We start from the raw sequence: 220,000 nt of genomic DNA on the forward strand, positions 1-220,000 counted from the left end.
TTACTCATGTACATGCGCCTGCACACACACACACACACACACACACACACACGCACGCACAGCCAAACACCAACTTTGTCAGAAAGCTGAGTAACAGGCACGTTCCACTCTTAATTACTTTTGAACTATCACTGCTTTGTTCTGTTCTTTCTGTTTGATTCTTTTGTCGCCATTTTTTCCCTAACAGTATGAGGGCCGTGTGTCCTCGAACGGCACGGTGTCGACCATGTTGCTTCCATATTTGTTGCTCCAGTGCTTCACACCCCACGCCCCTCTGAGACAAACGAATCCCTTCGCGCTTGTCCCCAAGTATCTGCTCTGGGTTCTCTGTCAGCAGTAGGAATAAGTTTGAAATCTACACGCTGCAGTGTTTTGGATGAATTGAGGTGACTCCTGTTTTCATGCGGTGCGTCAGCAGTAAGTATGCGCAATGTCCTCCTCATCCAGACCTTTTCTCCAGTAGCCACTGGGCTCACGCGGCAACGAGAAGATACCCGCGGACAAGCAGCAGCTGCGGCTCGAGGTCTGTGATGTCGGAAGCCCCTTAGCTCTCCACGCTGGCATCGTTTTACATGCTCGTGAAGCTCAGCTCGTGCACACACGCGCGTTTGTGCGTGCAAACATACCACAACCGCACACACAGAGCGTCCCGAGCGTACGCCCTTTTCCTGTGCCGCACAGAGAATGCAGCCATGAGTAAGGTATGATCATCGCTGCTGCAGTGCTCTTCCTGGTTCCTTATCGCTCTTGCTGCCAAACGCTGCTTCAAACGCTTCTTCGCTTGCTGGCAGCGTTGCCAGGATTGCGTCTGTGCTTGCGGTCGGTCCGTTTCGACACACTGCCCGTTAACGCGGAGCTTAGCCGAAGTGTTGAGAGGCCTGCGTATTCATGAGTGTTCACAGGTTTCCTTCCTGCTGAAGTGCGACCCCGGGCCCCTCGTCTGCCCCGTCTTGCCCTCCGCAGGTCATTGAGCCTTGTCCCGGGCGGGGTCTGATCTCGGCCTTTGACGGGTGCATCCTGTCGGGTCCGTCATAGCGTGACCGAAATCCATTTGCGTCATGTTCTTTTGTCGGATTTTAGTCCTCCATGGATTAGCTGCATGTCAGAATGTTGGGGCATGGGTGGGTGTGTGTACTTATGCAGGCGTCGTGTAACCTATATGTGTATGTAGGTGGTGGTTCGACTGTGTGTGTGTGTGTGTGTGTGTGTGTGTGTGTGTTGTGGGTGTGTGTGGTATAGGTGTTGTTTAACCCCTGTGTGTGTGTACACATACACACGCACATGCATTCTCCTTGCTTGTTGATTTCTGTGTAACAAGGTCCTTGGAGAGGAGATATTTAGGTCCTCCCCCATTGGAGCCCACATTTGCGCTTCTGGAACAAACGGTGGTGGAATCGTCACACACCCACACCAACACACACACACATTCACATGTCCCTGAGATTCTCTCTTAGTCACTCTTTATTCTCATTTGCCTTTACGTCCCTCGTTATGCTCCGAGCAGACTCACTTGTCTCTGTGGGCGTTATCGGGCAAACGTCGGCCGTCTTTACGCTGGCCACCACTGACCCCGTAAGTGCAGAGGGCGAGCAGACCTGATGGTGTTATTATTAGCTGGGAGAGTGGTGGGCGGCTTCAGGAGTTACCTGGCAAGGATCTGGAGCCACCTGGCTCTGAGAAAAAAAGCGCACATTCATTACCAAGAACGGAAAACAAAAACAATCCAAACAACGACAAAAAAGTGTAGAAGAGACGGTTCTGAACTCACGCCAGCCCCAACCTTGTTTTCTAGCTATTGTCTTTTGTAATTTTTGTTGTTGTTGTTGATGATGTTTTCTTTTTTTCTTTTAACTTCTCTCGTGTTTATTTCCCTCACGGATGTGAACACATCCCACGAATCGCTATTGCTCTGTGCCGTGTCGTTGTCCTGACGGCGAGTTTCCCTTGCCAATGTCACCGGCGCACAGCTGCAGGGGTGTGAGGGTGTTGTCCTCGGCCGCTTCCGCTGCCTGCGCTTGCCGGGAGAGCGCGCAAAAGGCGCGAGAGTTCGCACCTCGTAGGCAGGTTGCCGTGTGCAGGGTGGAGACCGGCTACAGCGTTTACGCCACGGTGTAGGTGGCGCGGCGGCCACTTGTGGGCCAGGACGAGCTGTAATCACGGCGAAACTTTCACAAGTGGTTAAAAAAACACCGGCTGTAACGGATGAAGGTCCTTTGTTTGGATAGCAACAGCTGCACAGGTGTTCTAATGCACCCATAGCTCTTCTTGAAACCTAAATTTACGACCCTGGGGAATTTCCTTGTGCCTTCCTGGTATTTCTCCAAAATCCAGAGAGAGCTGCTGCGTGATTGGCGCTCTCCGTCGCCGCCGCACGACGGCCTGGATGCGCCACTAACACAGCCGGCGCTGTTGCTGAGGAAGGGTGTTAACGATGATGCGTGCGAAGCGAACTCCAGCAGCCAATGAGCAGTGGTGGCGAGGTGTGTGACTGTGTTTAATGAATGAAAACCCGGCAGCAGTTTTCTCCCCTGTGCCCCCGGGCCTCGGAGCGGCTCAATTAACAGGCAACAAAGCTACGCTACGGCCCTTCTGTGGTAAGAGCAGCACGTTAACAAAGCCCCGGTCTGTATAAACACTCCCTGTGCTGCTCTGAGGCGCGTTTGTGTGTGTGTGTGTGTGTGTGTTTGTGTGTGCTTGCGTGCGTGCATGCATGCTTGTGTATCCGTGTGTTGTACAAGAGGATATTGTTGTGCTTAGTGCCTGTTATCCTCTACAACACTAATGAGGTCTAGGGTGTGTGTGTGTGTGTTTGTTCATGTGTGCGTGTGGGTGGGCGTGTTCGCGTCTGTGTGTGAGCGTGTGTGTTCAAATCTGTTGTTTGAGTTTTTCATGTACAAGGAGACATAAAAGAAAACCAAGTTCCCTCAGTATGTAAAGACAAACTTAATTATAGAGAGGCTGTCAATCTTTATTAACAAGCTTTAGTGAAACTCTACCTGTTACAGCAGTCACATTAAATTCTAAGTTCTTCCACTCTTTTTGTGAGCTATATAGGCTAGGTCTAGCACTTTTTTCCTGGTGGGCTATTTTTATTGCATGCGTCTGCGCGAGTGTGTGGTGAGGGGGATTCACACAAGCGAGTGAATGGTTGTTGTTTTTTTTTTCTGTGCAGTCACTGTGGGAACCGTCTAGTGGGAATGCTTCAGTTCTCTTTCTAGAGCTCATCTGTCAGTTAGTCATTCTTGAGAGAAGGAGGGGACCCAGACCACAGGTGACTCTCGCCCACTGCCTACATTCATCCTGTATTAGTTGGCATGGTGACTGTGGTGATGAGTGACTAAGGTTGCGCTATTTTAGGGTAGGAGTGAGAAACTGGTGGTGTATTGGCTACTGCCTCTGATCTGCTGCACTTCTTCGAGTTCCGCTTTATCATGTACGTGTGTGTGTGTCTGTGTGTGTGTGTGTGTGTGTGTGTGTGTGTGTGTGTTTTTGTGTGCAGTTGAACCCATATTGAGAAGCAGAAAAGTGACCATGTTGCACTGTTTGAGCTCGTCCTACATTTACATTGGGGCTTAATTTGTGTTCCATACATGATGAAAGGCCTTTTGGGACACACGCACATGCACGCATGTGCACCCCCCTGTTGGGAAATTCTAACTGCCACACACAGCACGGAGCTGGCTGGGCAGCTTCATAATCTCTGCCGCACGCACGCACGCACACGCACACACACGCGCGGGTGCACACACACACACACGCATATAGTCGCACAGAAACAGACTGCACTTAAATATGCGCATGCATCAAACCGCGTTTCAGGATGACACTGCAAAACTGAGAGATCTCCCTGTGTGTTTGATTGATTATAGCTTCAACCCTCTACATATGGAGAGAATTATACTTTGTAATCACACTAATCAACAATGATTTTGATTATTGTTGATTATTGACTATTATGTATATTTGAATTCTGAATCCAGATATGTTTGCAGAATTTTTCACATTCATATTTTTTTTGCTTTCATACTACACTCGTGTAGTATGAAAAAGCGTTTTGGAATAAAGTAATTTGTTGCTTATTATTGTTATTGCACTGCAGCAGGTTTTGTATTTATGATGTGGTGGCGTGATCTCGATAGCATGACCCAGAAAACAAGCTTCTGAAATGGTAGATTCATTCAAAACTCCAATGACATTTTATAGGTTTACAGAGAAATCCAGTCTGGCAGGCCCAGACCCAACCACCTGTCTGGCTTTTCCATGAATAACTATAGGAAGGAGAAGAGAGGTTGAAAAGAATGGGAGAAACACACACACACACACACACACACACACACACACACACACACATACACACACGCGCGCGCACACATACACACGCGCGCGCACGCACACACACACACACACACTCTCACGCACTCTCACACGCACACATACACACACGCGCGCACACACACACACACACACATACACACACCATACACGCACGCACACACACACACACTCACACGCACACATACACACACGCGCACACACACTTACTGTCGTCAGAATATTCATTCTTTGCAGTTTATATAGTTAAATTCTCCAATTCATACAATTTGCAGTTTATTTCATTACAATCGGTCATTTATCTTATTTTAATTGGTTTCATATGAGATAGATATGCCAGAGACTACTAATTCACTGAACTGACAACATACCCATGTTTCATTTCAAAAACAAAATAATCCAGTAAATATCGAATGTGGACAGTGAGCCACTTCGAAGGCTGCATGTAACATTTCATCAAAACAACTCATTTTCCTTGTGAGCTGCTCACTCAGGGCAGTCTGGGAGATATTTCGAAGAGTGTTTTGTCTTAAAATGGCCGCGCAGTGCCACTGTAACCACCATCGACATGTTTGCTCTGCGCTGGCGTGTTTTAACTGTAGATTAGATCCTTCGCTTCCTGACGGACCTTGGCACTAAACGCACCAGAGGCGTCTTATATACACCGATGCAGGCATTTGTCCGTCTGTGAGGATCTTTAGGTGTTCAACGGTCATCTAGTCTGTCTGTATCGCCGTGCATATCCCTTAGGAAATTGTAATGATCATAATTTTTCAAGTCATAAAACACGCACGCACACACACACACACACACACAGAGTTGATGGGTATGAGAACATGAGGCACTGAATCCTGTTCCTTGTGATCTGTTCATTTCGGGCACAGCTGGTTCCTAGCTGCCGTCATGCCAGTCAAGTCTAACAGCCAGACCTGACCTGACCTGACCTGACCTGACCTGACCTGACCTGACCTGACCTGAACTTCCACCCCCTGCTAGTTGAGGCAGTGGGTGGGGCTCCAGCTCCACCTGTTTCCACCTGCCATATCCAGCAGTAGAACGGGCGCTGCCTCCTCTACACAGTCCTTGCGGTTGTGACTCTGGCCACATTTCCCTGGACAGCGTTGGGTGACGATGCACAGCACAGCCTGGAACAGGAAACTAGTCTCCATCATCCTCTCCATCTGTTGGCCTTCGAGCCATCCGCCAACCAGGCTGTTCTTAGCTAACCTTTCATGCACTGCCTCTCCTGGGTGTGTGTGTGTGTGTGTGTGTGTGTGTGTGTGTGTGTGTGTATGTATGTGTGTGGGTGTAGGGTGTGGGGGTGTGTATGGGGGGTATTTGTACTCTTTGTATTTCCTGCTTTTCCTTAATGATTCTTGCTCCATAGCTATGTGGTGACAGAGCTCATGCAAAGTGACCTCCATAAGATCATAGTGTCTCCTCAGCCACTCAGCTCTGACCATGTCAAAGTCTTTCTCTACCAGATCCTCCGAGGTAAGAAACACACACACACACACACACACACACACACACACACACACATACCCTGTCTCTGTCACTCATTCACCTCTCACCATTTCAAAGTCCTTTTTTGAACAAAATGCACACACACACACACACACACACACAGACACACACATACACACACTCCACACTGCAACCATGTCAAAGTCTTTCACTCCTAAAGTCTTTTCTCAGAGGAGAGAAAGACATGTTCTCTCCAACACACACACGCGCACACACACACACACACACACACACACACACATACACACACTCCACACTGCAACCATGTCAAAGTCTTTCACTCCTAAAGTCTTTTCTCAGAGGAGAGAAAGACATGTTCTCTCCAACACACACACACACACACACACACACACACACACACACACCAGACAGTCCACTGCATTTCCAACAGGTGGATAAATATCACCTCTCTACACTGTCTGATTAGTTCGCTCATAAACCAGACTTGAGTTTGGTTGATAAGTTGATAAGGTTACATCACCACAGACTGCCATCAGCCAGCAGCCAACAGTATCAAAAGCTTCAGAATGACTGACTGGCGTCTTAACCGGCGCCATCGGCTGACTGCCGATCTGTTGCCTTGTTCCGCCATGTCCGCAGGTTTGAAGTATCTGCACTCCGCTGGCATCCTGCACAGAGACATCAAACCCGGCAACCTTCTGGTCAACAGCAACTGCGTGCTTAAGGTCAGAGCGATGCCTGTCGCCGTTTAGCCTGAGGGCCGTTGGGCCCCGCCCTTCACCTAACGCCTCCCCCCGGGCATCCAAAAATGTAAAGCAGCTTCAGGCAAATCGTGCACCCCTATGCGTCTGTGCAAATGTTTACCTTGTATAGGGCATGTGTGTCAGGGAGCAACATGGCGTGGGTCGTTTGCATTGCCCTTGAGCCTCCGGTAGCGCTTGTTAAACACGGAGCGGCAGATGCTAAAGACGGCGCGCGTGGCAGCGCGCCTGTACTCTGCTCGAACAGGAGAGAGGAAGAGGTTTAGGCCTTCACTTATACCACACACACACACACACACACACCTCGTTGGCTTCATGGGGTCACAATCACAATTGATTCATGTGTTCAGATCCTGACAAAACTTCAGTCTGGATCTCAAAGACAGATCTCTGTTCCATGTGTACACGTGTCTGTCTCACTCTCTCTTGCTCACTCTATTTGTGTGTGTCTTTGTTCATGTCTGTTTGTGTATGTCTGCCTTTATATGTCTCTCTCTCTCTCTCTCTCTCTCTCTCTCGCTCTCTCTCTCTCTCTCTATGTGCAGGTGTTTCTGATTGTGTGTAAGTGTCTTTCCATTTTTTTTTCTGTTTCTTTCTCTTCCGCTGAGTATGTGTTTCTTTTTCACTCTTTGTGAGCTCGGGCCGCGCGTGCGTGTGTGTGGAAGAGTGCGCGTGTGTGCGTATGGTTGCTGGCTAGGCCAGACAGCTAGTGAAATCTTGCTGCAGGGCAGAGAGGGATTAGATCAGGCTCTGAAGTGGCGGGTGGGGAATTATTTAGCATGCATTAGCTCATCTATCCTTTATGTCCCATTTCCGCAAAGAGGAAACGTTTCTCTGACTTCTAGCATTTACTCTCTGTACCTCAGAGAAGCCGTCCTGTTAGTGTCTGTCTGAGTGGCTCATCTGGCTTTCAGTGATCCTTTCAGTGTCTGTCTACACGCTTAGGGTCTTTATCCATGGCATGTGTGTGTGTGTGTGTGTGTGTGTGTGTTCAGCTTGATGGAGGGTCTAGAACAACAGGATTCTTAGCGCTACGCTACATTAATGACCCCCGCCCCCCTGAGTTCCTGTCATTCTGTCCACAAATTTAGATTTAAGCAGTGGAGGTTGAAAGGCCGGAGAGGAGGCACATCTTGACATTTCGCTGAAGGGCTTCTTAGAGTGTCCCATGTAAGATTTGTCTGTGAAAGCTGGCGTATGTTATTAGGCTCTTCTAGGATTAATGAATCTCTGTCAAATCATTGTTAGTAATATATTTTATTTTGTGTGTGTGTGTGTGTGTGTGTGTGTGTGTAATTGCCATCTTTAGTCCTAATGTGTATTACTAAGCACTTCCAACACAATTATAGACATTTTATCCTCCACCCTACATCCTGCCACCACCCTCCAAAAAAGGGGAGTAGTTCTTTCTTTGTAGTTGTGATTGTTTTTCTTCTTCTTTTCTTGATCTTTTTGTCTTGTTTCCTTTCAGAAAGCCCAAATCTTTTCCATCTTTCCAAATGTTTTGTCGGCTGTTTTGGTGCTAAAGAGAAATGTCACCACTTAAGGGAAAGCAAAAGCCGTGGACACCCCACCCAGGATCTGTGTTTTTGTTGTGTTTTTCTCCCGGCCCACAGATCTGCGACTTCGGCCTCGCTCGGGTGGAGGAGCCAGACGAGTCGCGTCACATGACTCAGGAGGTGGTGACGCAGTACTACCGGGCACCCGAGATCTTGATGGGAAGCCGTCATTACTCCAACGCCATCGACATCTGGTCCGTGGGCTGCATCTTCGCTGAGCTGCTGGGACGCCGCATCCTTTTCCAGGCCCAGAGCCCCATCCAGCAGGTACTCCCATCGCCGGAGCCGCGCCCCGCCCTCGTGCTCCCAGTACGAAGGGCGGAGCCGAGCCAAGCACGGGTCCGGAGTAAAACCAAGCCCTGGCCTCGTGCTCTCGGCACAGTTTGTTGACAGCGCTCTGCTGGGGTTGTCCTGTGGGGGTTTTGTTTGTGGCAAAATCTGCGTTTGGATCGTGACGCTTCTATTGTTGAGTTTTGGGTGCATGTTACACAATCGTGCTGAGGACTGAGAGGTGCAGAGAGAGAGAGAGAGAGAGAGAGAGAGAGAGAGAGAGAGAGAGAGAGAGAGAGAGAGAGAGAGAGAGAGAGAGAGAGAGAGAGAGAGAGAGAGAGAGAGAGAGTGAAAGTGAAAGAGAGAAGGTGCGAACGATTAAGGGTTTGAGAGGAAGAGAGGGTGCCATGAGGCTGAGGTCATAAGAGCGAACGCGGCGCTGTAGTGATCGAGACCCGGGCTAACTGCGTAGAACGCACAAAGCTCACACGGCAAGCCTTTGCGCTCACTACTTCCTCTGTGGAACGTTCTAGAACAAAACATTTTCTAGGCTGAGAAATGTGCAACAGAAAACTCGGAGTGGACCATGTCTACAAAGTATAATACGTCAGGGCTTTGATTTCACCGTGTTTTTGTGTATAAACCAAATGTTGAAACATGCTACGATGTTAAAGCACAAAAGAATATGAAGTTTGTAGGTGGATCAGTGGGGCACAACTGTGCTGGCGAAGGGAGAGGGGTTTGAAGGAACCCATGCAACTGCCGAGTAGCCGGACGGTGGCCGCGCCAGTTCCTTGGACCGGCCCTGACCTGCGAGTCCAGACTGTGTGTCGGGAGCAAAAGTCCATGAACACTTTGGAAAAGAGGATAAGCTTTAGACTCAGTGGCCTTTGTTCTGTTTATTCAGTGCAGAACATGAGAAGGCATGTGTTCTGTTAATATCTGGCTTGAAGCTTCGTGTTGGGGGGTTGGGGGGGGGGGTGAACGTGTGACTGCAAATGCGTCTGTGGATGTTCACGCACAGCCGTGTTTGTGTTTGCTGACCTATGCATGCACGTATGTTCTTTTTGTGTGTATGTGTGTGTCTCCGTGTGTCTATACTTGGCATCCCCCAGACAAGAATGTGCACCGACAGCACTTTGACTTCCCCTGTAAGGTCCATTAAACTCTCTTCGGTAAAGAGGTTGATTTAATGCGGACTGAGTTGCCTCTCACTTGTTAAGGTGCAGATTAACAACAGGTTGAAGTTTTAACCATCCATTTCTTGCGCTGGCTTGTGCTGAATGTTTTAAATGCTGAATGTTTTAAACGCGTGAGTCTTCCTCACCTATGTTTACCTGCGCCGGCCCTCTCTGTGTTCCAGTTGGATTTGATTACGGATCTGTTGGGCACTCCGTCGCTGGAGGCGATGAGGACCGCATGTGAAGGAGCACGGGCTCACATTCTCCGAGGGCCGCATAAACAGGTGAGGTCGAACGCTGCCCTCGGTCCTGCTCCTACTCACCTTTCATCCCGTTTATCTGTGTGTGTGTGTGTGTGTGTGTGTGTGTGTGTGTGTGTGTGTGTCTTTTTTTTGTTAAAACTTGCATGCCTTGGCTTTAAACTAGTCTTTGTCAAAGTTGCTGGAGTTGTACCCAATATATAGTGTAGAGTCTTTTGTTCCATACAATAAAGAGGATTTTGTGGTTTGTACTGTCCTTTTTCGCTGAGTCACAGTGCCGATTGGCTGTACCTGATGAATGACAGCACCGAATGACCACTCGCGTGACTCGGTTATGACCCTCAGGCTCTGACACTTTCCTGAAAAGACCTGGAGCTATTCTCTGCTGTGTTAACTGGAGCACTCTGATTGGCTGCCTGACACAGCTGTAACAAACGAATTCTCACAGTTCCTTACAGTTTCTGTTTCTCAGAAATTATTCCAGGAAGCGGGAGAGCTGAGGGGGAGATTCACACCTTATGCCTTTCTGGAATTTCTTTTTATATATACATGTGTGTGTGTGTGTGTGTGTAAAAGGAATATTTGAGTTGTGTGGATACTTTTCATATGAAAAGCTTTATGTAATGTGATAAGGTACAGGTGATCCAGTAAATGTTAAGCTGTCATGGTTTTTGAGTGGAAGTGCATGTATGTGTGTATGCTCGTATGTGTGCGTGTGTGAATTTGTGCTTATGTGTGTGTGTGTGGGGCGCAGGGTGTTGGCTCTGCAGTTCAGACTAGTCGCTCTGAGAGCGCGATATCCCGTGGAGGATGGGAACTGCAGTGTGAGCCTTGTGCCCCTCCACTTCCTGTATCTCATCGACCCTGTGCCTGGCAGACCGCCTAGCAGCATCACACACACACACACACACACACACACACACACACACACACACACACACAAACAAACACACACAGAGTCTTGCTAAACCTGCTTTTCGCCATGCCAGCAAAGATTAGACCCTATTAATCGGCCTTCCCTCTCTTCTAAGTAAATACCCCTCCCCCCCCCCATACATACACACGCACACGCATACGCATGCATGCTGACATTTGGCTGACCTTGTCACTTGAAGCGCTCTCCCTCCTGTGTGTGGCTGGCAGACCCCAGAGCAGGACGTTTTAATCACATCTATTGACTGCTGCTCCCATTATGGTGGCTGCTAGAGAGTCCAGTCCTGTGTGTGGCTGGGGGGTGGAGTATAAGCATTGGGGGAGGGGTAGTGGGTGTGGCTAAAGCTGGCCACACCTCACCCATGCTGAACCCCTGGCCAGAATCACTCTGGCGGTTGCAATTTCTGGGCAGCTTTTGCGTTCTGCGCATTTAATCGGACACAGAAACGTTTCAACGTTTGCTGTTATTTAGCTGCAAAGTCGACAGTATCATTGTTAGCATCATTCAATAGGGGAAGACCTAGCAAGTGGGTGGAAGCTGGCAATGACTAAACTGGGCAGAAAAGCTGGTGTGGTTTTCAGCCGTGCATCTTTGTATAGCTTTGCGGCTTTTCTAGAGTAAGGTTTCTCATTTTTCCTCTCACCTTTGCCATCTGTCAAAGCTTGCCTTCCAGCTAAAACACTAGATCACCAGCCCAACTCTTATTTTGGAATTTGTGATGGTTATATTTGTTATACCGCAGCTGTTTTTGTCGAGACCTAAATAAGCGTCTAAAGCGGGCGCGTGCAGTTCTGCTTCCTCTTGATTTCTTAATGGCGATTTTTCTTGTTCCTTTAAACCTTCCCTGAACATTGTATTTCCAGAAAGCTGACATGGGAAGGGAACGGAGAAGTGACCTGACTGGTTTGTGGCACAGGTGTGTGCATCCTTGTCTTCTTTCTGGATGGAGAGACTGACGGGCAGGCGGGGTCTGGGTGGAAGAGTGGAATGCAGTTTGGGTGTGGGGGAGGGGGGCGAAGAGCACGCGGGAGGATGGAGGCAGGGTGGAGAAGGGGTGGAGGAAGGGAGAGGGAACTCTGAGGAGTCGCACCTGTAAAGATCACCTGGCTGGCGGCTCCACTGGGGACCTCATTAGTCATATTAATTTTGCAACGCTCTCAGCAGCGGGAGAGAGAGAGAGAGAGAGAGAGAGAGAGAGAGAGAGAGAGAGAGAGAGAGAGAGAGAGAGAGAGAAAATACCTGACATCTGTCACACACACAGACAAAATGGGAGAAGGAGAGTGACAGATGAAGTGGGTCAGACAGATGGGCTGACAGAGAGAGAGAGAGAGAAGGACGGTGAAAGACAAAAAGAGAGGTAAGAAAGAGAGGAAGAGAAAGGAGAGAACGAGGGAGAGAGTACAGGAGGGGAGGGGATGTCTGGGGGAACTGAACAAGTCCTCGCTGTGCCCGCACCACCTGGCTGTGTGGCTGTCAAAGCTGGCAGGCTGGCCAGAGGCAGATGCATGGACGAGGCCAGGCAGGGTGGGGGCCTTCGTGAGGCGGGGCGGGTGTCGGGTGTCCCAGGCTCCGAGCCGGGGCAGATGTGGGTGGGCGGGGCTCGCGTGGTCTCCCCTCGCGGTCGCCGCTCGAGCTGCGAGGCGCAGATGGCAGTTGAGCGTCTCCCCGAGCCGCAGCGGAGACGCCGGCCGTGGCGTGGCGTGGGTGAGCCGGAGCGTTCTGCACCCGCGGAAAGCCGCCGCCGATTCTAGCCTGTGACGCGGAGTTATTCGCGGATGAAAGTAGCAGCAGGGGCCTGCAGCTTTGCGGCTCAGTCCGCCCTCAAAGGAGACTGGAAAAAGTTCTGAATTCCCCGCTCTTTTAGCGCATTGGAGTAGCAGGCATTCTGGACGTTGGGTGTCCATGGCGACCATTCCATGTACCAACCCTCCTGGCTCACGACTGGATTAACCGGGAGGGACCCGGCCCTCAACGCTGGCCTGACGCTCTCCCTTTTAATCCTCGGCTAATGCAGCCTAATCCAGGCACACGAGCACGCGCACGCACACACACACACACACACACACACACGAGCCTAAATTGCTGCCCTGTGCTTAACAGCGGTTTCCATGGATGAAGAGGTGCGTTTCTCCCACCCTGCATTTTTCGCGTCAGCCGCACACGTACGCAAACAGAGGAAGCACGCGGGCCACCTTAAAAACTTTTCGGTAGCGACGTGCTACCCTCCCCTCCCCAGGGCAGCCTGTGAAGAGGATGGTACCGCACTCCTTCATTCACCTTCTTTCCTTTCATCCCTCTCTCTCTCTCTCTCTCTCTCTCTCTCGAATTAGCAGCCCAATGCCTTTGCATCTGTGCACTGCACAGGAGAAAGGGGAGGAGGAAAAAGAAAAAAAACCCAATCAGGGAAAACAAATGATTACCATTGGGCTTTTTTTTCAATCAGCGGCGCAGCCGAGCTGGCTGTGGAGATGGAGCGGGAGAGAGAAGGTGGGCTGCTGGGTGCTGGAGATAATTAGATGGGGTTAAAAATAGCCCCTGCTCATTGTTCTCGCTGTCCCATATCTGGCCAGCTATCAGCTCAGGCATCGCTAGTGCCCACGATGCTACACCACCCCGTGGTTGTCCGCCGAACCACAGTGGTCTTTGTTGGCGGATCTTCGGGGCATCGGGATAAGTTCCTAAGGACTGTTATGGGAAACATGTAACTGGTAGCGTGTGTGAGGACGTAGATGTGAAGTGCTTGGCGCCCCTGCCAGGATTCAAGCCTGTAATCTTTCCCGCGCTCTTAAGCCTCTTCCTGCTGCCTGGGGTGGATACTTCTCTCGTTGCTTTTGGTGGTTTACAGTTTCCTGTTTCTCTTCTCGCAGCCTTCGCTTCCTGTCCTGTACACCCTCTCCAGTCAGGCGACCCACGAGGCCGTTCACCTGCTCTGCAGGATGTTGGTCTTTGACCCGGTGAGTGTCCTGATGAGCTAGCTCTTAGGAGCCCGGTAATACAACACGATGATATCTTGGCACACTTCATTTGTAAACCAAATGCTTCTTGCACCTATTACATTCATTTTATTGCTTGTTGTGGGTGTTGGGGTGTGAGGGTCAGTTTACCACCGTGAGTCACCTGGCAGTGATGAGTAGATCTGTAAGTGATTGTAAAGGGGCGTAACGATGCACTCTGCTCACGGTTCGGCTTGATTCTTGTGACTGGATTCATGAACACAATTTTTCGGGGGGGGGGGGGGGGGGGATTCAATTCTATGAACAGTGTAGGCACAATTTTTTAAACAAAAAAAGAGCAGAAGTTTGCAATTATAAACAAAACGTAGTTTCACTATATATTAAATAACCAAGTGAAAGCATTCCTTTTTTCATTTATGAAGCATGAGCAATGCAAAAATACTGTGCAAATATTAAACAAGAATTTTTATCCCCCTGCAGTTAAGAGAAACCACAAAGGGTATTCAAGGAACATTGGTTTATAACCGGCTTCTGTATGCAAATGTGCTATTGTAAGAGCTTCACCATAGGTCAAGTGCGACCTCTGGTGTTCAAACAATGCAACTTGCATTAGTTCGATAATAAACGGAGAGCAATATCGTCCTTCACCACATTTCTGTATCTCGATGAACCGTGTCCCGATGCATCGTTACATCCCTACTATTCTATCATCACATTACTCAGTAAGAGAAATATATCGTTTTAATAGAATATGATATTATATACATCTGGGTACAGGAGCTGCAGTAAAGTCAATAGGAAGTAGTACTTCATTAAAATAGTTCATGTATGTAATGGAGATATCGCTGATATCCACGAATCATGAATGTATGAACGACTAAAAATTTTATCATCAACAGTCGAAGAGAATCTCAGCGAAGGATGCCTTGGCCCACCCGTACCTGGACGAGGGCCGCTTGCGGTACCACACGTGCATGTGCAAGTGCTGCTACACCACCTCCTCCGGCCGGGTGTACACCGGCGACTTCGAGCCCGTCACCAACCCCAAGTTCGACGACGGCTTCGAGAAAAACCTCACCTCGGTGCGACAGGTCAAAGGTGCGAAGGTCAAAGGTGTGGCAGCATATTGCTTGCCCACTTTCGCAATTACTCTCTCTCTCTCTCTCTCTCTCTCTCTCTCTCTCTCTGTCTCCCCCCTCTTTCTCTCTCTCTCTCTCTCTCTCTCTCTCTCTCTGTCTCCCCCCTCTTTCTCTCTCTCTCTCTCTCTCTGTCTCCCCCCTCTCTCTCTCTCTCTCTCTCTCTCTCTCTCTCTCTCTCTCTCTCTCTGTCTCCCCCCTCTTTTTCTCTGTCTCTCCCTCCCTCTCTCTCTCTCTCTGTCTCCCCCCCTCTCTCTCTCTCTCTCTCTCTCTCTGTCTCCCCCCTCTTTCTCTCTCTCTCTCTCTCTCTCTCTCTGTCTCCCCCCTCTTTTTCTCTGTCTCTCCCTCCCTCTCTCTCTCTCTCTGTCTCCCCCCCCCCTCTCTCTCTCTCTCTCTCTCTCACTTGCTGTCTCTTCCCATGAAGCCTCTTGTGTGCTTCTCTGGGCTCCTGCTGTGAGAACCCTCCTGCAGTGCTGCCCTCTGCTGGTGATGTCTTGCATCCACACATCAGCTACTTCATTTTCACCTTCCATCGCTCCTGTTCCTGGATGCAGGTAGCGTCAGCTAGTTGCTTATAGACAGGCTTACCACGTGGCCTGTCTTAGAGTAGCACTGCCCTTCCTCTTCCTTCATCTTCCTCTTACCTTGGATACACTGCAGGGAATTTGGTCAGGGCAAGCGTGAACTGCCTTTGGCTAAGTTTGAAATAGGATGGAACCCCCTCATGTTCACAAGCAGGAGGACGCTTGTCACACATGCTGTCCCATACTTTTCTTTTAATTCGCTCCGGTTGTCGGCCTTCTTGACTTTAAAAGGTTGAGAGAAACTGCATTTTAGGTTTTGGGGGAGAGCGCGTCTACATGCTTCCACCCAGAGAAGTCTAACGGCCAAACACTGATGGGATGCTTCATCATTATTCACCTTAGGCTCTAAATAAAGCTGCATATGAAGTTTGGAATAAAAGCGAACATGTAAATAAAAAGTATGCAAGAACAAGTTCTTTACCAAAGTCCCCGTGTGTGTGTGTGTGTGTGTGTGTGTGTTTGTTTACGTCTCACAGAGATCATTCATCAGTTCATCCTGGAGCAGCAGAAGGGGAATCGGGTGCCGCTCTGCATCAATCCCCAGTCCGCTGCCTTCAAAAGCTTTATCAGGTTAGTAGGGCGCAACGCTTCGTATGGCCAGCAGGTGGACAGGGAGCGTGGACCAAAAAAGCCACACAGGCCAAGAAAGGAACGGCAGCTTGCATAGTGCAAGGGAAACGTGTACACAAAGGAGAGAGATTTATTTTCTGAAAAAAAGAGAAAAGACTGGAGGAGGAGAGCAGATGTTGGGTATTTCCTCGGGCATGTTTTGAACACTAGATGGAGGCATGTGCACAAGTGTGAAGAGTGGAGGGGACGTGACACAATTTCTCTCCCTCTCTCCTCAGCTCAACAGTAGCCCAACCCTCTGAGATGCCTCCATCTCCTCTTGTGTGGGAGTAGCTCCAGAAGAAGATGATGATGATGATGATGATGATGATGATGATGAAGACATGAATGCCATGGTGGTTTCCTTTCCCACACGCCCCCTTCCCTACACTCCTCCCACTCTCCACCCCTGGACTACTGACGCCCAGGCGCCCCCTCCCCGATCCTGCGTAGCATTTCACTGGAGTCCAGCGCTGGCCATGGCGCTCACACGTGTACTGTAGTACTAATGAAATGAAGATTAAAGACGCAACCACTGCTGACCAAGGGGGACCAGTAGTGAGGGGTGGGTAAAGGGCACGTGTTCGGCACACGTGTCCCTGCCGATCCATAGTTTTGCAGTTGGGGGTGGGTGGGTGGGTGGGTGGGTGTGCGTGTGTGGGGGTGGGGGCCTGGGCGGTTGAGTGGGTAAGAGAGAGCCGTACATATGTACACACACACTCTCTCGTAGCAGCCGGGCACAGCCATCCGACGAAGACGACCTGTGCGGACTCGAGTGTGTGTCAGATGTCAGCATGGAGATGTTGAAGGAAGCTGTTTATCCGATATCTGTATGTCAGGCTTTATTTATTTGCCAGTAGAGGGTGCAATTTCTCTCTTGCTCGCTCATTTGCTGACATACACACACATACTGCCTCTCCCTCAGGGCCTCCATTGGTCCAGCTAGAGTCAGCTCAATCGCAATTAATTTATTTATTGTTCAGTTGTAGTAAATAATGTTATAGTTTGTTCTTTGTTGTTTGTTTTCCTTTTTTTTTTATTTGATATATTTGTCGTTTTTCATCCTTTCAACCATTATTTTCCTCTTTCATGTCTCACGTTCAACTTCAGAACTCAGTATTCGCAGTCATGCGTGCCGCTGTGGGGAATACCGGTGGCGAGACCGCCCGTGCGTCTGCCGATCGTGGTGGGGATGGACTTCCTGTCAACATTTTGGCACAGAAAAGTAGAGCCATGGCGTGAGCCGGCTTAAACAGCCAGTACGCGAGGGCGAGGCCCCAGCTGAATGGCCTTTATAGCCCAGCCCCTCCCCCCCAGCTAGAGAGTATGGAGGGAGATAGTGCTGTTGCTTAGTAGGATAGGAGAAGTGTAGCACCATAGGTTAGGATCTAAGCAGGGGAGTTCGTAGAGGCCTACACCGGCGCTTGTTACAAACGAAGAACTGGAAGCAGATGAGGTCAGTGACGCATGTGGTAACATTCAGCTGCCATCATAAAATATGACTGAGCACTGTAATGCCTGTCGTAGTTACAAAACTGGGGGGGGGGGAAATACACCCACCACTGAAGAATTGTGAACGATTGTTTATGAACCCAAGCGGTAAACTGAAATGCCAAAAAAAAAAAAAAAAAAAAAGGCGGACAGCAAAGATTTCCATAAGTGACACGATAAACAGGCATTCCGTGAGAACGATATTCCCAAAGCTTGTCCCTAAAGGCAAGTGCGTGAGTGAATGTGCATGCATGCATCCAGCGCATGTTTCTGGCCACGGCCTGGCGTGGAGTGCAGCGGGTGAGCCCTGTTCTTTGGCGCACCCTGTACTTTGGTTTGTGTGGTTGGCTTCCCTAAAGTCCACAGGCCAGGATGTAGTCCGTGATGGGTTAGAGCAGAGTAGTCATTTTGCCTCCACATATTCCACACTGTCCGTAACACAATCTCAGAAAGAAAAAAAAAAAAACAGATCTCACAAAAAGAAAATATTTAATATATTTTTAAACAACTATTTTTATTTCCTCTTTAATGTGCTATGGCATGCTTCCTCATGAGTCACTGGATATGGTATGTAAATAAGTGCGTAGTTTCTAGGTTTCGACAGAAAATAAAACTACCCTTAAAAAGTTAAAAACGTGCCGTACAAAAACCAAAAAATTAAAAATAAATAATAAGGAATCAAACGTAAAACAGTACTGCTGTATAGAGGTTGAATTAGCCTGCACATTTTCTAGGGCTGTGAAATTTGATTTTATTTTTAAGACTTGCATATATTTGTAAATATTTTTTTTTCCTTTTTTTCCACTTTTTTTTTTTTTCCTGCACTAAAAAGTGTAGATAAAGACATAATCCAAAACAGTATGATTATGGAAACAAACACATAACCAATTATGTTAATTGTGTCTTGTGTGTACTGCAGAGCTGTGGATATGAGTAGTTTAATGAAGTAGAACCCTTTATTATTGTTATTATTATTATTATTATTATTATTATTTCATTTTTCTTTAAAGAAACACTGAACTGTTTGTGTATATGTATATAATGAATTCGCATTGTTGGTCTCTACCTCTGGAGCTCAATGACTTGGTTGTTTACCTCCACACGTTTTTAATTTAATGTGGAGATTTAAAACTTGAATGTCCCTTCCAACTTTTATATTCCTATAAAACCCTGTGCAAAAAAATCACAAAAAAATCATCAAAATCGCAGTTGGTTGGAGGTGGACCCGTCATGTCCTTGTATAAAATTCCATATTCCCACGTATTCCTAACTCGTTTTTTCCGACTGTTAAATCACACCGATGATTTTTGTCATGTGAGACAACCCACAATGATTGATTATGGTTGGTATCCCTCACCGAAAGATGTTGCATTTGCATTTGAAGTACATTGCGATTCTAAACTATTTGAGTGAGTCAAGCTGTTGAAGATAACCTTGCAGAATTAAAGAAAAAAAGACTAACCAGTAACTTCTGTTGGGCCAATTTGAAAAGGTACTACACATGCTGTCAAACATTTTTATAAGACATTTGAAGTTTATACTCAGAGGTAATGGTATTTGAATACGTTTTACGATATATATATGATTATTATAATAAGGAGATAGCTTTTGATTGCCTGGAAACAGGAGGTGATTCAAAAAGACCGGATGAACTTTAGATGTATTACGTGTTTGGAATTAAAAACAAAAAAACAAGTGGCCGGTCTCTTTTCAAAGTGTAGATTTGAAGTACAGTGGTGAAGCTCATTAAATGTTGACATTTATGGAAAAGAAAGGGGTTTTTTGTTGTTTTTCGTGCTGCTGTTCATATATTTAATAGCTCCCCTTGTCTGACGATGAATCAGCCATGATTGTTACGATATTATATGTCTAATGGGGATATTAATCAAATTGAGTCGACTCGAACCTCCTTCCCTGCTTCTAAGAAGAGCAAGCGTGTGTACACTCCCAGTTATTACTGGAGCATGCGCACTGGCACTCTCTGAACCTGGAGCCCAAAACTACTGTTGAGTAATTATTCTGCCTTTGGAAAAGTAAAACAAAGTACAGCAAATAGCCATGTTGTGACTTCTTTGTCATTCTAACCCTAATAAACTTAAATTTTAGTATTCTTTTGTAAGCAAGGCAAGTTTTTGTTTGTGTAGCATGTTGCATATGCAGAGGTACATAAACAAGGAAATATCAAATATATATATGAAATATATGAATGAAAAGTATACAAGTATAACTATATAAAGGGAGTAAGGAATGGCTAACAAAGAGGTTCTCACTAATTATTAAATGATTGCAGTACAAAATGATGTCAGCATATGTCCTTTTAGATGCCCCCCCCCCCCCCCCCACCCCCCCAGCAAAATCTGTACAAGTAATTGTGTCGGCGGTATGACCAGGGAGAGACTTCATAATATCCACATTACCATCATCTCTTCAACAACGAAGCGTGGAGCTGATTTAAGAACCGACCCTGAAGTTAACACAGCTGGAATCTGCAGATGTACTCATGAACTTCACTCTGAAACTTTAGTAAAGGGGCTGATCCTCTATATTACTCCAGATAAAAGAAAACAAGGTGAAAATCTTCAGCATCTTGCAGTGTGAGGTAGGTAGGGACTTTTATAGTGAAGGAACATCATCTCACAGGTAAGATGATTAGGACATAGGCTTACCTTCCAACAAGGAGCTCCAATGCTTCACCTCCATGTAGCTTCCAGGTGGACTGCATATTTCACTTGGAGTCACAGACATGTAAGACATTGTGATGCATCAGCACAGGAAGTAGACCCCATGTTCACCAGTGATGGAACGTGACCAACACATGATCACATCTGTATTCTCGTACCATTATCTGCCCTTACTAATTTTGCTGCCGTGGCTTGACATTTTAGTGGTCGCTGTTTGACTGCATATTCTTATTGCCATCATGTCATAAGTGTTTTGTTGTTTCAAAACTTTCTTCCATAAGATTTTGCTTAATAGAAGCAGATTGGAAATGATCTGAAATGGCCTATAACAGAGACCTAGATTACAGATTCTTGACTATAGGAATTTTATTTAATATGGGAAAATGCAGTTTTCCACGAAACTGTGAACTGCAAAAGCATCCTTACTAAGTGTGTGTTAAATGCTAACCTGATTTACTCTGCTACAAACATCCAAAGAATCTCACTGATGGGAAATCAGACTTTTGATCTGATCCCTTTTCACACAAAACACAGGAAAGCATATAAGTAATAACATGATAATATTAGCAAGCACTTAAAAAGGCAATGATGGCAGTAAGATTCAGACAAGCTGTTTGTATGAGATTTTCTGGGCTTCCTGCTCTATTCAACCTGGAGAAACCACACACCATTATTGGCCATGTGCTCTGTAGAGGTTAACTTATGAAGCAGCATTTATTGATACAAACCTTTGTTTATTCAAAACAAAAAATTCAGCTTGTCTGAATTTTTACTGCCTGTTGAAAACTGCTAGAAAATGTGACTATATCACAAACACTAGACTATAGGCCCAGTACCACATACATACAGTATGAGGAAAAATAAAATACATTCATATTTGATGTTTGATTTTGATATTTGAGGTCAGCATCCTATACTATTATACAGGGTACACCTTTGTCAAAATTTTATTAATGACAAATCTATTGATGGTTATTCATGAATATTCTTGAGGTCATTATCAGAATAATCGCTGACCCTTTCAGTATGTCACATACACGGGGCCCTCAAGCTAATGTTCACCCCATGCCACCGCTATTAAAAATTCAGGCTATACTAATCGACCTTCAACAGGAGCAGCAGTTCATGACTGCTCTAAGGGAGATCAGATGAAACAAATTACAACAAAGAAGTGCAAAGAAGAATTATTTGAAGACATGGGCTTCTGGATGCATGAATCCCTGAACCCCAGTGATCTCACTGTATGGAAAACCAAAGCAACAGCCATTTAAGTTCTGACCCCACCAGAGTGCCAAGGAAGAACTTCATATCTCTGTTCTGCAAAGCAACTGAATTTGAAGTCAGATCAAGGCAAGTAACCAATAAAAATATGACTGAATAAAAATCGGAAAAGCTAACACGCATAGTCTGTGAATCTGCCTATGAGTGGAATTCTCTAGGTTGTTGATAATTAATGCTGTTAACAATAATTTATCTTTTGTATGTGTCTATAATTCAAAACCGGTGAGTGGCCCAGGGCTCAGAGCGTTTGTGAAAAATGTAGATGAACAATGGCTAGCTGATTTGGTATAGCCAACTAGTATAATGATAACATCAGATTTATGTTATCGTGTAAAGGTATTTTGAAGAACCTGTATGAAACCCTTGGGTTTAAGAGGTAGTATGCCAGTGGGTATATTCTCTTTGACTTCAATCTGAATCTGGACAGTGAGTATGGATATCAGTCATTGATTAATTCAGGAAACATGCAGTATCATTTTGTGACTCAAATTTGTTGACAGTTTAAGACTTGCCTATGGTTCATGCCTGCGACCAAATCACAGCCATGATGTTACTTGCGATAATACATTCCCTCTCATTATAAGAGTTTCTGACTCTGACTGATGGATTGGATGGATCAATCTAACTGGACCTATGTGTTTTTTTCAGATACAGAATTCCTACTCTGGTGTAATTTTTGGTATATTTAATTGCATTTAATTCCTTTAAGGATTGGCTTGATTGAAGTTCCCTGCTATAATAAAAATAAAAAATTTTGTATGCATGAAACACATTTTTTACCACCAAAAAAAAAACCCTTTACAATGAATACATATGAGGCCATAAAATAAATATAGTCATAACCTAAATAGCCATGAAATAGGTACTAAATAGCCATAAACTAATTACAAAGCTTAAATAAATAAAATAAATAAAACTTGTTACTTTGCCTTCTGGTATGGTGCCAGTTGTTGGGCCATTCAAACTGGACTACTCTTATCAAGCATTCTATTGTCTCCCCTTCTGTAGAAGAGGGGGCCCTGTGTTTGTAAATTTGGAATACATATATCTGTGGGAAAATTACTTTAGCCATAGCTGTCTGCGAGTTATGCTTATGTTTAGACATTAATAATTACACGATTTAGTTTTTCTTTGGGGTGGTGACATGTTAATTGGGTGTGAACAGATGTCTGTGTGAGAAAAGAGATAGCCTTGTGTGATATGCCTGTTTTAAAAATAGTACCGTTTGATCAGAGAAAAAGGAAATGTTATCTCAATGTTGAATGTTATGTGGTTGTTATACATGTTATCTATGACTGACATAACAGCTCTCAACTGTCAAAGCTGACATAATCAGCAGAGAAAAGGAATATGCATCCAGGCGTGAGGATTGTAGATGTGTGTGTGTGTGTGTGTGTGTGTGTGTGTGTGTGTGTGTGTGTGTGTGTGTGTGTGTGTGTTGGAGGGGGCGGGGACTGTAAGACTAGTGTGGTTTGTGTATGTTTGGAAATCGTTAGCATGAAAAATGTATTTAGCCAAAAAACATTAATGGGAATCAAATGAAACACTTATAAAAACATTGTTATACCTCATTGTATTTCTCAATTAATTAATTCCTAATTTCCTACTCAAACTTGAACAACTGTTCATGAGGACTTGGATTGAAGAGAAGAGTCTGAATGCAGGGAGTTGGATACAATGCTATAGTCTGACTAGATGTAGCAAATGGGGAAAATGGTAGCGCTTTAATGAAATTGCTGCTCAAGCCATCTGAATATTTGACATCAAAGCGGTTCTTAATGGTAATGCATCTTATAATTTTGCACAAAGTCTATCAGCTGTTCATTTACCTCAAAACATCCTACATAGTATGTTTTAGATTCTTTGAAGCTCACACACTCTTCACATTCTTTCAGTGACCTTCACTAGGTAGCTGTCACGATCGCCCCTCCCTGGCGTCGCTTTTCCCACGGCGACGCCTTCTGTTTTGTTATCTTCCTGGTTCTGTTTCCATGTGCTTCCTTGTTTTGGTTTTGGTTTTCTCCGCCCCACTTGTTTAGTTCTCCACCTTTTATTGGTTTCACCTGTGTCTTGTTAATGCCTTATTAATTTGTGTATTTAAGCCCCGTGTTTTGTTACCCATGTTGTCGGTTACTTTGTAGACTCTGTTAATTCAGTTGTTTGTAGATTTGGTATAGCTGGTTCTTGTCAGTTAAATATATTTACTTTGCTTATGTTGATGCTGAAGTTTTTTAGTTTACTTTCCCTGTGTTTTATGTTGCCTCATGTTTGGTTTACGTTGGTTAGCTTTGTTTGTACTTTTTCGTTTCTTTTTCATTTAGTTTGCAATTGTGCTTTTAGTAATTAAAGTTCTCTCCTTGCGCTTGCATCCTGCATCTCGCCTCATCTCTGCATGACAGTAGCCACCTGAGATGTTTCTCCATCTGCCTTAAAGATGGTGCCTCATCTGACCACTTCCAGAGGCGCTAATTGTTTTCAGCTTCAGCTAATTACAAGGCGTGTCAATGGAACTGACATAAGGGCTCTATTTTGGCTATTTATATTAACAGCATTTAGCAGGTGCACTTGTCCAGGTAATACATAATTTCACATATAACATTACATACATAGAAACAGACCTGTTGCTATGTACAGGAAAATAAAGATAATTTCTGTCTAGATCTGTGCTGCTTGTTTTCTGTGGGGATAGGCACCATGTAGGTGTAGGGTTTTCATAGTAATATACATTTCTGAATGTTTTGTTTTTTTTAATTCAGTAAGCTTTATTGACATGACCGTATTCAATTACAATACTGCCAAAGCAGTACTACAATACAACAACATGAGTGAACCTTTACATATAAGAAAATTAGCAATTTTTTTAGAATAATTGAAAAATTATGAATAAAACACAATATATTCATCATAATAAATCTCTCTGGAGCATTAAAATGCACCGTTTTATGGTATAAAGCATGATAATCAGTCTAACGGCATTATACATTTCCATTCACTTTCAAATTTGGCTTTGAAATGGTTCTGACCATTAATTGATACTGTCTCCAACATAAGCTGTTTTTCAAACAGTGCCACTGAGTGAAACGTTAGATGACCTACGATAATGAAACACACAGCCGTCTTCATCATGGCCAGAGTGCGCATATTTAGCTGCGTTTATTTGAGATGCGACAGGTTACTGTTTTTGCACGTTTCTTACAGATCATGACAGGATGATCATTGCTTGGTCTCTCCGAAGGAAATGCTGCCTCCACATCTCACCATGGCCCGCATATACCGTATATATAGTGCTAATGAAGCCAACACAAAACAGACAGATATCAAGCACTCATATCGTTGTTGAAGTAGTCCATCCCCGTTTTTTAAAATAATCCAATTGTACTGAAATTTTATTTTAGCTATAAATATTTTTATTTTTTTATTAGTGAACTTGACGATGTATATGGGCCCGTATATACAAGTGGACTGGACGACAGCAGGTGAGAGGTACCCCACTATGAATCTGATGCCCTCTGGTGGCTGGCTGCAGTACATCTTCTAGATGTATGTATAGCATATATATGTATGTATATATGTATATTTTGTGCCAGTTATGTTTGTGGCTATGTTAATAAATTTACACACACACACACGCGCACACACACACACACACACACGCACACACACACACACACACACACACACACACACACACACATATATATATATATATATATATATATATATATATATATATATATATATATATTGCTTCACATTCCCCTGTAGGAGATGTGAAGACTTGGTTGAGTTACATTTAGATAGTTAAGGTTTCCACTGGTGTTATGACATGTGTATATAAAGTATACTAGCTATTTTTATTAAAATAGGTATGTAGTCCTAAACACAGGGGGGGAAAAAAATTTGTGTCATTAATGGATTTAGTGATTAGTGATTTAGTAATTAGTAACTCATTAGTGATAGGCCTTGTAGGTGCAAATTTTAGTAGACCTTTTGATGGGACAGACTTTTCTGGAGAAGTTCATTTCAAATCACCAGGAATAGTTTCAAATTTCTTGCACTTTAAAAAAGTAGGAGGAGCAGTTGGTCTTTTGTTTTCATCTGTTTTCTTAAGAAAAGTCAACTTTGTATTTAGTTCTAGCCATGAATTCAAAAAATATCAGAACTCAGTTGGTGGCTTAAACCCTGGCATTTAAAATTAGGCTAGAGTCAGAATTTTGTATTTAATGTTGATTTTAATAATATCTATGTCTTCACTAAGTTTATGGATTCTCAGAGCACAGCTGCTAACTATTTGACTCATAATTCCCCTGCTAAATTTAAAGAGAGTAGATTGCAATGACCTGTAATAGTGGCTGTTATAAGAACTGATCTGCACTCTTGGAAATGTACAATGTTATGATTGAAACATCTACTTTTTCATGTATAAACTGGTTCCTCCTACTACTAATCCTGAGGTTCTTTAGCTATGCAGGTGATGAAGGACCTCTGTCTGACACGTCCTGTTTCTTTGGAAACCTTGTGTACTTCACTAGAATTTGTTCACTACAATATGTCCCTTGTCTTTTAAAAACTCTCATGTTGACTTACCCAGCCTGAGAGCCCAGGTAGCTCTCAGAAAACCCTTAGAGTGTCACTGGTGCATGGCTCATATCTTCTGTTCAGCATATATGCAAATGTAGCAAATGTTCACTTGTTTCAGCGCAGTTTGCCTATTGACTCCTCATTTTCATGCCAGCTCCCAGGTACATGATGCGATGAATGTGTTCCATTTGAAAATGATCAGTATGACTGTGGTCTAGAGGAAGGCCAAGCTTTTGAAAAGAGTTTGATGCCCTTTTATGTCTTTTGAACTTTGACTACTCTTTATCTGATGTTCTCTGAAATGCCTGTGCCCTTGAACTGACTGCTGGTGTGGAGAGAAAGAAGCTCATTTTGCTAATTTTGTCCTTTTATTCATTTATTAATTTTTAATATGGAAGGGTAGGTCCAAATGATACATGGTACAATTAATTGTAATATATGTTTAAGATTAAGATTAAGATTAAGTTGTAGGCCAGATGGAATGCTTTTGTTTGGTCTTATATATGCATTATACACATGTTTACAGTACAATGTAAATATATGTTTCCCTTTGCATATGTATCTATTGTACTTGCTGGCTGTATATAGCTACATTGGCAGTATAATCTTTTATTTGTATATCTATATGTAAAGTTTCACTCATAAGGAATAAGGAATAAGATAAATCTGTCAAAACCTCATTTAGAATTTGCATTTTATCATGACCTTTGGACAGAGAAAAAGTGAACTTGATCAAATAAGGACTAACACTGGATAGCTAATGAGCTTGTCCATTCCTACAATATAATTCAAGGTTGTTTTTGATAATAGTGTAATGCTATTTATAAGACTTGCCATAGAGCCTATATAATTATCAATAAAACTATAAAACTGTTGCAGCTGGTACCTTCATTAATTTACCAGTGATAGAAAATAGCATTTAAGAATGATAATTACTGAAAAATGGAGCTGACATTCCTTTATAAGTCAAACATTGCATAAAAAGGAAGGTACTTTCCAGTGAAGTGCAGATTTTTGTTCTGAAGCGTAGGGCCTCAAGCCCTGCCAACAAAGTGGTGACAAACAGCTCTGATGAACTTGGGCATTTCGTACTTCCGAACAATGCAAGCATTCACCGATGACATTACCATGGCCCTTCATGTTCCCTGAGTTGGCCACCTGTCCGGACAGCATCCAGAGACGAATGATCTCCTTGGTGTTTATCAGCTCGATCATGCGAGAATTTTAATTAAAAGCATGCCTATGTTTATTTGCATGTATCTACTTTACAGACTTTGGAAGTAAAACCATTAAGAACTTTGCCCCGGCATAGGCAATGACAATTTATTAAGATTTTCTCACTTAAAATAAAAGGTGATTCTGCTGGCCCAATTACATTTTCCAAACATACGTTACATTTTAAAATAAACATTAAAAAATCTAATTGGTGTAAACAACAATAATGATACTACTACTTCTTCTACTACTACTACTATTGTTACTATTACAAAAAACAACATAATCATCAACAACAACAACAACAATAACAACAGCAACATGATTTATTATTTAGTTTTTGTTTTCTCTTTCAGGTTAAAGGCGTAAATGGGGCTCATAGTTTGAAAATCTCAAAGGACCAGCCGAATACAGGAGGTGATTCGTCCGTTTGCACCTCGCCTTTCAATGCAGGATCACCACACGTGAAATGTCACCAACCAAAGTCGGTATCTCCCAAAGCTGCCTGAGTCTTTTGTTATTATTTTATCCATGCATGCATGTCTTATCTTTAGACAGTGTTTGAGCTCTACCGTTACTTGCTCTGGTGCTGTAAGCTCCTACCATCATCCCCCATTCAGGAGCACTATCGGCACGCAGCGAAGCAGGTGATGTGATCTATCTGCAGACCTGCGTGGAGATGCTTTTTGTGCAGCCTGGCCAATGACCTCCTAACTGGATTATTTTGTGCAGTTACCATAGCCATGCATATGAAAACAATCCAGACAGAATTCGTCTGATCATCCGAAGGGCTATTTCTGATGCTGACTGGTTATACATAAGGTAGACATAATTATTTATTCATGTGTATCAATTGAATTAATTGTTAGAATAGACTTAGACTTCTAATCTGTCTATTTCTCGTTGCAGTATGCAAAAATAAATAAATACATAAAAAATGTTATGTATTTCCAGGTCACAGCAAAACTGGGCAGAACAGCTCCAACATAGAACAGTTCTGAGATGAAGCCTGGGCATAAACGTCACTGGAAGCTTTAACAGTGGTTTGTTGTAAGTCATTTGTCCAATCAAAATTCACAATGGCACAAGTGTCATGAAAAACCACCTGTACTTTGTTCAAAATTCATTTACCTATAAACAGACCATTTGCCTGTGAAGTGTTAGTGTCTACAACTTCTACTAGTTCCCACAATTCAAAAGGCATCCATGACTAATTTAAAACATTCTTTCCATACATGAGTTTAGGCTTATAGGTGGGCAGAATGTCACAAATAAAATCTTGTCCAGGGGAAATGACAAAAGAATGTCCTGCAGGTTGGCATTTTCAGTGGGGATTTTGGCTATATTTACTTACAGCTACTCTACATGCGTACAACTAAGGATGAAAATAGTTGCAAGCGAATGTTTAACTTCATCAATCTGTACAACTTAATCTATTTAGAAGATTCCAAATTATATTTACAAACTAGGTTGGGAATGATAAATTCTGAGATTAGACATATGATATACATGACTAAAATGACATGTTTTGTCAAAGGCTCCCAGTGGTGGAGCTAGCCTAATTCAGGGATTAACCTGCACAGATAATGGATACATTACAAGCAGTTGGTGTTGGCAATATAAAAAACTTATTCTTAGACAGTTGTTCTCTTTGCTTAGTTAACATTTAAGCATTTACATCATATGATGCAATGAAGCTGAGCTTCACGTGGGTTCATGGTAACACAGTGATCATGAAGACTTACAAAATGTGTTATTATAATGAAGCTATACAGATTCTATTGTAAATAACATAAATACAGCATTAAAGGTGCAGGATGTGCAGGTCAAATACAATCCACCCCTACTTTATATCATTTGAACTGTTTAAAACATAACATTGTTATAAGACCTAGTTAACCAATAACGGATGACCACTTTTCAAATTCAGTGACCAGAGATACCTTGTCCCCTTATTAAAGGTCTTGGCACAAATTTGCTGTAAAACAAGACCAAACTTGTCCACCTAACTGATACCAATTTCATTCACCGGCTTGGAGGCATTGGTTAATGCTGCCCTGCATTGTGACTTGGGTGTGCCTAAGGGTTTCCAGCTGTCCCAGAGAGAGAAGGACAGATGTGTGACCTGACCCTAAAGATTAAAAAGGAGTTGTAGGGTCTTTCTCAGATTGAAGATTTATGACCAGTATCATTAAAATTTGCCTAGGATAGATTTATACATTTACAGTTTGGGGCATGAATGTTGTGATTAGCGACACATTTCTGCATGTTATCACTTTCTCCCACAGCTGAACACAACTACCAGATCACTATAATGAAAGAATTTTCTGAAATTTTGCCATGTGGAAAGTCTATGGAAGGTTACATTTTTTTTAACGTACACGTAACCTGAAAATCAAGCATTTGCCAAAGAAAAATACTTCTTTTACATAGAAGTATTCCTCTTTGGACCATACTTGTAAAGTCATCAGGCTTATTTGTTTCACTATTTTAACAGGTCTACCACCTGGAAGAGTTCTCTCAAAGCACGGATCTGGCCCTGGGATATTTGCCTGTGTGATGTGTAGATTTTTTGCTTGTTTGTTGTTCTTTGTTTTTTTTTATTTTTTGGTTGCCAGTGGTGCTTTAACATGAAATGTGGGCATGTATAATGCTCATTGGTTTTTTGGAACATGATTATGAATTGTATTCCAATGTCCTCGTTTCTATTATGAAATGACCTTAAACTATGTTCAGATATGACTGAATGATGACAGAATGTTATTTTCTTGTCTAAAGTATGTTGTTGTTGTTGTTGTTGTTGTTGTTGTTGTTTTTAAATAAGACTACAAATAAAGAAGTCAAACACATTTGTGTCCTGTTAATTTGCTAGGCACGAGTAATTGATTTTAATATTGTGATTTTTTAAAACAATGTATGAAATCTGTATAACACGTATATATGCGTATATAACCTGTATAACACACATATATGCGTATATAACCTAACCTGTATAACACACATATATGCGTATTTTCATAAACATTGCGTAATCGTAATTCGAACCTTCGCTTTTTCAAAAAAAGAAAAAAGAAAAGTGCAGTGACGTCTAAATAGTTGGCCAGGACGTCCTGCAGGTGCAGCCTATAAACACCTGTAATGTGTCACGCTGCTACTAAACTGGCATCTAACAGAAGGAGCAATAAACGGTAAATACTGATGATTTTCTACGTTCCGGGTTTCTTATGTATTATACATATTCGTATACTATCCTACTTAAATAAGGAAGTAATAAATAATCTATTTATTTAATTCTGGGTTTTATTTGGGGGGGGGGGGGGGGTAACAGAATTTGGGATAACAGAAAACTGGACGTTAATTCTAGCAGAGGACCGTTAATAAAACATGGGGAAGGAACTCTTTCAAGATAACTCTAACGGGCACCCTCCTTCGCAAGTAAATACGATTTCAAATTTAAAAAGAGACAAAAATTTAAAAATGAAAAGAAATGAATGCGCCTTGAAGTTTTTTTTAATAGCCCGTCCTTTCCGTAGTTGTCAGAGAATATTGTTGATCGATGCCCGTTTCCAGTACATGTGCGGAACTTCGTGAATGGCTCGCAATACAAAGACTCACTTTTCCACAGAGCCGTGAAGGTAGGTTTCTTCATAGTTATATTATCTCTATTTTTATATAACGCTATAGACATTCTTTTGTCGGTGGAGCTTTATATTGCACTTTGTAATAGGACTATCATTTCTAGCTTTCATGTGAAAATAAAACAAATTTTATTTGATCTTTTCATCTTTTCAAATGTACTGATGACATTTTTAATCGTTATTCTTAGTTGTCTGCAGTTAATTGCATAGTTTGAACTGCTAGTTTTGCTTATTTGTCTTTTCAGAGTCGGTCCTGTGAATCAAAAATTTGCAAGGGCTCCTTAATGGTTCCGAAAGCGTTAACGCGCTTCCCAAGCGACACCTCGCCTGCCGCGAACATTCTCACTCAGGCGATCAGCTTCATCAACCAGTACTACAGATCTTTCAAAAAGTAATGAAGAGCTGACGTTTATTTTACCAATGCATCGGTAAATATATGCCTGTAGTTCTTTGTTTAATAATAATAAACATAGGACTAACTCGTTTGTAATCTCTGAATACAGCTCCAAAAAAGAAGAGCATTTGGCTCGTGTTGATGAAGTTACCCGGGAGGTAGAAACTACAGGATCTTATCAGCTCACCACAGAAGAGCTCACGTTTGGGGCCAAGCAGGCATGGAGGAATGCACCAAGGTGCATTGGCCGGATTCAGTGGTCCAATTTACAGGTTTGTTTACCTCATGACTATGCTCACTACCAAACTGTCTGTAATTACTCATGAATACCCATATGAGATGTCCTCCTCCACAGTTGTTTGATGCACGCAAATGCAGGACCACCAAGGAAATGTTTGAGTACTTGTGTGCTCATATAAAATTTGCCACAGATGGTGGCAATATAAGGTACATTAAATAAATGGTATCTCTAATTCATAAAGATTTGTCTGGGGCTCATGAAATGTGAAATTTGGCTAATATATGTTGCTTTATTGTCCAGCTTCCTTATCCAATTACATTTACTTCAATCTGTATTTGCATGTGTAAATTTGTATTTGTAAATTTTGTATTTGCTTCAGATCAACCATTACCGTGTTCCCTCAAAGAACTGATGGCCAACACGATTTCCGTATTTGGAATAGTCAGCTCATAAGATACGCTGGCTATCAAATAGAGGATGGCACTGTGATAGGGGACCCTGTTAATGTGGAATTCACAGAGGTATCCACAAGTCACTGCTCTGCTAATTGCTTTGTTGATTAATTTTGTAACAGAAGGTGATTTCTTCCCGTGTATTTTTACCATTTAATATGAACAATGTGCTCGTTTTCACTGCTGGACTGTCACATCTCTGTATTCTCACAGATTTGTACCCAGCTTGGATGGACACCAAAATATGGCTCCTTTGATGTGCTGCCACTGATTTTGGAGGCCAATGGCGAGGATCCTGAACTGTTTGAAATCCCCCCTGAGCTGGTACTGGAGGTCCAAATGGAGCATCCTCGGTGAGTGACCTGCGTTTTGTAAAAACCTTCCAAAGTTTCACATTCTGTCACAGTACATTCTGTTTGGGGTTTTCATTGCAAGAGAAACTTCTGCTGAGAACTGTTCTTCAGTGGTTCCCCACTACTCAACCAAAACCAGGTGTGCAACCATGCTGTATTTCTGAATATCACATAAGAAAAAAGCATACATTTTTTTCTTCCTTACCTCATAAACATCCTTCAGAATGTGCTTCATGAACAGGACAGTACATGAGAAACAGTATCTCCATTCTCCAGGAGGTTTTGTGATTGACAAGTCCAAATGTGTTTACAGAATAAAATTACAGACGTTTTCTGTTAGTGAAACTTCAATTACAATTCATTCAATTGCAACTGAAGAGACTTTGATAAAGAAGCTTTAAATTAACCACCTTTTTATGCTTAAAGTGGTCGAGTGTCAAGGCCCATGGTTCTTAATAAGACCTGCCTCTTTGTCACATTATTTAATTCAGTAATAATATAATAAGGTGTGGCAACCCTTTATTTCAGTCATTGTACTTCCAAGCATTTCTGAGAAATATCACTAGCTATAACTGAACCAATGGGATCCTTGTGGTATCAAAGTTTATAAGTTGTTGTATTTGCCCTAGGTTGACCAATAACATACATTACAATAGATTTTGGAGAAATGCATTGACCTATGAGTATGAATGAACCTTTCCTTTTTAAATACACACATCTTTGATATTTGTGCTTCTTTACTAATTGATGTGTTCATTTTCACTTTTTTTTTTTGTCCAGTTATGAGTGGTTCAAAGAGCTGAACCTCAGATGGTACGCCCTGCCTGCAGTGGCCAACATGCTGCTGGAGATTGGTGGTCTTGAGTTCACAGCGTGCCCCTTCAATGGCTGGTATATGAGCACTGAGATCGGCGTGAGGGACTTCTGTGATCCCCAGCGCTACAACATTGTAGAGGTGACCTTATTACACTTTATTGTTATGGAGTGTGTAGTACAGCTCAAAGAAACATATGATACTACTCAATTATACTACCAAATATCATTTGGCACAGTACAGTGGGTTATGATAAATAATTTATGATCAATTTTTACTTCCTGTTCTCTTCTACAGCGAGTTGGTCGTTGTATGGGCTTGGAGACCCACAGGCTATCCTCACTGTGGAAGGACGAGGCTCTAGTTGCCATCAATATTGCTGTCATTCATAGCTTCCAGGTACAAGTTCCATGCATTTACAAGTCAGTGAACCAAACAAGGTCACTGTAACAATTGGACAGATGAGGATGAGGCAGGATATAAATACGTGGTGGTTTTATTGGGACCCGAGGGGACCCCTTGGTTGGGACCCAAGGGGTATAAGAAGCAAAGCAGGGAACAAAAACCAAAACCAGAACATGAAGCAGAGCATAGGCCAAGAAATATACAATACAATAGCAATCAACAATCAATACACAATGCAGATAAGCAAACATAGAAAAAAAATAAATAAATATATATATATATATATATATATATACACACACACACAGAACACTTACTAGAGACACATGGGGCAGTGGTAACAGAGTAGATATAGGTGGGAGGTATGGCTAAGGGCAGGGCAAAGGAGGGGCACCGAACAAAAACATCAGCAGCAACATCACACAAAGCACATGTCAGGGTAAATAAAGGAGCACGAGGACAGAGAAACAACAGGGGAAGGTAAACATGGGATCCAAGCAGATCGAAACAAAGACAAAGCAGTGCAAATTGCCAATGTGTTTGAACGCTGCCTTGTGTTGTGATGCAGAAAAACAAGGTGACCATCATTGACCACCACTCAGCCACTGAGTCTTTCATGCATCACATGGAGAATGAAGTGCGTCTGCGTGGGGGCTGCCCCGCTGACTGGATCTGGCTGGTGCCACCCATGTCTGGATCTCTTACCCCTGTGTTCCACCAAGAGATGATCAGCTACATCCTCTCCCCTTTCTTTTACTACCAGGTATCAGATGAAAGATTTATCCAGTAGAGCACCAAAGGACTAGAAAGTGCTCTTATTTTGCTGATTTATAACAGGACACATTAAGTGTTTTTTCCTTATCTTAGTTTGTTGTTGCTGTTGTTTACAGAGCGATGCTTGGTTAACACATGTGTGGAAAGATGAGACAAAAGGACTGAAAAAGCAAAAAAAAGGAATCACCTTCAATGCCTTGGCAAAGTAAGCCAGCATTGTAGTGCTCCACAGCTTACCGTTGTGCTAAATTCTTTTTCCCCTTGTGTGTAGCATTTCATGACTGTTCATGCTGAGCAAATGGAATTCTGCTTCTCCAGGGCTGTTGTTTTCTCCCAAACGCTCATGCAAAGAGCCTTGATGAAGAGAGTGCCTTGCACCATTCTCTACGCTACTGAAACAGGAAAATCACAGACCTTTGCCAAGAAGCTCAAATCAGTACTCAGCTGTGCCTTGAACCCCAGGGTAAGAAAACTGTTGCAAATGCCCTGATGCAATAATTTTGCAAATTAAATGGCATTTCATTTATGTTTCCCGATACAGTTACTCTGCATGGAGGACTACAATTTTGCTGAGCTTGAGAAAGAGCATCTGTTGCTGGTGGTAACAAGCACTTTTGGTAATGGAGACAGTCCAGGCAATGGAGAAGTATGCACTCACAAGCTCAGCACTAGTCACTTCCTGTTACAGAGCAGGGCAGGTATTTAAGTCATGTCAAGGCAAGTCAAGTTTATTTGCCATTTGCATAAACATACAGGACATTCATGCATTGAAACGCTTGTGGTGAGGCACAGGTATCTCCTCTGCAACAGTATTGACATTGATTTAATTATGGGTCCTAAGCAGGTTGGACATATGGAATATAGGTTATAATTTATTAGTCATAATTTTTATTTTCTTTGTCAGAGTTTCAAGAAGCAGCTCACGGGTATGAAAAGCCTCAGTACTAGCATCAGGTTAGTACAAAAAGATATCAAGCGAATAAAGCCTATTTTTAGAACAGGATGCGTGACTAATCACTTTCCACCACACAGGTACGGCGTCTTCGGCTTGGGCTCTCGCATGTACCCCCAATTCTGTGCCTTTTCCCGTACTGTGGATGCCAAGTTGGCAGAGTTGGGAGCCAAGTGTGTGACTTCCACAGGAGAAGGAGATGAGCTGAATGGTCAGGAGGAGGCTTTCTCTGCATGGGCCTGCACAGCATTCAAGGTTGGTGAGGCCCTGGTCACCTTTAACTGCAATGAAACCAGACCACATTCAGCAGCAATTGCATTTCTCTCTGTCTGAAAATATTCTCAATTTGCTCTTGTAGGATGTGTGTAAGGAGTTTGGCATTGATGGTAAGCTCTCAGGGCATCAGAGTCTAACTGAGAACTGGGATCCCCTGAGACACAGAATACAGTTTGACAGCAGTGTCTTTGAACACATCCCAGGTACCCCCAAAAACCTTGTCACATATAACAGCAGTATATCACAAATATTACATATCGCAGCAGTGACACAATATTAATGGAAACAATCAAGGTAAACTATGGAAAGAAATTTTGTGTCTTGTGTATTTTCACAGCTCTCTCAGCACTCCACTCTAAGGCTGTATTACCTTTGACACTGAAGTGGAGGAAGAACCTACACAGCTCTCAGTCGAGGTCTCAGTGCCTTCACTACTGCCAGATGCATTTTACTTTTGAAAAATGCCATACCAGTCTGAACTTTTTCTGCATTGCTTAACCCTGTTCCTCCATCCCTGCTTGCAGATGTTCTGCTATACTGGTTGAGCTGGAGACAGCTGGAGAGAAACAGGTTCTGAATTATGCTCCAGGGGATCATGTGGGTGTTTTCCCAGAGAACTCATCCGAGTTGGTGACTGGCATTCTGAAGCAAGTCACCAATGCCCCACCCACCAATCAGAGTCTCCGCCTTGAGAATCTCCCTGCCTCCAGCTTTGGTAAATGTCGATCTGCGTTTAATATCATTTAGGAGTTAATGGAAAATCCCATTATACCATCATGGATCTGTTGGGTATCCTGCAGGGGGTGTAGTATGGCAGACAGATGAGCGTATCCCAGCATGCACTCTGACTCAGGCTCTTACTTACCTCTTGGATATCAACACGCCACCTTCCCAAGGATTTCTGCGCAAGCTCTCGCAAATGACCAAGGAGCAAAATGACCAACAACGCTTGCTAGCACTTGCATTGGTAGGTTGAGTTCATAACTGGTGACTGTGATAAGCTCAGACAGATTTTCTGCTCTGTCTAAGATCAACAGAATGTGTAACTTATGAAAGTTCATGCATTGGTTTCTTTCTGCAGGACTTGAAGGCTTACTCAGACTGGAAGGCATTCCGCCGACCCAACTTCCTGGAGGTCCTGGAGGAATTCCCCTCCCTGGAACTCTCTGCAGCTTTTCTCCTCAGCCATCTTCCCCTGCTGAAGCCCCGCCTCTACTCCATCAGCTCCTCCCCTGACCTCCACCCTCATGAGCTCGACCTCACTGTGTCCGTGATCAACTACCGAACCCAGGGTAAAGAAGAAAACAAATGCGAAACTTGTCCATACACATAACATAAATACAACACAACTACTGCAATTGTATACAGTTTCATGCTAAACAATGCACTATTAAAAATAATATGCACAAAAGTGTTATGAGCTAACATTCAGACCACAAATGTGTAACATTGTTCTTTTACTTTAAACAGATGGAAAGGGTCCCCTGCATCATGGTGTCTGCAGCACTTGGCTCAACACCATGAAAGAAGGCCAATTTGTACCCTGCTTCATTCATAGGTTCTGCCCACAGGCTTGAATATTCTACATTAACCATGATTTTAACCTTTTACAACTCCAGGCTTATTATTTAGTTATTCATCATAAGGCATATTATTCAGTAAATGCTGTGAATTTAGTAACTACACTGAAGCTAATAAGAAACATACAAAAGTATGTAATTACAAGATGGAGGACTATACTGACTGGCTCTTATAATGTAAGGGGTTAACAGAAAGTTCTGTTGAAAGTCTCAGAAATATGAGAGCACCTTGTCTGATGTTTTATGAGGTATTTTGTGTTTTGTTACTGACTTTCTGCTGATGATTTCAGATCCAATGACTTCCACCTTCCATCAGATCCATGTTCTCCTATTCTCCTAATTGGAGCTGGAAGTGGCATTGCCCCCTTCCGGAGCTTCTGGCAACAGCGCTTCTATGACATGGAGAAGACAGGTACTCACACCTGCACACCTACACAGACAGGTACTCACACCTGCACACCTACACAGACAGGTACTGACACCTGCTCACCTACACAGACAGGTACTGACACCTGCACATCTACACAGACAGGTACTCACACCTGCACACCTACACAGACAGGTATTGACACCTGCTCACCTACACAGACAGGTACTGACACCTGCACACCTAAACAGACAGGTACTCACACCTGCACACCTACACAGACAGGTACTGACACCTGCTCACCTACACAGACAGGTACTCACACCTGCACACCTACACAGACAGGTACTCACACCTGCACACCTACACAGACAGGTACTCACACCTGCACACCTACACAGACAGGTACTCACACCTGCACACCTACAGTACACAGGCAGTCTCCTGGTTACCCATTGTGCAATAAATTGATTTGCTGAGGATGTGTGAATTTTGCTCACAGGTTTGAATAAGGGTCCAATGATGCTGGTGTTTGGCTGCTGCAAAGCAGACATAGATCACCTGTATAAAGAAGAAACTTTTGAGATGAAAGAAAAAGGCATTCTGAAGAGCATCAGTGTAGCATACTCTTGCCAGCCTGGTCACCCCAAGGTACTGCTTCCTATTCCCCTCACCTCCAACAACTGACTGAATAATTTACATAATGAAATTCTTCATATAAAAATTGCATATTTGTTTTACATTCTTTATATTCTGTGGAGCAATTAAGTAAATAAATTAATATTGTAAAAGTGTTCAGGTCAAATGCTATAGCAATAACTTCAATAATTAGTATAGAAATTGGTGTAATTATGCAAGAACAGACATTATCACTAATAGAAATTATAAGTAAAACTATTCTCTGCTATGCCTTTTCCACATGTTGAAGCAGAATTACCCTTAACCATTGCTCTTTTGGGGCAGGTCTATGTTCAGCATGTTCTGAAGAAGCAGCTCAGTAAGGAGGTGATGCAGGTCCTCCATCAGAGCCGTGGACACCTGTATGTGTGTGGGGGAATGAATATGGCCCAGGATGTTGCTCACACCATACAGGAGATCCTGGCCAGACGGCTGGGCACAAGTCTCACCCAGGCTCAGGAATATCTGGAACAACTAAAGGTGTTCCAGATATCATCTTGTTTTCAAACTCCATATGCACTGTTATATATAGATATTCTCTCAAAGGTTGTATTAGAACATTAGAATCAGTTGCATATCTTATTAAGTCTTGCAGGTTTTAATGGTGTGTTTATTCATCACTATGCACATTTTATACTCTCTTCTTTAACAAAAATCTATTCCCATTTCTGTCTAAAACGCTGAGATGGGCAAGGCTGGGCTTGCCACAGGCCGTTTTGGAAGTTAGTTTTGACCCAGTTTTAGCATAAAACCATGCAACATAGTATTTTCCCCATTTTAAGAAGGTGCATGAAGGCAGTCCACTTTTATTTTCTCAGTGGACTCACTGATCAAGTCACTTTTTTTTAATCATTTTTTTGTAAACATGGCCCCACTAAAAATATATATCTCAATTACAAACTAAATACAACTGATTTATTTATTTTTGCAAGAAAAAAAAAGTTGTTTCAGAGTGAATCACCAGATGATTTCCACACTTTCTGAATCGGGCATCCACCCCATCATGGTTGTCATCATTGGAATGATAACTATGTTGATCTGGGTGATCACGAGACTGGAGAGAGTGCCATGCAGCACCTTACAACCTTATAACTGGTGTTCCTCAGGAGTCAGTTCATGCTCCATTTTTATTTTCTCAGTGGACTTACTGGACTCAGTGATCAACTCACATGGCTTTTCTTATCAATAAATTTGGAAAGCAGCCCAATACCCAATAAAACAGAACTAATCTACATACTTACAAAGCTATCACCAACAATAGGCCTTTAAATTACCACTGGCATCCATACTCATCATTCCTTACATACTACTAAAAGGTTTGGCGCTTTCCTGGACCAGCTAACCTCCTTGGAGTACATTTCATCTACCACCAGATTTTGTAACATTCGCAACATTGAAATAATCCTTCTAACTTCCGAACCTTTTGGAAACAAACTGCATTGTTCACACTAGTGTCAGTGGTTTTGTTTATGATTATTGTTTGTTATTACCATTCTGTCTGCACAAAGATCATGTAAATTTCAGTTGATGAGCAATAGCCTTCTTTAACATGGTATTTTGCTTAGATCATGTCAGTCCAAGGATGTTTGCATGTAGGTTAAATAACATGTTTTCCGTCTACAGGCTGAGAAGAGGTATCATGAGGACATCTTTGGAGGCCAGTGCCATAATGCTCTGCCACTTTGGAGTTCTGTAACTTTTCTTTCAAAGAATAAGTAAGGAGGTTTCCTGAGAAAAAGAAAAGACCCAGAGAACTTGCATGCTTATTATAACAAGGTTTTCTTTTAAACATGGGTTTCTGCTGCTTTTCTGTTTCTATAATATGTATGATTTAACATACTGTAATTTAAGGATTAAAAAATAGTTTTCTTTTGTTATTGTTTGAACAGTTTTTAATAGAATTATTTGTTTACTTCTTGTAATCTTGTAAAATTTGATATATGTTCTGACCTTTATTTGCCTTCTTTGCTATATGAGTTTCAGGTGGGTCTTTTAATGTATCTCACTATTGGCTGGTGTATTATTGTGTGTAACTGAATGAGACTTGTGAGGATTGCTGCATGTATTTTCTGGAATGTTGTATGAGATTGTGTTTTAGCTTTCTGCAGTGGTAGCTCAGTGGTTAAGGTACATGACTTGTAATTCAAAGGTTGCTGGTTCAAGCCCCACCACTAGTGCAACCCTTAACTTTCAAGTTGTACTCAGTGATAATTGTAAGTTGCTTTGGATAAAAAGTGTCAGATAAATGTAAATTTTAACATCTATCAGATGGATTATAGTTCTGAGTTTACTATTGCTTTTGTTTAAAACTTTATCCAAAACCTCTCCAAACATTTTAAAGATGAAAAGGTTTGTTATATATTGCTTAGCAACTGTTTGCCAGATTATTGTCTGCACTATTATATGTGGAAATAAATATATAAATAAACATTTACTGCCTATTCATGACAAGAACCAGATTTGTGTAAGATTAGCATCTTAAACTCTCATTTTAATAGTTGCCTTATTAATTGGTATCTTATTAGCCAGACTGAAACTAATAATTGCAAGATTGATCATAAAAGGTTAATACAGATTAATTACAAGATTGATGCTCTGGTCAACACCCAGTCAGGAATCCACTCCCGCCAGCATCAATCACACTTCCAAACTACTTCCCCATTTATAATCACTAGTTAATTAATCATTGCCTTCACCTGTTCCCCATCAATCTGCTCCTTTTGAACTCCCACAAGTGGCCTTCACCAGTGCTTCACATTTAGCATGCAAAGCCTAAAGCTCAGAGCACTTCCACACCTTTGGAACCTAACTCACACGTACACGTATACAGCCCTGCTCGATTCCTGTTATGAACTCCAGGAACCATGCTCATCCCTGCACTGCCATGCCTACCTCTCCCACCAACATCTCCGATCTGGTTTGCCAGAAGACTAATTACACACCTGACAAACCAGGCTCACCAGACTGTTACAAGAACTTCCTTATGCAATGTTCCATGTATTTTTTCCCAGCACACTACACAAGTCATCTCTGAGGCAAAATGCATTCAATTCATTTTATCAGTGTTAACTGGCAAGACAGGTGCGTGGGGAACTGCCCTCTGGGATAGCCAGGACCCAGTATTACAATCTGAGACTGGATTCTACAATCTTTTTAAGGCATCTTTCAATCATCCTGCTGGTGGGAAAGATCCAGGAACTGTTTTATGCGAAATGCGGTATGGGAGAAGCACAGCTTATGAATTCCACTGCTGGTAGTGGCTGGAGTGAGACAGCACTAATAACAATGTAATGAGAATAAAATAATCCGTCGTGTAAACTTACGCCATCTGCAGGCTGAGATGGTGTTGGGGTGACCCGGATGTGACATTTGCCAGGCTGATGACATATCGCGATATTAATTGTGAGATTTCCTTATCATCTTTGCTCTTCGCAGAAGGGCACAGTGCGGTTTACAGGGCACAGTTTGAACCTTTAGATAATACTACAACCAGACTTCCTGGCCCAAGGGGTCACACAGTCATGCCCAGCAAGGTTGCTTTAAACGTGTGCACACTTTAGACCGTTTCACTCTTTAAATCTTTCAAAGCACCACATTTCAAGGCCCAAGAGGTCACAGAATCATGCCCATCAAAGTAGCTCTGGGCCTGGGCAGACCATACAGTTTGACCCTTTGAACATTTTTGGCAGATTTCACCATGTTATTACGAACGTGGATACGTTATCTTATAATTATAAGCAGTGTGAGATGTGAAGCTAAGCGAAGCACATGTGCAGAATTTCTAACAATAGCCTGTTTTGTATAGCCTGGCTAACTGACCAATCAGTGAAATTAAATGTGGTTGCTGAGCCTGTTGCAGCTGGGTCAATTTAATTTGGTTTCATTGTGTTTAATTTTAAACTCAGCTGCGTGCCATGAGACACAAGTTTATCTGAGCATTTTTTGTTTTAATGCCGACTTAACCTAGCCATGTTTTACAGTTATCTTGAAATAATTAAGGTTCATCGCTAGAGGGTGCTGTTCATCTTTTTTTTCTTTTTCTTTTTTGTATTATTGATCAGGAAAAAACTATAAAATAGATGAAGTGGACGTTTTCTATGTATCATATGGAATTTGAGTATATGAGTGAATGTTACTATGTAAATGTATAAGAATTTGTGGATAAGATTATTATGAGATTATTTATAATCAAACGACTACACTATACAACCACATCTTCCTTTTATTTACATATTATACAGATATTTACATATATTTACATTTTACTTACAGAGCAGCTCCTCATTGGTTTGGCTCAGAAGCATCTTTTCGATGTCCTCTTTCTCCAGGTACTCCTGCAGGTTAGGCATCTCCTCCGCCAACCGCCTGAGGACAGAAGAGACGTGGTGTGAAGCGTAGCCCGCTGTTAAAGGCTACAGATATAGTACATCTGTGAGGCTAACAGCGCTTATTATATGAAGCCTTATAGAGGTCATATGGAATGATCTCATTCGATCAACCCTAATGTAACCCTTACAAACTTTCATGAACTCATTTGAATAACACTACCATAGCCCTTAAGAACGTTCCTAAAATGTTTTAGAATGTTCTGAACAGATTATCTCTTAAAGGTTAAATCCCTTGCAAGTCTTAGTCCTGCTCATCCCACATGCTGATGTGTGAGTGAAACAGTGCAGAGGTGTAGAGACCTGGACTTGGCGAGATGCAGGTCTTTCCTGGCAATTAGTGCTGCATTCTGCTGCAGGAGAACCAGAACATGCTTCTCCCCCCCCCCCCCCCCCCACACACACACACACCCAGGGGCACACATACAGGTGTGCACATATACACAGATACACATTCTGTTTAATTTCTTCACATCTGCAGACTAGAGTAAGCTGAGGTTATAGTGTTAAACCAGGTACTACATAAACAGTATATAGTATATATACAGAAGATATAGTGTTAAACCAGGTACTACATACAGAGTATATAGTATACATACAGAGTATATAGTTTTACCAAAAGATCGTGCTGATCTTTGATCTCCTGGTTCTACATCTCCAGCACCACTTTCAGACTCATAATGTCCTCCTCTATGGGCTGGTATAACACACACACACACACGCACACACACACGCACACACGCACACAGACACGCACACGCACACACACACGAATCATCACTACAGCCAGTACAATGGAAAGGTGGGAATGTGTACTGAATGTGTACTGACGTTATAAGTGAAAGGTGGAGGTACTGGTGGATGTGTACTGACACTATAAGGGATCTCTACCTGCAGTGACAGTCTGAGCTTCTCAAGTTCTTCCTCCAGAGATTTCTTCTCCTGTTCACAGGCCATTTTCATATCTGCCAGAGCAAGTATCATTACTGCTGGATATATATATATATATATATATATATATATATATATATATATATATATATATATATATATATATATATATATATATTACATAATTACTACTGGATATATAAAATATAATATATATAGTACTATACACATATTAGTATCACTTTTATTGGAGCCTAAAGGCTAACATTCATTATTAATTATGTTAGTATTATTGCATTTCCATAGTACTTACTCTTGATGGACCTGTTATGCTCCTCCTCCTCCTGCTGTTTCTGCAGGAGCTCTGTCTCCTCCTGCTGCTTGTGTTTCAGCATCTCCTGAAGAACCTGCAGCTCCTTCTGCTTCTGCAACCTCAACTCCTTCAGCTGCTCCAACAAACTGTTCTCCAACTCCTCCTTCTCACACCGCAAACACTCCAATCGGGCCACAGGCCCCACTACTGACACAGAACCACACACACACACACACAGAGAGACAAACAGAAAGACACACAGACATATGAAATTAGAAAGCCATATAGTGTAGAAATAGATTGATGTTATTCAGGGACCTCATTTATAAAACTTTGTGGATTCCAAAGTGAAAGTGTGTGTATTTTGCACAAATAACAGGAAATGGCATATACCCCCCAAAAAATTAGATTTCTAAAGCCTCGAGTATGAATTATTGGGAGATAGAGGCGACAATGCAGCGCTAAAGACAAAAAAGGAATTTTAACCACAGGTATGAGTGCCAGCACCAGCAACCGCAGGTGTGAGTGGCATTATATTTACATTTACCCTCCACATCCTTTGTGTCTGTGTATTCGTCCTCGATGCGTCCAGCACACCATCTCCAGAAACGCCTCATTTTTCCTCTGTCTTCTTCGGTGTCTTTCCACAGACTGATCTGTAAAGGTGTTCATGGGATTCCCCTCACGTGTGACATCGGGCCACAGGACATATGGGGTTCTAAAGTTCCAAGAGCGTAGATGAGTTGTTTTTCTTTGAATTTCCTAATTTCATTGCTGCCATAGCAACAACTGGCAATGCAAACAGATGTGTCATTAATGCAGTGACTCTACCTCAACCTGGATTGATCAACCATGTACGGCTCACCGGAGACTGTGATACGTATAACATCCCAAAGTGTACTTAATTCTGAGCAAAATCTAACTAGCCTCATTACTGCTGAACTATGAGGGGCCATTTAGGGAGAAATCAGGGAAACACTACTTGTACATACATATGAAACATTTTCACATAAATAGCCTACTACTTACATTTGTGTATAATAATTTAAACTTGCATATACACGCACTTGCCCACTCAATCTCTGGTGCGTAAACATAGAGTTGCACTATGCTTATGTTGGTATGGGGGTGTCTGTGTGTATATAACAATTTTCAGTGCGCCTGGAAGTCATTTCATTGTAATTTCAAGGCAGATATTTAACATGTGTACAGTGCGTATAATAGACAGAGAAAGACTGTTGAACTATTAATATTAGGACAGTTATTGACATTTGTGTAATAAGTAGTGCTTCTCTTAATGACAAATGTAACTGTTTTCCCATATAGAATTGTGTGCTTTATATTGTTTGGAAGAACTTTTTCTTCTCATTTAGAAATATGTGGACTAAGTGCTCAGATTGTCTTATTATTTATTATGCTCAGTCTCACCATTTTTGGCAGAAAACGTTATTACGAACGTGGATACGTTATCTTATAATTATAAGCAGTGTGAGATGTGAAGCTAAGCGAAGCACATGTGCAGAATTTCTAACAATAGCCTGTTTTGTATAGCCTGGCTAACTGACCAATCAGTGAAATCAAATGTGGTTGCTGAGCCAGTTGCAGCTGGGTCAATTTAATTTGATTTCATTGTGTTTAATTTTAAACTCAGCTGCGTGCCATAAGACACAAGTTAATCTGAGCATTTTTTGTTCTAACGCCAATTTAACCTAGCCATGTTTTACAGTTATCTTGAAATAATTGAGGTTCATCGCTAGAGGGTGCTGTTCATCTTTTTTTCTTTCTATTATTGATCAGGAAAAAACTATAAAATAGATGGTGGACGTTTTCTATGTATCATATGGAATTTGAGTATATGAGTGAATGTTACTATGTAAAGGTATAAGAATTTGTGGATAAAATTATGAGATTATTTATAATCAAACGACTACACTATACAACCACTTCTTCCTTTTATTTACATATTATACAGATATTTATATTTTATTTACAAGGCAGCTCCTCATTGGTTTGGCTCAGAAGCTTCTTTTCGATGTCCTCTTTCTCCAGGTACTCCTGCAGATTAGGCATCTCCTCCGACAACCGCCTGAGGGCAGAAGAGACGTGGTGTGAATCGTAGCCTGCTGTTAAAAGCTACAGATATAGTACATCTGTGAGGTTAACAGAGGCTAACAACCCCTGAACAGACTTTCTACTTCCAAGGAGAGCAGAGATATTAAGCCGGAAAGACGTCCGGCGCGCGACTTTTGTCCGCCGCCCGCCACGTTTAAAATCTCGTAGCGTGAAAACTGTGGGTCCGATCCGCGTGCCGCTCGAAGGCAATTACAGGGGAGATGCAGTCCTTTCCAACGAGCCCTGAATATGCTTTCTACTCTCAAGGAGCCCAGAGATATTTACCAATAAAGTGCCTCGCTCCAGACGGATGAGCGAGAAGCGCATGCGCAATTGCAACGAATTGGAGGAGGAAGTTTAAACAAACGCGCTGACTTTGAATACTCACATCTAGGCCGGGCCAGGTCCAAATGGCCTGCAACTCGGTGCGCATCACCTCCATGACTGTCCATGACGAACGCCACCTGCCACGCGTTCGTCCCGTCCCTGGCGGCTTTAAAAAATCGTAGCGTGAAAACGGTGGGTCCGATCCGCGTGCCGCTCGAAGTCGATTACAGGGGAGATGCAGCCGTTTCCAAAGAGCCCTGAACAGACTTTCTACTCCGACGTCCGTCGCTAGCACCGGCTGAAAGCTGAGTTCCAGAGCTTTCCAACGAGCCCGCGTGTGTCTCTCTTCTCCAAAGTAGCGGAGAGATATGAAAGGCTTAAAGGGGAAAAGAATAAAATGCGCACCGGTTTTAAATTCGCAGGCTACCTGCGCTGAAGGCGTGGAAAACGAGCACGTGACGGAAAGGCTTCCGTACCCGATGGGTCCAGCTCTCGTGGCCAGTTGGTAGCTCGAGCCCCTGGGGCTCATGTTTTCAAGGGTCGAAGTGCGCACGTGCTGATGACCGGCAACCTAGCTCCGTGCCTGGGCACAGTTCGGGCACTTTGACCCCCTTCAAGTGAACGGATAGATGGGAAAAAACATACTTCCAGGCCCACCGTGTCACATCAACCATGCAGGGCAAAGTGGCTTCGTCCCTGGGCACACTTTCTTGTGACTTGAGCCTTTAAATAATACAGGATCCAGACTTCCAACGCTCTCTAAATCACATGCCCAGCAAAGTAGCCTTAAACCTGGACACACAATGGAGACCATTTGACCTGTTAAATCATACTACAACTAGACTTCCAGGTCACACAGTCATGCCCAGCAAAGAAGCTCTGGGCCTGGGCACACCATCACATTTGACCCTTTAAATAATACTACAAGCAGACTTCCAGGCCCAAGAGGTCACACAGTCACGCCCAGCAAAGTAGCTCTGGGCCTGGGCACACTTCATGCAGTTTGACCGTTTAAATAAAACTAGAAACAGACTTCCTGGCCCAAGAGGTCACACAGTCATGCCCAGCAAAGACGCTATGCACACACACACATATGCACCCATGCACACACGCACGCACACACACACATATGCACACACACATGCACGCGCACACATAAGCGCACACACACACACACATATATGCACACACACATATGTGCACGCACACATAGTGGATGCTGGCTTTCCTGTTCCCGCGACTCTTGACCAGTCAGGGCTGACTCCACTGATCTCCCCCGTGCACCCAGACCCGCCTCTGAATGTCGCAGCCACACCCCCAGGACCCACTACCCACTACTACACCGCAAAACACATTTAAGGGCATTGTAAAATCACAACTTCTGAAATTCCATAGAATTTGCACATGATCTGAGGATTTTTGGCATGCAAAAGGGATCCTCTTCCAGGCCCTCAGAAAATGGGGCTTCTCTTGATCTTTCCTCTGGGAATGCCTAAAATGCTTTTTGGCAAAAAGAACAGAGGACATCAGAGGGGTAATCCCCTTGGTTACTGCCTTCTCCAGGGGTAGTGTCCTAATAAAAAGGATAGTAAAGGATAGATTTTAATCAGATTTATGGCCAATGCCCAAGTACTATACCAAAATAGGGTCATTTCTGCCTACAAAAAGAACCATCAGGTGACGAGTAATTACATTACTGTGAGTAATTAACAATAAAGATAAAATCATGACATTTGAAAATGAAACGCAAAAAGAAAAAAAAAAACCTGAGTGTTATTTTTAATTTGAAGATAGCTTGTTCTAAAGGCACAGCCTCTCTGTGTAAATGTTTGGTATTAGTATAGAACACTGTTGTCATTGTTTACATAATTTCATTGGAGAAAGGTAATCGTGCTCCCTAATCCTAATAGCGTGACTCCTGTATTGTTGGTACTTTATATGAAGATAACGCTCTTTAAAATCAGCTGTGCTATATGGATGAGCAGCAAGTGAATTTCTGTTAGTAGTCATTTGCTAATCTGAATGAATGTTATATCGCAGTCGCAAAGAATGTCAAAATATTGGGTTTTGCATTTCCATACAATATGAATTTCAAGTTTAATTGCCCTTCTTAAATCATCATCCAATCACTGGTATAGTTATCTTGTGTGGCTCACTGGCCTTTTGTAGGTTATTGCAGTTGCTTTTAGATTTGTCAACGAATGGCAAAGTCATTAATTAAACTAATTTGATATTCTTACAGAGAATACATTCACCAATGGGCACTTGGCAAACGTGCACGACTAGAACCGACTGGTGCTGTACTGAAATGTGATGTGTCTACAAACTATTTAAAAGGTAGCATGGAAACATTAACATAACGCAAAGCGTGCGTTCTGCCTAGAGGGCATATTCGGTGAGAACATTTTGGTATTAACGCTACTGGCATTAGGACTTTTTTTAGGACTTTTTTTTTTTTACTGGGGTTGTGCAGTGTTTGACAAATGACAAATTGATAAGTCATGTTTGTTTGTACAGGCTACTCGGTTCTGCGCAGTGCAATGGTCTGCAAAACGCTGCAGTTATGATCCTAATAGACAAGCAAATTTTGCTCAGAGCCACTCTATGGAATAACAAATCGAACTTAAACTCAGGGGCAACGAGGCTCTTGTCGTGTCATTTATCCCCTGAGGTGCTGGAAATTCAAACCGGTATCTTGGAGACGTAGGAAAGAGAAAACGAGTAGGCTACTGTAACTTTATCCAGAGACGGCATGTTATAGTCCAAACCATATCTGCAAAGATTAACCTAGAGGGATTATACAGTCTCTGCGTATTACTTGTTTGTTTAAATGGAAATGGTTGGTAGTGATGACATGCGCGTTCAGAAGCGTAGCTCTACACTGCACATCTGTCTGTGTGTAATACCATTCGAAGATGCTGCATCTTTAAAGAGACTGAACAAGACTTCGCCTTCTCAGAAATAATGCATAATCGTCAAAAGAAAGTTATATTTTCTGCTGGCGGGGTATTTAGTTTCGCTTGCGTGTTGATTGTTGCGACGGCCATGGGGACGCGTTTCTGGGTTAAAGCAACTGTTCTGTGCACAACAGGCGCTCAGCTGGTCAATGCAACAGGACCTGAGCTGGACAAATTCATCGGGAGTGTAAATTATGGACTCTTCCAAGGACAGAGGTTGAAACAATGTGGACTGGGTGGACGACCATTTTCCTTCTCTTGTGAGTAGCTGTTTCAGTGTTAATGGAAGAATACTTGTATCCATGTATAGACGTAAACTTATGTAATCACGAATTATGCTCTGATAATTACACTAGAGGTTACACGAATGTGAATTATGTAGCGATATCGATCAAATAAACCAACGAATTAACAAATCAATGCTGCCAGCGTACTTGCACAGAATGATGTTCGTTACAATTTATTGTAAAGGAAAGTTAACCATTTTAAAAGCGATGCAGAAAAACTCTCCAAATATATTCAGGTTTCCTCGTTGTTCTGTCAATCTGAACGTGTCTGTTTATAACAGACAGGCTACTAGCAGCAGAATTCTTCTCTAATGAGTTTTGAAATCATCTCAGATTTAAGAGATTCTGTCCACCTAAACTATGATGAACGAGAGAATCTTCACGGATCTGGGCATGCCTGAATATTTGCTGCCCCTCCTTACGCAGTCATATCCTAGGACGACTATTTTATCGCATCATTGTTTCTTTTTAAATGATTACTTCTGAAGCATCAGTTAATTAAATCACTGAATTAATCAACGGAAGTATTATGTTTCTATGCAAAACCGCGTTCAAGTTATCCGCGCATTAGCGATTCGCGGGCTGCGTCGCAATTGCATACTGTTTACTAATACTAAATGTTTTTGAATATATAGTATGTAGTCCGGTTAAAATGGTCAGATTTGAATCTACTCAAAGACCCAGGAGACAGGTTTGGATGGACACTGGTCCCATAATGCAACGCAAAACGGAAAAGGAGGAGCTACTAGCGTCTGGAAAATTTTGAAAAAAAAATGACGAACGGCATAGATGGTTCAGAGACCTTTGCAGGTGAACGGTCTATAAGTTTCTTTAACATACAGACAGTCTGCTTCTTCTGGGTGCTATAATGTCACTAAGCACAGTCAAGGACATGCTGTCTAACAGCGCAAAGGGGAACAAACGACATGCCTAATGAGGCCCTCCCTTCAAGTCGCTTTGTGTAAAAGCGTCAGCTAAACGTCTGCTATTATACTAAGACAACTGTTTGAAACGCATGTTACTTTGTTAGCTAGCAGCCTTGCTGTAGTAGTGTTTGCCCTAGGTAAGTTGGGTTAGGTAGCCAATTAGCCAGCCAACTAACCTAGCTAATATTTACATCTACGGCATTTATCTGACGCTTTTTTTTTCAGGGTTAAGGGTCTTGCTCAGGGGCCCAACAGTGGCAACTTGGCAGTGGTGGGACTTGAACCAGCAACCTTCTGATTACTAGTCAAGTACCTTTACCACTTAGACACCACTGCCCGCAGGTAATTTATCTTATCCATATTTGTAAACAAGGTAGAAAATGAGGCCTTGATATTTTAGGATTAATACAAACGTTGATGTATTTCTCATTAAGTTTATATATTACATGACAATGTTCACTAATAAAGACTCAGATCTTACAGTAGCTAATGTTGCTTAATTGACATGTAGAGTTAAGATAACTTAACGCTAGCTAGGTTAGCATTATCTATCTTCCCTGGACATGGTAACTGTTAGCGTGAGCCAAGAATAGTTTAGGTGTGATAAATTATGTTTAGGTGCGATACTAAGAAAGGAACAGTAACTTGCCACAAAGGGAGGACTGAGAAATGGCGAGGAGGGAGAGTGAAGAGGGAGGGAGAGAGACTCCTGCTTCTAGACATTAAAGTGAGATTAAAATAACATGCAAAAATCAATATCACTTGTTTTCTGGTTTACTTATAGGTTGGATTAATAATAATACTCCTCTGGCCTACAATGGTCACCACAATAATAATTGTAAGAGAGAAATAAAGAAATAAGCAATTAATGTCTAGTCCAACTTTCTCGAGGTCCTAGTCTTGTCCCGATGGTGTGCTAGTCTACACCAAAGCTGTTCCAGACGCAGGAAAGTCACTGTTCCTCTTTGCTTACAGAGCGTTAGGTTTAGGTAAGCAGCGGAATACCGTAAAACTGTGCATATAGGCGCATTAGCTTTAAAGCGTTGATGACTAGGCCGCGAATCACTAAAGCTCGGATAGCTTGACCGCGGTCATGCAAATTAATTAAAGCTTGCTTGGTCAGAATTGGACAATGACAGATTCGTTAATTATTTACCTTTGTCCCTCTCTTTCCCCTACCCCCCACCCCCATCACGGATTGCAATGAAAATTATACATCTTTCTCTCATTCTGTACAGTTTTTCCTGACCTGGTGGATGTGATCCCCGTTAGCCTCCATGGGAGTGTGCTCTTCTTCTGTGCAGTGCTCATCCTCTTCTCTTCTCTATGTTCTGCTTTTTTCATGTACAATGCCTTTGGTAGTCCATATGAAACCCTGCATGGACCTCTGGGCCTATACATGTGGAACATGAGCAGCAGTAAGCCTCAGACACTCACTTGTACAAACGCACATGTGCACACAGACACACACCCTCACAAATACCTGGAAATGCCATTTCTGAAGCTTGGCGCTGTATTGTTCAGTAACCTCTTAGGATGAAGGTTGGGATTGGCAGGCAAAATAATAGTCTTGGAAAATATACTTCACCCTGCTGGCCAGCACATCTGGAGTGTCAAATGTTTCTGTTGTAAATATATTGATGGACAGCACCAATTTAATAGGCTATCTGGTGTATCAATGTAATGACAGTATTTGGAGGGCAACGTCTGGACCATGTTGACAAACTGGAACAAATGATATGTTTTAATACATAATACAGACAAAATTGTTTCATATTTGTTTACTGTCAAAACAAAGCAAATTTACATTTTGGCATTTAGCTGACACTTTTATCCAAAAAACATGAGGAACTGAGGTTAATGGTCCTTACTCAGGGGCCCAACAGTAGCAACCTGGTTGTGGTAGGAATTGAACTGACAAGCTTCTAATTGCCAGTCAATTACCTTAACCACTAAGCTACAACTGCCCACAAATTTAAAGCAAGTAATTAAGAGCATACATTATAGAACAATGCTTGTTTCTTTGAAACCATTTTGAAGCAACAAGAAGCATTCTGTGTGCTTCAAATTCAATAACCAAAGTTTAAATCAAACAGTGTAGTGGTAAAGGGTTCATTTCTAACTCCTCAAATACATACTGAAAGTCCTACTATAAATAATGAAATAACGCAGACTAAAGATCTACATGACCCTGTAATCAGAATGCTTGTTGTCTGGCAGGTGTGTGCAGCTGTCTCATCCTAATACTCTACGTGTCTGAGGTCAAACTGCATCGTTTGTCAGAGAGCATCGCTAACTACAAAGAAGGCCACTTTGTCTACAAGACATATACTGAGAAGTTTGAATACTCCTTCTGGCTCGTATTCCTAGTTTTCCTCACGCATTGCCTCAATATCCTACTGATCCGCCTGGCGGGAGTCCAGTTTCCCTTCTGGGAGGCCAAAGAATCTGAGGCAAATACAGGAGCTGCAGATCTCATGTACTGACCAGGCCTGTCCTACCACAGTGTTAGCGTCACAGCTCCTTAACAGGAGTAACGCTGCAGCTGTTCAGGTTTGAAGCTGACCAATCAAGGCACCCCTGAGCCTATTAAACTGAATCTTTCCACTCTCAAGAGAGATTGTGTTTGAGGAGTGTCCCCTAGCTCTGTGAGGAGTCACATCTCACATTGGAGGGTCCCTGTCTTTCAGCCAGACTTATGATCCTGTTTTATTTTAAAGATCAATATTGGAAATGCCTGTTGGAAAAAAATAATACATTTAATCAGCTGGGTTGTAAAGAAACTATAAATGTAACTTAGAGAATGGGAATCATTGAATGTCTACGTAACATTACACTAGTAATGTTGAACACTTGGTAACAATTACATTTATTTTGTGGTTAGTACAAAAACAATATACCAAGGATCACTTATCTGTTTTACGAATATCTGCTATTGATATTTAATCTCATGCTCTTACTAGAAGGAATCATTTGATAAAACTCTGAATCTAACATATCCTTGTTTAGATTAACTAATGGATAAGCAGCAATGTTATGTGAATAGTCTGACTGCACTTCAAAATACAAATCATTAAGGTGTATTAACAAAACAATTTAGATTTTCTGATAGAATTAAGTAAAAAAACTTGTTTTAATTTTTAGATGATGTTTAATTTCAGTTTTAATTACTATATTAATTAGGATTACACCTTGATCAGTGTGCCATAGCTGCGCAAGATCTAGCATTTTTTCTGTGAAAGAAGTAAATGCAAAAGTGTTACCAACCTTCTCAGTAAAAAAAAAAAAAGTACACTGAAAATCTATTTATGTATAAATATGAAAAAGGAGGAAACAAAGCATTACAATAAGTAATGGCACCTCTGCACTCAGTACTTTGTGCTCTGTAATCCGTACTCCCTTAGCCAACATAAAAGCTAAGGGAAAGTCAACAGAAAGTCTTCTGTTGTAATAGAATGTAGGAACCCATTAAAAAATCCCCCCCCCCCCCCCTTCCAGAGTCCTTGGTTCTCACCTGTGGACTGTTGTCTTTGAGATACCCCTTAGCTTTTTATAGTGAATCATTTCATGCTAATAAAGATGCATGTTACAGGTAACTATTCTGCTGGACATTCCAACCTTGATCCAGTAACAGACAGATCTAAAATCTTACAGTCTAGAGTGGGAGTCCATGATGCCATGTGTCACACTGGGAATTAGGCTTTTCCTGCATTCCCTTGACACTCTTGATGCTTATGGTCTAAGATTTTCTATCTTCTGATGAAAGAATCTTGTACACTACAATGATGATTAGTGAACTTCAGCTGTACTTTTGTGTTTCCAAAGGGTTTGCTGATGTATACTTCTGCAGGATGAAACCAATGAACACCACTGCCTGTCTGGTCACTGGAGGTGGTTTTCCCCCCTCAAACCTAGTTAATGTGCTTGGTACAGTTGTCCTCTTCTAGGCATGTTCACATGGATTCAGTTATTTAAAACTTTGTGATTATCATCCTAACATTGAAAATGGGTCTGAAGTTATTTTTAGTAATTTTAATTTCATTGGTTATGACACTCATCAGCCTTTGTCGTTTTATTTGTTTATTATCTGATACAGAAAACATTTGGTCACCTTATTTATATTTCACTGGAACAGAAGTTTATGGTAAATTCATGCTAATATTCAGTGTCTTTGGGTTCTTGAAAAGCACTATATGCATCTCATGTATGATTATTATTATTCATACAATTGGCAAATATGTCAGTTACACTTTGTTAATTTCTAGAGGTGCTAATTGTGCGATGCATAGTGCTAATGCACCTTTTCCCAGAAATATCACATTTTCAGTGTAAGATCAAGCTGGTAAATAACATGCTTTTTAAAAGCCCTTTATTGATCTTTTTCACCAAACACTGAATGTGTATGATAAGTGACTATTACACTCGTTGAATACATTTAACACTTGTTGCTTCTTAGTTTTGAGGTTAAAGGTTTGCCTTGAATTTAATAGATGACTCACTGCCTGTGGGTGTGGCCAAGAGCCAACAAATAGCGTTGACAGATTGCATGCATGCTGTATCGATATGGGCAACACCATTTCCTACTAGTGTTCCCTGAGTTATTGTTCTCTGGGCCCATATTTGTGCAACAGATCGCCAAGAAGGGGAGTTTTGCAATCTGTCACTAGCTCTTCCACCAAATGTTTCTTATGCCCATTTTAGACCTTATATATTTATGCAATAACATCTAAACTGCATCTCATCTCGGTTATACTTTAATCTTTATTAGATAAATTTGATCCATTACTAAGAATGATTCTCTACCTCCTAGAGAGTGTTAGGGTAACCCAATTCTAGAGGCAGCAAAGTTATAAGGCCTTTGAAATTGTAATCATTGCTGACTATTTTGTACTGTTTGGCTAGCAAGATAGCTAGTTTCATAGTGAACAGTAAGTTACCTTTGCTGATTTTTGTTCAGAGTGCAGGTGGGTTGCATTTAAAGAGTTTAATATGTAAAACTACAGGTTAAAGATGGCAGCATTTTAAAAAGGAGATGGGAAATCTCAAATGTGTCACTCTTATGAATAATCTCTTTAATCCTTTTACGGGATCCTTCAGTTCCACTTCAATTAAAACCTTGGATACATCAGGTTTATGAACACACAGCTTTCAGGAGAGTTTATATTTTAGAATAAAATGAGTAGGGTTTTTGTTTCCCAGTTAGCAGTCAGTCCTTTCCTTGTCATTGATACGCTTGTTAACTATTTTTATTGTTATGGTTGTTAAATAAAGAGCATTTCTGTTGGAAGAAATAGTACTCCCTGGTGTTCCTTTCCCTCCGATGCTACAGTTTATTATGCTAAAAAAAAAAAAAAAAAAAGTAATTCTACACCGATTTAAGTACATTCCAGTTTAGAGTTAGGTTTATGGTTAACCCTAACCCAGTTCTATAGGCTACTATGAACAGTGAGTGGCAGAAAAACAAAAAGAAAAGGAACTTGGCATTTTGCCAACAAGTTTAATCTCAAACTAGTTCTACATTTTTCCTGTGTATAATTAAAATCATGTCTATGACTTTTGTCCTTGGTCATACTCAGCCAGGTCACAGTCACATACATGGCCTGTGCACTTCCACTTACCCTCAGGTGTGCTTAGTGTCATGTAGATTTGAATAAAGGGTTCACTTGTTTTCTGTGGGACTGAAAGTTTGGATTAGAAGAAAGGTCACATAAATATATAAGTGAGCTACTACATTGGTCTCTTACCAACAGAAAAGTCAAATTTATTTATATACAGCTTTTTACATCAGTTGTCACAAAACAGCTTTACATATGTCTGAGTCCATGCCCCCAGTGAAGAAAAAAATAAAAAGGCAAGTAAAAAGTTCCTAGAGCATGAAGAAGAAACCTTGAGAAGAACCAAGATTCAAAGGTGGGGGGAGGGAGGGGGGCCTACAGAACAAAAGGTAATTATTCTTGTTACATTTATGGGTGTCGGGTATCTATACAAAATGTTCTGAAGAAAATGTAGTCCTGGGCAATTTTAGTTATAATGTGTTTATAGAACTATTCTGTTGCTTTCCTGATATTCTGAGAAAATTTAACATTTCAGTTTAACTCATTGCCATCAATACATGTCAGAAAATACAGGAACCCTACTTTGAGATTTTTTGCAGAGCATCATGGGCATGAAAATGAGATGATGCATTTTTTTTTTTTTTTTATCCAAGGGAGCTTCTAATTGCAACTCAACTTTGGCCTCATTATTTCACTTTAGTGTTAGCGCAATGCCTGTGTTTAAGTTAAATTAGTTAAACACAGGAGAGTTACTTTCCCTGACAGCTTCTACTACATTCCATACTGGAAAACAAATATAGCCTTCTTTAAATTGTGGCTTTCAAGTGTTGAGGGAGAAATAACTGCAGATAACTATTGGTTACAGAGCAGTAGGCTACATGCGTAGACTACCACAAGGAGGAGAGCACTGCAACACTAACAGCATTTTAAATCATTTTAAATCTAACAAAATTTTAATGCTGTTATTTAAGGTTTATATGCAGTTTTTTTTTACCATACCTTCCTCGCAGCAAAAAGAAGAAACTCCTCTCCAAAAGGTTTCTTCCTGACAGCAAAACTAAGGTAAAGTCTATAACATGTCACCTACAGATGGAGAATGGCTTTTAAATCCTTTTCTTTAATGCGGTTAAAAGGTCTTACAATGTGATAACTGATCCTTTAGATAAAGTGTGCTCAGGTAACGCCTCGTCATTTCTGTCCAATCACAATGCGTGCTTACGTCCGTAGGATGCTTGTCATCAACTTGATATCCATTAAACAGACCTGGGGGCCACAGCAGGGGGTGTGGACACTATTCATGAATCTAATCCAGAGAGTTTCCCCTTTGTCTATCCCCCCCCCCAACGTCTCTCTATACCAAATACTGGAATTATGAATTATGTGCAGAGTGAATTTCCATGCGATCAGCAGGTGCATCTAATACCAGCCATGGTGGACTATAAGCAGGTGCTAGCGAGCACAACACTGCAACCTTCAAGGCTCGATTACATAGAGCTGCTTCAGCAGGACGTTAAGCAGATACAGGATGTGAGTGAGCTGTTATTACCAAAAAAAAAAAAAATGCTTGTGTCATGAATCAGAATTTCTGCGTCTGGATGTGTTTTTGAATTATGTATCTTAATTCAATGTCTATGGAAGTTAGCCATGACTTTTTTTTTAATTGAGAGAGAGAGAGAGAGAGAGAGAGAGAGAACAATGTAAAACTGAGAAAAAATGCTAACCTGTTTTCCTGGTCCTCGAAAGGTCCTAGAATATTAAATATGGTCGATTGATATGGATTTTTTTTAAGGGCTGCTGCTGCTATTTAGAAAGCAGTGTGGCTGATGGCTGACATGAGACCGATATCACAACTAAATTTAATTAACGATCATAAATGGAACAAAATTGCTGAATATAAATCACTTATTTAGCTATAAATAGTTATTGCTTAGTAATTGTCTACATTGTCCGTTTGTACTCTCTCTGCAGTGCACTATATAAAACACGTACCAACTAAATGAATGTCCACGGGTACTAAAAACAGCAAGGTGCATGACTGTTCTAGTTCAGGCTCTAACCTGTTCATCCCCTTTCTAAAACTGTCCTGAAGCATATTTTTGTATGTTTGTTGACAGACTTGGTTACAAGCCAAATAACCAGTCTAAGCTCTCACATAAGGGGGGGGGTTTGCACACCTGCTCATATCATCTAACCACCAACTAGAGGTGACGATGTGATTGAGCAGAGAGTCTCTCTCATATAGTTAAAATAATTAGTTATTCCAAGGTGATGTACATGCAGAGGGAGAGAGGGAGTGCAGAAACTTATCTAGAATCCCTGTAAGCTTAAAAGGCTTGCTAACATTACAATTGTATTCACATTCTCACTAAATGACATGATTCAAACTAGACAGTAAATATTGTACATGTTAAGAGCGAGAAATTAAGTATAATAAGCTTTGAAAGATGTTAACGTTTCACTGTTTTCGCTCCACTGACATGCACAATTTCACAGCACCAACTGACGTCTGCCCGTAGAATAGCGAAATTGACACAAGGGGGCGCTTTAACATCGCTCCACAGCAGTCAGACTGACTGGGCAGCCTGCGTTGTCCTTGTAGACGTTTTATGATTATCGGCCTTGTGAGCGCAGGCATCATTATATCAAAATGGCATTATCTGTCCGATTATCTTCTAGGTCGATATATCAGTTGCCCACTAATTAGCAGTGGCCTTTGAAAGTCTTTATTCCCCTTGCAGACTGTCTTAAATGGTTAAAGATACCCAACCCAGACTGTCTTAAAAGGGACAGGCGTATTCCACCAAATTTCTATTTTCAGATACCTTTTGAGAAAGGGGGGGGGGGGGGACAAAACAAAATTTCGTTTTCCAAAGTACAAATATTTGTTAAAATATTTTCTGTGATGATTGACTATATGGTATAGATGCAGTAGACAGACATTAAGATCGACTCCTTTAGAGATCTTTTGAAGGGGTTCAAGCTTTGGAAGACTCGGAGGATGCCTCTAGAACTCCCTCAGCCCAGATACCCCAAAGCTACGCCCATCAGTTGATGCTTCCCTACAGTGTCCCCTGCACTCTCTCCATCTCGCCTAGTTTGGGTGGTTACCCAGTGTTGCCTGAACTTGCAATGGTAAGTCATAAAGTTAACCCGTTACTTCAACCTAGTGGACCTGACAACCTCTGGGTCTCATAGCAGATACACTTGCAATGTAATGCAATGTAAATATAGACTGTTAACCTATTTTGAGAATGCAAAGAAAGATCCTAAGTGACAAATAATGAATGCATTATGTTGATCATGTCAGGAGCACAAGGTCTACCTTGAACTCATCAGCCCTTTGCTCTAAAATTTGTTTAATAGAGGTTATATACAAGCCTGTTTGATTTTGTTTCTCTCAGAGTCTGAGAAAGATATTGTTTGGAAACACATTCTACATCTTCAGCTATGAATGGAAGAAATCATTCTTTAAGTTTAGGAAGCCCTGCTCAGCCCTGTCCTATGCTCTGGAGGCAGAAAAGGTGAGAACACTACTATAAAAGGCAAGTATGACTTCCTGTCAAGTCACGGCCATAGTCCAGTAAAAAAAAAAAAAAAAAAAAAAGTATTTATTTTTTTAAAAGCCACCAGTTGTAACAGTACGTATGCAAACATTTTTATTCAAACTTTAAAAAAAAAAAAAAAAAAAAAAAAAAAAAAAAAAAAAAAAAGCAGCAATCCATCACCACAAATAGTTTAGACTCCCTGTTCTTCTGAGATGGAAGGCCATAGATTTTGCATGTTCCATTAATCAATTGCATTTGCCTGCCCTTAACATACTGCTAAATACAAAGAGAATACAAAAAGAGAGGCCCCGTTCTATATAGAACCAGCAGCTGTGAAACAAACACACCACTTGTCAGTAACTGGCACAAATGTATATCTCGGTATCCCTTTTGTTGAAACAGGGTCAATGATAATGAACAAAGTTCAAGGGATGCATTTTTTGAGCTAAGTTAATTCTAACCAGACTTGAAATAAGGTTTCTCTATACAATATTGTTCAATCTTTGATTAATGTTGGTATGTACACTTCAAAATATATAAATTGATAAGATATTGTAAAGAAAACATTTACTTTGAAAGAAGTGTCATACAGTTCTATGTACAGCTTTACGTGTTTCATATTTCATGACAATGTCAGCTACATCCGATTCTGTTTTGGCAAAGGTGTTGATTCGTTGCCAAGTTGATACCATTAGCATTAGGCATCAATTCTTGTAAAATTTAAATTCATTAATTAAACCAGTTCATTCTTTTAAAAAGGTCACTGTTCCTCCATGTTGTAGAATAACAATGTATTAGCAGGAGCCATGGCAACCACAAAATTATAAGTAGTAAGGAAAGTCCATTAACATGGAAAGCAAATATACTATAACTGATATTATAATACTACCATTATATCTAGTTCCATATAAAAGCTGAATAATTCTTCCATAGGGTGGACCCCGTGCTATTCAAATGGCTGTCCAGGCCCATATTATTAAGCACCTGCTTTTTACCCAGTCAGCAGACCCAGAACGCTGCAACATGGAGGCGTAAGTATAGCAGTCACAGACATCAATATACTCTCCACAGCATTTTAAGCTTTAGCACATTCAGAACTGTATTGTGCTTCACAAAGTGCACACAAACTTTAGAATTCTACAAAGTGTACCAATATATACAAAGTCCATCAAGAGTTCTTAAAGAAGTTTAAGATAATTTCTCAAAATTTAAACACAACCATTATGTCACCATTATGACATGGCTGATGACAAGAAAAGCAGGGAGTGAAGTGCTGGTGTGAGTAGCAAACATGGTTTGCTTAAACAACTCAAGAAAACAAAAGTAACAGACCTTCTCCATAATAGCAGGCTAATGCAGGGTATCAGGAATAGGGACCTGTGAACTTCAATAGGGAGAGACAAACAAGTGACAGGTGAAGGGAATGAGCTAATAAGCAGGTGATTGACATCTAGCTAAATGATCTGCGTTTGTGATTGGTGGATATACCCACCAAAAAAAAAAAAAAAAAATGTGACAACCATAATACAAATCTCCATATTGAATTGCTCTATGTATGTGATGTGATTACATGGTGATTTGGGCCACAGTCTCACACAGGCAGCTAAGGTTTTCAGAGTCAGGCATGAGAGTTGCTTTTCACCAGCTACACAACCTAAATGCATAATGGGAAAAACTCACTGATAGGTGAGCTCATTGAGTATTAACAGACCCATGGCAAAACTTTATTTTTCTAATCCAAAGGTGTTCAATCCCATTGATGCTTAAAGTCAAGCTTTGTGGTATGTGATAATTGAATACACCTTAGCTATATCTTTTTTCACTTTTTAAAATTTGATAAACACAATGACATTTATAGGGAATCAAAGCTACCTTGGCTACAATAACTTTATTTATTTATTGATACTTACATGTATCCTTCAGACCCTTAGGCACTATTACGTTTTTAAAAATAGGCCTTACTGCATGCAAGTTATATTTGACAAGGAAAAATATGCTACACACTTATGGACAGCAACATGAACCACTTGCAACGTGGAGCGATTGTGAGGTGGACACGCGTGTCGAAAGGAGTGAAATTTATTAAGGGCAAGTCCAGAATCAGGGTCATGTTCACAGTCCAGGGTCATATAATGAGGGCAGGCCAAACAGATAAATGACCAACATGAATTCTAGACATAATGAGGAGAACAATGAAATAAACACACCAAAAAACCAGGCACCAATATCATGACAGCGGCATGAAATATATGCTGTGTGTATATATGTTCTAGTGAGACCTAATTATGTAATACGAATGAGATAAAGAAAACCAAAACAAGGAAATAAAGCGAAACAAAACATGAGACGGTGTAACCGTGATAAGATGCTAGGGAGGGGCCAACTGTGATATCACTCCAGATCATATTTTATTTATTTTGCAAAGAATAAGCACTTGCATTTTATTAATTATTTATATGCATCCTTTCTTATCCATTAGAAACAAGTAGATTTTCAGTTGCAGCCATTTCATTACCAATCTAGAACATGATATCTGACATTGCTCATGCACATGCAAGCTCACTGCTGGAGGTGGAAGATGTAAGACTTTTCTTGACTTGGTTCACACTTCTATCCTGCCATTATCATTTCTTTGTCATTCCTTGATTTTTATTACAGAGATGTCTATTCACTGTTTAATGCAGTCTTTTTTCCTTTGGGACAGCCAGAGTAACCCTAGTCTTATTAAACACAACCCCACTGCTATTCTCCATCTGGGTTTTATTCGTTTCTTTTTTTTTCTTCTGTCCTTGTGTATTCTCATTAAAAAAAAAAAAAAAAAAAAAACCCACTGAATTTGGATCCTTCTATCCCTTTTTCATCCCCATATCCTTAAGACTTGAAATTTTGCAGGTATTTAACTTTCTTAAAAATATAGATATTCCACAAAGTGTATCTGCACTACTATTAGCTATACTGGTATTCAACAGCTATAGTAATATATTGTTTTTACAATTCATTTGCAGTAAAGCCATCTTTATTCACTACCCTAATCTATTTTTAAAGCACATTTGAATCAATTAATTGATCAAATAGCTACATAGCATGTTCCAGTCCTTATTTAACCTGCAGTCAACAGAAATAATAAGTACTCATCATAAAGTCAAAGTCAAATGTATTTATATAGGACTTTTTACAACAGTCGTCACAACACAGCTTTACACATGTCCGAGTCCAAGTTTCCAGTTTAGCAAGCCAAGGGCGACAGTGGAAAGGAAAAACTCCCTAGAAGATGAGTCAGAAACCTACAGAGGAACAAAAACTCAAAAGGGGGGGGAGGCATCATCCTCTGGCATACAAGGGACACTACAATAGTAAAAAATATAAACAATAAGGAGCAGAATAAGTAGTGAAAGAGAAAAATAAATAAATCATAGTTTTAAAAAATCCAATCAATCAATGTCTAGTCCGGTTTTCAGTGTCTTGTCCTACTCCATTCCTCATGTGTGCATGTCCGAAACAAAAGACCGTCCATCAGTAGAGAAGTAGTTGGCTGAAGTGGAGGTGTGGTGGGTTACAGCAGGGGACATCAAGGGGTGGAGTCTTGGCAGCTGAGACGGGTTGAGGCTCAGTAACATCATGACATCAGGGTTAGGTGTACCTCAGCAGAAAGAGAGACAAGATTAGGCATGTCCAGGTATGAGGGTGTGTAAATTATAGTTCCCTAATGTGGAAAGATGGACTCTGGAAGATCTAGCTATGGCAGCACAGCTAAAAGGAAAGAACAAGAAGGAACCACAGGCATGAGGGCACCCTGGAACATCAGCACTCCGCTGCTGTCAGTCAACAAACTTGAGAGACAAAAGAGAGGTGAAGTGACAGCATCATAAAATCCCAGTTTACCATAACTCTCAATGCCCATGGACCCCCAGATCTACACCTTTACCCAAGATGGGTAGTAGTTAAGAAAATGCCTGACTGTAGAGATAGGTACAGAGACTGTGTCTGTGTCTTGAACATTTACAGGAAGGTTATTCCATAGTGTGGGAACTTTATAGGAAAAGGCTCTGCCCCCTGCAGTAGATTTTCTTATTCTTGGTAGTAGTAAAGAGCTGCACCTTTTGATCTAAGCAGACATAGTGGGTCATAATGCACTAGGAGCTCTAAGGCACTGTGGGGCAAGACCATTCAGGGCTTAGAAGTATTTTATAATCAATATGAAATTTTACTGGGAGTAATGTGATAAAATTTTCTAGTTCTTGTAAGACCTCTGCTGCTGCATTTTGAACTAGCTGGACCTCGTATAGGCACTTACTGTTACAGCCTGATAGTAAGCTATTAGAGTAGACCAATCTGGAAGTGGTAAATGCGTGGACCAGCCTGGAAGTGGTAAATGCGTGGACCAGCTTTTCTGCATCATCTGAGGAGAGCAGGTTCCTCATCTTTGCAATGTTCCTGGGATGGAGAAAGGCGGTTCTAGAAATATTATTTACATGAGCTTCGAACGAGAGACTGGGAACCATAATCACTCCAAGACCTTTAACTGTTAGAGAAGACGTGACTGGGAGACCATTGAGGTTCATTGAGTAATTAGAGAGTGAGTTTCTCAACATCCAGTGTCTGTCGCCCTTTATACATTCCTCAATAATACCAAGATGATATTTGTCCTGTGGTTTGGCTGAGACATATAACTGAGCATCATCAGCATAGCAGTGGAAACTAGCACAGTGTTTATATATGCTACCTAAAATTATACATCAGGAAAACTCAGGGGCCCAGATAAGTTTATAATAACCATCCATCAACAGAGAAGTTCTGTAATGGGGCAGCAGGGCTGTCCAGTTATCAGTCCAGTGCAACACCCCAACAGACTGTGCCACTGGTGGACACTCCAGGAGCACTCCAAGGCCTTTTAGATGCACCCAAATGCAGGTTATGTGGAACAAGGAAGGAGAGTGTAGAAAGTTAGGTTTAGGGGAAGGGGAGTATAGAAGGGAGGTGAAAGCCAGCTGAAAAGACATAACTGGAAAGGGGTTTGAACTAAAGGAGTAGGGGCTCAACAGCACACTCTGCCCTCTGTACTACTGGGAAGGAGAAAGTAATTTGAGTACACCAGGTAGGTGAGGGGAGTGCTTGGTGATGACAATAGGGAAAGAAAGAAGCTTTGGTCTCACCCAACCAGAGAGAATGTAACTCGAGGGAAGAAAACCCCAGAACAAAAAACAAAGAGGCACCAAGGTCACTTGACTTGTCCAGGACAGGGGTCAAACCAGGTTCCACACTAGTCAGGAAGCTTGACTCTACCAACTACGCTAAAGAGGAGACAGAGTGAGAATCGTACAAAAAACAACTAACAAACCACTGTAAGACCAACAAGGGACAGACAAACAAGTGTTAAACAGATGATTCATGTAGGGATACTGCCTGCAATAGTAGATCTTGAGAGAAAAAACTGATAGTGAAGGGATCTCTCCCCAGAAGAAACAAAGAGACACAGATACAAAGGAAAACCATGAGATAACAGGTAAGAAAGACAACAGTAGATTCTTGCTTGTTGAGACCATTCATACATGACTACCAATTACCAGTGCGCTTCACACATATATTGCACACACCAAGGCTTCACAAAGAGTCGCCTTAATATCAGCTGTTATATAGGAGTGCAGCCACCTGAGGGAGATCTGGCTATACGAGCACTGATTAATTCCTGGTTTGTGGCTCGTCGCCTCCCTCTGGTGGCGGACAGCTGGGATTGCGAGACTTCCGTTACAAGTTCACAATAATCCCCAACGATAGATAAATTCACTGTCTATTACACATGCACCATATTGCCAAAAGTATTCGCTCATCTGCCTTGGCACGCATATGAACTTGAGTGACATCCCAACCTTGATCCATAGGGTTTAATATGATGTGAGCTATACTTGTAACAGCTATAAAGTCCTCTGGGAAGGCTTTCTTAGGAGTGTGTTTATGGGAATCCTTGACCATTCTTCCAGAAGCACAGTTGTGAGCTCAGACACTGATGTTGGATGAGAAGGCCTGGCTCACAGTCCACACTAATTCATCCCAAAGGGGTTCTGTCAGGTTGAGGTCAGGACTCTGTGCAGGCCAATCAAGTTCTTCTACAACAAACTCGCTCATCCTTGTCTTTAGGTGCATGTCATGTCGGAACAGGAATGGGCCATCCCCAAACTGTTCCTACAAAGTTGGGAGCATGAAATTGTCCAAGTACAGTTCTTCTGGCAACCGCCAAACCCAGACATGTCCATTGGATTGCCAGACAGAGAAGCGTGATTCGTCACTCCAGAGAACACGTCTCAACTGCTCTAGAGTCCAGTGGCGGCATGCTTTACACCAGTGCATCTGACTATTTGCATTATGTTTGGTGATATAGGGCTTGGATGCAGATGCTCAGCCAAGGAAACCCATTCCATGAAGCTAATCCGAAGGCCACATGATGTTTGGAGGTCTGTAGTGATTGACTCTGCAGAAAGTTGCCAACCTCTGCGCACTGTGTGCCTCAGCATCTGCTGACCCCGCTCATTTCATGGATGAATTGCTGTTGTTCCCAGTCGCTTCCACTTTGTTATAAAGCCCCCGACAGTTGACTATGGAACATTTAGTAGCAAGGAAATTTCACAACTGTACTTGTTGTACAGGTGGCATCCTATCACGTTACAATTCACTGAGCTCCTGAGAGTGACCCATTCTTTCGTTTGTAGAAGCAGTCTGCATGCCTAGACGCTTGGTGTTATACACTTGTGGCCATGGAAGTGATTGGAACACCTGAATTCAATTATTTGGATGGGTGAGCGAATACTTTTAGCTATATAGTGTAACTATTTTTGAAGGTGTTTTCAACCACATATTTACCAACAAATTCTTACATCATGTATACATATAGCATAGTTTGGATTGGCAAATAGGTTTTGTCAATCAACAAATAAAACAGGCAAAATATCCTGATTTTTAAGTCATTTGTAATAAATGGTTTTAAAATATTTTTTTGTTTTATGTTAATATGTCCAGCAGCACCATTTTATATGTGATAGTGGGGTTAGCTCTGTGATAAGGTTATCCTGTATCAGTGATGATTGTGTATGATGGGGGTTAACTCTGTAATGATACTTCATTGTTGTTATCCTTGTCTTTCAGTTTGGGGAAGGTGAGTGAGAGAGAACAGGAAAATGCTCTAGCTACTGCACTAGCTGACATATTATGGAAAGCTGGTGAGAACTGTACTGCCACTGTTGCCTTGGTTACATCAGAGCACTGTTTTACACCCTGTCTAGACTACAAACCGGACAACTTCACAGAAAGGGTACTTTTTTTTTTTTTTTTTTACCTCTCCATGCCAGTGTCTTTCAAATAGCATGTCTGAGTTGTATAAACCCCTGAACTGTAAATATGATTTTGAGCAGGTTGCTTGAGTCACTCTCATTTTTTTTAGTTGCAACTTTTTATCTTCAAAAAGAAAGAAAAAATGAAGATATTCATTGGTGAACATATTCAATGTGTGAGTATTTTAGAAATATATTTTATGATCATGTTCTTAATCCTATTTTTGATTTTGTTCTTTAATTACAATATTTGTATTTATTACAATATTTGTAATATTTATAAAAATATTAAAAGTATTGCTTTTTTACAATATTTGATGCAATGTTTTCTAGCTGAATGCAAATAAAATTGTTTGCTTTCTCAATTAATTAAATTAATAAATATCCAATTTTTCTTGTTAAGTTCAATGAGGAGGGAAGCCATGGGGTCATCCTTTTTCTGTATAGCCTAATCTTCTCCAGGTCCATGGCTCGGTAAGTCATAGTACTTTACTGCTTGTGACTGACTCCCACTTCAGATCTGCACTAGTGCCTAAACGTCTGAGGCCATTATTGAGAACTTACCAAAAACAAGTACATTTTATGCAGTAGATTACACAATTACTTTTCAAACTGAAATACATCTGAATATCCTGTTCAAACCATTGGTGTAATTTTTATTTTTTTATTTTATGTGGTTACCAGAAACTTGATTAGAAAAACCTTCCTAATTGTAGGTACAATTAGTCTACAGCCTGTCAGCTGCCTGCACAGGTTGTCTTAGCTGAACCCCCTGCCATCATGTCAGGAAAGGTCTGATATTTTAAGTTATAAATCTTTTCGTAATATTTGGCTAAAGTGTCCTCGTGTTCTGGCTGTTGTGCATAAATTATATGTTTGGAAGAAAAGTCTGTTATAGGACCCTAACCCTAACCCTGCCTTTCCAGTACTGGCCTGTCAATTATGTTGCGTATCCACATCTTTAAAAGGAGATTCTGCATTTCTTTGGCTGTTGAGTTTCAACAGAGCTGTAGCTGACTTCTGCAAAAACAGCCATTCCTTTAGTGCTGCATAAGCAGTGGTCATATGACCAGAAACTGCCCACATAAGCTGTAGTCATGTGGTCAGAAAATGAACATATCTGATGAATATTACACTCTTACAGAGATTTAATATAAGTGCATTTAATAAAGTCTCTGAGTGTAGTGATAAGGTTATGGTTAACCTTAAGTCTAGAATGTAGCTGTTTCTGTTAAAGTGGCTGGTGAACGTACATATAATGCAAATGGTAACACATATGCTCCATCAAAGTTTTAATTATTGTTTTCTCCTAACAACACTTTGTGTTAATGTAATTATTATGGGCCTCTATACATGAACACTACTTCCAGTACTTCTGAAGAATGTTTGTTGAAAAATAATTTTCCAGCTTTGTGTAACAAACAACTTAAAACGCCTGACCTTCTGACCTTTAGCAGTTCCGGACAGTACTATCTAAAAGAATTACATATAGTTCCATAATCCAGTCACATGGCTTGCCACCATTTTAACTTTAGCAGCAATTTTGTGTAAAAAAAAAAAAAAAAAAAAAAAAAAAGGAATAAATATTCATAATCAGAGATCATTTATGTTTCACGACATGAAACTGTTCAAGACATGTTTAGTCTTTTATTTTAATTGGTAGCAGGGCTGTCAGACTACCCCCAGGTGGACTCTCTATGGGGGTGGAGCAGAGAAAGGGAGAGGAGAAGAGGCAAAACCGAAAAGGAAAGCAGGTCACAGGAACAGGGTTTGAACGTAGGGAGTGGGATTAAGAGCACACAGCACTGCCTGCTACTCTACAGTGAGAGTGAGGGGACTTGGGAGTGAATAACTTAGTAAGAGAAAGTATGGGAGTGCTGAGTGGAAACAGTAGGGGAAGGCGCTCACCCAAGCAGATGGGTTGGATTTGCAGGTGATCAACCTCCTGCCACTTCTAATTAAAATAAAGTAATGGAGCAAAGCCCCAGTAAACTTGTGTGATTCAGGGATCAAACCCAGTTCTACCCAACTCAGGGACCCGGCCTCCAATCTATGGATGGGATGAACTAAACAACTGAGACGGAGACAGACAACTGAAAGACTAAACCCCAGAAGAAAAAAAAAAACCACATTAGACAAACACAACAGAAGACTGTCTCTCATAGAACAGTGAGAAATGAAAACTGGAGACTCTTGATAGAAAATTTCCACTAGAGAAATACCAATTACCAGCACACTAAGGGCACATGTATCACACACCAAGACTTCACAAAGCATGTTCTTTGTGAAGCTGTTTTGTAAAAGGCCACCTGTGGGAGATCAGACTGACAAGTACTGATTAATTCCCAGCTCACGCCCACCCTCCTCTGGTGGCAGCCTGATGGCACTGAGAGCCGCCCGTTACATTTAAACCTAGCTAATAAAAAAGTCTGAAATCTCACTTCATTCCGTTGTCATACTTTCATTCAGCGAACTGCAATACATTTACTCAGTGCATTGTAATACAGAAAATGTTTCAACAAAGTAATAGATGTGTAGAAGTCATAAAAAATATAAACTAGTGTGGCAAAAAATAAATAAATAACGATATGTACATGCTAAGCCTGCTTTCATTTTTTTCCCATTTATCCAAGGTTACAAGAAGACTTGGATCTCACCACTACTCATCTCTTATACTTCAGTGTGGGGAACTTTGTTTGTCACCAGGTAGATAAAGTGTGTTTAATGGGGGAAAATCATCATATAAATGTAGCATATAAATGATGTATTGTGTGGTATATTGAAAACAGTTTCATTGCCAAATGTAATAAACTAATCGGATAAAGATGTTTAAGAAAAGCAAATTTTATGAAATGCTTCTCTGATTGAAATCCTGCAACAGATGTTATAATTGTTCTTATCCTCCTCTGACCATGCCAAGTAATAGGAGACATATTATCTGTATTCTTTAGGCTCTTCTAAACCTGTTGTTGACGGGCCGTGCCAGTCCTAATGTCTTCAATGGAAGACAGTTGCATGATGAGCATGGTACCTCACTGGTGCATCCTCTCAATGGTGTTCTGACCCGCGGTGACGTGGGGTACCTATACTGGAGCCGAGAGCAGACAGAACACGCTGCAGAGACTGTGGTATGGCATCTAGCCATTATACTCTCTGTATTTTCTGTATGTATGGGTAACAAAAAACTCAGGTCAGGGCAGGCAGCAGAGGTCCATGATCATAGAACTCTGCAAAAACAGAAATTTCCTAACACTGACCGCAATTCTACATCTTATCTGTCTGTTATATTAGGTTGGAAGTATGCTAAAGACCCCAAAACTACCTATTTGGGTTTGCAACATCAATGGCACTTACAGTGTTCTGTTCAGTACTAAACGATCTTTGCTGTCCGACTGGAAGATGGAACATCACTTTCACCTCTGCTTCTATAATGGCCAACCAAGTCAAGGCAATACTACAGTGCTTACCATAGGTAAGGTTATTCCCATTATACATGATTTAATACAGCTTGACAAACTGAGAGCAATTGCTTTCATTTCAGTAATGACATCTGTTACTCAACAAAGCAGGCAATGAGCACCTGTAGTATTGTAAATGGTTAGAATATCAACAGACTGTTATAGTTCTGGAAATGGTAAAACAGAGGATCGACAGACTGTTGGTGTCCTTATGTTCTGACCTTGCTGGACCAAAACCTGCCAGAGACTTTGGTAGGCAGCTCAGAAAGAAGGAGCCAGAATGAGATAGATTAGCAGTGCATTGAAGGAGTCAGGAGACAGAAAAGGGTCAGATTTTTGCTTGGATTCTGAATGTTTGGTTTCAGATACACATTCCCATCACTGGGAGGCCAGAAGGGGTGATCATGGAGACCCAGAGAGGAGGTTCCCCTCAGTGGAGATGACCATCCGGACAAAGTGGGAGGGAGCTGCAGTTGATTGGAATGGGACAGTGCCATTTTTCTGAGGAACTCTGAACCGTTCAGATGTCTTGTAAGAGCATGCGCTTAATCAGTTAATAGCTTTTTATACAACACTAAAAGCTACTTTTTGATCTGTTATGAAAAATGCATTACATTTCTAGATTACTTTTTTTTTTTTTTGCATCACTGAGACAGAACAAGTTGGACCCTAAGTGACCCTGTATGTAAACAGTTTAGAAGCAGTCATTTTGTGTTTTGTTTCCGTTTGTTTATATACCCTTCATCAGAAAGGGTAAATATTACCCATCACTACATGGAGCCTACCGAAGGGGAGAGGTTGTTTTCCATATTGGTAACTAAAATTTTTCCTTATTGGTATTCTAAAAGATAAAAACTAAAATCTAAACTTAAGTCTCCATCTTATCTGAAAATAAGATATTGCAGAATTATAGATATGGATAGTGTTAACATATCTCTTATTTGGAAATACCTGCTGCAAACAAGCTATTTCTATTGTTAGCTGATCCTATGAAGAATAAAATGGCCTCCTGCAGAATTGTGAGAATGAGACATTTGTGTGCTTTTAAATTCAAACAAATCTATTTACTCAATCAAAAACAACAAATAGCAGTTTATTTAACTCAAAAACCTCTGGCCAAACAAATTAGCATTTGTCTGTGAATGCTCTTAAATTCTCATAGCCTGTGGATGCTGTTAAATTATCATAAGTGTACAATGAAAGTTTGTGGGTTGAGTTAGTTACAAATTAAACAATTCTGCCATCATGCCCTGTTAATATTAAGTCTTTTTCTTTCCAGAGTTTGTTTCCAGAGTACTGAAAATGGTAAATTTACATCACTTCAGTTCATTGTCACTGTCTTTATAAAAAGGCTAAACTGATATAAACAGATATGACATCAGTGGCTATTACAGTCTCAGAATGCATTATGAAGAAAACTTTTCATAGAAAAAAAAAACCCCAAAAACAACAGCATGAAAAACTGATTTATAGAGACATTATTATTAATAGGATTTGTCCAGACAATGTCTGCTCAAAATATTACTTTCACTAGGAATGTTTCTGTAAAACAAATGTAAAATGTTAGTTTTGATGTATGATAAAAGCTATAACAAGAGCTTTTATCAATCTGTATTTCCTTCTTTATTTTCTTTTACACTGAACCTTTTACTTTTACTTTCTTTGCTATTTTTTCTTTATTTTTTATTTACTTGAAACTGAACAAATGCATCTTGCATATCAGCACTGAGCTGATCCTGGGGTGGATTTCGGCGATGCCTAATAGCAACTTTAACACATCCTGCCTTGGTCTCACACAAAGGTCTTGTAATAGGAGACATGCACAAAGACAGTAGCCTAGTATTTTGGCATAATATCCCATGATTACTAACTAAACATGTATAACTATAAGTGGCCCAATAGTGGAATATCAGATGATACTTGCAACGAATATCATGGCATGCCATTTTTGCTTGTACAAGCACTATTTCTGCTTAACCCTAACCCCAACCACCCAATGCACTTACACGAAAAACTTAATATAAATCACTGATTTGTCTTTTTGTCAAGTGCAACGTTTGTGGACAACAGGGTGTTTATGATAGGTGTTGCACTCCAAGCTGTTTTAGTAAGATTTTGTGTGTGCCAATTGTTCAGTCCACAGTGAATTCTCCCTTTCTCATTATACCCATCTGTAATACAGTCCATACAAAGCTGATTTTATGAATAAACCCAGTTAGTAATTTAGCTTTTTAGAAATTCATTACATCTCATAAGGATTATACTGTAAATTATTTTAGTCACCCAAAATCTATGTTGAATAAAAGCATGCCTATTCGTTTACTCTCAGATTATATGGAATCCAGATTATATGAATATGTAATTTGGAAACACCCTCAACTCTACATGCACCCCAGCCCAATAATCCTGTGTAATAACAGAAGACCAGCAATATTTTGCAATGGCAAGAAACCAGTATGATAAAGCCTTACATGTTTGACATTCAATGATGGCTACTTGCAGATGTGTCAAAATCGACTTATACGGTCCAGTATCTAGGCAGGCAAGCTACCTAATATTAGCTTCATTAGTTAGGTAGGTAGTTAGACTAAGATTTCAATGTATGATTAGAGCATGTCTTGCATTTGCACATGAGAACATGACAGGCTTAAATTTCACGATGCCGTATTTTATAATAATAAAAAAAATGCAGCAAGCCACTGCACTTTTCACACTAACCACTGAGACTTTTCACACTAAACCAGCCTGAAAACTCAAAACGGTTCCTTTGAAAGAATATAAAAACCAATCTAAAAACATTTCTGAAGTTTAGAGTGACTTTAAAGTGCAAAAAAAGTACACACATCTGTTATCTGTATGATAAATGGCCACAAGAAGGTAAAAATGATAAAGAACAGTTAATTGGCTCAACAATTCCACACTGGTGCATATCTACACCAGACTAAAACACACCTCCTTCAAACAGCTGTGAATATGTGTTTTTATGTAGTTTCCCTATGTATTGCCACATAATTGCAACAGTGTTGCTAACCATAGCTTATAGCTAGGAAGTAGACAATCTTGTTGCATTGTCACAGAATAACAATAGCGATTACAAGCATAATATGAAGCAATGTGGCTAATTTATCATCTTTGTGCACATCTCCTTTCCTCTAGCATTACAGCAATTTGCAGAGTCCACTGAGCTGCACTGGTTTACAAAGGGAAGTGCATAGTTACATAATATAAGATAAGATACTATCAAGACCATAAATACTATAGATTAAATGACAAAAGCTTAATCTAAGCTTAATATTACCTGCAACACAAGTTGTCTACGTGAACACAAGAATGACAGTATACCAAAATTACAGCTTCAAAGTCTATTACATCATGCTATATAGAAAGCTTCTAGAACTGAAAGTTATAAAAAATATTTAAAAAATAATTAGTATTCTCAGCTATGTTACTAAATCTCTTGTTCAAGACTGACCACCCAGAATCTCTTCTAGGTTGATGTCTTTCATCCAGTCATCATTGCCTGAAGTGGACTTGAGCAGGGAGTCGATGAAGTCCGAGTCTGCATTGATTCCTGGCAATGTGTTATCCCCATCCTGCAGGAAGTCAAACGTCAGCCGGCCTGCCTGGCTGTTCTGGAAAGTACCCGGGCTTTCGGCTGTGCTGCCCACAAAAGTGCTCATGCACCCTTGCTGTTCAGGAGAGGACTGGTTTAGACTGCCGATCCCAGGTAGAGTGTGTATGCGCACATGGCTGGCTCTGGGAACAGAGCTCCTACTTGCAGAGTTTAAGGGGATCTGTCCAGAAAGAGGTGCTACCTGATTTGGTGGACCAAATGGTGGTCTTTGTCCAAAGTGACCATTGGTTTGGTCACTCTGGGGTGTTGCTGTGCTCTGGTGTCTCTTCACATCTAGTACTGGCAAAGTTCTGCTTTTCTCTGGAGCAGTTCCCCAGCTAGTCTCCCTGCTCATAGGGGTGGTGATTCCATCCAGTCCTTGGCCCAGCGGTGTGTCTTGGCTTGCACTTGTCCTTGAATGCTGTGTAGTCGACACAATGCCTGATTGAAAAGTGACAACCTGTGTGTTTGATCCCTGAAACTGTGGTTTGTTTTGATGTATGGCAATTTGGACCTGGCTGTTAGGTTGTTGGTGCAGTTTGCTTGCACAAGTTTGGACTTCTAGCGGACTTGAATGTGGATCTGATCTAACATGGAACCTTCGGTCTCCAGAGTTGGGCACCACTTTCACTCGCTGGCCATTATGCATGTGGCATGAGAGGGCCTGGATATGACTCTGATCTGAGCCATTACTCATCACTGGGGAAGATGTCAGACCTGTGCACATAATAGTGTGAGAAAGTTTGAAATGCTCAGTGAAAATGCACTTTCTAATTTAATAAGAATGCTAATAACCACTGAAATAGCTTTATTGAAATGGATCTTCTATAATGCTTATTAAGATTGTATGAAAAATTAAGAACAATAGGTCACAATTTTATTTATTTTTTTAATTTACTTACTTAATTAACATGATATACAACCCATTCCTTAGTTGGAATAATTTTAGAAACCTGCACCTTAGCTGTGTTGCATTATTTGCATCTGTTCTGTGTGTGCATTTTATCAGCTATATTTTCTAATATGCATAGATCCAGAGGTGTGTATTACTGGAAACAATATGCTTTTAGACTTTGACTGTGACCAGAGTTCCTAAGACTCTTAACATTTTCTTTCAAACATTTTTTTTGGTATGACACCATAGGAAAGCTTCAGGCATGCCTGCAGTACTAACAACCCATGCCTAACCACAGCAATACTAACGACGCAGTGCCCAGTCACTGCTGCAACATGGGGGCTGTTCACTAGTTTTGTCTCGTTCATAGAGGAGCCCTTACGGGTTCCTCACACAGTTACACAGCCCTTACCCCTGTCTCTGCTCACTTGCTGAGCTTTTCGCTGACTTTAAGCAACGGAGTATTTGGTTGTCCATTCTCTGATGGAGTCTGTGTAAAGATGCACTAGTACACTTCATTTAGCCAACACATCAAGCTGAGCTAGCTTCTGATTAGATTCCAGCTATAGCATCATAGTTTTGCTTTGTTGTTCTGGCTAGTTGAGGTGCAGGGTTACTATCTGTGAGATCCTGCATCTCACTGTCTGAGAAGCTGGAGCAATGTCTTGTAATCTAGAGTCATTTGTAGCAACTGGGCTTGCTGCCCATTAGAGTTTATTTAAAGCTAAAAGGGCCTCAGCCTGCTGCTGCCTGGTAGCCTATGGCTCCATTATTCCCAGAAAGGACTTGCATTCCATATTTTGAAAAATAAAAATAAAATTGCACTGATTACAATGTCTTTGATGTGTCCCCCTCTCCATCTGCCCCCTGAAGTGTCAGTGTGCGGAGCAGAGATTAAAGGCTACAGGAATAAGCCCTTTTCCCACCAAATAGAGCTACTCAAAATTGGATGTATGCAGCATGCAAGAGTTCAAACTCTCACCCAGAAGAGGACACTAAACTGTGCTATTAACCCTAACTCTCCACATCCATACTGCCCACATTATAGTCCAGACCAGTGGCTACACTATGGATCATGGCATCATGGAAGAAAGGTCCCTGTGGCTAAACCTTTCAAGTCTAACTGACTGAGAAGTTATATAGTCAATATGTGCAAGAACTGCAACCCCCACCAACAGGAAAGCAAAGCAATTGATGCTTGCCTTCCCTGCAAGGCACTACTATCTTTGCCACTTGTTCTGTGGTACTGGAGACTCAGGCCCAGGCTCATTACGACGAAATCCTTGTCTGGGAAGCAGACCAAAGCCCACAGCTTTAGGTTGTTGAGCAGGTTTTTGGCACAGCCGCTACCTGATAGATCCCCATTTAGCACAATTCACTGGACACCATCTCAACTGCTCTGCTCCAGTCTCCAGCCTCATGTTCTAAATAAACTGGACCAAGTTTGAAATTGGAATTCTACTAGAAGCACCACTGGTTATGGGGTATTTGACTGTTTTTTGTGCGGCACCTGTCGGCTCAGTCCAGTCAGTGTTTTGGTCTTACCACTGATGAGCTTTTAGATCTCCCCCTTACCAGAAAGCTAATCTAGTTTGGTTTGGTCATATAAGGTCAAAGACTTACATTCTCCTATTTACTCCTTAGGACTCATTCTAGGGGTATGGCTATGACCTGAGCCCTTCCCACACATTTACCAGATTCTATAGGCTTGGTATCACTGCGTCACACACTGTTCCCAGTGTGGGTGCAGTCTGGAGGCAGAACCTTCATTACATTGTGTCATGTCTTTAGAAAATATGCCATCCAGAAATCAAGTTCTCTCTCACAGTGAGATACTGACCAGTTGTTTGAAAGAGCATGTCAGGTTACATAATTCCATTCTCCGATAACAGGAGTGCAGTATCCCACCGGATTCCTCTGCATTACAGGAGAATTTGTATTACAATTGTAGATAAAGGGAAGGTGGGGCCTCCCCGTCACAGCAGTGACAGATCTGTGAACTGGGACCTACGGTTTCATTGATGTTTTTGTGGCACTAACCTTGCAATTGGTGGTTCGGTGTCACACCTGAGGCATTCCCATAATGAGATGCCTCACTCCAATTATTTTAAAACTGGGGTTATGTGACACTCACTCATCTATTCTCACTAACAGATAGATTAAGAAAAGTCCCTTATTTTCCATTGTCATGACAAAATTATTTTTGTTAGAAGGAAAATCAACAAATCAAATAGCATGTTATTTAAATTTTGACATTTTATGTTTTCGGCTTAATACTGATAGTTCAAGAATTACTCAAACAAAAGGTTTTACAAATGAAATTGTAGTCACAATGTACACAGTTGTAAGCTATTTGTACCTGGGTACAGGTTTGAATGTTGTACTCCAACTGCCCCTTGTGGATGTTTGTAGTCAGGTGGAGGCCTCGTTAAGTGCCGATTAAACTGATCTTGTGTGTTAAACTTCTCCTGGAACACAAATATACAAACCCTAACATTATCAGTGCATTATATCATACCAGTGCTTCTAAAATCATGAAAACCAAATATTTTGACAAAAGATTTTTGTGAACTTCCCATCAGTGGCAGTATAAAAAACATACTAATTTAAAACTAAAATTACCCAAAAAAAGACCCAGGAAAATCTACCGTGGCAGGTACTGTGTCCGTTGTTTCCGTTTTGACTCTAGCCTGCAGCATGTAGTGCTGGTGTGCTAGAGTTACTCACTGTGTCACTGGACTGGTGCTGAGGTTGGCTCAGTTGTCTCTGGCCTTTGCCTGCATGTTTTTGCTGAGTACTGAGAGTAGCTGAGCACTGTGGCACGCACAGCTCAACAAGGCGACTGTTTGCTGATAAATGTGTTGTATGTGCCATTGCCTGTGGACAGAGGAAAAACTTTTGATAAGCTTTTTGCTTGCTGATTGACTTTGTAATTGCTGTTGATTCTGGTAATCATCATCTTAATCCTTTTAGACCTCAGTGCTGCTTTCAAAACTGTAGAAAACTGTAGAACACTGTATAACACCCTTACTGAGCGCAAGGTTAGCCTGAAGGGGGCCGTTAAATATCCATCGTAGGACCTTCTCAGGTAAGCCATGGGGTTACTCAAGAATTCTTTCACTGTAATATACTTTCACTGGGTAATATCATTGAGAATTATAATACCTATGTATACAATTCACTCTGTAATATCTACCCTCTTGTATCCATTTCCCCATCTTATTCGCCAAGCTGTTTCGACTTTTAGCAATGCTGGACCTGACTAATCAGGGGCCTCAGTGGACAGGGGCCCCACCAAAAGCCTCAGAAATATACTGATTTTGTTTCTAACTTTGATAATGTAATTATAGAAATAAATGATTCAGGACTGCGTTTTTCATGATTACTTGTGCTTATCTGCATCTTGTCTTCTGTATTTTAGTTTCTGCAAAGTTAGCCCCACCTGTAGCCTTAATCAAACATGTAAAAATACTGTTAGTTCCAGAAGCAGCCAGAGTCACTGCGGGAGTCCGAGTCGGCACCTCTTCCTTTTTTTGATGCAGCTGAAGACATGGGACAAAGGGATCTCACCAAGTAGAGCGCGAATAGGTTTTACAATTTCCAGCCAACAATTTGTTGAGCAAATTCAGTGAAAATGACAGTAAATAGATTTCCTTCATGTTCTATGGAGGGGGGCAGGAGGCTTGGGCAACACTGCTTGGGGCAAATACTTTGATGCTAGGATTAGGATTATATTAGGATTAGGATATGGTTAGGATAGGGGGAGGGATAGGATTAGACTAGGGCTGGGCTATCTTTAAGGTTTGAAGTTAGAATAGTGCAAAATAAAAGTCTGGACCCTTCGGTAAGTCCTCAGAGTGTAAAGTGTTAAAAAGCCTAATTAATACAGACATGTAGGGATAATATGTGGGCAGTCATTGGCTGGTTAGTCCAGTAGATGGCAAACTTTATTCATTATTTTGGTGCCACCATGTGACTTGCAGTGCATGCTTCTAACGAATTTCCATATCTTTGCTCATACTTATGCCCAATCGCCATAAAGCAAACAAACACTGCATATTCTGACCTTTTGAAAGTACAAAGTCTAAGAACCTTCTCCAGAAACTGTTTACATGCAAATTTCAGTATGAGGAATGACATGGTTGTAATTTTTCATGTACGAGGTAGAAATTATTGTAGGACTAAAAGATGGATTACTGTATGACTAATGGATTATTGTAGGACTAAAAGATGGATTATTGTATGACTAATGTCTGGATTAGTGTATGACAGCTGGATTACTGTAGGACTGATAGCTGGATTACTGCATGACAGCTGGATTACTGTTTACATCTGGATTACTGTAGGACTGATAGCTGGATTACTGCATGACAGATGGATTACTGTTTACATCTGGATTACTGTAGGACTGATAGCTGGATTACTGCATGACAGCTGGATTACTGTTTACATCTGGATTACTGTAGGACTGATAGCTGGATTACTGCATGACAGCTGGATTACTGTTTACATCTGGATTACTGTAGGACTGATAGCTGGATTACTGCATGACAGCTGGATTACTGTTTACATCTTGATTACTGTAGGACTGATAGCTGGATTACTGCATGACAGCTGGATTACTGTTTACATCTTGATTACTGTAGGACTGATAGCTGGATTACTGCATGACAGCTGGATTACTGTTTACATCTTGATTACTGTAGGACTGACAGCTGGATTACTGCATGACAGCTGGATTACTGTTTACATCTTGATTACTGTAGGACTGATAGCTGGATTGCAGTGTACAGCTTGTGCAAGGCACAGTCCAACTGATGCTAGCAAACTGTAGAACCACACAGGAACAGATGGCCTCACTCCTGCTTCTCTCACTGAAATCTTTACTTCATGCAGACAATGTGGTATGTCAAGGAACAGAAGTCCTTTTATTCAAGAAAAACTGACTGCATGTGTAAAATCCTGCTCAAAGAAATATATAGTCACTGCAAAAATCGTGTGTGCATAAAAACTAAAATCCATTACAAAATGCCTTGTTAAGTGCTTTATGTGAAGATAGCGTATAAACTTTGGCAGCCTCTTATTTCAGGAAATCATTAACATATTACAGAAATTCCGCGTTTTATTCCCCCACAGCCCTTAAAGATATTTCCAGATGAACCCAATATTAATACCAATATTCCACCAAGAATACCAATACCCCACAATGAGTAATATTAATTGTAATAATATTCATTGTAATATTCAATACTCAACTATGAATAGCAATACTCCTCTTCAACTGTAACTGGGTCACCTGTTGCATCACAGTTTTTTAAAGTTCCTTAAAAACCACAGTTGCATTTTAACAACCCAAGTCCCGCAATTAATGCTGAAAGCACAGAATGTCTTAGGGATAATGGTCGTGAGATTCTGGGCAGGTTGAGAAGACTTGTTTGTGGGTTATTTTTGTGTCTTCACAAAACAAACACACACAACAGTGCCTTATTAGTTATATTTATTAAATCAAATAAATAAATAATAATATAGACATAAGCTTCTCTGATTGTTTAAATGCTTCCTGTGATTATAACACCACAGTTGAAAAAAAGAGTAAAGATCTTATTATTTAAAGAATGATCAGATAACAGTTATAATCAGTCTAATAAACTAATGGTTAATAAACTAATGGTTCTAATGTATCTGATTAGATTATGCCAGAAATCATTGGACAGCCTGAGCAGTGGAACTGATCGCATATTGAAACCAGTTATGTCTTGAAAAGCACAGGAAAATGAAATAAGAAGTTACAAAAAGCAGACAAGATTCCACATTCCAAGTATGTGCACTGTGATGCTGAGCAAGTATAACCCAATTCACACACACACTACTGGTACGAAGAGATTTCAGCTGGTCTAGCCCTGTCTTGTAGGGCAGGTATAGCTGCTCCCTAAAGAACAAACTGTGTATTGACTATATATTGCATCTACAGCACTGCTTTGAAGAAATTTGAGTTTAAAATATTTTATGTCTGAATTATTTTAAGTTTAAAGTTTAAACAATGAAACAACACAGTCATGTTGGGATTATCCTATTAAAACAAACAAACAAACAAACAAAAACAACAACCATTCGTCAGGCTAGCAGCATGAGGGTAGGAGATTGGAAATTCATTTGAATGTTTTCTTTTTAACCAAAAGATACAGAAATAGCCAACTTACTGACTTAAATTTGTAATAAACTTCATGTCAACACAAATATTGTTTATTCATATCTGCTCTGCTCCTTTGAGCTATGGTCCACTAAATTGTACCAACAGCCTGATAATGTTTTAAAATTAAGTGTCCACTATCAAAATATAACACAGCTTATGAGAAACTAAACGCTCAAATACCTTATACGGCAACCCTACCCCTGCATTTAAATCTTGTAAGTTTGTGATGCTCATATTAATAGTTGCTGTCCAGGGCAACATCCTCCTGAATACAACAATATTAGTATGTTCATTTTTTGCTATGTTTCTGAATAACACTTCCAGACAACATGCGTGTCACCTAGCCTTATAAGGTCTGGGGCATGAAATAATTCACAGTTTTCATGAACATGCATTCTTGTAGGAACAGAATTGTTTACACAGGTCATTCACATTCACATTTCTAAGCCCGACTGCTGTCAATACACAGTTGTCTCAAATCAAAGCTGAATAAAAAAAGTACAAAAGTTAAGATGATAAAACAAAAATGTGCTTGAATGAGGCCCATTATGAATGCACCATCATTCACAGTGTTGACATGAAACATTTCCCAGAGCAAAATGGATTCAGCTGCAGAATGGCAAAGGGCCATTAGTCTGAGAACACGATGTCTAAATGAGAAGCTGGTTCCAAAGCCCCACACTAGAGGTCCCATAACAAAAGCAGTGAGTGAGAAGGACCTCCTATATCAGAGAGGAAATCCCCACTTTGAGCAGCCAGGGGTGAGGGGCTGTCAGAGTACCCTTTTAGCGATAGGCACTATTCAGACGCAACCCTATCTACAGAGTCTGACAGTCCCTTAAAGGAGCTGATGGGGAACCAGCTGTCAACATATGCCAAGACAGATCAGCCATAGGAAGTGTAGCAATTAATTCGAGGGCAAAGGATAGAACCCTGTCTCTCTGCTGTGAGTTCTGATTAACTTCTTATATAACAAGAGGATGGAGCTGAAACAAGCACAATACATTTTGCAGGCCACTATGTATTTTTCTTAAATTTCAAGTTTACATTCTTTAAACTAGCCCATGTTAAAATGGTAAATTAAATTGGCCCACACTGAACAACAATACAAGAGAAGTAGTAAATATTAAGTAAATAGTAATACATTATAAATTCATGTAAATAAACTCATCACATTCCATTTCTGAGGTAAGATCAATGCTTAAGCCAGGCTACACTGGAGCTAGACATTACCCAACTCTAAAACACATTAAGAAATCAAAAGCGATAAATGCAGACATTACTCCCAATTAAAACCACTGTTCGAGATCATGACTATCTTGACTATGAGCCAGAAGGCCTTCTTTACACTCAACTTCCATTGGTGGAATATTTGTTGTGTGCTGTTAGTGTGGTCAGTTCTCTAATCCTCTCCGTCATCCTGATGTGTCACAAAGTTGTTTTCTATCTCTGCTCACTTGCATGGTTAAATGAATACCACATGTAGCCATGGACTCCATAAAAGTGCGCAGTGAATTAGGTTCCCATTCTGCCGTGCATTACCAGCAGATGACAGAGCCTTGCTACTCTCTCACTACACATCCGGGAGTCTGGAGGCAGGAGCACTGTCCCCAGGGACTTGGCCCAGGATCACTTTCCCAGGAAACAAGCAGTCGCCCTGCAAGGCAGCTCCAACAACCTGGCACCCCTCCACCACAACCTCCATGCTGAGATGAGAATATAACAGTGAAATGAAGGGAAAATCACAAAATGACAAAGCTGTGAACTGTGAAGAGGGAACCCAAGAGAACGCAAGGCTGGTCCAAAACAACAAAAACACAGGAACAAATCCTCACTAAATCCAACTCACAAACGTAAAGTGTATACATGTCTCACCCTTAAAGGGGTGGCTGTGTGTTTGTTGTCTTTGTTCCTCACACTGGGAGTTTGATATGGTTGTGTGTGTGTGTGTGTGTGTGTGTGTGTGTGTGTGTGTGTGTGTGCGTAAAAAATACATATGCAGTCATGACAGCATTCACAAAGCAGAGAATGCTACTGCATGTCACAGATTTTAGACACAAAAACTATATATTTTTCCAACTGAATAGTGCTATTACCATTTTAATCCAGAAAAATGCATAAAAACAGAGATGACACTTCTCACAAATTTCATACTCGCTGCAAAATGTCTCCCATCTAAGACCACAAGCATACACAGAACTCATTCAGATACTGACTACTCCGCATGAACCACTATAATCCAAAGTATAAGACATATTGCCTGAAAAACACACTGAGGTAAGCAGGGCTGTCTGTGTAATTACCTATATCGCACCACCAGTGTAGTTTCCCAAATTGAAGTAAGAAAGCACACTGCATGCCCTCAGGACAAAAAGGCTCCCATCAGATTTTACCCAGACAGGCCTAGATACCACAGAAAGCATGGATCCCAGTTTTGATATATTTTTTTGTTGAAAACCAATCAGTGATAACCAGGCTATGAGAACATGGAAACAAGTAACAGAGCCCACATCCTGGCTTCCTTGGAGGCATTTTGTGATCTGTTCCCAGTGGGAGGACGCTCAGCATGGGTTGTGAGGGTTCCAGAGGGATCATGACACCAGTTTGGGACCTTTATTTCCATAGAATTACTAATTCAGTGGACTGTGGGAAGAGTCTCAGTTCTCCATTTTGAAGCAGAAGCTCAGCCTTTGTTTCCACTTCAACAGCTTAACCCCATCAGTGCTGTGCATGACTACGCTGTACTACATTTTCTTCAGTAAAATAAGTGCGTTTGTTATAGTGGATGTAACTGCACACAGAATGAGATGTCAAATATCCTGCACCAACCCATTAGGGTTTCATATAATTTACATATAATCCCAGACCCACCCCCTCAAAGAAACTCGAATTCACAAACCTCATCACTTTAAACCGTAGACCTATCACTAAGGCTGTACTCAGCACCACTGTTAAAGTGTGCTTAGTGCTATCGGTACATATAGACTTTAAATCAATGTGTGCTGTTGGTGTTGGGTGTAAAGTCCCTATATTTACCCACTGTGCTTTTCATATTACCCAATAGTTTCTAACCTCTTACCAACAGGAAAGGACTTGACTCTGAATACTATAATTTACAAACGTTGAAACATAATTCTCACTTGATACAAATTAACATTTTCCCACGTTCAACCAAATGTCAGCTTTAAATTTTGAAAGAGCTGACTGCAGCTGCTTTTTCATGGTTTTTTTAGATGAATGCATTGATTTTTCTTAAAGCCACTAATTTTTTCTTTATGAAGTGCAACCCACTGGATGTTGTTTTCAGTACTGCACTTAAACTTGAACAAAATCAGCTTTACACTGGATGAAGAATATTCATAAATGCTCATAAATATTGATATAGCCATGACTATCAATTCAGGTATTGGAAAGCATGTATTCACGATACACTGCTGTATTGATATTTTGTACACGGCCCTATAGTTAACCATAGGGTCACTGGATAGCCATTCTCTGCACAGAATGTTTCACATGAAACACGAAGTCCCATGCATCTCTTGTTTATGTTCATTTCAGCAATGGGAAGTTAGCCACTCACGTAAAAACACCCTACTGATATCCTCGAGAGACTAAAATAATTATAACAGGTTTTTCCCAAGAAACTCTTGACTGCAGTGTCTGAGAAGATATTTGTATGTTAAAATGTGACTGATCTTTCATGTTACATAGTTACTTAACAGTACTCATGATTACTAAGTGCTGAAAATATTTTTTTTCCCCACACCACAAAGCAGAGCCTGTTGTTTCCTAGATTAATAATAACAATCCATTACAACAGGCAAGATTGAATGTTCAGCTAAACTATCTCCAACAAAGCCACTGGCTAATGTTAACTAAACTATCTAATAAGGTTCTATCTATCTATTAAGGTTGTTATCTGCATTGCTGACCACTCTTGTGTACTGCCAACTTAGATATCACAGTAGTTACCTAATGCACAAATACCCATGTGCCAAGATTCATGTTTCAATGAAAGTCACCTGGTCAGCCAGTCGCTGAAGAGCAATGAAGAGCAGCCAGTCAACTATTCAGCACACAAAAATGCCCATATTAGGCAGTTCCTGAACTAGGGGTATATTAGCCTGAGTCAGGAACAAAAGAGATAGAGTTTAAGAAAAATTATAACCCAAAGCAAAAATTTTTATTTAATCGGCTGGACTAGTGTAAATGAAACTAAGACACCGGTGGTGTAGGGGGAAAAGCCCCTTCTAACCTGTTCAGGTGCAGAACAATTCATACTGCAGAACAAAGAGTGAAAATCTGATACCATTATTTAGTTTTCAGACATTAGACATGTTAGAAATTGACACACTAGTTTTCTATGATCATAATTTTACAATTTGAAAAGTAGTATGCTTTCCAGTATACTCTACACTAAAAGCTACACATTTACATTTATCTGACGCTTTTATCAAAAGCAATTACAATTATGAGTGAGTACAACTTGAGCAATTGAGGGTTAAGGGCCTTGCTCAGGGCCCCAACAGTGGGAACTTGGCATTGGTGGGGCTTGAACCGGCAACCTTCTGATTACAAGTCAAGCACCTTAACCACTTAGACATCACTGCCCTGTACAGCAGTGTAATCTACACTAAAACGGTGATCGTATAGTGATACACTAACACAGAGATACACAAAACTGAAAAGTGGGAGTAGCAGTGGTTAAGGTACGCAACTAGTAATCAGAAGGTTGCCAGTTCAAGCCCCCCCACTGCCAGGTTGCCACTGAGCAAGGCCCTTAACCCTCAATTGGTTCAGTTGTATTCAGTCTTAATTGTAAGTTGCTTTGGATAAAAGTGTCAGAGAAATGCGGTAAAGGAAGATGTTCTGATGTTCCCCAATCATAACAAACGAGTGGCTCAACATCCAGCACCAGGCTAAGCAGATTACAGCTACCATCCACAGATTGTCCCTCACAGCTAAAAGCCTCCAATTAGCAAATCGTACTGTGCACATCTATGCCCTGACACTGAGCATCTGTGACAAGCAGTGAAATTATGCGCTTCTCATGTTAAATCCACCACACTTTAGCCATCCAGGGCCCTTGTCAGTTTGCTTCAAGGGGATAAACATAATGATGCCCTGAGAGTACTGAGACTGAAACAACAATCATGAGACGAACAGCAGCAGAAGCTGGCAATGTGTAGAAGTGCTCCATGCTACTGTAAGCCCAGGAAATGAAGAGGAAAATCACGGCACAAAATGTTACCGACTAACCTAATACCAAAATTAGATATAAAAGTCAGAAGAATACATTAGAGAACACATTAAAATCAGTAGACACTACTGTGACCAATAAACTGCTCTTGTGACAGCATAGTTGCATTACTTGAAACAAACATAACAGTTATGCATATTTTAATTACCTTAGTATCTTACTTAATTATTTGTTTGCTTATGTCAATAGAGACTAAATACACAAATAAAAAAAAAAAGGAGATAACCCAGTCACAGGGGAAACATGCTAAAGGTGTGTGTGTAAAGCTGCTGCAATTCAAATCTCATAACAGTGTGCGTTAATCCCTAGTTATACAAATTCTCACTGTATGTCCATGTGCTCTAAGAGAAGCAACATCAGAAATACCTATTGATGGTTTTCATTTAACATGGAAAGATAAAACATCCTGTCTCTTCTTTAACAAAGAAGAAAGAGACACATTAAGCTTTCTGTAGGTATCTTACCTGTCTTTGTTGGGTTATTTTAAGATTAACTGGAACATGCTGGCTCAGGGGCTTGGGCTGTAGACAAGATGATGACTGCATAGTTAACTGAAACTGAATGTTTTGGCTTTCTGTAGACTCTGGGTTTTGTATAGATGGTTTGCTCTGTGACCCAGCCACATGGCTTGTGATGGTAGATGCTTTAGTAGTGAAATTTAGCCTAGGTCTAGTCCTGAGAGCTTTTATATCTGTGGAATTAGTCTGGTTATACCCGCTGGGCTTGAAGAGGCAGTTGGCCACACCTTTGCCCTGACCAGAGCTCTGAGGGCCAATTCCTGGCTGCCTTAACAGACTAGGGGTGGCAATAATTTCCTGACCAAAGGGATTGGAATTGGGGTCCATGGCAGAAGGCCAGTTTTGCAGCCTTGCAGCTTGGTTATGCTGTTGGTGGTGAATTAGAGCATTGGGTGGTTGTTTGGGCTGCTGATTGGCTGCCATTTGCTTTAGTTGCTCAGCATGTGATATCTCAGGCCAGGCTGGTAGTCCCCTAGAAGCTGTTGCTGATGCCTGAGACACATGACCACGGGCCATGTGCCCCAGCACCGCTGGAGAAGTTGCTAAAGCCGTGGTTGCCATGGAAAAGGATGGACCAGCTGATGCAGGCCGGAGCTGTGGAGAGCTTCCTGGCACCTGGCCAAAATCAGGTGAGTATTCGGTCTTGATTGGTTTATCTAAGTGGGGACAGGGATGGGCTGCACTAGCTGAGCTGGGGCGACCAAGATCCAACCCAAACTCATCATCTTGCTTCAGCATCTTTTCCAGTTCCAGGTCATTGAGAGGTGGTACTGATTTGGTGAGTTCATCAAACAAGTCCTGAAGTTCAGGGTCAATCGGTCCTCCAGCCTCATCCTTGAACTCAAACACAGCCATTGCTGGATCAGTTAGAGAATGGCCGCAGGTCTGGATATCTGCTGGCTCTTTCTTCACATCCCTGAGAGTCATGTTGAAGAGATCACTTCCAACACCAAGGGGCATCATGAAGGGGTCTTTAGGCTGAAGTGTGTGAGACAGAGACAAAGGACCTCCTAAGCTTTGAGACTGTCCTGAGTCCACAGCAGAAGAACTAGGAAGAAGTGAGATGGTCTCCATCCGAACACGCTTGAAGTCTGGTGTTGTGCCCATACAGGATAAGCCATTCTGCTTAGGAGTATAGCCAGATGGCCCCTCTATCTTTCTTCTCAGTGAACCCTGGAGCTGTAAAGGCAAAGAAAGTTAGCAAGTTAATGTGAAATTCATGTAAAGAGACTTTATTTGCAAATACGATGGCTGTTATAAAAATGTTTAAGCAGCAACATTAAAGAGATGTTCAGCAATTAAGGTTTTTAGTCCAGTTCTCTGCATTACGGTTAGGGTTAGGATTAGAGGTTAAGGTTCTCTGCATGCAGGCCAAAGTGAGCCCCTTTTCTGCAAGATTAAGAAAAGTGCACATATTTTTACTTAATTCTTATTAATCATCAATTACATCAAATTTTGATGAGAAATCTAAAAATAAAATAAGAACAAATCTCTATAGAAATTGATCAAATATAGTAATTTGCTATCCTTGTTCATTTGACCATTTTGAATCTAATATTTTATGGTAATGTTTGTGGTGGAACCTGCCAGTAAGGTTAGATACAGAAAAATAATACACATGGGCTATAAATGACATAACATGATTTTTTTCCAAGGAGACTGGTCACAGGTATCATGAACTGGCATAAATACACTTGAACAAAAGAGGTTTTAACACTACTAAAAACTAAGAAAAACACAGATCTGAAAACTCTGCATTAGCTGAGCAGATAAGTTTAAACAGATAGACAGAGCAGATACACAAAGAAAGCTTTTTATCTGTTAAACTCATTTGCATGAATTACATTTCCCCCTGTTAGCTCACTGTAAAGAGAGCATTCTCCTGTGTGCAAGACTGTTCTCTTTGTCTCTTGAGCCTTAATTTATGTAAATGAATCCAGAACAATGATTCATAAGTCCCACTGAGTAGCTGTAGGGAAGCATTTGGAAATGTAGTCAGACATATAAACATTAACTCCTAATCCAATCATTTCACAGACCAAATAAATTTAGTGATACAATTTTGTGATGAAGAACATGTCTCAAATACTCCAGAAACAACCAACCAACCCCTCCAAAATTAACTAGCATTGCCTGCAATCTTCCTGTTGCATGCAAATTCATAATCATTCCATTACAGCCAGCTCCTATGACCTCGAGACATTGTGCTGTAATAATATTAGTGCAGGTATGTAGTAAGGAACAGCGTTCCCGATGCAGTGGCAGGTTAAAGGCTTCTCCTGTTTACGGGGCTGGCAGTCTCTCTCCCTCTCTCTGTCTGCCTGTCTTCTTTCCTCTCCCTCTCTCTGTCTGCCTGTCTTCTTTCCTCTCCCTCTCTCTCTCTGTCTGCCTGTCTTCTTTCCTCTCCCTCTCTCTCTCTGTCTGCCTGTCTTCTTTCCTCTCCCTCTCTCTCTCTGTCTGCCTGTCTTCTTTCCTCTCCCTCTCTCTCTCTGTCTGCCTGTCTTCTTTCCTCTCCCTCTCTCTGTCTGCCTGTCTTCTTTCCTCTCCCTCTCTCTCTCTGCCTGTCTTCTTTCCTCTCTCTCTCTCTCTCTCTCTCTCTCTCTCTCTCTCTCTCTCTGTCTTCTTTCCTCTCCCTCTCTGCCTGTCTTCTTTCCTCTCACTCTCTCTCTTTCCTCTCCCTCTCTCTCTCTGTCTTCTTTCCTCTCCCTCTCTCTCTCTGTCTTCTTTCCTCTCCCTCTCTCTTTCCTCTCCCTCTCTCTCTGTCTTCTTTCCTCTCCCTCTCTCTTTCCTCTCCCTCTCTCTCTCTGTCTGTCTTCTTTCCTCTCCCTCTCTCTCTCTGTCTGCCTGTCTTCTTTCCTCTCCCTCTCTCTCTCTGTCTGCCTGTCTTCTTTCCTCTCCCTCTCTCTCTCTGTCTGCCTGTCTTCTTTCCTCTCCCTCTCTCTCTCTGTCTGCCTGTCTTCTTTCCTCTCCCTCTCTCTGTCTGCCTGTCTTCTTTCCTCTCCCTCTCTCTCTCTGCCTGTCTTCTTTCCTCTCTCTCTCTCTCTCTCTCTCTCTCTCTCTCTGTCTTCTTTCCTCTCCCTCTCTGCCTGTCTTCTTTCCTCTCACTCTCTCTCTTTCCTCTCCCTCTCTCTCTCTGTCTTCTTTCCTCTCCCTCTCTCTTTCCTCTCCCTCTCTCTGTCTGCCTGTCTTCTTTCCTCTCTCTCTCTCTGTGTCTGTCTTCTTTCCTCTCCCTCTCTGTCTGCCTGTCTTCTTTCCTCTCACTCTCTCTTTCCTCTCCCTCTCTCTCTCTGTCTTCTTTCCTCTCCCTCTCTCTCTCTGTCTTCTTTCCTCTCCCTCTCTCTTTCCTCTCCCTCTCTCTCTGTCTTCTTTCCTCTCCCTCTCTCTTTCCTCTCCCTCTCTCTCTCTGTCTGTCTTCTTTCCTCTCCCTCTCTCTCTCTGTCTGCCTGTCTTCTTTCCTCTCCCTCTCTGTCTGCCTGTCTTCTTTCCTCTCCCTCTCTCTGTCTGCCTGTCTTTTCCTCTCTCTCTCTCTCTCTCTGTCTGTCTTCTTTCCTCTCCCTCTCTGCCTGTCTTCTTTCCTCTCACTCTCTCTCTTTCCTCTCCCTCTCTCTCTCTGTCTTCTTTCCTCTCCCTCTCTCTTTCCTCTCTCTCTGTCTGCCTGTCTTCTTTCCTCTCTCTCTCTGTGTCTGTCTTCTTTCCTCTCCCTCTCTGTCTGCCTGTCTTCTTTCCTCTCTCTCTTTCCTCTCCCTCTCTCTCTCTTTCTTTCCTCTCTCCCTCTCTCTCTCTGTGTCTTCTTTCCTCTCCCTCTCTCTCTCTGTCTGTCTTCTTTCCTCTCTCTCTCTCTCGCTTTCTTTCCTCTCCCTCTCTCTCGCTTTCTTTCCTCTCCCTCTCTCCGTCTTCTTTCCTCTCCCTCTGTCTGTCTTCTTTCCTCTCCCTCTGTCTGTCTTCTTTCCTCTCCCTCTCTCTGTCTGCCTGTCTTTTCCTCTCTCTCTCTCTCTCTCTGTCTGTCTTCTTTCCTCTCCCTCTCTGCCTGTCTTCTTTCCTCTCACTCTCTCTCTTTCCTCTCCCTCTCTCCGTCTTCTTTCCTCTCCCTCTGTCTGTCTTCTTTCCTCTCCCTCTGTCTGTCTTCTTTCCTCTCCCTCTCTCTGTCTGCCTGTCTTTTCCTCTCTCTCTCTCTCTCTGTCTGTCTTCTTTCCTCTCCCTCTCTGCCTGTCTTCTTTCCTCTCACTCTCTCTCTTTCCTCTCCCTCTCTCTCTCTGTCTTCTTTCCTCTCCCTCTCTCTTTCCTCTCCCTCTCTCTGTCTGCCTGTCTTCTTTCCTCTCTCTCTCTGTGTCTGTCTTCTTTCCTCTCCCTCTCTGTCTGCCTGTCTTCTTTCCTCTCTCTCTTTCCTCTCCCTCTCTCTCTCTTTCTTTCCTCTCTCCCTCTCTCTCTCTGTGTCTTCTTTCCTCTCCCTCTCTCTCTCTGTCTGTCTTCTTTCCTCTCTCTCTCTCTCGCTTTCTTTCCTCTCCCTCTCTCTCGCTTTCTTTCCTCTCCCTCTCTCCGTCTTCTTTCCTCTCCCTCTGTCTGTCTTCTTTCCTCTCCCTCTGTCTGTCTTCTTTCCTCTCCCTCTGTCTGTCTTCTTTCCTCTCCCTCTGTCTGTCTTCTTTCCTCTCCCTCTGTCTGTCTTCTTTCCTCTCCCTCTGTCTGTCTTCTTTCCTCTCCCTCTGTCTGTCTTCTTTCCTCTCCCTCTGTCTGTCTTCTTTTCTCTCTGTCTTCTTTCCTCTCTCTCTCTCTCTCTCTCTCTCTCCCTCTGTCTGTCTTCTTTCCTCTCCCTCTGTCTGTCTTCTTTCCTCTCCCTCTGTCTGTCTTCTTTCCTCTCCCTCTGTCTGTCTTCTTTCCTCTCCCTCTGTCTGTCTTCTTTCCTCTCCCTCTGTCTGTCTTCTTTCCTCTCCCTCTGTCTGTCTTCTTTCCTCTCCCTCTGTCTGTCTTCTTTCCTCTCCCTCTGTCTGTCTTCTTTTCTCTCTGTCTTCTTTCCTCTCTCTCTCTCTCCCTCTGTCTGTCTTCTTTCCTCTCCCTCTGTCTGTCTTCTTTCCTCTCCCTCTGTCTGTCTTCTTTCCTCTCCCTCTGTCTGTCTTCTTTTCTCTCTGTCTTCTTTCCTCTCTCTCTCTCTCTCTCTCTGTCTGTCTTCTTTCCTCTCCCTCTGTCTGTCTTCTTTCCTCTCCCTCTGTCTGTCTTCTTTCCTCTCTCTCTCTCTCTGTCTGTCTTCTTTCCTCTCCCTCTGTCTGTCTTCTTTCCTCTCCCTCTGTCTGTCTTCTTTCCTCTCCCTCTGTCTGTCTTCTTTCCTCTCCCTCTGTCTGTCTTCTTTCCTCTCCCTCTGTCTGTCTTCTTTCCTCTCCCTCTGTCTGTCTTCTTTTCTCTGTCTTCTTTCCTCTCCCTCTCTCATCTATCTATCTATCTATGCTGACATAAATGCCCAGTCACCTTCCCAAAGTCTGACTTGTTCTCTTAAATGACTAACTGTGCAAGTGCGTGTATACTAGGACAGTCACACCACTGTATGAACTCATTCATTTATGAATACATGGATGATATTTATAATAAGGCTTCATGTCATCAGACGTACCAAAATATTAACTGTGCAAAACCAGATGCACATTTAACAGAGGCAGTAACACCCCTCCCTCCTTAGGTATACATGTCTTACATGTACAGTTCATCTAAAAAAATAACCTAATAAAATAGATGGTAATTGAATATAAAATGGTTAAATAAATAAATAGCAATATTTGGAAAATAGCTATGTAGAATTTAATGAGCACGAAGGGTGTTTTGGAAATTGGTCTATTGGTCTTTAGAAATAGACTGCAGGCATTTCGCACAACAGCAAGAAGCAACAAACAAAAATGATGCAACAGCTCACTCTTTAGAATTATAATATAAAGACATATCAAGGACTTAAAAAAGGCATAACTCTGTAGCACTAATACTTTATAGGAAACATCAGGCTTGGCTCAATCTTATGTGCTAACCACATAAGAAATAATTCCATGTTCATTTTGGCAGAGAGGTGGTGCAGAAACAGTGTCCTGTATTCATGGAAAATACTCCTGACGGATCTGTGAGTGATCTGAAAATAGATTTTCTGATTAAGCTTTAATGAGCTCAGAAGCTTTTGGGACATCTATGAAAGTGACTTCTGGCAAGGAGAAGAAAAGTCTTGCAAGATGTGTATGAGTGCATCTGCTGGGAAATGGCGTCCTTGTGCTGTGCAATAGAAAAACCACAATCTGAACTCTTACTTTCAACTAAAAAATGCATAAATACACATTTACGTGTGATAATATTACTTAAGGATACGAGGATGAGTTGAGTTTCGATGAGGATACATTTTGATTTTTACTACAAAGTCAATCTGCACAAGGGAGTTTGCCAAACTATGAAAAAGTAAATGTAAATAAGGTTTGAACTGAATGGCATTGAGGCCGACATCCCGCGCTTCAAAATGGACTTTTTCACTTTTTTAAGGATTCTGTTTATTTACATGATTCATCATCCAAAACTCACCGAATCACAGAATTCCTCACACTCTCCAGGACTCTATAGACCTCTAGTCTTAATGACAGTTCAGCAGAACATTTTATACTCAGGGCATCCCAACAACAAAAAACAACAACAAGAAGACATCATAATGTACCCAAGAAAAGAGTGCTCTAATAAAATTTGTTATGGCTTGCATTTGAAAGTGGTTTCTTGAGGTCCTGTCCACTAATAGTATACATTTTTATTTGAGTTTGAGTGCATGTACAATATAACTGAGCACACTGTTATTCTATCTGTCTGTATGTGTGTTTGTGTGTGTGTGTGTCTGTCTGTCTGCTCCCTTTAATCTACTCTCCAGACCTTTCAGAAATGTCAATCCTCTTGTGAGAATCTTCACTCCATCTCCGAATACAACCTTAAAAACAACATGCTGAAAATAAATAAATAGCACTATTGTGTTTCTAGGGAGACATAATATTTGTATGGTTGCATGGGCTGTTGAGTGCCTGAAGGTGGAAATTCAACTGGCTAGGAGAGAAAACCTATAAAGAGAGAAACAGGTTAAAATTTCACTGATGACTTATCCACAGGCCTGCTTATACAATAAACCTTGTGTGGGTTTCATACAATCAGATTCATTGGAACAGTTTTACATTAGCATTTACACCCACCAGCAACTTTAATAGAAACATTTTTTATGAGAAACACCTTGTAGATATACACACTGAGACTATGGCCCATGCACTATTTGTATTAGACATCCTCCAGAACAGACTGCTGAGCCCTCCTTTATGACACAGGCCTGGCAAAACAGTCAAAACAACTACTAAGTAAAATAGATTTAGCATTAGGATTAGGATGGTGTATACACACCATCAGATGGTTACTCCTAACATGAAGAAATGGAAGTTTGATAGTGACCATGCCAAACTTCAGCTTCTGTTTTAAGGTCATCCATGACCATGCGAAACGTCATCGGATGGAGTAGCCAAACAATTAAATCAATCAAATAGACCAATCCATTACAGATTTCTAATTCCCCACCCCTCTAACCCTTTACTCATCACTTCCTGGAAAACAAGCACGATTCTCATTACTTCTAAGCATACACACACTACTCATTACTTCAAAATAATTTTTTGAAAAAAAATAAAATAAATAAATAAATAATAAAATCGGCAAGGTGGGAAAAAGATGGAGCGATAGACAGATAAAGAGAGGGGGAATAAGAAAAATGGCAGGGACAGAGAAAAGAGAGGGAGGGCTACTGGGAGAGAGAGAGAGAGAGAGAGCGCCTTCAAAGACACTAAACATACATGATGCTAATGGTGGGGTGTACATAATTACACTGTGTACTCCCTAAACCAAATTACACTGGACATTCTCAGCAGTGAGATGAAGCCCCTCTCTCAACAGCTCTCTTCAACTGCACACCATGTGTAAGGGAATTATACAATATATGCGTTTCTTCATTCTCATTGTTCATGCAATAACTGTGTGGATACTAAGGAGAAACGATAAAGAGAACCAAACATGCATGGACATACAGGGCTTAGTGTGAAAAAGGGTTCTTAATGCAAATCAACTCAAGAATATTATTGGTTTCGGGGATGGAATACAATTTTGATTTCTAGATTAAACGTAACTGCAATTTAAAGGCCCGGCACCATGTTTTTTAAATCTGTGAAAAATATTTCTGCAAGAATGTTATATGTTCCAGTTTCCTTTTAATTTTCCCCTAAAATTAAAAGGAGTTTATTAAAGTTTCTTTTTTCTCTGTTGCCTGTCATCATTCTGCTATGTGCCTGCAAAATGCCGCAAAGTAAAAGTATGTGGGCGTAGACTACAGCGGATTGATTGACAGCCTCAGTGTCAAACGTAACCACCCTAGTCAGTATGGAGCAGGCTGGAAAACAGATTGCATCAAAACAGCTTTATTTTCCACCTGAAGCGCCTTAAGTGTTTAAATAGAGACTAATCAAATGCTCTGATTATATTAGAGGATGCCACAGTTCATATTTTAAGCATGAATTTAGAGTGGTATCATCTGTGCATTTATTACATATTGATCATGTTTACTTTAAAGCTACTAAACAACATTAGCCAGCATGAGCTAGCTGATATTCTGCTGGTTAACCAGGTCTAGTTAACAGACTTTGATTATACACGGCAGGAGCTAAACATGTATATTGGCAGTTTTAAAAAATGTCAGTATATGGCATTATATAACATTATAAAAATAAATTTGTAGATGAGCTAAATTACATAAATTAAGAAAATGTTAGCCTGCACTAGCATTTTCTTCCATTCTCATTGCTTGCTACATTAATGAATAAAGTGTCCATTTAAAACAATCACTGGGACAAATCCGGAGCTGAACAGAGCCCAATTTTCAAATTAAACTGTAGTAAAATGCCTGCTACAAACTTGTATTTAGTGTCCCTTCAACTACAGAAAGAAATTTGAGCCATTTTGATTTGGTCTCATTTTCCTGAATAAAATAAAAAGAGTAACACCTTTCTCCCACTTGTATGCAAAAAGTGAGCATTTGAATGCATGTGCCATCTCTGTTACTGGAGTAGAGCCATGCAGATTGAGTGAAGGTTTTCACTGAGTGATTGAATATTTTCACATGAATATGTAATATAAGGCAGCTTATGATTCACTAGTCAATTAGTGTAATGTATGACTTCAACAATTATAACAACTAAATCGTAATTCCTAAGCAAAAGCTAGGGGTCAGTATAAAAAAAAATGTAGAGGTTATTTTATTCACTCTGCAATGGCCAATTAATGCTAAACTAAAGCAGAGGCATGAAGACAATCGCATACTTCCTGCTAATGTAATATTTTGAATAAGGAAGAAGCATCCTCTGCAGGGTTAGCGTTAACCCTAACCCTAATTCTGTGCAGGGCCTTTGATGTGTTTTCTACATAAACACTGGTGCTCATCAGCTAATCATCAGTTTCACAAGGTGCATCAGTGTATTGCAGGAGGAACAAAAGCTTCACCCTGCAATCCCTTAAAGCTGCTGTAGGTAACCTGTATAAAAATAACTCATATTTAAAATAAACAAACAAACAAATAAAATCAGGCCTCACCTACTGATCCTAATGCCACCTGCAACAATCCGCCAGGCCAGAATCAACACAAGCAATCAGAGCCAGAGTGAGGAGGAGTGTCATCGTATAAAAACAACCAATCAGAACCGGGGAAGAGTGTCCGACAGAGTGTCAGTTACTGCTCGTGCATGCACATGCCCTCACTCAGTCAGTGAGCGACTTCAGGAACTTTGCAAACGCAATGACAGGCAGACAACCACCATCTCTCCTTTACCAACAACAGCTTACAGGACAAACACAAGCAAACAGATGATGACATGAAGGAAAGAAAGATGGAAAGAATGAATTAGACTTTGTAACAAGGATAAGTACTGGTGTGGCTTTTAGACGTGCAAGGAGCTACAAGACCCGAGAGGATTCAAAGCCGATGCAGCAGAGTTAGATACATTTCTGCTTGATAATTGATTTATTGTTCATCTGATTTTTTTTAATCAACTACAAAGCTAATACAGTAATGGTTAGAGTAACACTCTACAGCACAGTTCTCATCTTACTCTGATGTTGCAGTAGGACTAGGATTACATTATTTTCAATACTAAGGGTTCTGGTTAGTGTTGTTTTATTGGAAAGTTACTGAAATCATCTTTATGAAGTGCCCCCACAGTAGCGTCAGTTTTGTGCATGTCCTGATATTTATGTTTGCCTCTCTCAGTGGGTTTTTTTTGCTTATTTAGTACTATACATGACAGTTCTGTTATCAAACATGCATCTAAGCACTGATAAGTGCGTGCTCACTCTTTTTACTGACAGTTATCGGTGTAAGTTACTTTTCAAGTCTTAAAGATTTATTCTGTTGGATAGCAATGTTGACATTTCATAACGTGCACAGCAGCCTCCTGGAGGCGGGACTGGATCACAGTGGAGAGGAAGGGTGAGGGGCAGGGCCTGGTAATTGTGCTCGTTCAAGTTTTCGAGCTCTTCTCGGTCCTACTGACTGCAGCTCTAATGTATTAAGCCTGATAGAAGAGCTGAGTATATATGTATTCTTAGCTACACAAGCATATTACAGAAATTAATGAACAGTGTTCATATAAGATGACATACTAAGTGAGAAGCACTGTAAAAAGCAGTAAAAAGCAGCAAGTGTGTTTATCACATTTGTCGTACCATGAACATCAAGGGGCTTGTCAGATCAACGGATAAGATCCAGAACATCTTATACAAGAACAAGTATGATCAGAGAACAAGTATAGGATCAATAAGACTATGCCAAAAGACCTGCTCTCTGGACATGCTCTCATCATCTTGGTGGACATCGGTCTCTCCCTCTCGATCTCTGTGACCGTGTACATACACTCATCTTCAGGAATTTACAAAGAGAGAAAGAATCTGAGTAATTTTGTGAACCAACTGACCAAGGCTTGTCCAGGACACCAGCAAAACAGGCACATTTATACAAAGTGACTACAGAGGACCACCTAGTAGACAGACTGGCATTTTGGATGGTCATCTTCATACTTCATTTACATCCCCTGAATGGCACTGCAGTCACCCTCAAGCCAACCACACAGAGTTGGTATCTCAGAGTCGGAATCCCCCTCGGCAAACCGGACCTCTGCAATGGTTCATGGCTGTAGTTGGATAAGTATTTTCAGAGCACCTATCGTTTCCATTATGCCCTAAAAGGAGAAGTATCCATGGCCCTGGTCAATCCTCATATTACACATTAGAAGATTAATCAGAAGTAATTTACTCAGATGTTTTGATATAGTTGCAAATAGGCTCATCTTATAATATATTCTTGAAAAGAAAAAGAAACTTGGAGGAAATATTAGTAATGTAGTGCCCTAATGATTTATAAGCACTACCTAATGCAGGGGAGCCAACCCGAGTTCCATGGAATCTCAAAGGCTACCCCAAAAGCACAGCTTGGCTCGTGGGCTGCTCCTGCTGATGTCCTGTTTCATTTTATCGTTTCCATTTGCAGATGACAGTCACCAGTGGTCCCCCCCTCCCCCACTCCTCACTCGCTTGCATTTTCTCCCTCATTCCCACTCGGAAAGAGCAGAAAGATCTCCAAACAATACACAGCCTCAGTTCTTGTCTGCTGATGTCAGTGATGTTCCTTAACTGTTTAAACAGAATTTCTACCTACTTGTAAACAATATGTCCACCTAATTATAAACACTCTCTCTACCGACTTACCAAATGCAAGTAATTAAATATGGTCTTACTAAAAACCCTATCCCTAACTAAAAAGTGTGTGTGTGTGTGTGTGTGTGTGTGTGTGTGTGTGTGTGTGTGCATGCGCGCGCTTGAGAGTGTGGGGAATGTGAATCATATTTTCACACACTGATAGAAAGGGTATGAAATTACTGAACTAAACTCAGAACTATTTCAGCAGAATACAGACATGCAAAACACAGTCACACAGAATCCAGACACACAGAATAGTCACACCTGTAGAGAATAGCCTGTAGAGAAAATACACACTACAGCCTTTAGAGAGAACACACAGTATAGCCTGTAGAGAAAATACACACTACAGCCTTTAGAGAGAAAACACAGTATAGCCTGTAGAGAAAATACACACTACAGCCTTTAGAGAGAAAACACAGTATAGTCTGTAGAGAAAATACACACTACAGCCTTTAGAGAGAACACACAGTATAGCCTGTAGAGAAAATACACACTACAGCCTTTAGAGAGAAAACACAGTATAGCCTGTAGAGAAAATACACACTACAGCCTTTAGAGAGAAAACACAGTATAGCCTGTAGAGAAAATACACACTACAGCCTTTAGAGAGAAAACACAGTATAGCCTGTAGAGAAAATACACACTACAGCCTTTAGAGAGAACACACAGTATAGCCTGTAGAGAAAATACACACTACAGCCTTTAGAGAGAAAACACAGTATAGTCTGTAGAGAAAATACACACTACAGCCTTTAGAGAGAACACACAGTATAGCCTGTAGAGAAAATACACACTACAGCCTTTAGAGAGAAAACACAGTATAGTCTGTAGAGAAAATACACACTACAGCCTTTAGAGAGAACACACAGTATAGCCTGTAGAGAAAATACACACTACAGCCTTTAGAGAGAAAACACAGTATAGCCTGTAGAGAAAATACACACTACAGCCTTTAGAGAGAAAACACACTGCAACTACAGTGCTGCCAAGTTCTCCTCAGAAAAGCCTGACATTTGGGAGTGATCTAGTGCTAATGTCAAAATCAGGCATCTAAACAGAAGCACAAAGGTTTGCTTCTGAAGCACAAAGGGTTTTGTAGAAATTTTACCACATCCTAAATTAAATAGTTCTCAATTACCTGAAAACTAGTAATATTTTGGCCAAGACCACTTTATAACGTTATACATTTCAAGAGAATACCTCACACTTTATGGTCATTTGATAAGACTGTCAGCAGAATGGTTTGTTATCTGTTAATACAGAGAATAAACAAAATATTTCATGTAGCTATACTGCCAATACGATGAGATATTTAAAGGATATATTTAATAGAAAAATATACTGCTATCATGAGGTTATGGGATATGTGAAATATTTTTAGAAATGTTGGCTCCATCTCATCGGCTAAGGTTATTCATTTCAATTCATTATTTGAACACTAATATGCTTGTAATTGAAATGAATGCCTGTAAGTGATTATAATCAGCTCCAAAATATGTTTGCTTAAAAGAAATGTATAATTATTTATGTATGTTTGTTTATTGTTACTATACTTAAGCGACCAAATTCAACTCACTGACCTCAGGAGCCACAACAATGCTTACACTACATGGTTCATATACTCACAGAACACAGTATACAGGCTTTCAGTACACCTGTAAAAGGACAGCTCTTCTAAAGGAGCATATTATGAAATATTTTCGCAAAGAGCAGTGGAACCCCAGTCAACTCAATATTTACATTCCCAGTAAGGCCTGTAGCTGAACACCTGGCAGCCACATGCGCAGCTGTGGCGGCGGTCCCTCACAATCCAACCACAAACCAGCCACTAACCCTCCGTCCATCAACACGTTCCCACTTCCCAAATCCGAGCAAGAAAAGCAGTTGAAACGGACATTGTCTGAACCACCCAGACCTGTGTCATTCTCTTATGTGTTGATTATCTGATCACAGGGTTAGTGTTAAAATTACCATAATACTGAGGCTCACTTCTTTCACGAAGACTTCACAAGACAGAGTGTGTGCAAGGAGATGAACAGATGTTTTATGAAAATGTGTGATCATGTCCCTGCCGTCTTGCTTTGGAAACGTGTGTAGTTGGGATGTGGCACAAGCCCCCCCCCCCCGCCCTGTTACCGGATGTGGGGAAAAACATCCAAAAGATTCTAAAATAAGAACGGGAAGGAAACAGGGGGCGGAGTGGGAGCAACAAGCTAACGGGGAGAACTAGAGTGGGAGTGAGAAAGGAATGTTCTTTTCTCTTCTTCCCCCACACCACCTTCAAACAATTATTGAGAGGAATTCAACATCACAGATATTCACTGTTTAAATAGGAGGTTACATATCGTCAGCACATCAGTTTAATGATGGCTCCAGACGCATCCACCCATGACAGGTCTGACAATGTCTATACAGAACAAGTTTTTCTTTTCGATGAGTCAACAAGTCAGCAAGCCTGAGCTAAGGTGCAAGAACAAAACACTTATGTATCAGCAACTCCACTGACTGCTACTGCTCACTGCAGTACAAGGCTCTGCAGTGCACCTGCATGCAATTCAGTCATCATATGTTTTCACCCTGAGTGACCTGCATATATTTATCAGTATGACTTGACTGCAAATCAAGTTCCATGGGAAATGACCCCATAATATTGGTGTTGTTAGCACCTGCTCTATCAGGTGACCTACATGAGCATGAAGTACCTGGGAATGACCTGCACTGGGGGAAGGATAAGATGAATAGTTTGTTTTCTGCTGCACAGTTGGTTGTTAGGGCTTGACATTTTGATGCTAAAGTTAACCCAATCTAAAAATATTGTGGTTACCACTTTCATTAATTTGTGTGTGCTTAATAATTAAAAAAACAACGACTGCTTGGCCAAACAGTAGGTTTTGTTTAATTATGTTGTTAGGTCCAGCTAAACACAGTGTGTGTCTGTAAAAAGACATGGGCCATCATTTACAGAGTCAAAACATGAAACAGCTGTTGCACAGACTTAAAAGAACAGATTAGGTAATGAGAAAAATACCAACTTTTCTGAGACTGGAAATTTTAGGGGTCACAGAGTTTTTGAAACATCTTCATAATCCTGTATCTACATAAGCCTATATTTCTCATTTTTATGACATTTACCATTAATCTCTTCACCCAGTATTGAACATACTAGCCATATTTTCATCAGCATTCTGCAGGAAACATGACAGCTTTGTGATGGAAATGCCTTTTGTAATGATGGAATTGCCTCCAAAAAATAATTGGTTTTATTTTTACATTTCTGGTATTTTGTATATATCAGATATTTCATGTATATTTCGGGTATTTCAGATATATTGCAAATGGTATTGTCCATTTTTTCTTTGGCTTTGCTTGATTTTGCACAAACTGTTGGTTGGGATGCATATATATAAAATGTTTTGTTGCTAGATTATCTTAGTGAGTGGTGGTAAAAATTTGCATACAACATTAAATATAAATTGAGACAGAAGGTTCACACTGGTGTTTGAGATAAGGTAGTTAACAGCTATGATATTTATTGAAACAAAACAAGGCTATTCATGTTTGGAATATGTGATGGTATATTGTCAACAATCAAGAGCCTTGTAATTCCTGTAATTTCTACACAGACATGGTTAAACTCAAACAAAACATTGAGATTGTAGCGTGGATCATTTAACCTGAAGATCATGAATTACTGGTTTAAACTATGAAAGGTTCTTGTACAATGCACAGTAAAGCTACCACTCTGCGACAAGCCTATTTTTCCTGCTGTGGATTTTTTCATTGTTTGTTTTTTCTGGAAGCGGTGGCGCAGGATGAAAATTCTACCACATGACAGATGTCAGATAAAGTCAAACATAAAAAATGGTTCTGGTGATGCTCTTTAATATAGTGGATATGCTGATATAGTGGACGGAAACAACATTTATTAGTAATACGTGTTATAGATCATGTATGCTGAAGTTAAAATGTCTGGAGTGGCAGAGCAGTAGCAATGTAACATGTTTACACTGTGTTTACATTATGGATTACTCAGACCAATGGTTTTTAACGCAGTCTGCATTTGTGTGTGTAAAGAAATCTTAATATAATGTGATACATATGTAAGTCGCTCTGGAAAAGAGTCTCTGCCGAATGCTGAAAATGTAAACGTAAGGAATCCAGAGGCAACGGATTAAGAAGCGCCAGTCTCTATTTTTGAGAAATCAGTGAAGAAGAAAGTAAGAAAACAGATATATTAGATTGTAACAGAGAAAATGCATTTAAACTAGAATTTTGAAAAAGGTAGGGTTCAAAGATGGGACACAACCAAGCCTACTACACACAAAAATCCGAAACAGAATACAGAGAAATCCAAGTCCAAGAGTCCTGCTCATCTGTGGTGCAGGATGCGAGAGGAATGGGGGACTGTTACCGAGAGCGTGAGACTGACTGGACGGAGGGTGGAGTGAGAGAGAGGTTAAACGGCAGAGTGTCTGTGTGTCCAGGGAGGGCAGGAGGCACCAGAGCAGAGGCAACACAGTCACCTCACAACACATACATGCAGCCCTCAACTTGCTACTTCCTTCTGTCTCTCAACAGAATGGTTTTTAAGTCAGAACACCTATGGAATATCCAGCATCAGAGAGTTTCTGCATGGTGCAGTATAAGCGTGTTTCCACAGTCCAGTCAGTGTAGTTCTCTTCAGTAGAGAAATTATGAGAAAAACAATAAGAAGGACTAATAAAACAATAACAGTATACAGAGTGACATGAATAAAACAGATACATGAGAAAATTATATAGATTGTGGGTTAATGACATGATGTGCATATTTTTGCGTTTGAGTTCATTATTTCCTTTTAAAAGAAATCATGTATTACTTTGGTGTGAATACATTTTCAGTACATTCTATTTTTTCTTTTCCTGACATCTGAACAAAACTCTTATAGACCTGATAGAGGGAATATGGTCAATGTAGATTTACAGCAACCCAAAGAATCCTCAACACCACAGAAAGGAACAAGCAGTAACATGAAATGGCAAAGAAAGCAAAGTTTCAGAGAAAAATGCACAAAATAAAAGAAATAGCTGCCAAAATATAATCTGAACAAAAGGCAAAAAAAAAAAAAAAAAACCACTCTAGCCTTGTTACTGAAACCTTTATAGTGTAAAATGGAACAATTTGTTGATAGCTGTTTTTGAAACAGTTTTTGGGTGTCAAATATATATTTACACTTATGATAAATACAGGTCTGGATCTCAAGTTAAGTGTTTAATACTGTTAAGATCTTAGGTTCAAATGGTAGTGGCATTATACCATTTGTAAAATTCATTTTCTTTTTACCCAAAAAGTGTTTTTTCTTCTTCTTCTTTTTTTAATGCCATGGCTCAGTGACATTCAAGTATGAACTATGTTTCCAGTCCTGCCACATTTGACTAAGCTGGACCATAAATTTAAATTTAAAATATCCATTGTGAGGTAGACACTTGCTTATGAATTTTGGATCACTGTGTTGTTGCCTGACCCAACTCCTCATCAGCTGCAACTCAGATGACCTGACAGTCTTGAAAATTTCACTGATGCACAGTAGGATTTATGGTTCCCTCAATGTGTCCAGGCACTGATGCAGCAAAGCAAAACGTTGTGCAACATGTTTACAGCGGTTAAAGTTGCAGTGATTTTGGAAAGTAGTCATGAAGATAACTTTAGAGTCTGAGGGGTGATGGCTAAATGAATGTTAATTTGCAATATAATTGTGGACTTAGATAGCTTTGGTCATGTTTAGGCTACTAGCTAGCTAGGAAACTAACTGCTGCTTTTGTGGAAAATTCATGAAATTGATTTTGAATTTACCTTTGTTTCACAAAAAAAAAAAAGAAGAAAAAAAAAAAAGATTTATTTATTAAAGTCTGTGTGTGTGAAAGTAAGCTAGTATAGTATAGACAAATGGATATGTTTTGGCCATACTGAATACTGTTCTGAGCCTTTTCTGGTTTTTTTGCCATATTTTGGTTATAACTGTAACGCTCATTTTTCATTTGCACACATGAAGCGTGACATACTGATACTCCATGAAGCTTGCTATGTAATATAAAGTAATTATTCAGTCATTTATTTCAGTCCCTCAAGATTTGGTGAAAGTTGAGTAACAGCACACTTTTACTCAGTAAACACAGTGTACAAAATTTCATTTTCGATATTTATTACAAATCTCTATGCTACTTTGGTTCACAAAACCAGTGAAATATATGAACAAATACTTTAGTAAACTTATTTCAAACACCAAAAAAGAGTAAAGGTTATGTTTTCACATGAAACATTTTTAAAATTGGACCTCATATTTTTTAGCGTTATGGCCATATTACTTCTTTATGCAGTGCCCCAAGTCAAATGGTACCTCATTAGGAAGAGAGCGGAAATTGGTCTGAACATTTTGATATGAAACATGTGGGTATTATGATACAAGTAAGAAGCTTTAAAGTGAGTTTAAGAAAAATGCAAAAACAGCATGGGTTAAATGTTGTTCTTAGGTTCTCGGTCACTTCCCAGATGATTATACGTTTAATTCTTGGGGAGCTTTTGTTTGGGCATTTTGGTGGGGGGTGGTTGCTTAAATGAAAGAAGTGCCAAATTTGTGTGACAATTTTCTTTAAAATCAGACCAAATGTAATACGAATATGTAATGTGCTCAAATTCAAGAATTCAGACAGTGGGTACACTAGGTATAAATACACACACTCACTAACCATATAACAGGACTGCCTGAATTTTGAAATAGCATTTTGAAAATAAAGATCCCATCAGAAACCTAAAGTGTTACCAAATTCCACATTAAACGAGGTTTGTGCTAGTGTGTAGTAACCATTACCATGCCAGGTTCCCAGGAACAGACTGTGAATTAAAATCACAAACAGCTCAACAACTCTAAAACAAAATAAGCACCTAGTGGTGGGAGATGGATATGATCTACAGTTGAATCATGATAAATCTTTCCTTGATAAGATTGATAAAAGTTTATTGAATTCTGTTGCCTAAAGCTTGTTTCCATTTCCCGTCTAAATGGCGCTGCCAACGGAACAAGCCAGATCGCGCAGCGCACCATCAGGCTACACGTTAATTTGCATGCTCAGCTGGGAAGATGGGAAGTGAAGAGAGCCCGGACAGAGCATTCTTCCCTCAATGATCGTTCCAAAGAAAGGCCACACCACTTCTATCATATGGAAGTGGTTCGGAGATCTTAAGTCTGACCAAGCGCAGTTAAGCCCAAAATGCAAAATATGCTGCCTTGCAGTGCAGACAAAGTCAGGAAACACTACCAATTTGCTTTACCATTTGAAAAAGTACCATCCAGCAAAGTACAAAGTGAGTGTGAACATATGTTCAAGTGTTGATAGCCATCCGCTAAGCAGTGGCACTAGCCAGCCATCAAACAGTGGAGTTTGTCCTAAACGTAGTCAACTGTGACAACTTGTATCACCATTACCCCATATGAAAAAAATGAAAGACACCAGAAAATAAAAGCAGTCACCAATTTCAAGGCTAACGATATATGACACCAATTAGCACAGTGAAGGGTTCAAAAACCTTGTGAAAGTACTTGATTCAAAGTATCAACTACCCCAGACTGCAATGTGGCTTTTTTTTTTTTGATGAAGGTCAGTCAAAACTGAAAGCAGAGTTAAAGCTTATGAGAAACTTTGCTACTACAGCTGACGTGGTCAAGTCGGACATTAGAACCGTACATGAGCCTTACCGTGCAGTACATCGATGAGGAGAATTAGCAAAACAGATGCAAATGGCATTTATCCCCGACGACCACACGGCAGAATTATTCTCCCAGCTGCTTGGGGCCTTAGAGGACCGACAGGTCTGCATCACTATGGAGCGAACATTGTTAAGGCAGTCTCACTTAAAAAGTGGACTCATCTGCAGTGCTTTGGACACAGGCTGCACCTAGCAATTGGTATGTTCTAAGTAATTGTGTATTTTAATGATATTATGTACAAAATGAGCATGTTGTGGTATAGCTACTGATGTTCTAGTTCACCTTATATAGTAGCCGACATTCACAGAAGGGGGGGGGGGGACTAATCTTTTTTTTAAAGGGGTGGAATTTTGAGATGTGACAAATTTATCCATACATCGCACCTTGCAAAATATTTAAAGTCAAATTTTAACTAAATCAGACTATGATTTGAACTTAAGCAGCAGAAAAGTGTAATTTTATTCATTTTATTATGCAAAAAACATACATTCATAATATATTTATAGATTACATAAGTAGATATTTTGTGGGTAATTTTCCCTCTGTACTTAAAGGGGAAAAAAAATGTTGAGGAGCATTTTTGTTCTTCGCTCCTAGGTATTTTGGATACTGAGCACATTACATGATATTGTATTTATGAGTTAAAGCTACATTAATGACCAACACAACTAATCACAGGAATATATTGTGCATTTTGACCTGTAGAGAGAGATGGGAGAGACAGCAGAATTCAATGCACCATAGGTGTGTATGTAAGAAGGTGGTCAGGGCCTTCTCTTTCTCATGAAAAATCAGAAGTCTTGGGCAGCTTCTCAAGAGGAGCTCAATCTGCCCAAGCACAAAGTCATCACAGAACCACCCACCAGGCGGCGCTCATCAGATAATGATTGGAGGAATATTAGAGCAAGAGAAAGCTATTGCAAAAGTCCTGTCTACTGATAAAAACACCTAGTTTCCACCTGGCAAGAAGTGGAAATCCTAGAGTCTGTCCTCAAGGCTCTGAATCCACTAGGGAGCTTCACTCTCTGGAGAGACATGTTAGTGTATCCTATGTGAAGCCTGTGTTGTACCTCCTCAATGAGGAATTCCTGAAACCAGAAGCTGAGGACTCAGACCTCACAAAGCGAATCAAGACTACGGTCATCAGCTATTTGAACAAAAATATGATGAAGCTGCCACTGATGACCTTCTGGACAGAGACCGAGGCTCAAGCAGTGATTCTAAGACCCAATACATGAAAAAGATGACAAAACTGATGCCATAAAAGCGAGAACTGTGGCTGAAACGGTGCAAGGACGCAGAAACCTAGAAGCTGATAGCACTTTAAAATCCAGTCCAGGAGCTGAGGGAGGAGATTGTAGACTGCAGCTAAAAAGCAGAAAAAAGCAGACAGTGGCAAGCTGCTGAAGCTGAACTGAATAATTACCTGTCGTCATCCTGGTGCTGACGACGACACCAATACTTTGGCATGGTGGAAGATTCACTCAAACATTTCCAAAAGTGAGCCTCTTAGCTAAATGTTACCTCTGCATGCCTGCTACAAGTTCTCCATCAGAACGTGTTTTTAGCACAAGAGCCAACATTGTGACATGCAGAAGAGCATCTACAAAGCCAGAGGCTGTGGACAGATGAGTTCATGACAAGAAACCTGTAAACCACGAGCTGAGTGTAGCATATGAGGATATACATTATACAGAGCTCCCCCCCCCTTCACTGACCTACCTCAGTATCACACCTACTACAAAAGATATTTATTGCAAGAAGAATGCTAGTTTTTTCCAACTAACAGTTCAGAACTTTGTATTGAGTGATTCTTTTTTTCTTGTTAATTTATCTTGTTACTTTTTCTACTTGTTTAAATGCTTGAGATGTTTATGCCTTAATAATGTTTTCATGACTCAGGTCACAGATAACAGATTTTTTTTTTTATGGTAGGAAAATTGCGTGCCTGTACAAAGAAGAGGAAAATTACCACAACAAGTGACTTTGAGCCCAGAGGTTCAAAGATGGGGGGAGCACAAGGAGCAAAGTGTGGGATAAGAGAGGGGAAACGAGGTCTCAGAGTGTGGCGCTCCTTTGGAGGGCTCTGGGAGTGTGGCGCTCCTTTGGAGGGCTCTGGGAGTATGGCGCTCCTTTGGAGGGCTCTGGGAGTGTGGCGCTCCTTTGGAGGGCTCTGGGAGTGTGGCGCTCCTTTGGAGGGCTCTGGGAGTATGGCGCTCCTTTGGAGGGCTCTGGGAGTGTGGCGCTCCTTTGGAGGGCTCTGGGAGTGTGGCGCTCCTTTGGAGGGCTCTGGGAGTATGGCGCTCCTTTGGAGGGCTCTGGGAGTGTGGCGCTCCTTTGGAGGGCTCTGGGAGTGTGGCGCTCCTTTGGAGGGCTCTGGGAGTATGGTACTCCTTTGGAGGGCTCTGGGAGTGTGAGAGCACAGGGCCTGGGAACAGAACTCTGTTTGGTCTGGCTGTGAGAAAAACCCTGAACTGTAATGTAAACAGTGCTGAACTTGGATTCAGTCAGAAAGGCCCCAATTTGACCTGACATTCCCACCCAGAGATCTGCTTCTTACATCAGGAGTCCACTCTTCTTGTTTCCTGGCAAAGGACTTGGATTCCTTGGGAGACTAGGGCGTGTTTTAAGTCCCTCAAATTATATTCTACCTTATAGCCCCCAAGCCAAGTCTGTTGTCACCCAACCTTTTCAAAATGACTGAAAGACGACCAAAAGATATTTTGTGTTGCTAAATTAACTGACATGAATGCTAAATATATAAAAGGGCTAATGGTTTCTGCTGGTGCATGATAGCCTGCTACAGAACAACAATCACAAACAGCAAAAATCTACAACAATTATTTAATAATGCTCCTTATCAAACTGACTACAAATGCACTATTGCATAGGTTTATTGTAGTTTGTTGTGCAAATGTGAAGGTTAATAAGGAACTCGCACTGTTTTCTCTGAACTGAGATTCAGAGATTCCATCAGGCATGTGTGAACACACACTCACCTGAAGACGGAGGTTCCCACAAGGGTCAAATTTCAGGCAAGTCCTACAAAGCATACTGCTTGTCAAAAGACAGAGCAGGCCAAACATTTTTCTTTACTTCCTCACTTTTTTCCAACCCTCTTTCCTTCTCCTTAGTCAAGCAGGAAAACAGCCCACCAGAGCCCAGCGTCTGCAAGTTATATGGAGCATGAACAGATAACAGGTTGTTCTCTAATGCACCAACCCTTCAGCTGGGTCCTTTCAACCCTGCAGCAATCACAACTTCATACAGGCCTTATAGCTCGAGAGGCAACACTTCTCAGCTCATTCAAAGGCTTAAGTAATGACAATGTCCACACAATCCTTAACTTTCTGCACAGTCTGATCATGAACTAAAGCCTAACCTAGAATGTGAAGAATAAATATTTGAACATCTATATTGTTCTGAGCTCAGTTTCACCTAAATGAGAGACCAGTGCAGTGACAGGACTTGACCTTTTTAAGACCAGACTTTAGCACATTTCTGTCTCCACAGCCCTGTCTCACTGGCCACTAAAGCATAAGACTTACTGGCGCCTCTGACACATTAATATCACGGATGCAGCACTACTGGGTCCTTTTGATTAAACTCTCATAATAAATGACAGCATAATTTTGTGAATACAAGCAGCACATGAACTATAAATGACAATACTATAATAATAGCCTCCGGTTCAACATATTATTAACAGGAACTAAATGCACACAAAAAATGTGCAAAATACACAAGTGTTTGTGTATTTACCTCTTTTGCATTCTCAATAGCATGTACCAAAGGTAACTGTGGCAGAGTTGAAAGTCTTGGAATCTAGAATAGCTACCAGATGTCCATGGGATAAATCCAGGCTCTTGAAACAACTGGTATTCAAGTCAAGCCACATGCAAGATGAAACAGAAACTAGTGATGCTCCAGCTCAGACAAGGCAGCCAGACTACCCACTGATTGCTTCCATTGTATGGAGTTAGACGATACTGCCCTTTTATCTGAGATCAGTTTCATCATTCCACTCACAACTGTTAAGGGGAGGATTTTTAGTGAAACCTGGCCCTAGATCAGACTGGCAACATCTCAAAAATGGAGCCATTATGTTGTGCTAATGTAAGCAGGGGATGTAAATGCAGAATAGTTTCTGTGCTCTTCAAAGCCTCAGTCATCTCCCAGCCTGTGAATAAAACATGAGGCAAACACACAGCAGCTCACAGAGACGCTTTGGGAGAGTCTGCACACATGAGACTGGAACAGCTTTGATTCCAGGAGAGTGAACAACCCTGCTGGAGTTTTCCATCATTCCCATTCCTTAGACAACCCCCTAACACACACACACACACACACACATACACACACACCTTTCTCATCTTAAACCTTTTCATGCTTCAATCTATGCTTTCCACTAAGGCAGAAACATTTAGGGTGGATATGTTTAGGGCGGATACTTATAGGGCAGACAAATTTGTAAAAAATACTTCCAGAGTAGTTCTAGAAGGTATAAACTGAAGAATAAATGCAAACACTTCTTATGGGTCTTTGCAGGAAAAGAGCATGTTTCTGGGGCAGATTAAAAATGAACGTGCATGTTTCTAGGGCAGATTAAAAGTGATTTTCAGGCACCAAACCAACACAGGAACACAGAATCCGCTGCTTGCGGTTACTAAAGGAACAGGAATTCTGGCAGTCTTCCAAGGCTGAGGGGTGCTTCATTCCAGGCTAATGTTATTCCAGAGGCAGCAGTGGGAGTGCTGTTAGGAAACACTAAGTTGGTTCTGGGATAACTGCTTCAGACCAAAGTATAGTATTTAGGATCGATGACGAGTCAAAATCAAGAGACTCCACCAAATGCTTAGGCCTTTCCCCGCTCACGCCTTCCACATCCAAACATCTGATAGCAGTAACATTTTTGTCCCACCTGACATCTATAGGTGTTCCCACAACAAAAAAGCCATTATAACAAAATATTATAAAAATCTTTATGATGCCACGACAGATAAGTCTGACTGTGACTCTGCCTATAGATGCCTCTCTGAGCCTTATCTGTTTATCAAGTTTTGTATGAGCAAACATAACAGAACTACCAATCTTGTTCCATGGCAGTGTTCTACATGCTTCTCCCTTTACCCAGATCTGTCACTACCTGAAATTAGGAAATAACACAATCACCTTCATGCCCAGAGCACTTAATCACTGGGTGGCCTCCAACAACTGTGTTTCCAAGGCCTGTTTGGCTTAAGCACAGCCAGGAAATGCATTCAATCACTCTAAGCATTTATGTGCATAGGTTAGGGTCATGTATGTGCACAAGTTAGGGTTAGGGTCTTTTATGTACCTAGCAAATGCTTCACTGATTTAGGGTAACATTATTCAAGATGGTGATGTGTGATATTGACCATGGTAAGCATAGACAGCATGGAATGAACAGCAAAGCCATTTGTTCTCCTGTTTGCTGAACTGCAAAATCCTGAGTTCAGTGCTTGTGTCTTTCAGAACAGCTGTACTGCAGTACACGGCTATACGTGACGTGCTGAACATCTCTGACTTTACAGTGTAAAGGTTCTTACAGACAAACATATTTGATTGATGTTTTAAAATGTATCAACAAGGAAAACAATGAGACAAGAGCACACAAGCACCACGCTGTCCTATTCTTCTCAAATTATTCTACACACACACAGGCATCGTAGAGTGGTGGTTCGTCAGTATGCGATAAGAACACACACGATCTTTAGTGCAGGGTTATTAAATGTACTTAGTAAAACTTACAGCAATCCGTGTAGAAAGTTTCGATTCTGCATCTGATGAAATGCGAGGTTTCTGTTCTCCGTTCACCCTGCTGTACTCCAAGGCATGCTGAGTGCCGGATCTGGTCCCTTTGGTCTTCCTGTTTCCAGGTCCCTGCTGCACGATGCTCAGGAGCTGAAGGGTGGCCTCGCGCTCCCGGTCCGAGGTCTCCGCCTGACCGCGTCGGTAGCGCGTTTCACAGGTGGAGTGATGACGTCGGCACAGCTCTATCCGAGCGCGCAGACGCTCGACTATGGCGGTGTGCAGCTGCGGGACGACCGAGCCCCGCGGAGCGGACGCCGTCCCAGCCGCTCCCGCCGGCACAGCTCCTACCGAACCGACGCCCAACATTTGAGAAAAGCCAGCAGCTGTGGCGCGCGCCGGAGCCGCTTCTCCCATTCCCATGCGCGTAATTCCTCGTTTACGTGTGAAGTTTAAAGCTCCTTCTGCGCAGAACGTAGACCATTTCAAGCGGAGATTTAAACATACAAACCGTCAAATACTCTCACTGACTGGGACGTTTCAATAATACACGATAACTGGCAAAATAAGATTTTAAAAGTTTACATTCTCAATTTGCTAGCTAGTGAAATCACGTATCATAGTTCCTAACAGTTAGATAGCTTGCCAAAAGTGCAGAGCGTGCTATTTCAGTTTAATGCAAGGTGTAGTTTAAAATTTTAAACCGATTCATTTTTACGCTGCACGCATAGTCATAAAATGTGCACAAAAACAGAAATACCGTGACAAAGTTGACTGCTCGTTCGTGTAATTTAGCAGTAGTCTAACGTTCTCCACGTCCGGTTACAAACCCAACGCCGAGCCTCGAGCCCCGGCCACCTCTGACGTTGGTCGGTGTGTTCGCCGCTCGGTCTGTTTACTCCACAAACTCAACAGTGACGCGCGGACGGGCGGCCTCTTCTCACGTTCAGTTCGTCGTCGGTAGTCTGACCGCGTGCGGCACACCGGAGAGCATGATTACCGACAGAAAGCTTTCACGCGCAGTCCAACCCAGACACAAGGAAAGCACGAGATTTAACTGTCATTTTGCAGGCTCTAGCGGTACTACCGGAGAACTGCACGGAAAAGCAATAGCGACTGGTGCTAAACTCCGCAAGATGTACGTTTTGACGCAATTTATTTTGCAGATGCACCAGACATTATGCATTAAGATTGTTCTATTTTGATTTAAACATGTTAGATATTAATTGAACTTTGACACATACCCTTGTCTTCGGCAGTACAGGAAATAAGCGATGAACAATAGGTGTACTAAAGATTAGGGATACACAGGGCGTGACGTCTTAAATTGATTTTTGTTGTTTTTAATCTACACTTTCCTAGCACATTGGTTATTTTTGCAATTACTACCACCATCAACAAAACCTAACCAACCATAGCGGCTTCATTAAGTTTTTTTTTTACTTATCACGGTGTCCGTAGTGCCCCCTGCTGACGTCAAAGTGTAGCGCAAGCAAAACGATGACTAGTAGGAATACAGTAGTGTTGTTTCTTTTACGTGTGTTAAGAGGTATAGGCATATCTCAAATTGTATAAATAATAATAGTCATTTATGTTCTATTCTAATAGGGTCAAAGATAAAGCTACAGTAGCTATTGTGTTTTCACCTCATGCACATCCCAAAACATAGGATGTGAAATCAATACCTAATTGACCCACGTGCTTAAAACATGGCCACATCTTCAGACCACTTGCTACGGCAAAGTCTCTGAAAAAATTTGTGCGTATCTATAACTGAGTAACAACGTAGTCAGCACTGACTGGCAAAAGTGAACAAAAGAATATTTGTCGAACAGGGAGATGTTTTGTAGGACCGATTGAGTAATGGCTGTCTGCCAGTAGAGGGCAGTGATGATGTTCGGCTCTAGGCTATCACAGGGAGCGGCCAGCCCATTGGCACATTCCTTGGTGTTCTATCCCAAGATTTTATTGGCTTAATAAATCAACTCTAAACTCTTTAAAAAAAATATTAAGAAATAAAAACATTTCGCTTTTAGTTGTATTAGTTTTTATGTAACATTTAAAATGATTTATTTAAATAAATGAATAGTGAGACGTTTAGATTGTCACGTCTATTATCTCAACTACAGTAGATATGTTACAGTATAGTGTTAGATGTAGTACAACGTATACAATCCTAAGTTGTGGTATTATTTCCATTTATAAGACAATGAAACCTTTAGCTTGCACTGCAGTTTATTTTTGTCAACATATCGAGTATATAACATCACGGAATAACAAAATGTTTTTGTGCATCCCAAACGTACCACATTTTTACTGGCTTTACTTGGCATATTGCTTCACAAAATCAAGACATATAGCATAAATTAATGTTAGTAGAGCCACACATTGTCATTCTTGCACATTTTTGGTGAACACACATAATAAATTAATAAATTAATTCACAAGCAGTAGAATAGAAATGCTTTACAGTAGAAATAATATAAGGTGTACATTACTTAAAAGTGAATTGAGTCAAACGAACTTTTTTAGAATGGTCAACAAGTCTTTCAGTACACTATAGCACACTCTACTACAACACAGATATTCAGTTCACTTACAAGTACTCTCCCAGGACAAGACATTAGGTTGGATTTTCATTATAGACAAAGGTATGGAGATGACCAATTTCAGTCATTCAGTCGTTCAGCAGAATCACAGATCAACCATCAAGAATGATACCAGTGCAACGATACTATAGAAAGTTATCCCCAAAAGTTATTACCAAAGTTTAGAACATAAACTTTACAAGTGTGTAGAATGGTAATCCTTACTGACAAAATGTTTTGATCTATACACAAGTGTGAGGAGCTGAAACCATCAGAAACCATCAGAATATTCAACAAGTACGAATAATTCTAACAAATAATAAATAGAAAATGGCTTGTGAATATCATGATTACATAACAAAATGTTCAAAAACATAAATGATGTTTCAAGACATTACCTGTTCTTAAACAGCAACACAAATATATTTTGGAGGTCCCAGCCTACCATTAAAAATGAAACCTGACTAAAATAACATTTTTCTATACTGACTGTTTACGTTATATGTAACTATAGATATTGACTGTAGTCAAAGCACAAAAAAGAAAATCACTAATAAAACTTGAAGACTTTTTATGACAGTAATTTTAAAATAGGAACTGCATGCAGGGTTTCTAAAGAAAATGTAAAACAAATAGAATGCAAATAAGTTTCCAAAGAGGATGCATTGTAATACTAATACAGGAATTATAAATAATTGGCACCATGTCTTCATTCTCTTGCAATTCTGTAACGCAAGTCCTGACAAGTGATCACCTCTTCCACACTGCCGTAAATACGCAAACTGTAACTGCAATTATGAAGGTTTCCAATCTTGAGTCCACCCTAAAAATTAAACAAACACATGTGAACCTGAACTAACTTACCTGTATAATGAAGCATTTTTATAGTTAGTGGTTATTTGGAGAATTTCACAGTAGCAAACCACCAACACATGCTCCTTAATAGGAGATAGTCTTAATGTCCTAGTATGTAAAGCATTAGTTGCCAATTTCCACGGAGCTGCACAATAAACGCTGAGAATGAACAGAGTGAACTGAGATTGAACTGAATATTAACTGAGAGTGAGAAGCAGGTTGTTGTAAGGCATTACCGATGGCTCAGTATCATTCAGCATGGCTCTCATGACTCTGCAAACAGGAAATACTGGAAATGTATTTGTACCTGCATCTCCCAAAGAAAATAAAGGTATTCCTAAAGGAAGAAGTCCATAAATAAATCAACATGTGGATAAAACAAAAACATTTTTAAAAATGAATGCATGTATTTTCCACGACTGTCAAACCAACCAGTGGGAAAGCAACACTAACCGACACTAAATGGCTTTAACAAATACAGCTGAATCCAGTCTAGCAAATGGTCAGTTTGAGAAGAGAAAATGCAGATCACCACTATCCCAAGAACCATTTCAATATTTACTCTATTTCTATAGTTCATATTCTATTTGATATACACACAAGATAACCTGAAATAAAAGTTTTTGTCCATAAGCACGCCTTTTGGCAAGGATAAGAGACATTCCAATTTATTGCAAAGCCAAGAGGGAATGTTTAAATATATTCTACTCTCATCGTCTTCCTCACCAAACATGCGCACGTAGGGTAAAGCTGGTGAGGATAGAGATCTCAGTGCATAGCCTGTAGTTCAACACCCTCATGAGGGGAGATATAAAAGCACAGCACAGCCTGTAGTTCAACATACTGAAAAGTTTCTTTTGAACTCTAAACACAAATAAATAAACTTGGTATTTATGGTGAGAATCTCCTGAACTCTCATTTAACTGTACCCCTAAAATCAATGAAACAGACCGCAATTCAGTTTGATCGGCAAGTTGACAGTGTAAATTCACTCACCTCTGAGAAGAACACAGTTCTTCAAATATTCTGCAACACTCATTGGTCAGTAAAGATTACAGCACAAAAAGGTTAGTTTTCTTCAAAATAGGACACCAGCTCAAGGAAGGCATATATCTGGCCTTTTTCCCCCCACAGATTTACTCAAATAAGATAAATAGACATGCCAGTTATTTGGTGAGGCAGGTCTTTGATGGATGTTATTAATAGCATTTTTTCTGCTCATAATAGGTATTTTTATGGCTTTGGGTTCCATTTGGTAAGATCTGTACAAGTGAAATGATCTGCTCAATGTTGAGTTGTCTCAAATATCTGGCACACCAGTCTGACAGAGGAGGAGGAGGTGATGAGCGTCATCCAGTGTGTTGTGCTGCCAGCATCCGCACATTAGCACGTTAGTACATTAGCACTGAGTCATGACTTGACGGCTTTGGTAGTCTCGCTTGACTGCCGCACATCGGTCCACTCCTGCATGGTGCTCTGCAGGGCCTGCGTTTTCTCCTTGTCCACCTGCACATAGTCCACCTTCTCATCTGACGTGGCTGAAGATGTGGAAGGCTGCAGGATGTTGGGGAGACATTAAGGACCGAGCAACACAGCACAAGCATCTGTGATAGAGACCACAAAAGTCCAACCAAAACCCCACCATCCAAAGCTGTACAAAACCAAACCTGTACAAAAGCCCACCATCCAAACCTGTACAAGTGCATAAACACTAGAATACATTAACAATTTACTTGAATTGTGGCATGGTCTGCATTGTACTTTCATACCATGGAAAGATGTTCTTTAAGATACCTTTCTGTGTGGACCAGGCGAACTCGGCTGGAAATCCAAAGCCAGGTAATCCACGTTGCCACATTTCCTGGGTGCTGGGCTGCTGGTGCCACTCACTACTGGAGAGGTAGATGCTGGATTTTGCTACCGACAGACACAATGCAAGAACTCTGGAGTCAGATATAAAGCCTCTTATAGCTGTTATTGGTGCAGCTCCCCAAAGCACCCTACATTTACATGAAAAACATCTGCACCAGCTTTAACTGGTATAAAAAATAAAACAATTATTGTCCAGTTAATCTTATATTCTAAAAGTCTTAGCTCTTTCTCTGAGAACCCTGCTGTTCAATCTCAGGGTTTGAGGTAATGCTATTTATGTGGGCTCTATAAACATTAACCACTGATAGACTTGTAAATGTTGGAGAAGATGAACAAATTTCCAAAGGTGGGGGAAAAAAATAGATCTTTGAACCTCTCTGAAATAATGTAATTATTACTCATTATATCTCTGTCTAGTTTTCAACTACAGTCTTAAGGTATTCCTCACCATTGCCACGTAGTTTTCCTCGCTGTCGGCAGAGTCTGTGCTGGTGATGCTCTGGGTGGAGACCGGCCGACAGTGCTGTGAGGAAATAGCGGGCCTAGACACAAAATAAGTGCTTAGGACTATTCAGAGACTCTCATTCTAAAGTGCAAGTTCTCTACCAGTATACTGAGGTCCGACAATCCACTGAACACACACTTGTTTTGTAGATTGATGTATGTCCATTGCATCCTATACATTTTCTTAGTGGAAATATGCGCCAATGACATAAGATTATTTTTAAAATTCAAATGACATAAATGGGGAGTGAATGGTACTTACACAGGTCTGATCCATGACAATGTAACAGGACTCTTAAAAGGAAGCTCGTCAATGATGCCATTATTTCTCAAGTCCAGAGGTGTTGGCTTTGCTGGCAATGATAAACAAATAATTCAAAAACAGGTAAAATTGGCTTTGTATAGGATTTGATTTTATTTGTGATGTCATGTGATTTAGTGATGTCATGAAAAGATCCAATAAAGGGTCCATTAAAATATTAGATACAGGAATAAATGATTCATACGTATAACTAACACAGAGAGCAATGGATTCCTCAGCACATACAAGAAATGATAATAATGGTGTTCCTCACCTTTTCTGTTGGGTTTAAGGTTGCGGTTAATTGGTGGTGGTGTGACATCACTCAGGCGGCCTGGTCGGTAGCACAAGGAGGCTGTGCTGCCTTTCCTAGCTGGCAGTGTGGCAGAGAATCCTGGGAAATCAAAGTGGTGTGGGCCAGGACTCATGGGAATATAGTTGTTCTTGGGGCTGTCTGCCAGGGCAGCACTGAGAGGGGAGGAGGATGAGCCCGCATTCATAGGAACGTAGTTATCCTCAGAATCACCGCTATCTGACCGGGCCAGCGGACCTTTTGCTCTCAGGTAGGAGCTGAAGCCATCATTGACCGACTCAACAATCTGACCAGAGTTATTGAAATAGACTGGACGCTGCTGACCGCTGGTCTCAAACGATGATCCTGAGAGCAAAAAAGGCAACCAGATGTCAAATTATGTGTATGTTATAAAACGTAAAGGTCATATGACAGTGACTTATGAACAGCAGTTATAAAAATCCAGTTATTTATGCATAATTCTCAATATAATTACCAAGACATTCTGAAGTCACAAAAATGCGGGTCCGCAATTAGCCTTTATAGAAAGCAGCCAGACACAGGTGTGCAAACAGGCTGTGACCAAGCCAGACTGTGACCAAGGGTCATAATGTCACTTCCTCTTATTCCAGACATGCTGGTGGGTTTGGGTCTGGTCTGAACGCACAGACCCACTGTGCAAGCACAGGAAGGAGTCTTTTTGTCTGTTTTTTTTTTTTGTTCCACTGCTTATCAGCCTGGAACGATCCACTCTGGGTCTGTCTGCATGGCTTGAATTTCATTAGCAGATCAGACTGTGCCAGATTGCCCCTTAGTTTCAAATCAGATGTGAACATTAACCAGAAGAGAGAATAAACAACCGGGAAGAAAGAGTTGAAGACAGTAGCAGTGAAAGGAGTGGAACCAGCGAGAGAACAACGTAGCTGTAAGTGAAAGCCTCGGAAAACGAGCTGAAACAGATGCGCGCATATATATATTATTATTATTTATTTATTTATTTTCCCCCCCGGGACAACATTTCTGTGACAGGTTTCTGAACACATGGAAATGTTTCAGTGCAGCTGAAGTATTTTGTCATGTGATTCATGATGCGCTGAAACAATTTATGCGGTTGTTGTAGTTTGAACAGTGTCCTTATTAATTAAAAATAACAAACTTGTTATTGTTGGTGGTGGTGGTGCGGCGATCACCACATGTGTTTAGTACCTCTGTGAAGTCTAATGTTCTCCACAGCTGGTAGTGTGTTCCTCCTTGGGATTACAGACACAGTGGTCACTTCTCCATTCTGCCCCCCAAGAGACTGGGGACTGCCCCAGTGTGTGTCTGAGCTTTGGCTGGGTTTTGGTGGCCTGGGTGGAGGTACACTGGTCAGGTCTGCAGTGGATGGTGTCAGGGCATTGTGGTTCCTATCGAATGTGCGGGGGATCTGGTAGAACGAGACAGGTGTGGTATAGTTGTCTGGAGGTCGCTGTTCGCTCAAGTGTGAGGAGGCCAGGGCATTACAGGGCATCTTGTAGGTGTAGCTTTCCTCAGCTTCAAGCTCAGAAGGCTCCTCGGAGCTGTGAGCACGGGGCAGGATGTGACGGGCATCTCTGGGGGAGCCCAGAGGCTGCTGCTGGCTAGGCTGGGACAGGCTGGAGCCATGCAGTGTAGAACCTGTCCCATTTAGACACTGGGAGAAACCGTGAGTAAGGCGCTGAACTGCCGAGTCACTTCCGACCAGCAGGCTCCCCCGTGACACCTGGGAGAAGCTGGAACTCCTGGTGGAGATATAAACAGTAGCAGTACCAGTAAGGCTCCCTGAACTACATTCCACTTTTTATCTGTAAATAAACACATAACATTTTAACTTTCAGATACTTTCATATTTTTATATGAAGAATGCCCAGAGCTGCCCAAACAAATGTTCAAACCCAAATCTAAACACACAATCTTGATCAGTTGGATTAGGTGTGTTACATTGTACAGGAGGAGCTCCAGATGCTAAATTGAACATGAATGCTACAAGTGCTGCTGTGTTGCTTTAATTACTCTATTTTAGAGTAATTAAAGAGATATTTTCCTGCTATAGGTACTACATTATTGCTGTAGGGGCTAGGTTAACGCTGTAGGGGCTAGGTTAATGCTCTGAGTAATCTTAACCATGATGGATGATGGCTCTCCTCATAGCATCACCACATAATATGATAGAATTCATTAGAGTCACTGCATGGAGGGCTCCAGTGGCCAAGATGTACATCAACTATCTTCATGGTCATAACTTTGCTTTGAAAAGTGCTGAGGACTAGAATGTGGACCACGTGTTGCATTTAGTTCAGCTGTCCCTCAAACTCACATTCCCTCAAAGAAATTATGTTCCCAGGCTGATAAATGGCCACATTTGTCAAGCTATCAGCAGTGAACATTACAAGAAGTATCAGCACTATTGTTTAAAAATATATACTACACCTGTTTGCTCTTTATTTTGATTAAAAAATTGTTTTGTGGGTGTGAAAAGTATGACTCTGGAAACTACTTTTTCATGGAGCTCACATGCAGTGACAGCCATTGGTCATGCAATATTAGAGGTGTGGGCTGACCAAATACACTTTTCCGCATGATCTTAGTGCCATTTGGACAGGTATCTACGTCTATCCCTAACCCTAACCTAACCCTAGCCCTCAGCAAAAGCTTGTGAGTTGACTGTGCCATTCCCTCCATTACAGTGTTAATTTTCACTACATTTGAGGTAGATCAATATGTTTTTTCACTATCTAGATCACACAATCTTTAGATGGTTTTGCTTATTTGCCTGCTTTGGGTCCAGCTACAGACAACTCTCCACACTGATGAATCAACATGTCAAATGATATTTCTTACACAATTAAACCACATGCTTACTGCCGTCTGATAAGCATAATCAACGGGACACAAATGGGTCACAAGTTCTTCCATCTTAGTTAATACTCGATGTGAATTTGAAAGAATTTGAATTTGAAATTTGAAAGAAACTGTGGAGCTGTAAGTGTGCGAGAGAAATTTAGACTGGTTGAGACAGCCAAAGAAGTTACATTCTGTGTGGCTATAAGAGGTGCTAAAGGTTGATGCAGAGTAGAAGGTTAAACTCGGCATCACTATGGTGTCATTATGAATGAAACGGCTGCTTGAGTTTTGGGCAGAGATTTTATACAATTCCTTTAGGTCTTTCAGTGGAAATCAACAACTCTCACTCAATCGCCCTCTTGATAAAGCTTAAAAATCATATTCTACATTAATGATTATCTGCATATCTAAGGCCAGTTAACCCTTCACTTGTGACTTTGGCTAATGATGGCAGAGAGGTGTGCAGTTAACCAGGCAGGCAGGGCCGGTTCCATATAAACCATCTAAAGATTTTCAGGATTTCCTTATTTCCTTCACTTTTTATGTGTTCTAGGAACAGCCAACACAGACAAAGTGTTGCAGAATAGTTACCATATTCAGATGCCATCTGACTTATAGCATTCCATTATGAACCCACTCTGGTCAAAGATTACTCAAAGCTATACCAACTAATTTTTCTGCCATCCAAGAAATTGCAAGGTATTTACCTGGGCAGGGTGTTTATTTGCACATTGAAACACCACATAGCATATAAATAAATAAAAATCTCTAATACAAAAACCCTTTCATGCAGATAAACAATAAAAGTAATAAGAATTGCTTTGTTTACATCTTGTGAAATGGCTAGAACAACAAACTTCTCAATCTCTCAGCACAACAATTTCAACATACCAAAACACGTAACATCTTCAGATGTAACAAACCAGGCATCTACAGATATAATACACAGCTGTTCTCATAACTGTGATTATTATTTGAATTCACTTAGATAGGGAAAAGAACAAAATCAGCCAAGGTCAGGAAAAGCTTGAAATAATTCAGCATGGGGCCAAATTCTAAGCAAATAAACAACTACAGAGCCAATATAGATCTCATAGACCTGCTACCTTGTATAGACCCAATATAGACCTAGTGTATACCTGGTGTATACCTGATATAAACCTAATATAGACCTTTCCCAAAAGACTAGCTGACTGATTAAGAGTGGTTTGATATTTTTTAACTTAAGTGTCATAAACTTCAGGTCATTGACATAATACAAGTTGAATCTTAATGAATTTGGTTCACAGCAACAAATACATTTTTGAAGAATTGCTATCCATTAGAAACAGAGACGCAAGTGTCCGCGTCTCAGGATCTGAAGACAAAAAGGCCCACCATAGGGCTCATCTTCCTGTGTGTTCATGGACAATGGCTTTATATTTTCCCCTCATATGCTGTGTAACTTTAGAATCACAAAGTAAAAATTTAATGACTGAAAATTTTACGACTAAAATGACTGATATTAATTGACAGAAAATTTAACTTATTCAGATAAAAAGATTTTTCAAACACAATTGCTAATTTGCATATCTTTTCTTCACGATTTTTGCTTTGTAAAACACAGCATCCTGACAGGTGTTTGGGAGAATTTTGAAGACATGAAATACAAATGCTCTGTAAGTACAGAAAACACTTTTCCATTTTCTAAAGAAGCACATTTCAGTGTATTAATGTCCCTTTTCAGTTTAACAATTGTTTATAAATAACTGACAAAGAGCCTATGTTGGCCCATGTTGGACTATTGCAGAGTTCACACTACACGATTTCGGTCCTGATTTTCCGCTTGCTGAAGATTTTGGAGGTTGCCAAGAAAAGCTCCAGATCTGGGGCAAATCGGCATTCGCTTGGTGCTAGAAAATTTACCCTCAATCACTACGTGTGAATTGTTCAAAGACACGATCCAAGAAGCTAGCCAATCACTCGAAAGATATTTAGCACGCTAAATATCTGGACCTGTCAGCAAGATCAAGTCCATCTTGTACTGTGTAATGATATTACTTTACAGAGAAAACAACAATCTCTGGCATGGTATTGCATCTTTCTTCTCTTCATTTCTTGTGTGTTTTCGTAAAAAATTAATTAATTAATTAAATAAAAAACTGTTTGAAGGACGGACAGACTCACCAGCAGGTGAAAAATCTTGTAGTGTCTCATGTAGTGTGAAAACAACAACTTTAAGATTCCCAATTTACAAGATAGTGTAGTGTGAACAGTACAGCAATCTGAAAACTAAAAGCTGTGTAGTATGTCTGCCATTTTCTTCTGGAAAAATACCATGAAAGTGATGCAAACATTTTGGCTTTACTGTTAGCGTGTTTGGATCTACTGTTAGCGTGTTGTTGTGTGGACTACATGAGGGTGTTTCAAGATCACAGGAAGTCCCCCCCCCCCCCCCCGGAGTTGTCACCAAATGTCACGACTCTTACCGAGTGCTCTCGCTCTTCCGGCTCATGCACTGGTGAAGAAGGAGGTAGTCCTGTGGGGCACTGTTGGAGAGATTGCCATGGGAAAGGTTGCCATGGGAGTGGCGTACAGGCATGTCGAAGGTGAACAGCATTGGTTGGCTGGAGTGAGAGGGCACAGTAGACTTGCGTTCACCAGCCAGTGGAACTAGAGAGCTGCTAAGGTCACCAGCCATGGCACGGGATATGTGGGTAGTGGTTGGCCTCTCATCTACAATATAGAACAAGAAAACATGGAAGACCTAGAGACAAAATACAAAACATTTAAGAAATGCATACAAGTCCGTCTCTGGGTAGACAACAAAAGAAGAAACTTTATGCCCTTTTGGCTCCAACCAAAGGTCATTTTCCACACTTCCTCACTACTGTGTTAAAAATGAGTACAAACTTGTACAGCCTCTGTGTCAAGTTGCCCACCTCCTGCGTTTCTTGGTCTTAGGCAGAGTTGTGTGAACTCAATGGCCATTGCTTTGGATTGCTTTGTGGTGAGATCTCTGCCGAGTAGAGGCAAATCTCAGGCCTCAGAACCCAAAATAGACAAGGCATTGAGCCAAAAACCGAAGAGTGCTTATGACCTTATGACCTTTTTTTCCCACCACCCATCATGCTCAGAACACTCAGTAAGCTTGGCAGAAAGTGAGAGTGAGGCAGCAAGAGAGAGCGGGAGAGACAGTGAGAGAGAGAAAGGATGGAGTCATAGGTTTACTCTTCCTCTACAGCTCCAACAGTGAGAGGTGGAGGAGTGCTAGAGCTCCATCACTGAGAGGTGGCATGTTGCTGAGTTACCAACATTACTGAGTCATTACTGAGAATTTCAGTATAACCTTGGGTCTTCTAATAAGTCAAACTAAAGACTATACAAATAATAATAAAAAAAAAGACATTTTTAAAAATGTCTATTTATTGATTATGTTTTATGGAGTCAGGGCCACTTAGCCTGAGCAGTCAACATTACCAATAAATCATCAGGGAGTTGGGGTGAATGAGGTCATATGCATTGGGCACAGAGAGAGACAAAGAGAGAGAGAGAGACAAACAGAATGCTTCACTGAACCCTACCACAGTGTTAATCTGCTTACTGTGATCATTTTATTAGTTATTTTATATTACTGATGCTTCCATACTCGTTATGTGTTTGTTATTTATTTTCATTATACTCATGACTTTTTTTGATATTTTGTTCTCATCAGTTCTACCAACAATGGTCAAGTTTATTGTGACATGGCAGCATTGTTCTTGAGACAATGAATTTAGGTTTTTGAAAAAAATTGAATTTAGCTAGGTAGAGAGAGAGAGAGAGAGAGAGAGAGAGAGAGATGGGGGGGGGGGGGGGAGTTGTTGTTTTTCCATTATTCCTGTGCTCTCAACTGTAAATGCTCCCCACCATCTGAGGTTTCTGAGCCTCTGAAGGGCAGAGGTGGATTGATTAACTGGGGGAGCAAGCTTCTCTTCCACCCACGTGTGCAACATGCCCTTTGGCATTAATCTACATAAAGGTGAAAACACCCAAAATCAACCAAGTGGCAAAGCAGTTGAACAGCTGTGCGTAATTCCATTGGATTAAATAGGGTTATTAGGGTTGTCTTTCTCAACCTCAAATGGAAGACAACCTGCCATGACAGAGATGAGACAACCACACCCAGGGAGAAGCTATGATAACTCATTATTAACACTAATGTGAGTGTGATCAGTCGGTCTATATCTCAACTGCTACTTCAAAAATTATGATGTTGCTAATAATGAATGAAAAATACAGGTTGTCCATTAGAAACATTCAAATGAAGTCCCTAGTAGCTTTCACTGGCTCAGCAATCATATGTAGTACCAAAAGAATGCTTCGACATTATGTAGGAGAAAGTTAGAAGTGTTGCAATAAAAGAATAAAAGACTTTTCTTCATCTCTCATAACATGCCACATGATATCCAAACGAATGAAGCTTGTTAACCCATTAATAGCTACAGGCGTTTGATCAACACTGTAACAGCTGCAGGTGTTACTCTACTGGGTCTCAGGAGCCCAACATTAGCAGCCCCAGTGTGATGGGATAAGGCAGTCTTTTATCAAGACCTAATTTCCTCAGTACACTGTGAATGTCATCCAAGGACAAAGAATAATATGATTTATATCTAATACAAAAATAGGACTACAGAATGACCTAATGATGAAATCTTATGATGTATGAAAAAGTAAAACGAAGTACTACAGATACCACAGATTCTTTGTACTCAGGAGCTGTATCACTTGATATCAGGTTCTGATGATCATTTTCCTTACAGCACATTTCATTTTTGAGCAAACATTATAGAAACACTCTAAAAGAGGATGAACCTGCTTTCATCACTTCTGTGGCTAGTTTTATGACTGGTTGGTTAAACAATTTCCCAAAAACAGCTGCAGAAAAGAGAGAGAGTACTCATGGAAGCTGTGAGGGACTGACATCAGCTACTACCCATCCCTTAGCAGACAGCGGGCAGGGAACACAGACGGCTTCTGTCTCCTGGGTCCCGTGTTCTCACAGTCTTCTTCATCACAACGATAATGGGCTGTTCCTAATGGAAAGGCATGAGGCATCTGCATTCCTAGAGCTGGAAGAACACCATTTGAATATACCCTAGAACTGGGAGACTCCATTTGCCTTAATAAGGGTGACGTCAGCAGATAACACCATCTGAGGTCATTCCAAGGCAACACTAAAGGCTGGACAGAGGATAGCAATAGTAGTGGTGGTGTAAAACCAGGATGATAAAATTATCAATCCCTAAAACACACAACTGACTGATATTTTTTTTTTTGTAAACACTTAAACATGTGTGAAGTCTTCCCTAGTTTTATGGATTAGTGAAACAAGCCAAGATTATTACAGATTTCTGTTGGCATACAGAACTAAGGGACATTTGCATGAACTTTGTTAAACATTGATATTTGTGTGAACTTTGTTGAATATTGAGATTTGTGTGAACTTTGATAAACGCCATTACGTCGGGATGGTCAATGATGCTAGCTCTAGATACAAGTAATTAGCAGAGTGACACAGCAAGATGAGGGCTATGTCCCAGGAGAAGCCTTCTCATCACATGACCCACAACCTCCTCCTATCCACAACCCCCTCTTCCAGTCTGAACCATGTGAGCCCCACTGCACCCCTCCTCCACACACAGCAACATCAGTTAGTCTCATAGGCTTGCAATGATCAGTCTGTGAAAAAGCCCTTCGTTGTCAGCACCAATGAATCACCCTGATTCTGCTGATTTCATTTGTTCATAAACAAAAGCCACACAACAGTTACTATTGCTAACCTATGGCCAGCTTCCCAAAGATGCTGCCAAAAGCAGACAGTGGTGCAGAGCAAACAGAAGATCATCCAGAACTGTAGTGAAAACAAGGGGAAAACTGGAGCAAGCCTAGTTCCCTGTGGAGGACTAAAGGGTTGCATTTCATTATCTCAGTGGAAAAAGTGAGAGTAATACCTGGAATACAGCATATCGGCTCCTTCAGATAAGGGTGTGGAAGAGAGAAATATATGCTGAGGCACTATATTACAGTGGCTAACAGAAATGGTGGAAAGTCTGAGGTCATAGTCCTGCAGAGAACAATCAAACTAGAAAGAATGTGATGGTGTGTACAAATCAGATCACTCTGGGGCCTCACACATGACTAGATCCAGTAAAGATGAGTGGAGAAATTGACATAAGAAATACTTCACTCAAGGGACTTGCATAAAAATAAAATAACATTAATTGAAAAAATTACCTAATGCAAGAAATAGACTAGTCCAGACTAGTTATTTGACTGATGTGCAAATGTTCCCCCCGAAAAAAGAAAAGGTAGACTATGTTTTGATAGTCTGAAGACATTTTGGGATTGAATATATAAACTTGATCTATCAGTGCTGAGATTGTCCTGTTTGACAGTGAAATATGACATTTTGTGTGTGTAACCGATGGAGTGCAGTTGAGGATGGGGGAGGACCATGCTCCTTCCTAGCACATCTACAATTATGACATATGGCAAATGTTTATTTATCTTGCCCTTGACCTCTCCAGATTTAATAATGTATCCTTGCTTTGGCACATTTCAAATGATTTCATATTAAGCCACGTCCACTTTTTTAGTGATGGTAGGCTACAGAACTCGAGTTACACGGCAGGAACCTTGATTTTAGTAATGGCATCTTGCAGCTGAAGACTTTTAATGAGGTTGAATGCATGACACTATATCATGACACTTTTCCTCTTGGGCATTGGGCATGATGGTGCAGGCCTTAACAGATGGTGGGAACAACTCAAGAGATGTTTGTTGCCCTGGCTTTTTCGACTTCTGCATCCATTGATCTGGTTATAGTGATACATAGTCATTCATTAGTCCCTCCGTAACACAAAAGCTCCTCTTCTGAACTGTACACAGCATTTTTATAAATTACATTTTCTAAGGATTCAGGGAGGGTACAGTCATATAAGGCCTTTTTGCTGTGTTAAATGTGCTCATTAACCATTCTCATAGATGTATGCTTACACAAACAGCTGTTCGTGACTTTTTCTATGCAATCCGATGTAACACAGATAAATAAAGAAATACAAGAAATTCAAGAGAAGAATGCAAAAATATGTTCTTGCATGCTAGTTTGTGTTTGTATTTTATAGCCCTGATGGTTAAACAAGTTTTCCACTGAATAATTTCTGGATAATATATTTTCCCACAAACAAAACATCATCATAGTTTGGATGCTAAAGTAAGGAATACTACAGTTTTCCATGTCCAGTTTCACTCAGTATCTCCACAGCTATGATAGAACAATTACCAAAACATCTCATGGCTACAATGGTACAATCATCAGAAAAATGTAGAGCATGTGCAATGTAATTTTCACTTGCAAAATTAATGTAAAAATGACTCCTATACTAATGCCACAGTGATGCGGAACAGCTGATAGTTGAATGGCAACAGTGAGCTGACCACATTAACATGGCTTAATGAAATTTAAAGAATGTGAAGGGACTTTGCCTGCTTATGTGTGAGAGTTTTAGGAGTGGGTACAGTGGGATCTGTCCACTCTGCCCTTTCATAACCTTGATCTATAATGCAATCTCCCCACCCACCCTCCCCATACCCAACCCCTGTACCCCACACGCCCCATACCCAACCCCTGTACCCCACACGCCCCATACCCAACCACTGTACCCCACACGCCCCATACCCAACCACTGTACCCCACACGCCCCATACCCAACCCCTGTACCCCAGCCTCCCCATACCCAACCACTGTACCCCACCCACAAAGTGCTGAAGTGGACATATATTTATACCTTTTGCTGTGAATCACTGACTACCACAAGAAGTGCTCTCTATCTGAATTATCTGCATTCCAAAAAAGAGAAACTAATTTCATCCATTAGTTCCACCAATGCTCGAATCTCCCAGAGCTGTGCAGTTGGGCAGGTTAAAGGTTTTCAGATTTTTGTGGCAGTATGTAATTGCTGGAGCCACACCAAACTCCCTCAGAGCAGCACACTTGAGCTGTTTGCTGTTGCCATTTCCAACAGATGTTTGCCTACACACATGTCCAGGCACAATATTTTTTGTTGTCTGGATAGCTGCATATCTTCAAACAACACAATATAGTAACAACACACTTAAGTTTTCATTCGTAATAAAACTCAGTCAGATGAAGTAAAACGGTGCCTTTTCATGTCTGGAATGAATCCTGAGGTAAGACTCAACACAATCAATCAATCAATCAATCAACTCATTCTCCATGTGTTACATTGTGTGTTTTTGCGTAACACACAAACACAAATACACTCCCAAATGGGCATAAACAATCTTTCCCTCTACAAATTCACATCTGACAGAAATCCACTAAATTTCCAATAAATATAGCTGTGCATGAGTGACTATTCATACAGTCCCTCAGGGTGAGCTGGTCTGTCCCATTTTTCATGGTGTAGCTGACAACCTGATACCAGAAGAAAGAAACTCAAAAGGCAACCACAACACTCTCGGGGTAGCTCGGATCTCTGCAGATCCACACTGCACAGATCTTTACTGTGAAGAACTCTATGGTTCTATATTAGATGGTGTTATCTAATGTGAAGAATTATAGGGTTAGGGTTATACTGTCTATACTGGGCAGATCTATACTGTGTGCGTGTATTCGTGTGTGTGTGTGTGTGTGTGTGTGTGTGTGTGTGTGAGAAAATGACTGTGGTATTGTACTGGACTATATTAGAATTGTTTGTGGTGTGTGTGTGTGTGTGTGTGTGTGTGTGTGTGTGAGAGAGAGAGAGAAGGCAGAAAATGACTGGTATGGTACTGGAATATATTAGCATAGATTGTGTGTCTGTCTGTATACGAATTTCAAAAATCGACTGGGAAGGACAAACTACGGTTAGGATTAGGGTTAGTTTTAGGGTTAGGATTAGGGATTAAAATTAGGATTAGGGTTAGGACTAGTACAATATGTATGTACTATAAAATATAATGCAATGCATAATATAAACAAATCCACAAAACTCTCAAAAAGACCTTGCTGTAAAGTTACTGTAAACAAAGTTAAGCATTTACAGCTGACATTAAAACATCTGTGCAAAGGGTGCATAATCAGTACGCAGCTACACAAACCATATAACACAATGAAGCAATATAAAGACAGTGTGTGTGTGTGTGTGTGTGTGTGTGTGTGTCTGTCTGTGTGTGTGTATGAGAACATCTGGATTTTCTATAGCCTACACATTTTAAATCACACTTTATAAGCTGCCATCAAACATATTTAAAACTGTCCTAAAGTCTGTGAAAAAAAAACCCTCTCAAGACAGAATAAGAACAGAATTGAATAATAGTAAATTATATCTTTGTGATTTCCCTAGACTCAAAAAAGTACAATTTGATGTGTTTATTTTGTACCTCACTTCAATTTCAATACAATAAACACATTGCACTACTAAAGAAAATAACCTGTACTGACAGAATGAAGCCCATTGTCTTGGTAACCCAAACTATTTTTCTTGTAAGTCTGAGGGACAAATGAGTCACCAAACTCCAACACCTGCACGCACACACACGCACACTCTGTCTGAGCATCCCAGGGACAGGAGTCGTGATGGTCTCCCATATAAACACTGCTCATATATAAACACTGCAATTGTGCAAGCCATGATGGGTAGCAAACACTCCCTTTCTTCAACAAAACAAAACAAAGTCGAAAATCAATAAACCTTTCAGACACTGCCTCCGCTTGGCAGGGTTGTTCAGTCCAACTTTCTCAAATAACAGGGATGAGAATCATGGGCAGGGGGCAATAAACTAGGAGATCATGTTTCTCGCAATCTGACTTTTTCATCAGTTCTGGGAGAACATTAGCTTGAGCACATGTTGAAGGAGCTTCCCCTGGTGAACTATGAATATTCCACATCATTTTCTCTCAACCAATCTATAAGATAAAATGGTTGTACACTTTTCTGGGGTAATTTTTTTAAAAATTAGTTTCCTTCCAGCAACCCTGCAGAAAAAAAATTATATATTCTCACTCATAAAGGGTTTAGTTCAGTACAGTCAAAAATCAGTTGACAGTTAGCATGTAAGAGCAGAGAAAACACTCAACTGCATATACGTTACATTCCATAGTTAGTGTGTGTGTGTGTGTGTATATATATATATATATATATATATATATATATATATATATATATATATATATATATATATATATATATATATATATATATATATAAATAATATATTTCATAGTATATAGGTTCTCCTTAATATACATTGTATATTTCATAGTATATACTTATAGGTTCACTTGGACTGCCAAAACAAAAACATTGCTTTACAACAAGGTCCAAACTAACAACTGTTCAGAAATGTCTAGATAGAATGCCACTTTAAGAACACAGACCTATATTTTAAAACTAAAATTACAACCAACACAACACCAAATAATTTAAGGTCTAACGAAAACAAAGATGGTGTCAAGAATGAAGTCCATAAGGTTCCTAAGGAATTACAGGATCTTGGCTATGGGAAATTCTATTATTTCTACAATTCATTTTTCAGGCTTAAGGCTCTAGGCTATGGATTGCATAGTAGCTGAAATCTTCAGTCTACATTTGAACGGCTGTGCTGCTGTCTGTCTGCAGATCAGGTGAGTAGTAATTCACAGTAAAACTGAAAAAGTGATAAAGTGCAACGCCGATTAAAACAGTAATAGCGCATGCATTTTCTCGGCAATTCATGATTTAAGGTGATCACAGATAACGTATAAATATTTAAGTTGATATCAGATACCATATAAACATTAGTTGATATCAGATACCATATAAATATTTAAGTTGATATCAGATACCATATAAATATTTAAGTTGGTATCAGACACCACTTAAATATTTAAGTTCAAATTTGATACCATATAAATATTTGTAACAATTTAACTGTAATACTGGACTAACTCTTTAAGTACCCAGGAGTCTCCCCTTTTGAGCAAAGAGACAAGTCTTCCCTACCGCGGTTGTCCTCAGACTGGTTGAATCCACAGAGCTGGCAGATGGAACAAACCCAGCGGTTCATGTCCTCTTCTGTCTCTGCTACTAGATAGAAGGTTCTTTCAGCTGTTTTGATATCGAACACAAAGCTGTCCTGGAACTCTTTGCGTTTGAATGTGAGGCCAGCGTCCACCTGCTCACAGCAGTGGAGGTCAATGATGCGGATGGGCTTTTTGGCGTGGTCATTCTTGTAGTACTCCAGAACATCTGGGTCTCCACTCATCCGCCCACTGCGCAGGATAAACCAGCGCTTCTTCCAGGCCTGAAGAGCAGAAGAGTCAAAGATCACCAGACAATAAAACATTACACTGGAATAACTCCACGCTTACTGAAACTGTATGATCAGTGGTTAAAAAAGTGAAGGTTGAAAAAAATGAAACATAAAAACATAAAATCATAAACTGTACATATATAAAATATACCATATTAAATTAAAATAAACAAACATGCCTATTAAATGTTTGGTTTTATGTAGTGGTGAAATGATGACTGACAACCATCATAATACCCTGAAACCTAACATTTATAGAGAGTTGTCATTTTATAGAAAATAATAAAAATACAACATTACTATAATTTTATTGAAAATTATACAAAATGCAATAAAACATTTATTTAAAAAAATAATCAATTTCTCAGAACTAAAATTAAAGTAACACCAAAATGATTTGATCTAAATAATTTCATGGGTTTTAAATTTTTTGGTCAGTCGAGCTTTTCACTTTTTAAGGGGGAAAACTGTGAAAAATAATGTGGACTGTTGCTGCTTTTAAGGTAAAAATGGTACAAACAGAACAGCTGTAGATCTCACTGACAGAAACCTAGATTAGCTTCTAAGGAAAGCATGTATGAGTGTGTGTGTTGCACACTACATGCGTTTTATCCAACACAGGTGTTACTCCCCCATAGTACTTCCTGTTCATATATAGCTGAGGAGGAGGTAAACACACATTTCAGTCACTCACTCACTCACGTTTGATGTACTAATCATTTAGATGTACAGATCAGTCTTGCCTAGCCCCAACATTCTGCCTCACACACAAAAGTCAGAATGTTTTCTGCAGTGCAAGGAAGGACAAACAGTTAGCTGGATGATGAGACACTCTGGCCTACTGCCAGCAATCCACTTCCGTCCTCTTTCTTCCCCTCTCCCCTCTCTCTCTCTCTCTCTCCCTCCCTCTCTACACCTCTCTCTCTCTCTCTACCTCTCTCTCTCTCTCTACACCTCTCTCTCTCTCTCTGCCTCTCCCCCTCTCTCTCTCCTCCAATCTCCCAGTTGCTCTCTAACGCTCTTGCTGACACAGGATCCAACACAGACAGACAGACACACACAGACACACACACACACACACGGCCACCTCCGCCACCAAAGCAGGGAATCAAGGACACCACTGGCCCCACCCCCTCTTCCATTAACTCCGCCCCCTCTTCCTCTATTCAGTCCCACTGTAAAACAGGAAGTGGAAAAATGGATCCTGCTGCACATCCTGTGTTCACTGCTCTCACAACACTCATCTAGCCAAAAATATTATCAAATGATTTAGAGCAATGATGGGTTAACAGCCAAAGAAATGAAAGAAAACTGAATGTACTTTAAATTTCCTACATTGGGTGACATTCACATGTGACAGATATTCTGACCACTGATTGTAAAAAAAAATTGTGAGGTTAGATATTTTAGGACTGACACTTAAGTGATTTTACTAGGTATGTAGGAGGCCAGTCAACGAACTGCAAATAGACCCAAACTAAGACAAATCTTCCCATGTCTGCACTGGTAATACTTACTCTGAGTAATTTAGGACTATTGTACCACGTTTGGCATTTATAGTAAGAAAAACAAATTCTCTGAAACAGTTACAGGCTACCGTGTTCATATCCAAAACATGTTCAAGTTCCTCCAGTTACCCTTGCTGCTATTTTGTAGTCATCCCTGCATGATGCTATCAGACCAACTTGAAACATTTTTAAGAGTAACAGACATTTTGTAGTTTATGTGGTTGTTAGGGTTTACCCTAACCCTATCCGAGGCTGCCTGCCCATCTGATGTACCTGATCACTGCTGACAAAACCGCAACACGTCTGGCAGAGCACTAGAGTGTGCAGAGAGTAATTAAACAGTGAAATAAACATGTCTAATCTATATGTGATTTATTACATTAGCTAATTAATATTAACTAGAGAAAGTAAGTTGCTCAAGAAGCATTTGTTATACGTAGTAAATCATTGTGTGTGTTTTTGGGTGAGTAATACATTGTTAAAAACCCTTTCTTGTAAATCTCCTGTCCACTCTAAACCACCACTAGCACTTTAAACTTCTATGCTGTGCCATTCTCACTCTTAAACCAAGACTACCACTTTAGGCTAAAAACACTGACCCGACTATCAGCTGTCAGATGGCATCAGGTCATTCAAAGACAGACATCGCTGACCGACCGTTGCCCGAACTTACTGCGGCGTGTTCTGCACCGTCACCCATACTCACTGCGGCGTGTTCTGCACCACGGGCTCTAGTTGGTCCTCACCAGTGCTGCTTTGTTTGATTGTGCCTGTTGAATTGACACTGGTAGTCGGCAGTGAGGGAGAGTTTTCTGACTAGATAATATAGATAATGTACTCTGGCTTGACCTACTGAGGTAGTGTGCAGGGCTAACATTATATTTTGCTACATGGAAAGTAGTTTTGTTAATAATAATCTTAAACTTTATAAACTTCAAGAAAGTGCTATGCAAAGAAAGTGCTTTACAGAAAATAGAGAATACAAAGAAGGATAATTAAGTTTATTACATCCTGAATTCTATCACCTTTTGTAATTGCCACTTTTTGTATTTGTTACAAAAATACTTTATTAAAATTAAGCTAAATATGATTGATTTGAATACTGACGCTTCCCTAAAGAATGAGACAACAGTAACTCAGTTGTTAAGGTCCTTGACTAGTAATCAGAAGGTTGCCAGTTCAAGCCCCACCAAGGAGCCTCTGTTGGGCCCTTTAACCCTCAGTTGCTCAAGTTGTGTTCAGTCATAATTTTAAGTCGCTTTGGATAAAAGCATCAGCTAAAATGTAACATAATGCAATAAATGTAAAGAATAAAATTAATAAAAAGGTACATTAAAAGAAAGAATAATTCAAAGTAAAATACAATATAAAAGCCACAAGGAAATAAAAGTAAACTGTATCAAGCAAAACAAAGTGCATAGTGAAAACCAATATTTTAAAAACAGACAACATAAAAGACAAGGTAAAAAATAAGAAGGTCTTAACTTTGTTCTTGTATTTAAGCCATCAAGCGCCCTTCGACTGGGTTAGGGTAAGGCTTATCCCAGAGTTTGGGGCCACAACGGCAAAAAACAGCCTCTGTGTTCTTTAGTCACATGGTAGACACCAGCATGTTTTAAACCACTGATCTGAGGGCTCTTGAGGGTGCATGCCTCGTGGTCATACTGCTGAAGTTTAGAGGGACAAGACCATGTAAACACTTAAAAGTAAACAGTGATATTTTAAAGTCAAGCCTAGATGACATAGGCAGCCAGTACAACTCTAAGGATGGATGTAATATGATCTCTCATCTCTGCACATGCTAGAACTCTGGCTGCTGCATTTTGAACCCTCTGTAGACTTGAGGTTGTATTCTTAAGGAGACCTGTGAGCAGTGCATTACAGTAGTCCAGATGTGAAGATACAAATGCCTGTAGTAGTTTTCCACTATCAGTTCCTGTGAGGATACTTCTGACCTTGGCTATTTTACGAAGGTTATAGAACACTGTTCTAGAGACATTGCTAACATGCCATTTAAAGCTTAGGTCATAGTCAAATGCAACACCTAGGTTTTTGGTGTAGTGCTGGTCATTAACTGATAGGGACTCGATATAAGTTACTGCATCAATGCGTTCACGACCATTCCCCATGATGAGAAATTCCATTTTGTCATCACTAAGTTACAGGAAATTATGACCCATCTAATACTTGACATATTTTACACAGTTAAAAATCAGCATATAGAGCATATAGAGATTAAAAGGTTCTTGTCCAAAAATTGAGTCCTGGTTGACACCAGAGGAGAATGCATTTAGTGCTATGTGACATAGTACCCAAGACTGGTCAGATATGAATGGAACCAGTTCAGAGCAATACCAGTTAGGTCAACACAGTCTATTAGAAGGTTTAGCAGTATATAATAAACAAAGTCCATCTTTCCAAAAATCTTTCATAAACATGGATATTAGATCAATCTGCAATTGAGGTTAGCAGTGTCTGATTTATTCTGTATTAGAGGCCTGATAACTACTGTTTTGAGACTCTGTGCGTAGATTCCATGTTTCATACTCCTTGTTTAAGTGACAGATTGACAATATTAATTCAACAGTTCGTTGAAATCTTGTTTGAAGAATTTTGTTGTGATAACATTGACATTTGACAAGGTAGTGAGGCCCAGAGCCCCAGTGAAATGTATTCCAGTAAAATGGAACATTCTTTGGGCTCCCATGTCAGATTGTTGGTGTTCTAGTAAGCAACAGAAACATTTTTCATTTTCTCCCTCCAAAGACTGAAAAGATGTAGCTCAGTTAAAACGTAAATATTCACTGGTAAAAGTTAACAGTGACCAGTTAGCAATATTCTGAGAGAGCTTACTGATCCCAAAATAAAATGACTCTTAACTAACCAAAATGTTTTTACAGCTCACTAGAGTCCCTGACCAATTAAGTTCCATTGATAAAAGTAAGCTCTAAAACAGGTGTGTAAAATTGGACCGGCTAGAGGTGAGGTGTGTGTGGATGACAACTGTTATGTAAATGCTACAGCCATTATACAACAAATGAAATGTAATACTAAGTGAACAAATTATGCAATCAATTAGCTACCATATCGTGGTTTCTATATCTGTATTACTCTGCTGATGTGACCAGGCCTGTGTCCTTGCATTTCATACACACGAATCCTTCCATTTGTTTATTTTGTTGTAGAACAAGTGGTGGTAAATTGTGGGGGATTTAGATAAATTTTGTGAATAGGGAAACCATCATTTAGGCCTGTTGTCACGATAGCCAGCCCCCCCCCCCAACATCTCCATGTGTGTGTGTGTGTGTATGTCTGTTTGTCTGTATTGCCACGCCCTCTCGTGTCGTTCACCTGATCCTTGTTGTGTGTAACTGTCATGCGTGTATATAAGTCCCGTGTCTTATCGTTGAGGTTGTTGGTGTTTGAAACTATAACCTGCGCGTTCCGTCTTATGTGTCGTCATAAACGTCTGTGCCAACGTGCCTCATCCCCGCATCCTTCTTAAAAGTTCTGAACGTCAAACTTGTGTTTTCCAACTCTAATCCTGGAAGTCTCTTGCTATGTACATTTTGATTATTTTGTCCCTGCTCTAAAGACACATGATCCAGATAATCACCTCATTAACATCTCATCAACACCTCATTAATTTCCTGAGCTGAAGTGAGTGTGTGAAAGCAGCTACAGCTCTAAAACATGCAGGACCGGCTGGGAAAGACACACATCATCCCTGAGGAGACTTAACTTTGATACAGACTATACAGTGGTATGAACTTCAAAGTTATTGTCTTTTTGTCCTCAACATTGCCTTTGCCAACTCAAGATGATGTAAAACTGCCACCATACCCTATACAGCACCTATTAAGTGCAGGAGTAGAGTGTGATGAAGATGATGATGATGATTAGTTCATCATCAGTGTCTGACCTCATTAATGCTCTCACAGTCTTCACAGTAATGCTCCAGTGATCTGTGTAAAGTCTTCCTGAAGAGTAGAATCGGTTACTGCAGCACTAGGGATAAACAAAGGAAGCTCACTGGTGAGAAGTGAGGGCACAGAATTCCTCAGCCTAGTGCAGTGGTGCTGATTCTATGGGCCACCCTGAGTTAACGACAGATGGAGGAGTTGTGTGTGTTGCAAAATCCTTAAATAGAGTTTTGTGCAATGTTAATTAAACATTAACAATAAAGTTAAAAAGTTAGATATTAAAGCAGCAAAATAGGAAAGCAGCTAACGGCTAACTACACTGTACATCAGCATTCCGCGGATGTTCACTAACTACACTGTACATCAGAATTCTGTGACTGTTCACTGCCTTTGGAACAAAGCCTTCACTTATACAGTGTTGTACAGTCATCGTAGTCTGCCATCACAAGAAGTTCCCAAATATGAGCACATCGCTGCTTACTATTGAGCTTACACACATTTCATTTTTGTGGTTTTGTTTGCATTTGGAACGAATATGTATTAAATTAACATATCCTGGAATATATTAAATATATCAGAGTATGCTAGCTAGGATACTAGAGTAGAAAAAAACAGCAATGCCAATCGATCAAGGCTACAAAACCTATTGGTGAACATCCCCTGTGACGAGAAATATAGAATGCAGTATATTTGAGAGGGTCGAAGTTAGTTAGTTATAAAAGTCTAACAATCTGGCCACAAGACTCATTATCTTACTGTAAAATGTAACATTACCTTGCTAGTAACTCAAAAATATTCTTGACACATTGATTCTAACTGACAATAACATAACACAAACATAGCAAGGCAAATCAGAACTTCAGAATTTCTTATATTGTACTTTTTCTCTTCTTCAGTGAGCCAAAGCACATTTTCAGTTTTATTCTGATTTGTTATATATATTTTAAATATATATTTATATATTTTTCTCTCTCTCTCTCTCTCTCTCTCTCTCACACACACAGACATGCACACACACAGACACGCACACACACAGACACGCACACACACAGACACGCACACTCAATCTCTAAATATTTTCAGTGTCCCAATCCCACAGATAATCTTACTTTACCACTTGAATATGAAACTTGAATAAACTTGAATATAGATGAAGTACTCCTCCACAGATCAGCACATGAGTGGAAACCTGCAAACTGATGCAAACCCTCAAAATAATGTGCTCACTACAGATACCACCATGTTCTCATTACTGGTCAGAAGCATTACAAATCTCACCAAGACTCTTAACATGCTTAACAGTGAATAAAGTGAGGGCATCTAACATGGCTTCATTTCCATGTTAGACTTCTGAGGTCTACACATGGAAAAGCACAGTCATACTATAGCAATTAGAAGAACATACATTACTACATTCACATAACTATATATTAATTTAATATATTAGTTGTATATTTTAATGTCCCCAGAGGGGTTTTCCTAACCCTCATTATGTTTCATTTCCTATTACTAATGTTATAATATTTGGCTGGAATATTCCTGTTGAGCTATAAACCAACACTGAAATTAGACATAACAGTTTCTCTGTTCAAAACCTTTAAATTCCTTTAAAGCACAAACAATGATGAAGCAAGAAACATAACACTAAAAAGGTAGGAGAGACCAGAGACCAGAACTCTGCATATAGACACGATCACACTCACATCCTCTGTGCAAAAGATCTTCAGTGTGAAAAGTACAAACTTCAGTCTAACACACACATTCTGCACATCAGTCCACACCAAAAATAGCCTACATGTATTGACTCATTATAATACTGAAGTGATATTGAAGGGAAGTAAACATGGATCCTTGGACTATGGATGGTATCACTGCCCCTTGCAGTCCCTACACTGTCACACACATGTTCACAGGTTCCATGTGCCCAATGTTCACAGTTACATCTGAAGTCAGAATACACAGCGTGTCCTCTGGGTCTTCCAGGGTGCAGCCTTTGTTAATGGTGAGTAGAGTTTTACAGAACAGGAAACAGAAAAATCTGTACCTTCACTTGGCATAAATTAGGATGTGACAGCTGGATATTACAGGAATAATGTTAGGATATGTAGTTATAATGCAATTACAGCCTCCATCAGAAATGGAGAACCGCAGTGATGTATTCTATGAACAAGACAAATTAGTTACATTAAACATGATAAGCAGGCAGGCCCTTGGCTCGAAAAGCACTTTTCACACATCATGCACGTGTGTGTGTGAGAACACTGCAGCCACTCTTAATTCAGGTTGTGCTTCTACCCCACTGAAAGCTTTGCACACACACACACGCACACACGCACACACACACACACACACACACACACACACACACACACACACACACACACACACCACACACACACAGCTGAGTAAACATAACTGCAACCTGAGCTTAAGATGGGTGTTCCGACTCCCTCATTTGTCTACCTGTTCTTCTGTTCTCTAACATAACCTGCTGCTGTACAAGTTAGACCTTACTACAGGGTGTTTTATTACCTGCTGTATACGTTAGATCTCACAACTAAGTGTGTGAGAGCTTTTGTTTCGGACAGCACTGAGTAGATGGTTTACTGAATCAAACAACAGACCACAGCCCAGGCAGCTTTGCTCAGGCGTATTGGTTCTGAGCAAGATTTCTTTCATTTTCTCTCTGTCTATCTATAGTGAGAAAGGAGAGAGAGAGAGAGAGAGAAACACACAATTGTTTGTCTACACTAACATAAACTCAAATTTTGCATGATTCCATGTATTACATTATCATTTATTGTCAAACCTAATCCTAAGGATTAAGGGTTAAGGGGCTTTAATGCCACTTTGCTGAAACCTCCAGCTGCCCACAGTGGTTATAGTACAAGACTCTATAATATATTTACTGTTTAGCATCAAAGAAAGGATTCAGCAAAACAAAAATACACTACCCAAGAATCTACACTAGCAAGGAAACTAGATTACTCAAGAAACACTTACAGGAATCCTAAAACTGGCTTATCTAAAAATATCTGCCAAAACAACAGAAGAGCATGCACGTTAGGTTCTTAAAATGGTCAAACGGATGTACTAAGAGTAGAGATTAGATCAAAAAGAAGTAAACTATGAAGTAATTAAAACAATTGCAAAAATACTGTTCTCTTTTTTGATTTCTAAACCCCACTTTAAAAACGAATAAGGACTTTTCATTTTAATTTCAATAAATGCTGTTCTTACATGAAAGGGTCCTATAGGTTAATGATTACTTTGAGTGCGCAGACCACTTGAACTCATTGATTGGAGTTCAAAGAGTGAATGGGGAACTTTACAGAGAAAAATGCCAATTTGTGTTGGAGTTTTTGGCAGACTCCTTAAAAGGGCTCTTAGGGTTATTCTACTCTGTGAGTTAAGGTAAGGAAATCAGTGGAAGAGTGTTAGAGTTATGGTTAATCTACCAGTGTTAAGGTTAGGGTTATTCTACCAGGGTTAGGGTTAAGGTTAGGATTAATCTACCAGGGTTAGGGTTAAACTTATTCTACCAGTGGATGAGGAAGGTTTTAGGTGGGTTCTTTCTCCTATGTTACTAGAGTTAAGATTTTAACTGTTTTTGTCTAGTGAATTTCACTGCACGGAGTATTTTCATCAGTGCCTTTAACAACTGTTAAAGAAGATTTGATCATTAAGCATTCATGAGTGTGACATTTAACATATCTGAAAAACAAGATGTATAAAGTGTTATTTTCCTTTCCCTCTTTCCCTCTCCCTCTGTCTGTCCCATGCAAACACACACCCAAACACACTCCAACATCCAGCAATTCGTGTACTGTCACTTTAAGATTCCACTCTAAGTGGAATGCGTGTGCATGTAAGCTCCACAGGGAGAAAGTTCTGTGCTGTTCGCGACAGAGCCTACTGGACCAGATCTTCGTTGGTCCTCGTTTCTATAAGTAATGTGTCTAAGCGCTTTGGATGGTTCTTGAGTTCATGTATTAACAGTCCTGCAAGATTACGAGAACATGTCCTTTTTGCGTCACGTTGTGAATAAACCAGCAAGTGGAATACTGACAAACGGAGTTCAAGTCTAATTTGCATCTCCTCCATGTGCTTCAGGAGTCTCCCTTCTAGTTCCAAAGCGCTCTGCTAATCCGGGTTGGAGCAGACGTTAAACTGGACTAACGCCAAAGTGTTACAACACACATGAACAGACACACACACACAGCTGGGCAGACCTGTTCCAGACACTATGTCCTGTGCTGGTTTCTACACATAGAGCAGGTGTCATCCATCTATTTTTCCATTGGTGATGTGAGTTTATGTCATCAGGGGTTAAAATAAACTCTATACAGTCCCACAATGAAGTATGATCTAAAGATGGCAAAAAGTTTACATGAAGTCCAGGTTGACAACGTGTGTTTATGTATGGGTGAGAAGTCAGCCCTTTTGATTTATGCTTCATGACACACAAAACATCCGTATGCGCATGTTCTCTCTCTCTCTCACACACACATACACACACACACACACACACTTCCATTGGATTAAAACTATCACTTAGACAAACAGTGGGCTGACAAGTTGGGTTGATCCTTTCTGTTACAGCGCTCATATGTATTTTTTTAATTTTTTTTTTTTTTCTGGCTTGAAAAGTTCCAGAGCCTTTAGCTAGTAATGGCACTCTTCCATTACACATAAACCAGGAAACACATTGAAGAAGAGACAAAACAGAGCAGCACAGGGGACAGAACAGCAGGCCTGCATGCATCACAGTCGCACTCCAGCGCACATTAGAGCACCACAGAGATGCAGTCAGGGGAGAGACTAGAGCCTGACGAAGAATCAGACGCAGAGAGAAGCTGGGTTAAACGTTCCAGATCAGACATCCTGATCAGATCATCATCATTCTCTTGGCTTGATGAACAGTTTGAAATAGTGCAACCAATTGCTTGAGACTGATGTCTGCATAATCCATCAGACTGAGACTGCAGTCCAATCAGACTGAGATTGCAGTTTAATCAGACTAATTCTGCAGACCGTTACTTGGATGTAGGAAAAAGGAGTGTGTGTGTGAATGGCTCTTGCATTCATTCATAAAGCTGCTCATACTACCCTAATGAGCCACAGCAAGGCATTCTGGGTAATCAGAAGTCTTTGTGTTGCTTCCTGTGCGCCCTGCCATCTGTGCTGCCATGGTGTTTTGGTTCTAAAACTGTACCAGTGGGGAACCAGGAGGGATTGTCAGACATTCTGTCTTTATGCATGCCAGCATTTTGATGAAGGGAAGATAGATAGACAGCCGTATGGTCCTATCAGCTGTCTATCTGTCTGAAAGCCTGTCTGATTTTCTGTTTACAAACACACACAAAGAGCATACATATGCATAGTACATACAACAGAGTGACCACAGCGTGAAACCTTAAGGTAAAACAGCAATTTGTATAATGTTAAATCTTCTCTACTGGCTTCCATTCAGCATTTTCAAAGTTAGCATTTGGATGAAGTATTTTTTAAATATTTAAATAAATAAATAGATAGATAAATAAATAAATAAATAAATTCTATTCTACAGACCTTCCTGCCAACTAACCTAGCTATCCAAGGCAGTGCTTTAGGATCACAGTGCTGCATTAACAATTCTAAATAAATGGGAACACTAATGTTAGGATGTAACCCTCACCAATTAGACCAAACTGTGTGATGTAGTGCTGTGTCTCAGGTAAAGTTGCTACAAAATGGTATCAGAACAATTCATGTACCCAGCGGCTTGTGTGTTTAATGTTTTTGAAAATTAGTCCAACGTGAACTTGTCAATATTTAGGGTTTAATAGATTAACAGTTACAAGTCACATGGAGTAGCAGTGTGATATGCCAACTTTACAAAAACACATCACATCTGCTTTAAAAATTCAACAAACTGACTGCAAAAGGATCTGAAAATTGATTGTACAGGATCGTACCGTGTTGTTATTGTACATTTTAAATAAGAAAAAGGTACAGTCACTCTTAAAGTCCAGAATTCATGAAACCAGCACATTCTGTATTCATCCCTGCAGCTGTATGGGCATGTCACCCTGCACCATGGGGTCAAACCCAGACAAACCCAATCAAACCCAATCTGCAACTGATCAGACTCGGCGACTGATCAGCCAGATTAAGCAAGCTGTCTTTATATTAGCCTGATGAGGTCTCTCAGAACCTCAACAAATGTGTTTCTAATTCCTAAACATACAAATGCAGTCCTGAGCAATTACACTTCTGTCTCACATACATATGGAAACTGAAAACTTTCAGGAAACGCATCCTTCACATAGACTGCCCTTAAAACTCAATATTATATCTTAATATTATGGCTAAAAGCATTCCACAGAATTTAGGTCAACATAAAAGGGAAAATCATTACAATGTAAATGAGAATTATTCATAACATTTTGTCAAGTTGACCATAAGAAAGCATGATATTTGTATATGTCTTGGTATTGTCGAGATCCGTTTTCATTTGTTGCTGATAAACCTCTCTTGGTTGTATTATCTACAATAAAATGCAAATAATTCTCTACAGTGTTCACACCCTTTAAAAGCTACTATTGGGCTGCAGTGATTTTATTAGGTGACATTATCACCGGGGATAAGTGTGCACAGAAAGACTGAGCTTGTGTTCTACATGGCTGAGGGCAGGATGGAGGTGGAGCCAACTTTCTCCCATCATGGTGGAACAGCACGGAGCACTTTTAATCAAGTAATGTCCTCCTGATTAACAATCTGTCTACCATATGATCCTAGTGAACTACCCCCCCCCCCTCCCCACGCACGCACACACTCTCTCTCACTCACCTATGGGCTTGTCCAAAAACATGTATGACATCAGATGTAATAGAGGGCTCAGCTCTCAGCTGTCAAAACAGACAGACAAAATCTGACCCCTGTCAACCTCATCAAGTATATTCCAATGCAGGTTTCCTTTACCTTGTGTTCTGGAGAACTAATATTGGATGGCATTTAATAACCTGGCATTTTAAGAGCTAAATCAATTTATTTTTAATTTGAAAGCTTTTCTAAATGTTTTTTAAGACCACATAATACTGCACTCCTAAACATTTTTAGGATGTGCAAAATTGCAAAAAAGTTCCATACTTAGAGAACTGGATTGGGAAGGAGACATACAGAATTTATCCACAAATTTCACCATGAACATTTCAAAGTAACTTGGTTCACACTGGATTATTATAAGACCAACAGCCACAGAAGCCTGTATATCAAATATTATTTTGCTATGTGATTATTCTTTATATGTTATTAATTATTCCACCATGTTGCTGATACACTTTGATGGATTCTACAAGAAGCATAGGGCATCTGAGGTTGTGACCCAGTTTAGATGCGTCATGAACTCAGTATAGTAAAAAAAAATAGCAATCTTCCTCACACAGTTTGTGTTCTGACATTTATAGCAACACAGTTATTTTTCCAAATGTGTTAATCTAATAATGGAATACCAGTTCGAGTTCATAAATAAGTCAGGAGTCTCCAAAACAAAGTTAACCCTACAGCTTAATACAGTGTTGATTTATATGCTAATGTTGTGAAGGCAGAGAGCAGCAACACCTGGGTCTTGAACCCAGAACTGGGTCCTACAGGCAACACATGGGTCCCTGAGCACCACACCAAAGAGCCATCTCCCTGACATGGCAGCCGGAGCACCCGTTTCACCTGCCTGAAGTGATGGTCCCCATCGCAGCATAAATGACCCTGTATCGATACCAACAGAAGTTGGTACCAGCAGAACAGAAGCCAACAGAAGACACTTCAAGCCAGCCACAGCACTGAAGTTTCTGTCCTCATCATCATAATTTAATGATGGGAGTCTAAAAAAAGAGCTCCAGCGTGAGCACAGTCATGAGTGTGGAGCACACTTCCTGCCATCAGAAACACTCTGTTCGAGTCAGGGCTTTAAAATGAGTGAAGTCAGGAGAAAGCAAACTGACCCTATCCAACACTAACCCCAACCCTACTAACCCCCCGCTGAACCCTAACCCTATTAACCCACCCAACCTTAACAACACCCCCCCCCCCACAACCCTAATCTTAACAACCCTAACCTTAACCCTAACACACTAAGGAACCTGCACGTGCTCACTCATTTCCCGCCTACACAGAGCTCAGTTTCCTGTAGATGCCATCCAGAGGAAGTCTGGAGACTGTTTCCACGGCAGCGGTGTCCATCCCCAGGACGCTGAAGGACAGGCTGCGTACTATATAAAGATCAAACATGTCTGCTGTCACATCCTGACAGAGGAGACATCAGGGGTTAGAGGCCCATTTGAGGAAATTTATTTCCTTCTAGCCTAATAAATAAACCGTAATACACCCTTAATAAAAATGTAAGGGGATAAACAGCAGAGCACCCTGTCTTGCTTGTATTTTAAAGTGATTAATGACAGTTATTCATTTGATGGCATATTCTAAATGCCCCCCTCTTAAGCCCCATATTTTGGAGTGGACAAGTTGAGAGAGGGAAGTAAAAAAAAATTAAAAAACAAAACAAAAACAAAACAGAAGATGGAGTGAATTCACCTTTCCATGATATGATCAGTCTGGAATGCTGTGATGGATTACGCAAACCGACATGTTTGTGGAATGATGTCAGAGAGAACAACCAGTAGAGTGGGTGGTACCAGCTAACATTAGTGGTGGTGGATTCTCAGGTTACACACTGTCATGGTGGGTTATTAAAGAAACACATCAAGATGTCTCTTAAAGATTTACCAGAAATAGCAAAATATTAGTTTTCAGTGCTTAAAATGGAAGCGCTTGAACAATTATTTCACAGCACATTTCCAAAGCATTTTTAGCATTCTCATGGTTTATAAAGCATTTGTCAGCGGCTGTGAAAGGAGGGGATTCCTCACTAGACAGGGCGGGGTGTAAAGTGACAATGACATTAAGAAAAGGAAAAGAAGCTGTTAGTGTTGGAAACACCACAATTGTTCCTCTGCTCAGTTTAAAAAAAAAAAAAGCTCAGTTTGTTCATCTCCAGTGTGATAAAGCGTGGCAAAGCTTCACACAACAACCCTCTGAGTGGAAAAAAAGACGGGCCGTGTTCATCAGCTGTGTTAGTGCTGACCACCAGTACAGAAAGGCTGTGTTTATCATGATAAAGAGGATATTTGATAATTATGATATAGGCAACATGGTGGCAGCATTAAACAATCAAATTAGCTTTAGTTTCTTCCTTCCTGTACTTGTTAGATTAGATACAGCATGTGCTTATTTTTTTAAATGACAGCAATGACACATGTGCTTTAAATCAAAGACGTTGTGAGCTGTTAACTGGGAGTTTTAGAGTAAAGAAAAAGACATATTGAATCTGCAGGGTTAGGGTTAGGGACATATACTGGAATTGTAGGGTTAGGGTTAGGTTAAGGGTTAGAGACATAAACTGGAATGGTAGCATGATGTATGCCTTTTATAGGCCTTTAGTAACAGACAATATGTCATGTTCTTTCTAATAAAATCTAGAACGAGTGCTGTTCACAGACATATGAGAAATAACTCCAGAACTGTCACCACAACACCAGGGCACCAGAGAGTGAATTCCTTCCAGAGCACAGGTGAGGGATTCTGCATGATTAATCTAATTCTAACCCTGGGCTAGAAACTCAGTTGAATGAACACACCAAAACACTAGATATGCACAAGAAAGCCAAAACTGAACACACAGCACTCCTCTATCCAGGATAAAATCTTTAAAACTAGATTTTCTAGTGGGAGCCATCGTGCTAAGTGATTTGCTAAACATGCCTTAACTGTTAATTATGTTAATTAACTGTGTTAGCAATATATTCGTTTGCAATATACAGGGTGACATGGACAATATAAGTAAACTACACTGCTCCTCTGAATAACACATATGACTCCATTATTTATCTGCTGCTACAGGGCACTAACTAACTGACAAAGATGTTTGTGCAGAATATTTGCAAGTCATTTGCATGGTATGTCGGAGGTTCAGGTGATACCTTTTGTGATGTGTTTTATTTCACATTTATTTCATAAGAACAGGCATACAAGGCCTGTTTTACTTTTGGTTAAGAAGAGAACACGTTTTAAAAGTGGAGTTCCAGAACTGAACTGTGCTGACCATCAACAACATATAGAAATAGTCAAAGATCATCAGATCAAGGATGTAAGCCTCCCCCACTCAGTGCAATAAAGAGCCAGTAATTATCCCAGCCAGAAGACTAAGACTATAGAAAAGATAAAAATGCTAAAGAGGCTAACAAACAACAAAGTCTGATGGAGCCAATTTAAGTTACTGTTTCCAGTTTAAGTTACGTGAGCATTTGTAGACTTTAAGTGCCATGTTAAAATGACACTGGATGTAAACGAGGCCGTTCCTACTGAATCAGACTAATGGATCTTTTATTTAAACACTGGAATACAGCTGATCAGTTGTAAGTTTATTTCATTTATAAAATTCATTCCATTACCAAATTACAACAACAAAGTGGAGGCTATTTTAGCTCTTATTTTAATGCTGGAACATGGAAGACCCCAGCTGCCAAAAATCTCTCTCCATTTTGGTATCTTAGTACTCTCAGATGACAGTAATCCTGTCTGCTAAATGTCTTCATTGTCCACTTCTAGTTATTTAGCCCATTTAAGTAGAAGGAATTCTGAGATGGGACAGTTGGTCTTCTTGAAACTGTCAAGTTAGGGGTAACACATTTTTCCATGTCCACTCTCAAATACATTTGAAGATGGTCTTGTTTGTTTGTGCCTTCAATCACACTTGGCAGTAGTGGGACTTGAACTGGCAACCTTCTCATTAATAGCCGAGTACCTTAACCACTGAGCCACCACAGCCCCAGTTTGTTTTGGCTGTTTGTTTTGACATGAGCAGTTCCTGAGTAACTACATACACAACAGAGCAGCTTTATATGAAAGACAATGAGGAAGTGACCTAAGATTTGATCTAACCCCTACCCTACTATATTTGAATTTGAAGAAGGGGGGGGGGGTTGTATGTGACATCATCGCAAAGTTAGGTAGGAGGAGGTATTTATGTATTTATAAGGTTGTGCTGCAGGCCTTCCCTGGTTTTGTATAAATCCATTATCTTGTCCAGCAAACCGGAAAGCATTAGTTCTCAGTGTCAGAGAGCAGGATATAAGGCATGTAGGCCCGCACGACGAGCACAAACAGCATTAATAAGAGGCTTTGCTAGATCACACGCGGCGCATTGTGCTCGTTTAACAGAGCAGTTGCACGGACAGCTGTCCTAAACAGAATTACGAGACAGACGGCGGCTGCATGGTACCTTCAAACAATGCCGAGCTCGCGAACAGGCGTTTGCAATTAAATCCACATAACATAGCCATGTGAGTAAAAGTGAGTTGTCTAGTTTTTGTGGCTCGCGTGCATAAATTAGAAAACATCTGTGGTTGTTTCTGGTGTAAGCGAGAGGGTGGAGGCGCCGAGGCGAAAGTGGGGCGCACCTGCTAACGCTATGGCGCGAGCCAAGGGCATCCCCAGCGCCCGGGCGCTTGTGACAGCCGCTTTAGCGCACCAGACCGAACTAAGGGCGGCATCTACACAAGGAATCGTTTGCAAACAGTTGAGAGGAAGCGTCTACGTGTTTTCAAGGTCTTAGTAGCCTAGTTAGGAAATAAAGCAGGAAAGATTACACTGGCTTTCAAAAACTCACATATCTTCTAAGTTTCTTCTCCGGTGGCGACTTTCTTAACCATCCTTGGCAGATAATTTCTCCGCCGCTCATTTCTGCTAAAGCGATGCCAGTCCCTCGTGTCTCGGATGGTCCAGGCGTCGCTAGGCGCTGCTCCGTCCGTGAAGTGCACGCTCTGATGCGCTCCGCTGCCCCATTGAGTGGTGCAGGAGGCGCGTCCGGTGAACGGCAGTCGAACGGGACGCTCGTGGCAAACTCCCTACTTCGGAGGACAGGAGACGGTTGACACGCGATAAGGAGGAGTAACGCTCGCGCTGCACTCGGATGTAGGAAGTACCGTTGGACGTCCGCAGCTTGTTTTCCCAGTTACACGAGTCACACCACGCCCACGAGGACGGGCTGCGCGCGGGATGGACAGGGCTGGGCCACAATGACCGACGCCCAAAGGAGACGCGCTTTATGCAATTAAATACAGACACGTTTGAAATGAGACGAAGGATATGAGATAAGTGTAAGCTAGTGTATATCCCAGTAAGCTTCTCCGGTTTGGATGTTCATTTGATTCCGAACTCAGTAGAACATGTGTGCACAAGCCTTACTGAATTTTTTTTTTTTTTTTTTGTTATTGGCAATTTTGAACAAACGAGCACGTAATGACAATTTATAAAATGACACCGTAAAAATGAAGGAAAACAAATAGTATACAAATAGGTAACCAATCAAGTTCGGGAACGTTTTTACGCAAGTCTCGCACAATGGTTGAGAAAACACTGCCATCTAGTGGTTCTCTGGAGTAGCGCCGGTAATCCAACCGGCCATAACTCTAGAAATCTTCAACGTGCCATTAACAATCTCTATCGCTTCTACTACAGGAAGTTACAAATTCAAGTTATAAATAAATTCGCACTCATATCTACTATATGTATGTTGTAAATTTGACCTCTAAATCCACTGTTAGGATGTTTTTTTAAAAGAAACTGTACATTGAAAACAATTGACATGACACTTAAGACCAACAGCATCCTAAAATGATCTGTAGAAACATGCAATGTGTTCTTGGTTTGTGTTTTTATAACCCTAGCCTGTGTGCTTTTTGTGTGATTTGTTTTCATAACCAAGCCCCCATCCTAGTGATTTGAGTATGTTGATAACCCTAACCTTAATAGTGTGTGTGTGGGTTTTGATAACACTAACCCTAGTGATGTGCGTGTTTGTGTATGTGTGTTGATAATCTTAACCCTAGTTATGAACCTAATTTCTACTGAAGATCTTGACTCTCAGCACCCACACTCGGACACTTGTACACTTACAAACGTTCATATTTTCTACCTTCAATTTATTAGATATTTAACTTTACAAAAGAGGATATATTGTACAGTGAAAACATTTGTCAAAGAATTTGTGTTTTTGTAACTGCACAATTCCTATTAAATCATGGAATACTTAGTTGCTCCCCATGTGCATCTGAGCACTGTGGAGTCTCAGGAGTCACCTAGGTCATAGGTCATAGTCAACAATACCAAATCCAACATCAGTTCCATTCCATTAGTTTATTATAATATCATTATAATGTAGCCTGTTTCACAGAAGACAGGACCGTGAAAACCTTGCAAATGGAATGGTGTCCTTGATATTGTCAACTCCCAAAACACACTGCAGGTACCTCTCAAAGCCCAGGCCAAACCCTCCGTGAGGAACAGAACCAAACTGCCTCAGCTGCAGATACCTGTGCCAGACATGGGACACACAATGAGCTGCTACATCTCCAGCTAAGCCAGCCTGAAATGCTTTGATCTCATCATGATCCTACCATGCATATGAGCTCTCCAACCCAGCCCTAGAACAAAAGAGAATCAGATGAAGGATAAAATGTTAAGGAGAGCATGATCACTGTTGGAGAAATAGCTCTCCCAAAAGCACTAACAAGGCTTATAACTAATTAAAACTGCTGAGGGTGAGGTATTACCCAAGTAGCTTCTTTAACTCATTAAATATTGTTTTTTTTTGGAGTATTATGGATTTAAAGGGATTAACTATAAGCATCATTATCATATTTACATTCTAATGTGCAGTGATCCTATGAATGTGTCTTTCATTTGAGATGGCAGAGAGCTATATAACCCCATCACCATCACCCAGAGAGCCATATTACCCCATCACCATCACCCAGAAGCTATATTACCCCATCACCATCACCCAGAGAGCCATATTACCCCATCACCATCACCCAGAGAGCTATATAACCCCATCACCAACACCCAGAGAGCCATATTACCCCATCACCATCACCCAGAGAGCTATATAACCCCATCACCATCACCCAGAGAGCTATATTACCCCATCACCAACACCCAGAGAGCCATATTACTCCATCACCATCACCCAGAGAGCTATATTACCCCATCACCCAGAGAGCCATATTACCCCATCACCATCACCCAGAGAGCCATATTACTGCTATATTACCACTATGACTAGCACCCACAATGCTGCATTCCCTGACCGTGCGAGTCGTGCTTTCAGGAGATCCAGTCTTTCCTCTCGGAGAGAGCCTCCACACAGCTCCCCTACTCCAGGCACCAGCAGGTCCAGCGCAGCCACCTGCACAAACGATTCCATTTAGTGAATGAACAGGCAAAATCAAACAAATATGGAGTACCATAGAAACGGTCGACCGAGGCTAAAAATGGATGGTCCTGTGAGAGTCCGAGCCCATCAGCACTTTTCACTGAAATGTAATCCAAATATTTATTTTATGGTGTTAGGGCTCTGTACAAGAACCCAGGATTCGTTGAAAGGTCAAAATCACACCTGTTAATTAAGCCTTATGCCTCTGTCTTTATACAAAGCACAGCTGGAATCAAGGCACTTTTGTGCAAACTAACTGCTGCTTGCAGTCGGTTGCAGCCCGAAAAAAGCCTTGAGATTCTACTCGAATTGTATGCATCCTGTTTCGCAGGTACAAAGTTCTGGATAGTCTGTGCTGATTCTTACGGTATGCCGAGGATGGTCCTGGTTGTCTCTAGTATAGAAAGGCTTCAGGTCATATGGATAGTCAGTCACAAAGACTGGGACATTCCCGCAGTGCTTAACTAGGAACTTCTCATGCTCTGTTTGAAGATCACAGCCCCACTGTGGAAGAGGAACAGCAGGTGGGGGAAAGCAGGAAAGAAGAAACGTACATTATGTCAGGAGCAAAATCAGAACCCGAAACCAGCTGATATGACCGCGACTAGGTGGTGTGGTGGGTGTGTATGCTTTGAAGTTTGAACATGTGAGCAAAATGACAGTAAGAACACAACAATGGGGCTGCATATCTGTAACTCTGTGCTACATGCAGGCTTCACACGTGGCACCAAACTCCACCAAAAACACATCCCTCACTCAGCAAACACAGGCAAACCCAGCCCAACAAAAATGACAGCCATACCCTAATCCCAGTTAGCTGAGCAAAAAGAAGATATTTTTAAAGTTCTTTAAAAACAAAACCAAGTAAGCAATCTGCCAGGCTATGGCAGTGCTCAAAGCTGAAATATCAAAGCAAAAGGTTAATTCCCAATCACGCCAGTCAAATAAACACAATTCAAGCTCAAAAACAACAAAGTAAAAGAGGAGGAGCAATCTTAAAGCAGGACCCTGGCCATCTCAGTCAACGGTGTTCTTAAACACGGTGATGACTTTGCACAGAGAGAAAAAGCAAGGCATGAGGATGAAGACTGGAGGACAAAGTACGAGCAGAGCAGACACTACACGAAGGCTCAGACGAGCAGAACAGACACCTACACAAAGGCTCAGACGAGCAGAACAGACACCTACACAAAGGCTCAGACGAGCAGAACAGACACTACACAAAGGCTCAGACGAGCAGAACAGGCACTACACAAAGGCTCAGACGAGCAGAACAGACACTACACAAAGGCTCAGACGAGCAGAACAGACACTAACTGAAGGCTCAGACGAGCAGAACAGACACCTACACGAAGGCTCAGACGAGCAGAACAGGCACTACACAAAGGCTCAGACGAGCAGAACAGACACCTACACAAAGGCTCAGACGAGCAGAACAGACACCTACACAAAGGCTCAGACGAGCAGAACAGACACCTACACAAAGGCTCAGACGAGCAGAACAGACACTACACAAAGGCTCAGACGAGCAGAACAGGCACTACACAAAGGCTCAGACGAGCAGAACCGACACTACACAAAGGCTCAGACGAGCAGAACCGACACTACACAAAGGCTCAGACGAGCAAACACAGATACTACTCAAAGGCATAACAAATTTCATGTTGGTAACACAGAGGCTCGCAATACACAGCAAAATCTGACATCACATAATTATCCTTCACAAACTGGAATGGACGTACTGGAGTGTTTCCACTTTGACACATTACCTTTGGGCTGAAGGTGAAGGGCTGTGCACTACGATTTAGAATGTCGATTGCTTCTGTATATGAAATGCTATTGAACACAAAGCAAATACTCAAGATCATTATTTCTCAAGATCATTATTTTCTCAAGATGTTTATATACACTTCACTAATGATTTAAGGATTTTCCTACTTTCATGAAAATGTTTTTCCTACTTTCAACAAAATATTTATTACCCATGAAAATAACATTTTCAAATACATGTTAAGAGCTACAAATTTATGAAAGAAAACATTAGTTTTGCTACTTTCTATCCGACCTGACTAGAACAAATTCAAAGTGCTGCACAACTAACTGAGCACACTAAAGAGGGCTAGTGTGATGCAATATTTAAAAAAGGAGTAGTAATGGGTTTTCAAAACCCTACCAAAAAAGTGTCAGTCTACAATGATCACAGATGCCCTAAGATATGGCAAACCAACACAGCAACACTTTGATATATGAACTGATCAGAAGTTCAGAGGTTTCAATTAAGACATCATAAACAGAATGATAAAATGGGTTAATTATGAGCAGGGACCCTTATACATACACATTAAAGGTTCTCTTCAGCATAGAGTCCACTTTATCCTGTTGACAAAAAACAAAAACAAAAGCTTATTATGTTATAAAACCAGTACATGGAGAGAAACATTTAGAATCATACCTGATGTCCAGGCGAGATGGATTTATGAAACAACCACACATCCTCTGCGCAGTTAGACAACAGATGTGCTGTGCTGCTCTTGAACACATCCTCCATCAGCTGCCAATTAGTAGAATAAATAGAATTAAATATACACAGCACTAAATATTTAAATTAAATATATCACAAACTAGACCAAAATGTGCATTTACTTCAGTATGCATTTGCACAGAACTTCCACTGAAAATAAAAAGGCAGTCTCAGATGAGAAATAATAATGGAACTGTTCATAAAGCTGACTTAAAAAATTTTTTTTAAAAAGACCACAACAGGTGTCACTCTTTTCCACATGGGCGCTTTACGTTCATGCCTTCCTTAATCACTGATCATGTATACAAGCTGTTCTTTCTGGTGTTCTGTCCTGGGCTGACCTTCATGACATCCTTCAGGGAGTCAGTGAAGCAGATCTCTGCCTCCACCATGTAAAACTCCGCCAGGTGTCTCCTGCTCTGGGAGTTCTCTGCTCGAAATGCGGGGCCAAATGAGTAAACAGCCGGGAAAGCCCTAGAGCGATAAATGGACAACAGGAAACTCAAATGAGTGGATGTCCGCACTTCACATGAGTTCCTGGGTCAAACCCCAACCTGAACCCTAACCCTATGTCAGACGGAAGAGCACCTAAAAAAAATCTCTTTTCTTCAACATTTTGTCACTGCTATTCTGAGGAAAAACAACAACCAAAAAACCCCTTACTGACCACTACATACTCTCCAAGGCAGAGAAGACTGCCTTCCTTGTTTTCAAACTTAGCAGGTAATGTATTTAACAGATAATGGGTCAGATTCATAAAACCCTAACCCTAGCCCTGTGCCTAAGGTGAAAGGGTTAGGGTTAGGATCCATGTATATTAAAGAACCACGCCAAAAGATACAGAACTGATCAATGCCAGTTGTGAGACCAGCATTACGACGAAAAGTGCCAGTTCTATAAAATGTAACACATTTGTAACTTTCCCCAAGACGAATGGTTGTGCTGAGTTAAAGACTTCAGTTTGTCTTCTAAATCATGGCAGGGCAGCAAAATTGTATCTATCTTCAGTTGGTGTTGATCATTTCTTCATATAACACCTACATTTGCATTTCTTATGGTACAAGGATTCTGAGATCTTCCTCAAAACAAGTCACCTTCTTCATCCTGTACTCCTTCTGTTGCTAAGTTTGCCCTCATTCACTGTAAACCAAAAATGTTCCTTTTAAAAACATTTGTCAGTTAGCTAAAAGTGTGGATGTGCAGAATTTTGGTGTTAACTTGCATGTGCGACCAAACATTGTGAGATAAAGATGATCTGATTCTCTTTATTAGCCATTGTGTCTCTGAAGTTTAAGGCTATTTATAGGGGTCAAAGAGTAAATCCATCTTCATATAAAGTACAGTGCAGAGGTCTTGGGTCACCTAAAAATTATAAGCTCTTTATCTGGGCAATGAATATTTGTTTTAATATTTATTTTGAATATTTACTTGCAAGTAGTGCTGTAATTTGCAAATTTGTAAGAATACAAACATTGCTACTTTCACGGCATGTCAGGTTTGCATATGCATAATCAATCTATTTAGGAAAGTCTGTCATAACTTTAGCAAAATGTGATACATAATGCAAATTAAAATGTGGCAATGTTTGATTGCAACTTTATGGAGTGTAGGTAGTTAAGTGATTCATTCTGCTATAGGTACCATCAATGAGTACAGCATCCACAGCAAATTTGACATTGGGTGAATTTACTTACATAAACATGCATCATTTTAAATGCATCTGACACATACTTTAAAACATAATGATAAATAGCAGAAAATGATGCTCCAGTGACTGTGATATAGTCCTTACCCAGCCATCACTTCTAGGTGCAGCTGCGCGGAAACGGTTAGGTAGGAAGGTACAGAGAAGAAATGGTCGTCTTTATCCGCAATGTCGTCACTGCCTGCAGGCTTCCAAGAAACCAGATACAATGTTCAGCTTAAAAGAACATTTAAAGAATGAACAGCAGGCAAAATACAGACTTATCAAGAAGGATGAGTAGTGTGAAGATTTGAGAAAACCTGTTTGGTATACAAGCTCGTAAGTACTTAATAAACAGCCTTATATAGTGTTATAACTGAAATGATGGTAAAATGACATCTCATGCAGAAATGAATGATCCTAAATGCATGAACCATGTCCCAAAACCCAGGACCTTAAATGCATGACCTATAATTGGGAAACAGGCTTTAATTTGTACATTTCAGAAGAAACATGACAAGCTAACTTAGAATACATTCCTCTTTCACGCCGTTTAATAGTCAGCTGTCATTTACATCATTACAGTCATCATTCCAGTGGGCTAAATTTGATCCCGATAATAAACCTCTGTGTCAGCGATGTCCAGTGGAGCTCGCTAGTCTCTCCTGTGCTGTGGTTATGCCCAAAATTAACCATTTTTTGGCAATCAATATTTGCATTTTTCTGGAGATTTGACAAACTCCTACTGTTTATTACAGTAATACATAAGAGTCGAAGTGTAGTGAAAGTAACCTATATTCACACCTTTCAAACTGAGTAAACACTTAAACCATATTTATAGCAACAACAGTCATTACCAACAACCACAATTTTTCCTTTTTGTAAAATACAGTAGATATATAACAATTATACTAATAATTTCATACAGAATTTGTATAACCAGTTTATGGTGAAATCATAGTAGGCTAAGAACTAACCATAACCCCAACCCCAACCCTAACCCCAGTTAGATTCCCTGTATGCCAACCTTGGCACAGGTCACCCTGATAAAAACATGAGGGATTTTGCAGTCCTTTCTGCTAGAGTTAAGGTTAGGTCTGCTGGGGTTATGTCTGCCAGGTGACCTGCTAGAACACTTGTGTGTGTGTGCATGCGCGCGTGTGTGTGCTGTATTGCATGGTGATGGCAATCAGTTGAGCAACAATGAACTAATATGAAACTCACTTCGACCTGGAAGAGGTTCCCTGCCCCTTCACAGTCGTTTGACGTAATCACAGGCGTGTGGATTTGCACAAAGCCGTTATCCTACAATGACACGTTTAACACAAAGTTAATGTAGTGATACAAGATGGAATACATAGAATCACTGAAAAGAGAGTATAGAGTATGTCCAAGTACAGGAGCACACCCTTACCCTGAAATATGAGTGAGTAAGGAGTATGGGAGAACCCTTACCCTAAAATATGAGTGTGTACGTAGGAGTACAGGAGAACCCTTACCCTAAAATACGAGTGAGTACGTAGGAGTACGGGAGAACCTTTACCCTGAAATATGAGTGAGTAAGGAGTACAGGAGGGCCCTTACCCTAAAATACGAGTGAGTACGTAGGAGTACGGGAGAACCCTTACCCTGAAATATGAGTCAGTAAGGAGTACGGGAGGGCCCTTACCCTAAAATATGAGTGAGTACGTAGGAGTACGGGAGAACCCTTACCCTGAAATATGAGTGAGTACGTAGGAGTACGGGAGAACCATTACCCTAAAATATGAGTGTGTACGTAGGAGTACGGGAGAACCTTTACCCTAAAATATGAGTGTGTACGTAGGAGTACGGGAGGGCCCTTACCCTAAAATACGAGTGTGTACGTAGGAGTACGGGAGAACCTTTACCCTAAAATACGAGTGAGTACGTAGGAGTATGGGAGAACCTTTACCCTAAAATATGAGTGTGTACGAAGGAGTACGGGAGAACCCTTACCCTAAAATACGAGTGTGTACGTAGGAGTACGGGAGAACCTTTACCCTACAATACGAGTGAGTACGTAGGAGTACGGGAGAACCTTTACCCTAAAATATGAGTGTGTACGTAGGAGTACGGGAGAACCCTTACCCTGCAATATGAGTGAGTACGTAGGAGTACGGGAGAACCCTTAACCTAAAATACGAGTGAGTACATAGGAGTACGGGAGAACCCTTACCCTGAAATACGAGTGAGTACGTAGGAGTACGGGAGAACCTTTACCCTAAAATACGAGTGTGTACGTAGGAGTACGGGAGAACCTTTACCCTAAAATACGAGTGTGTACGTAGGAGTACGGGAGAACCTTTACCCTAAAATACGAGTGAGTACGTAGGAGTATGGGAGAACCTTTACCCTAAAATATGAGTGAGTACGTAGGAGTACGGGAGAACCCTTAACCTAAAATACGAGTGAGTACATAGGAGTACGGGAGAACCCTTACCCTAAAATATGAGTGAGTACGTAGGAGTACAGGAGAACCCTTACCCTGAAATATGAGTGAGTACGTAGGAGTACGGGAGAACCCTTACCCTAAAATATGAGTGAGTACGTAGGAGTACGGGAGAACCCTTACCCTGAAATACGAGTGAGTACGTAGGAGTATGGGAGAACCCTTACCCTGAAATACGAGTGGACAGCAGCTGTGGCCTCACTGCGTATCCTTAGCAGAGAACTGAAGGTATTTGTTCTGCACCTCAGGTGAGGAAACTGTCTGATATATTCCAGGGAATGATGGCCTTTGATCTTAAAGGGAAAGTCCTGCAAAACAAAACTACCTCATCTTAAAGGGAAAGTCTAAAATTAACCTAATTAAAATTTAATGAATAAACTGGGTAATACATTAAATAAACTGCAGAGATGCACTAATTGCAATTGCAATCATGGCTGATTCTGATTTCCAATTTTTTTAAACATATAACTGGTCACGTGATAAACAAAAGCATATAGAAACAATGTTGTTTAACTTTTCTTTTAATGGAAACGTCTTACATCTCAACATAAAAATGTGCACTAGATTATAGGACAAACCTCTTCTTTTCACAAAGCTCCAAATAAATAAAAAAGTCCACCAGGTAATATTAACCTTTTATATAAAATATAAATCAAGGCATTTTTACATTGTTGTCAACATATAGTCCTAATGCAGTCACTGTGCTGTTCATGTGTGCTTGTGTTTGTGCGGCACAAGTGTAAATGTGACCGGCACAGAATCAGTTATACGAGACTGACTGGCCAGGCACCAGTTACGGCCGATCACGCTGAAAACCGGCATATCCCGGTCACTGGCCAATCGATCGGAGCATCTCTACTAAACTCATTAATATTTTAAATAAAATGGTTACTATATTAAATAAGATGGTTAAAGAAAGAAACCATAAGAAACTTGCCACAGGATTGCACTCCCCAACCACTTTAATATGATGGGCTTGTAATTCCACAGTCTGTCTTTGGCTGGGGCTCTTTTCCAAGCTTCCCGTGATGTCAACAGCACAGCCAAAAGTGAGGCCTCTTAACATGGAAACACATGAACACATTAAAGATTGGATTATTACTCAGGAAACACATGAACACATTAAAGATTGGGTTATGACTTGAGATGTGCAACTGAAATCTACTAGCTCAGACGACTGATTCAAAACACACAGGACAAAAGTTATATGGCAGAGAGTTAGGGTTAACCACAGAGGGTCAAGGGTAACCCTAGAGGTGTCACCTGGTGTTTAAGTCTGCACTGGCTACCACTTGGAGAGGTTCCAAGGAACTTCCATCACTCACATGCAGAAAGAGGTTGTTCTTCTGTGATCTGACAGAGCGTACCCAGCCCTGAAAACACACATAATATGGTAATAGTAATGATAACTATTATTAGCAGTAGTAGTACTACAACAGTAAGGTCTTGGCCCAGCACAAGCCTCCAGAGCAGATTCAGTGCATCTTTGCACAGATTCTATAAAACTGAACCTGGAGGGATGCAACATCATTTGGCCAAAAGATATTCAACAGATATTCCCTCGGCCAACAGAAGAGCGTTGTTATATTGGGTAAAGGATGACGTCACTGTCCCCAGTCAGTCAGTTCTGGGACGGATATCCATGGGGTCCAGTTCTCTAGCCGCCCTGTTGAGTTCTACATTCATAGAGCATGTTTCTAGCTTCACTTCAAACCCGGTTATCATACACTTAGTCACAGTCTGGGATCAGTTAATATATTTTTCCTTTAGGGTTTGCCACAGGCAGCACCAATAACAACCAATAACAGATTTGTTCCATTAGTGATGGATGATGCCTTCAATATGTGGTCTAAAAGGAGTGTGATCTCTTGAAGTACTTTGAATTGCCACTGTGTATAAAAGATGCAATATAAATAAATTTGCCTTGCCTAAACTCTGTATGACTGTAGTTTTGTATCATTTGAAAAGTTAGTGCAGATATATGATATGCCTAGATCACACTTTTATAGATGTTTGTAGTTTGAGTTAGTCCTGAATCTGGACTGTCCTCCAACTTCTGCCGAAAGCAGGCTAGAAGAATAATTAACAAACTACTCCTTAAAGGTAAATAGGAGACAAACAAGTTTCAGAAGACACTTGGCACAAAATAATCCAGTGATTTTTCTCCACTTCCATATGAGCCCCTGGAGCCTATCACAGCCGGGCCCAAACATCCTTCCTCCTCAGTGTACACCACATATGCACCTAGTTGACAGTATAGTGAAGGGTTGCTCATCTGACCATAGAAATTTTTTTCCACATCTATATAGACCAGTACCCATGATTTTTACACAACTGAACTCATCTTTGTTGATCTTTTTAAAAATATTTTCCTTTCAAGTCACTCTAATGCGCATGCATCACGGTTATTGAACGAGTGCTTTCAACCATACTTTACAGCTGTTTATGTCTTTCTTACAGCTGTTTCTATTGAAACGGCTATTGAAATGACTGAAGTCCTGATGATTAACTCTCTATCAAAGGTACACAGATCTTTTCCTCTTGCCAATTTGATCCAAAATCGAGGTCAACTGGGCCTATACGGTTATACGTGCACATATTATACAGTATTATACACACACTGTGTTTCTCCTCTTACCTGTCTGACAGTTATATGTGCACGCATTATGCAGTATTATACACACACTGCGTTTCTCCTCTTACCTGTCTGACGGTTATACGTGCACGTATTATACAGTATTATACACACACTGTGTTTCTCCTCTTACCTGTCTGACGGTTATACGTGCACGTATTATGCAGTATTATACACACACTGTGTTTCTCCTCTTACCTGTCTGACAGTTATATGTGCACGCATTATGCAGTATTATACACACACTGCGTTTCTCCTCTTACCTGTCTGACGGTTATACGTGCACGTATTATACAGTATTATACACACACTGCGTTTCTCCTCTTACCTGTCTGACAGTTATATGTGCACGCATTATGCAGTATTATACACACACTGCGTTTCTCCTCTTACCTGTCTGACGGTTATACGTGCACGCATTATGCAGTATTATACACACACTGCGTTTCTCCTCTTACCTGTCTGACGGTTATACGTGCACGTATTATACAGTATTATACACACACTGCGTTTCTCCTCTTACCTGTCTGACAGTTATATGTGCACGCATTATGCAGTATTATACACACACTGCGTTTCTCCTCTTACCTGTCTGACGGTTATACGTGCACGTATTGTACAGTTTCTCCTCTCGTTTATTCGGGCTCTCCTCTCTCACCTGGATGCTGACCATTGCCCCGGTGTGCAGGCTGGTGAGGGCATCGCGTATCCTAATTTTCGTTGCTGAGCTGCAATAGTGATGTTTGCTGGAAAAAATCCATCTACGACCACACGGCGGAGGACAGAATCTCCGTAAAAGCATGAAGGGAGTCATCATAATCACCCTCCTCCTCACAGGGAGAGGGAAATCAACACGGCTCTCCTTCAAGAAACCTGCTTTAATTTTGGATTCAAATAATTACTTGCGTCCATGTGTAAGTACGTAAATAAATGGTGAAATTATTGTTAGGAAATCAGGATTAAAAAATAGCACGACGAAACACTAATTTAATAAGCGAAATGGTTTTCAACATGCTGTGACATTCAAACTACTCCCAACACACTTCCTGAAATCGTAACAACTTCCTGTTCAAGCTTCATCCTATTGGTTGGCTTGGCATCGCCAGTCTAACTGGGAAATGTAGTTCACATTGATCCTTTTTGTTGTACTGCTGTTTAAGTAGGCTACTACACGCTCATAGGTATAGCTAACAGCCAAATCCTACTGTACAGTTAGAGTATAGCTGCCACTTATGTTTATATGCCTACACCAACTGCTGTGTTCTGCACCATGACACAACTTCTCAATATCAGTAATATATGTCTCGTAACTTCCCCATATCAATAATAATAACCAATAATAAATGTTTCATAAGTTCCCTATATCAATAATCCACTGTTACTGGTGAATCAATAATTCACCCTTTGTTAGTCTGCAGCTGCATAAAATGAAGAACAGTCTGCTGGTAAACTATAGTGGAATATAGACAAAATATTGTCAATCATAAAAAGTTGCTCTTCACCCAGGTTATCGAAAATTAAATGGCAACACTGTAAAAAATCTTTATTTATTTATTATATTTTGTGTCACCACAGTTTATTTCAAGCAGTTATTTATTAGCAACACCTCACGAATAAATGTTAAATGAATCCAATTATAGCTAATATGTTGGCATGGGCATGTTAACCTTTCTGTTCATTATGACTACTGCTGTTGGAGATCTATGATCAAGATCCTAAACATGTAGAAAATGCCAGCAATACTGTTGTGCCTCACTCACAGTCAAGATGCCACTCACTATCCCACCCAATACCCACTATCACACCCACTATCATACCCACTATCACACCCACTATCATGCCACTGTCACTGCTTAGATAATAATATCTGAGGGTGAGGCACTATGACATGGTAGCACAGTGGCACAGTACCAAGCTAGCACAGTGGCACAATGGCATGGTACCAAGCTGGCACAGTGAGATGGTACCAAGCTGGCACAGTGGCACAGTGAGATGGTACCAAGCTGTCACAGCGGCACAATGACACAGTACCAAGCTGGCACAGTGGCACAGTGAGATGGTACCAAGCTAGCACAGTGGCACAATGGCACCATGACACAGCGGCACAATGACATGGTACCAAGCTGGCACAGTGGCACAATGGCACCATGACACAGCGGCACAATGAGACGGTACCAAGCTGGCACAGTGGCACAATGACACGGTACCAAGCTGGCACAGTGGCACAATGAGACGGTACCAAGCTGGCACAGTGGCACAATGACACAGTACCAAGCTGGCACAGTGGCACAATGAAATGGTAGCAAGCTGTCACAGCGGCACAATGACACAGTACCAAGCTGGCACAGTGGCACAATGAGACGGTACCAAGCTGTCACAGCGGCACAATGACACAGTACCAAGCTGGCACAGTGGCACAATGAGATGGTATCAAACTGTCACAGCGGCACAATGACACAGTACCAAGCTGGCACAGTGGTAAGCACTGCTGACTCAACTTCTGTGTCCTTTGATTCCTGGGTTTGAATTTCAGCCTGGCTGCAGCCTGTGTGTGTGTTGTGGGGTAGGCACCAGACTCCTGTGTCTCTGGACTGCATTAAGTGGTTTAGAACATGACTGAATTTATGTGTTTGTGTATAACAGATGAGTTACAGGTGTATAATGTGTGTGTACATATATACGGAAGCCAGTCTTTAACTTTACACCCAAAAGAGCCTGTAAATTGGGCCTATATTTGTGTATTCATGTATTAAAATACCAGCACAGCCAGGAATCTCCAAGTATCTTTTAGTTTCTGCCTAAACAGTGCTACTGGAGTCAGCACATTTTCTGTGTTTATCACGCTATAATCAGCTCAGGCAGAATGTAACGCTCGGGCTGGTCAGCATGCGAGCGAAACTTACAGCTCGGCGTCGCCTCATAAAATAAGGCTCAGGTTCTCTAGGGACGCCTTCATTCAGCTGCAACCAATGTTCTTATTTTTGTGACTTTCTAGGTGATTTCTATTACAAGTCAGAAGTCAGAATGGATTAGGTACTAAAGATATCCACACCTACGCATCTATCAAAATCTAATGCCTGTCTTGGAATAAATTAGGGTTTATGAAATACCTCTAAGCTCACACTAGTATGAACTGAGATAACCATGCAGTGCAGGTATATTTATAACCTCTGGGTGGCGCAGTGGGTCCATATAAGACCTGCCACATGCTCTTCTACAGCCACCACTAGACAAATCTGTTTAATTACTTATTTATCAGCAGAGCATCTTTACATATGTTTTAATAATGCATGTAGAGTATCTCCATGGGTGCCAGCGCCAGTACTGTTCTTTCCAGCGAGTAATTTGAGCTTTTGTGTTTTCGTTGCCAGATATGACACTGTAATCCTGAAATATTTGTGCACAATGAATTCTGTTATGAAAATATTTTCGACATATTTCAACCCATTAAAACATGAAAAGCACTGTATTAACCATTTTATTACTTTAAAATAGTAGTTTTCCTAAAAATTCAATTAGGATTATTAATAATAATAATAATAATAATAATAATAATAATAATAATAATAATGAATAATTAAAACAAATTAGAGCTAGTGGGCGCAAGCTATTGCTGAACATTTGTAACATGCTAACTGTTAATTTCTAACTTTCATTAGTTTTCCCCAATTGTTAGCATTAAATTTAATTATAAATTCCTGTTCCACATTATACTGATTTTTTCAGTCATGCTTAGAACAGTGGAAGCAGATGACTCAGGCAGCGTACACCAATGAAACACAACGTGTGTCTGTATTAGAGGTCATGCTGGAGAATATAATGTATTATAAGACAACCTGCTGTTCAGATGACCAGGCTCATCACAGAGACATTAGGCCAGACTCATCACACCCTGTGACTGGTCAAACCTTGTGACAGACTACACCCACCTCTAGGCTGTTCCCATGTAATAGTTTATTCTGCCAGAGCTCTAGATATCCTTATTTTCCTCTGTTACTTGGACCACTCAATGTATGATTAGCCAACACAAACAGGGATCTTGTTTTAAAGCCTGAGCTGAATGTGGAACAACCAGGGCAAGAAGGTCTTCACCTACTTGTCTGTCCAGTGCTACATGCTGTATTGACTCTTTATTCTTGGGGACTATCATCAATTCTTCTGTAGTACACTGTCTCTGGAGGGGCATTGATCTTGGCAAGCACACCTTGTTTTGTTTTGATGAGGCCAATGACGTGATGTAATTTCAGTAGATGAGTGATGTGATGAGTGAGGTGATGAGTGATGTAATTTCAGTAGATGGGTGATGTGATGAGTGAGGTGATGAGTGATGTAATTTCAGTAGATGGGTGATGTGATGAGTGAGGTGATGAGTGATGTAATTTCAGTAGATGAGTGATGTGATGAGTGAGGTGATGAGTGATGTAATTTCAGTAGATGAGTGATGTGATGAGTGAGGTGATGAGTGATGTAATTTCAGTAGATGAGTGATGTGATGAGTGATGCAACTGGAAGCTCAACAAAGGTCTCAAAATCAGCTGAATCCAAACAGGCTTCTCTGTGCTGGACTGTCATGCTGTCCTCATCTAGTTTTAATATATTCTAGACTATTCCTCCATCTGTTGAAAAAAAGCAGTGGTTTTATGTTGTGGAAATAATAACTTTTACTCCTGAGGGCTGGAAAATGTGAAAACAGTATGTACCTCCTGCTGCACACAGAGAAGCCATATACTCTAATGGGTACTGAAGGCAGCGAGTGTCCATAGGCTGCAGTTAATGCCATCTACTGCCCGGCACACTGTTGACCCAACGCAGTATAGTCACTCCAGTCAGTAATTCAGCTACACAGTTTCACAGGTGCATTCCTTTTGTCTTAGAACAGAAAATGCATGTGAATTTGAAGATAGAGATGAGAAAAGTGTTTATAATTAGAGTCAGTGCAACAAGTAATGGATATGTTCTCATATTGCAGATTTGTTGCTTCATTGACACATTTCTGATATTTAATATATTATTTTCTCAGCATATTACTAATACCTTACAATGGCAAAGTCTCTAAATGCGTCACAACCAGTAACTGCAAACTTGGTACATTGTAGGACAAGATGATCGAATGCAACTTTCAAGAAAGACAGAAATCACAGACATGACCTTGTTAAACTATAACTATGGGAACTCTTCACTTTACACAAGTACAATGAGGAGAGGTAACAGGGCTCATTTTCACTATTGATCTTTAAGGAATTGTTATTGCTTAAAGTTTCCTCAGCTCAGCTAGACAAACCCTTCAGAAACTAGACATGTCTACAGAATCACCTATACCCACAAACTTCAGTTGCAAGTTTTATTTTCAGTAATTAAATCATTGAACTATTAACTTGTAACTTGGGACAGAATAAGGCTTACCAATAAACAAAACACAGTATATCTAAAATCCAAGATATATGACTGTAGTCAAGGATTTTAATCAATAAAAAATAACAAAAGTAAAAACAATTATAGATCAATGCACAAGACACATTCAGTATTGATTTGATAGGTTGTCTATAATAGCATACTAGTTAGGCCTAAATAAAGTTTATTTTCATTGTTGTGATCACTTAAAGAAAATATAAAAAAGTAAATTCGTCAAAAGTCCATCTAAGACAGAAATATCACTTGAGCATAATTTAGAAGGTTTGCCTATAATTTGATAAAACCCTATGACTGATCAAACCCTATGACTGATCACACACCCTATGACTGATTGTTCAGATTGATATGTTCATATTGTTCATCAGTAGATGCTTGCAGATGTACAGATGCAGTTTTAGAAGTTTACATTTGCACAGAGGCTCATTCTTCTTTGATAGATGTTTAACAGCTGCTCTCTCAGTGGACATTTCCACACAAATTCATGAGTAATTACTTCTGTTTATGGAGACAACATTCACTAATTAGTCTCATTATAAATTACAGTATTTAGGCCCTCCATAAGGCCTTGTTTTGAGAACTACCCTCTGTGCACATGTGTTTGTTTGTAAGAGAAATGTGGTAACCAAACCTAGGCAGATTCCAGCCTGTTCTGTCTTTTCAAATATGTCAAACAACTGCGTAAATTTTTTAATAATTAGTTATTTTTTTATTTCACATTATTTATTTATCAGTAGGAATTTGATCCAGATGCTTTGTGGAAAATATGTCCAGCAATAATGTTAAAATGTGTCCAGTGACAATGTTAAAACGTGTCCAGTGATGATGTTAAAATGCATCTGTCATAGTGCCCTACGTCTGCTGTAGCCTCTGGCGTATGCCGGTGGCTGAGCACGTGGGTTTTGTTTGTCTCTGTCCTGTGTTTCATGTGTCTGCCGTTCTGGCCACACCACATGGTTCTTATGATGTCATTATGTTTGTCCATATTTAAGCCTGTTGTGTTTATTTGACTGTCAGTCATGGATGTTGCATTGACTTCTTTTGTTCAGTTTGGTTTGGTTTTTGTTCATTTTATTAAAGAGTTCAGTTGGAGACTCCTCTTTGCTTCCTCCTTTGTGTCTGCACGTTCTCCATCCATGACAGCAACATAATATTTTCATATGCATACAGTAAAATATTTTACAAAAGATTTTTTTGTAATAAGGGTTCTTCTCATTTTTTGCACAAATAAAAATCATTAATAAAAATAAAAAGTATCCATCAGAGACAGAGGCCTGGTGCCCCGGTTTCTGAGAGTCTTCTGAGAGAGCTAAACCTCATTGGGCCTGTCATTGGGTGTCCATGTGGATTGGAGGATAATTGCTTGTTCCGATCTCTGTTTTGCATAAGCAGCAGTGCTCCTGAGCTGTGTACATTTAAATAAGGATGTTTCTCCTGAGATTACACCCATATGCATGTGTGTAACACTACTCCCCCCATACATGTGTTTGTAACACAACTCTCCCCATATGCATGTGTGTAACACTACTCCCCCCATACATGTGTTTGTAACACAACTCTCCCCATATGCATGTGTTTGTAATGCAACTGACCCATACATGTGTGTTTGTTATACAACACCCCCCATACACGTGTGTGTTTGTGACACAACGCCCCCATACACACGTGTTTGTTTGTAACTCAACATGCCCCATACACACGTGTGTATTTGTAACACAGCTCCCTCTTAATCAAAGGCTGATTCTTCATATATATATATATATATATATATATATATATATATATATATATATATATATATATATATATAAGGATTACACTACCCAGAAGCCTCCTGTTTCTTCCCAGATTATTAGATTCACCTATGTCTGGTTTTTGCTCCTTGTTTCCTTATATAAGCTGTTCTGTTCAGTTAGTCTGTGTCGTCTTTTTTTTAAATAATACTTTTTCATTGGTTGTTGTTTTTGTTGTCTTTTGTTGTTTTTGTTTTTTTTGGACTGTTTGGCTGTTCTCCTGGTTTTTGCTCTGTTGCCTGTCCCTACTGTGGCTCTTGTGTATTTATCATCTGCTACCTGGAGTTTGACCACTGCCTCTATTGTCACTACATCATTGGATTATCCCTTTATCTATTAAAACTGTCTGTTTTCCTGCACATGACTCTGTGTCTGTTCAGCAAACCCTGACAAAAGACTTCACCAACATATGGAATCAGCAGGTACTGGATCGTTACCAGACACTAGCAGCCCAAGACTAGCTGCTACATTAGCACCACCAGCGTCTGGAGTTGCTAAGCAACATGGTTGAAGAACTCAGACACAGTGGACTATGACCCTAGTTTCCTCAGTAACCGAGCTTACACATTGCCTGGCGTCGTTCACATCCAGCAAGGTGAGAATTCCAGGTGTTGTCACACTCCCTCCAACTACTGCTTGTGTCTCTCCGTTTTGTCTGGCTTTACCTGGCAAGCATGATGGAAATCCAGCAGGCTGTAAAGGGTTTTTGCTGCAATGCTCATTGTATTTTGCCCTTCAGCCTCCCTGCACAGACTGTTCGCATTTCCTTATGATTATATCGTTTTGTGGAAAAGCACAGGATGAGTAAATGTGGTATGGCCTGACAATGGCGAAATAACTAGAGATTATAACCTCTTGGAGGGCAGGGCTAGCAGAGAGATGCTATTTAATTTAAAGCAGGTTTCTTGTTTTGCTGTGGAGGAGCCAGGTTTTTTACCAAGCTAGATCTATGGAGCGCTTACAACCTAGTCAGAATAAGGGATGGGGATGAGTGGAAGACAGACTTTAATACCAATTCTAGCCATTGAGCAATGCTGCTTCTGTGTTTCAAGCTTTTATCAACAATGTGTTGTGGGACATGTTGTGGGAAGATTCATTGTCATATACGTAGATGATATGCTGGTGCATCCCCCTCGATTCCTGAGCATTTTAGTCACAGGTCCTCCAGACATTGATGGAGAACGATGTATGTTAAGGGTGGGGGGGGGAAGAGTACTTTCCACCTTCAAAAGATGACCTTTCTATGTTACATTATTAGCGACACTGGAGTAACTATAGAGAACAAGAAGGCCGATGCAGTGGTTAATTGGCCAGTCCCACAGATTCCTAATGACCATCAGAAACTTTTAACAGAAGTTTCATATGCAATTTCAGTGCAATTGCTTCACCCGTCACTACGTTGCTAAGGGAAAGGTGCTGATCACTACGCTAGAACCCCTGTGCTGGGCATGCTCCCCTGGCTCTGAGGAAGACTTACTGAGGCTCTAGTAGTAAAGAAGCTTGATCCTGAAGAACCCTTTGTTATTGAGGTGGACACCTTGGAGGGAGGAGTAGGAGCCATCCTCTCAGAAAGGATGGGTAAGCCCCTAAGCTCCATTTGGTTGCTTATTTATCATGCAATCTATTGCCTGCTGAAAGAATTAGAATTATTATTTGGGCAAATGGGAGTTACTGGCAGTTAGGTTGGCATTGGAGGAGTGGAGACATTGTTTGGAGGAGACTAAACACTCATTTGTAGTGTTGACTGACCATAAGAACTTAGAACACATCAAGCAAGCCAAACATCTTACCCCTTGCCAGGCTCACATGTCGTTATTTTTCAATCTGTACAACTTTCAGATCACGTTCTGGCCAGGAGCATGGAATACAAAATGAGGTTCACTCATCAGTGACATCAGGCCACCCTGGAGAAGTCAAAACTCAGCAGCTAATATCACAGATACTGGTTGGAGACCATAAACAGAAACATACACACCTTCATTGCTTCTGACTGCACCCAGTCTAAAACCCCGTGGACACTACCAGCTGGTAAGAGTACTTCCCATAGCAGAAGGACCATGGTCACACTTGTTGATTGATTTTGTAATCAATTAGGACCATTTTTCTAAGGTTGTACGGTTTGTGCTTTTGCTCTCTCTCTTCTGCTTTTGAAACAGCTAAAATCTTATTCCAGCAGGTGATTAGGAATTACAGAATTCCCGAGGACATCTTATTTGATAGGGGTGCACAATTTTCCTCTCAGACAAGTGTTTATGGAGAACCTTGGGGTGAATGTCAACTTAACCTCAGGTAGGTCAGGTAGAACACGTAAACCTTGAAGTGGGAAAGATTTTATGCGCTGCAGAGACCAACATAACACTGGTCTCTGTATTTGATCTGGGCAGATATGGCCCAGAATTCCATTGTGCATTCTGCTACTGGCCTTACACCCTTTCAGTGTAAATTAGGATACCAACCCCTGTTTGTTCCCTGGAACACAGAGCCCATGTCATCACACGCAGTGCATGAGTGGATGAAGAATAGTGAGCATGTCATGGAGAATGCACATTAACACATCCAACAAGCCATCAGACCCCGCATATCTACCCAGAGATAGTGTGTGGCTATCTACATGAGATCTACAACTTAAAGGTAGTAGTAAGCTGAAGGCTTACTACCTAGTTCGATCAGGTAGTAGTAGTAAGCTGAAGGCTTACTACCTGGGTCCTTTTTATTGGAGAAAAAAATTAATGATGTAACTTACTGGCTGAAACTAACCAGTACGTATTGTATACCTCAGTCTTTTTGTGTATCTCTCCTAAAGCCGTATGTTCCAGCACCTCTGACTAACCTGACTGCAAAGAATGCCCCCCCTCCCCTCCTTTAGTGATAGAAGGCTCCCCTACATGCCCTTTGTGAGGTTCTAGACTCTAGGCGAAGGAGAAATGAGGTCCTGGACCTTATAGTTTGGGAGGGGCTTGAACCCAAGCAGCATTGTTGGGTTCCAAGGAGGGATGTATTCGTGTATTGTATTCCATGCTACTGGAATTCCATCATGTACATCCTGATTGAATTGCTACTTGTCCCAGAGGTTGTCGAGGCCATTCAGCATTGCCTGCCCTCTCGAAATCCTTACTGTCATGGTACTTTCATGGCTTCTACTCAAACCCAGCCTACCAAGGACTACACTACCCACAAGCCTCCTGTTTCTGCCCAGGCCCCTGATTATTAGTTTCACCTGTGTCTGGTTTTCCCTCCTAGTGTTTCCCTATATAAGCTGTTCTGTTCAGTTAGTCTATATGAAGTCTTGTTTGCTTAGTCATCTGTTTCTGAGCTGTTATCATTGTTATTTGTGGTTGTCTTTGGCTTTCTCCTGGTTTTTGCTCTCCTGCTTGCCTGTCCCTACTGTGGTTCTTGTGTATTTATCATCTGCTACCTGGAGTTTGACCTCTGCCTGTATTGTCACTACATCATTGGATTATCCCTTTATCTATTAAAACTGTCTGTTTTCCTGTAAATGACTCTGTGTCTGTTCACTGAACCCTGACATCATCAGTCTCTCACATTTTCGGCTACATAAAAATACTGGACTTAATGTAGACTTATAGTGCGTACTACTTCTGAACCAAATATGCAAATGTGAAATGTATCCATAGTTATATTTTAATCAGATATGCTGAGTTTTAGAAATGCGCTATGGCTTTGAGCCTGCCTGCTCCAGTAACTAGGTCACATCACTTTGGTTGAATGTTAAACATAGTGATGCATACCACGTATTATATCAGTGTAATGTGTTCTTGATCGTAAATGGTGACCCCCATGAAAACTAGCTCCCTCAAAAAAGATGTCAAAAATAATGAATGGCAATATTAATCCATGCAGAAAATACTTTGTTTTATATATTTTCAATTTGGCCTCCTGCCAAGTTCTCTGCAGCAGCCAAAGCTTATGAAAAATGCATGTGACTTATTTTAACCCTGACAACTAAACATCTCTGCAGAGGACAAATGTGACCTTTACTGGTTGCTCAATGCCCCAGGGCCTTCCACCCCTGTGTGCCATAAATAAATGTAAAATGTATCACACGGGGAGAAACACAAGCCTTCCTGGGATCCCCAGACTCACTGCCAGGCTAAAAACTCTACACTCCAGTTTACACAAATCATGTGGAAATGGCATTCATATAAAAAAAAGTGGTATCTTCAGGAACGTTTAAGTTCTTGGCTTTCTTGTGGGGTTTAGGGTTGGGAGGGCCTCCCATTGATTTGTCAGGGTCCCCTGAGTTACGTTCCTCAGCCGTAGTTGTCATTGTGTGTTTTCTCTTGGTTTATTGGATTTCTGCCTATGCCGTTACCTTCTTTACCTGTTCCCTGTTACCTCATTGACTGCTCTTCTGGATTTTTTTCCTTCAAGTGTACATTTGGACTATGTTTAAGGACTACCCTTGTTCTCAGTTAAACTGCACTTGTTTGTGCTAGGAATGTTACACAATTAGTAGAGGAGCGAAACTCTCCCTCCAAAGTTGTCACCAAGACTACTGCCAGATTATCTTTCTTCCAGCCAGTAGTGTAGTTACAAATGTGGCCTGTTTCAAGTGAACCAGGTTCATGGATACTATCATGTGTTTCCCAGTGTTTAGGTCTGACACTAGTTCTACTCTCTAGGAGTAATATCTAAGCATTGGCTGTCAGCCTGAAGGAATGTGTGAAGGCAGCCTCTGTAGTGAACGGCCCTCTGTTATGTCTTTCCTATTGATGCCATTGTTGAAGTTTCTTGGGGCTCTACCATGAGATAAATGCAGCATGGCATTACAATCATAGCTGCAATACTCCATGGAACAGGATCACCTCCACCTCCTGCAAATTTGCCTCCTCACCTCCAAGCCTCTAAATGTTAAAGAAGCTGTCTGTTTGCCGGTATTTAGCTGCTGATTTGTGATGACCAGCTGCTCAGATCCAAAGATTAAGTGCCTCCAACTTTCATCATCACTGGCCAGACATATTTACATCTAAAAGTGTTTCATAATAGTGAAACTCTTTAAGCATCCATGCTTGTTAAATAACAACATGGAAAAATGATCAGGATTAATATGAAGGTAGAAGAGGCACCACAGATCAGTTGATAAGCATTTAATATTTAGATGGTTCTAGAAAAAGGTCTTAATATTCCTGTTTTTTCTAGTTCATGCTCCATTTATTTACATGTCCAGATGAAAGGCAAGTAGTGTGGTGTGGAAAGATTTAATTGTATTTAATGAATGAGGAGTCTGTTGTCACAACAAACATGAACATTTCATCTGAACTAAATAAACTAAAATATTGGATGACATAAATAATAACATTCAGCCATGTTATTAAAAATCACTTCTTGTCAGCGTTTTCTCAACACAACTCTTCAAAAAAATAAATCGGTAGCTGAAAAGATGAGGGAAACAGAATGGACTGTGACGTTCTTCTAAGTTACACTCACCTCCAGGATTACTTTAAAATCCTGCTAGGTGTTGGGGTTAGCCCAAACCCCTAAGCCTAACACCTAACCTGCTTATGGTGGCCGGTTGTAGACCCCAAGATTTAAAGTAATTGTCAGTCATTTTGAATTTCATATCAAATCACAAGGTTTTTTTGCTCACCAATTTTCATTAATAGTGTATCATTAATCATGTAATTATCAGTAATTCTGTGGCATCTGCCACTGGATTTAAAGAGTGGGCTAATCAGTAGAGCAAAAAGTACAGCAAGGACTCCCAGAATGCCCTGCTTCTCTCTGCAGACTTTATTTTATGTTTTAAATAGCTGACTTGTGTATATGCGCTTGGTTTAGTTGTCTTTTTTAGTTTAATTAGTGTGCTAGGTGTCTACTGTCATCATGTTGTGTGTCTGATAGGAGTGTCTACTCTGATTGTGGTGTTAGTGAACTATCCCCCCAGCTCCCCTGTTCTAGTATTTCTTTCTGCTTGTCTATTGGAGTGTTTTAAAGACTATTCTGATTAACAGATTTACCTTGAGCAGAAATGTCATCTCTTACTCTTCTTCCATGCCGACGCTACAATACTTTCCCTGTAAGTAGATTGTATTTGGCAAATAATGTGAATTATATATGGCTAATACCACATTATGTTGCATAACACTGCTAGCTACGTTTTACTTTTCCAGTACTTGGCACATGACTTCTCTTCTTAGACATCACAATCATCTGTGCAGAACTGAAACTAATCACAACGTAGGTGTAGGTGTCAAATCCACTTTATACCAAATCTGTCAGTAAAGGGATTAGTTTTCTCAGAAACCTTTGCAGGAAACTGACACAGGATGTGATGTAAAACATGCTCAGCTCCTTCCTCCATGCACACTGTGAGTTCAGGGCTCACTTTAAAATGACCTCACCTTTCTGTAGAAGAGAAAACCAGCTTTGATCCTGTGGAGAAGCTGTGGAGAACCAGAAGGAGAACCTATCTGCTATTATCTGCATTTACACAACTGAAGGAGCATTTACCGTTTCCTATGGGGGAATCCCCTCTTTATTTCTCCCTCTGTCTTTCACATACACCCCCCCTCCCCCACGTCTTATATCACATGCATTAGTCCTCCACTAGGAATCTTTTAGTAGAGCCACTAAACAGTGGCTATAAGCCAAAAGCCAAAAGCAGCTTCACATAAAATGAAGGGTGATGTTTACTGACATAGTAGGACTAGCAGGACATCATGCTTAAAGAAACCCCTATACACAGAAGGTGAATTATTAAGGTGATTTATAATTGTGGTGAATATTGCCCTGGACTGGCGTAAATACTATGGTTGTGTTGTTCATTTGTTGTAATTCAAGGAGATAAAATTACACACTGCAGTGAGACTGCAAACTGAAGTATAAAGTAAAAGGTATATGATACTTTCCAATAAGTGAGCATTCCTCTGAGCATATGTGAAACAGACAGTAGCATGGTGCGCTTTCCAACTATAGTATACAGCTACACAGAACAGCACTCTTTCCCTGGGTTATATTTAAAATGTATATTATGATTTATGATTAAAGTTACTGTGACATTAACTAAATGTAAACACAAAATATTCTTTATTTTTTCCTCTTTGCCTATAGACTACACAGACAGCCTGCTGTAGCTACAGACTACACAGACAGCCTGCTGTAGCTAGTCACACAGACAGCCTGCTGTAGCTACAGACTACACAGACAGCCTGCTGTAGCTAGTCACACAGACAGCCTGCTGTAGCTACAGACTACACAGACAGCCTGCTGTAGCTACAGACTACACAGACAGCCTGCTGTAGCTCTACAAGGTGTCTTCTACATTTGACTTTTATTTACAGCTCATTTGTCTTCTCTTATTTACAGCGTTAGAAACACAGTGTTGAGAAAAAAAAAATCAACTGAGTCCAAAACTTTAGAAAATAATTACAGCTTCACAACGCAGTTGCCAGTGCAGTCACGTTTTTTCTTTCATTCAGTTTTTTTAAATACAGCGATATTGTCTGATGTAGTGTCATTGTCCAACAGCCAACTGACATCCAAATAAAACAATGCAGACAGCATTACAGGTGGAAACACGTAATCACTAACTACTCATCTCCTAACACGTCCCCATCACACACACGATGATGATGGACTCAGGATGACCTGCTGTCCACTCAAATGAGGGGGTCAGCAGGATCTGATATGAGGGGGTCAGTAGGACCTCATATGAAGGGGTCAGCAAGACATAATGTTAACACATTAACACCATTTTGTTCTAACTGAGGCATTTTAAAACCAGAAAGGAGCTCTAATGGACATGATGTGGAGGTGAGTTAAAGACACGAAGGAAGCAGCACGTCACATACAGACAGGAGTCTGCCAGACTGGATCCCAGGATCCCACACGCACTGGCCATATCGCCCCTCGGGCAGTGGGGGCCCTATGCTCAGGGGTCCCTCTGGGCTTTGACTCTGCCCTTAGTTCAGTTTACCATGCTTAGGCCACAACATGCTTCAGCATGTCTGTCAAAGGGAATGGCCCCTTCTGAGGGCAGGTTTCAGTAATGACCCCATCAAAGGACAAATATCAGTAATGACCCCATCTGAGGGCAGGGTTCAGTAATAGCCCCTCCTGAGGGCAGGGTTCAGTAATGACCTCGTCTGAGGGCAGGTTTCAGTAATGACCCCATCTGACGGCAGGTTTCAGTGATGGGTACATCTGGGGGCAGGTTTCAGTAATGACCCCATCTGAGGTTAGGTTTCAGTAATGACCCCGTCTGACGGCAGGTTTCAGTGATGGGTACATCTGGGGGCAGGTTTCAGTAATGACCCCATCTGAGGGTAGGTTTCAGTAATGACCCCGTCTGACGGCAGGTTTCAGTGATGGGTACATCTGGGGGCAGGTTTCAGTAATGACCCCATCTGAGGGTAGGTTTCAGTAATGACACCGTCTGACGGCAGGTTTCAGTGATGGGTACATCTGGGGGCAGGTTTCAGTAATGACCCTGTCTGAGGGCAGGTTTCGGTAATGACCCCACCTGAGGGCGGTGCTCAGTAATGTGCTGTTTGTTTTATTACGCATCCATGTCTGTTGCACAAAGCAAACATATGAGTAAGAATATTGCCTAAAAAAATCAGGTTACGAAATTAAATAGTGTTATCCTTAAAAGGAAAGGGTTAGCATATTAAAAACTTTCTTTTTGTTAACAGTAAAACCAAACAATTAATTGAACCATTTGACATTCTCAAACATACATACATACATATATATATATATATATATATATATATATATATATATATATATATATATATATATATACACTTAATAACATGTTTCGAAACACTGGGTTCTGCTCAAATACAACAGTCAGCAATAAAAGGGGACAACAGTTCACATTAGTAACGTATTCACATTAGCTATACTGTTCTTTTATAGATGCAGCTATGAAGTAAATTTGGAGTGTGTTTGAACTATTTTAGTAAAATATTTATTTTAATACAGAAACCTTAATTCCACTCTGTTCTCAGTGTCATCTTAATTTTCATTAAAATCTTGACAGACCACAGGCAACTTATCAGTTTTGTCAATATTTTAGACAAATGTCTCATTAAAGTTTTGTTCACATTTTTGTCTGTGAGTATGCCCGCTTTGATTATACTTTCCTTTTTATCTATTTGGTCATATTTAGATATTAAACAAATATTAGGCAGTCAACCAGTGTTAAAATGTCAAATGACAGGATAGGCATGAAAAGGGGCCAGTTGGGGCCATTCAGAGGGGTGGGCTTAGACTCCCCTGTACGCTTGTGAGTGTTGTCAGACTTTCAAGTATAAAAAGAAGTGATTAAAAAACTCTCTCCTTGGCTGTGGCGAGGGACAAAGGCAGGAGGAGGTGTAGCTGAACGCCAGCGTGATCACCACGAAGCGATCCAGGGCTCCTCTGAGCAGATGTGCAGACAGGGAGGTGGAGCTGAGGTGGAGCTGAACATCCCTCCACCAGACACTCAGCGAGGAAAAAGCTCCAAAAGAAAAACAGCTCTCAGATGTTAATGCAGCACAACTGCTTACCATCATGTAAAAAAAGTCTAAAGAAGAAAACAAAAAATCAACAGTGGTCACATAAGCAATTTTGTCTTTGGCAAGTAGTCCTGGATCCTGGATGCTGGTCGCTGGATCCTGGATGTGGGATCCTGGATCCTGGACGCTGCGGTCAGCGGAGTTCAGCTTGGACGTGTCACCTGCGGCCCATCTCACTCTGTCGCAGGAAGTGGATGTTGCTGAGGCTGTCGGCCAGCTCGGGGACCTGGTCGGCAGACACCGTGGCGTAGCCCTCGTAGCCCTGCACCCGGCCCGAGACCAGCAGCTGCTGCCTCTCGCTGTCGGTCCACGCCCGCGACCCTTCCTCGCCGCGCCGCACCCGCTGCTGCTCACGTGCCCAGGCGGCAGCCAGCGCACGCTGGCGAGCCAGCTCCAGCACGCGGGCCCTCTCCTCCTCGGTGCTGCTACCGTAGCGCACGTTCAGGCTCAGAGCGCCATGCTCCAGCAAGACATCCGTGATGCGGCGCGTGCGCCCGCCCAGCACAGCGTTCACCTGCGCCACGGTTACGTTCACGCCTGTCTCGAGCGTGCGCCGCCCCACCGTCATGCCTAGCAGGGCCAGATCTCCCTCTACTGGGCCTGCTTTCACAAAGTAGTGGGTGTCCAGACCATTGACGGTGAAGTGCAGGTCATGGAGGTATACAGCCTGGTTCAGCACAGCGGCCAGCCGCCGGCCGTCCTCGCTGGCCAGGCTGATGATGTCGGCACTCACGCGACCTCCTCGCACGGCAAGTTTGACACCCTTGCTGAAGAGTGAGGGTCCAGAGGCGAATGCTGTGCGGAGCGGAGACTGCACGCAGCCATCGGAGCTTGCCCCGTAGATCTGCTGGAAGTGTTCCAGCCGCACAAAGGCCTGCAGCTGCCTCTGAACCTCACACTGCACACCCAGCACAGACTGCACACACACACACACACACACACGCGCACACGCACATGCACGCACACACACATGCACGCACACACGTACAAACATGCCCACAAGCACACACACACACACATACACACATGTACAAACATGCCCACACACACACACACATACACACACACACACACACACACACACACACATACACATGCACGCACACACACACGTACAAACATGCCCACAAGCACACACACACACACATACACACATGTACAAACATGCCCACACACACACACACACACACACACATCAGAAAAAAAGAAACAAGAGAAAATGAGAAACACCACTTTAGCCTGATAGTATTAACACTGACCCTGATAGTATTAACACTGACCCTGATAGTATTAACACTGACCCTACTTGGTGTCTATGGCCAAAGCCGTTTGCAAAATGCTGTAAATGTAAATACAAATTAACATGAACACCATCGGTGGGGGTACACCAGTAGATTAGCCAGGTGTGTGCCATTTACTACTGACCTGGCTGGTGGAATTCATGGTAGTCTTGAGATTATCTGAGATATCTTAAACTTATTTTACCTAAACTTACTCAAATCTATTTTACCCAAGCTAACTCAAGTCTAATGTATCTATGCTAACTCAAATCCAGAATATCTAAGATAACTCAAACTGAATTTACCCAATGTCTCTACGTTCTTGTCATGCAAGACCAATTTACACCAGGTGTATTCACCTGAAGTTACAGACAAGACTGGCTTACTTACAGACCACCTACTCCAGACCCTCATAAGAATAGAGCGAGTGTAGAACAAACCACCTACTCCAGACTCTAAGAACAGAGTGAGTGTAGAACAAACCACCTACTCCAGACTCTAAGAATAGAGCGAGTGTAGAACAAACCACCTACTCCAGACTAAGAATAGAGCAAGTGTAGAACAAACCACCTACTCCAGACTCTAAGAATAGAGCGAGTGTAGAACAAACCACCTACTCTAGACTCTAAGAACAGGATCAGGGCTGCAGAGGCAATTTCTTTAATGCAGCTGCTTTGAAAGCCCATAAATGATGCCACCATTATACAGCCAAAAAGCAATTTGGGCAGCAATTACAATCATTTACTTCCTCCCAATAAAAAGGGAAATAATAGCTGTGGGTGTGGCTGTGCTGATTAATGGATAACCATGTGGCTACGCTACAAACCCATGAGCCCTTCATGCTGAGTCACCCAGTACCTGACACACTTTAGAAGAGTACAGAGAAAAGGGTTGACTTTAGAGGCAGAGGACATGAAATAGTGGATAAAAAAAGAAAATCAGAAGATGATCCCAGAACTGAATTAAGGGTGTCCCTCCTCTCTCATGAGGTATTAAGGGTGTCCCTCCTCTCTTATGAGGTATTAAGGGTGTCCCTCCTCTCTCATGAGGTATTAAGGGTGTCCCTCCTCTCTCATGAGGTATTAAGGGTGTCCCTCCTCTCTCATGAAGTATTAAGATTGTCCCTCCTCTCTGATGAGGTATTAAGGGTCTCCCTCCTCTCTCATGAGCTATTAAGGGTGTCCTTCCTCTCTCATGAGGTATTAAGGGTGTCCCTCCTCTCTGATGAGGTATTAAGGGTCTCCCTCCTCTCTCATGAGGTATTAAGGGTGTCTCTCCTCTCTCATGAGGTATGATAGTGGCCCAGGAGTACATCCCAGAGTAGGGACGATTTCAAGGAGCAACGGGAGGAGTTGTATCAGGGAGACAGGGGCTCATTTAAACATCCTTGACCACATAGATCCATGGTGCCCAGAGGAGCAGAACCCATAGATCTGACACACCTTCAGCATGTTATTTTCAACTTTTAGCAAGTCCTAATGTGATCACGTTTGTCATATGTAACCCTCTGAAATCATTACAGCCACAAGATTATTTAACTGCTCCCAGTTCCTCTGTCTGCTAACACTTTAAGGATAAACCCAACCCACTTAATAACTGCATGCTGACAAAAAATGTCTGCATATGTTTGGACACACTCTGGGAAAAATCTGTGTGTCTGTGATTCTTTAAATGCTAAAGAATGTTTTGGAGAAGAGATTTAGGGTAAAGTCAGATTTAAAACACTGAGCAACTGAGAAGGAAAAAATGGCTCCCAGAGTCTGTAAGGCCTTTAATAGAGTTCATAAAACCAACAAAATACAACAATGTCTCTGTTGGTTTAAAGGATCTGGATCATCCAAGGTTTCAAAGCCCCTTTTTGGATATTTTGATTTTTCCTCCTTAAATGAGTGAGATCCCTCACAATGTGATCAGGCTGATTCAAACAGTTGCACTGCAACACATTAAAGCTCTCATAACTGAAACCTGCATACTTGTGCCGTCAATCAGCTGACTGTTTTGGTGCATCCATAGGAGATGGCTTATGGCTGTTCCACTTCAAGTTTCTGACAGACTAAATAAAAGCCTTTTTGTCAGCAGTGGAAATGTTTCCCCCTACTTGCTGTTCGCATTTCCCCTTCAACCAGAGCAGCAGAAACTTCATTCAGCATGACTCTCCTTACTAGGGGCCCCACTGCAGTAAAGGCCTGCAGGATGTGTTTGGCTGGTCAGCGCCACTCTCACAGCAACCTGACTCGTGGAGATAGCAAAAGCAGCTTCTATATTATCTAGGTGCCTTAAAGAAGACACCAAGGGCTGATACGCACCTGAGTACCTGAGAGAGAAAGAGAAGGAGAGAGGGAGAATGAAGGAGAGAGGGAGAGGAGGAGATGAGAGAGCAGAAGTGAGGGGGAAGGTCTGTACGACTGAGCTGAGGTCGATGGCCAGCGGTGGAGGAAATGTGCAGTGAATTTCCCTAATGGCAGCACTATTACGGGAGCTCTTTATTTTGACCTAGTTGCCTGTGCTGGATCAGGAGACGAGGGCGGATACGTTCACCTCTGAACTGGGCTGAAGGGTGAAGTTACTGTGATTAAAGTTTGGAGAGGAATCTGAAGGACGAGGTGAGACGAGCTGTTTGAGAATGCCTTCTTACCTTAGTGCTGTCCCAGCCTTGTGTCTTCATCTGGGTGTGGATGAGCTCATAAGACGGCTCCATGGCGTCTGTGACTGGTTTGCGATAGCCAGGAATAACATTGTACAGCTGAAAACCAAATGTGACCAACCAGCTGTTCACATCTGCAACAGCAGAACAGAAAGGACAGTGAGTGTAGAGGCTGTACGGCCACTGACTCTCCGGTAATCTCTCCAGACTGGGGACGTCTACATGGTCTGCCTGCACCACAGAGCATGAGCCATAAAACTATGCAGATACACTTCAGGTGACTCCCTCTATAACATGAGCTCTCTTCACACACGACAATAAAAACTTGACTAGTTTGTGACACCAATATAAATATGATTAATACTGCAGAGGCTCCAGCATTTCTAAACAAAGATGACAATTCAGGCAAACTGAACTCATCAAACTTTCATCAACTACCTCAGAAAGTCACGTGACATTTCAGGTCTGGCTCACAGCCTGTGCTCAATTGCAGTAGACATTTTATTCTTTCTCCTGAGATGAAAGTCTCACCATTTCCATTAACAGAAAATTGTTTATTTAGATTTGTTTACAAAGGTCACAAACGCTTTCAAATTGTAAGACAGAATGAGAATGAACCTTGACCAGAATCAAATGGACTTTTTCGTGATTTCTCCCACTCCATCAAATACATTTGTCATGGACAATAAAATCACTGCTATAACAATACAAGGCAGAGTGTAGCTTTATTCTTGTAGGTCTCGTGATAAGTCTCCTTAATAAAGACTGGGAAAGAATAAGGGAACGGCCTCACATGAATCAAAGGCTACAATGGAATATCAACACTATCAATCAGGCTGAAGATTAGAACCTGCTCTTGTGTACCCAAATATACAAGAGTCCTTTTAGCATTCCCTCTTCTGCACCACTTTTAATGATATAGTTTCAGGTTTCGTGGCTAGCTGAGCGCTAAATGTGCTAGTATGCAACACACAGCACACACAGAGTGGGAGGGTTAAACCAAGTGAGAGACATACACACTGGTTTAATATTCTTTCCACATATCCACATTTTTAACATACAATTTAAACAAAAGCACTAAAGAGAAGGAAAAGCTCAGGGCCATGTTCCAATATGAGCCAAGTTACTCATGGTCACTGTTCTTAGTCATTCACTTCCCTGTGGCAGAAGGACATAAACTTAAGACTTTCATTTCAGCCAGAATCAGGTTGTTTACACCACTGGCCCACACCTCACACAGGCTGAATATATTTTGTCTTCTTCCAATAAAACTGTTTCCAAGCAAAGAGAAGCTGATTTAAGAGTCCCTGGTTGTGGCTGCCATGGTCCCCACTGTGCACGCTGCTGTTTACCTTTGTCATGTACTGAGACAACAAACATGCATCTTGCAATATTTGATGGGCTTTGAATACGGCGGTAAGAGTTAGGGTTTTAACCTGAACCCGAACCAGAACCTGAACCCACCCCAGTTCCCAGGGAACTCATTGAATACAAGACAGCAGACATTGAGACCTGGACAACACCCTTAAAAACAGCCACCCTGAAAAACAACAGCCTGAAAAACAACCACCCTTAAAAACAACCACCCTGAAAAATAAACCCCTGAAAAGCAACCACCCTGAAAAATAACTACCCTTCTTCTTGAAGGAAGGCTAAAAACTGTAAAGTTAAAAGTTCATACACAGTGTTCCATCATTCCTGTTCCATCATTTATTGTTTGTGGTTTTGTCTTCCTTATTGTAGTCATTAAGTAGCTTTAATTTGCAAATATATATTTGACTGTTTGTTTGTTCAGTTGTTTGTTTCAATTAAGGCATTAGGAGGTTTTAAAACTAAAAGGCCTGTAATAAATAATCAAATAAAATCAAGAAGCAAACAAAAAGATGTCAACAGCAAATCCAAAGTGAAAGTAGGTGAATATCCACTCACCTGTCATGTAGCACTTAGTCTCTTGACTGTTGCTCAGGGGGTTGTTGTTCTTGAACATGTAGAGGTTGAAAGGCACAATGTTGTTACTGTTCAGTTGTTTCCAGATGTCGTGGTCAGGAGTGGTCCAGCGGCCAGCCAGGACGTCGTAGTCCCTGCGGCCCATGTGTACCAGCTTTGTGAGGGGTTCATAGAGGCCACCCTGGTAGCCCACCACCAGTTGGAAGCTGGGGTTGGAGTCCTGGTAGACCTCCCCAAAGGCTGTATGAAGAATCTGTTTAATCATGAGGCCTGAACCACTGAACACAGCCAGCGGTGTGCCGATATTGTCACAGGCCACATAGAACTCATCCCCACTGCTCAGCTCCATGGCAAACAGGTGGCCCTGCAGGTCATAGTAGAGGGAGGTGATCTCAGAGCTGGAGTGGTTGTACATGTGGGTGACTCTGGTGGGGCTAGAGAGGTCGGCGTAGAAGAACTGCAGATGGTGACCAGGACTGCTCCGGCTGGACACCCTGCGTCCAAGGCCGTCGTAGCGGTACGCCACGCTCCACCCGCCCACCTTACTGTAGGCTCGGACTAGCAGGCCGGCAGAATTGTACTCAAAGAAGTCGTTGCCTCTTTGTCTGAGGAAGCCATCTTCATCCAGCCTGTACTGAACATCTCCTAGTCGTGTGATGCGGTCCCGGACATCGTAGCGTAGTGGCGTGAGCCGGGCACTGCTGCCTCGGCTCAGGAGGTGCAAGTTGCCATTCAGGTCATAGCTGTAGCGCCATAAGGGCTTATCGTTCATGGACACCACCTGGAGCTGGCTGTCGGCGTCGTACTCGTACGTGTACCGTGTGGTGTTAGCATAAGGACCCACCTTCAACTCCTTGGCTATCACTCGGCCCATGCTGTCATACTGAACCATCATCCAGTACATGAGCGAACGGAAGATCTCATATTGTACCTCCTTCACACGGCCGTAGGCGTCAAAGTGTTTTGTGTGGGTCATGACAGCAGTTGTTAGGATCTGGTTGATGTCATAGTAGATGACCCCAAACTTGCCAAACTGCTCCGTCTTGCCGGATACGTCGTCATAGCGGTACAGGTCGATAGGCAATGGTGTCTCGTTAATGACGGCCTGCATGCTGGTGACCCGGAAGCTATTGTCATAGTTGTAGTCGAAGCGGGCGTTGACCATCCCTTCCTCGCTGAAGCGAAAGATCTGCCTGTCAATGAGTGGGCCGATCTGCCGGTACCGGATGGTGCAGGTGAAGCCCTCACTCTGCAGGGCTACTGTCTTCAGTATGCCGGCTGCCTCGTCGTACGAGAAAGTGACGTGTGTGGTGTCGTACAGAATCTCAAGCAGGCGGGAGAGCTTGCCGTATTTATAAATTACCCTGCGTCCTGTGCTCTGGTAGAGAGTCTGCAGAAGCAGGCCATCTTCACTGTAGTCCTGCAGCATGGTGGCATTGCCCTCAGGGGGTTGGTATGTGTTTCTATAGTAACCAATGGAGCGTGTGGTCTCCAGGGTATGCCGGGCCACATTGGGCATGGTGACAGATGAGAGGCGGTCATTCTTGTCAAACTCAAAGATGTACTGCCGCTGGCTGTATAGCATCAGCACCATGGACTGCCAGGAGAAGAATGAGGAAATGACACTGTGCTTTAGTCAGGGAAGCATGGTCAAATGCAGAACATTTCGGAAAACTGCCTGCAATTGTTAAAGTGTTAAATGTTAAGTTCTCTACCCAATGAAAATGAAGGTCAAAACAAGCCCAAGAGTCCCATTACACCACATGACTAACTGCACAACAAACCATGGGCTGTCACACACTCACTTCAGGGGGTATAAAATTTATAAATTACTTGACAGTAAAGTGCAACACAGGCCAAAATTTCTCATTAAAAGGTAATGAATCCCTTGGCAATGCCGCCCTCTGACCCTGTAACAGCACAATGTAGCTAATATGGAGGTTGAGGGGTCAATGTCCTGGAGTGTATATTTTTTCATTTTCACTTAAAACACCCCATCAAAGCAGCTGTATTAGGGACATTCACCTAAATGAATCTAAGGGGTTGTGGTAGCTCAGTGGTTAAGGTCCTTGACTAATAATCTGAAGGCTGGCAGTTCAAGTCCCACCACTGCCAAGTTGCCACTGTTGGGTCCCTGGGCAAGATCTTCAATTACTCAAGTTATGTTAACTGTGAGTTGCTTTGGAGATAAATGTGTGGAAGGTTTTTCTTCAAGTCTTACCACAGAAGGAGTATAAGCATTCTAACATTGTTAACAGGATGCACAATTGACACTTTCAAATGAAAAGTAAAATCACAGGTTTGCATTTTGACTCAAGATCTCTAATTAGCGAGAAAGTGACATTTTATTCCTAACAAGATTCTATTTTGGGCTTAACTCTCCTGTCAAGCTGTTGACAATAACAGTGCATACTGTGAGCAGAGTGCATCAAATAGCCTTAGCTGCTGCATGCAGACGATTGATAACATGACACAAAGCCCCAGAACTGAAAGGGGTTTAAAAAAGTATTCAATATTCAACATGCTAATTTTCTTTATGCAGTTCTAGAGTCCAAAATTGTTTACCTTCTCGAGGTAGGTGTAGCTCCATGACTTTCCATCTGCAAATATATGTGAAGTGATTCTTCCATTTTGGTCATATTCCATTCGAACTGACATGGTGCCCCTTTGGATGCCAGCCACATGCCCACCAGGGTTGTAGGTGACGTTGACCCCATTCAGGCGGCTGCTCGGAGCCCACAGCGTGGGTCTGCCCGCGTGGTCGTAGTGGATTCTTAGCGTGAATTTCCTGTGGTCATCGTACACTTTCTCTGTTCGGGTAATGCGGTCAAAGTCCATGGACAACAGATTTCTGTTATGGACCTACCAAAGAGAAACAGAAGATTAATTTAAAAATGTGTTGGTGACAAATAACAGAGAGCCTCCTAATTCAGCATCTGGAGTGAGGTAGTCATCGGAGAAGTCTAGATCACATCTGGAGTGAGGTACTCATCTGAGAAGTCTAGATCACATCTGGAGTGAGGTACTCATCGGAGAAGTCTAGATCACATCTGGAGTGAAACGGCTACAGGGTCCATAGAGCACAGAGGCGACACTGTATAATAGTATTATTATATAGATTCATTTCCATATTTATTTAATTGGTTCACTTCAGGCAGGAGGACTTGGTGGGAGTCAACCTCTCAGAGTGAGAAAAACAGATGATCACTGATCATTAATAACGATTGCCATGCCTTTAAGAAAAGAAAAGTCTTTCATTTGAGACTTTGGGGAAGGTCGTGGTACTGCTGAGATGAAGACGCAGACACAGACTCACTGTAGGACTGGAATGACCTCTACAGAGCAGCAGCTCTTGTCTAATGGGTTAGAGCTTCCTGACCTGCCATATGCTGAGATCAGAGGTCAGAGCCACCAGCATGGGGCCTTTAATCCACAGGGCATATGTGGGTCAGTGCAGACAGAGAAAAACAGAGGGTAAAATAAGTCCTAGTAAGAGTGTGCCTGCCAACTATGGCGGGTTCCAACATCACGTTGTACTAGTGTGAGGCAGAAGCAAAGCAGAGCCACATTTAATCCAAACCAAGGAGATTAACAAAGCATCATCCCAACACATTTAACCTAAACTGTGTAGATTTATAGGGTTGGAGACTTAGAATACCAACGCATCTAAACTATGATCCCGCCGAAGCTCGGGATCTTCACAGGTTAGTCAGCAGAATACATCACGCTAGTTTTGCTGAATATCATCTGATTTAATTCAAACTCCAGTATTTCCTGTGATGTCCTTTTAGTGGTACAGCACAACATGTTTCAAATACTGTACCTGTAACACTACTACATATCTGCCTGAATCCTCACTGGCAGTAATTCTACTGCTGTAATTATTCTGCTTTTAATCAATATGCTTTTTAATCATTTTGCCTCCTCTGTCCTCGGTGTCATGTCTCTGATCACTGCGGGCGTGTGAGCACCAGCCTAGCAGGCCGATCCCCCTGGCTTAACCAGAGCTGGAGAGCTTTGTGCGCTGCTGTTGGCTGCAATCCAGTGGCACTGAAGGATGCAAACAAAAGTCTCACTTCTCACAAGCATGCTGGAGACTCTGTGAACGGACAATTACTTCACATCATTTAATGTCACTAACACCTAATTTGAGAGGATTATCTGACATTAAAATCAAGAAGCCCCTGAATAGGAGAATTCCCATCAGAGGAGGCAGCGTGAAGAAGACGCATGCCGTGGTGTAAGTAGGCAGTGTCCTGTCGCTCTCCACTTCATAAGCTGCTTATCCTCCAAGAAAGACTGAAACCAGTCTGAGCCCGAGCACACGGCCTTGGAATTAGCTTTATGCAATATTGCATCATGTGATTTCCCCAAAACATGCATCATTGTTGGACGTCCACACAGCTGTGAGATCAACACTTTGGGAAGGTGAACAGTCTGCCTTTTCCCCTCCATGGGCAGATTCATTCTTTGGGCTAGAAGCTTGGACACCCACGCCAGGCTTCGGATCAACAGAGACCCAACGGGCTGGAAAAAAAAACCTCTTTTTGGCAGGGAGATCGAGGGCCCTGGAGAACAGAAACGCACTGAAGAGGAATGAAGAGGAATGTTTTACATCTGACATTCCATTAAACAGACCTGGTGTAGGAAAAGCATTGGTCTTTGAGAAGTGCAGGGCTTTGGAAAAAAGGCTTCAAAAGATGAGAAATGCGACGGAAAAAGACGTGATTAAAATACTTCTGCATTCACAAGACCTGAACAAGCATTCCACCAATCAGAAAAAGGTCATTATCACACACTCTAAAAAAAACAAAACAATCTTGACATGAGAAATTTGCATCAGTCAATATCAATAACGAAATTTCTCTTTGACACTCAAAATTCCGACAAATATGCAATTGCCTGTCTTGTTAAACATTGGTTCACTTTTTCATGTTAAAAATCAGTTCACATTTTTGTTTTTTGTTAAAAAAAGTAGTTTCACAATTTTTGTTTTGCATATCCAATATTAGCTCACGCCTGTGTGTTCCTTTCCAAACACAACCCCACGTTTCTCTCATAAGACCTGTAATCTTATTTGTTCAGTGCGATTTTCTGCTTCCTTGAGCAAACACACATTCGTCTGGAGGCAGTACAGGACACTGTTAGGACAAACACACACCAAAAAATCCAAAGGACTATCTGTTCAGATTTTGTGTCCGAAACCCGCAGGGCTTTAGGAGCCTCCCACAGTGCACAGGAGAGAGGAAATTTCCCCCATAACACAAAAAGCCCTGGGGCAGATAGCTGGCTGCGTTGCCATGGGGAGAAGCAGAACTGCCATACCCTGGCAGCATAAGTCATGAGCTCTCCTATTGGTACCAAGTTACCGTGACAACAGCCACGCGACACTGTTGCAGAGGCAATGCTGGGGCTGCTCCCAAACCTCTATTTAGACATTTGGCATATAGAGTGTGTGTGGGGGTGTGGGTGTGCGTGTGTATGGATGTATGTGTGAATGTGTGTACTGAGTGTGTGTGAGTGTCTGTGTGTACTGCTAACAAATGTTAAACCAGACTGAAAAGCAGAAATGCACACAACAAGAGGTGTACACAAAGAACGTCTCTGTATCTGCCTAACCCCTAAACCTAACCCCTACAGATGGAGGGGTCAGTGTGTTACAGATATACTGGGTTCCATTCAGGTGTCATTGCTGATCTGGCTCTGTGGCTCAAAAAGTAGGATGCCACAGATGGACAGACTAACGGATGACACACACACACATTAGCACACCTCCGCAAGACTGCTGGGTATGAATCAGTGAACCATACACTGTGTCATCATAAAAACAGGTTTTATACGTATGTGGTGTGCTCTTCAATAACATACACCCGTGCTAAAATGAGGCCAGAGACATTATAATCAATTAGAATCTATTATAATCAATTATGCCACAACAGCAGCTTTGGTGCTGTGAGATTCTTAGAGATTCAGAACTGTACCTGTAAAAGATTTACCTGACAAAAAGTATTATGTAAAGGTGTGATGTAAGGGTGTGATGTAATTCAACCTAACCTATCAGCTGCATCTATAACGTAGGGCTGATTGTCATGGAAACATAACTTTGACAACCTGAGAAAAGAACAGAAAACACCTGAGAAAAAGATGGAAAAAACACCTGAGAAAAGTACGGAGAAAACACGAACCACAAATATGAAGCGTACGCGCAGTTGTTGCAGGCTCTGGTAAATTGTTTAAGCAGGCAATGACATTTATAGGACACTTATTTGTGCAAAATGCTTTCTTGATTATGATCATTTTTTAATCAAACTAAATCCAAATAATTCTTTTTTTTCAGAGCTGGAGGTACTCTTGCAGAAGGAGGAACTTGTGTTTATGTTAGCATACTTTACAGACAAGTCTGATGGCTGGAAAGATCCAGCATTGCTTTGTACTGTCTCAGACTAACACTACATCACTACATAAAGGCCGCTTTGCTAAGATATGTTCTTATGTCTGTCTCTATCTTCCTCATCTTAAGACAATACATTCATACTGACACAAATTTCATGTTTATTGAAGTCAGAAGTTGCCTATAGTTGTCTTCATTATAAGAGTCAAAAGTTTGTCCATGTTAAACAAGTTAAACTAATATTACGCGATAATCAATCATGGACTACAGATGCAGTATGCAGAGAAGTGCTTAAAAATACCTTTAAGATTTCTGTTACATTAATATCTGTCTGTGGGCATGTCTGTGTGTGGGCGTGTCTACGCAAGTGAGGGCATATGTGTGTGGGTGTGTCTGTGTAAGTGAGCATGCCTGTGTGTGGGCGTGTCTGTATAAGTGAGCTCGTCTGTGTGTGGGTGTGTTTACGCAAGTGAGGGCATCTGTGAGTGGGCGTGTCTGTGTAAGTGAGCATGCCTGTGTGGGCGTGTCTACGCAAGTGAGCGCATCTGTGAGTGGGAGTGTGTGTGTAAGTGAGCGCGTCTGTGTAAGTGAGCGTCCCTGTGTGTGGGTGTGTCTAAGTGAGCGCGTCTGTGTGTGGGCGTGTGTGTAAGTGAGCACATCTGTGTAAGTGAGCGCGTCTGTGTAAGTGAGCGCGTCTGTGTAAGTGAGCGCGTCTGTGTGTGGGTGTGTCTGTGTAAATGAGCACATCTGTGTAAGTGAGCGCGTCTGTGTGTGGGCGTGTGTGTAAGTGAGCACATCTGTGTAAGTGAGCGCGTCTGTGTAAGTGAGCGCGTCTGTGTGTGGGCGTGTCTGTGTAAGTAGGCGTGTCTGTAAGTGAGCGCGTGTGTAAGTGAGCGCGTGTGTAAGTGAGCACATCTGTGTAAGTGAGCGCGCCTGTGTAAGTGAGGGCATGTCTGTGTAAGTGAGGGCGTGTCTGTGTAAGTGAGCGCGTCTGTGTAAGTGAGCGCGTCTGTGTAAGTAGGCGTGTCTGTAAGTGAGCGTGTCTGTAAGTGAGCGTGTCTGTGTGGGCGTGTGTGTAAGTGAGCGCGTCTGTGTAAGTGGGCGTGTCTGTGTGTGGGCGTGTCTGTAAGTGAGCGTGTCTGTAAGTGAGCGTGTCTGTGTGGGCGTGTCTGTAAGTGGGCGTGTCTGTGTAAGTGGGCGTGTCTGTGTAAGTGGGCGTGTCTGTGTAAGTGGGCGTGTCTGTGTAAGTGGGTGTGTCTGTGCAAGTGGGCGTGTCTGTGTGTGGGCGTGTCTCACCCTCAGCCGACGTCCGTACAGCGTTACTTGTCCCCGCGCCTGTTCTTTGCGCTGTCTCCACTCCACTAGGTTGAGGCCATTGTCAATGGGCAGAGTGACGTTCCTCTTACTGACTGTGGGGTTCACGGTGCCCGACAGCAGGTGTGGCTCCGTGTGCAGAGACACTTCCATTCCATTGGCCAGCACCAATTGCAACGAGCCATCCAGTCCAATGTAGTAACTGTTCTTTACCTGATCTGGGATGGGCAAAGAGAGGCAAGACTTACTGCAGGAGAGGGGAGGGAACACACAGGGATTAATCTGCAAGTCTCTGTCACTTCCCAGGGTTGGGGTGGTCTATCTGCACATTTCAGGGGTAGAGAGGAAAAAGGGAAGAGAGAGAGAGAGAGAGATAGAGAGAGAGATGGACAGAAAGAGAGTGAGAGAGAGATGGAGGGTGACAGGGGAAAGAGAAGAAATAAATTGGGAAAATAACAAGGAAAAGAAAGAAAGAAAAAGAAAGAAATATAGTACAGCAGTAGCATGACAGCTTGTGTGTGCAGGCGTGAGTCAGCACTTTCACAAGGCCACCGCGAAGAAAGCTCATTAATGGCCGCTGTGAATTAATGACTCATCAAGAGCGCCGTAAATTACGCTTCAGTACTCGACCCAACCAGAAACGTGCAGGTGGCTTTGCCTTCCCATGTGAAAACAGGCTTCAAATGTAAACGAAGAGTCACAATTAGGTTATTTAAATTTAACACCTTAAAAAGAGAAATTAAAGGGGTGAGGACCACTTATGTGCAGCTGAAACAGTTCTAATGGCCTTTTTCCTTCTGAGAACCCTGTACGACCCCTGGAGTAGAGACTGTGTAGACTGAAACCGCTAAAACTCATCAACATTACTACCACCTCACACACACATACACATCTGCACACACCTGCAAACACTGCCCTACCCACTCACACTCTCACTGAGACTGTCACTAAATACCACTAGGTCAGAGCCTTTGGGAAATGTTGATCTGACTGATTCAATCAGAGCCAAAATGGGGGAACCAAAATGGTGTCAATTTACCAAGCAGGCAAGAGAGGATTAATTTGAGTGGATTAATTAGCAGAGTGTCAGGCTCTGTGCCTCCTTCTCTCTGTCTGTCTTGGCAGCAGATGTCAAGCACATGGTCAGCATTCTACACAACAGTTAGCTCCACCCAGTGTGATAACAGCTCCACCCAGTTTGATGACAGCTCCACCCAGAGTGATAACAGCTCCACCCAGTGTGATAACAGCTCCACCTAGTCTGATGACAGCTACCCAGTGTCATAACAGCTCCACCCAGTATGATAACAGCTCCACCTAGTCTGATGACAGCTACCCAGTGTCATAACAGCTCCACCCAGTCTGATGACAGCTCCACCCAGTGTGAATACATCTCCACCCAGTATGATAACAGCTCCACCTAGTCTGATGACAGCTCCACCCAATGTAATGACAGCTACCTAGTGTGATAACAGCTCCACCCAGTCTGATGACAGCTCCACCCAGTGTGATGACAGCTACCCATTGTGCTAACAGCTCTACCCATTGTGCTAACAGCTCCTCCCAATGTGAAGACATCTCCACCCACTATGATAACAGCTCTACCTAGTCTGATGACAGCTACCCAGTGTGATAAGAGCTCCACCCAGTCTGATGACAGCTCCACCCAGTGTGATGACAGCTACCTAGTGTGATAACTAATCTCCTCATACACACATACGCATGCACACACACAATCACAAACACCCCCACACACACAATATAGACATGCGCTCTTTTAACGTGCAGCTTATATGCAGCTGTCAGCAGGCCAAAGGAAACCTTGAGGGATAGTGTAGCTCAACCCCAGCAGACATTAGAGCTCTGGGTGTAGATCAACCCCAGCAGGCTCTGGCCTGTTTGGAGAGCACTCTCAGATCTCCTGAGGAGCACACACGCCAGGCCTCCGCTGTTTGAAGTCAGCGCATGGAGACATTTCTGACCATGTCACCAGACTCAGGACTTTCTAAAGTAATTTAACTGTTCAAAATCAGTTCCTGAGTAACACAATTCAAGAATTCAATAATCCCTGCTGTGATGCGCTTTAATAACTGTATATCTCCAAAAATCTGCAAATGAATATTATAAACAGTGTACATGATATGATATTACATTCTGAGCAGGATTTTGGAGGAATTTGACTCATTTGAATGTTGGGATAAGACTGAGGCACTAACCCTGCATGAGAGTGTAGAATGTTCCAGAGGCCGACAGGTTGGTGGTCACAGTGATGTCCTCCCTGTTAGAGCCCTCAGCCTGCACCCGTACTGCACCGTCAGAGTCAGTCCTGTAACTGCTCACTCTGCCTGTAGGGTAGGTCACGTTTGTCAGCCGCCCGTAATTGTCATACCTGAGGAGAGAGCAGGAGACAGGTGGAGAGAGAGAGAAGAGAGGGAGAGAGAATAAACCACCTGAAGTTATTTTAGAAAAGCCATGTCTCCACTTCACACCGGGCCCTCTGACCTCTGTTTCTCTGGTTGGCTGTGTCTGTCCCTCACATACCAAACATGCTGATTATATTTTCATTTAATCTCTTTTGTCCAAGCATCAGCCACCACATCTGTACAAACACTCCACAAAGCCTCCAAAACCCCATGACAGTAAACACACCTGTAAACAATAAACACACCTGTAGTCTCAACAGTGACAGCAACAGTCTAGTAAAGCACAACGGACAGTCAGTTCAGACTCATGTAATAAAGGGGACATCTGTGTTTGTCCTCTGCTGCTTTACACACCATGGTGCTCTGTCTTTCTGTGGTGCTCAGACTGTCTGTGGTGTGCTCTCTGTCTGTGGTTCTCTGAGTGTCTGTGGTGTGATATTACTATGATAAACTGTGGGGATGCAGCATGCTGGTTGCATTACACAGATCAATAACAAGGTCCATTCTGACACAGCGGCACATTCTGACTTTGACCCCTCAGGCAGCAAAATAACCTTCAAAGCTAATTATCCAAAATAAAAAAAGTGTCTTTATTCCAAAGACGACTCCCTGCTGCCCATGGGTTAGGAAGTCGGCGTTAAAGCTAATTGCACAGGGAGGGAACGCTTCCTAATGTTAATTATTGTTTTTTTCTCTAATACCTGTTATTGGGCTAATGCACTTCTTATGGCATTTGTTCATTGGATGCAAGGGGATTAAAGTAATGATATGACAACATCAGCCTTTGATTAGATGGAGTGGTGAGGGTGGTAAAAGGTGGAATTGCTATTTTCAGTTTATCTGAACAACGCGAAGAGTATGTTCAGACTGAAATACGGCTGCAGGCCATTTCTCATCCACTTCTGAAGGGATATTTTCTGCTTCTCACTAAATATCTTTGTCATATGTGCTAAACGGAACATGAATGAATGTGGTCATGAACTGAGCTAGATTAGCTGACATCACATATCAAACGTAAAGAAAACAAAGACCAGAAGTGGCAGATGTCCACAGGTGTCCACATGTGTCCACCTTAACTGGTCCATGAGGGAAAGAACTTTCTATATTAGTATGAGGAATCCAGAATGGTGAAGAATTTTCAAAACATAAAACATACAGACATTTTAGCTTGTGCACTGATCTTATCTGGATTATCTGTTCCCATAAGATCCATGACACTCAGGTCCAACACACATGGCTAAAATCTCCCCCAGATTATTATGTAAACTACAGACAAATTGACAACATGAAACTGATTCTCCAGAATATTTTGAATTTTCAAAACTACTTACAATGTTCAAATTTAATTTAGACATACTTCAAGAGGTGGGCGATGAGAACACTTCAGTGAAGTGGTGTAATCCCTCAAACACTAATCCTTAAACCCTCACCCCAACCCTAACCCTTCAAACCGTAATCCTAACCCCTCAAAACCTAATCCTAAACCGTAACGCTAGCCCTAACCCCTCAAACCGTAATCCGAAACCGTAACGCTAGCCCTAACCCCCTCAAACCCTAATCCTAAACCATAACCCTAGACCTAACCTCTCAAACTGTAAACCTAACCCTAACCCCCCAAACCCTAATCCTAAACCATAACCCTAACCCCCCAAACCCTAATCCTAAACCATAACCCTAGACCTAACCCCCCCAAACCCTAATCCTAAACCATAACCCTAGACCTAACCCCCCCAAACCCTAATCCTAAACCATAACCCTAGCCCTAACCCCTCAAACCGTAACCCGATCCCTAACCCCCCCAAACCCAAGCCCTCATCAGGTCAAGTCAGAACAGGCCCAGGGGAGTGTTCTGCACACACTGGATACCTACATGCACTCTTCTACCTCATTATGAACATGAAGACAAGCTCTAGCTCTGCATTTCTGCATTTTCAGTGGGCTAATTGTCTAAGTGAACCTCAGTTCAGGTCAGACTAAGCAAATCTCCTTTCCCCTCTGTGTAAAAGTGAAGTATGAGTAAGTATTTGACAGTTCTCACAGGCTGGTACAGAGGACAGAAATACATCAAAATACAAAACATTCAACAACTATTTGTCCTTGCCTGAGCAAACTTAGATATACACTATGTTGCTTCCATAGAAACAGAACTATTTACCAGGCCTCAATTTCATCTCCGAACCACTATGATCTGTTATCGTAGTCATGGCAACTTCAGCCACAGCGAAACCCCTTGGCAAGGCAGAGCTGGGCTGCAGAATCTGTGACCATCATGGCAGCGCTGGGTGTCAAAGCTGCCCAATGCCGCATTTTATTAGTTAAAGGGTGCATGCATATTTATCACCATTTATCGCCATTTGATAATCTGGTGGACAGAAGTAAATGTTCATGTAACGAGGTGGGTGGAGTGGTGCAGCGTTTAAAACGACCACTGCCACTGTGGCTTAAACAACAGCTGTGCTGTCATCTCCACAAACCTTCCTCACTTAAACCAGAAGAACATAAAAACACAACCACCAGAGTCACCCCACTAAAATAAATATTCCAATTACTAACCAAATACAACTGAATTCATAATTTTTTCGCAGGAAAAAACGATTCTACTGTGAATATTAAATGTGAATCAGACATTATGCATGGAAAATTCTATAACTTAAATAGTCATATCACAATTATCTAAATATTAGGTGTGCAACGATGCACTCTGCTCACAATTCAGGATTCTCGATTCGATTTCTGAAACAATTTTTTTCTTAAGTGTAGAAGCAATGCAAAATCTAAAAAATCTTTAAACAAAAAAGAATCTTTAGTCCCTTGCATTTATAATAAATTAGGAACAGACATTTACAGTTTACTGTAAACAAAATGTAGTTTCACCATATATCAAATAATCAAATGAAAGCATTCCTTTTTAATTTTGAACAACACCAAATACTGTGAAAACATTCAACAGAAATTTTTATTCTACTATAATTAAAAGAAAATACAAAGAAAATGCAGGGAACATTGGTTAACAAGATGCTACTGCATTAAACGCGCTATCAAGTGCGTCCTCTGGTGTTCAAACAATGCGACTGCATGTGATGGTATAATAAGCAGAATGTGACATCATCCATCCACGACGCACCTCATTATATTTCTACACCACGATGAACTGTTACACCCCTGGTAAACAGTAATTATATTCTCACCACAGTGAAAATATGTATATCATAATGATTTCATTTAAAAACATGTTTTTTGCTTGCATTGCCGTTTGTGCACCCTCACTGCCATGATGACCACCACACCGCTGCCTCATGCTCAGGTTTTAAAGGGAATGAGAGGAGTGAATCTGATTGGATAAACTGACTGGCACACCTAACCATGAAAGCAGCAAACAACATTTCTGCCACGCGCACATGTACCTGAGCAGCAGGCTAATGCAGAGTCTACACTCACTACTCTCTACAGTCCACACTGATTACACAGTCTACATTTACTACACAGACTAGTCTACAGACTATACACTTTACAGAATACACAGTCTAGAGTCTATATAGGCTACTGACTACACAATTAACACAACACAGACTATACAAACTATACTATACGCTGTCTATTGTGGATACTGGTAAGTTTAGATTCACCAATAGCTAGTTCTCAGTCACTAAGAAACATAATCCTAACAAAATACTTTCACTGAGGTGTATGTGGGATTACTCACTCATAGAAAGTGGTCCAACCATCTTCATTGCTTTTTGTGGCCAGTAGCCCTGAACTGCCATGATAGGTCACCATCACGAGCTCTTGGTCCTGGGCAGTAACACTTTTGAGGGCATGATTAGTTCCAATGGTGAACCAGAAGGTCTGGCTGTCAGGGGTCTTTATCCAGAGAGGAAGCCCTGTAGCGTCCCGATGAATGAGCACTGCATTCTTGTTCTTGTCTGTGATGGTACTCAAGTCTCCCTCTCCAGAGTAGGTCAAGTTATACAGGTAGTCACCTGTGGTAAGGCTCTGGGTGTAGATGTGGCTGCCATTGGCATCAAACAGGTACAGCTCGTCATCGATCGGCGCGGACACCTCGTACATGCCGAGAGAGTTGAGGTACGGCTTGCTCGGCCGAACGTAGCGGAGCCGTATGTTCCCCAGATCAGCGATGAAGAGCTCGCCGTCCGGACAGACAGCCAGCGAGGACGGCGAGTTAAGCTTAGCATCTTTAGCGTAGCCATCATCACCTGAGTAGCAGTCACAGTTGGCATCGTTCTTACAGTCGCACCCACTGGGGGCACCAGCCACCAGTGAGATCTCCCCGCTGGTGGACACCTGCCGCACACGGTTAACCTTCTTGTCATCGGATTCCGCGATGTAGAGGACACCGCTGTGAGATAGCGCCAAGGCGTTGGCAGATTCCAGAGTGGCATGGACGGCCACCTTGCTGACCAGGAAGTGGTCCAGGCCGGGAACCTGGCAGTGCATGGGCCGCCCCGCCACGATCCTCACCTGGTGGTTCTCAGAGATCTGCAGCACCACATTGTTATCCAGCACATACAAGGAGTTGTCCAGGGGACTTACTATGAGGTCAGTGGGCCATTCCAGACGAACCTGTGAACAAACATGAAAAACAACCACCATTATCCTGAAATTCTAAATGAAACAATCTCTCATTACACACAGCAATATCTGAAAACTGCTATCAGGTCAAATACAACTGCAAAAACACTAATTAAGCCTTCTCTGTTTCTCTGTACTGCCTTTGTGGAGATGATTGTCAGATACTAGTGAGAGAACTCACTAGTAATGCTGGAGCTAACAGAAAGGACAGAAAAGCACCTGGAAACATCTGGCAATGTTTTAGATCCAAGGAGGATGAGGAGGAACAAGAGAGGCTCTAAGCGATCAGAATCAGTGTGAGCAGCAGGAAGCACTGATCACATGGACTGTGGACTCCCGAGCAGAGCTGTAGTCCATCCATCACACCGCCCTGTGCACGTCCTGCATCTGTGCTCCATTATTTGTTATATTACAAAACAAGGCCAGTCAGCCTGGCAGAGGTGAGGTCCTCGGGAGCTGGAGCCAGCCCACACTTATCAAAGGTAGCAGCGTTTACCTCCGAGTCCCTGAATTTGGACTTATTGTTCTGCAGGTAACATAGCAGGCTTTTACAAGTAGAAATGACTTAGCAGTTTAACTGAGCTCGGGGTAATGCTGACATCTCTCTTAGGGGTGGGAAACGAAAGGTCTGACTGCAACAGTGGTACTGCCATAGCAACAGGCTGCTTGATTAAAAGATGCTTTAATGTAGTGAAAGACTACAAACCCCACTGTGCCACAGCGGGGTCTGTTAAAGGAGTCTGTTGATTACATCAAATGGGACACATCCATTTTTCACAGACTAGCGAGAATAAAACAGCCACCCGGCATCTCGCGGTTTGCAGTGCGATTCCTCTCTCACTCTGAGATGACCTGGTACAGATGGAGGGAAGCACCGCAGGTTTTACCTAAACACTCTCAGGATAACTTGGGCACGAGTAGCAATCTCAGGAAAATAACATTAATACCAGCTTCACTGAAAGTGATCACAAATTCCACAACATTGAATGCAGTCACAATATCAACAATCAATCAACTTGGTCAATTTGACAAAGGATTTTTCTCAAATTTATTTTTTGAATGCTTCAAAATGTAAAATACTCTTTTTTCCTAAGACAGAACTCAGACATTACATTTCACATGCTTCTATAGACAGTACAACACCATGACATTGCTTTAAAACTAATTTCCTGATAATGAAGACTCAATCATTTCCAACGTCTGGAAACACATGAGAAAGGTCCCAATGTCAATATTATTATAACCTGACTAGGACCATTTTACATTTTCAGTGTTGTGGGTAGTAATGTGTCACAGATCTTCAAGTCATTATTTCCTGGAAGTACACTGATATATTATTTGTAAATCACTTTGAATGTACAGCATGTTTTTAGATCTGAGGCCTTATGGATTTTTTGTTTGTTTTAGATACATTTGGATTATTTATTTTTGTTTAAAAGTGTCACAGGTCACACTAATGTCATGATAATATTAGGTCCAAATAGCAGAATTCCCCTCTGGGATGGTTATTGTGAATGATTTGGTAATGATACATCCCCTCGACCTAGGCTAAAGCACACAAACTGGTTATTGTGAGTGATTTGGTAATGACATATCCTCTCAGCTACACACACACACACACACACACACACACACACACACACAGACACACACACACACACACACACACACACACAGACACAGACACAGACACACACACACACACACACACACACACACACAGACGCACACACACACACACACACACACAGACACACACACACACACACACACACACACACACACACACACACACACACACACACAGACACAGACACCCCTCCCATGCAACTCCCTTTTCCAGTGTGTGTAGATGTGTTAGGAAAGAACCAGCTTTTATGTAATAAATTCCATCACAGCTCTGAGCTCCACACGGCATGGGAAGAGTGGGAAGCTTCCATTCCTTAAAACCTAAATCTTGTCAACAGATCTGGCTAAACATTTTACAAGAATAAGTGTGAGTGTGTGTAAGTGTGCACGTGAAGTAGTGTGTGCACATACTATAGAGTGTAGAGTGTGTACATACATACTATACACAGAGTATGTGAGAGTGTGTGTGTGTGTGTGTACAGATACATACCCAGCCACCCCCAAACACACGCATGGATCTGACCTTGTCCTTAACCAGAAATCTATTTTTGGTGTGTAGATTGGCTCTTTAAGCTTTACTGTCTTAGAGCTGTCAATCACAATTAAATGCACAACATGAGGCAAAGGATCATCTCTATGGTTTAAAGACGTGTGTCACAAGTGCGTCGATCAGTTTCATGTCTTCTCTCTTCAAGTAAAAATACGTTCTAAGAAGCCTTTCCCAAAAAATAGATTTTCTTTTACCGTTTTGTGCACAGTGGGGGTTGCAGTGTGTGTATGAGGTGTTGCTGTTCCATTGCAGACTTAATCACTGCTGAGGCATTTCAGCAGTGATGAATAGAACATAAATAAACAAACTCCTGCGTTTCACACGGCTGCTGGCACTGCACTGCAGTGCTCGTTTCCATACACAGCAGGCTGGGTGGTGTGAGGAGAATACATATGAACACCAACATGGCCAGCAGGTCAGCAACACACACCAGCACATCACGAATACAGACCAGCAGGTTGAGGATGAGGAGCACAGTTAATCCAGACGGGCCACAGAAAGCAGGCATACCACAAACATAAACCACTGCAAATTAATACATTTACCTAACCATGAGAAGTCTGAAGATAATCAAAACATGTATGTTGAACTGCGGTAAGAGGGCAGGCTGGGTGCTGGAAGGTTCTGGAAGGGTGCGGAGGAGTGAGGCAGCTGGCTTAAATGATTCTGGAGGGGTGTTAAAGGAGTGAACATTGTGCTGCACGTGCATTTTTAATAGATGATTTTATTGCGTGAGTGTCTCCAGCAGGGGGGAGTGTGACTCGTCATCATTACAGGAGCTCTACTGTGAATGTGAACGGGTCTGTGCCTGTGATTGTAAGTACATTGCTGTTTGTGCATTTGAGTGTTTGCAAGAGACTCTGTGTAAAAAAGAGTAGTTTTATTTTTTGTAAGTAAATATACGTATGTGTATTTGTGTGTGTGTGCCCATGTGTGGGCTCGTGTGTGCATGTGTATATGCTTGTGTCTATGGATGTGCATGTGTGTAGTTCCTCAGATGCCAGAGGTTGTATTTTACAGAAAGGGTTAGAAGTTGAGTGTTTGAGCAGTGTTTTAGTAGTGTTTCAGTAGACTGAGTGTTAACAGTACAGGTTCCAGCTGTCTCAGGCCCGTGGCTGTAGACCAACACTGGTGCTTTGTGGGATATGTAGCTCCACTATAGCATGCAGGACTTCTCCACACACTCCCGACAGTATGTTGGAACATGCATACACACACACCTGAGAGATGTCCATTACAGAATCGCAGCTCAAGGGTCGTGCTGAGGTCAAGTCGTTGAAGCCCAGCAATGTTGAGATAATGCCATTCTGATCGATTCGGCGGATCATGGTGCCATCCACAAAGAAGACAATTCCATACTTGTCCACTGTAATACCTACAGCAAAAAGTAATTTGTAAAGAGTAATGTGTAAGAGTAATGTTTACGAGTAATGTGTAAGAGTATGTTTAAGAGTAATTTGTACTGTGTAATGTTTAATGTGTAATGTGTACTGTGTAATGTGCACTGTGTACTGTGTACTGTGTACTGTGTAATGTTTAATGTGCAATGTGTACTGTGTAATGTGCACTGTGTACTGTGTAATGTTTAATGTGTACTGTGTAATGTGCACTGTGTACTGTGTACTGTGTAATGTTTAATGTACAATGTGTACTGTGTACTGCTTAATGTGTACTGTGTAATGTGTAATGTGCACTGTGTACTGTGTAATTTTAATGTATGTGTACTGTGTAATGTGTAATGTTTAATGTGTACTGTGTAATGTGTAATGTTTAATGTGTACTGTGTAATGTGTACTGTGTAAAGTTTAATGTGTACTGTGTAATGTGTACTGTGTAATGTGTAAAGTTTAATGTGTACTGTGTGATCTGTACTGTGTAAAGTTTAATGTGTACCGTGTGATGTGTACTGTATAAAGGTTAATGTGTACTGTGTAAAGTTTAATGTGTACTGTGTACTGTGTAATGTGCACTGTGTACTGTGTAATTTTAATGTATGTGTACTGTGTAATGTGTAATGTTTAATGTGTACTGTGTAATGTGTAATGTTTAATGTGTACTGTGTAATGTGTACTGTGTACTGTGTAAAGTTTAATGTGTACTGTGTAATGTGTACTGTGTAATGTGTAAAGTTTAATGTGTACTGTGTGATGTGTACTGTGTAAAGTTTAATGTGTACCGTGTGATGTGTACTGTGTAAAGGTTAATGTGTACTGTGTAAAGTTTAATGTGTACTGTGTAATGTGTAAAGTTTAATGTGTACTGTGTAATGTGTACTGTGTAATGTGTAATATTTAATGTGTACTGTGTGATGTGTACTGTGTAAAGTTTAATGTGTACTGTGTACTGTGTAAAGTTTAATGTGTACTGTGTAATGTGTACTGTGTAAAGTTTAATGTGTACTGTGTAATGTGTAATATTTAATGTGTCATATTTAATGTGTACTGTGTACTGTGTAATGTGTACTGTGTAATGTTTAATGCCTGTAGCAGAAGATTAGAGAAAGAAAACACATTTCAGTCCCTGTTTTGCATTCAACATAACACCAATTAAAAGCTGACTGTGTTGCTTTGGATCAATTTTACACTAATCCAGAGTGATCGATAATTAAATGAAGAGTCAGTACCACAAACAAAAGCAACGACTTCAGGGTCCAAACCCGATAACCATTACACAGATTTGCTATTTTTATTAACTATTGAGCTTCAGAAATACTGCGGGAAGGAATGAAGGACTATCACACTCAGGAGAATGTCCCCAGACAAATGAGACGTCCGTGTGAATTCATTATTACTAGGGAGCATGCAGAGGAAGGGGAGGAGAGAGAGAGGGGTGGAAGCATAATGAAGAGAAAGAAGGCATGAGGCTGTGTGAGTGAACACAGCAGTCAGAGAGGCTTGCCCCACTGAGGCACTGAGGCTCTAATCAAAGGCTTTTGTTGAGAATGTTCAATTTCTTTCATGAGCATTAACAACACAAAGTCTGTGCAATGACCATCCTAAAACCTGGGAGAGAGTAGAGTGTTACGCTTGCATTTCTGGAAATGGAGAAATGAGTGATAATCCAGCTCTACATATCAAACACGCTAACATCAGTACACACGCTAAAAGTTTTTTCAATGATGAAGATCTGCTTCAGATTAAAAGGGAATATGTTTAATAGTGACTTTTAGGATTTCTGAGAGAAACACAAAGCTTGCTAGGGACAGTGTGCTATGTTCAAAACAGCATGTGCCCCCTTTAGTTTAAAGGTGAAAATCTTCGTTTTTAAAGTTAACAAAGGAATGAAGAATAATGAATACATTTAAAGATCGAGATAAAAGACAAAGATAAAACAAGATCAGTATTTTTCACACTAACCCATCAAACATAGCATGATTGAAATTCTGATTAATCAAAAACAAATAAAGGTATTGATTTCTTCTGGTTGGAACATGTCTAATCTCTAGGTGTGAGACCAGTTCAACCCAGTTCAACACACACTACCCTGGCCCACGCAGAACTCTGGAGCTCCTGGACCACATGAACTGGATAGATCGTTGGTGTTAAATTAGGCTGTATTACGTTAGGCTGCGTTAGATTAGATTACGCACAGATCTGGGTTCTTACCTCGGGGGTTGGTGAGGGTAGCTTCTACTGCCTTGCCGCCATCCCCACAGCGGGTCTCGTCGTAGGGGAGACACTGGTCTCCTGTTCCTGCAACCAGCTCCAGGTTCTTAGCTACATCCTTCACAGTGTTCAGGGACTTCACTTTAAACACCTTTCTGCTGCTGGTATCCGACAGGTAGAGAACCCCAGACACCGGACTCGTAGCCAGGTAGTATTTATGTGCAGGACTGTTACTGCAAAGAGACAGGGGCAAATCTTAGAATATACATGTGAGAATGTAAGATAAGATGTGATTATGGGATGAGTATGTGAGTATGTGATGAGTGTGTGAGTATCTGCTGAGTATGGGATGAGTATGTGATCGTGGGATGAGCATGTGATGAGTGTGCGAGCATGTGATGAGTGTGCCGGTATGGGATGAGTATGCGAGTATGGGATGAGTATGCGAGTATGGGATGAGTGTGTGATGAGCGTGTAAGTGTGTGATGAGTGTGTAAGTATGGGATGAGTGTGTGATGAGTATGTGAGTATGGGATGAGTATGTGATGAGTATGTCTGATGATCTGAAGCAGATTTGAAGGAAATTCTCTAAATGGGCATAATGTAGCAGTGAAGGACCAGTTTCACTCTCAGACACATTCCCTGGGGAACAGTTGGGCCCTCGTTCACAACATGTGTAACAGCTGGGATATGAATGTACTTCTTATAATCAAAATCTAAAACCACTTATGTTCCACTGTGTCAGCTCCCAAAGACACGCAAGTGATGCGTCCAGCATTCAGCATGGACGTAGGGCCCGTGGCTGGTAACCTCCAGGCATCTAATGTGCTGTCAGTGTTTAGCCAACCTGGCGGAGGGGGTGTTCTTAGAGAGAGAGATTTAGTCTGAGGATGATATCTAAAAACATGATACATTCTCCAACAGAAATGGCTCAGCTCTCAGCAAACAGCACATTATGCACCAGTCAGGGTGACACAGACATCCCTCACACACGCCCAGGGAGCTCACAATATCACCGTCTGACAAAACAGCTCCAATCACGCAGGAGTGGAGAAGCCACCTGCTTGAGCACACACACTTCAGGCAGGAGCCTGCTTGCTGGACTCCCCTCTGCAAAGTAATCAAATAAGAGGAAACGCACCTGTACTATAATTCTGGAAATCACAAGGTGACTAATTGCAGCACACTGCTGGGTATGTCAATAGATATGGACCTTATTTAAGAGAGAGTACTTGACACGGTTCCCTGCATCTGTTCCGTCATCAGAGGGACTTTCTTCACTAAGAACACATTCAGCTTTTTGAACCAAGAATTGTTTTGATTCTCCATTAAAGGAAAAGTTTGTGTTTTTACATTGAGGGAACAAAGTGAGAGGCATGCGGCGATGACGATGGTGGTTGGATGTTAATCTGTAAAAGCAGGCACATATCAGCACACAGGATGTCTCAGTGCTTCCTTATTGGAGCTCGTCACTGTTATACAGGAAGAGAAAACAACATCTCTGTGCTTGTGAAACAGTGTGGCAACATAACCAAAGTGTCAGGCAGTGTGTCTATAACATAACCACAGTGTCCGGCTGTGTGTGTCTATAACAAAACCACAGTGTCCGGCTGTGTGTGTCTATAACAAACAGTGTCCGGCTGTGTGTGTCTATAACATAAACAGTGTCCGGCTGTGTGTGTCTATAACATAACCACAGTGTCCGGCTGTGTGTGTCTATAACATAACCACAGTGTCCGGCTGTGTGTGTCTATAACATAACCACAGTGTCCGGCTGTGCGTGTCTATAACATAACCACAGTGTCCGGCTGTGTGTGTCTATAACATAACCACAGTGTCAGGCAGTGCGCCTATAACATAACCACAGTGTCCGGCTGTGTGTGTCTATAACATAACCACAGTGTCCGGCTGTGTGTGTCTATAACATAACCACAGTGTCAGGCAGTGCGTCTCTATAACAGTGTCATGATTAGTCCCTCCCTGGTTTCAGCTTCTGTGGTTTCCCTGTCGTGTGTGTTTTGGTTCCATGCCTTAGTTTCGTTTTCTCCACCCCTCGTTTGATTGCTTGCACCTGTCCCCTTGTTTCTACCTTTGGTTCATGTATTTAAATCTTGTTGTGTGCCTTGGTTGTGGCTGTTCATTGAATGTATGTTTATTCTAATGGTTGTTTCTTTGTACTCCGTGCCTTCGTGTTTCCTAGCCTTTGTTATAGCCTACTTCCCCTATTTGTCTTCGTTTGTTTCTTTGTTTAATCATGTATCCCTGTGCTCTCCGTGTTGGCTCTATGACCTTGGACCGTTATACCGACTCTGATTCTGGATTTGCCCTGAATAAATCTCGCTTTTCTCCGCACATGTCTGCCTCCTCACCGCTCACCGTTACAAACATAACCAGTGTCAGGCAGTGTGTGTCTATAACATAACCACAGTGTCAGGCAGTGTGTGTCTATAACATAACCACAGTGTCAGGCAGTGTGTGTCTATAACATAACCACAGTGTCAGGCAGTGTGTGTCTATAACATAACCACAGTGTCAGGCAGTGTGTGTCTATAACATAACCACAGTGTCAGGCAGTGTGTGTCTATAACATAACCACAGTGTCAGGCAGTGTGTGTCTATAACATAACCACAGTGTCAGGCAGTGTGTGTCTATAACATAACCACAGTGTCAGGCAGTGTGTGTCTATAACATAACCACAGTGTCAGGCAGTGTGTGTCTATAACATAACCACAGTGTCAGGCAGTGTGTGTCTATAACAAAACCACAGTGTCAGTCTGTGTGTGTCTATAACAAAACCACAGTGTCAGTCTGTGTGTCTATAACACAAAACCACAGTGTCCGTTTGTGTGTGTCTATAACACACAACCACAGTGTCAGGCTGCGTGTGTCTATAACATAACCACAGTGTCAGGCTGCGTGTGTCTATAACATAACATAACATAACATAACATAACCACACCCCACACTCCAAACATGCTCCCTAGCACACCCCACACTCCTACCACACCCCCTAAAACACCCCACACTCCTAACACACCCCTAACACACACAGTTGTTACTGACTGTCTGCTGTTCACCTGGAAACAGAAGCAGCAGACTGTTGAGCAGACTGCCAGGTCTGAGCAGTAACCTCTGTTAGGCACTGAGGGGAAGGCGCCAAAGACAGTGATTGGAACTGTGGTGTGGCAGCTGTGGGCGGGCAGTAGGCAGGGTGTAGGGAGTCATGGGTGGAGCAGGAGTGGAAGATTCTTCTAGCGCCCTGCAGACTTAGATGCTACATCACCACTGGCTCCTGCTCTCTGGTGTGAGGAGTTCATCCTGACCTTCACACACTCTGTTCCTCCACTACAGCCCCTTCAGGAGATAATTGGATTTCGCTGTGGGTTGGTCTGATGATGGAGGGAGTAGCTCTGACACAGGAGGGGCAGCTTATTGGGGGTCACTGAACACACACACACACACACACACACACCCACACACACTCGCACACGCGTACACTCACAAACGCATGCTTTTGCACACATCAATTCTGCAGTACTTTTAAGCTCAGATTTTCAATTTGTAGTTCAGAGCATTACTGATGACAAACTTAATTTTTGATATCAAACCCTGCTAATGAATTGTATACTGGAAAGCGGTCAGGTGCATAATTTGTCTCTGAGCTATATGGAAGAGGGCAGTGATGGCAGAAGAGGGGGTGGTGATGTTGGGTGAAGGAGAGCAGACGAAGATAGCAGGAGAGGGGCAAATTTAAAGTCCTGCAACAGCGTGTCAGCGCTGAAACAGAGCGTATGTCAGTCCTGAAACAGAGCGCATGTCAGTCCTGAAACAGAGCGTATGTCAGTCCTGAAACAGAGCGTATGTCAGTCCTGAAACAGAGCGTATGTCAGTCCTGAAACAGAGCGTATGTCAGTCCTGAAATAGTGTATACCTAAAACCGAGCATATGCTAATTCTGACACCCCCCCATTGCTGTTCCATCTAACTATCTGACATTTGCTCTGACGAGCCTGACACTCTCCCACACCACAGCAGTGGTCTTTTGGCAAATGTTTTCTTTACTATATGACTGTAACAGGGCAGCACATTACATCACAGTATCAAACTGGCTCTCATCCTCGTTCTCCATCACAGGATCGTGATAACACTGCCCTTTTCAACACTGAATCCAAGGCTTGGTCAAGATGCTCAGACAACAGTCTCAATACATGTCATCCATTCACATGTCATATTTTGGCATTAACTACATAGCATCATGGCTCTTGAACAATGTGGTATTTAGATCAAATAGTGAAGTTTGAATGAAGTATTGATCCTTTAGAATCCCTTACCTGTGTCTGAAATCTTTATTTCTGTATGGTTCAATTAGAAGAGTGGGGGAAAAACAGAAGGGGGTTAGCAATGTTAGTGTTAACAGGATAAAGATAAGATGATAGCAATGTAAGTGTTTACAGTATAAAGATAACATGATAGTGTTGGTGTTTACAGTATAAGGATAACATGATAGCAGTGTTAGTGTTAACAGGATAACGATAATATGATAGCAATGTTAGTGTTTACAGTATAACGCTAACGATAGTGTTAGTGTTCACAGTATAACGATAACATGATAGCAGTGTTAGTGTTTACAGTGTAACAATAACATGATAATGTTGGTGTTTACAGTATAACGATAACATGATAGTGTTGGTGTTTACAGTATAACGATAACATGATAGCAGTGTTAGTGTTTACAGTATAATGATAACATAATAGTGTTAGTGTTTACAGTATAACGATAACATGATAGCAGTGTTGGTGTTAACAGTATAACGATAACATGATAGCAGTGTTAGTGTTTACAGTATAACTATAACATGATAGTGTTGTTGTTTACAGTATAACGATAACATGATAGCAGTGTTAGTGTTAATAGTATAACGATAACATGATAGCAATGTTAGTGTTTACAGTATAACGATAACATGATAGTGTTGTTGTTTACAGTATAACAATAACATGAGTGTTGTTGTTCACAGTATAACGATAACATGATAGCAGTGTTAGTGTTAACAGGATAACGATAAGATGATAGTGTTAGTGTTTACAGTATAATGATAATATGATAGCAGTGTTGGTGTTTACAGTATAACGATAACATGATAGTGTTGTTGTTTACAGTATAATGATAACATGATCGCAATGTTAGTGTTAACAGGATAATGATAAGATGATAGCAATGTTAGTGTTTACAGTATAACGCTAACATGATAGTGTTAGTGTTTACAGTATAACGATAATATGATAGCAGTGTTGGTGTTTACAGTATAACGATAACATGATAGTGTTGGTGTTTACAGTATAATGATAACATGATAGCAATGTTAGTGTTAACAGGATAATGATAAGATGATAGCAATGTTAGTGTTTACAGTATAACGATAACATAATAGGATATAGGATAACAATAACATGACAGTAGTGTTGGTGTCAACAGGAAAACGTTCAGTTCATTCAGATTATACACAAGAATGTCCTCCTCACCCCCCTCCCCCCTCACCTACTCACTCCTGCACTCATCACCTCCTCACCCCTCACCCCTTCACCCATCACTGCCAGCACCAGTTCAGTGCATGCGGTGTGTTCAGTACATGCAATGATAATAAAGACTAAGACTAATTAACTATTAACTATCTATTTCAAAACTAGAACAAAGATATGTTGTTTTTATAGTTTTACTGATTAGACAGTATGAGAAAGAGATAAATGTAAACATACAGGTAATGGCACCATTGTCTATTTGTTTTCCTCTGACAGATTTTTTGGGCTGTTGTGAGCCTTTGTGGGCCTGCTGTGAGCTGTGTGTTGTTTAGAGTGTGTGGACGTGATTTCTCCAGCGCTCTCGCTCACCTGTAGCAGCCTGGCGTTTTGGGTCTGGGACTCCCATTTAAATGAAAGTAAAACCCAAAGGGTCCAACACTGCTTTTGCAGGACCTAACAGTGTGTGTGTGTGTGTGTGTGTGTGTGTGTATAAACACACAGGACTACCTGAGTTCCAGTACACTCGTGACATTTCCCGTGGTGAAGATTCGGCGGATATAGTTGAAGTCGCCCACAAACAAGCTGCCATCGGGGCCACAGGCCAAAGCCACAGGCGCTAACAGTTTATTCCCATCAGCCAGGCCATTACAGCTCGGACAGGAAATACTGCGCCGCCGCCCATTACCCATGATGCTCCCAATGATTGGGGGCTGCTGGGTAATGAAGACATTCTCGCCATTGCCCTTGTGTAGGATGCCTGTGGGAGACAACAACAGACCTGAGTTATGGTTAATCTTAGCCTTAACAATAATCCTAAACCCAATCCTAACCCTAACACAACAGACCTGGGTTATGGTTAATCTTAGCCTTAACCATAATCCTAAACCCAATCCTAACCCTAACACAACAGACCTGGGTTATGGTTAATCCTAGCCTTAACCATAATCCTAATCCCAATATTAACCCTAACACAACAGACCTGGGTTATGGTTAATCTTAACTTTAACCATAATCCTAAACCCAATCCTAACCCTAACACAACAGACCTGGGTTATGGTTAATCCTAGCCTTAACCATAATCCTAATCCCAATCTTAACCCTAACACAACAGACCTGGGTTATGGTTAATCCTAGCCTTAACCATCATCCTAATCCCAATCTTAACCCTAACACAACAGACCTGGGTTATGGTTAATCCTAGCCTTAACCCTAATCCTAATCCTAATCCTAACCCTAACACAACAGGTCTGGGTTATGGTTAGATGACAAACTAGCTATGGCATAAAAACCATTAATAAAACACATTTTATATATCATGCTGTCCAAATGGCAAGTTGCCCAGTCAGGGTATTTAATTCATTCAGTAGTTTTATTTCTTTTCAGAATATTCAGTTTATATTTAAGATTCGTTCTGTAGTGGAGCAGTGGCATAACTGAGTCGAGGAGAATGGGGTATAAACACAAATTTTGTTTGGCTCCACTGTGTTTAGCAATGCACCCGAATGCCTGCTGATACACAGAGGAGATTCCACACAGTCTGGCTAAAGATGGCTGAAGGGAAACAGATGGAAGGAAAGTCAGACGTAAAGCATTTTTACGTTTCCTATGTGTCTGTGCAGCAGGTACATAAACTAATGTCCACGTATGTATTATGAATGTACACCACTTAAACAGTCACTACTAAAACTCTCCACCATGTTCAGGTAATCCCCACAGTGTTCATGTTGTTCAGATACTCTCCACAATGTTCAGGTAATCTCTGCAGTATTGAGTTTGTTCAGATACTCTCCAGTGTTCAGGTACTCTATCTGGCATTCAGGTACTCTCTCTGATGTTCAGGGACTCTTCACAGTGTTCAGGGATTGTCTCCGGTGTTCAGGGACTCTTCACAGTGTTCAGGGACTGTCTCTGGTGTTCAGGAACTTCTCACAGAACTCAGGGACTCTTCACAGTGTTCAGGGATTGTCTCTGGTGTTCAGGGACTCTTCACAGTGTTCAGGGACTGTCTCTGGTGTTCAGGGACTCTTCACGGTGTTCAGAGACTCTCTCAGGTGTTCAGGAACTTCTCACAGAGCTCAGGGACTCTTCACAGTGTTCAGGGATTGTCTCCGGTGTTCAGGGACTCTTCACAGTGTTCAGGGACTGTCTCTGGTGTTCAGGGACTCTTCACGGTGTTCAGAGACTCTCTCAGGTGTTCAGGAACTTCTCACAGAGCTCAGGGACTCTTCACAGTGTTCAGGGATTGTCTCTGGTGTTCAGGGACTCTTCACAGTGTTCTGGGACTGTCTCTGGTGTTCAGGAACTGTGTCTCGTGTTCAGGGACTCTCTCTGGTGTTCTCTCCACTACACCGTGGCTGTAAGTTGGCCAAATGTAAAACCTGATTTTCAGTCATTCCCCTTCCAGCAGGGTTTCTCCACCGAGTACCTGCTGACTGTGAGTAATATCAGAGCTGCCTGTCGCTATGGAGCGATGGAAGAGAAAGAGATTAAATGAGGCAGACCTGCACAAATCTAATTCATTAATGGGATATGAGGCCCTGGGGTGGGGGTGGGGGGTAGTGAGTAACACACCAGTACACCCACCACACCTCTCACTGTATATAATGATTCATATATTTTATGCATTTAATATTGTAAAATATTTAATATTTTATTAATCCACTATTCATTATTATAAGTCCTGATTTGGTCTTACCCAGTTATCTAGTTGTTTGTTTTATCAATAAAATATAATTTATTGTCCCTATATTACTTTTATTATTATTTTGTTTATCACAAATCACTTATCACAGAACCGTTATCATGTTCAGCATGATGGGAAAACAGAACCTGAGTGAATAGAGTGACGCCAGTAAAGCTGCCTTGAACTGAGAAACGGAGAGAGCGAGAGAGAGAAGAAACCAATCAAATGAGAGACTGGATGAAGGTCCACTTCACAGGGACTCCTGCGCATGAGTGGTTTCTCCTCTCAGGGCTGGACTGCTCTGTGTCCGGACGGACAGAAACACGCTGTGCCTGTAAGTATCCCTGATTCTAGTGACGAGGGTCGATAGAGGAGGCAGAAGACCCCCTCCACCCACTCCATGGTGGAAGGTCTCTGTCTGCACACAGCCCCTCCTTTCACAGACAATTCAGCAATAGGATGAAAACTGAACTCTTACATACATAAAAAAGCAAACAACATACAACATATGACATATAACGTACAATATTCGACATATGACATACAACATAAGACATATATAATATACGACATACGACAAATGACACACAACATACAATATTCGACATATAGGACATACAACATACGACAAATGGCAAGCAATATACGACATATGACATACAATATACGATACATGACATACGATATACAACATATGACATATGACATACAATATATGATATATGACATACGACATATACAATATACGACATATGACAAAGGATGTACGACATATGACATGACATACAATATACGACATATGACATACGATATACGATATCCGCTGCATGTCAGCAGAACATCAGCAATGCTGTGAGAGACTATGTTACTGAAAGGATTCTTGGCAGGTAGAAAATTGTAAAAGTGACAGCTAGATTGCAAAGTTTTGTGTGTGTGTGTCTGTGTGTGCGTGTACATGTGTGTGTGTTTGTGTATGTATGTATGTGTGCGTGCGTGCGTGTGCGTGTGTGTGTGTGTGTGTGTGTGTGTGTGTGTGTGTCTGTGTGAGAGAGTGTGAGAGACCTCACCACTCTGAATGTTGAGGGTGTGGTGTTTATCTATGCTCCAGCCTCCCAGGTTTGATGCCGTGCTCTCGTAACCCTGCAGGACAGCTGTCCTTTTCTCCCACAGGATCACATCAGGACACGACTCGTACTCAAAGCCCACACACACTGTCCAACAGAGAGAAACACAGTCAACTAACTCTAAACAGACACTTCTACAAAGAACTGACCACAGAGCTGAATAAGTGTCACACTACTACAATGCTTCGGATAATGAAAATCAACAGAATTGGAATAATTTATTACAGGATTATAAACAGTAATGGCCTGGTCAGTTTCCACTCTCACGGCCGCTCACCGAAGGCCTCGGTCAGGCCATACACCTTCTGGCTGTAGACGTCTGTCTTGTCCCAGACAAAATCGTAGGAGAGGCTGGGCGTGGCCGCAAACCACTTCCTGAAGAGTCGGCCCTCGACGGCCACCATGAGGTGCACTTTCATCAGGCTGAAGGGGATGGCAGCATGGGTCAGGGTGACTCTCAGCACAGCCTTGTAGCCTGCAGAGCGGCTGCTCAGGTAAGCCAGGCGCAGGTGTGTGCCGGGGACTCGCACCTCCTCCTGGACAACCTGCAGGAAGAGAAGCACTCAGGCTTCAGCCAATCAGACAACAGAAAACTAACAACCACTTTACTTACAGAAAAACAAAACGTTCTGGGATGGACTTCCTCAAATGCAAGGGTTCAAATGGCTTCATGGAAACGGAAAATTCAGTGTGTGCAGAGGTACATGACTAGAACGCCAAGGTGAAAATGTTTTTTATGCATTCTGACCTGCACAAGTCTATCTTTTGATTTCTTGTGTGGGTTTTATTAAACACTGACATTCTTGGTTTTGACAAAATCCTTTTGTTGGAATTAACAGTTCCAAATATTGCATTATGTTTTGGAAGTTGTAAAAGGCTCCCACATCTAGCTAAACTAATGTTAACATGCTAAATTAATGTTAACATTTCATCATCAACAACTCCTTATCTTCTGGATACGTGCCAACTGCATTCAAAACCAACAGTGTGGTACAAATTCTCAAGAAGGCCACACTTGACGGCTCCAACATTACCAACTACAGACTGGTATCACTTCTCTGTTTCCTCTCAAAAGCTGTCAAACAAGCAGTTTATAATCAATTGTCTCTTTTCCTCACCCAGAACCAGCTGCATGATCCCAATCAGTCTGGCTACAAACTGGCAACTTTCTACAGAAACGGAACTCCTAGCAGTGACGGAGAAATTTCATGCTGCTAAAGCCGTCAAACTGTCATCTGTTTTGATTCTTCTAGACCTTTCAGCAGCCTTTGACACAGTGAACCACAACATTCTTCTCTCTGCTCTCTCCAGACATGGTGTGATTGTCTCTGCTTGGAGAGGGTTTCAGTGCTATCTGGAGGGACGGTCCTATCAGGTGACATGGAGATCCACATCCAAACCGTGCAGACTCTCCACTGGAGTGCCACAGGGCTCGGTATTAGGTCTCCTTCTCTTCTCTTTGTACACTCGTTCTCTTGGTGATGTAATATCTTCTCATGGTTTCTCCTACCACTGCTATGCTGATGACACTCAATTATTTCTTTCTTTTCCACCCTCTGGCACGCAGGTCTTGAGACGTATGTCAGCATGCTTGACTGACATCATGTCATGGATGACAGCCCACCACTTGAAGCTCAGCCCCAGTAAAACCAAACTTCTGTTCATCCCAGGTACTCCCAATCCTTACCATGACCTCACAGTTTCCTTCGAGAACTCCCTGGTATCACCATCCAAAGCTGCCCATAGCTTTGGGATAACTTTGGACAACCAGTTGTTGTTCTCATCTCATGTTTCTAATCTAACCCGGTCTTGCAGATTTCTCCTTTGTAACATATGAAGGATTTGGCCCTTTCTTCCACAGAAAGCTGACCAGGTGCTTGTACAGTCTCTTGTGATCTCAAAGGTTGACTACTGCAACTCGCTACTTGCTGGTCTTCCTCTAAGAGCCATCAAATCTCTACAATTTGTCCAGAATGCAGCAGCACGACTGGTCTTCAATCTTCCAAAGTTCACACGTTACTCCACTGCTACGCTCCCTTCATTGGCTCTCAGCAGCTGCACACAGCAGATTTAAAATCTTGATGCTCGCCTAAGTCAAAAATGGACCAGCCCCTTCATACATGAGGTCAATAGTCAAAGCCTGATCCGTACCTCGAGTACTTCAAACCTCAAGAACGGCTCAGCTTGAAATACCATGGAAGGTCTCGTGGAAGAAAAGCATCAAGACTATTTTCTGTCCTGGCTCCAAGATGATGACATGAACTCCCACTGGCTGTCCGGACAGCAGAGTCCCTTGCAGTCTTCAAAGGCAGACTGAAGACCCATCTATTTGCAGAATGTTTAAAGGACAACTGACCCTGCTCCCATATTGACAGACTAAATTAGTACTTATTGTAGGGTATTGTTTATGTTGTTTAACAAACTCTGGCAGTTATTGTTTATTCCATTTATCATTGTTTCAGATAGACCTTATTTATTTCATACTTCTAAGTATCAGCATTGATCCCTGTATTCTACAGTATTCTAATTCATTGGTATGCTGGACTCTAACCTACTGTACTGTAGTAGGATGTGTAAATGAGTAAATGACAAAGCACTTTTGTAAGTCGCTCTGGATAAGAGCGTCTGCTAAATGCCATAAATGTAAACGTACATGTAAACATGCTAAACTAATGGTAACATGCTAATCTAATGTTAACATGCTAAACTAATAGTAACATGCTAAACTAATGTTAAGATGCTAAACTAGTGGTAACATGCTAAACTAATGTTAAGATGCTAAACTAATGGTAACATGCTAAACTAATGTTAAGATGCTAAACTAATAGTAACATGCTAAACTAATGTTAAGATGCTAAACTAATAGTAACATGCTAAACTAATGTTAAGATGCTAAACTAATGGTAACATGCTAAACTAATGTTAAGATGCTAAACTAGTGGTAACATGCTAAACTAATGTTAAGATGCTAAACTAGTGGTAACATGCTAAACTAATGTTAAGATGCTAAACTAGTGGTAACATGCTAAACTAATGTTAAGATGCTAAACTAATGGTAACATGCTAAACTAATGTTAAGATGCTAAACTAGTGGTAACATGCTAAACTAATGTTAAGATGCTAAACTAGTGGTAACATGCTAAACTAATGTTAAGATGCTAAACTAATAGTAACATGCTAAACTAATGTTAAGATGCTAAACTAGTGGTAACATGCTAAACTAATGTTAAGATGCTAAACTAATAGTAACATGGTGCAACATATCAACTACTCAGTGCTATACAGAGAGCCACTCACATCAAAATGGAAAGTTTTTTCACCTCAGAATCAAACTTCACATTACTTTACAACAAAAAAAAAACTTAACAAGTCACTATTCTAATGACTTAGCCTCCTAGTTAAGTGTTATTAAAGTGTTATTTAATAAATGCCATGAAATGTGGTTAGCTAGCTAGTTATTCTAGCATTTGTCTTCTAAAATCTGTGAATAGGAAATAATTTTTGATAAAGTAGCTTCAAACTGTTAGCCTCAGAGGTGAACTGACTGAGGAGTGTGATTGGCAGAAACTGTCATTACAGACATTGTTGCTTTTCTTCACACACACATATACATTTAGTCTCAGACAAAAATACATGTAGCCCCCCACGGCCTTCCTGCCCCCAAACATGTGGAAAAGCATACAAATGCACATTAATAACAAACCCACATCTGCATACAGATTTTTGACCGCAGTGGCAAGCATACAGGCATATCTGCATACACAAACACACTCAAACAAACACCATCTTATGCACAAACACACTCAAACAAACACCATCTTATGCACACACACAAGGCCTAACTGCCTGCAACTCTCACCATTCGAAAAAACAAACAACAGCAAAACATTTTCCTCAACAAGACAGCAAAAGCTTGTCACTAGTTATGTTAAACTCCAGGACATAAATATTCAACGAGCATCTGTTTTCTGTTAAATGTAATTATCATTATTGTGGAAAAGCTCTCAGAAAGCACACACGCAGGAAACTGGTTGGACAGTGTATCTCCAACCAGTTATGAAGGCTTGATAACATGACAGTGTTGCCACCTGCAAGACTAATTCCTCTTTTCCTGCTTGAGATGTTCTAGCCTCACCCCTCTGTGCACCAGAACATGGTTCTTCAAACACTGAGGTGGGCCGAATCATGCAGGTGTGAAACACCCCCCCCCACACACACTCACACACGCGCTCGTGCACAAATACTATAGCTACAGCGAATTTACACAGAGCTATACATAAAGCCAGTGTGATGTGGTGTCTACTAAGAGCAGTGAGTCACTTAACAGCTCACAAGAAGTGTACAACTAATCACAAAACACAGAAAGATTTCAAATGTGTTCACAGAGCTCTACTCAATATGAACATGTTAGCCTGGGGGCTACTGCAGAATTCAGTATATATGCAGTCTAATTCTAAACAAATTTTGGGTTTGAAGTGAAACCAGATGACTGGTTGTGCGTTTCACATAGAGCAGGTTTTGGTCCCCGCTCACCTGGATCTCAGGGACAATGGCGCCCCTCTCTGAACAGGCTCCGGACAGCGTCGTCAGGGGGGCGGGCACCACTATTGGGCTGGGCCGCGACAAACTGCTGAGGTCACAGCTGGGGATGTCGTTGACCTCATGCCTCATGACGACAGTGTCCATGACGAAGAATCGCGACCATGGCAACCACAGAGTGTGCTCCTGTGTAATGAACGGGGCACGCTCGAAACGCAGCGCCACGGCCACGCCCCCATTGGACAGCAGATCGAAGCTGCAACACAGAGCGAGTGAGAGAACATTGTATTAATCTGACAACACAACTGAGAGTTTCTTTGATTAACTGCTTGTACATCAAAATACAGTTTGATCATTCATTTTGGACCCTTAGTCATGAAGCAGCTTCTCGATACTAGAACACTACACCAATATAATATAGAGCGCATTTCAAGAATGCCTGAAATGCCGATGTCGCCTTATTAATTAAACAGTGCACATCAAATGTCGTGTCCTATTACAGAAATAGAAAGATTCAATATGCAATTACATTATTATGCTTTTATTCTTCATTCAGCAATGCTACACTAAACCCTGTATGCTAAACACCATACACTAAACACTATACTAAACACCGTACATTAAACACTGTATATTAAACACTGTACACTAAACACTGTGCTCTAAAAACAGTATACTAAATACCATACACTAAACACTGTACTAAACACTGTACACTAAACACTGTGCACTAAACACTGTATACTAAATTCTGTACACTAAACACTGTATACTAAACACTGTATACTAAACACTGTACACTACACACTGTACAAGGTATATTAAACATTGAATCCGGTATACTAAATACTGAACACTGTAAACTATTAAACATTGTAAACTGTATTGCCATGTTTACCCCTCCCTGGCGTCGCGGTTCCCACAGCAATGCCACTATGTGTGTTTACTTCCTGGTTTTGTTTCCTCGTGCTCCCTTGTTTTGGTTTCATTGTGTTCCACCCACTTGATAGTATCTATGCCTGTTACTGCTGATTGCCTGTATCTTGTTGGTCCTCATTAGTCTTTGTAAACCCTGTGTAGTCTTGTATTCTTTGTGAAGTCTTGTGAACCTGTGTTACGTTTCTGAGCCGTTTGTATTGTGTGCGTTTCCCCTGGTTATTTTGATTTCTGCTCTACTTTTTGGATTGCCCTCTGTGTCTGCTCCCTGTCTGTTTTGGTTGCCTCGCTGACTGCTCTTCTCAATTTATGACCTTTGCTTCTGTTCTTTGGACTATGACTGTGGAACTAACCGTATTCTCTAT

At 41.4% G+C, this 220,000-nt stretch overlaps 8 protein-coding genes, 1 long non-coding RNA gene and 1 pseudogene across 27 annotated transcripts in view; 5 read left to right on the forward strand and 5 right to left on the reverse strand.

The window, feature by feature from the left end:
• The window catches only part of nlk2 (nemo-like kinase, type 2), a 43,906-nt gene extending 24,239 nt beyond the window's left edge, over positions 1-19,667 (forward strand). Inside the window, exons 4-11 of the mRNA XM_035534407.2 lie at positions 5,720-5,826; positions 6,460-6,545; positions 8,198-8,407; positions 9,774-9,875; positions 13,653-13,739; positions 14,639-14,837; positions 15,936-16,029; positions 16,308-19,667. Coding sequence (XP_035390300.2) covers positions 5,720-5,826; positions 6,460-6,545; positions 8,198-8,407; positions 9,774-9,875; positions 13,653-13,739; positions 14,639-14,837; positions 15,936-16,029; positions 16,308-16,362 — 940 coding nt within the window. The 3' untranslated portion in view covers positions 16,363-19,667. The remainder of the gene's footprint in view (positions 1-5,719; positions 5,827-6,459; positions 6,546-8,197; positions 8,408-9,773; positions 9,876-13,652; positions 13,740-14,638; positions 14,838-15,935; positions 16,030-16,307) is intronic.
• Positions 19,668-27,219: 7,552 nt separating this feature from the next.
• Positions 27,220-28,143, forward strand: LOC118242572 (LYR motif-containing protein 9 pseudogene; annotated as a pseudogene).
• Positions 28,144-30,701: 2,558 nt separating this feature from the next.
• Positions 30,702-40,548, forward strand: LOC113591429 (nitric oxide synthase, inducible). The gene is made up of 25 exons (XM_035534350.2): positions 30,702-30,759; positions 30,849-30,952; positions 31,201-31,346; positions 31,459-31,621; positions 31,705-31,796; positions 31,970-32,111; positions 32,256-32,395; positions 33,176-33,350; positions 33,507-33,608; positions 34,183-34,377; positions 34,505-34,593; positions 34,707-34,851; positions 34,930-35,034; positions 35,293-35,342; positions 35,421-35,595; positions 35,699-35,819; positions 35,954-36,032; positions 36,141-36,331; positions 36,417-36,583; positions 36,698-36,908; positions 37,087-37,174; positions 37,487-37,608; positions 38,066-38,214; positions 38,527-38,721; positions 39,865-40,548. The coding sequence occupies exons 1-25, from the start codon at positions 30,702-30,704 to the stop codon at positions 39,958-39,960; spliced, it is 3,300 nt and encodes a 1,099-aa protein (XP_035390243.1). The 3' UTR covers positions 39,961-40,548.
• A 5,217-nt stretch (positions 40,549-45,765) lies between these two features.
• On the reverse strand, positions 45,766-57,154 carry LOC113588482 (uncharacterized). Its single transcript, XR_003411854.3, has 4 exons — positions 56,994-57,154; positions 56,058-56,117; positions 51,689-51,832; positions 45,766-45,916 (listed from the first exon to the last, which is right to left on the reverse strand). It is a non-coding gene; the product is annotated as an uncharacterized LOC113588482 (long non-coding RNA).
• clrn1 (clarin 1) lies at positions 48,871-55,721 on the forward strand. 3 transcript variants are annotated; one of them, XM_027027677.3, is made up of 3 exons: positions 48,871-49,486; positions 51,678-51,857; positions 54,265-55,721. In XM_027027677.3, exons 1-3 carry the CDS (start codon positions 49,234-49,236, stop codon positions 54,384-54,386), a joined length of 555 nt encoding a protein of 184 aa, XP_026883478.2. In that variant the 5' UTR covers positions 48,871-49,233; the 3' UTR covers positions 54,387-55,721. The 3 variants fall into 3 exon arrangements, with proteins under 3 accessions (XP_026883478.2, XP_026883477.2, XP_035390392.1); XM_027027676.3 differs by having other exon boundaries at positions 48,873-49,486; positions 52,660-55,721; XM_035534499.2 differs by lacking the exon at positions 48,871-49,486 and adding an exon at positions 50,199-50,323 and having other exon boundaries at positions 52,660-55,721.
• A 211-nt stretch (positions 57,155-57,365) lies between the features above and the next one.
• Positions 57,366-71,268, forward strand: mindy4b (MINDY family member 4B). The gene is made up of 11 exons (XM_027027670.3): positions 57,366-57,521; positions 58,953-59,126; positions 59,396-59,515; positions 60,473-60,570; positions 66,677-66,842; positions 66,972-67,037; positions 67,265-67,335; positions 69,495-69,567; positions 69,813-69,989; positions 70,153-70,333; positions 70,685-71,268. Exons 1-11 carry the CDS (start codon positions 57,366-57,368, stop codon positions 70,822-70,824), a joined length of 1,422 nt encoding a protein of 473 aa, XP_026883471.3. The 3' UTR covers positions 70,825-71,268.
• A 128-nt stretch (positions 71,269-71,396) lies between these two features.
• On the reverse strand, positions 71,397-113,155 carry maml2 (mastermind like transcriptional coactivator 2). Its single transcript, XM_027027672.3, has 6 exons — positions 112,853-113,155; positions 112,093-112,556; positions 86,745-87,977; positions 77,555-77,704; positions 77,187-77,295; positions 71,397-74,649 (listed from the first exon to the last, which is right to left on the reverse strand). The coding sequence occupies exons 2-6, from the start codon at positions 112,513-112,515 to the stop codon at positions 73,781-73,783; spliced, it is 2,784 nt and encodes a 927-aa protein (XP_026883473.2). The 5' UTR covers positions 112,516-112,556; positions 112,853-113,155; the 3' UTR covers positions 71,397-73,780.
• A 1,154-nt stretch (positions 113,156-114,309) lies between these two features.
• gab2 (GRB2-associated binding protein 2) lies at positions 114,310-150,194 on the reverse strand. Of its 4 annotated transcripts, XR_014117907.1 has the most exons (11): positions 149,818-150,194; positions 132,373-132,673; positions 123,835-124,081; positions 119,711-120,264; positions 118,487-118,870; positions 118,174-118,264; positions 117,856-117,949; positions 117,330-117,452; positions 116,532-117,089; positions 115,772-115,872; positions 114,310-115,503 (listed from the first exon to the last, which is right to left on the reverse strand). XR_014117907.1 is itself a non-coding variant. In XM_081700157.1 (9 exons), the coding sequence occupies exons 1-9, from the start codon at positions 149,887-149,889 to the stop codon at positions 116,946-116,948; spliced, it is 2,010 nt and encodes a 669-aa protein (XP_081556283.1). In that variant the 5' UTR covers positions 149,890-150,194; the 3' UTR covers positions 114,310-116,945. The 4 variants fall into 4 exon arrangements, 1 of the variants encoding a protein (XP_081556283.1); XR_014117906.1 differs by having other exon boundaries at positions 114,310-115,872; XR_014117905.1 differs by having other exon boundaries at positions 115,772-117,089.
• Positions 150,195-151,111: 917 nt separating this feature from the next.
• On the reverse strand, positions 151,112-162,777 carry nars2 (asparaginyl-tRNA synthetase 2, mitochondrial). Of its 3 annotated transcripts, none has more exons than XM_027027668.2 (14): positions 162,393-162,777; positions 160,363-160,472; positions 160,037-160,157; positions 159,267-159,407; positions 157,854-157,934; positions 156,738-156,838; positions 155,287-155,419; positions 154,877-154,975; positions 154,763-154,800; positions 154,194-154,260; positions 152,791-152,928; positions 152,300-152,397; positions 151,607-151,633; positions 151,112-151,522 (listed from the first exon to the last, which is right to left on the reverse strand). In XM_027027668.2, exons 1-14 carry the CDS (start codon positions 162,549-162,551, stop codon positions 151,378-151,380), a joined length of 1,458 nt encoding a protein of 485 aa, XP_026883469.2. In that variant the 5' UTR covers positions 162,552-162,777; the 3' UTR covers positions 151,112-151,377. The 3 variants fall into 3 exon arrangements, with proteins under 3 accessions (XP_026883469.2, XP_081556570.1, XP_081556572.1); XM_081700444.1 differs by having other exon boundaries at positions 152,282-152,397; XM_081700446.1 differs by lacking the exons at positions 159,267-159,407; positions 160,037-160,157; positions 160,363-160,472; positions 162,393-162,777 and having other exon boundaries at positions 152,282-152,397; positions 156,738-156,831; positions 157,854-157,921.
• Positions 162,778-175,966: 13,189 nt separating this feature from the next.
• The window catches only part of tenm4 (teneurin transmembrane protein 4), a 170,322-nt gene continuing 126,288 nt past the window's right edge, over positions 175,967-220,000 (reverse strand). For 8 of the 12 annotated variants that reach the window (XM_081699661.1, XM_035534067.2, XM_081699659.1 and 5 more), the window contains 14 exons: positions 218,694-218,955; positions 214,438-214,705; positions 214,104-214,247; positions 210,861-211,110; positions 209,165-209,185; positions 204,834-205,066; positions 202,449-202,603; positions 198,163-199,040; positions 194,253-194,425; positions 192,019-192,254; positions 186,897-187,193; positions 184,314-185,928; positions 182,376-182,518; positions 175,967-179,376 (listed from right to left, as the gene is read on the reverse strand). In XM_081699661.1, the coding sequence (XP_081555787.1) occupies positions 178,618-179,376; positions 182,376-182,518; positions 184,314-185,928; positions 186,897-187,193; positions 192,019-192,254; positions 194,253-194,425; positions 198,163-199,040; positions 202,449-202,603; positions 204,834-205,066; positions 209,165-209,185; positions 210,861-211,110; positions 214,104-214,247; positions 214,438-214,705; positions 218,694-218,955 (5,434 nt within the window). In that variant the 3' untranslated portion in view covers positions 175,967-178,617. The remainder of the gene's footprint in view (positions 179,377-182,375; positions 182,519-184,313; positions 185,929-186,896; positions 187,194-192,018; positions 192,255-194,252; positions 194,426-198,162; positions 199,041-202,448; positions 202,604-204,833; positions 205,067-209,164; positions 209,186-210,860; positions 211,111-214,103; positions 214,248-214,437; positions 214,706-218,693; positions 218,956-220,000) is intronic. The other 4 variants (XM_035534072.2, XM_081699660.1, XM_081699658.1 and 1 more) reach the window with 1 other exon arrangement.

Source organism: Electrophorus electricus, chromosome 17 (genome assembly GCF_041902795.1).
Source record: "Electrophorus electricus isolate QZ-2024a chromosome 17, ASM4190279v1, whole genome shotgun sequence".
Lineage (NCBI taxonomy): Eukaryota > Metazoa > Chordata > Actinopteri > Gymnotiformes > Gymnotidae > Electrophorus > Electrophorus electricus.

Bases quoted from the DNA above. Each gene is read 5' to 3' on its own strand.
- LOC113591429 (XM_035534350.2), top strand. From the start codon at position 30,702: ATGGGGAAGGAACTCTTTCAAGATAACTCTAACGGGCACCCTCCTTCG. The intron at 36,584-36,697 runs GTAGGTTGAGTT...TTCTTTCTGCAG, and splicing joins GCTTGCTAGCACTTGCATTG to GACTTGAAGGCTTACTCAGA. The intron at 38,722-39,864 runs GTGTTCCAGATA...TTCCGTCTACAG, and splicing joins AATATCTGGAACAACTAAAG to GCTGAGAAGAGGTATCATGA.
- clrn1 (XM_027027676.3), top strand. From the start codon at position 49,234: ATGCATAATCGTCAAAAGAAAGTTATATTTTCTGCTGGCGGGGTATTT. The intron at 49,487-51,677 runs GTGAGTAGCTGT...CATTCTGTACAG, and splicing joins ACGACCATTTTCCTTCTCTT to TTTTTCCTGACCTGGTGGAT. The intron at 51,858-52,659 runs GTAAGCCTCAGA...GTTGTCTGGCAG, and splicing joins CATGTGGAACATGAGCAGCA to GTGTGTGCAGCTGTCTCATC.
- mindy4b (XM_027027670.3), top strand. From the start codon at position 57,366: ATGAATTATGTGCAGAGTGAATTTCCATGCGATCAGCAGGTGCATCTA. The intron at 59,516-60,472 runs GTGAGAACACTA...ATTCTTCCATAG, and splicing joins ATGCTCTGGAGGCAGAAAAG to GGTGGACCCCGTGCTATTCA. The intron at 69,568-69,812 runs GTAGATAAAGTG...TGTATTCTTTAG, and splicing joins GGAACTTTGTTTGTCACCAG to GCTCTTCTAAACCTGTTGTT.
- maml2 (XM_027027672.3), bottom strand. From the start codon at position 112,515: ATGGGAATGGGAGAAGCGGCTCCGGCGCGCGCCACAGCTGCTGGCTTT. The intron at 87,978-112,092 runs GTAAGTTTTACT...TTGCCTTTACAG, and splicing joins AACTTTCTACACGGATTGCT to CTCCAGGGTTCACTGAGAAG. The intron at 74,650-77,186 runs GTACAAATAGCT...TTATGTGCACAG, and splicing joins ACATTCAAACCTGTACCCAG to GTCTGACATCTTCCCCAGTG.
- gab2 (XM_081700157.1), bottom strand. From the start codon at position 149,889: ATGAGCGGCGGAGAAATTATCTGCCAAGGATGGTTAAGAAAGTCGCCA. The intron at 118,871-119,710 runs GTACTAAACACA...TTTTGCTCTCAG, and splicing joins GAACATTAGACTTCACAGAG to GATCATCGTTTGAGACCAGC. The intron at 117,090-117,329 runs GTATCTTAAAGA...AACATCCTGCAG, and splicing joins CGCCTGGTCCACACAGAAAG to CCTTCCACATCTTCAGCCAC.
- nars2 (XM_081700444.1), bottom strand. From the start codon at position 162,551: ATGATGACTCCCTTCATGCTTTTACGGAGATTCTGTCCTCCGCCGTGT. The intron at 154,261-154,762 runs GTATGTATAAGG...TGTGTTCAATAG, and splicing joins CTGAAGAGAACCTTTAATGT to CATTTCATATACAGAAGCAA. The intron at 152,929-154,193 runs GTAATGTGTCAA...CCTCTTCCACAG, and splicing joins CCTTCACCTTCAGCCCAAAG to TGGGGCTGTGATCTTCAAAC.